General features: G+C 40.1%; 5 protein-coding genes and 3 pseudogenes across 15 annotated transcripts; 3 read left to right on the top strand and 5 right to left on the bottom strand.

Annotated features, from left to right (window-relative positions):
* Positions 1-5,680: 5,680 nt before the first annotated feature.
* Positions 5,681-7,811, bottom strand: LOC112919650 (eukaryotic translation initiation factor 3 subunit K pseudogene; annotated as a pseudogene).
* Positions 7,812-23,219: 15,408 nt separating this feature from the next.
* On the top strand, positions 23,220-26,502 carry PYURF (PIGY upstream open reading frame). Its single transcript, XM_025998102.2, has 2 exons — positions 23,220-23,517; positions 25,482-26,502. The coding sequence occupies exons 1-2, from the start codon at positions 23,315-23,317 to the stop codon at positions 25,621-25,623; spliced, it is 345 nt and encodes a 114-aa protein (XP_025853887.1). The 5' UTR covers positions 23,220-23,314; the 3' UTR covers positions 25,624-26,502.
* Positions 25,717-26,502, top strand: PIGY (phosphatidylinositol glycan anchor biosynthesis class Y). The gene has a single exon (XM_025998101.2). The coding sequence runs from the start codon at positions 25,717-25,719 to the stop codon at positions 25,930-25,932; it is 216 nt and encodes a 71-aa protein (XP_025853886.1). The 3' UTR covers positions 25,933-26,502.
* An 8,352-nt stretch (positions 26,503-34,854) lies between these two features.
* On the bottom strand, positions 34,855-78,279 carry HERC5 (HECT and RLD domain containing E3 ubiquitin protein ligase 5). 3 transcript variants are annotated; one of them, XM_072754948.1, is made up of 23 exons: positions 77,733-78,279; positions 74,907-75,027; positions 74,561-74,637; positions 71,316-71,537; positions 69,859-69,950; positions 69,266-69,396; positions 66,695-66,840; positions 65,512-65,588; positions 64,339-64,442; positions 62,508-62,567; positions 59,927-60,020; positions 58,508-58,697; positions 56,860-57,014; positions 50,937-51,059; positions 49,538-49,648; positions 47,904-48,074; positions 44,378-44,521; positions 43,220-43,386; positions 39,356-39,422; positions 38,454-38,524; positions 36,379-36,562; positions 36,191-36,293; positions 34,855-35,140 (listed from the first exon to the last, which is right to left on the bottom strand). In XM_072754948.1, the coding sequence occupies exons 1-23, from the start codon at positions 77,995-77,997 to the stop codon at positions 34,935-34,937; spliced, it is 3,081 nt and encodes a 1,026-aa protein (XP_072611049.1). In that variant the 5' UTR covers positions 77,998-78,279; the 3' UTR covers positions 34,855-34,934. The 3 variants fall into 3 exon arrangements, with proteins under 3 accessions (XP_072611049.1, XP_072611047.1, XP_072611048.1); XM_072754946.1 differs by having other exon boundaries at positions 50,946-51,059; positions 77,733-78,125; XM_072754947.1 differs by lacking the exon at positions 49,538-49,648 and having other exon boundaries at positions 50,946-51,059; positions 77,733-78,125.
* Positions 78,280-84,883: 6,604 nt separating this feature from the next.
* HERC6 (HECT and RLD domain containing E3 ubiquitin protein ligase family member 6) lies at positions 84,884-209,224 on the bottom strand. Of its 6 annotated transcripts, none has more exons than XM_072754949.1 (25): positions 209,085-209,224; positions 206,128-206,212; positions 198,552-198,637; positions 138,355-138,514; positions 136,373-136,449; positions 132,512-132,739; positions 131,094-131,188; positions 129,398-129,525; positions 128,301-128,437; positions 126,752-126,819; positions 118,205-118,323; positions 117,021-117,080; positions 114,845-114,938; positions 110,848-111,037; positions 106,576-106,730; positions 101,519-101,626; positions 101,083-101,190; positions 97,114-97,257; positions 94,037-94,180; positions 92,381-92,547; positions 90,187-90,250; positions 89,057-89,127; positions 87,153-87,339; positions 86,963-87,065; positions 84,884-85,387 (listed from the first exon to the last, which is right to left on the bottom strand). In XM_072754949.1, coding segments are annotated over exons 4-25 (2,679 nt in total). In that variant the 5' UTR covers positions 138,357-138,514; positions 198,552-198,637; positions 206,128-206,212; positions 209,085-209,224; the 3' UTR covers positions 84,884-85,157. The 6 variants fall into 6 exon arrangements, with proteins under 6 accessions (XP_072611050.1, XP_072611051.1, XP_072611053.1 ...); XM_072754950.1 differs by having other exon boundaries at positions 206,128-206,200; positions 209,085-209,221; XM_072754952.1 differs by lacking the exon at positions 97,114-97,257.
* Positions 152,771-158,803, bottom strand: LOC140598744 (ATP synthase F(0) complex subunit C2, mitochondrial pseudogene; annotated as a pseudogene).
* Positions 180,384-181,876, bottom strand: LOC112919657 (non-selective voltage-gated ion channel VDAC1-like; annotated as a pseudogene).
* A 379-nt stretch (positions 209,225-209,603) lies between the features above and the next one.
* Positions 209,604-236,103, top strand: PPM1K (protein phosphatase, Mg2+/Mn2+ dependent 1K). 4 transcript variants are annotated; one of them, XM_025998110.2, is made up of 7 exons: positions 209,604-211,226; positions 217,553-218,066; positions 219,260-219,360; positions 226,458-226,623; positions 226,982-227,126; positions 228,485-228,619; positions 231,920-236,103. In XM_025998110.2, exons 2-7 carry the CDS (start codon positions 217,627-217,629, stop codon positions 232,049-232,051), a joined length of 1,119 nt encoding a protein of 372 aa, XP_025853895.1. In that variant the 5' UTR covers positions 209,604-211,226; positions 217,553-217,626; the 3' UTR covers positions 232,052-236,103. The 4 variants fall into 4 exon arrangements, with proteins under 4 accessions (XP_025853895.1, XP_025853892.1, XP_025853894.2 ...); XM_025998107.2 differs by having other exon boundaries at positions 209,604-209,909; XM_025998109.2 differs by having other exon boundaries at positions 210,353-210,418.
* Positions 236,104-252,319: the final 16,216 nt, after the last annotated feature.

Consider the following 252,319-nt stretch of genomic DNA (forward strand, 5'->3'; position numbering starts at 1 on the left):
ACACCCCCCGCCCCAGGTCCTGGTAATAACCACCATTCTACTCTCTCTTTCTATGAATTCGGCTCTTTTAGGCTTCATTCTCATATAATGAAGAGACAGAGGTGATTTTAAGTAGTTTGGTGAGGGATGCCTGGGTGACTCAATGGTTAAGTGTCTGCCTTTGGCTCAGGGTGTGATCCCGTGATCCCAGATTCTGGGATCGAGTCCCGAGTCCCGCATTGGGCTCCCCACAGGGAGCCTGCTTCTCCCTCTGCCTGTGCCTCTGCCTCTGTGTGTGTGTGTGTGTCTCATGAATGAATAAATAAAAAATCTTTAAGTAGTTCAGTGGAATGATCAGTCTACATATTATAAAAATATATTAAGTAGCGACAGTGTGAAGAGTGAATGGTCACGGGAAAGGACTAAACACAGTGGTGACAGAGGTCGTTTTTAGGATTCCAAGTGAGCGACGAGACAGTGGCAATGGCGAGTGAGAAGACTTCTACGACAGGTATTGAAGAGGCAGATTTGAGTGCACATATGAGCCCTTAATGAGTCCATGTTATGAGCCAGGCACTGGGCCAACACTAATAGAAAGGAAATAAATTGCTCTTGTACTTAAGTAACTCCTTGTCCAGTGACAGACGCAAACAGTTTAACCAGTTCCACGTCAATACAGAAAGCGTCGTGGTAAAAAAAAAAAAAAAAGAAAAAAAAAGAAAACGTCATGGTATCAGTATGAGTGGGTGCTCTGGCTGCCAGAGAAGATGTGATTAACTCAGACTGGGGACAGAAAGAGGAAGACACGGGGTAGGGAAGGGAGGGGGAAGAGATAAACCTGGAAGATACATAGAGGGGAAAGGAGTGACTTAAGGTCATTTTGCAAAACTGCAAATAGCTTGCTATGTGTGAACATAAGGTACAGGAGAACATGTGGTGACAAATAAGGCTAGAGAAACCAAAATGAGAATAAAAGGGCTTCTGTGGAATTAATTCTGAAGGCTTCAGGGCACCATTGAAGAAACGTAGGCAGGCGTTCAACGTGACCTAATTGGTGTGTTACAAAGACAGCGGTGGTAGCAGGATGGAGGATGGATTACAGAAGGGTGAGCAAGCAAGACCAGTAATGAGGTTGGAACTGAGTGCAAGTGAGAGTCTAAATCAAGGCCAGGATAAAGAGGTAGAATTTATAGGATTTGTGACTGATCTTGAGGCAGAGGTTTTCAAAGAGGAGGTAGTGGAAGAAGCTCTTGCCACAGTGATTATTCTCACATAACAGGCACTCATAAATGTTGATAGCACGTAACCAAGTTGCTTATTTCCTTTGAAAGGGTTACTTTCTGCTCATCTCAACCAACTAATTCTTCCAAAATAAGTCTATTTCGATCAATGCTGCAAAAAAGTGTGTTTTTTTGCAGCATTGTGAGTGTGAGCTATTAGGGTTTACTATCATTTTATTCATTTTTTAATCCACAATTGCAAATGTTTGCACAAACTTTTGGACAGCTAGAATGCTAAATTCAAAATTACTGCTTTTCACAATGACACCAGTGATTTAGAAATTCTAGTGCACCTCCTATGTAACACAATTACTGCCACTTGGATTGCTTCATTTTTCATTAAAGAATATTAGGGGGACCCCTGGGCGACTTAGTTGGTTAAAGGTCCAACTCTTGATTTAGCTAAGATCATGACCTCAGGGTCCTTGAATCGAGCCCCGTCTCCTGGGGAGTCTGTTTCTCCCTCTGCCCCTCCCCCTGCTCATGCTCTCTCTCTCAAATAAAATCTTAAAAAAAAAAAAGGAATATTTGAGAATCAAAAGATGTTTGATAAGGCTAGAAAGATATGTTTTGGGGGTGCCTGGGTGGCTCAGTCAGTTGAGTATCTGACCCTTGATTTTAGCTCGGTCATGATCTCAGGGTCATGAAATTAAGCTTCAAATGGAGCTCTGTGCTGTGCACAGTGTGCAGAGCCTGCTTGTCCCTCTCCTCCTGCTCTCTCTCTCTCTCTCTCTCTCTCTCTCTCTCTCAAATAAATTAATTTTAAAAATATGATGTATCATGCCAAGGGGTTGTGTGAAAAACTAGCATGAACAAAGGAAGAATAATCATGATTCTTTTTCATACTTTTACAGCTTCTAATAACATCAGTTTCAATGCTCCTTGAAATCTGACTTGAGTCTGACTCTGAACTCTTCTTCTGACCTATCTCCCTAAATTCGATCCAATTATAAATATAAATTGGAAGCTTCTATTCATATTTACTACATCTAATTTGTTAGGCCACTCTATTCTTCTACCTAGATAAGCTTCTCATTGTACCTTAACAAGCCACTAATTTCCTGTAGAGTAATATTTACTTTTCCTTTCTTCTTTTTCTCATCATATCAAACTTATCTAAGGAATATAATATTCCTCCTCAATCTCTGATAATGATAGGATTTATCTCCATCCTTACTTAAGCAACCACAATCACACCAGAACTATAAGTAAACTTAAGTTTATTTTGGGCTATATGAAAAATTCTTTGTGTCCATTTGAAATGTTTTGTCAGTAGAATATGACAAAATCATTCTCAATAAATATACTATGTATCACTCTTTTTTCCAAGAGTACTTTGTATCAAACTCTATCACAATGATCAATAATTAGCATATAAAAACATAAGACCATAATTCCATGAGTTTAATCAAATCCCTACTTGTGGCATACCCAAGAGCCACTTGAAAACAAAATTCCTCCATCTTAAAAAATCATATGTTTTAACATTCTCAAACGGCCTCATAAGAACTTGCATATGTGTGATTAATTTTACATGTGAACTTGATTGGGCTAACAGATGCCCATATGGCTGGGAAACAATATTTCTGGTGTGCCTATAAGGATGTTTCTAGGAGACATTTGCATTTGAATTGGTAGACTGAGTAAAGAAAATCCCCATTACCAACTTGGATAAGGATCATCCCATTCCCTTTGAGGACCCAAATAGAACACAAAGGCAGGGAAAGGGAGAATTTGTTCTGTTTGCTTGAACTAGGACATCAATGCTCCTGGTTCTCAGACTTTTGACTTGAACTCAACTATAACACCAGCTTCCCAGGTCTCTAGCATGCAGATGACAGATTGTGGGGCTTCTTGCTTCCATATTTGCATGAACTAATTCATATAATAAATCTCTAATATATCTATATCTTATTGGTTCTGTTTCTCTGGAGAACACTCATTAATACAATATACAATAAAAAATATGGACATTAAGAGTATTTTGAAGGAAGAAATTTTAGGACTCATACCTGCAGGAGAATGCAAAGCTCCATGTTCTCATATTCCACTATAATTAAGTGAAGTCTATTAATTAAACTGTTGAATCCACACTCTGAAAATGTTGGTTTATAGCATTTCATTTCTATACTAACATTCACCTGTGTGATAATTGTTTTATTTAGTTTAATATTATTTTTTTAAAGATTTATTTACTTATTTATTTATGATTAATATTATTTTTTTAAAGATTTATTTACTTATTTATTTATGATTTATTTATTTATTTATTTATTTATGATTTATGAGACATAGAGAAAGAGAGAGCGAGAAAAGAGGCAGAGACACAGGAGGAGGGAGAAGCAGGCTCCATGCCAGGAGCCTGATGTGGGACTCGATCCTGGGACTCCAGGATCGCACCCTGGGCCAAAGGCAGGCGCCAAACCGCTGAGCCACCCAGGGATCCCCCTATTTGGTTTAATTTTAGATCCTATGTTTGGCTTTCCACGAATATTACTTGAAGGTGCCTGGAAACTAACAGCCTAGCCAAAAATCACCATCCTTGAGACGCCTGGGTGGCTCAGCGGTTTAGTGCCTGCCTTCTGCCCAGGGCGTGATCCTAGAGTCCTGGGATCGAGTCCCACTTCAGGCTCCCTGCAGGGAGCCTGCTTCTCCCTCTGTCTGTGTCTCTTTGTCTCTCATGAATAAATAAAATCTTTAAAAAATTAAATCACCATCCAAAAGCTGTACATATTAATATATTTGCTATAAATAGCAAGGCATGATTACTGGGCCAATAAATGGAATGTAAGCCCCATACCTCAATCACCATAATTCTGATGCTACCCATGGAGCTAGGCCTCATCTTTTTCCCAGCTACATGCCAAGGTATCTTACTAACTTCCCATATATTCCTCTAACATGTCAAAAATTGCCCCAATCTCAATTACATACAGACTCTTCCCATCATTCACTCTTCCTATCTTTAATTAGCAAAGCCCTTTAACTTTACTTGGCAGCGGAGTAGGATTAATCAAATTCAGCTGGGAAAAATTATAGCCTACACCTCAATTGTTCACAAAGACTAAATAGCAGTCATTATTGTTTAAAGCCCAACTGTAATTAATCTCAATCATTTTATTTACTTCATTTCACAATTACTTTATTCATCATCTAAAACCATGTGCCAGCTGCCAACACATAGCCTCTTGCCATTTATATCATCTATAATTCATATTACCACCACAGTATTTTAAACCCTTAGGGGATGTTTGCCATTAACAAGGTTTCTTCTCAAATTACCTCATCCTTGAAGAATTTATCAAGCACAATATTATCATTTTAACAATTTCATCATTATCACCTTACCAAATATTTCTCCTAAATAGGAATCATTTAGTCAATACTAATCACATTTCTAAAAACTAACAGCAATAACATTAGGCAAAATGGGTTGCTTATGGGCAAAGACACTAAGGTTCTTCTATTTTCTTTCTTCATTATTTTCATGTGTTTCATACATAACTATCCCCAAGATAATTTCCATTCTCTTTTCCCATATCTTTCTCTCTCGAGTTCAGTTCACTTGAGAAAAAAATTGTCAAATGTAATGAATTTATCCTGAGTGTTTTAATTATTTCATTAATTTACTAGCAATAAGGACTCTTTCAAGTTAGCTCATGTGGATGAATAAGACTAGGGTTTCACGGAAGTCTAAGAACTAGGGCCATTGGTTTTGGATTTAAGCTCATTCTGGAAACCTGAGACGGGAGAGTTCAAGAATTTTTCCTCCACTATTCAGCTATTTATGTTACTTAGTCCTAGTCTATGTATCTACTTCTTTCTATCCTGCTTTAATAACTATTCCTGCTTATTTATAATTTATACTTTTAAAAAAGTAATTTTAACTTATATATGATCCATTACAGCTTCAGAACCTGATTCTGCTCTTACATAAATTTTCAGCTAGAACCTGCACCAGTAACTGACAAATTCTTTCTTTTGTTCCTTAAGTCCAATCATGAGAAAGAGTACGGTTAGGTTAGATGGTTATTTCAATCCGATGAAAGGGATTGGGAGGTGGGAAAAGAAGGAAGAACCACAAATCATTTAAAAAAAAATTTAAAAGACCAAAATAAATGGAATGACATCCCATGTTCATAGATCAGAAGACTTTATGTTATAAAGATAGCAATACTCCTTAGCAAAAATCCACTTGGCTTCTTTGCAGAAATTGACAAGTTAATCCTAAAACTCATATGGAATTTCAAGGGATCCAGAGTAGCCAAAATAATGTCTTGAGCATGAAGAACACAACTAGAGGACTTATACTCCCCAATTTTATTTTATTTTTTTTTAAGAATTTTTATTTATTTACTCATGAAAGACCGAGAGAGAGAGAGAGAGAGAGAGAGAGGCAGAGACACAGGCAGAGGGAGAAGCAGGCTCCACGCAGGGAGCCGGATGTGGGACTTGATCCCGGGTCTTCAGGATCACACCCTGGGCTGAAGGCGGCGCTCAACCGTTGAGCCACCCGGGCTGCCCATACTCCTCAATTTTAAAACTTAGTACAAAGCTATAGTAATCAAAACAATGTGGTACTGGCACATGTATATACATATCAATCAATAGAATAGAATCAAGAGTCTAGAAATAAATCCTCACATTTACAGTCAGTTGATTTTCAAGTAGGATCTCAAGACAATTCAAAAGGAGTTAAGAATAGTCTTTTCAACAAATGGTACTGGGACAACTGTATATTTGCTTCCAAAAGAATAAAAGTAGATCCTACCTCACCCCATATAAAAAAAAAATAACAAAATTGTTCTAAGACCTAAAGATAAGAGCTAAAACTATGAAAGCTATAGAAGAAAAACCGGTATAAATCTGTGTAATTTTGGATTAGGCAATAGTTTCATAGAGCAAAATAGAAAAGCACCAGCAAACAAAGAAAAATTTTGTGCTTCAAAAGACACCCTCAAAAAGTGAAAAGACAACCAAAAGATTGAGAGAAAATATTTGCAAATCATATATCTCACAGGGGACTTTTATCCAGATTATATAACTCTTACAACTCAATAATAAAAAGACAAGAGAACATAATTGAAAAAATGTCTAAAGGATCTGAATAGACATTTCTCCAAAGAAGGTACACAAATGGCCAATAAACATATGAAAAAAAGATGCTCAACATCATTAGCTTTTAGGGAAATGCAAATCAAAGCCACGTGGATATATTCTACACCACACCCACTAAAATGGCTATAATCAGAAAGACATTTGATAGGTAACAAGTTCTAGCAGGGATGTGGAAAAAAAAAATTTTTTTAAATCAACAAATCTTTATTAAACACCTGCCAGGTTACTGGGAGGAGGCCATAATGCTGGACACACTGTCAAAGTCGATCTTCTCCATGATGTTCTTGGGCTTGATGCTCTCCTCTTGGCTACAGATGAAGATCTGGCCTGACTCATCTGCGCTCCAGCCGTACTTGCTCATCCACACTTTTAGCTGGGTGGCTGTCAGATCCCCGAGCATCTCAGCCAGCAGCCAGCGATCAATGTGCTGATAAGTGATGCCCACAACGTGGCAGATAAATTTTCGGACAGAGTCTTCGAAGCCGGTTATACCTTCCAGGAGGTCCATGTTTTCATCCAGGGCTTGCCAGAAGGCCTGGAAGGGGCAGGTCTCCAGCAGGTCTCCGAGGTATAAAATCTGCCGGATTGGCCGTTTTTCTTGATGTGCCTGATCGATCATGCACTTGCACAGTGTGAAGTCGGTGTGGGGCAGGTTGGTGAGGGCCTTTAGCAGGATCTGGGCAGTGACCGTAGTTTGAAAGAAGGCTGGGTTGAATTGGTACAGCTTCAGGACAGCCAGGTTGGCTTCCAGATCGTAGGCATTCTCCTTGGCCTGTGTTTCCACATACCGCTCCAGGGTGGCCAGATTCTCAGGATTGTACCTGTCGATACCCTTGAGCACCTTGCCCACATTCGCTCTCACGGGGTTCCCTGGACCAGAGAGCCCAGCCCAGAGGGAGAGCCCTGTGTGCTGCAGTGTGGCTCCAGAAGCTCCAGTGTGGCTCCAGTTCGTGATCCTGGGATCTCCTGGGATTGAATTCCACATCAGGCTCCTCTCAGGGAGCCTGCTTCTCCCTTTGCCTATGTCTCTGCCTCTCTCTATGTGTCTCTCATGAATAAATAAATAAAATCTTTTTTAAAAAGTCAAACAAAAAAAAATAAAAAAATAAAAAATAAAAAAGTCAAACACAGAGTTATCATATGACCTAACAATTCTACTCCTAAGCACATACACAAGCAAAAAAAGCACATATGTAATGTATAGATATACAAAAATTTTAACGAAAATGTTCAAAACAGCATTATTGGGCAGCCCCGGTGGCGCAGCGGTTTAGCGCTGCCTGCAGCCCAGGGTGTGATCCTGGAGACCCGGGATCCAGTTCCACATCGGGCTCCCTGCATGGAGCCTGCTTCTCCCTCTGCCTGTGTCTCTGTGCCTCTCTCTCTGTGTGTTTCTCATGAATAAATAAATTTTAAAATTTAAAAAAAAAGTTAAAAAAAGAACTACCCTACGATCCAGCAATTGCATTACTAGGTATTTACCCAAAGGATACAAAAATACAGATTTGAAGGGGTACATGTACCCTGATTTTTATAGCAACATTATCAACAATAGCCCAACTATGGAGAGAGTTGATGTCCATCGACTGATGAATAGATAAAGAAGAAGTGAGATATATATATACTATATGTAATATAAAGAAGTGATATATATATATATATATATATATATATATATATATATATATATATATACCATCAAAAAGAATGAAATCTGGGGCACCTGGGCTCAGTCAGTTAAGCAGCTGACTTTGGCTCAGGTCATGATCTCAGGGTCCTAGGATCAAGTCCCACGTGGGCCTCCATACTCAGTGGGGAGTCTGCTTCTCCCCTACCCCTGTGCTTCTCCCCCCATAATGATCTCTTTTTCTCTATCTCTCAGATAAAGAAATAAAATCTTAAAAAAAAAAAAAAAAAGAAAAGGATGGGGACACCTGGGTAGCTCAGTGGTTGAGCGTTTGGCTGTGGCGTGATCCTGGAAACCCAGGATCCAGTCCCACGTCGGGCTCCCGGCATGGAGCCTGCTTCTCCCTCTGCCTGTGTCTCTGTCTCTCTCTGTGTGTCTCTCATGAATAAGTAAATAAAATCTTTTTAGAAAAAAAAAGAATGAAATCTTGCCATGTGCAATGATGTAGATGGAACTAGAAGGTATTATGCTAAGTGAAATAAGTCAGTCCAAGAAAGACAAATACCAAATGATCTCACTCATATATGGAATTTAAGAAAGAAAACAGATGAATGTATGTAAAGAGGGGAAAAAGGAGAGAGGGAAACAAGCAATAAGAGTCTCTTAAGGAGAGTGCTCTTAAGGGAGGTGGGTGGGGGATGAGCTAGATGGGTGATGGGTATTAAGGAGGGCACTTGTTGGGATCCCTGGGTGGCGCAGTGGTTTGGCGCTTGCCTTTGGCCCAGGGCGCGATCCTGGAGCCTCGGGATCGAATCCCACATCAGGCTCCCACTGCATGGAGCCTGTTTCTCCCTCTGCCTGTGTCTCTGCCTCTCTCTCTGTCTCTCTGTGACTATCATAAATAAATAAAAATTTAAAAAAAAAAAAAAAAAAAAGGAGGGCACTTGTGATGAGCACTGGGTGTTGTATGCAAGTGATGAACCACTGAGTTCTACTCCAGAAACCAATATTGCACTGTATATAAACTGACTAAAACTTAAATTAAAATAAAGCCATTACTGAAAGTTACAAGTGTACATTCCTTTAATATTGGTTCATACCATACAGTAACTAGATACTTGTTATACATGTTAACGAAAAAATTATACAGCAATTCTTACACCACTATGCTAACAAAAATACAAAATTAACAAAGAATTTCACTAGACCAGAAACTTCTTTCTGATTAATAAGACCAACCAGTTTAATAAAGATGTCATCTATTTCTTATCATAGATATCATCTGAAATTAAAAAAATATATATCATCTGAAATACTAAATTTTATATTATGTCATATCATATGAAAAGTCTGGGATAAGAAAGACATAAAAGTAAAGAAATGGGACCCCTGGGTGACTCAGCAGTTGAGCATCTGCCTTTGCCTTAGGGTGTGATTCTGGGGTCCTGGGATCGAGTCCCCCATCAGGCTCCCTGCGAGGAGCGTGCTTCTCCCTCTGCCTATGTCTCTGCCTCTCTCCTTGTGTCTCTCATGAAAAACTAAATAAAATCTTAAAAAAAAAAAAAGTAAAGAAACTATTGAAACATGGTTTCTTCAATGTCTGTTGTGGAATTCCAAATCTAGACCCAGAAAAAGTTTGAAAAAATAGTCCTAGCATATGAATTACATTACATATTATGAGAGAACATGACACCTTATTGAAGAATTACTTTTTAAACAACAGCAAGGTCCAAAAACTATTTCTGAAACTCTGTGACAAGGTCTATGTAAAAAACATCAAACTCTTCTGGGATTAACAATGTCAAAGGGGTTTCCATTTTTACAACACACAAAAGCCAACAACAATGATTTGAATAATCAAATCTTAAGATTTTTAAAAACCAGGTTCTATGATGCATGGGAGGACTAGAAAAGTATATAAAAGAATCATTATTATAGATTGACACTGTCATAAATATGACCAGATCTGGTAGTCACAAATAAAAATATTTCTCTTTCTTCCTAACATTTAGATAGCACTTTCCCACCCCACTGAAGTTAGGCATAGACTTGTGACTCTTTTTGTTTTGTTTTGTTTAATATATATATTTTAAGATTTTATTTATTTATTCATGAGAGACACAAAGAGAGAGAGAGGCAGAGACATAGGTAGAGGGAGAAGCAGGCTCCCCCAGGCTGCCTTTGTGACTCTTTTTGACCAAAAATATTTGAGTATAAGTGTAATGAGTATACATTCTTAGGTTCTTTTCTTTGTCTAAAAGTAACCGGCGGGGCAGCCCAGGTGGCTCAGCGGTTTAGCGCCACCTTCAGCCCAGGGTCTGATCTTGGAGACCCGGGATCGAGTCCCACGCCGGGCTCCCTGCATGTCTCTGCCTCTCTCTCTCTCTCTCTGTGTGTGTGTGTGTGTCTCATGAATAAATAAAATCTTTAAAAAAATTTTTAAAAAAAGTAACCAGCAATGTCTTAGCTGGTGAAAAGAGAGCAGCATGGGACAACAAGGTGTAGAGACCCCCAATCAATCTATGACTGATATGGATTAGGTTTATCTACACAAACTTGCAGTATCCCTAGTTCAGAAGTAATTAAATACTGCTACTCTCATGTGATTTAACATAATAGCAAGAACACAAAATAAACTCATTATTTCAAGCCACTGATTTTGAGAGTTTTCGCTGTACTATATAATTAAGCATATCCTAACTTATTGTTTCCCAAAGGGCAAGGAAATCCCTTCTAAAATATTTGGTCATGGGGCACCTGGGTGGCTCAGGGTTGAGTGTCTGCCTTTGGCTCAGGTCGTGATCCTGGGGTCTTGGCATAGAGTCCCACATTAGGGTCCCTATAGGGAGCATGCTTCTCCCTTTGCCTATGTTTCTGCCTCTTTCTGTCTCTCATGAGTAAATGAGTAAAATCTTAAAAATAAATAAAATAAAATAAAATAAAATATTTGGTCATTATTCACACTTATACCACTATTAAGGAGAAATGAGACATGGAAAGTACTTGAGTTACTATGTTTTTACCTAAGGAGAACTATCCATTGGGCTTCAGTTTAAAATTTTTCCTGAAAAAAAAAAAATTTTTTTTTTTTTTTAGTGGCAGTGGCGCAGTGGTTTAGCGCTGCCCGCAGCCCAGGGTGTGATCCTGGGGACCCTGGATTGAGTCCCACGTCAAGCTCCTTGCCTGGAGCCTGCTTCTCCCTCTGCCTGTATCTCAGCCTCTCTCTCTCTCTCTCTGTGTCTCTCATGAATAAATACATAAAATCTTTTTAAGAAAAAAAAATTTTTTTTAGTTCAGACATAAAAGCTTTTTATAGTCAAGTTACCTTTAAGTATATAAGAAGAGAAAACAGATATTTTGCTTGGAGCCATCATTACTTTAAAAATGAATGTTTCTCATACATAATTCCCTCATAATTGAGAATTCTGCAAATGGCTTCCTTTTAAAAATTAAACATATTTAAATATGTATTATAAATTCTATTAAGGGACTTTAAGATATTTGATAACCTTCTTTTAAGTCCTATAGAATTAAGTTTTTATACCAAGCCAGTGGAACTGGAAGACCGGAAGAGCAGTGTTAGGGGTTGAATTGTTTTCCTCCAAGTTAATATGTTGGAATCCTAGCCCCTAGTACCTCAGAAAGTGACTATATATTTGGAGATGGAGCTTTTAAAGAAGCAATTTAAGTAAAATGAGATCATATAGGTGGGCCCTAATCCAATATGACTGATGTTATTATAAAAAGCAGATATTAGAAAAACAAGAAGCAGATATTAGGAAATAAATACACAGGAAAAACCATGTGAAGACACAAAGCAAGACAACCATCAAGCAAAATCATCAAAAACTGTCACAAGAGACAAAGATCATCATATAATAATAAAGGGGTCAATTCATGAGGAGGTTGTATCTAACACTGGAGAACCAAATATATATAAAGCAAGTATTAGCAGGACTAAAGGGAGAAATAGTAATAGTAGGGGACTTCAATATTCAATTTTCATTGGTGGATAGATCAGCAAGACAGATGATTAGGGACATCTAATCACCACCACTGGGTGGCTCAGTGGTTGAGTGTCTGCCTTCAGCTCAGGGCATGATCCTGGGGCCCTGGAATCAAGTCCCACATCAGACTCCACAGGAGTGGAGTCTCCTTCTGCCTATGTATGTCTCTGCCTCTCTCTGTGTCTCTCATGAATAAATAAATAAAATCTTGAGAAAAAAGAAAGACAGGTAATTAATAAGGAAACATTAACTCGAACATTATAGAACAAAAGGACCTAAAGCCATATGCAGAACATTTCATCCAATGGTAGCAGAATTCACGTTCTTTTCAAACACATATAGATCATTCTCCAAAATAGACCAAATGTTAGGCTGTGATACAAGTCTTAACAAATTTAAGTATCAAAAGATACCATATGAGGTATCTTTTTTCCTTTTGTAAAGATTTTTATTTATTTATTTGAAAGAGAGAGGTAGTGAGAAAGAGAACATGAGCAGTGGGGAAAGGGAGAAGCAGATTCCCCATTGAGCCAGGAAACCAATGTGGGGCTTGATCTCTGGACCTGACCCAAAGGCAGATACCTAATTGACTAAGCCACCCAGGTGCCCTAAGGTATCTTTTCTGAACATAGTGGTATGAAAGTAGAAATCTGTAACAGGGAAAATTAGAAATTCATAAATGTGTACAAATTAAACAACACACTACTGAATAACCAATGGGTCAAAGAAGAAATCAAAAGAGTAATCAAAAGTATCTTGAGACAAACAAACACAAGCATAAAACATACGAAAACTTACAGTATGCAGCAAAAGCATGTCTAAAGGGGAAGTTCAAAAAATTTTTTTTAATTTTAAAAAGGGAAGTCTATGGTGCTCAATGCCTACATCTAAAAAAAGGGGCACCTGAGTGGCTCAATTGGTTGTGTCTGACTCTTGATCTCAGCTCAGATCTCAATTTCAGGGGCCTGAGTTCAAGCTTCATGTTGGGCTCCATGCTTGGCCTGGAGCCTACTTAAAAAATATAATAAAATAAATAAAAATCTCAAATAAACGACCTAACTTTATACCTCAAGGAACTAGAAAAAGTACAAACTAAGCCCAAAGGTAGCAGAAGGAAGAAAATAATAAAGATCAAAGCAGAAATAATGAAACAGAAACACAACGGGAAAGATCAATTAGGGGCAGCTGGGTAGCTCAGTCAGTCGGATGCCAGCTCTTGGTTTTGGCTCATACCATGATCTCAGGGGCGTGGAACAGAGCTGAGCCCCATGTCGGACTCCATGCTCAGCCCAGAGTCTGCATATCCCTTTCTTTCTGCTTCTCCTCACACTGGCTCATTCTTTCTCCCAAAGAAAGAAAAAAGAAAGAAAGAAATAAGAAAGAAGAAAGAAAGAGAAAAAGAAAGAAAGAAAGAGAAAGAAAAAGAAAGAAAGAAAGAAAGAAAGAAAGAAAAAGAAAAAGAGAAAAGATCAATGAAACTAGAATTGGCATAAATAGATAAAATCTTTAAGAAAAAAAGGGGGGGGCAACCCTGGTGGCCCAGCGATTTAGCACCGCCTTCAGCCCAGGGTGTGATTCTGGAGACACCCCGCTCCCCATTGAGTCCCGGGTAGGGCTCCCTGCATGCAGCCTGCTTCTCCCTCTGCCCCTGTCTCTGCCTGTTTCTTTCTTTCTCTCTCTCTGTCTTTTATAAATAAATAAAATCTTAAAAAAAAAAAAAAAAGAAACTAGAGTTGGTTTTTTGAAAAGATAAACAAAACTGACAAAACTTTAGCTAGATTAACTAATAAAAAGGGAAGTTCATATAAATAAAATTGTAAATGAAAGAAGAGCCATTACAACTAGTACCACAGAAATACAAAAGTTCATAAGAGACTACTATGAATAATTATATGCCAACAAGGTAGATAAGCTACAAGAAAAAAAATAAATTCATAGAAACACAACCTACCAACAATGTTACAAAGCTATAGTAATCAATACAGTATGATACCAGCATAAAAATAGACATATAGACCAATGAAACAGAATAGAGAGCCCAGAATAAATCTACACACTTATGGTCAGTTGATCTTCCATAACGGTTTCAAAACACTCAAAGGGGGATCCCTGGGTGGCGCAGCGGTTTGGCGCCTGCCTTTGGCCCGGGGCACGATCCTGGAGACCCAGGATCGAATCCCACGTCGGGCTCCCGGTGCATGGAGCCTGCTTCTCCCTCTGCCTGTGTCTCTGGCTCTCTGGCTCTCTCTGTGTGACTATCATAAATTAAAAAAAAAAAAAAAAAAAAAAAAAACACTCAAAGGTCATCTCTTCAATAAATGGTGCTGGGAAAACGGGTTATCCACATGCAGAAGAATTAAACTGGACGCTATCTCACAACATACACAAAAACTGACTCAGGATGGATTAAAGATGTGAATGTTTACCTGAAACTGTAAAAAACAGGGAAAATATATCTTCACATTAGTTTGGGCTATAATTTTTTTGAATATGACCCCAAAGGCATTGGTAACAAAAATGAAAACACACAAAGAAATTGCATCAAACTAAAAAGCTTTTGCACAGCAAAGAAAACAATCAACAAGTGAAAAAAAACCTATGGAATAGAGAAAATACTTGCAAACTATACATCTAATAAGGGGCTGCTGTCCAAAATATAAAAGAAACTCAAACAACTAAAAAGCCAGAAAATAAATAACCCAATCTTAAAATGGGCAAACGACTCAAATAGTATTCAAAAGAAGACATACAAATGGTCATAGGTATATGAAATGGTCAACATCACTAATAATCAGTGAAATGCAAATCAAAACCAGGAGATATCACCTCACATATGTTAGAATGGGTCTTATGGCTAGACGATAATAAGCATTGGTGAAGATTTGCAAAAAAAAGAACCCTTCTGTACACTTAGTGGGAATGCAAATTGGTGCAACTATTTTGGAAAACAGTATGGAGGTTAGTCAAAAAAATTAAAACTAGAACTACCATATGATCCAGCAATCCCACTTCTAGATATGTATTCAAAGGAAATGAAATCAGTATCTTGAAGAGATATCAGCACTCCCATGATCCTTGCAGCATAATTCACAATAGCCAAGACATGGAATCAATCTAAGTGTCCATCAGTAGGTGAATGAGGGATCCCTGGGTGGCGCAGCGGTTTGGCGCCTGCCTTTGGCCCAGGGCGCGATCCTGGAGACCCGGGATCGAATCCCACGTCGGGCTCCCGGTGCATGGAGCCTGCTTCTCCCTCTGCCTGTGTCTCTGCCTCTCTCTCTCTCTCTCTGTGTGACTATCATAAATAAATAAAAATTAAAAAAAAATTTAAAAAAAAATAGGTGAATGAATAAAGAGAATGTGAGATACATACATACATATATATAATGAAATATTATTCAGCCTTTTAAAAATAAGGAAATCCTGTCATTTGTGACATGAATGAACCTGGAAGAGACATTATGCTAAGTGAAATAAGCTAGACAAAGAAAACCAAGTACTGCATGATCTCACTTATATGTGGAATCTAAAACCATCAACTTATGGAAACAGAGTAGAGTGGTAGTTCCCGGGTCTGGAGAGTGGGAGAAATGAAGAGATGTTGGTCAAAAGATAACAATGTTTCAATTATGCAAGATGAATAAGTTTTGTAGATCTAATATATAGCCTGGTGACAATAGTCAATAATACTGTATTGTGTACTTGAAATTTGCTAAGAGACTAGATCTTAAATGCTCTCATTGCACACACACACAAAATGGTAACTATGTGAGGAGATGGATACTTTAATTAGCTTGATAGTAGTAATTATTTCACAATGATATGTATATCAAAACATCACATTATATACTTTAAATATATGCAATTTGTAAAATTTGTAAAAATTTTACCTCAAAGCAGAAAAAAATGAACAATTAGGGATTTAAAAGAACTCCATAAAAATAAAAATAAAAAAATAAAAGAACTCCATGATTCCTTCACAATGATATAGATGCATTTGAGAGAATAGTTTGAAACGTCCTATTTATTGTGTTAGATATATAACTCCAGAAAACAAGTAAACATGCATCAAATCACCTGTATGATTTCAGCATAGTTCTCTTTGTAAGAATATATGGGTGAACAAACAGACTAGAACTCAGGATTCATCAACACCAACATAAGCCTGTTCTTTTGATTATAAAGTATGACTAATAACATGGGACATTATCTTCCTGTCAGGGTTTTGGAAGAGCCAAATGCATAGACATCATAGAAACAAGAATTCTGCTGCTATTCAAGTGTAACCCCTCTCCATCCTCCCACCCCCCAGGAGCTGCTGAACGCAAAACTCTCATTTACTTAAGGTTTTAATATTCAGCTTGATGGAATACAAAGCCACATCTTGTTTTTGTAAATAATTTTGAGGCTGAGCCTTCCAAAATATCAGAAAAATTGCCATTTTAAAGTCTTCCAATTTTTTAAAAAAGATTTTTATTTATTTTTATTTTTGAGAGAGAGCCAGAGAGCATGTGCAAGTGAGCAGGGGAAGGGGCAGAGGGAGAGAGAGAATCTCCAGCAGACTCCTCACGGAAGGCAGAGTCGGAGACACAACTCGATTCCAAGATCATGACCTAAGCCGAAATGGAGAGCCAGTCACTCAACCAACTAAGCCACTCGGGTGCCCCCAGTCTTCTAATTTTTATATGCAATCTCTAGGAAGGTCTAATAAGAGAGCTAAACAATTTCCCATTAGGTCACTTAGCAAACTTGCTCTGTTTTGTTTAGCCTTAAATATAACTTCATCTCCATAAGATACGTAATGTAATTCCCATATGATATTTAATTACATAGAGAAAAACAGTAATTTACAGCAGAGACAATTCAACTTGCAGGCACCACCTTAGTAAAATGTGTAGTATTAGCATCACAAGTAATGCTTCTCATTATGAAGAACTGCAAAGGACACAACATTACTCTGGTATTCCTGGCAAAAATGCATAATCTGAATCAAATCATGAGGAAATATCATACAATCCAAATCAAGGAATGAATTTGCTGAGAAGTAACTGGCCTGTATGCTTCAATATGTCAAGATCATGGGAGACAAAAACAAAACAAAACAAAAAGAAAACCTATTTCATGTTAAAAGAGACAAGACACAGGAACTAAGTACACTGTGGATTGGATGCTGGACCAGAAAAATTGTTTTCTTTTGCTATAAAAGTACATTAATGAGACAACTGGTAACATCTTAATCTGTAGATTTTATAATAACATTGTATCAATATTAATTTCCTGATTTAGATCATTGTACCAAGGGAATATAAGAAAATGCCTTCTATTTTGTTTTGAAGTGATTAAACCTCCTGTCTGCAAGTTAGTCTTAAAGAGCTTTTTAAAAACTAGCTATAGGGGCTCCTGGGGGGCTCAGTCAGTGGGCAACTGCCTTAAGCTCAGGTCATGATCCCAGGGTCCTGGGATTGAGTCCCACATTGAGGGAGACTCAATGTAGGAGAGGGAGTCTCCCTGCTAAGCAGGGAGTCGGCTTCTCCCTCTCCCTCTGCCTCTGCCCCCTGCTTGTGCTCTCTCTCGCTCAAATAAATAAAATCTTTAAAAAGTAAAATAAATAAAAACTAGCTATAGAGTTAACTTAGGGAATGTCAATGAGGGTATATAAGAATTCTTTGTTTTATCTTTGTAACTTTCATGTAAATTTTTTAAATGTTAACTCAAAAAAATTAAGAAGACAGATCTAATATAGTATTCTTTCTAGTACCTCCATCCTAACTTCTGTTGCTCAAAATTATAACCGGGGTGGAAAAGGGTTTTTGTTAAAATTTCTCTACATTGAAAAGAAGTTTGTTGTGCTATTCTTTTAACTGGTATGTTCCTAGGATGTTCTATAACTGCATAATAATCTTTTTTCTGCTGACAATAGGAACAACTAAACATTTAGTCCTGACATATTATATTCATTTCATAGGCTTTTTTTTTTTTAAACCTACTATGTCCCAGTCACTGTGCTGGATGCAGGGATAAAGAAATCAAACATACATGGTATGTGACCTAAAGGAACTTACAGATTAGTAGGAGAGACAGACATATAAATGAATAATTGCAGTGATGTAGTATAGGTGTTTCGCGTGTGTGCATGTGTGTGTATGTGCATTGTACACGATGAATTGACTAATACCCAGGGTACAGGGAAAAGGAGGGAGTTAGAAAAATCTTCATGAGAGAAGTATTGTTAAAATTGGGTCTCAAAGATGAGTAAGTGCTTTGGATGGACAAATGAAGAGAAGGATATTTGGGCAGGTGTCATGACATGAGCAAAGGACATGGAGCTATACAATAGCCTAGAGTATTAGTGAGACAGCAAATAATTCAGAATGGCTGAGTATAAGATGGGAAGTGGCCACAGTGAGAAAAGATGCTGGAGAGGCAGAGGTTATTTTTTTGATGGTTTCATAAGCCATTGTGCCAAGAACTTTTGCAATATCCTGTGAAGTGAGGTTGGGAATTCTTGGCCATTTGTCTGGATCTATGAACATCTAACGTGTTAAACTATCACGTACAAAGCAAGATACATCAAAGTAGGTCACTCCATTCCCACAAGATGGTTTGTGTTAATTATAACAAGGGAATGGAACAGAGAATGGAATGTTCTGCCATTTTTATATCTTATGGTATGACATGAGAAATATTTGCATTCTTTCTACTTTGTAATATCACTGGATTGGAGGAGACTTGACTTTCAGTGTGCCAAATGAGAGAGATCAAGTTGTAAATGAACGTTGTCGTTGTCGATTATCTTCTCCAGGGAGAGAAACAGGGGCTCAGTTAGGATCACAACACTTGACCATGGGTTCACCTCTTTTTTGTTTGCCTCTCATAAGGGGGGGTACATGGGGTCAAAAATCTGTGCTTACATCTTTGAAAGAGTTCAGCAGCAAAGGAAAGAAACCCTGCAATCAGAAGGTTAAAGAATGTGTGGAGGAAATAGATGTTGGTTACTTAAGATTATCTGAAGTAGGGCAGCCCTGGTGGCTCAGCGGTTTAGCGCCGCCTTCTGCCTGGGGTGTAATCCTGGAGACCCGGGATCAAGATCGAGTCCTGCGTGGGGCTCCCTGCATGGAGCCTGCTTCTCCCTCTGCCTGCTTCTCCCTCTGCCTGCGTCTCTGCCCCTCATGAATAAATAATTAAAAGAAAAAACTGCAAGATTATCTTAAGTAAAAATAAAAGATCCTCAGGGAAAAAACATTTCTGATTTATATCTGTCTCAGCATCCTGAACTTTGATATACTCTTGTATAATAAACACATATAAAGAAAATGAAAAGACAAGCCACAGACTACGGAAAATATTTCAAAAGACATATCTGATAAAGGATAGTTATTCAAAATGCTGAAAGAACTCTGAAATCTCAACAGTAAGAAAATGAACAATCTAATTTTTAAAATGTGCAAAAGATTTGAATAGACACCTCACCAAAGGTAATATACAGATAGCAAATAAACATACAAAAAGATGCTCAACTTCATACATCATTAGGGACTTGCAAGTTTTCACCTACTACAGTGGGGTAAAAATCCAAAAGGCAGACACCACCAAATGCTGGCAAGAATGTAGAACAACAGGAATTATTCATTGCTGCTGGAACCACAAAATGGTACAGTCACTTTAGAAGACAGTTTGGCAGTTTCTTACAAAACTAAATACACTCTTACCATATGATCTGCAATCACATTCCTTGGTATTTACCCACATAAGTTAAAAATGTATGTCCACATAAAAACCTGCATATGAATGTTTATAGCAGTTTTTTTCATAGTTGCCAAAACTTGGAAACAACCGAGATGTCATTCAATTGGTAAATGGAAAAATAAACTATAGTATATCCAGGAAATAAAATATTATTCAACAGTAAAAAGAAATGAGCTAGCAAATAATGAAAAGACGCAGAGAAACCTTAAATGCATATTGCTAAGTAAAAGGAGCCAATCTGAAAAGGCTACGCACTGTATGATTCCAACTATTTGACATTAGTTGCAAAACTATGGCAACAGTAAAAATGTCTGTGGTTTCCAAGGGTTTGGGGAGAGGAAGGGATGCAAGTAAAGCACAGGGGATTTCTAGGGCAGTGAAACTATTCTGTATGACACCATAATGATAGATTATGTTTTTAAAATATTTGTCATTTTTATAAAAATGGAAACTTCTTTGATGTTTGAAACTTGCATTACTTTACTATTGATATTTTCTGTTTACTAATCAGCTGCATTTTCTCCTTTATGAATTTCTTTTATATTTTTTGTCCATTTATCTATGAGATCCTTTATTTCAATGAACTCATTATAACTGTAAGCTATTAATAAAATTTTTGTGATTTTTTCCCCCTAAAATAGATGTCCTCAAATGAAGGAAACCACTGGCAAAATAAAAGCAAATCTTTGTAATCACAGAAAGAAAAGTATGAGCAGGAATAAATATTAGCTCAAATACTGGATGATGCCATCTAGTGGAAAATTGATTTTAACTTCTTTCTCTGGATCAGAGATTCCCAAATTCCAATCCCCCCAAATTTGGTATTTATGGGACTTTATTTAGATATATATTTTAGCCCCTAATTTGCCAAGATTTCTAACTCAATGTGTATGATAGCCAAAGAGTTATATGTCAGTATCATCCACAATGGAACCCATAAAAATTCCATGCCAGCTAAAATTAAGGTGCACAGTGTACATTGTGCTTTTCCCTTTTCAACCAGAACTTTCACCAACTTCACAACAGTCATTTTGCAGCAGCTAGCATTTTTTTTTTCAGCTAGCATTTTTAAATGTGCATTCCGTGCCAGTCCCCTGAAGCGAAATACTTCACTTGTATTATTTTATTTAATCCTCTCAACTCTAGTAAGATAGGTACTATTATTATACTATCTTACAGACGACAAGATTGGAGCAGAGACTTTAAGTAACTTCTCCAAGGTCACACAGCTATACAGTACCTGAGCCTAAAGCCCATTACATCATTATAATGTGCACAGGTCTCTGCACTGGGAAAGATCACAGTCATGCCCATAGAAAATGACTTTACAATTCTATATCATCATCTACATTCAGCTTTAGTATACCCCACATAGAAATGAGTTATGTTCCTTAATTACTAAGGGCTACTTAAGGACATTTTGTAACTTAATATTTACATGGTTTAGAATTAATATATCAAACACTCGGATGTTCCTAAGTAATATTGATTGTTGATTTTTGGCTTTAGGAATTTGAAGATGTTTTCAATGCTTTGCTATTCCTCTACACTTCCCTCAAATACGAACATAAATGAAAGTAAACTGACCTGCTTTGAACCTTCAACATGGAGGCAAACTGGCACTAATTTATTTATGACTGGTTAGAACACTCAGGTGATAGAGATCGGTCAGCCAGGCAAGCCAAACTGAGGCTCATGAACCTGGTCTCAAGCATAGGCACCTGCCTCTACCCCACAAAGGCGAAGACCCTAAGACTGCCCAGCCTGGCCTGGGTCCACTCAGTGCTGGCAGAAATCAAGCTCTGCTCTCCATAGCTCACTGAAACACAGTTGAAGTATATTTTTCTTATAGTCCACTCCTTCTGTAGGACCTAAAGTATCAACTAACTACAACTGAAAAATTAATTCCTGCTACTGCCCTAGTAGGAAACGAGGTGAAAGTAAACCTAGGAACTTTATAATAGTCCCTCTTGAGGCTACATCGCTGAAAAATGGTCTGATGCTGAAGTCTTCTGAGCGTTAGTGAACAAAGAGCATCAAATAATGTAGTGGAGTTTTTTAAAGAAAAAGAGTAAACTATAAAAGTTTCTCAATTTATTTTTACATTCCGAGTGGAAGAGAAACCTGCAAATATCTTGTCATCTGTATCTGCATATCCCTCACTCCCACCCCTATCTCCCAAGAGCTCAAAGTGTAAAACGGTAAAGTCCAATGAAACAAAAAAGGCTCAAGTCCATATTCAGCAAAACAAAGGGAAAAAACTGATGACTAACAAAGAATCTTCTAGCACAATGTACTGGAAAGAACAGAGGACATACATAAAAATAACAATAGAGAACATTAATTGAGCATTAACTCAATTGTTAATTGTCCGGATCACTTTTCTAAATATTCTTTGCCTGCAAGATCCCATTTGAATGCCCACAAGGAGATTTCAAGAGGTAGGTGCCATTATCTTATCATACAATAAAGAAACTGAGTGGTTAAGTCGTTGGCTGGACTTACACAGCTAGTAAAGCATGGACCAGAAACCCAGCTGCCAGGCCCCAGAGCCCAACCCTACCGCATGGTAAGAAAGAGATCAAGCCTGAGACCACTTCCCTAGAGCACCAGAGGCAAACCTGGCGTGGAAAATCCATTGAGCGGATTTCCCACCCAACTAATGTACATCCGCCTGGTTACACAGTTGCTCAGACTCCTTGCTGTCACCAGCTCATTCATAAACTGGCTGCGCTTTATGATGCAGTTGAATTCACAGTAGAAGCTGGACTTCTGGGAGGTTAAGAGGCCTATGCAATTCTTTTCAGGCTCTAAAGTTCCTTTGTGTGTGTGTGTTTTTTTAAGATTTTATATATTTATTCATGAGAACACAGAGAGAGAGAGGCTGAGACACGGGCAGAGGGAGAAGCAGGCGCCCCGCGCGGAGCCTGATGCGGGACTCGATCCCAGGACCCGGGGTCAGGCCTGAGCTAGACTCCATCCCCTGACCTTGGGATCACGACCTCAGCCGAAGGCAGACGCTCATCTAGTGAGCCACCCAGGGGCCCCTCAAGTTTTCATTTAATAAGAAAAGTGGGGGGAGGTTACAGGTGCTACGGTAATTTACATGAAACAAATCCATGCTTTTAAGATACCTAATACGTGTTTGAAACCTCATTCTGGAGATAACCACGTAGGTGCAAGCTTAACCCTGTGGGACTCTCAGATCCGGCCACCGGCTTCCTGGCACCCCTGCGATAAGCCCTGGTGAAAACTCAAAATGCCCCCAGTTCAAGCCCTGGCTTTGTCTGTCATCGGTAAACGCGGTGAACAGCCACCAGAGTCCTGCGGCTACAGGCCCCGCCCATAACTACCGAGCGGTGGGGGGGGGGAAGAGCAGTCGCGTGAGGAGCGCCCCCGGAACCCAAGGGCTGCCTCCTGCCTGCCCGCCCGGGGACCGCATTCCCGCAGCACCGGGGGCGGGGCCTGGCGGGCGGCGGGGCCGGCTGCGCGGGGAGCGGCTGGAGCGGCTGGAGCGGTCCGGCGCTGGCAGGGCGGCGGTTGCGGGCTGCCAGACCATGCTGAGCGGAGCGTGCGGCTGGCTCGCCTCAGCACTGCGGGGTCCGCGCGGGCCGTCGTTCGCGGTCGCCCGTAGGCGCCTTCACGCGTCGGGGTCGCGGCGGCCCTCAGACAAGAGCGAGAGGACCGGAGGCCCGCCCCGCGCCTTCGACCCGGCGCTGCTCGAGTTCCTGGTGTGCCCGCTCTCCAAGAAGCCGCTCAGGTGAGATGCGCCGGCGGCCGGCCTCCGTTCGCGCGCCCCCGGGGGTCGCGGGGCCACCGCGCGGCCGCTCACGGCCCTGGGGAGCCCTTCGGCTCCGGCCGCGGTTTCCCGCAGCCATTTTGTGGCCCCGGGCCCGGCGGCTACCAGGCTCCGCCCACTGCGGCGGGAAGGGCGGGAGGAGGCGGGGCGCGAGCCGAGCCCCGGGCCGCTCGGGTCACACCGCCGGGGCGCGCGCGGGTGGAAGCCGTGGAAGGTTCCTCACTGGGTGCGCCGTCGCAGACCGACCCAGTCAGCCGGGTGGGGGCCGGACTAGCGCGAGGCGTTTTCCTAAAAGGACTTAAGGGGTTCTCACGCGCCGCCAGGTTTATGAACTGTTGGGAGTCGGGACTGGTCCGTGGGTGTGAGATTTTTAAGCCAAGATGGTGAAAAATAACTAAAAATTTTTATGGAAATCTACAGCTGATGCGTGACGGCCTTAAACATTTTTAAGCTGCGTGCGCTGCTGCGCCTTTGGCTCTTAGTTCTGGACTGGCTGGGTTTTGTAGAGTCGTAGGGTCTCCCTGGAGTCCTTAGGGAAAACAGCTCAGGGAGGGGAAAATAAAATAAGACGGAATCAGAGAGGGAGACAAACTCTAGGAGACCAACGGAGGGTTGCTGGGGTGGGGGGGATGGGTGACCGGTGACGGGCATTAAGGAGGGCACTTGATGTCATGGGCGCTGGGTGTTAGGTTCCACTGATGAAGCACTAAACTCTATCTCTGAACTAATTATACACTGTATGTTAATCAGATGAGTTTAAATTTTTTTTTAAAGATTTTATTTATTCATGAGAGACACACAGAGAGAGGCAGAGACACAGGCAGAGGGAGAAGCAGGCTCCATGCCGGGAGCCCGACGTGGGACTCGATCCCGGGACTCCAGGATCACGCCCTGGGCCGAAGGCGGCGCTAAACCGCTGAGCCACCCGGGCTGCCCGAGTTTAATTTTTTTTTTTTAAAGAACTCTACACCCCCAGGCTACTAAAACTGAACATTGACAACACTAGTTTTGCACCAGACTGTTATCAGTGGTTATTTTGGGTGGTGGATTGCTAGTCTTTTTTTTTTTTTTTTCCAATCTTTTTACGTTTCTCTTAACTAGATGTTTTCCCATAATGAAGACACTCAATTTTCTTATACCTTGAAATGACCATTTGATCTACTGTTTAGTTAGTTGTGTAACTAGTTAGCTGCAGATGCATTGTTTTCAGTTTCCTCGTTTCTGCTCTCTCCTCCTCAAACTTTTATTTTGTATATCTTGATTTTCAGTGGTTTCCTTCCAGTGGTTCAATTAGGTTGCTGTATTAAGCGTGCATTCTAAAATAGTGGGGAATTTTAATTTTCCTCTAGTGGCTGTTTCAGTAGTAAATTAACTGGGATGGTTTTGGGGTTGACCAGAGTTAGGTAGGAATATTTTGATGAAAAGGGAAGATCTTCTAACTGGATTTTAAAAATACATATTAAGGTGTAGCTCGAGAATAAAATGAAAAAATACAAGAGAAACTGACCAAAATGCAAACAATTAGAGATTCATTGTCTAAGAGAAATGTTTCAGTTGGCTAATACTGTTTTTAGAATTAGAAGCAGTTTTTTATTTTTTTAAAGATCTTATTTATTCATGAGAGACATACAGAGAGCCAGAGACACAGGCAGAGGGAGAAGCAGGTTCCATGCAGGGAGCCCGATGTGGGACTGGATCCTGGGACCCCAGAATCACGCCCTGAGCTGAAGACGGCACTAAACCGCTGAGCCACCCAGGCAACCCTAGAAGCAGTTTAATTCTACCTTTTTGGAATTTAACTCTCTGTCAAGAATTGGATAAATGGTGTTTATTGAAGACCACGCACTTCTAAGCATTTTATTTTCCACAATTCACTAAGCATTTTATTTTCCACAATTCATTTTGTTTTTCTTTTCCCCCCTCAGATATGAAGCATCGACAAATGAATTGATTAATGAAGAGTTGGGAATAGCCTATCCAGTTATTGATGGGATTCCTAATATGATACCACAGGCAGCTAGGATGACACATCAGAATAAGAAGCAAGAAGAAACGGAGCAGCACTAGATCATAATTAAAAACAACGCCTACAACTGCATTTTCTTAATACTACTTAACTTTTTAAAAGTCAGAGTGGCAGGTAATAAGCGGGGGAGAAGAATGTTTCTGTCTCTTCCTACGTTGACTGTCCTTATTCCATTGGTCTCTTTAGCAGGACTGTTTTACTCAGCCTCTGTGGAGGAAAACTTCCCACAGGGCTGCACTAGCACAACCAGCCTGTGCTTTTACAGTCTCCTCCTGCCAGTTACCATACCAGTTTATGTGTTCTTCCACCTTTGGACCTGGATGGGTATTAAACTCTTCAGGCATAATTAATACAACCAGAGCCAAGATGATACACATATTAATGATAAGTCATGTCTGTCTCTGAAAGCTCAGTGACATGGAAATACTGGAAACCCACTTAATTTGCAGGAAAGGTGCTTTGCCTTGCTTCTCTCAGAGCTTTTGGACTATAGGAGGCTTAAGCTGCAGAAATTTCTTTTGTACTTTTGTTCTGCCCTTATTTTTTGAAAATTCTAACATATGACTGCTGTATCGGAAGAAACATTTCAGGAAAGTTTCCTATTGGAAATTAACAGTCCTGACCATCAGCTGATGACTTTATTACCCCATTCATCTAAAGTTAATAATTAAAAATTTTTATGTTTATTTTAGATTCAAAGTATCTGGTCCTGACATGTTAAGGATGACTGAAAATAACTCCAAAGGAGTTATGCTGGAGTAGTTGTAGAGAAATACATTTGAGCTAGTGTACTAGAACACTACAATACAGTGGAAATTTCATGTGCTTGCAAACATTCTAAGTTTGTAAAATTACCTTCATTTCTTTGGCATCAAAGGCTTACATTAGTAATAAAATGACAGCTTTCCATTTAAAAAAAAGTGTGCAGTTTTTTTGTTTGATCACAAGAATGTGGTTTCAAAAGAGGGCAGATGTAAAAATATTGAAAACTTTTAAGTGTAGCCATTGTGTAGATAGGCACTCAAAACCCCACATAGAATACTATCCCAGGAAAATATGTATCTTTGGGGATAGAGGTAGGGTTGGAAGACTTGTAAAGAGCTTTTGTGTCCTAGTGAGCTTAAGGCTATGTTTTGAATCACATCTCAAGTTTATTTTCCAATTAGCACTGCATTGGTTGAGTGTATTCTGTAGTACAAATCATGTTTTTAAAAATCATCCTATGGTACTCAACACCATAAAAACAGGACGTGACAGATTTTTCCAAAGAAGACATACAGATAGCCAACACACATGAAAAGATGTTCAACCTCAGTAAACAAGGAAATGAGAATCAAAACCACACCGAGCTATCATTTTACACCTGTCAGAATGGCTAAAATAGACCAGAAATAACAGATATATAGAATATATATATATAGAAGGATATATATATATATAGAAGGATATATAGAATAAAGAACGCTTGGGACGCCTGGGTCGCTCAGCATCTGCCTTTGGCTCAGGGCATGATCCTGGATTCCCAGGTTTGAGCCCCACATGCATGGAGCCTGCTTCTCCCTCTGCCTGTGTCTCTCTCTCTGTCTCTCTCTCTGTCTCTCATGAATAAATAAATACAATCTTTAAAAAAGAAAAAGGAATCCTTGTATGCTGTTGCTGGGGATGTAGATTGGTGTAGCCACTGTGGAACAGTATAGAGATTCCTCAAAAAATTAGAAATACTGTACAATCCAGTAATTCCAGTACTGGGTATTTACCCAAAGAAAAATCCTAATTTGAAAAAAAATATATATGTCCTTCTATGTTTATTCAGCATTATTTGCATTATTTACACTACCAAGATAAGGAAGCAGTCTTAAGTAGAATGAATGAAGATGCATATAAATGAGGCTGGAGGGAAGAGAGGCTTGGAAGACAAGTTGATCAAAGGAAAGCCATTGGTTTTAGGCTAACCTCTTAACTGAAATGTTAGGTCAAAAAGAAAAGATCCAGTGAGCTTGGGTGGCTCAGTGGTTGAGCTTCTGCCTTTGGCTCAGGTTGGGATCCCTGGGGTTTAGTCCCACATAGGGCTGGCTCCCCACAGGGAGCCTGCTTCTCCCTCTCTCTGTGTCTCTGCCTGTCTCATGAATAAATAAAATCTTAAAAAAAAAAAAAATCACAAGATTCAACTCGTGTAAGACCGCAAGCTCATTCTCAATGGCAGTAGAAGCTACATAGACGTCATTCTTGAAATTGTTCCCTGTGGATAATCCCACAATCCTAAAACAGTGGAAAAACTAATGCCTAAGGTGAATGAGAAACCCAAGAGTAAGCCCCACCCTATACAGTTAGCTAGGTAAAAAAAATTTATAGGGGTACCTGCAAGGCTCAGTTGGTTGAGTAGCTAGCTCTTGATTTCAGCTCAGGGCATGATCTCAGAGTCCTGGAATTGAGTGTTCAATTGGGTTCTGCACTCAGTGGGGAGTCTGCTCAAGGACTCTCCCTTCTCTGCCCCTTCCCCTGTTCTCACATGCAGGTATACTCCTCAAATCTTTCTCAAATCTTTAAATAATTTATAAAACCCTTAGAGGCAAGGAAGGATCCTCTTCGTCTCCTGGGAGGAGAGACTGCTACTTTGTCTATGAAGTAGCTTCTTTCTTGTAAACTTAATCTTTGTCTCTTTCTCTAAATGGCTTGCTCTTGAATTCTTTCTCACACAAAGCCCAAAACCCCTTGGTGAGGGACCTAAGGCCCTCTTTCTTGGGGCCTCAGCCTGTCCAGCATCACATATACAATGGAATATTACTCCTATGTAAAGAATGAGATCTTGCCATTTGTGATAAAATAGGTGGAACTTGAGGGTATTAATGCTAAGTGAAATAAGTCCAAAACAAATGCCATATAATTTCACTTATATGTGGAATCTAAAAACCAAAAAGCAGAAACAGACACACAAATACAGAGAACTGATGGTTGCCCAGAGGGGAGTGTGGGCAAGATAGGTGAAGTGGAGTGAGAGGTGTACAGGCTTCCAGTTATGGAATGGCTAAATCACAGGAATAAAAGATTCAGCATAGGGAATAGAGTCAGTGGTACTGTAATAGCATTGTAAAGTGACAGATGGTAACTACATTTGTGGTAAACATAGCATAATGTAGAGTTGTCCCATCACTGTATACACTTGAAACCAATGTAACATTATGTGCCAGCTATACTTCAATAAAAAAATTATATGGTGATATATATATTTTATATATAATTTTTATTTATAACCTGGAAGATTATAAAAGTTCCCATTATTTCCTGAAATGGAGTTATTGCTCTTTTTTTTTTTTTTTTTTTTACGGGGTTATTTATTTATTTGAGAGAGAGAGCAAGAGCAGGGAGAGGGGCAGAGAAAGAGGGAGAATCTCCAGCAGACTCCCTGCTAAGTGCTGAGCCTGATGCAGGGCTCAATCTCATGATCCCAAGATCATGACCCAAGCTGAAACCAAGAGATGGAAACCACTGAGCCCCTAAAGATTTTATTTTTAAGTAATTCTACACCCAACATGGGGCTTGAACTCACAGCCCTGAGATCAAGAGTCACATACTCCATCGACCGAGCCAGCTGGAGCCCCTTGTTCTTTTAAATTACCCTAAATCTCATTGTGGTCAGTATAATGAAACAATTTTGCTGATAAAACAAGCACCATACTCTGAAAAGTCAACTTTTGCAAGCCAAGCATTTTATCATTTTTGAGGAAACTGATAAGCATACCTTGGGGGAGTTCAGTATTGACTCCATCTTTTTTTTTTTTTTTTTTTTTAATTTATGATAGTCACAGAGAGAGAGAGAGAGGCAGAGACACAGGCAGAGGAAGAAGCAGGCTCCATGCACCGGGAGCCTGATGTGGGATTCGATCCCGGGTCTCCAGGATCGTGCCCTGGGGCAAAGGCAGGCGCTAAACCGCTGCGCCACCCAGGGATCCCCCATCTTTTTATTAATAGAATTTATTTGACAATCACTTGTATAGTGCAAACGGTACACTAGCTCCAGTTCTAAGCATATTACATATAACCTTTTATAACCTAAGAGGCCAGGTGGGCAATATTGGCACCATTTTACAGATGAGGAAAGTGGAGCATGAGAGACTGAAGTGATTTTACTAAGGGTAACAGCAATCAATAACTGAACCAAAGTTGAAACTGTCTGCCACTGTGGCTTCAGTCTGTCTTCTTAACCATTGTACAGTGTCTCTTTAAGAAAACTTGTCCTTTCTATTTATAAGAAAAATAGAATTCAGAATCAAAATGCTTAGATTCAAATTCTTGCTCAAGCCTGATGCCTTTCTTCTCGTTTCCTAAAGCACCATGTATTTTATCTCTATTTTGGAATTTGAACTTGTAGCATAATTGCCTGTTTTTGGTCTCCTGTCTAGACAGTAAATTGTTCAACATTTTTAATTTAATGCTTAGCACTGAGCTAGCACGTCCTTCCTGAAAGACTCGAAGCAGGGCTCTGACAAGCTTTATAACTTTAGGCAAGTTCCTTTTCTCTGAGTTTCATCTGTAGGGTTAGAAATCCCACCCCAGGAGGATTCCTGGGTGGCTCAGCGGTTTAGCGCCGCCTTTGGCTCAGGGCTTGATCCTGGAGCCCCGGGATCGAGTCCCGCATCGGGCTCCCTGCATGGAGCCTGCTTCTCCCTCTGCCTGTGTCTCTGCCTCTCTCTGTCTTGTGAATAAATAAAATCTTTAAAAAAAAGAGAGAGAAAAGAAATCCCACCCCTGCTTCTTCCATAAAATTGTGAGGAATATACTAAACTTGACTCATGAAAGCCCTTTGTGAAACAACCCTAACTGGTGAACAAAACAACCATTCAACGTCTCCAGAAATTGTCCCAAGGGCACACAGCCAAGTGATGAAACATACAAGAAAATCTAAAACTTGTTAAGTGCTGCACATTGAAGTTTGGGGCATTTGAGCTGCCACTGGCATCCTTCTTCCTCCTCTCAGCTCAGAGTGATGGCCACACCAGGAGGTGCCACCAGGACCGGGAACTCTCTTGTCCCCAACTCCTACTGGAGGGCCATGGCATTTCCCAGGAGGTGAAGATTAAAATGTAACTATGTAACTATAAAAGACAGTGTAAATGCATATTTCCTCTTTCTATTTAACGGATTTGCAGAACAGTTTGTAGAAAACTATGTATAAATTGTATTTTGGGGTCTCTATCATATTTGCCATTAGCAGCACAAAGGAAGTAGATGGGGGCAGGGCTGAACTGGAGTAAAGAAATGATACCAGATGGTAACTTGAATTCACAGGAACTAATGAAAAGAGCCAGAAAAGGTAAATATGGCTAACATACTAATACTACAAAATACATCCTTGTTCTCCCCTTTCTTCTCGGTTCTATTAAGAGGCAATAAATTATATAAAGTCATAATTATAATCAAGTATTGTTAAGTTTGTAACATGTAGACCTAATTTTCATGACAATAATAGAACAAAAAGGAATAGAGCTACCTAGATGTAATGTTTCTGCATTTCACTAGCACTTTTATAAAGATTTATTTATTTGAGAGAGAGAGCGAATGCATGCATGCATGCATGCGTGTGCAAACGGTTGGGGGGGGGACGATGACGTCATAACCTGAACCAAAATCGAGAGTCAGATGCTTAACTGTCACCCAGGTACCCCTCACTAGCACTTTTTTTTTTTTTCCTCACTAGCACTCTTAAGAACAGATCTGTGAAAAAAAAATAGATCTGTGTATATGTAAATCATATTTCAATAAAAAATATAATAGGAAAAAGAACCCTAAACCGAGAAATAATCTCTCTGCAGAGATTAAATATTTCTCAGGCTCTCATATGCTCCTGGTGAGAATATAAAATGATGCAGATTCTTTGGAAAACAGCTGGCAGTCCCTCAAAATGTTAGACAGAGTTACCATACAACCCAGCAGTTCCACTCACAGGTATCTACTCAAGGGAAATGAAAACATGTCCACACAAACTTGAGCACAAATATTCATAGCAGCACCATTTATAATAGCCAAAAAATGGAAAACAACACAACTCTCCATCAACTGATGAATGGATATGTAAAATATAAATACAATGAAATATTATTCGGCAATAAATATGGAATGAAGTACTGATACATGTTACAACATGGATGAACTTTGAAAACATGCTAAGTGAAAAATGCTGGTTATTAAAAATGTGTTGATCCATTTACATGAAATGTCCATAATAGACAAATCTATAAAAACGGAACACAGACTAGTGATTGCATATGGCTGGGGACATTGTGGAGTTACAGCTAATGGGTACAAAGTTTGGGGTAACAAAGATGTTCTAAAATTGATTGTGGCAATGGCTGCATACTTCTGCAAATATACTAAATCCATTCAGGTGTATGCTTCACATGGCTTAATTATATTCTGTGTGAATTATATATCAATAAAGCTGTTACCAATTTTTTTTAAAAAATAGTACCTAAATGTCTGGTGTAAGGCTTAGCAGTTCCAAGTCACTTGCTGGAGGTCAAATGCTGGTAGAGGCATGGCCAAAAGTGGGATAAAGGTCTTAAACCTGCTAAATTCTGTCCCCCATGTTGTGCTACTTCTAGTAACCCTCTCAGATACAACACTCTTCCTTGAGAATTCTCCAACAGTTGAGTGTTCCTCTCCCAAGTTCCTTACCCAGCAGATCATCCTGGTTTCCCGTTAAAGGGACTGACCTTCATAGCTTCCTACAACGTAGCTCATGCCATGTATGGACATTGACCCCACCACCCCCAGCTATAAGCCCATCACAAGAAACACAATCTTATTCTTTCACTAACTGGGGCTCTTCCCCACTCCTCAGTAATTAGCTGACTGACTTCACAATGTCAGGATCTCTTGCCTCCTTAGATCCTCTTAACAAGATTATCTTCTTTAGTGTTATCTGCATCACTGACAAGGATCACCTTTACCCATCTTGTGAATAAGACCCTTCCCATCGGCTTTATTTTTTTAAAGATTTTATTTATTTATTCATGAGAGAGGCAGAGACACACGCAGAGGGAGAAGCAGGCTCCATGCAGGGAGCCCCACAAGAGACTCCATCCCAGGTCTCCAGGATCACGCCCTGAGCCAAAGGTGGCGCTAAACCGCTGAGCCACTGGGGCTGCCCTCCCATCAGCTTTCAAGGTGAGTCTTTCCCACTCTGAGAGAACTAACAAAAAAAGACTTGCCATGCATGACCTCTCTCCCTCTTTTCTTCCAATTCTACAAAGAGTGGGCTAAGGAAGCCTCTCTGAACTTGACTCCAGATCTTTAAGATGAAAATGATGCCTACTTCCAGACTTGGTGATGGTTTTAAGGGAGGTAAAAAAAAAATATGAAATCACTGAGCACCCCAAGAGTCATAGTAAGATTCTCACTACTGTATGTAGCTGTGGGGAGAAAGGCCTGTCTCCTTTTCGAAGTTTTTTTTTTCCTTCGTGAAATGCTCCATTTGGAAGTGATTGCTATATTCCGCATTCGCCACTAGGTGGCACTTTTGGCTAGCTCATAAGAGGAAACACCAGCAATAAGCACTAGAATGAGGATTGTACCCAGAAAGAGGATTGCACTTGTGAAATGCTGAGCTAGGAAGTCATATTCACAAACATTTATTAACGTGGCACCTACTAGGCAGACATAATAGGAAATGAATCCCGAGAAGAGAAAAAAAAAAAAAAAAGGAATCCCGAGAAGAGGAAAGAACCCAGAGTTGGAGGCAGAATTGAAAAGAGAGGAGGTGAGGAAGGGCAGGGTGATAGGGGTGGGATGAGAAGATTCCAGGGAGAAGAAAATGCATGAAATGCATGAACACAAGAGAGACTGTGGCCTGTTCAGGAAAGTGAGGCAGTTACAAATGACCAGAATGAAGTACACTACTATGTACACAGGGCACTGGTGGGAGACCAGGCTTGGGCTGTGCAGGGGGCGTGCTAGGAAGGATTTGGCAGGTCTAATAACAATGTTAATGAAATACGACTTTACTACCCAACTTTCGAGTCATTTTGATTTATGCAGCTTTATCACACTATAGCTCTTCAAGGAAAAAAGCACATGGAGAATTACAGAGGTTTGTAGGTTATGGACCTGTCAGTGGCAAGTGCTCACATTTGTACTTATACACTAGCTGCCAATCACATGTAGATATTCAGCCCTTGAAATAGGGGTAGTGTTACAGAACTGAATTTTAAACTTTATTAAATTTATTTTTAAGATTTTATTTATTTGAGAGAGACAGAGAGCACATGTAGTGGGAGGGGCAGAGGGAGCAGACTCCCTACTGAGCAGGGAGCTGGACACAGGACCTTGTGTCCAAGCTGGAATCAGACGCTTGACCCATTGAGCCACCCAGGTACCTCTACTTAATTAAGTAGCCACATATTGGGCAGCACAGCTCTGGACCGTTTTCCCCACCACTGCCAATTAGTTTTCTCTAAAATTCTTCAAAGAGTAAACCTTATCTATAGCATAAGTCTACCTTGAACATTGCAAAGGGGGGGGGGGGCAGGTAGTGCAGCTGCCAGCTTCATAGACTGTTGTTCTAGATACAAGAACTAGAATCATCAGGGTCTGACTTGACTGTGTGGGGTAAAGAGGAGGAAAGGAAGAGGATTGCAGGCTTCTGCCTGGAAATCCTGATGATACTACTCCAAGCTGTGGAATACAGGAAAAATGATCATTTTCTTCTTAAATATCCTGAGATGAAGGAGCCAAGGCACATGCAAGAAGCGACAGACTAGATAGAAAAATAGCTGCGGTGCTGGAATCTACCAGTTCCTGTAGGTCACAGAGCGAGAGAGACAGAGATGTGGGCATGATCACATGGAAGACAGAACCGAAGCTGTGCAGCTGATGAGAGTGCGTGCTGAGTGACAACAGACTACACTAGCACTGGAGAGGTCAGGGGAGTGTAAGAAACCTACGCAAAGGAAATGGGAAAGGAGCCAGGAAAACACAAGCCACAGTCAATCAGTTCATGATAGTTTTGAGGAGAAAGCAGCCAATGGTTTCATATGCAATACAGAAGATTTAAGACAGAAACGTCCCTTGACATTTTCCACAGGAAAGTCATTTGTGACTTCTATTGGAGCAGCGGGAATAGAAGCAACACCACTTCAGCCACACATTTCTGAGAAACAAAGTTCTGTCTTTAATGCATCATGCTTTGGGGTCACCCTGTTTTAACAGCATTATCACATCTCACATGCAAAAACACGATTCTAAAAGAGCAGGTGAACACAACTAACAGACAGGACTTTTACACTAATCTTTGCGTTCTTTTATTTTTGAAAAGATTCCCGAAAAGAGGTAAGTAAAGGATGTGTGTGAGGCAGGATCAGCCAAAGCCTCTGCTGTTGTTGATGGCTACCTGAAGGGCTTCTTCCACTCTTTCCATCGTAGAATATTTAGGAAGGTAGAGGACACTAATACAGGTCTGTGCTCTTATGGGATCTTTTTCATTCACATTTTCAGGACAGCAGAATGTTATTTTCATGTTCTTTAAGCCTTTAACTTGAATTCTGTCAGTTCCTGTAAGAAACACTAAAAAGAAGAATAGAAATGAGAGGTCTGCTTCCCAGAGACCAAGGTTTATAGAGAAATGGGTTTATTTGAAAATGTTTACTGAGGGCCCCTGTGCAGTCCTGCGTTAGACTGCATCCGGGACTGGTATGTTGTCCCTCAAGCAGTTCACAGTCCATCGAAGTATTATATTCTTGTGCAGAAAAAGACAAATAGCAGGAGAAAAATAAAAGGGTGTAAGACAACTGGATAAAGCGCCAGGGAATTAAGTGCTTCCTGAGTGAAAATTCTGTGTGTGATTCAGGGCAGGGAGAAAGCATCAGGCTGGGTTGACTGGGGAGACTTCTGAGAGCTCAGAAGTAAGCTGGACCATTAAAAAGGGAAAGGTTCAGAGCAGTAACAAGGAAGTGGGCGAAGGGTGGAGGCTGGACCAGGAACTTCAGAGAAAGCCTGAAGGTGGGAGGGTACAAGGTGAACTCAAGAATGTATAGATGATGGAACTGTTTGGCTGAAATGATGATTTCTTGTAAAAGTTAAGATTGGAAAGTCAGGCTAAGCTCCTGGTGAAGTCTAAGTATCTTCCAACATACATGTTATCCACAAAAAGAACAAGAAGATAAACATTCCCCAAAAATAAGTACTGAAATTTTTACAAGAAAATGAGGAAGTCATTAAGCAAAGATGCAGGAAAACAACCAAGGAAGCATGAAACTGAGATCAAAATGTAGAAGGGGAGATAAAATGGGTTGGAGACAATGACATTGTAAAACATGGCTAATCCCATAGTGCCTGAATAACTGAGTCACAAATACAGAAAGCAGATTAAATATCTAACTTGGATGGAGAACTGAAGAAACATTTGAAAGCAACAGTCAGGGTTGAAATCACAGGAAAAAAGACCTATATTAATATTTTTTATGTCCACATAGTCTGGCATGGAGACTATCCAACTGGACTCGGAATGGCTCTTACACTAGCCTTTGTGGCAAATGGTGGCTATGACAAACAAGGTCTTCTTATCCCATAAAAAAGGATGTAAGATTATAGATCTACTCTTGATATTATACTTACCAAGGAACTTTTTCTTTTCCTCCAAAGTCAATTTGTGTAAAGCCTTCCAAAACATCACTATGGTGGGATGTGAATTATCATATCCTTCTTCATAATGTGCATTCTAAAGAAAAAAAATGCAGGAAGAAAATGTATTCAGGAAATAGGAAAGAATTTTAAATTCAAACTTCTAGGCCTTTATGATATACCTTTTCAAATGTTTCCCAGTCATAATCTGTATTTCCAATAACCACATCTTTTAGTTCTTCGGGATGGAAAAATTCAATAATATCCTTGTCACACACTTTGTAAAATCCTCTTTGAAATTCCTCATAAACTGCCTTCACAGAGATGTTGAAGATGTAATTGACATATTTAGAAACATAGTCTCTCCTTTAATGAAACAAAAAAATGGTTTCAGCTTATTGCAGAAGGAAACTGGTAGGGAGGGCAGGGAAAGTGGAAGAAGGCCAGACATAAAGAACTAGAACACCTAACAATTCAGTGCCTACCATGTGCATATGACTATTTTTCATATATTATTACTTGATCTTAGCCAAAAGACCGAGAAGCAATTTTTTCATATATTATCTAATTTAATCTTCACGTAACTCTCAGGGCAGATTTTTAGGACATTTTAGTAAAGAAACGGACATGGTAAAATTATGTAATTCCTCAAGGTCACCCAATTAAGAGAAATGACACAGATTAGAACAGAAAAAGTTTGGAAAAATAAAATCTGAGACCTGCTAACAGTGCTCTGGGGAACAGGCTTGGGAAACGGGAAATTTCCTATTTTATTTTATGGTTTTCCATATTGTCTGTATGTATGACAGTGAGTAATTACTCAGTATTTGTGGCTAAGTAAAAATACAGAGGGGATTTCTACGTCTAGCTATGACAGAGCAGCTTACAGCAAATACCTCCCAGTGAGAAGAACTAGAAAAAGCCAGAAAATATACAAAAACACATCTAGATCCAGGCTTCTAGATCTAAGTCAAGACTCTAGAGGCCTCTGAAGTAATAAGAGAAAAAGGAAGCCCTCTAAAGTGAGCCCAGCATTTTACCTACAGTCTTTCCCTTTGGGCCATTTGCCCTGAATTCAGGGAAGGGACCAGGCAAAAAGTCATTGTTAAAGAGGCAGAGAACCTCATTATGTCTAACAGTAATACTATGGCTAAACTGGAGTATTCATAAAATATACTACAGAGCTGAAAATGTTCCATTTCTTGATCTGTGTATTTGTGTACTTTTCTGTATGTTGTACTGCAATAACAAAGTTCTTTTTTAGGGGATCCCTGGGTGGCTCGGCGGTTTGGTGCCTGCCTTCGGTCCAGGGTGTGATCCTGGAGACCCGGGATCAAGTCCCACGTCGGGCTCCCTGCTGCTTCTCCCTCTGCCTGTGTCTTTGTCTCTCTTTCTCTGTCTCTCATGAACAAATAAATAAATCTTAAAAAAAAGTTATTTTTTAAAAATAAAGACTAAAAGATTAAATAAAAATAGCTTACATCAGAATGCTCACTTGGTGGTATCTCTCTGCTGCTGTGACCAACTATCAATGGAATGTGTGTCATCCCAAACTATGGCTTTAAAATTGTATCCGGTAAGGTGTTGAAAACTCAAGACAGCACAGTAACATGTAATATTAATAAATACTAAGTGCCTGCTACAGACCAGGCACCACTGTAGACTACTCTAGGTACTACATATACAATGATAAACATGACTACTCCTTGCCATCATGCAGCTCGCTATAGTGGAGGAAATACAGGTAAGTAAATAAGCAGATAAATCCTAAAGGTACATAGTATGTGATATGAAAAGAAAAAGTAGGGATGCCTGGTGGCTCAGTGGTTGAACATCTGCCTTTGGCTCATGTTGGTTGTGATCCCAGGGTCCTGGGATCGAGTCCCGCATCAGGCTCCCTGTAAGGAACCTACTTCTCTTTCTGCCTATGTGTCTGGCTTTTATCTGTGTCTCTCATGAATAAATAAAATTTTTTAAAAAAAGAAAAGAAAAGAAAAAGTAAAACAGGGTAAGGGGATAGAGAGGGAAGTTGGTGATATAAACCCAGACAGGAGGGCAAGGGAAGGCCTCTCTGAGAAAGCTATTTCCTTCCCTACCAAAATATAAACTCCAGGACACACACACATACACACAACATAACATCAACTCTCTGCTTCATTAAAAAATGATTAATTGGTAATAACTACAAGGCATTTTTAGAGCCCAGTGACATAAACAGTGCATAAACAAAACAAATATTTCACTTCTCTATACCTACTTGTTAGTCTGGTCAACAATGATGCCACTTCCATTAGGGATTAAGTCTACATCATTTTTGTCCCAATGCACCTGTAACCACAAATAAATTCAGTATCTCCAAAATAATCCCAAACAACCTATTATCAACAAAAACACTTTGAAGCATATACTTCTCTCAAGATTTTCTAAAAGTACACATTTTAGTCATTAAAACTAGCAAGGAGTGTGCACAAAAATATTTTTTTTACAAAACATTTTATCATACTGAAAAAAACTGGCAAATTGTCACATTTCGGTATTCACTTTATACAGTATAGACCTAGTATGGCAGATTTGCGAAAGTGGCCACAAATTCTTCCCAGCCTAGTATTCAAGCCCCTTTGCAGTGTGACTTTGCAATACCCTGAGGACTAGTTCTTCAGCCCTTGAATCTGGGTGTCGCTACGTGAGGTACTCTGGCCAATGGGAACTGCCAGAAGCAAAAGCTTAAAAAGAAGTTTGTACGCCGAGGCTTGCCATCTCTTCCCACTCTTTATAATCCTGAGACCATTCTATAAAGACACCTCAACTAGCCTACTGGAGCATAGGGGACTCCTAGAACAGAAAAGGCGTTCCAGCCCACACTTCATAAACCAGTCAAAACCAGGTAAATGAGCAAAGCCAATGTAAACCATCTAGCCCAACCAGTCGACCCAGTCCAGAAACTCAATGAACTGTTTTTCTTTTAAGCCATAAGTATAGATGTAGTTTGTTATGTAATAAATCTAACTGATATGACCAGTTTATAAAAAAAAAATAAGAGAAAAACCTTCTGCACTAATTCAGAAGTTTGTCCTTTCACTAAAAAGAGTGTCTAGATAAATATGTTAAGGATTAGTCAGATTAAAACTGATCTGTAATCTCATTTTTATCATTACTCACATTAAAATAGATTAAAAATACTTCTCCAAAGTCATCACCTTCATCATCCAGAAGCGTCTGCAAACTCCTAAAGAACAAGTAATTTTATTTTTTAAAAGTCAATAATCATGATCACTAGATACATCATCTAAAATACATGTCAAATCAATGATAATTCTGAAGGTGAGAGGTCAGGTCATTAGTTAACAATGCCCATGTCTCTGTGTAATGAAAGCCAGACCCCAACTACAAGTGTGAAGTTTATGAGTATTTGCAATTCTACAAGCTCTCTTCCCTCCATCCTAAATTCCTTTACCCAGTGATTGTAGGTTTCTATTTAGAAAAAGACTGATAAAAATGCCTGGGTGGCTCAACGGTTGAGCATCTGCCTTCAGCTCAGGGCGTGATCCCAGGACCCAGGACTCAGGATCCAGTCCCACACTGGGCTCCCTGCCGGGAGCCTGCTTCTTCCTCTGCCTATGTTTCTGGCCTCTCTCTGTGTGAAATAAATAAACCTTAAAAAAAAACAAAAACAAAAACAGAAAAGGACTGATAATGTATTTACTGATACTGGAACTCATTCAAATTGGTGTTACCTTTATATAAGCTTTTAAACTGTACTTACAGAACAAATAATCTTTTAAATATCAGGTTATCACTTAGGGAATCTGAGGAATAATAAGGTCAAAGGACCTTCTCTTTATCTACTGTCCCGATATGATCAAGCTTAAGACTGCTGTGAAATTTGACTACCTTAACTGTTTAAGGCATCTATGAGAATATAGATTCTATCAGCATGGATACCAGTCTTTTTATATCTCTTATCTTCTATTGTCCTATGGTACTTCATACATATTTTTAAAGTCACAGGTTTCATTGTATTTGCTCATTCTCTCATGTATTCATTCAATAAACATTTATTAAGCATCCCATGCAGCAGGCATTATGGGATGTAAAGCTGAGACATTACTGTCAATAAACCCTGAGATTAGTAGGCAAGATATGCTGATGAAAGTCTCACCTAAAGTACAGAGAGCTATGTGCAGAAACTGTAAGGGAACAAGGAGAGCCGGATTTTTCATTACAGCATTGTGATGAACAGACCATATTGTATTCATTGTAGGTTTTTGGGGGGTGGGCGGTAAGAAGAAGAAGAGTGATGGGAACTCAGCTAACAAAACTGGATTCATGATAATACTTGGTTCGTGATACTCTTGTCCTTATCTGTCCACATATGGCTTATGGGCTTATTTATGGATGTTTTTATGAAGAAGACTTACAAACCTACCTCTTAAAACATTGCCAATATTTTATACCTACCTATATGGATACCTCTTCTATCCTAAAGTATGTTACAAATACCAGTCTGAGGGGTATTACTGCCTTTTTGTTAAGGTATCTCATGAAGAACAGATGAATTCTTTAATCTATTACAGTTAGACTTATCAATATTTCCTTTAATGTGGGTACTTTTTATGTCTTGCTTAAGATTCCCAAGGTGAGAAAGAGATTTGTCCATATTTTCAACATTCCTGCATTATATTGGTCTTTCATCCACATGAAGTTGAGTTTTATAGACAGCATAAGCTATCAGCCCTCATTTCTCCCCATATGCATGAACTGACAATACTGTTCCCATTAATCTAATATGCTACCTCTCACAAGTTCCATAGGTGCAGGGGTCAGTGTCTGAACTCTTACTTTTGTTCCATTGAAAACCTGCACCCATACTATACTGTTCTAAACTAATACAGCTTTCTAAAAATTCTTAAGTCTTAAGACCTAAAGGTATGAGAAACACTGGTACAGATTTAACGATCTTCACATTTACTAAGTTGATGTGTGTTAAGTCTTCTGATGCATAAGCATTATTTAGATCATTTTCACTGTTTTAGTAAAAAATAATAAACTTATCTCCTCCTCTCCAAATCTTGTGCTTTTCATATTTTTTCCTTATTAGTATAGTTAGTATAATGATTAACAGTCGGATGCCACACTGGAGCATCACTGTTCAATTCATGGTTCTGTCACTATGGGGTCTGGGACAAGTTACCCAAACTGTGTTAGTTTCCTCATCTGTGAAATGCAGATAATAATAATAGAATTGGGGTGCCTGTGTGGTTCATTCTATTAAGTGCCTGACTTGATTTCAGCTCAGGTCATGATCTAGGTCATGAGCTTGAGTCCTGCATCGGGCTCTGCACTGAGTGTGCAGCCTACTTGAGAGTCTCTCTTTCCCTTTCCCTCTGCCCTCTGTGCCCCACTTGCTTTCTCAAAAGAAAAAAATATCATACTACTGTTCTCATTCTTTTAAAAATCTACATAGGGTTCTATTACATAAATATACCAAAAGTACATAATTCCCTTACTAAAAGAACATTTAGCATTCTGCACATTATGAACTATATAATAAAATATACATTAGTTTGGAAAATTTTGCAACGTTGTATTCTTCCTGAAACAATGTCTAGAGACTGAACTGCTAGGCCAAAGGGGCAAATACATTTGTGATTCGGTTAAGTATTACCACACTGTTCTCTGAAAAGGAATCACCAATTCTTATGTCCACCACTAATCCATGAAATTACAGCAAAACTTTTCCCAAACCCTTGTGAACACTATATAGCATCAGTATTTCCAACTACTGTCAATTTGAAGCACAAAGCTTCTGAGCTTCATCAATGTTCCAGGGTGACTGGGGAAATTAAGCCATTCTGGTACTTCTTTTGTAGGTTGCCTTCTTGTATACTGTCTATTTTTCTTATGGATGTTATACAGCAGAATATTACCACTTTTATTACCAATATTTTTTTCTGAGGTGGTAGCCTGGCTTTTTAACTCAGAAGTAAGTTTTCACTTTAAAGGTCATGATATAGGGCGCCTGGGTGGCTTGTGGTTAAGCCTTTGGCTCAGGTCATGATCCTGGGCCAGGATCATTCCTGGGATTGAGTCCCACATCAGGCTCCCTGCAGAAAGCCTACTTCTCCCTCTGCCTGTGTCTGCCTCTCTCTGTCTCCCATGAGTAAATAAATAAAATCTTTAAAAAATAAAAAAATAAAAAATAAAGATGACGATAAGAAACAAGGTTTAAAATAAATATCACTTGCAGATTTCACATCATAGTATATAACCTGTGCTCTGTCCATGACTGTTTCTACACAAATAAAGGTCAAAGATTAATGCCAGCGTTGAGAATGAATCAACTTTTCTTAATTTGAGAAAGTTAATTATCCAACAATTCTTCCCAAAATTATAATTGAATAAATTTACTGTATGTAGAATGTTACTATATACATATAAATTTATATGTATGATACTTATATCATAGGATGTTACTGTTGAACATGAAAATACTATTGAGGTATGTGCTTTAATTATTTACAGGCACACCTTGGAGTTACTGCAGGTTTGGTTCCAGACCACCACAATAAAGCAGTTATCCCAACAGAGCAAGTCAAAACAATGATTTGGTTTCCCAGTGCTTATAAAAGTTATGTTTATACCTATTGTAGTCTATTAAGTATGCAACAGCATTATATCTAAAACACAATGTGCATACATACTTTTAATTAACTTAAAAATACTTTATTGATAAAAATGCTCACTATCCTCTTAGCTCTCAAGGAGTTGTAATCACAGATCACAGGTCACCGTAACAAATAAAAACAGTAATGGAAAAATTTGTGAGAATTACCAAAATGTGACACAGAGGACACAAAGTGAGCAAATGCTGTTGGAAAAATGGCTTGACACACAGCTGCCACAAACCTTCAATTTGTAAAAAATGCTATCATGGGTAAAGGACAACAAAGTAATAAAACAAGGTATGCCAGTATTCAAAAACATATTAGGTGGAGTTCTAGAAAAAGAACTATGTTTACTTACTTTCCCAAAACAGGACTAAGTTCTTTTAAGTCTTCCAGTGATGGAGTCTGGTCCAAAAGTTTCTTAAACAGGGCAAGTGGGAAAGGGATGTTGGCAACATTGAAATTGAATAAGGAAAGTCCACACAGAATGCCAAAGAAGAAGTATCTCTTCTTCTCAAATTTAGGCTGAAAAGAGAAAAAAAGACTTAATGTGTTAACATTTTTACAAGTAAAATGGAATATTTATATTAGGTAAACCTTTTCTCTCTTTTACAAAGTCAAATCAAAAATTAAAAGTGAGTGGGTGAACCCTGGTGGCTCAGTCGGTTGACCATCCAACTCCTGATTTCAGATTGAGCCCTGCATCTGGCTCCATGTTCAGTTGGCAGTCTGCTTGAGATTCTCTTTCTCCCTCTCCATCTGCCCCTCACCCTGCTTGTGCGCACTCTCCCTCTCTTAATAAAATCTTAAAATAAAAAAAAAAAAGCTTGTAATAAGAGTATTTAGAGTTTATGTGCGTCAGTTTAGTCAATTTAAATCTCTGCCACAGAGACATAAATAGAATCACATTAGGCTCAGCAATCCTCATAAACTGAAGTTTTCACAATTTCTTTTCATACAGTTTTTTTTTTAAGATTTTATTTATTTATTCATAAGAGAGAGAGAGAGAGGCAGAGACACAGGCAGAGGAAGAAGCAGGCTCCATGCAGGGAGCCCGATGTGGGACTTGATCCCGGGACTCCAGGATCATGCCCTAGGCCGAAGGCAGGCGCTCAAACCGCTGAGCCACCCAGGTTGCCCTATATAGCCTTTTAAATGAAAATTTGTAAAGAAATTTTCAACTTCGCTGGGAAAAATAAAACTCAACAAAAAATGGGTGCCTGGGAAAGGAAGGTTTTCTTTTTATCCATACATTCTATAAATGATCAGAAACATTTACTGCTTAAATATTCCTATGTGGGCAGAAATGGAAACCCAGGGAAAGGGGACTCTGGGTTAAGAAAATAATCACCTTATTGAAGTTGAAGATTATTTCCATAATTATATGTATCAATAACTCCTCTCCTTAAATAAAAGTCTATATAACCTAATTTTCATTGGTATGTCACCTCCCCCCCCGTTTTTTTTTTTTGCCTTTTCTGTCATAATAACCATAACCAAAGAAGAGAGGACTTACTGTGACGGGAAACCACATATAGGAAGCATCCTCAGGGTATGTAAACATCCCATATTCTGGCCGGGTCATCTCCTCAAACAGACAGTGGAAAAACTCTACCTTGACTCCTCCAGAGTCATGTCCAATTTCTCCACTAAATGATACCTGAGGAAACAGAACAAATAATATATCACTTCCAGGGCTCTGTATTGCTATGTATTAAGGCTCATTTAGTAATACTAAGACCGAGCATTATTTGTGGAACCAAGTATGTGGCAAGCACTGTGGTAAACATCTTACTCGTATCACCATATAATCTTCACATTAATTCTATGAGGTGATGAAGCTTCAAGAATTTACATATTATGGGCAGCCCAGGTGGCTCAGCAGTTTGGTGCCACTTTCAGCCCAGGGTATGATCCTGGAGACCCGGGATCGAGTCCCACGTCAGGCTCCCTGCATGGACCCTGCTTCTCCCTCTGCCTGTGTCTCTGGTCTGTGTGTGTGTCTCTCATGAATAAATAAATAAAATCTTTAAAAAAAAAAGAATTTAAATATTAACTTCCCCAAGGTCACACAGGGCTAAGGGGGTGCAGCCTAGATTTAATCCTATGTCTATCTTTCAAGTTTCAGAGCCTGATGTCTTTAGCTACTAAGCTGACCTCAATCAGCATCTTCATTTAATAAGGTATGCTAAGTAAAATAAAAATAAACATAAAGAAATCAAAAACAGTTGGATTTTCAAAGACTGAAAAACCAGAGCACACATAAGTCATCTATTGGCTTGGCTATTTACTCCTTGAGAAGGCATCTGTTGACACCAAACCCTCCCTAGGATAATTCTACCATAACCCATCTCTGCTCCTTCAAATACTCACTCATTCCTACCTTTCCTTCTTAGAATCCCTCATTTTGGTGTACAAATGTGTTAAGGTCTCTCTTATTTTTTTTTTTAATTTTATTTACCTATTCATGAGAAACACAGAGAGAGGCAGAGACACAGGCAGAGGGAGAAGCAGGCTCCATGCAGGGAGCCCGATGTAGGACTGGATCCCGGGACTGCGGGATCACACCCTGGGCAGAAGACAGACGCTCAACCGCTGAGTCACCCAAGCATCCCAGTCTCTCTTACTCTTAAAGGAAGAAAAATATCTCAGCACCACTGTCTCCAATATAGACAATACCAGCTTCTACTCTAGATTGCCAAATTCTGGAGAATCAGGTATACCATCTTCCAAACCTATTTCTCTAAGTGTTCTCTTCAAGAGGACCAAGAACCTGTTCTCGTGTCTCCTCTCGATTTCATGAACCCATTTTACACCTCTGATCATTCTTCTTTCTTCACATTCTTTTCTCCCTTGCTTTCTCTTATAAAGGATTAATCAGGTTTTTATCTTTTTCCTGCTCCTTTAATACTAGAATTTCCTGCAGTTTTGTGCTGGTACTTCCATCCTTTCTGCTTTTTCCCTGGATGCTTGACTTCTCTTTAAACTCTACTTATCATCTGCAGGCATTTAACCTTTGTATCCACTCTATCTTCTCTCCTGATTGACACACACTCCTGTCCAAAGGCCTGCTCAACATTCCCATCAGGATGTTCTGCGGGTACTTCCCCAAAAGCTTCTACTGGTTTAATTAGATGAATGGCTCTTCTATTTTCTAGACATGCAAGTTTCAAACTTCAGTGAATTATTCAAAACCTTTATATACCAGGTGTTGGGGCGCCTGGGTGGTTTAGTAGATTAAGCGTCTGACTCTTGGTTTGGGCTCAGGTCATGATCTCAGGGTCGTGGGATCAAGCCTGTCAGGCTCCTCATTCGGTTCAGATTCTTTGTCCCTCTCCCTTACCCTTGCCCCTTCTCTCCAAATAAATAAACACAATCTAAAAAAAAAAAAAAAAAGACCAGGTGTCAAATCCTTACTCTGTTCCTTCTTATGGGCAAGTTCCTTCATCTCACAAAACCTCCATTTTCCTCTTCCTCACGAGATTATAAAAAAAATAGAGTAACACATACAAAACGCCTCACAGTCTGGAAAGTGGCAGCTGCTCATCAAACGTTATCCAAAATTTTTAAATGGATGTATGAAACATGAAAGTACAACTAAAATAACTCATGGACTGACTGGCCAGCACAAGTAAGATTCACATAATGAGTTTGTTAGATTTTTTTTAAATTACCTATGTGTAAAAATATGTGGAAATGCTTCCTTTAACTGCAACCCCCAGTGCAACAGGCTTTTTAAAAAAATATATTTATTCATTCATTTTAAAGACAGAGAGAGAGAGAGAGAAAATGAGTGGAAGGACAGAGGGAGAGAGAAACTCAAGCAGACTCCACACTGAGCAAGGAGCCCGAAGTGGGGCTCAATCCCACCCTGGGATCAGGACCCAAGCCAAAACCAAAAGTCGGACCCTTAATGACCAAGCCACTCAGGTGCCCCACAACATACTTTTAAAACAGTGTCTTGGGGATCCCTGGGTGGCGCAGTGGTTTGGTGCCTGCCTTTGGCCCAGGGCGCAATCCTGGAGACCTGGGATCGAATCCCACGTCGGGTTCCCGGTGCATGGAGCCTGCTTCTCCCTCTGCCTATGTCTCTGCCTCTCTCTCTCTCTCTCTGTGTGTGACTATCATAAATAAATAAAAATATTTAAAAAAATTAAAAAAAATAAAATAGTGTCTTAAACTTTAGTCAAGTCATTCTTTAATCTGAGTAGGCTAAGTGATAAACTAGAGTCTCCTACCAAAAAAACACTTAATAAATGTCATCAGGCCCATCACTGTTGTGATTCAGTGGGAAGTCTGGAGCCTAAGAGCTGGACCCAAATCTTGGCTCTGATACTTCTCAGTTGTATTGCTCTTGGATAAGTCACCTAATTGTTCTACACCTCAGTTTCCCAATCAGCAAAATGAAGGAAAAACAACCCTCCACAAAGTGCCACTGAAAGAGTTATACAAGTACTCATGAAACATTCACAATGTTCTTGGGCCAAGGAAAACTTTCACTAGATTTATATTATTATTAATCTGTGTCAAATTTCTACTAATAAGACAAGTTATATAGTAACTAAACCAGAGATCATTTATGTTTCAGAACATGGGGATCTTGACAGTAATACCCTCAAAAAACTATATAGTCAATAAAGAGGAAGTTTTCTTTTTCACAAACCAATCTGGGTGCCTGGATGAGAGCAGAAACAAACTGTCAAATCTCCTCTAGGTCAACCTCATCTCACTGGCACCCTTCAGAGCGGGTGACTAGCCAGGCTACATCAGGCCTCAGGAGGGACTGGACTTCTTACGGCTAGGTCTGGACTTTCTACCTACCCAGGCTGGGGGAGGACAAACTTTTCACCCGTTGCTCCTTAGCGAGAGTGCCAAGTACCTGCAGTTATTCCCTGAAATTCACAGGTAAGCAGGGAATTAGGGGGAACTCCAAAACAGGCTCTGTGGCCAAGGGAGAGAATTTCATCTCTGGAAGACCCACTGTTACATCCTTTCATGTCTTCCTTCTCTCAGCAGCAAAAATATGAAGAATTATACTTTACCATTAACTCCCTCCTCAGATCTTCATTCTCAAATTGATTTAGGTGATTTAAAACATCCTCAATCAAGTGACTCCTTCTGACTGTTAGATTAAAAGTGGGCAGCAAAGCTAATTCGGACCCTCCTTGTTCCATAATTCCAGCCAACCGCATGCAAGCTCTAAATTTCTTCTCCTAGAAAAACAAAAATGTTTCATTCATTTCACCATTTGTTCTAAGTGGGAATGTATGAAGTGGAATAAATTGGTTCAATTTATTATGAGTGCTTGTCATGAACATTTAAGAAAAGAGCCTTATTTACATAAGCCACGGGAGAGGAGCTATACATTCAGCATCCACCTGAGTGAGCTGAAGAAACACCTAAGAAATGAAAAGCTAAAAAGAAAAAAAGCTTTGTGGAGACAACCAACATAAGCAGGAAAGTGACCAACTGTGGGCCCCACTCATCCACTTTATCCTGCAAACACAATTATTAATACTTCAGTTACCAAAGCTAATTACCATCATTAGGCTAACAGAGGAATAGCAAACACTGAAACAGTGTACTGAACATAACCTCATTTGGAAAAGAAGTTCAGAAACAAAGCATGCTGCAGGAAAATTCAGGTATGAGACACCTCTCTAAAGATATTGTATTCTAGGAGGAAAATCCAACAAGAGACTTTAGGGCACAGATAATCTAAGAAGTTATATGAGACACACACACACACACACACACACACACACACAGATTATCTATCTGACCAAATGGCAATTTGAGACCATTAAAAGCCTAAGACTCTTGTCAAAACAATGAAAAAGCAAATACTAGATCTATAAAATTATTTCTGGAGGTGTGTTTAAAATTAGAAGAGAAGAGCTAAAGATAAATAAAATTCTTGTATCTCATTTTCCTTTGTTAAGTATTTCATTAACGGTCATATTCATAAGTCAATTTCCAATTTTGTTTTAGCATAGTTAACTGCATTATATGAAAGTAACTACTGTTATGACATATAATTGAATATTATTCATACATAGACATAACTGGATGCATACAAAAAAGCAACAGTAAGAGCTAACACTCTTGGGCACTTACATTCCTGGAGGCATTTTCAATTGTCCAGTTTTAAGTTCAAAATCACTTTTTGGATATGTTGATAAACAAACCCAACGCACCTCATGATAGTTCACTGAAAAGATTATACTTGCAACAAATCTTTATTGTGGCATCATTAGAGGACCAGCCATTTATGTGTGTCCGTATTTCAAGAATCCTGTCACCTCTATTCCCACCGTTACATTTTTTAATTAGACTGGGCTTCTTAAATATTGGTTTGCTAATCCCAATCAAGCCCAAGACTGCTATGCCTCTGAGTACCATACAGAGACCTGTATACAGGGCCCAATCTCAAGGTAAAAACTCTACAAACTAGGTCAGCTGTCCATGCACTAGCCTTTGCTACTGAGGCCCTAAAATGCCTGAAGGCCAAGCCAGTCCAATTATGACAGTCTTTCTTTCCAACCTCATTAGAGTCTAAGCTATGTGGATTTTATAACCATTGGTTTCAAGGTTATAAACCCCTCAAATATTGTACACTTCAGAAGACTTTTATCATCTGATTTGTTAATGAAAACAAAGAAATAGGCATACCTACCTGTATTTTTAAAAGTGAATCTGCATACAGTAGTTTGATTTTTGACAGAATATTAAAGATAAATGGAAAATGACTGAATATGACAGGATACTGAGTGCCAACTGAAGTGTCCTAAAAATACAAACAACAAGAATTCTGACAAATGAAAGACCAGAGAAATCTTACACCTTAACTCATAGCCTAAAATCCCTGATTAAGTTTAAAGTCTCAGTTCTCCTAGGCAAAGCAATCCAAATTGCTGGTTAGTAGTACTGGTCAATGAAATGTATGTAAATCTAGTAAAAATACATAAATAAAAATAAAAAATACATAAATAAAAATAAAGCTAGTATTTCCAGTGCTCACTTAATTTAGCAATTAATTATAATTAATTTTAATTCTAGATGCTTTTCCCAAAGAGTCTGTTCTGCAGCAGTGGGCACTTCAGAAATGTAAATTAGTTCAAATGCATTTAGTGACACGGGGAATGATATAATGTAGACTAGCTGATGAGCTAATACATGGTTTCTGCCTGTCAGGGGTTGATGTGCTAGGAGCAGAATTATAACCTTCAGAGAGAAGGAAAAACAAATCTCAGGTCAACAGCTGAACTGGTAGCAAGAGCCCTTTAGCTTTATTTTTTAAATTTATTTTTATAAGTTTTTAAAAAATTTTATTGATTAGAGAGAGACAGGGTTCAAGTGGGGGGAGGGGCAGAGTTGGAGAAGCAGGTTCCCCGCTGAGCAAGGAGTCTGATTTGGGCTCTGTCCCAGGACCCTGAGATCATGACCTGAGCCAGGCAGATGTTTAACCAACTAAGCCACCTGGTGGTTTATTTTAAGAAATAAAGGTGTTCTTATACCCAGAGCAACCCCCAAAGTCGCAGTTTCAGCCAGCTTCTGGTGGGTCATGCTGCCTTGGATGCCCACCTGAGACAGCCCTACTTGCATATGTGTTATCTTAGTACTACCAATCCGCTCATTATAGGCTGTAAACAGATTTCTACCCTTTTGTTTTGTACATTTCCATATTCTCCTGATCCTCTCCAGAAGCTGCTTGCCTGGTTGATCCACATGATCTAAGGTAGCAACCACTTTTCTAGTAGGGCTTTGGCTACAAAACTGCATTGGTTTTGAGGGGTCTATCTTGCTTTGCCTGTAAGCCCTGTTATTTCTACTGAGCAATTTTGCAGGGTGCAAGGATATCTGAAAACTTATGCACAAAGTTATACCTATATTAACTCACTGATGCTCAACTTCTCCCTTTGAACATACCATACTGGGGGTGCCTGGCTGGCTCAGTTGGTGGAGCATGAAATTCTTGATCTCAGTGTTGTGAGTTTGAGCCACACGCTGGGTGCAGAGGTTACTTAAAAAAAAATAAAATCTTTACAAAATAGATAAATAAATAATAAACATACCATACTTACGGAGTTAACTTTCCAAGAGGATCTTCTATATGCATCCCCATAAAAATCAAGCCAGTGCGTAAGCTCGTTTACTTTGAAAATATTTTCAGGCAGTTGACACTTAGCCTGGTTTACCTTAAATAAAATATGACCCGTAAAAAGTTTTATATATAAAGACAATTTTGCTTTATGGCTATTAATTGGATTATCAGCATAAATAGCAAATTAAACACTCTTTCAATGACCAGAATAAAGTTCTATCCCATTCCTCCACTGAAAAAGCCCCAAATTTTCAGGAACATAAAGAATACCTATGACTTAGTAGCAGGAAGTGATGATATGATGATAAACTCCTACTTACTTTTAATTCATAGAGAAGCTTTTTTTTTTTTAAAGATTTTATTTATTCATGAGAGACAGAGAAGAGAGAGAGAGAGAGAGGCACAGACACAGGCAGAGAGAGAAGCAGGGTCCATTCCATGCAGGTAGCCTGATGTGGGACTCGATCCTGGGTCTCCAGGACCACACCCTGGGCTGAAAGGCGGTGCTAAACCGCTGAGCCACCCAGGCTGCCCCAAAGAGAAGCTTTTAAAGAATTTTAGGTCCAAAGAAAAATACAGTGCAATATGAATCCAAAGTATGCTGGGGTCCAATATTTCATGTCATATTCTTCAGAGTTTAACAATATACTATTTTTAGATGTTCCCCTCTGGTAAGGCATGTGTGGAACATTCCCCTCCTAAACTGTGGGGATATTTTCTAGCATTATCCCCTCATGACCGGAGTTATCATTACATGCACATGGACACCCTGGAACAGTGCTAATCATCAGTCAGTGAAGACACTGATACTGACACCAGATGCTTTGGATAGTAGTGACTATCAGTATTTGATCTGGATGGACACAGTCCTGGCCTAAATGAGTCATTCTGAAGGGTTCTTCTAAAAGCCCCTCTTGGCCTCCATTCACCTGGAATATTCTTACTGACGCTGGCCCAAACCCCAAATGATCCAAGCCTTCCAGTATCACCACCCAGAGCATTGTGACGCTTTCAACCCTATGATATGGTCCTCTCAACCCTGTTGATTTTAACCTTGCATAACCCCAGTTATGGAAAAAGTGGGTGTTTTATCCTTGTGGCTTCCTGTGGTCTCCCTTCCGAGGCTGGGGGTGGGGTAGGCTTGACAAATAATCTAATGTCACTCTTAGAGTCAAAGGATAAAGCAGGATCCCTTGAGGATTTTTGTCACTGCTTCAATATTTCTCAGGATTCTCTCTTTGTAAGCGGAAAAGCTCATTAGAATATACTTTCCTTGTGCTCTTTAGTAAATTTCTCAATTTTTCAAACCCAAAGTATTTTTTTAAAAGATTTCATTTATTTATTCATGAGAGAGAGAGAGAGAGGCAGAGACACAGGCAGAGGGAGAAGCAGGCTCCATGCAGGGAACCGGACGTGGGACTCGATCCTGGGTCTCAAGGCAGGAGTTAAACCGCTGAGCCACCCAGGCTGCCCAAAACCCAAAGTTTTAAAAATCTTTTTCTTTTGTACAAAACCTTTAATAATAGCCAAAGATGGGCTCTGCTTTTCAGCAGTAGGGCAGAATTATATTTTTTTAAGTAGTATGGCAGATTAGGTATCTTAATTCACTGAAAACAATCAGAAATACAGGATAAAGGATAAACAAATATTTTTAATGCAACACCAATATTGTAAGTAGATATGAAATAATCAGGTCAAAAATGAGATGAAAGCGGCACTCGCCTTGAGAGTATCTGCCAAACCTGGTGAACCTAACTTCACTTTGCAATGGTTGGGGCTTTGGGGAAAGAAGACAGAACCCAGACTCTGTCCAAATTATGAGGCCAAAAATAGAATGTCACCTCAGAAATCTGGGACCCAAAAGGGCTAAACCATCAAGGATGCCTGGGTGGCTCAGTGGCTGACCATCTGCCTTCCGCTCAGGGTGTGATCCCAGGGTCCTGGGATTGAGTCCCAAATCGGGCTCCCTGCGTGGAGACTGCTTCTCTCTCTGCCTATGTCTCTACCTCTCTCTCTCTTATGTCTTTTATGAATAAATAAATAAAATCTTAAAAAAAGTGCTAAACCATGAGAGTGAGGGTAAACTAGAAATGAATAGGCTCTACATCACTTTAACCCCAAGCCCAGGAAGCAAGCTATAGCTAGTTAAAATGGGGCTAAGCTGAAAAAAAAAAAAAAGTCACCTAACAGAATTTGCAATCACAAGAGCACTTTGCTGAAAGTTTGCACACCACATTCATACCACACCTAGAGATCTAAAGAGCTTCAAGCCAAGAATTTAAAGTAGTATTAAACTGAAGTAGTGTCTCCAGGAGCCTAGTAGAAGCAAATCCTCCCTGGAGAAACACAGCTCTCGAAGAATCCCAAAAGATAATGTTCCAAAGAAAATTTCACACACACATACACACGCATACACACACACACACACACACACACAAGTCACAGAACACAATAACGGAGGCACTGTGAAGCAGATTCAGCAGAAGTAATAGAGGGCAAAACTGACCTAGAAAGATTTTGGATACCGGAGGCCTAATGCATATAGATTCAAATAAGCAAAAGGGAAGCTTGAAAATAAAAGATGATGAGATCATAAATAGTGACCAAGGAAAAGAAATGTCAAAGAAACGATGGGAACCTCTACAAGTAGAAAACATAATACTGGAAATAAAAACACAACGGGCAGTTTTATTAGCAGACAAAAATCACTAAAAGGAGCATATTTCATGAACAGAAAGATATGGCTGAAGAAGTCATCCAAAATGGGATACAATCACACAGAGATGGAAAACATGACAGAAACGTTAAGAGACACAGAAGATAGGAATGAGAAAGTCGAATATATGAGTAACTGGAATTTCAGCAGGAAAGGAGAGAATCAATATTTATGTGGATTTAAAATGTTTAACAATTTAGGAAAAACCCTACAGGAAATATTCTATTCAATAGTAATATTCAAGTTTTTCCTTTAAAATTACAAACAAGGGCAGCCCGGGTGGCGCAGCGGTTTAGCGGCGCCTTCAGTCCAGGGCGTGATCCCGTAGACCCGGTATCGAGTCCCATGTCAGGCTCCCTGCATGGAGCCTGCTTCTCCCTCTGCCTGTGTCTCTGCCTCTCTCTCATTCTCTCTCTCTCTCTCTCTCAGCCTGTGTGTGTCTCTCATGAATAAATAAATAAATCTTAAAATAAAAAATAAAAAATGAAAAATAAAATAAAATTACAAACAAGTGGGGGATCCCTGGGTGGCTCAGCGGTTTAGCGCCACCTTCAGCCCAGGGTGTGATCCTGGAGACCCGGGATCAAGTCCCACGTCAGGCTCCCTGCATGGAGCCTGCTTCTTCCTCTGCCTATGTCTCAGCCTGCCCCCCTCTCTCTCTCGTCTCCCATGAATAAATAAATAAAATCTTTAAAAAATAAAAAAAATAAAATTACAAACAAGTGGCACCTGGCTGGCTCAGTCTGAGGAGCAAGTGATTCTTCCATCTTGGGGCTATGAGTTCAAATCCCACACTGGGTGTAGAAATTACTTCATAATAAAATAAAATCTTTAAAAATTAATAAATATATAACTAATAATTATATTATTATACAAAGATATCAATTCTCTCCAAAGTGAAATACAGATCCAGTGCAACTCCAATCAAATTTCCACTAAGATTTTTTTGTTTGCATTGCCTATCAGTAGCAAAAGGACAAAATTTCAGTAAGTGGTACTAAGTAACTGTTTTCATATGAAAAACAATAAAAAGTAAATTTAAAATAAAGTTCCAATTGGATTAAACACCAAATTATGAAAGGCAAAGCTCAAATCAATGCTCCCATTAGACCCGGGTAAGAGTAACCTCTGCCCTAGGTCCATGATTATTTATAGGTGCTTGCCCTGGCCTTCCTCTAGCCAATCCCCTTCTCAAAAAAGTAAAAATAAGGGGCCTACAGGACCAGAGGGACCTAACCACGTGCAGAGACCTCTTCCCCTCTGTGTTCTCTAGAGAGTGGACTGTATTATAGGTGAGCATACCCATAGGCTCTGGTGCTCCAGAGGTGCCCAAGATATGGCCGCTGTGGAGGCAGGTATGGAATGCAGACATACGGACATGTCCACATATGGGTAGCAGGGCAGTACAGGATACCCCAAATATGGGACAAAAACAAGGTAGGAAAAGAAGGCAGAGGACTTGGGGAGGCCTCTGAGCCTCCACCTTCCAATGTAAAACTCTGTAAGGAGTCCAAGATTTCTAAATTCAAATCTGGCCTCCCCTGTCATGAGGAAGATTTCTTTGGCACGGTGGGTGGATAGGGTATATTTTGTTTTAGAGTATATTTATTCCATAGTTATTAGCCAGATTTCTAACCTTTTATTTTTTTTAGAGATATTATTTATTCATGAGAGACACAAAGAGGCAGATATAGGCAGAGGGAGAAATAGGCTCCCTGTGGGGAGCCCAATGCAGAACTGGATCTCAGGACCCTGGGATCACGCCCTGAGCCAAAGGCAGACGCTCAACCACTGAGCCATCCAGGCGTCCCAGATTTCTAACCTTTTAAATATCAGACATAGGTATATTGGCCCGTTTGTACTCTTCTTCTGGCCCCAGCTATCATCTCTGCTACAAGACAATCTAGAGCAGCTTTCAGGGCAAACAAAGTCTTATTGGAACACAGCTTTACCCATTCAACTGATTCCTGATGTAGGGTGATAATTTAAAAACTTGAAGAAAAAACAAAGCTTAAAACAAAACCCAAAGAGTAAGAATTATAAAGGAGCAGACTAACAAATTTATCTGTATTAAAACTAAGACTGTGGGTTCATCAAAGGACAAAACAAAACAAAACATCTCAAAGTGAAAAGACAAGCTACAAACTGGGGCATGATATTTGCAACACATAAAACTGACAAAGGACTAGTCTATAATCAGTTAAAAAAAAAAAGGAAAAAGTCAAAGGATACATTTAAACTGAACAAAAACCACACATTTTACAGAAGAGGAAACAAGTGCTGCAATTATAAATATGATAACATGCATTAGAACAAGGGAAACAGAATTAAAATCATAATTTGGTATCATTTAATACTGAAAACATTTTCCAAATTTTAAAGTCACACTTGGAGTTGTAGGTATTCTCTTCCTCTTCTAGAGAGGATTTAAATTAATCCAACCACTGTGGAAGGCAGTTTATCATTACCTATAATAAAGAACACAAACACGGACATCCTACAATCTATCAATGCCAGAACTAAGTGTGGAAACTAAAAGCCCACTCTTGACAGATGAATGCCAAGAGAGATATACATAAAAACATTTACAGCGGTATGTTTTCTGAAAGAAGAATGCCTCCTCCCCAAAAGAAATACAAACAGCACATATACCCCCCACGGATACTGGAATGAATGACTCTGGTGAGATTCACACTATGGACTACAAAATGAATGAAATACAGCCATAAATATTAATCTGGATCAATCTATAAAACATTACATAATAAGCATGTATTCCATTCATACACATTTCAAAAACAGCAAAATTAAACAATATGGTATCTAGAAATATATATAACCCTAAAACAACAGAGAATGATTAACACAAAATCCAAGATCATGGCTATCTCCAGGTGAGGGGGCGTAAGATACACAGGCATTTCTAAAGTACTGAAAATGTTTTCCTTTTTAACATGGGCAATAGTTACACTAATGCCTGTTTCATTACTTTTATTCAAACTGCACACAGATAAGTACATATACTCCTTGATATGCGTGACTTAAGTCAAAGAAAACAAAATTTAAAAAACAGCAATATCGACATGTTTCTGGAGTCTGCTTAAGATTCTGGCCAGTTGAAACCAGGGGACTTTTTACCGCAAAAGTAAAATCTATGTGTGTCTGGAAGAATTCTTACCCTATGCAGCTTTTTCAGTATTTCTAAGAGAGCCTTAACATGATAGTTGTTCTCAGAGCTTTCAGTCCAGTAATGCAGCTGAGCAGTGACGGCTCTTTTAAACATCTGGACCAGCCTGATGAATGCAGCTTCCTGCAGAGAGGCCCAGTACTCCTCTGAGGGATACAAAGGTTAAGTAATTGTTAGCATATCATTTCTCTTGAATTCTTAAAGGTAAACATACTATTATATGTATCAGAGTTACAAAAACATTTGTAATAAACTTTTTAGTAAATATAACTGCAATGAAAGTTAAGAATGTAATGCCCTCAAAAAAAAATCCCTTGACAATAACAAAATCATGAACTTGATCTAATTAATTTGTGGGGAAAAAACTCGACAAGATAAGTCACTTTCCCCCTCCCCCCCCCAGATAAAATAGCATGCTATTTTAAAAACCAAATTTAAGAATTAATCACAATTGCACAACTCTCTTTCCTCACTCCCAGCATGAGTTTTTAACTCTTAAAAAACATCTGTCAGGGTGCCTGGCTGGCTCAGTCAGTAAAATATGCGACTCTTAGTCTTAGGGTTTTAAGTTTGAGCTCCATACTGGGCATGGAGCCTACCTAAAAAAAAAAACAAAACACACACACACACACACACACACACACACACACAAAAACCCCACAAAAAACAAACAAACTGAAAACAACCCCCTCCCCCAAGGGTGTCTGGCTGGCTTGACGCATGATTCTTAATTTGAGGGTCATGAGTTCAAGCCCCATGTTGGTCCTAGAGCTTACTAAAAAGAAAAAAAAATACACATTAGCAATTCTCAGCATTGTAAAAAAGCAAATGATGGTTTAAACTAGCTTTCATCACTCATCTAGATTTAATAAAACATAAGAAAGAATGGACTTTCTAGGGCTGAATATGCTGTTTGTCTCAAAAACCTCATTAAAATCTAATCAAGCCCCTAGACCTAACTTCCAGTGTACTAGAAATACAGGAAAGGTGAAAATAATCAGAAAAATCGAGATGTGGGGCATTCTATAGGACAACTGACCTAGACTCTTAAAAAAAAAAAAGCCTGGAAAATACTTTTAAGACAAGTGCAGGAATCTGAATATAGCCTAGATATTAGATATTATGGAATTATGGGCTAATTTTATTAGGTGATAATGATGTGGTAATGTAGGATCTCATATTCTTAAGAGATGCATGCTGAAATATTACAGGTGAAATGTCATGATGTCTCCAATTTACTTTCAAGCACTTCAGCAAAAATAAAATGTAATCGGCATATAAAGAGAAAAGCACACATGACAACAGCTTAACTGTTGTTGACTCTAAGGTAGAGGGTATTCGGATATTCATCGTATTCTTCTTCCAACTTCTATATATGAAATTTTTCATAATGAAAAGTTGGGGACAAAGGACCTCATTACCAAATCACACATGTACCATTACAAGAACTCTAAAAAGGTAGTAAAGCAATCTATTTTGGAGGACTATAATAATTACTACAGACTTGGAGTAGCACCTTTACAATATGCTAAGAAGATGAACTTATTTACAATTATCTAAGTTTTGCTATAACTTTACCAGACATGTTTCTACTGAGAGGATGGTTAAAGTATTTTCAAATGTAAGTTATCAATCTTACCCAGAACCCCTAAAGATTGGTCACTCATTGCACAAATAGCCTCTGCAAACGGAACCACCAGGCTCTCCCAGTTGTTATAATCATGCATCATGGGGCATTCAGGGAGAAGGAAGAAAATCTCTAAAGCTTCTTGGTGTGGAGAATGAAATGGAAGATTTTTGAGCAGATTATCCTTGAGACTTGTTGTTATCTGTGGTCAAAAAGGATCAGGGAAAAGACACTCAAAACACAGCAAGAACTGGATGTAACTTGTAATAAAATAACATCTAGAACCTGGAGTTTCATTCCACCGAGAAACTGGAATGAAACCATTCAGTCCTAAAACCCATGTTTACATCCAATCTCACAAAGCCCCCCAACTACCCAATGTATAGACATGTGACAAGTGTTGTCCCATTTAATTGCTATGAAGCGTGAAGGAAGTCAAGGAGAAATCATGTAAGAATTATACAGAATGAACAATGAATTCAGAACTAACAGGCAGCCCTTCCAATAATAAGTACTACATCCTACCCCTTCATTCCACTATCACACCTCATTATGTTTAAAGAATGTGTAAGAACCCCAAAAAGCAACACAAAATAACCCCATACACTAAAACGCAATAATCCCAACAACAAAAACCAACATGGTTTCCTACCATTTCCTCATAGGACCACCTGCCTTATCACAAACTCTCTCCACTACCAACGAAAGCTTTTAATCCTTCCAATCTCCTTACCATTTCCTCAATTCAGAACACAAATGTTTGGGAGAAATACACACGAAAAAGAATCCAGGCAGCCCCTGGTAAGGCGGATGTTCATATCAAAAAGTGTTCTCATTTCTACACTTATGTTTAAAATAATTGTAGGGCAGCCCCAGTGGTGCAACAGTTTAGCACCGCCTTCGCTCAGAGCATGATCCTGGAGACCTGGGATCGAGTCCCACGTTGGGCTCCCTGCATGGAGCCTGCTTCTCCCTCTGCCTGTGTCTGTGCCTCTCTCTCTCTCTCTCTCAATCTGTGCCTCTCATGAATAAATAAAATCTTTTTAAAAAAAATAAATAAAAATAATTGTAAATAACATGTTGTCCATATTCTCTGTACCAATCTCAACAAATCCTTTAATCATCTTCTTTATAGCCATAAATTGACAAAATTCCCTCTAAGAGAGTGTGTGCATCTATGTATAGGGGTGTGTGTGTGTATATGTACAGATGAATGACTTAGACTATTTGCCATCTATGTGACTACTAGAGCAACCATTTTGCCCCTTAAGGGCCCATTCCTGAATGCTAGCTGAATTTCACCTGATTTGGATATGCTACAGGGTCTCAGAGACTCTCTGGAAACAAAGTATTTCTTCGGAAATTTTGAATTCTTACAAAAAATGTTTTATTGTGTTTTCTTTTTCTAAACAAGAATCTAAAGAATACCACCATGTTAGCAATCCAGTCCTTCTGGGTTAACTCTTTAAAGTCGTTTCTTGCTTTATTTAAGTCCAAGTGAATAAGCATCGTTTCTGCAGCTATTCTATAGAAGGAAGATAAATTTAAAAGTAGATGGGTAAGTAAATAGATGAAGACACTTCAAAATCAAATATTTGATCAGATTATTTATCTGAATGAAGAGTTTCTTCTAAACTTTATTTCATTTCAGGAGTGCCCGGGTGGCTCAGATGGTCAAGCATCTGCCTTTGGGTCAAGTCATGATCCCAGGTCCTGGGACTGAGCCCCACGCTGGGATCCCTGCTCAGGAGGGAGTCTGTTTCTCCCTCTGCCTCTGCCTCTCCCCCATGCTCATGCTCGCTCACTCTCTCCCTCTCTCTGTCTCAAGTAAATAAATAAAATCTTTACAAAGATAAAAATACAAACCTTATTTCATTTCAATAAAATTATTTTTTCCCTCAACTTTACAATTAAAGATAATCTGACTAAATCAAATACAAATACAAGTGAAAATGTAGTTGACCACTTATGATTATTTCTAAAGGCTTTAAAATATATCAAGACCACATTAACAATATACCTACTATCCAAGTTTAACTCAGATATTATATTACATATTTATTTTTTAAAAAGCCACAAAAAAAATTAGAGGTTTTTCACATTTCTGAAAAAAATTACCACTTCCCCCAGTTACATGAACTGAAAGTCAGGATCAAAAAGAGGGGCTTCAGGGACACCTGGGTAGCGCAGTTGGTTAAGCATCCGAATCTTGGTTTCAACTCAGATCATGATCTCAGTGTCCTGGGATTGAGCCCTACATTAGGCTTCATGCTAGGCATGGAACCTGCTTAAGATATCTCTCCCACTCCCTCTGCCCCTCCCATTCGTGCTCTCTCTTTCAATTAAGTAAATAAGTAAATCTTTAAAAAGGGGGGCACATCGGGCTCCCTACATGGAGCCTGCTTCTCCCTCTGCCTGTGTCTCTGCCTCTCTCTCTCTCTCTCTCTCATGAATAAATAAATAAAATCTTTAAAATAAAATAAAAAGGGGGGCAGCCTTCAGAGCAGTAAATTCTTAGTGTTGCAACGAAAATTACTAATGAAATGTTTAAATATCTTGTGAATTATATTTATTCTTAACATATTTATGTTCACTATCTTAGAAATACATTCTTTGCAAAATAATACAAATATTTAGTGTCTCAAAATAGAAAACATTTTTTACATATATATTATATAAATATTTAGGAAAAGAGATGCGAAGCTGTTCTTTCATAATATTTAAAAATTCAAAGAAACTTTAACATCTTGCATTAGGAAATGGTTAAATTAAGGTATGTCCTTCCCATGGAATAATCATGTAGCCATTATAATGACGTTAAAGAAAAATATTGAATAATATGAAATGAATAAAATAGAAAATGGACATATATATTAAGGATAAAGTAATACATATAATCCCATGTCTAGTAAAAAAAATAAATTTTCACAGAAAAAAGATATATACACAAATGCTATTCCTTTTAAATGGTGCAATATGGGTGATTTTCAGTGTTTTCATCATAGGTCTTTATTTTTGACATTTTCTACAGTGCACATATATTTGCTTTTGTTAAAAAAAAGCTAAGTTTTAGGGGTGCCTAGGTGGCTCGGTCAGTTAGGTGTTCAACTCTTGATTTCTACTCAGGCCATAATATCAGGGTCATGATCTCAAGCCTCATGTTGGACACTTAGTGGGAAGTCTGCTTGAAATTCTCTCTCTCCCTCTGCCTCCCCACTCCACATGCACGTGCGTGCACTCATATAAAAAGAAATAAAAAAAAAGAAACATTTTTTTAAAAATTAGTTTTTAAAGAAACAAACACAGAACTAGTTATTTTACCCTTAAGCCACTTTCTTTATTTTTTTTAAGATGAGATGGCATTCCTTTTTTTTTTAAGATTTTTAAAATTTATTTATTCATAGAGACAGAGAGAGAGAGAGAGGCAGAGACACAGGCAGAGGGAGAAGCAGGCATCATACAGAGAGCCTGATGGGGGACTCGATCCAGGGTCTCCAGGATCACGCCCTGGGCTGCAGGCGGCGCTAAACCGCTGCACCACCGGTAAGCCACTTTCTTTATAGTCTTTCATTTTTTAAATTAAAATACATGGGACCCATGGGTGGCTCAGTGGTTTAGCCACTGCCTTCAGCCCAGGGCCTGATCCAGGAGACCCGGGATCGAGTCCCACAACAGGCTTCCTGCATGGAGCCTGCTTCTCCCTCTGCCTGTGTCTCTGCCTCTCTCTCATGAAGAAATAAAATCTTTTTAAAAATAAATAACTACAATTGATACATAATATTGTATTAGTCTCAGGTATGTACATAACAAATTAACACATATATATACATTGCAAAATAATTACATCAGTCTAATTAACATCCGTATAGTCACAAACTTATTTTCTTATAATGAGTACTTATAAGATCTACTCCCTTAGCAACTTTCAAATATATAATCCAGTATTAACTATGGTCACCATACTATACACACTAACAGAATCTTGAACTTTATAAATACATATATGTGTTACCTTTCCTTTAAGAAACTTCCAATCAGACAAGCAGGAGATGAAAATATTTCTCTGATTTCCCTGTATTACAAATAAGATGGGTGTTAAAACAAATCATAGTGTATGCCTCATTATAGCATGACATGATAAATAAAACATCTCATTACTGTCCTTCAAACTTCTCAGTCTCTGATTTGTTTGCATATTGCCTTGGACAGCTAAATGTCTATTCCATTTTCTCAAAGTTTCAGGGGCAAATGTGAGTAATAAAAAGTATGTACTCAGAGAAGCCCCAGGGAAAGAGGAAAAGGAATGACCCAGGGTATTTCCTTGAATAAATAAGACATTCCCATCCCACCCAACTTTCCAAGCCCTATTTATTTCTGTTCCACTTAAGAAAAAAAAATTACCAGAAATTAAATGGGAGGATGGGGGTGAGAAGGGTACGCTCAGTTCCACTTGGAAGTAATAGCACAAGTAGGTTTTTTAAATGATCAAAGTACAGTTGATATAGAATGTCATATCAGTTTCAGGTGTAGCACCCAGTGATTTGACATTTCCACATATTTTTTTTTAAAGATTTTGTTTATTTATTCATAGAGACACAGAGAGAGAGAGAGAGACAGAGACACAGGCAAAGGGAGAAGCAGACTCCATGCAGGAAGCCTGACGCGGGACTCGATCCCAGGTCTCCAGGATCACACCCCAGGCTGCAGGCAGCGCTAAACCGCTGTGCCACGGGGGCTGCCCGACAATTCCACATATTATGCAACACTCAGCATGGTGATTATAGTCACCAGCACAGTTCTTGATCACCTATGCAGATTATGATGTAGCTATTTTATACAACCAATTTTCAGAATTAGGAAATCATACCTAAAAATATCTCTAAAAAGAAATATTTATAAAAGTAAATATAATCTTTATAGATGGTATGAGTTGTATCATTTTGAGCAAGACTGGCCACTCTGTTCAGCTGTGAATAGGAAGTCTACAAAACAAGTGGTTTGGTCAAAGGTCAAAGAGGGATCGGAAATTATATAGGTTGTATCTCCAACTCAGAACAGTCACAGAGTGTTTGGGTGGCTCAGTGGTTGAGCGTCTGCCTTCGGCTCAGGTAGTGATCCTGGGGTCCTGGGATAAGTCCCCACATCAGGCTCCTGCAGGGAGCCTGCTTCTCCCTCTGCCTATGTCTCTGCCTCTCTGTGTCTCTCATGAATAAATAAAATCTTAAAAAAAAAAAAAAAAGAACAATTACAATATATGCAAACATATCAAGGATCCAGAGAAGTCCTCCAATAAAGAAAGCTGCCCTCATGGAGTTTATATGTTAGTTGTGATGTTTAATTTTAATGTGTCAATTGGCTAGGCCATGGTACCTAAATATCTGGTCAAACACCAAGCCAGATGTTGCCATGAAGATATTTTTTAGAGGAGATTATCATTCATGTCAACAGACTCTGAGTAATGTGGATCATCCCCCTTAATGAGGGTGTGCCTCATTCAATCATCAAAGGCCTTAAGAGAAAAAGGCTCCCAGGCATCGAGAATTCTGCCTTCAGACTGCCTGAGGACTCAAGCTGCAGTATTAACCTTCTTTGGGTCTCCAGCCTGCTGACCTACATTACATATTTTGCACTTATGAGTTTCTACAACTGTGTGCGCCAATTCCTCAAAAAGAAACCTCTGTCTCTACACACACACATGTACCTTCTCCGTTGTTTCCCTGAAGATCTCTGGCTGATGGGCCATGGGGGACCACAAAACCTCATGTCTCTGTACTGTGCAGAACCAGCCAGGGCAAAATGCTACTTTACAGAACTGTATGAGCAGAGAGACACATGGGTTGTACCTTTTTGTATTTTGCCACTGCTTAGTCCCCACGTCAGCGATCCACCTCTTTATGGTCCCCTCATTCAGTGTAGGAATTCTCCTCCTCAGATTAACATAGGGATTCTGTGCATAAACAAGCAAGTAAAACACAGGAATTGAGACCCAACAGAAATAAGTATCCAACTTTGAGGCACATTCTAAGGATACAGGGTATACTAATTTTTAAATATGGATAATATCGCTATGGGAAATCAAAGATTTTACCAAGAAGTAATCAATCATTGGCCTGGTTATCAACTTCTTGCCCAAGGGGCTTAAAAATTAAAACCAAGGTAAATTTCTCTGAATGCTCCAACACTCAGCACTTTAAATAGGTATTAGGAGAGTCAAACAAGTATCACACAGCCTCAAGGGGAAGATCCTACAAGGGCTGTAAGAGTGAGAGGAACTCAGTTTGCCTCAGCAGAGTAGGATGAGAAGGTTATGAACTTATTACTCACAGGCCTATGAACCTGTCTTTCTTAGTTCTGGCCAGCAAAATCATTTTAGAATGTCAACCTGATGGCCTGCTAGGATCCTGACTGAATGCCAAGGGCAAGGCAAAGGAAAGATCTAAGGATGTCTGATTTGACATTTACCAGAGACAAATCTGCTGATTTCTGGGAGTCAATACTTATTCAGTTTAGACAATCAATAATGTTTAGCTATTCCCTTAAGGTCACCTTAGGAACTAGGTGATTTTGAAATTCACCACACTTGCGATCCTGAAACCCTTCATTTTGTCTAAAATACCAAGTTATAGGGACACGTGGGTGGCTCAGTGGTTGAGCATCTGCCTTCAGCTCAGGTGGTGATCCTGGGGTCCTAGGATAGACTCCCTCATCAGGTTCCCTGCAGGGAGCCTGCTTCTTCCTCTCCCTATGTCTCTGCATCTCTCATGAATAAATAAATAAAATCTTTAAAATAAAATAAAAGGGGATCCCTGGGTGGCTCAGCGGTTTAGTGCCTGCCTTTGGCCCAGGGCACGATCCTGGAGTCCCGGGATGGAGTCCTGCATTGGGGTCCCAGCACAGAACCTGCTTCTCCCTCCTCCTGTGTCTCTGCCTCTCTCTCTATCATAAATAAATAAATCTTTAAAAAATAAAATAAAAATAAAATAAAAGTAACCAAACATCTAGAGATCTATTTTTACCTTTTTGCCCATCCAGAGCAAAATGCTTTGATTCCCTCCAGCAATCATTATTAACTCCTTTTCTGAAGTACGGCTTTCTGAAAGGAAGACAGAGAAAGTAAGAATGCAGAAGAGACACTGGCACAAACATGCACACTCAGTTTAAATCTTCACATTCTTCTTAAACTTAGTCCTTTCATCTTTCTGATACACAGATGTAACACATTTCACATCCATAAAGAAGAAATAGACATTTCCTTCAGGGTAATGTCTAGTTGGCAAACAGAGGTGACCTGCAATGTGACATCAGTTTGACATATATAATCAATGCAAATGTTTATATAAAATAGTCAAACTAGTATTTGATTAGTTAACTGATCCCTGCTTTAATTCATGTCTCAGTACTAAAAGCTGTCTTCTAGAACTCAGGATTTAACCAATAACTATTGACTGTAAAGAATGTAAATAGCACTTCAAAAGACTAAGTGGTTCTAAGAAATCAAATATATGAACTGCTCAAAGAAATAATCCTACTGTTCATTTTCCTAGAACTTAACTTAAAAGAATTCTGGTACCACAGATCACCACTAAGGTTTCAGAAGCAAGTAACCGAAGTGCTCTGAAGCAGTTCTATACCAGTGTTTCAGAGCACTGTGACTCAGGCCACAGTTCAAATCCAGCCAAACCACTGACTGGCTGTTAAGAAGTGGCTAACCCTCCAAGTCTCTGAAAGCACAGATCTCTCAGAACTGTTGAAGGACCAGTGAGATAACACATGTCAGCACAGTTACAGTGCCTGGCATATGTCAGCTGCTCAACATTCTCAGGGCTTTATGTGATTGTGAGTCAGTTGCCAGGTTAAAAAAAAAAAAAAAAAAAACCAATATCCACGGAATTAATAGGTCTCCTGCAGCATATGCCTCTGGATCCATATAATCTATTTTATGTTCTATCATTTTAGGTCCACATTAATTTTAATCTAAAGGGGTAAGATAAAACTAATGGTTATTTTAACTTGATTGATTATACTGAATATTTTAAGTTCTTTACATATAAAAAAAAAAAAGAAACCAAAAAAAAATGAAACCAATGTTTAGAGAAATTCCCTTCAGAGCCATATATTTTTTTGTCATATTACACACTTCAAAAAATCAGTTTCTTGACAATGGTATTTTGCCAAATCCCATGTTCCTACAAAATTTACCAAATTTGAGTTCTTCATTTGATGGTAATTTCATGGGAAGTGGTATCAGTTGATTATGTGTTCCACCGTTTCCCAGTTGTCCTTCTTTTCCAGAACCAAAAGAAAAGACCTTCCCCAAATCAGAAACATAGGCAAGTGTGTGCCACCTATTAAAAGAAAGCACCTATGGTCAATTTTCAATTATCTACAACTTAAGAGTATGCAGCAACACATAAACTGCTGAAATTAGGTTTACCCAGTGAGTGAAATGAGTTTACCAACTCCCAATGGATGAAATTAGCCATCTGGAAATTAAGATAGCATTAATATCTGGGTAAGATGATTTTGGAATCCATACATCCACTCAAGGCCACGATACTTTCCCTTGGTGAACAGCGTTCCCTCGTTCAGGAACAAGCAGTTCCCCTTGCTTGCAACTCCTTTTTCAAGCCTCAGCTTGAGAATCCTCCTTCTCCCCATCCTAGAAGATGGAATGAGGTGATCCCTCTATTTCCCAAAGACCTTTACCACAATGATTCCCTGATTTACTCCACAGTCTCTCCCAATCTAGATTGTGTTAAGTAAAGAATCTGGCCTTTGTCCTCATTTCCTGGAAGATAACCTGTCAGCCCTTAGAATTTCCCAGGTGACAGGAGTGTTTGTTATTCATGGCAAGATCCCGAGGTCACACCTAAAAGTTTATCCAAGTGGCTCAGGAAGAGGGACATGGAAGCCCAACCTACTGGGAAGGAGAGGCTCGAAGCTGAGTTCACCACCATGGACAATGATTCAATCAATCATGATTAAGCAACGAAACCGCAATAACACTCTGATCTTGGGTGAGCTTCTCTAGATGGCAATACTCTACATATTATTCTGTATTGAGCTGGGAGGAATACCATTCTGTCCATGATTCCAAGGGGACTGGACAGAGGGAGCTCCTCATTTGGACTCTTTCTAGACTCTGTCCTATACATTGCTTCCTTTGGTTCTAATTTGTATTCACTTCTTACAATAAATGTGAGTATGACTTTAACAGTTTTTAGCGAGTGCTGAAAGATTTTCCAGTGAATTCTCCTATGTTAATAGGGGAACTGCCCTGGTTTGTATTAAGAGATCTCTAACGTGAGATTCCTCTCCTAACACATGCTACTTAAAAGAAATGTATGTTATGAAAAATTCCAAGTGGTGACAGTGTTCCCTTGAATGCAGAGAATATACCATCCCAATCATCTGGTCTACTTTAATAATATCCATCTATGTAATTTTATTCCAGGATCATAAAAGAACAGGTCTACAGACTGAAAGTACATATACAAGTTTTTTACACAAAAAATTTCAGCAAATAAACACATGAACCCACTATTCAGGTAGAGCCTGAATTTGCTTGTGTTTAAGGGGAAAAAATGCCCAAAAGAGTTAAGTGTATCTGATTGAAAAGATTTCTTAACCTCACCACAACTGAAAATCCCACCGGTGAGAAGCAGACTGAATCATGTTCAAGGAATAATTAAGTAAGCCAAGGAGTTTTAGCAAGTTTTTCTACTTTTAGTAAAAAGAAAACAAAAACAAAAAAAGAAACTATGAAAATCAAACTTATCAAAATATTCTACTTAAACCACCACTGACTTTATCTTACCTTCTAACTGTGATTACTCCTTCTAAGGGGTTGTGAGAAAGTGATTACATCAATGAATAATCCTTTGTGATTCACATCTGTTTATTTTTCCCCAAATAAATATTTTTCTGTGTCTCTCATGAACAAATAATAAAAATATTTAATAAAAAAAGATGAATTTTTTTTAAAGATTTTATTTATTTATTCATCGAGACACACAGAGAGAGACAGAGAGAGAGAGAGAGAGAGAGGCAGAGACACAGGCAGAGGGAGAAACAAGCTCCACGCAGGGAGCCCAATGTGGGACTCGATTCCGGGTCTCCAGAATCACACCCTGGACTGCAGGTGGCGCTAAACTGCTGTGCCACTGGGGCTGCCCAATAAATTTATGTTTGGACAGTTACAAAGATATTTCACTAAACGGGCAACAGAAAGTGCATAAATTTATTTTTATTATTTTTTTTTAATTTTCTTATTAAAAAAATATAATCAATGTAGGGCATGCCTGGCTGCTTCAGTCCAAGGAGCACTCAACTCTTGATCTAGGGAGTTGTGAATTCTAGCCCTATGATAGGTATAGAGATTATTTAAATACATATTTTCTAAAAAACCAATGAAAACAAATATATATTCTAAAATAAAGATTATTACCTAACAATGTAAATTAAGCATCTTGACCCCTGTGAAAATGTATACTTTTAAATCAATCAAAAAACTATGAGGGCAGCCCCAGTCGCTCAGTGGTTTAGCGCCGCCTTCCCTCGGAGGGCCTGATCCTGAAGTTCCAGGATCGAGTCCCATGTTGGGCTCCCTGAATGGAGCCTGCTTCGTCCTCTGCCTGTGTCTCTGCCTCTGTCTCTCATGAATAAATAAAAATCTTAAAAAAAAAAAAAACTGATGGAAGTTTTATTAAATTATCTATCTAAATTTATTGTATTCACTTCATCAATTTTCATGGACACTTTACAACTTACCTTCCACATGCTACCTGGGTCACTCTATTCCCAGCAAGCTCAGTCACCAAACGGGGTCTTAACTCATTCTGTGTTGAATTGTGACCGAGCTGCCCATATTTTCCAGCACCAAAAGTAAATACCAGCCCATCCTGAAGAAAAAAAACTTATCAGATTCTAAAGAAATACAACAGTAAGTAATATTACTGAAAAATTAATAAAAAGACTGAATAATTAATAAAATTAATATCAGGGGAGCCTAGGTGGCTCAGTCAGTTAAGCATCTGCCTCTTGATTTCAGTTCCGGTTATGATCTCAGGTGCATGAGATCAAGCCCCACATTGGGCTCTGTGCTCAACAGGAAGTCAGTTTTTCCATCCCTCTCTTGGCCCCTCCCCCCCACTCATGTGCACACACTCTCTAAAATAAACAAATCTTAAAAAAAAAAAGGATCGTCAAAGCAAACTCCTCAAATTATCAGGAGGGCAATCCTGCACGTAGGAAGTGACCTCTTTTCCCAGGGAATCACTAAGTGTGCACACCTAGGTGTTCCTGTGCTTTCCCCACTAAAAGTTCTTCCAGAATTATCATTGGAGAGAACAGGCAACATGCACCTTTGTGAGCAGGGCAGTGTGAGAGCCACCACAAGCGAGGAATTCTACTTTCTGATTGTCCAGTGCTTCAATAAGAGAAGGAAAATCTTCACCTACACAAGGAAAAGAATAGAAGTAATCAAAAAAAAAAAATCGACTTGCACATTGGAGTTCTATGCTACTAGTAAAATACCTGGACTCCCAGCTGGCAACCACAGTTCCCAACACCCGACAGGAAAGGCCGCTGGACTGGTATATTTATTTTGGCCTAAAACTGGGGGTGAGGCAGTGGTCAAAGGGCCACACACAGGAGAACTCATATGCCAAAGTGTCAAGCCAGTTCCTAGAACCCACTCTTCTTTTAGCCTAACTTCATTAACTTTAATTGCAGCATTATCTGGTATTTCCAATTCCCATCTAAAATCACCCTTTTAATAAACATATCCTTTTTTTCTTTTATATTCTCTATTCCCGGGTCACCTGGGTGGCTCAGTGATTGAACATCTGCCTTCAACTCCGGGTGTGATCCCAGGGTCCTAGGATCAAGTCTCACATCAGGCTCCCCTTGGAGCCTGCTTCTCTCTCTGCCTAAGTCTCTGCCTCTGTGTTTTTCATGAATACGTAAATAAAATCTTAAAAAAAAATCTCTACTACCATGTCCCTACCCCACACTACCTCTTTTTTCTTTCAACGATTGCTTTGTCCTAGCACTTAAGGATTCAGCAAATACAGTTTAACTGCTCTTTATTCCCTTCGCCCATGGACTTATGGTTTCTCCTGAGTAACTAGCACTGGACCACGTCAGGGAAAGGTGCAGTATGACCAGTGACCCAGGGGTAACATGTGCATTACCACAGTTGATAAAGCAGCAATGTGCCACACCTGAAAACTCCAAAAAGGTATTTTGGATCATAAAAAATTTGCCATCTGCTTTGTGGAAGTAGTTCGATATGGGAATTACAGATTTTTTTCCCTATCTGTGTATACAGATATAATTAATACATTATAGACTAAGTTTAGAATATGTGAGTTTCTAAAGAAATCATTAGTCTCCTTCTGTCCTAACATGGATATACTTCTGTTAACAGACATTTAAGTGCAAAGGCACTTTAGATGTCATTTCAACCTAAAGCATCACTTTACAGAAAAAGAAAATAATGCCTAGAGAAAAATTAAGTGACTCAGCAAGGCCTTCTCATTAGTTAACTTGCAAAGTAGGAAGCAGAGCCTAGATATTCCAAACAGTCCAATGCCCTTTCCCTGAGCCCACACAACCCTGACATACATTTAATCACAACCACCTCCACACAATGCATGTCTTCTAGATTGATTCTGCCCTGAAGACAGAGATAATCAGGAAGAACAGCATAAATGACAGTGAAGATCTGAACCATTTTTGATAGAGAGGCCTGTGTTAAATTCATCTCTTATCTAACAAATATATTTGACAATGAGAGCTTGAAAATATGTTTCCATACCGTTAGTGTGGCCCAGGCCTAGTTGTCCCAAATCATTTCTTCCCCATGAGTAAACGTTTCCAGACATGGATAAGGCCATGCTGTGGGCTTTCCCCGCGGAAATCTGAACCAATGGGACTCCTGAGAGGTGCTCCACAAGCTGTGGCGTGGGGATTGAGATGAATAGTCTTCCAACTCCAAGCTGGCCATGTAAATTCTGTCCCCAGGCAAAAAGCTCACCACCTTGACATAAACAAAATGCTGCCTCATTAAGTTTCAAGTGCAGGAAACATGAACTTAGGACATTATGTGTGTTATCCATACTATACAGTCTCTTACATTCAACTTCTCAGATACCGTATGTCTGAGACAATGAAACTAGAACATCTTCTCTTTAGCAATAACAGTTATACTTCTTTACTTCCTGCCTCAAAGGGTAGTGCCCTTGCTTCCCCAAATCTCATCTTCCTAGATTGTGACTTACCAGTAATAAACTCTGAACATCCCCACTTGTCCCATATCACTAGATTGTGGGCTTCTTAAATGGTCATGTCCACTGCCTACTCCCACCCCAAAATATACCTGTTGAAATCCTAACCCTAAACGCGAAGGTATTAGGAGGTGGACCTTTGGGAGATGATGAGGATTATCTGAGATCATCAGTATGGAGCCCTCAAAAATGGGATTAGTGCCCTTAAAAGAGACATTCCAGAGAGTTCTCTTGCCCTCTCCACCACTTACATGGTGGACCTTCAAAAGACATTAAATCTGCTGACACCCTGAATTGGACTTCCAGCCTCCAGAACTGACAGAAGTAAATTCCTGCTGTTTCAGTCAGCCAATCTATGGTATTTTTGTTACAGCAGCCCGAACGGACAAAGACAGGTAGAATGGAGCTACCTAAACATATTATAATCAAAACCAAGAAATATTTATTTAAAAAGCAAATCATGATGGGCCCAAGAAAACCAGAAACTTTCTACATCTGGGAAAATAAAGCCTAAAGTTAATGTTTGCCTTCTGCCCACCCACTCAGTTCATTAGCCTGAAGATTCTAAATAATTTATACATTTGAAATCATAGCACAGTATCTTGACTCTACATCTTCTTCCTTAATTGAATACATGGAGCCTATTTTTCAAGACAACTTAAGTGTTATCTGATGGAGATGACAATATCTAATAGGGTCTGAAAAAATATATCAGAGTATTAATGTTTACTGAGTACCTCTTTGCAAAAGACTGTGCAGGATCTGGTGGGAGGCAGCACCTCTCCTTCAAATGTAATTATCAGGTGCCTACCAGCCACCAGGCATATAATGAATGATGAAATGGTTAGTTCTCTTTCTTGCTTCCCTTTTATTCTACCTAGATTATGATTTACCAGAAATAAACTCTGAATATCTTTTTTGCCCCACATCATTAGACTCTAGGCTTCTTGAAGACCTGGTGTATCCATTTATATTTATAACTTGAATAGGGTAGGGGATCCCTGGGTGGCTCATCGGTTTAGGGCCTGCTTTTGGCCAAGGGCATGATCCTGGAAACCCGGGATCGAGTCCCATGTCGGGCTCCAGTCCCATGTCGGGCTCCCTGCATGGAGCCTGCTTCTCCCTCTGCCTGTGTCTCTGCCTCTCTCTCTCTCTCTGTGTCTCTCTCATGAATAAATAAATAAAGTCTTTTAAATAAGTAAATAAATAACTTGAAAAGGGTAGATATTCGAAATATGTGTTGGTGAATGGATAAATTCAAACAACCAGGTCAATTTTTTATTTTTATTTTATTTTATTTATTTTATGTTATTTATTTTATTCATGATAGTCACACACAGAGAGAGAGAGGCAGAGACATAGGCAGAGGGAGAAGCAGGCTCCATGCACCGGGAGCCTGACGTGGGATTCGATCCCAGGTCTCCAGGATCGCGGCCTGAGCCAAAGGCAGCTGCTAAACTGCTGCACCACCCAGGGATCCCCAGGTCAATTTTTTAAATATAAGTTCATACTCTCAACTTCAACTGGGCCTTCAGCAAAGGTCAAATTCTAGATTAGCTACTTCTCTTTCACCCCAGTTTCCCTTCAGTTTGTTTCTATCTGGCTTTTATATAAAAAAAAACTTTTTGGGGGGCACCTGTGTGGCTCAGTGGTTAAGCGTCTGCCTTTGACACAGGTCATGATCCGGGGTCCTGGGATTGAGTCCTGCATCAGGCTCCACACAGGGAGCCTGCTTCTCCCTCTGCCTGTGTCTCTGCCTCTCTCTCTCTCTCTGTGTCTCATGAATGAATAATCTTAAAAAAAAAAAAAAAAAAGGAAATAATAAGGGCTGAAGAGAATCCCTGAATTTAAATGATAACGGGGAACACATAGAGGCCTGCAAACTGGCCACAAGATTAGACTCAAGAGAGTCTAAGCTCCTGTCATGGGCACTGAAAGAGCACTAGAAAAAGGGAAGCAGGTTCTAGAAAAGGGGTCCATGCTTGGTCCTCTTTCCAGAATGATTCTAATTATTCAGAATATTTTCATTGTTTCTTATTTGAAAAATAAAAACATGGAACTGTTGAAATAAATCTCTCAAGATGGAACCAGTGCCGTATCAGCAAACTGACTTACAAATTCCTTTAACTGCTCCGCTTGACCAGAAATACCATATATCCAGTAAACTAATCCCCAAACACCAAGCCAACTCTGAGCCATATACTTGTTGCCTGCTATTTCTAAATAAAATTAGATATGCAACCCCCAATCAACCAAGCCCTATTTCTGCACTGTGGCTTCCAATGCTTTACAAAACTTGCCCTTGCTCAAAATCCTTCTAGAAGAGTGCTCCACTGCTTGTGATTCACTGTACTCCTAATCCATCAATTGTCTGTCCTTGAACAAAGGTATCAAATTCTTTACTAAATTGTTTTAGTTTTGTCATTTGACAGAATGTAGAAACGATGAATATGGAAACCTAAAGATTTTATACATCCAAAAATTCTCTTATTTTGTAACAAGTGCCTTGGGGTGCCCGGCTGGCTCAGTTGGTAGAGCATGTGACTCTTGATTGACTCTATCTCAGGGTCATGAATTCAAGCCCCATATTGAGCCTAGAGCTACTTAGAAAAAAAAAAAAGAAAATAAAGGAAAAAAAGGACAAGTGCCCTGAACTATAGCAAATTCAAAACCATAACTTTGTCTATTATAAAGTGAAGCACATACATTCTACTAGCTCTACATATACACATATACACGTTTATTCCTTCTAAAAAACAATATTCCAGAAAAGTACCTTTTGAGAGTGCAAGAGAATGATAATCTCCACATGTGATCTGAATTATACTTTTTTCTTGTAAAATGCATTGAAACCTGATGAAAGAAAATAAAATTTATGTCAATCACTATAATCAAAGTCACAACATCAATGTTAAATTTATTAAGGTATTTAATTGGAATTGATACAGTTCACTGATGAAATTCACTGGTCATTTCAGAATTGTTTACTTTAGAGCCACTATATAAAGCAGAGGACAAAATTCATATAAATTAACATTTTCCTATAAAAATTATGATTTCCTCTTGAGTAAAATTTAAATAACCTTTAAAATAATTTTTAGTAAAAGAAAAAAGTTCCCTACCTTGCATGTTCTATGCTATAGTTGTACTCGAATGGTTTTCCATCTGAGGATAGAATCAGCATGTGCTCTGCTCCTTGGTCCACGGAATGTATCTTCATTTTTTTCCCTAATTTAATGCACTCTGCAGAGCAAATACAACCAGGAATTATCACCACTCTGGTTATTACCCATTATCATTAATCATTTCGTTATAATACACTTAAAACACCCCCCAAAAAATTTCAACGAGACAACCTTGGACTTAACACGAACCTCTCTTTAAAGAAAAATTCCAGAATGAAAGCAGACAAACTAACAATGCTACTGTTTGAACACGGATTTTTTTTCTTTTTCTTTTTTAAGATTGTGTTTACTTTTGAGAAGGAGAGAACGAGTGGTAGGGAGGAGGAGAGGGAGGGAAGGAAAGAGGAAAAGCGAGGGAGGAAAAAAGAGAGAAAGAGAGAGAGAAAAGCAGACTGCCTCCTGAGCAGGGAGCCCACCGAGGGGCTGGATCCCAGGATCCGGAGACCATGACCTGAGCTAAAGGCAGATGCATCCAAACACCCCGGCCATGGATTTTTTTCAATTTAGGAAAGCACTGATTCATACTTTGTTTTAAACTGAATATAGGGCAGCCCAGGGGGCTCAGCGGTTTAGCGCTGCCTTCAGCCCAGGGCCTGATCCTGGAGTCCCAGGATCAAGTCCCGCATCGGGCTCCCTGCATGGAGCCTGCTTCTCCCTCTGCCTGTGTCTCTGCCTCTCTCTCTCTCTATGTATCTCATAAATAAATAAATAAAATCTTTAAAAAATAAAAATAAACTGAATATAGTTTTGGGGTGCCTGAGCGGCTCAGTCGGTTAAGCATCTCTCTTGGGTTTCAGGTCAGCTCATGATCTCAGGATTGTAAAATGGAGGAGCTCGGAGCCTGCTTAAGATTCTTTCTCTCCCTCTGCCCCTCCCCCCTCTAAAAAATAAAATCAAATAAATTCAATATAGTTTTAAAATAACCAATTAAATATCATTTTGAATTCCTGTTTAATAAATTGAGACAGAGAAATTGAATTTGAAGCGACAGAAATGAAAAATTCTATAAGAAAATATAACAATATCTGGAGGACATAACTAATTTTAGAAAAAAATATATTGTGTATTTTGAGACCTACTCTTCCCAAATACAAAACAAATAATAATAAAACCTCTTAATTGCTCCATGTAGAAGCCAAGTTCTATATTTTTGAAAGGAAGAACTGTGTTTGAGGACTACTTTTAAGGAAGAATGCTGTCAAAAGAATTTTCATGGTCATTATTGACTATTTAGCCCTTTCTAAAAATTAAGAGATTTAAAAATTGTCCACAGTTACCGTTTACTCTTATTTCATTTGTTCACAAAAATTAGATAGGAGATCTTGTTTTACTTTTTGGTTCTAATCAAATAGAATTTATTCATGTACAAATCTCAAAGCACAAACCACTTCACATTAGAAATGCTATGAGAACCAAAATAGTTTGGTAATAAAGAAGAAATGGTCCAACAGACTAATGTTTTTTAGAGATCAGCATTTCAAATCACTGGGGGCGGGGGGGAGTTACTCAGGGGCGGGAGAGAGGGAAAAAAAAAAAAAAAAGGTTGCTCCAAGAAAGTATTGGGACATTAGGAGAAACAAGTACATCCAGATTCCTCCACCTCCTTAAAACAAAATCATTTTCAAATGCATCCAAAATTTTGATTTTAATAAGAAAAGCTTAAGAGATGCCTGCGTGGCTCGGTTGGTTAAGCCCCAGGCTCTGGATTTCAGCTCAGGTCTTGATCTCAGAGTCGAGAGTTTAAGCCTCCCACTGGGCACCACGCTGGGCATGGAGACTACTTAAAAAAATAAATAAAAGCTTAACATTACTATAAAGATGAGTACATTCAAAAGAAAAAAAAAAAAACACTTGAGCGTGGAGAGCTTTGTAACACAAAATCCGTAAGCCTTCTTCATAGAAAAGCTTGATGAAGGAGGCTACAAATAACACCAACTACAGTTTAGTTAGGAAAAATATCACTACGTCTATGCCGGACAAAGGGCTATTCTTACTCAATATTCAAATTCAAATAAATAAAAGATTGACTCAATTTTTTTAAAAGGCCAGTCTAAGATGCGAACAGGCAGTTCACCAAAAAGGAATGCAAATGACCGACAGAAAAAAAGAAAAGATGCTCGACTTCCCTCGAGTGAAAAAGCAAAAAACGGCCAGTGAAATATCATTTTCTTCGCTCAACAGATGGGCAAAATTTTCAAGATTGAGAGTGTGGCCACTTGCTTTCCTCCACCTGTAAAATCGGAGCCACAGTTCCTAACCTCACCACCTCGGACAAGTGCCGCTGAACGCATCCTCTAAATCGTTGGCGTATCCAAGACCCTGCGGTCGAGCACACGACAACATACCCTCCGTGGCTCACGGAATCGCGGCCCGCCTGCTCTAAGGGCGAGTAACTGAAAAGCAAGCGCAGACGCCACGGCTCCAGGCCCTCCAGGCCCTCCAGGCCCTCCAGGCCGACCGGCCACGGCTGCCCGAGCGGCGCGCTCCGTCCGCACCGGCTACCTGCGGGGCGCCCCGCCCCCGCCCTCGCCGCGGTCCCGGGGCCCGAGGAACCGAGAACTCGGCCGCCCACACGCGCGACGCGCAGAAAGCCACCCGGCCCGCGGCGTCGAGTCGCGCCCTGAGCCGCCCCGTCCTTCTGGAGAAGCACCGCCACCCCCCCGCCGGGCGTCTCCCCGGGCGCTGCGCCGGGGCCCGGCCGCCCACCCTCACAGCCGCAGCCGCAGGCGGGGGCGCCGAGCCGGCACCGCCCGCCCCACTCACTCGGCTTCCTGACGTCGCTCCCCGCCGGCAGCTGGTGGACCTCGACGCCGGCCCCGCCGCGCTCCAACACCACCAGGCGCCCGCGCGTGCAGCACATCTGACGCGTCGCCTCGGCCCTCGGGGGCAGCGCCCTGCGGAGGCCCGCGGCGCTGGGGAAGAGCCAGAGCTGGGTGCCCGGCGGCTCCGCGGGGCGTCGGGGCGCGGGGAGCGGCCCGGGCGCCGGGCGCGCGCCGCCCCGAGCCCTCCTGGGGGGCCTGCGCTCCATCGCCGCCTTCCCGGGCTCCACCGTCGCGCGTCCGCTCTCCGCACCTCGGAGGAGGCCGAGCTCCCGAGGAAACCCCGAGGAAACCGTCCCCGCAGCCGCGGTGCGCAGCCGGAGCTGGCGGACAGCGCGGCGGCGTCGAGGAACCGCAGCCTCCCCGCCCCCGCGCTCGGGCGCCGGGCTCGCAACGTGCTGTTTGGGGGCGGAGCCCGCAGCTCCCGTCGGAAACGAAACCGTTGTTGACTGTCTGGGGGCGCGGTGTAAGCAGAAGGGAAAGGGAAACTCGAGCGGCTCGGCTCACGGAGGGCTTGGAAGGGCCCGAGGAAACAGGGTGCTGGCAGGTGGCGAGGTGGGCGGGCCGGGCTGAGGACCTGCCCCCGGGCGAGCCGCGGCCGCCAGAACGGGACCTAGCGGCCTTCGAAGAAGTCGCGCAGCTCCGCCGGGAGCAGCGGCGGCCCAGGCGGGCGTCCAGAATCGCCGGGAATCCCTGCGGTAGGGACCCGACTCGGCCAGGCGTTCGGTTTCGGCTCCGCCACACGATCGTGAGGAGAGCGAGCGCGCGCGGTCCGCCCCTCCGCCCGCAGCGCGGCGCCTGGCGCCCCGCGACGCGCCCCCTGCCCGGCCCGGCCGGCTCGCCTGTTCCGCGGCCCCTCACAGCAGTCAGTCCCGTGCGGTCGTTACGCCGGTGGGTTTGTTGTTGTTGTTTTTCCCCTACACTTAGCATAGGGCTTTTTTTTTGAGCTTTAACCTGTTGTGTTTCATTGGTCACCGGTCAGTCAGTAGCTGTTGTTGATATTACCGTACGCGGATGTACGACGATTGGCACTTTATCCATTCGCCAGGTCACCGGCATTTCAGTTCTTTCCAGGCTGGAGCTACAGTGAATAAAGGTGCTTTGGACTGTGAGCACGTCTTGGGTGGATCGATGTTTTCCTTTCTTATAAGTAAATACCTATGAGTAAATACCTAAAAATGGGGGACGGCCGGGTGGCTCAGCGGTTGAGCGTCTGCCTTCGGCTCAGGGCGTGACCCCGGGGTCCCGGGATGGAGTCCCCCATCGGCCTCCCCACAGGGAGCCTGCTTCTCCCTCTGCCTGTCTCTCTGCCTCTCTCTCCGTATGTCTCATGAATAAATAAATCTTTAAAATAAATATAGTGGGATTGCTCTATGGTATGGTAAATACCTACGAATATAAGAAACTATCAAATCTTTGTGAGGTGCTGTGTGCCCTTTTGCATTCCCTCCACCGCTTTATGGCCGTGCCAGTCCCTCTTTTTTTTTTTTTTTTTTTTAAGATTTTATTTATTTATTCATGAGAGACACACAGAGAGAGAGAGAGAGAGAGAGAAAGAAAGAAAGAGAGAGAGGCAGAGACACAGACACAGGGAGAAGCAGGCTCCTCGCAGGGAGCCCAATGTGGGACTTGATCCCTGATCCTGGGATCACGCCCAGAGCAGAAGACAGACACTCAACTGCTGAGCCACCCAGGCGTCCCCCTGCCCATCCCTCCATATCCTTGAGGACATTTGAATTGTCTTTTTCATTATAGCAGTTGTGAAGCGGGAGAGCTAGGTTCTTGTCTCATGGAGTGGAAGAAGGAACCCCGCCCCCCCAAACACACATGCGCGCGCGCGCGCACACACACACACACACACACACACACACACACACGAGAGTAAAGCAATAGAGTTTTATTAAGTGAGGATACAGAAAAAAACTCTTAGGACCTAAAGGCCAGGACAGAGTTGCCAACCTGGGCTTCCACTGACACAGTCTTTAATTTAGAACCGACCAGGGAGCTTGTGGCCTTATCACTCTTGTGATATTTTGGCTTGAGTAAGGACTGGTGATAACATCTCTAAGGGCTTCTTTTTTAGGTCTGGTTATTCTTGTTGGTCACAGGTGACTGTCATACAAAAAATACCACCATCACCACCACCACCACCCCCCCAACACACACACATCTAGGGCAAAGTGGTCAGTTTGTTCCCTTCTCTCCGGTTTCCTTACACCTCAGCATTTTGGGAATTTCTTTTTTTTTTTTTTTTTAAGATTTTATTTATTCATGAGAGACACACACACAGAGAGGCAGAGACACAGGCAGAGGGAGAAGCAGGCTCCATGCAAGGAGGAACTCAACCGCTGCGCCACCGGGGCTGCCCATTTTAGAGATTTTTTGAGTCTGATCTTGTAGCCCCCTTCCTATCTCTCCCTGTCCCACCTGTCCCTTACTCAGTTGCAGTGGCCTGTCTATGTGTATATCTTACTTGTGGTTTTAATTCCCATTTCCCTAATGTTTAATAATGTTGAAGCATCTTTTCATGTGTTTATTAGTGCTAATCTGTCTCTTCTTTGGTGAAATGTCTATTCACATCTTTTGCTGTTTATTAATTTGCTTATTATCTCAAAGTTCTTTCTATATATTACAGTTCCTCATGTTATATATCAAGTTCTTTTTTTATTTTTTTATTTAAAAAATTTTTTTAATTTTTATTTATTTATGATAGTCACAGAGAGAGAGAGAGAGAGAGGCAGAGACACAGGCAGAGGGAGAAGCAGGCTCCATGCACCGGGAGCCCGACGTGGGATTCGATCCCGGGTCTCCAGGATTGCGCCCTGGGCCAAAGGCAGGTGCTAAACTGCTGCGCCACCCAGGGATCCCCTATATCAAGTTCTTTATTAGATATGTTTTGAAATGTTTTCTATCCGTCTGTGGCTTGCCTTTTAATTTTATTAAGTGTCTTTGAAGAGCTGAAGTTTTAAATTTTTAATGCGATTTATCCATTTTTTTCTCTTATATAGTTAATGCCTTTCCTTTCCTTTCCTTTTCTTCTTTTTTTGTCTTAGGAAATCTTTGCTTAACCCAAGGTTGTAAGGATTTTCTTACATCTTATCTTCTAGAAGTTTTATTGTTTTAGGTCTTTGTTACACTTCAAATGAATTTTTCTTTATGGTGTGAGGTAGGATAGGGGTTAGTTTTTGACCTTACAGATTTCCAGGTGTTCTAGCTAGCCTCCCCCCCGCCGCCCCCCGCCACTGAATTACTGTATGGTCCTTGTCAAAACTCTGCTAGCTATGTGTAACTGGATTTATTTCTGGACTTTTTACTGTGTCTCTTGGATCTATATGTCTATTTTTTTAGATTATTTATTCATGAGAGACACATACAGAGAGGCAGAGACATAGGCAGAGGGAAAAGCAGGCTCCCTATGGGGAGCCTAATGTGGGATTCCATCCTGGGATCCCAGGATCACGACCTAAGCGAAAGACAGACGCTCAACCACTAAGCCACCCAGGTGTTCCTATGTGTCTATTTTTACTTCAAGACCACACTGCCTTCATTACTGTAGATTATAATTAAGTCTCAAAATCAGGTCATTCAAATGCTCCACCATTGTCTTTCTTCAGTGTTGTTCTGGCTATTCTTTTTGTTTGTTTGTTTTGGCTATTTTAGGTCCTCCACATTTCCATATATATTTTAGGATGTTTATATCTACAAAACAGACTGCAGGGATTTTGAGATTGCACTAAATCAAATCATTTGGGAAGAACTGACCTACTGTTTATTTATTCCTTCATCCATGAGTATCTCTCTCCTCATTTTCTTTTTTAAAGGTTTATTTATTGGGACACCTGGGTGGGTCAGTGGTTGAGCATCTGCCTTTGGCTCAGATGGTGATCCAGGGGTCCTGGGATTGAGTCCTGCATCGGGCTCCCCACAGGAGCCATTGGCTTCTCCCTCTGCCAATGTCTCTGTGTCTCTCATGAATAAATAAATAAAATCTTAAAAAAAAAAGGTTTATTTAAGAGAGAGAGAACATGTGCACCCATTCATGCTGGAGGGAGGGTCAGAGACAGTCTCAAACAGACTCCCAGATGAAGCCGGAAAGGAGGGGCTGCTCCATCCTATGAGGCAGAGGTCAAGACCAGAGGCTAACCAAGAATTGGAGGCCTAATCAACTCAGCCACATAGGTGCAACTTCCCCATTAATTTAAAGCTTCCCTAATGTCTTTCAGCAATTTTTTCTAGTTTTCACTGTATAGTTTAACATATCTTGTTAAATTTATTCTTAAATATTTTTTGGTTTTACAAATACTTTAAAATTTTTTAATTTTATGATTGTTGTTAGTATGTGTATAAGTAGTTAATTTTTATATATTGACCTTGAATCCTGAGACCTTTCTATACTTACTTAATACTTCTAGTAGGTTTAGTTTTGTTTAGTTTTGTTTTATTTTTTATTTTTATTTTTATTTATTTATGATAGTCAAAGAGAGAGAGAGAGAGAGAGAGGGGCAGAGACACAGGCAGAGGGAGAAGCAGGCTCCATGCACCGGGAGCCTGATGTGGGATTCGATCCCGGGTCTCCAGGATCGCGCCCTGGGCCAAAGGCAGGCGCCAAACCGCTGCGCCACCCAGGGATCCCTTTAGTTTTGTTTTAGATCCCTTAGGATCTTCTGGAGATAACCATATAGTCTATAAATAAGATAGTTTTACTCCTTCCTTTCCAATCATTATGCCTTTTCTTTTCTTTTTTTCCCCCTCTTATATAAACTAGTACCTCTAGTACAATGTTGGATAGAAGTGATGAGAGGCATCCTTACCTTGTTACTAGATTTACTAGGAAAGCATTTAGTCTCTTAACATTAAGTGTAAGATTAACTCTTTGTAGGTTCTATCAGGTTGTAGAAGTTTCCTTCTGCTCCTAGTTTGCTAAAAGTATCATGCATGAGTGACTATTGCATTTAGTCAAATTTTTTTTCTGCTTCTATTGAGGTAATTATATGATTTTTCTTTGTCTTATTACAGTGAGATATGATAGATTTTTAGGTGCATTTCTGGACTAAACCCCACTTGGCCACAAGGTATTATCCTTTTTATATTTTTTTTTTGGATATGTTTGATGTGTTAAAGTCTTGGAAAGGTGTTTTGTGTTTCTGTTCATGAGAGATATTTGTAGTTTTCTTTTCCTATAATGTCTTTGTCTGGTTTTGACATTAGTAGAATGCCGGTGTACTTAATCAGGAAGTGTTCCCTCTCTGTTTTCTTTTTTAAAAGTTTTTATTTATTTATTTAATATTTTATTTATTTATTTGACAGAAAGAGAAAGCTCAAGCAGGGGGAGCAGCAGAGGAGAGGGAGAGAGAGAGAAGCAGGCTCCCCACTGAGCAGGGAGCCTGATACAGAGCTCCATTCCAGAACCCTGAGATCATGACCTGAGCCGAAGGCAGAAGCTTAACAGACTGAGACACCCAGGTGCCCCTTAAAGATTTTATTTTTAAGTAATCTCTACACCCAACATGGGGCTCAAGCTCACAACCCCAAGATCAAGAGTTGCATGCTCTTCCAACTGAGCCAGCCAGGCACCCCTCTTCCTATGCTCTCTGAAGGAGTATGTAAAGAATTGCTACACCCTCTTCCTTAAATGTCGAGTATAGTTCATCCACTTGCATTAGAAAAATTTATGATAGGGCAGCCCAGGTGGCTCAGCGGTTTAGCGCCTTAGCGCCGCCTTCAGCCCAGGGCCTGATGCTGGAGACTTGGGATCAAGTCCTGCGTCGGGCTCCCTGCATGGAGCCTGCTTCTCCCTCTCCCTGTGTCTCTGCCTCTCTCTCTCTCTCTCTCTTTCTCTCTCTCTCTCTGTGTCTCTCATTAATAAATAAATAAAATCTTTAAAAAAAAAATAGAGGAAGCGTACTCTTAGAAAAGAAAAAAGAAAAAAATTTATGATGGAATTGAAAGACCTGAAAAATATAACCCAAATGTCAAGTGCATAAGGATCCCTGAGATTTAGGAGTTATCTTTCCCTTAAAATTCAAATAGAATATATATGAGCCTTTATTCCATTTATTATAGAAACCAGATGTTTCTCCAAAATAAATCTGAGGATTCACTGAGGCTGTAGGAAGGCCACCTCACATTCTAGTACCCTCAGTCAATTCCCTATCCATGTTCCATCTATCCTCTGACGCTCTTGCCCTCCTTCCACATCAGCAACCTGACATGGACTACACACCATGGTCTTTCCAATATAAGGCTTCCCTGTATGTTTGCCATAACAACAGACATTTATAGAACAGTTTGGCTGGGTGGCTCAGTTGGTTGAGCCTCTGCTTTTTGGCTTGGGTCATGATCCCTGAGGCGTCAGGCTCTCTGCTCCTCCCTTGTCCCTCTCCCTCTCTCCCTTGCTCCTGCTGTCACATGCTCTCTCTCTCTCCCTGAAATAAAGAAATAAAATCTTTAAAGAAAAAAAAAAAAGAATAGCTTACAGTTTAAAATTTAATATAAAATAGAACTGGTCTACAGAATTCATTAGCCATTTACAGACCTACTTCTTTCTCTCTTTTAATTCATTCCATAGCCATATTGTTAAGACATATTTCATGTTCTTCATTTTCTCCAAATACCAATAGACATGAGTTCCTGCTTGGGCTCAGTGTTTAACCAAAATGATATATACATTAAAAATGATTTTTGTAACACCGTATTGAGCCTTACGTATTATTCAATGAATTCTTTAACATTTAGATTTTTCAAATAAATTACTCAACAGTTGGCTAAAATCAAAACTCTGGAGACCTTCCAGAATATAAAATATATATTTGCATGCCTCAAAGACATGTTGAATTATTTTTATTTATTCAAGCTTCAGCCTATCTTTCATATTTGCAGACAATGTTTATTAGTATACAATATTTATTTATTTATTTATTTAGATATTATTTATTTATTCATGAGAGACACAGGCAGAGGGAGAAGCAGGCTCCATACAGGGAGCCCAACATGGGACTCGATCCCGGGTCTCTAGGATCAGGCCCTGGGCCAAAGGCGGCACTAAACCGCTAAGCCACCCGGGCTGCCCCAGTATACAACATTTAAAAAAATATGTTAGCTTTTAAAATTCAGTTTATTTTTAACTGATAATTATTGTTCAGGAATGATTCAGTAGAAAGCAAACATTCTGGTAAATTTAGGGGTCAAGAAATGTGATTCATTTTTTAAAAGTACTCTTTTTTTTTTTAATCACTCTTGATTCATCACTTTGTTGTTTATCCCAACATTTGTCAACTAATTCCTTTCAACCCCTTGTGCTACTTAGACCTAAGGAAGAACAGAAGAGTGGAAGGCTTGAGACTCTGAGGCCTCACCAAAACTCTGGGGATCACTGTTGCTCTGTGACTCTGAGTGAGACAAATCCTTTGTTGCTGTTGATGGCTACTTGAAGGGCTTCCTCCACTTTCTCCATTGTAGAATACTGAGGAAGGTCCAGAATATTATGACAGGTCAGTGCTCTTGGATAATCTGCTTCACTGAAAGTTTTCGGACAGCGAAATATGATTCCTATCTCCTGTTTGCCACTTAGAGGCAGCCTGTCATTTCCCCTAAGAAAAACTAGAAAGGAATAAACTTTGGTTAAGATACTTCATAGAAAGAGCAAAACATAAAATGAAAAGGAAGAAATTAATCACTTCATTCAGTACATATCACTGAGTACCCCTGTGTAGGGAGAACTACACAGGGCCATATGGACATGGAAAAATCATGACTTTTGGTCTTTGTCCTCAGTGAGTTCATGGTCCAACTGGGCAAAATCACGTACATGAAAAGAGAATAGCAAGATACGTGGAAGTGTATTTAGCTCAACTAGGAAGTCCTAGGTGAGGTGGAGAGCCTAATGAAGGCCTGAGACTGAGGGAGGCACCAGGCTGGGGTAGCAGGGAGACTTACAGGGATCACATCTGGCTAGTTAATTCTCCAGGAAAGGAGTTGGGTAAGCTTTCGAGGTAGTAGGTAAAAGCCCAAGAAAAAGCCAGAGGTAGGAAGATGTAAGATGTACTGAATGCACAGATAGTAGAATTAATGGGCTGAAGCAAAAGTTTCCCATTAAGAGAGAAGTTTATTTTTTTTTTAATTTTTTATTTATTTATGATAGTCACAGAGAGATAGAGAGAGAGGCAGAGACACAGGCAGAGGGAGAAGCAGGCTCCATGCACCGGGAGCCCGACGTGGGATTCGATCCTGGGTCTCCAGGATCGCGCCCCGGGCCAAAGGCAGGCGCCAAACCGCTGCGCCACCCAGGGATCCCAAGAGAGAAGTTTAGACAGGTAGTTTGGGTTTGTGGAGAAGTAGGTTAGATTTCTGAAGTTGAAATTGTCCTACAATGTCCTTAGGAGCAACAAAAATAGCAAGAAGATGTATATCTCTGGAATAGCTGAAAAATGGGATGGGAGGTGGGAGACTACGCCATTAAACCTTAGGGTACTCCCTGAGAGAAGTTCTTATGCCACAAGGCCACAAAGTTTAGTGGTTCAGAGCCTTGGCTTTGGGTTCCAAGTCTGTTTCTCACATGCATCAGCTGTGTGAATATAGACAAGCTACTAAATGCGTCAAGTTTCTTTTCCTCAGATCTGAAATGCGGGAAAACTTAAGTTTCTACCTCAAAACATTGCTATTAGGATAAAGGGAGGTAACAGATATGAAGTGGTCAGTACGGTGCCTGGCATAGGCTAAGCACACAATAAATGTTGTTAGTATTATCAGTGGTCACTGCTATTGGTATTATTTCTAAAATAGTATTAGAGAAATATACATTTCGAATGTGAGAGTAAAGGCTTGATTATTGATTAGGAGGCAACTAGCAATATCTTTTTTATTATCTTTTTTTAAAATGGGAAACCAGCTTTTATAAGAGGAAAGAGCATTGGTTTAGGAAGCTTTGCTGACTGGCTTTGCTGTTAACATGTGTGACCCACTATTAATAGTAATTCCATGGCAGGGCGCCTGCTGGCTCAGTCAGAAGAGCATACAACTATGGATCTCAGGGTTGTGAGTTTGAGCCTTATATTGGGTGTAGAGATTACTTAAATAGATAAAATAAACTTTAAAAAAGTTTAATACTGACTTCATGGCAAATATTTACCTTTAAAAAGATATATAATTATAAATCCATCCATTAGTAATACTTACAGAGGAATTTCTTCTTTTCCTCCAAAGTCAATTTGTGGAAAGCTTTCCAGAACATCAGTATAGTAGGATGTGATTTGTGGTATCCTTGATCATATTGTGAATTCTTGGGAAAAAGAGGGAGAAAACAGGTTTTAGGGGGAATATACAGAAGTTGTTTGGAAGAACTGGGAGCACTTTAGTTATCACCAACCTCTTCAAAATATTTCCAGTCATAATCATTATTTCCAACCAGTGCTGTCCTTAGTTCTTCAGGCTGGAAAAGTTTAACAAGTATTTCCTTGTCACAGACTTTGTAAAATCCTCTTTGAAATTCCTCATAAACTGCCTTTACAGAGGTGTTAAAAATGTAATCGATGCATGCAGAAACATATTCTTTCCTTGAGAGAAGAAAAAAATAAACCCAATAACATACATTACCGTTCACTAAAATATTCTCTATTTTGCCCTTTTTATCATTTCTATTGAGAAAGAAAAGTAAATAATTCCTGCATAACATACAGTGCTATATAGGCAGACAGAAGTTAAAAACATGTGGAAGGAACCTAGGAGTATGTAGAAGGATTAAGACTTTGTTTTGCTGCCATTTTCTCCAAGAGAGATACTTTTAAAACACCTAATCTGAATATATAATTCTCCATCTTAAAATCTTTCAAAGGTTTTCTTTCCACTTCCCTTAGGGTAAATTCCAAACTCCCCTGATCTGACTCCCAGCCTGACACAGCAGCCTCTTCCCAGTTGGCATTTGAATCTTTGGCCAAACTGACCTTCAGCTCTGTGGGCTCACTGTCTCTTTGGCAGTTAGGCCACAGCTTGCAGTGGTCCCTCTTTCCGTGGTAACTTCTGTCAACCATCAGAGTTCCATAGCAATATGACTTTCTCAGGGTTGGTTCTCTCTTCTCCTTGCCCTCCTCTCTTACAACATATTTCACTATGTAGAAATTATTTCTGCAAAAGTCTGTCTTTTCCTCCCACCATGATGAATTTCCTGACCACAGGGTTACTACTTGGAGATATTTCTACCAGATAGCCACCAGAAACATGAAAGTCTCCCACCCTTTAAACAGTTTCATGGACTCTCCTAGCAGACTGTCCTATCTAAATCAACCCCTGGCTGCCCTCCCCTGGAAACAAGGATGTGCTGGTAAATGGTTAACAACCAGTTCTCTAAAGAGAAAAAAATGAAAGCAGCATTTGCCGGTTCTGTGGTGTAAATATTCCCACCAGGGCTGATTTCATGCTACTAATACTTTAATAATAAACTCTCAACATTTTAGAAAATTTAACGATCAGGGCAGCCTGGGTGGCTCAGCGGTTTAGCACTGCCTTCAGCCCAGGGTCTGATCCAGGAGACCCGAGATCGAGTCCCATGTCAGGCTCCCTACATGGAGCTTGCTTCTCCATCTGCCTGTGTCTCTCATGAATAAATAAATAAAATCTTAAAAAAAAATTTTAACAGTCAGCTCTCATAAGCAGATGGCAGCAGGCTCCAGCATAACACTACTGTAAATCAGACTGTGTGACTCTTTTGTCACAGTCCTCATCCTTATCTGACCTTATATTACATAATAATTTATTTGTAAGTGGTCTTTCTGCTTCACTGGAATGCAAGCTCCAGGTTTTGTCTGTCTGTTTCACAGCTGTATCTCTGGCACCTAAAATAGGATCTAAGGGACTCAAAATTTATTGTTAAATGAATAACTAGTGAAAAGTTCTACAAAGGGAATATTTAATCCTGAGTCCTTTTTCCCCTTCTCTTAATCTGTAACCTTTTTTTAAAAAAATATTTTGTTTATTTATTCATGAGAGACACAGAGAGAGGCAGAGACGCAGGCAGAGGGAGAAGCAGGCTCTTCACAGGGAGCCTGATGGGGGACTCCATCCCCAAACTGGGATCATGCCCTGGGCCAAAGGCAGACACTCAACCGCTGAGCACCCCTCCCCCCGCCAGGCATCCCAACCTGTAACCTTTTTATCTTCCTCAGAGATGAGGAGCTAAAATGATCATCTGAGAAGCTAAAATATATTGATAAATTATAGTGATAAAAAAGCATTTTATGTCTATTCATAGGAGATGTTCTAAATCTCAAAACTTACTTGTTGGTTTGGTCCACAGGTACAGAAATCCCATTTGGAATTAAATTTACATTATTTTTGTCCCAGTATATCTGTAAACAAAATGTTCATGTACCAATTCAATCACCTGCAGGGACCACTTTGACATGAAGATTATTTCTGAGTTAAAAGCAGTCAAAACCCAGCAGAATCAGAAAAAACAAAACAAAATTTTAAAGCCCCCCCCCCCCCAGCAGATTCAGCAGGAAAAGCTCTTTATTGACTTCCCCTTCAAATGTCTAAAAATAATTTAGTTAGAGGACCTGCTTCAGGATGAGAGCTATCACCATAGGACACTACAGTATAATATGAATTAGGAATTGTAGACGCAGAGGAACCTAGCAAGGTGCTTTGGATCAAAGTCTTCTTAGTCTCACTGTTTCTGAGTAGCCCAGCAAACATTTGTTTATCCAACATTTACTCTTTTTCATCTTCCTGTAAATTGCATGCCTTCGCTCTGAAGTCCAGACCTCTACCCTTCTCCTTAGTTTAGAATGACATATATACCTCATTTTGCCTGTCTTTGGAATTTTCATATCTGTATGCATTCCTCGTAGTACAAAATTCAATTTGATATTCTCCTGTTCATCTGTCTCATGTCATTTTGATTCTTAGTCCAACTAAAAGGACTTTGAAAGGGAGAATAAATTCTCCCTCCCCAGCACAACCACAATAGCATTATTCATTATTCCCATACATTCTAACCTAAGAGATTTTAAATAACTGGAAGCTAAATAACTACTTATGTAGTTAATTATTATTATGTAGTTATTATTATGCAGCCTCTTAAATACATATAAAAAATTTTAAAAACCTACCGTAGTTTATGTTGTATATTGTCTTAAGCATTTAGTGGTTTACATTGTTCACACTGATTGCATAATTGCTATATTTTCACCTTGAGAGTATATAAACATAACTATCAAAGAACAAGCAGATAGGAGGAAAGTCTTCTATAGTACAGAAGTAAAATTCCCTTCAAAAAAGGAATCCCAGGAGTGCAGGGTAGAAAATTAAAAAAAAAGGAATCCCATATTTAAAGTAATATAATAGAAATTATACTTAAAAACAGATGAAAGTTAAACTATAATCTGGTTTGCATTGGTACTCACAGAAAAATATATGTAAAGTTCTTCAGTGTCATCAGCTTCATTATCTAGAATTTCTTGCAAATTCCTAATGAAAATTTTCATTTAAAAAGTTATATTTAATTTAAAAATAAAAATTAAAAAATAAAGTTATGTTTATTGATCTTCTAAAATTTCAAAAGTAATAAACATTCAATGGAAAAAATCTTGAACAATATAGAAACGTATAAAATGCCATGTAAATGTCCTCTCCTTACCTTCTCGCTCCTTCTTCCTAGAGTTTACCTCTTTTTACAGTTTGGTTGGGCCCCTGCTAACACAGACACTGCTCTGTCTTAATGGAAATTACAGAAACGAGCCCCTTCCTGTAGACCAGTGATTCCCAGTCAGTGGTGATTTTGTTCCCTAGAGGACAGTTTGGCAAAATCTGGAGATTTTGGTGGTTACAATTAGGGGAAGGTCGCTACAGGCATCTAGTGGGTAGCAACCCCATAAGCTGTTAAACATCCTATAATGCCAGATCAGCCTTTCACAATAAAGAATAATCTAGCCCAAAATGTCAGTGTTGCTAAGGTTGAAAAATCCTGTTTTCTAAACAGGGCATACAGTATAAATCTAGGCAGTTTATTTTTACACTAATAGTACTTAACAAAAGAATCCGTTTTCCCAGTCTGCCAACTCTGTATTTTATTTTATTTTTTATTTTTATTTTTTTAAGATTTTATTTATTCAGGAGAAATACAGAGAGAGAGGCAGAGACACAGGCAGAGGGAGAAGCAGGCTCCCTCCCTACAGGCAGTCCTATGTGGAACTCGATCCTGGACCCTGGGATCACGCCCTGTGCTGAAGGCAGACGCTCAACCGCTGAGCCACCCAGGCATCCCCCAACTCTGTATTTTATGAAAAACTTTTTAACATTTGTCAGTCTGTGAGCAGAAAATGGACATCTCATTCCCATTTATATTTCCTCAATTACTAGTAAAGTTGAACATATTTTCATTTTTTGATTGGCCATATGTATGTACACTCAGCCATATATATTTCTGTGTGATGGCACATATGTATACATACATATATTTATATTTATACATCAGCAATACTAATCCTTTGTCTATCATATATGTTGCCAGTATTTTCCTCACAGGATATAGTTTGCCTTCTAACTTAGAACAAGTAGTTTTCAATACTTAAAAAATAAAGATGATATGCTGATGTATTTAAATACATTAAATGACAAAATATGATTTATTAAATATAGCAAGCATGATTCTTATTAAAAATATTGTGTACCAAAAAAAAAATATATATATATATATATATATATATGTATTGTGTACCATTTCCAGGGTTCCTGTTGGCTCAATGGTTAAGCATCCTACTCTTAATTTTTGGCTCAGGTCATGACCTCAGGTTTTGAGCCCTGTGTTGAGCTCCAGATTGTGTGGATCTGCTTGAGATTTTCTTTCTCCCTCTCCCCCTGCCCATTCGTGCTCTCTGTCTCTCTCTTTCTGTAAATGAATAAAATCTTTTAAAAAAGGGGGTCCCTGGGTGGCTCAGCGGTTTGGCGCCTGCCTTTGGCCCGGGCGCGATCCTGGAGTCCCGGGATCGAGTCCCATGTCAGGCTCCCGGCATGGAGCCTGCTTCTCCCTCCTCCTGTGTCTCTGCCTCTCTCTCTCTATGTCTATCATAAATAAATAAATCTTTAAAAAATGTTTTTTAAAAAATCTTAAAAAAAAGAGAATATCATGTACTGTTTCCATCTAGATAAATTGAAGATAGTACACCAGACGTCTGTTGTAGATTGATAATCAAAAGAGCATTTGGCTTTTCTTTTTGATGGCGTACTTTATTATTATTATTTTTAAAGATTTTATTTATTTATTCATGATTGACATAGAAAGAGAGAGAGGGGGCAGAGACACAGGCAGAGGGAGAAGCAGGCTCCATGCAGGGAACCTGACATGGGACTCGATCCCGGGGCTCGATCCTGGGGCTCCAGGATCACGCCCTGGGCCAAAGGCAGGCACTAAACCGCTGAGCCACCCAGGGATCCCCAGATGGCGTACTTTATTTTAAGTCAGGCTAAAATTCACATTCATCAAAAGAGTATACATTTATTGAAATTGAAGACCTTATCACTTTGTTTATGTGTGTGATTAACATCAGTTGTTCCTTAAAAACTGAGACTTAACTATAGTTCTGGAAAAATATTACTTACTTCCCCAAAAGAGGACTGAGTTCTTTTAAATCTTGAAATGATGGCTTTTGGTCCAGAAGTTTCTTAAACAGAGCCAGTGGGAAAGGAAGATTGGCAGCATTTAAGTTGTATAGTGAGAGTCCACACAGTATCCCAAAAAGGAAATATCTCTTCTTCTTAAATTTAGACTGGAAAAGGAGAAGAAAAAAAAATCCCTAACGTATTAGAAGTAATAAATAATGCAAGAGGATAATTAGTAAAAATTAGTTTTGGTTCTCTTTTCTAAAAGTCACAAATTAGAAACAAAATGGTTCAGGAAAATAAAGTTTGAGGTTCTTACACAGGCTTTAATACAATTTAAATTTCTTCCACAAGTTAAAATACAAAGGAACAGTTCAGAATATTAAGTGGATTTATTTTTTGTTACTGACAGCATATCTGGAATATAAAAAAAATATGCTCAGATAGCCTTATAAGCCAAGGTTTTCACTATTTAATTTTATAGTCTTTGCCTTCAAATTCATATAGAAAAAAGACACCACAGAGGGAAGAGTGCACTTTATCTACACTTTCATTGTGCATCAGGCATGTCACTAGTGTCAGATGAGTGTGTCCCCTTTGGTGATACTGCCCTCAGCCTAGCTGTGCTGACAGAGACAAGCATATGGGTCAGGGAAGGTGTTGGAAGGAAGAAGGAAAGAGTCCTAGTGAAACCGGCTTCACTCTTCTCTCTGCACTTTGTTTGTAGTCTCACATGAGAGAAAACACTGGCCACATCTTGCTAGGCCACCACTATAGCATAGCCAAGAGACTGCTGGCCTAAAATGCTAAATGCATTTTAAACATTTATCCTCACAATTACTGTAAGAAGTCACTAGGGCAAGTAGATTGAGGCTATTAATTAAGTGGCACAGTCATTCACCTGCTAACAGCAAGGCTGGCATTGGAGTAGAAATCTTGGAATTTATATAAATTCCAGGAAATTCAAACTTCTCTATAATGACAGAAATCAGATCAGTGGTTGCATGGGCATGGATGGGAGGAGTGTGGAGGGTGGGATTAGAAAGGGGTATGAGGGGCAGCCCGGTGGCTCAGCGGTTTAGCCCTGCCTTCAGCCCCAGGAGTGATCCTAGAGACCTGGGATCAAGTCCCACGTCAGGTTCCCTGCATGAAGCCTGCTTCTCCCTCTGCCTGTGTCTCTGTCTCTCTCTTTCTGTGTCTCTCATGAATAAATAAATAAAATCCTTAAAAAAAAAAAGAAAAAAGAAAGAAAGGGGTATGAGGAAATTTGGTGGAATGATGAATATGTTCACTATATATTTTGATTGTGGTGATAATTTCATGGGTATATGTGTATATCAGAACTTACCAAAATGGACACCTGATATGTACTTCTTTGTATCTCAACTATACTTCATAAAAGATGTTTAAAAATTTAATATGCATAGAAGCACCTGGGAATCTTATAAAATTCACACACTGATCTGGGGTGGGACCTGAGATTCTGCTTTTCTAATAGCTCCCAAGTGATGCTAGAGCTCGTGCTCTGTGGACCATATTTTGAGGAGTAAGGCTCTCTATGTGACCTAATTTTACATTATTATTATGGCTTTCATGTTGCAGTATATGGTATACTTTTTTCTGTTCTGAAAAACTATAAGAAAATAAAAGACTTACCCTCGCAGGAAACCACATGTAGGAACCCTCTTCAGGATACATGAACATCCCATATTCTATATTGGTCATCTCTTCAAATATACTGTAGAAGAACTCGGATTTTACCCCATATCCTATAGATCGAATTTCTTTAATAAATTCAACCTGAGGAAAGAGAACACACAGGATCAGATTTAAAATATGATGCTTTGATCTTTGTGGAAAAGTTTCAAAATTTCTATAATCATCAGAATTCCTGGAATCCCATATCCCTTCAATCCCACACCTCACTGCAATCTGCTCTCCCTCAATTTCCTGCTGAGCAAGGGATGCCCTGAACCTATTCATTGTCAGATTATCCCATGTGAGTCCTTTACACTGCCACATGACCCAAGTAAAGGGGGATTCTGGCAAGACAGCATTACCGGTGATGTTGACCAGAGGCTTGAGCCACATTTTGATGTGCTTCAGATCCCTGGTCCTTCTGTCTCATTGTCTGTAAAATCATTCAGATTTTACAACTTTGGTTCCAAACAACAGCTATTTGGTTTCTCCTGCCTCTCCCTGCATTAGAACTTCTGATAAATTACCCTCCCAGTCCCCCTGGGTTTTAGCATCTCTGAAGGAACTGCCCATTGCCCTCGTGTGGGAAGTCATTATGGACTGTCCTTTTCTTTTTCTTTTTTCAGTTCTATTATTATTTACTTTTTAAATTTTATTTTACTTTTTTCAAGATTTTATTAAGTAAGCTGTACAGCCAACATGGGGCTTTAAACTCACAACTCTGAGATCAAGAGTTGCATGCTTTACCAATTGACTGTGTCAGCCAGGTACCCCTTATTTACTTTTTAAAATATTTTTGAAAAAATTAATTTTTTTACAACATTTTCAATTTAAACACTATTCACACTGAATGTGTATGGCAGCTTAACCTACCCAAATATGAAGTTTGAGAAGCCAAAACTGTTCTAACATTGTTAAAAATTATGCTGTAGGAACTGTCCTCCAATAAAATTGACCTTTGGTCTTTGTGGCCAATACTATCCCGGATTTCCTCCTACCTCTCTAATTACTTTTCTGTTTCCTTTCCTGGCCAATTTCTCTTTATCTTTTTATTTTTATTTATTTATTTTTAAAGATCTTATTTTTATTTATTATTTTTGAGAGAGCACACAGGGAGGGAGGGGCAGAGGGAGAGAGAGAAAGAGAGAGTTCTAAGCAGACTCCCTGCTGAGTGTGAGCTATGCAGGGCTCAACCCCACAACCCTGAGATCTCACGACCTGAGCCAAAATCAAGAGTTAGACACTTAACCAACTGAGCTACTCAGGTACCCTACTTTTTATGTTCTTAATGTAAGCATCACTAAACTCCACTAAATGTTCTCTTTCTCCTTTCTTAGCCTGAAAGATCTTATCTCTGCCACTGATTAACTGACTCCTTGGCCACAGACCATCATCTCATTTCCAAGGGCTCATTTTACATTCAATCCATATATCCCAATAAGAGATACACTCTTATTTTACATACACTGGCAAGTCTGCCTTCACTGTGGTCAAGACCCACACATAACTGGCCTTGACAACCATGCCTTGTTCAGAGTATTTTTTTTTATTGGATCTACCTTGAAGTTAACCTTCCTTCCTCTTTGTCATCTCCTGTGGGCAGAATAATTTTCTATTTATTTCCTCATAAAGAAGATTTAAAAGAAAGTAGATACAGAAGGAGATACACAACTACAAAGTCTGGCTTATAAAATAGTTTCTGTGTTTCCCATTTAGTCCCAGGGTGGAAAATAACCCTCTCCTGTCTGAGCCCTAACCTCTAGGTTCTGGTTTCTTCTCTGAGAACCTAAGTCTTCCTTTCATGGCTGATACGAGGAAAATCCACTCCTTTCTGGACAGAGTCCAGCTTTTACATAAAGAACTACTCATTATTCTATGGCCTCAATAGAACAAATGATCTGAGATAAAAACAGTAAAAACCCTACAGGTACCCACAAAGAATGAAGTGAAAGATGACTAGAATTAGAACCAATATAGTAGATAGTCTATGACTAAAACTAGAGCCAAAATGTAGGAAAAGTATCTGTTCTATCTGCTGCTTGTTGATTGAATTAATAGCCCAAATGCTTTACTTTCTTTGATCCATGTCTGTTGCATGTGACTTTGCAGTTTCTCCTATTAAAGAGGCTGAGTATATTTCATCAGCCCTTGACTTGGGTTCAGCCACATAGTTGGTTTGACTAAAGCAACGTTAATTGTGTGATTGGACTTGCTATCTTACACCTCTCGCACTGCTTGCTGGTCCCAGGAAGATGAAAAGCACAAGAAGCAGAACCAAACTGCCCCAGCCTACCTTAATCTAGCCTAGACCAGCCAGTTCCTAGCCAACACCCAAACATGTAAACAAGCGCAGACAAAAATCTACAAATCTACCCAAATGAATTTAATCGAAATTAGCAGATCCTTAGCTGAATATCAGATCTCTATAATAAATTATTGGCATTTTAAGTCATTAAGCTTTGGGATGATTCATTATGTAGCAGTTTTGTAGGCCATGGTAATGAATAGCTTACACATAATTCCAACATTTAATTAAATATCCCGTAGCTGGGATCCCTGGGTGGCGCAGCGGTTTGGCGCCTGCCTTTGGCCCGGGGCACGATCCTGGAGACCCGGGATCGAATCCCACGTCGGGCTCCCGGTGCATGGAGCCTGCTTCTCCCTCTACCTGTGTCCCTGCCTCTCTCTCTCTCTCTCTCTCTCTCTCTCTGTGTGTGTGACTATCATAAATAAATAAAAATTTAAAAAAAATAAAAATAAAAAAATAAATATCCCGTAGCTTTTCTCTAAAGGGAAGTAAGGAATTACTATTTTTTTACTTATTAAGTATTCTCTTTGCCCAGCGTGGAGCTTGATCTCAAAACCTCAAGGTCTAGAGTCATATGCTCTTCCAACTGAGCCAGCCAGGCACCCTAGAATTCTGAAAACGTTTCAGCTGATAACTATAAATGCAAAGGCAGGCTCTTCCTTTGCTATATTATACAAATGTTCCCCTTTCACATTAGTAAAAATGTCCAAAGAGACTTTTACTGTACCATGAATGCTTTATGGAGGTCAGTGTCTTCGGCTTGGCTTAACTGACGCAGAGCATCTTCAACTAGGTGACATCGTCTGACTCTAAGTGTAAATGGAAGGAGTTCCTTGTATGGAATCACTTGCCCCGAAGGCAGGTATTCTTTCTGTTTTAAGTCCAAAAAACGGAAATATTTTAGGAATCTCATAGGAATACTAGGAAGTGTTTCATATTTCAAATAAATGGAATCTGCATAGCATATACTTATCCCTCCTATTGCTATATATACTCAGATTGTAATTATTTAAGAAAAAAGGGCATCATATCTACATTACACTATGGAGGATAAAGAGATCACAGGATGTGTGAAACCATGGCATCTAGAAATATACAGGGGGTTAGTCACCATGGAGGTACAGCTAAGTAATTACAAGCTATCTTACTTATAGTAAACATGATCCTTAAAGGCAATATAGTGGTATTCAGTATGCTGAGACATTAATCTACCATCAGTATTTTTTAAGATTTTATTTACTTATTTATGAGAGACTCAGAGAGAGAGGCAGAGGGAGAAGCAGACTCCCTAAGGGGATTCTGATGCAGGACTCCATCCCAGGACCCCAGGATCACGACCTGAGCCAAAGGCAGCTACTCAACCTCTGAGCCACCCAGGCATCCCTACCATCAGTCTTAAGAAGCAGAGTTTTAGCACCATAATCCTCAAGAATATAAGAGCAGTTTAGGAGTTCAAGAATGATGTTAAATTAGGGAAAATATCAGAGGAAAGACTTGCTCAGAGAAGATAGACTCTTGTTCACGTAACTGTGGTCCATCTACCTGATTTGTAGCAGAGGTCCCAGAAAATATGCTGCCTGCAGCCTTACTTTTTACCTGTTCTCAGTCACCTTACACAGTACTTCCATTTAGCTCTTTTGAATTCTCAGCATTTCCTTACCACTCTAGTCTGGATCTTATTTCTGCTGAACTCCCCTGGATTAAAAATCTAGTGTTGGACTTGTCCTTGCTTTGAACTTTAACACTCATCTAGGGCTCTTGCTACATCCTAAGGGCAAAAAGTAGTATTAGGAATCATAAACCAATGTAGCTGTTTATGGGCCTGTCCCTCAAATCATGACAGCAAGACAGGTGGATAATAGCTATCCAATTCCAGGTTTCCAGGCTGAGTGCGGTTGCCCATAGCAGCACTTTACAAGCATCTCAGAAAGGCGGGCATGTGATTCCAGGCTTGGAAAAGCCTGTCCCAGACCTCTGCCACTACTGTATACTAAGAAATTATGTGATGCCACTAGATTTCTCAGCTTTATCCTGAAGATGTTTATTGTAAAGAAGTTCCAGGTTTGTAGGGAGATGGAACAAGTGCCATTTCTGGTCCTTCCTGATTATAGATCATCTCCTCTTATAGCCCAGGAGTCTGTAGCTCTGGGACACTTCAGCAATACTGACTCCTGAGCCACATGATCCATGGCTCAGAGTGACAGGGAGTGGCCAGCAATATCCTCCAATGACTATAGCAGGGAGAGGTATATATGGCTGCAGTAGCCCCCAACTTTCATTCACCTAACCAAGAATTAGACAAGAAACCTGCATTTTATCTTATTTTCCAGTTCCTCTACTCTCATTCTCCATGTATTGTTTCCCTTTTCTACATTTATGCATGTGAATTGATAATATAGCTTGGAGTTCACAGTTTTGACTATGTCTATCATCTCTCCTTTGGAGGTTAGGGTTGTGGAGTCTCCTTTTTAAATTTTACTCATGGCAACCACAACGAAGAGTTCTTCTACTCAAACTTTTCCTAATGCTTCATGATATGCAATCTGCCTGGCTCGACTATACACATATCCCTCACTAACCCCTCACTAAGAGTAGGTCCGTTACACAGAACATTGCTGGAAAAGAAAGTGCCACAGAGGGAAGGACTTGTTTAAAGGAAACATAATTTTCTCCCATTACCAGGATGTGAGGAAAATTTAAAAAGAGGTGGCTGGGAAACAAAAGAAGACCTGTCGCATTCAAATCTTGTAAACATGTTGATGACAGACACTAATAATAGTAACTAGAGAGAGAGTCTTTATCTGTGGAATGCTTTTAGCAGGATGTACCTTGTCCATCTACATTGCTTAATATAAATAAACTTGGAATTTATGGATTTATGGGGCATGGGTCATTGGGGAATATCACATAAGCTGTATAATTAATAGAGTATCACGGAAATGTTTTATAATTGGAGTGGCTCCTTTTGTGCATGTGATGTCCCAGACTTCTCCATGTTTCACCTGGATGGCCTGTATCCTTTAAATTGTTAATAAAAGTAATGGGTATGACTTCTGATTCCTGTGAGTCTTTAAAGTATAAATAGATAGGAACCTTTTCTGAGGAATAACCTAACAGGCCTCAGCAATCAAAACGTATTTGGAGGGACGCCTATGTGGCTCAGCGGTTGAGCTGTGTCTTTGGCTCAGGGTGTGATCCTGGAGTCCCAGGATCGAGTCCCTCATCAGGCTCTCTGCATGGAGCCTGCTTCTCCTCTTTCTTCCTATGTCTCTGCCTTTCTCTGTGTGTCTTTCATGATTAAATAAATAAAATCTTAAAAAAAAAAACACAAAAAAACATGTTTGGAAAATCTTTAGTATAACGTCTGGGAGTGGGGTGACCACCCAAATACTTAACTAAGAACTAACGCTGATGGTGATAAAAGAGACAAAATAGCATGTAATTGTTATGTAGGAATATTACAACTAACAGAAAAGAAGCAGAAGGAAGAGAGTAAATGGAAAACAGAATAAACTCACAGATTGACTCATAGGTATTATCTGGGAATAAAAAAATATCTGAAGGAGACTGCCTATCAAGCTCCAAGATCTTCAGCAGATATGAAATCCAAACACTAAGATCACAGTAGTAGCTAAAACTGGATAGAGGAGAGGGAAGGGAGAGAGAAAGAGCAGTTACTAGATCATTTCAGTATTTGCTCATAGAAGGAAAACAGTGGATATTATCTAAAGAAAGTGAGGACTCAGACATTATATAATAATGAGAAAAGCAAATTAAAATTAAACTGAAATATCATGATTAACCTCTCGAATTGGAATATAGCACAAAGCTTGATAACAGCCTGCACGAATTCGAGTGTGTACATTGATGGTAGTAACATAAATTAGTATGACCTCTATGTACAATGATTTGGCAACATTTAATAATTAAAGAAAAAGATTAAGCTTCATTATATTTTCTTATATGAATATAGCTAAATGGCCTGGTGGATGAGGAAAAGTTCTTTACAGAATTCAGCTAATAACTTTGGAAGGAATGATACGATTAAAAATAACACCATTTTGCAAACTTCAACCAAAGCAATGGATAAAATTATTAAATAAAATGTTTTGTTTTTTTTTTTAAATAAAATGTTGATGGTAAATATTATAATAAAGAATCATGTGGTCACCACCTGAACCCACTGATGAATCTCAGCATGAATAAAACAACCCGAAACAATGCATTGAAGTATAGAGAGGTGAAAGAAAATTGAACCTAGGAATCCCATTAAAATACTTCAGCTAGGACAGGCCAGATGGCTTGGTGGTTTAGCGCCGCCTTCAGCCCAGGGCGTGATCCTGGAGACCTGGGATCAAGTCCCACATCAGGCTTCCTGCATGGAGCCTGCTTCTCCCTCTGCCTGTGTCTCTGCCTCTCTCTCTCTCTCTCTCTCTCTCTCTCTGTGTCTCTCATGAATAAATAAATAAAATATTTTAAAAATTAATTAATTTATTTATTAACAAACAAATAAATAAAATACTTCAGCTAAAATAGTAACAATCACAAAACCAACAAAATTGATAAATGGGGAAAGTGTGGCAAAATGTTGATGATAAATGGAACTTTGTGATGGGGCTCATTACACATTATCTCTATTTTGTATATGTTTGTAACTTTGGATAATGAAAAAAAAGAAACAATAGAGCATACATACCAGTATTTTCAAACGGGACTCAACTTGTAATAATTGAATTTTGGATAGCAAAGTAAAAATAAATGGAAAATCACTGAAAATAATGGGACTGGAGTTTTCTGCAGGTATCTAAAAAAATAACAAGAGGTAACAGTTTTAATAATTCAAAGGAAAAAAAAACTTCATTCTTTTGCCTTATCACTTTAAATTGTTTCCCTCTATACTTTTTGGAATCTGTTTTTAAGAATTCCAATTACCGAGGAAAACTTTCTAAGAAAATGCATTTGTTTTCTGAGTGAAATATGTTTAAGTTTTCAGTGATCATCTAATTTAGCAATTCAGCATTATACAGAAGAAATTTTCAAATCTTGATTTATAAACAAAACACCTGCAAAGCTAATTAATGCATCCTCCTATAAAGTATGAAAATTTTCAGAAATAAAAATGTTAGTCTTACCAGGTTGTTATCCATAAACGGTCTTGTTTCTGCATAAAATTTCAACAAATAAGAGGGTTCATTTATGTTGAAAGTATTTTCTGGTAGTTGACAGTTAGCTGTGTTTACCTTAAAGAAAACATGACTTGTGAATTTTATTTTCTATTAATAAATGATTTAATCTATTATATATATGGCTATTATATAATTAGAACAGAGCTCTATAAACCCAATGCATTTGTCATTGATAAAATAGAGTCCTATAAAACTTGCAGTTTTTGATCTATAATTTATCCATTTTTCATAAATACCGTAAAAGATAACAGATGTTGGCAGTAGAGATTAGTAAACCAATTCTTAGGGCACAGGTTTACTGGAAACAATTTCTTTTTTCTTTTTTTTTTTTTTTTTTTAAGATTTTATTATTTTGGGCAGCCTGGGTGGCTTAGCGATTTAGCACGGCCTTCAACCCAGGGCATGATCCTGGAGACTCAGGATAGAGTCCCACGTCAGGCTCTCTGCATGGAGCCTGCTTCTCCATCTGCCTGTGTCTCTTCCTGTCTCTCTCTCTCTCATGAATAAATAAATAAAATTTTAAAAATTTTTATTAATTTATTTGAGAGAGAGAGAGTGAGAGAGAAAACATAAGTGTAGGGGGAAGAGGCAGAGGGAGAAGCAGTTTCCCCACTGAGCAGGGAGCCTGATGCAGGGCTCAATCCCAAGACTCCAGGATCATGACCTGAGCAAAGGCAGACGCTTAACTAACTCAGCCACCCATGCTTAACCAACTGAGCCACCCAGGCACCCTCTGGAAACAATTTCTAGGTTTTGGGAATAAAAGCACTGTAAAAATCCAAGGTACTTTTGAAAAATTTAGCCCTTTCTCCATTAATTAATGAATATTAATTTAGCACACACTATTTGTCAGGTGTGGAACAAAACATAAGCTAAAAATTGTCCTTGCTGACACACAAGTTACTGTCTAGTAATAGTAGTTGGCAAAATCTTTCTTAAATCCAAATAGTAAATATTTGTGCTTCAGATAATACAGTCTCTGGCGCAACTATTCAACCCTGCCATTTTGAAACATAAAACAGCATTAGACAATATGTAAACAAGTGAGAGTGGATGTGTTCCAGTAAAAGGAACACATTTGTATTTAATAACAAAAACACAAGGCTGACCATGGGTATAGATTACCAACCCATGACCCAGAGTCTAATAGGTAAAAACAAGTAATCAGGCATGAAAGGTATTTTCTGATTGGAGAAGGACTTCAGGGGTTCAAGGCTTCCCAGAGGAAGCAATTACAGAAAATCAACAACCTAAATAAGCCTTTATCACATCAAATTAATCCAAAAGATACAAGGCAGGAAATAAAGAATCTAAGAATATAAATTAAGGAAATAAAGAACATGTACAGGTGAGAGAAGATCAACAAATAAAAAGGTTGGTTCTTTAAAAAAAAAAAAAAAAAGGCAAAGAGGGCAGCCCTGGTGGCTTAGTGGTTTAGCACCTTCTTCAACCCAGGGTGTGATCCTGAAGACCTGGGATCCAGTCCCACATCAGGCTCCCTGCATGGGGCCTGCTTCTCCCTGTGCCTGTCTCTTTCTCTCTCTCTCTCTCTCTCTCTCTCTCTGTCTCTAATAGAATTTTTTTTAAAAAAATCTTAAAAAAAAAAAAAAAGGCAAAGAACCATTATAAGGAATGAAAAATGGGATAAACCTACAAGTTTTGATGTATGCTTTTTCTTAATGAAAGAAGTACATTACAAAACATCTTCAGGGGTACCTCAGTGGCTCAGTGGTTGAGTGCCTGCCTTTGGCTCGGGTCATGATCCCGGGAGCCTGGGATCGAGTCCCACATTGGGCTCCCACAGGGAGCCTGGTTCTCCCTCTGCCTATGTCTCTCCCTCTCTCTCTCTGTGTCTCTCATGAATAAATAAATAAAATCTTAGAAAAAAAAACCCTTCAGCTCTCATAAAATTTCTCACTTTTAAAATTTCCAATTGTTTTCTGCCAAACATTTTTCTTTCATACATTACTTTAAAAAAATGTCTGACTTCTCATGATTCTTTGTCTTCAACTGGCCATTCACAATAGCATCAGAAATGAAATGCTTAGGAATAAATTTAACCAAGGATGTGAAAGACCTGAACATAGAAAACAATAAAACTTCTTTTAAAAGGTTTATTTATTTATTTATTTATTTATTTATTTATTTATTTATAGAACATGTGTGTGTAGATGAGAAGAGGGACAGAGAGAATCTCAAGCAGACTCCCTGCTGAGTGTGGAGCCTGATGTAGGACTTGATCTCAAGATCCTGACATCATGACCTGAGCCAAAATTAAGAGTTGGACACTCAACCAGCTGAACCACTCAGGCACCTTGAAAACTGTAAGACTTGGGGATCCCTGGGTGGCTCAGCAGTTTGGTGCCTGCCTTTGGCTCAGGCTGTGATCCTGGAGACTGGGGATCGAGTCCCATATCAGGCCTCCGGCATGGAGCCTGCTTCTCCCTCTGCCTGTGTCTCTGCCTCTCTCTCTGTCTTTCATGAATAAATAAATAAAATCTTAAAAAAAAAAAAAAAACTGTAAGACCTTGGTGAAAGAAATTGAAGAAAATACAAATAAATGGAAAGATACCCTGTGTTCATAGATCAGAACTAGTATTATTAAAAATGTCCATAGCACCGCACCTATCTATAGCCTAAATGCAAGCCCTCTCCAAATTCCAAAGGCATTTTTCACAGATACAGGAAAAGCAATCCTAAAATTTGTATGGAACGACTAGACTCTGAATAACCAAAGCAATCCTGAGAAAGAAGAACAAAGCTGGAGGCCTCACAATTCCAGATTTACAACAATACTATAAAACTATAGTAATCAAAATGGTATGGTACTAGAATAAAAATAGACACATAGACCAATGGAACATAATCAAGAGACCAAAAATAAACCTTTACCCGATCAACTAACATTTGACAAAGAACCCAAGAATACTTAATGGGGAAAGGAAAGTCTCTTCACAAAATGTTGGGACAACTGGATGACCGTTTGCTTAAGAATGAAATTGAAACCATATCATATACCACTCAGAAAATTTAACTTGAGATGGATTAAAAACTTATACATAAGGACAGCCCCGGTGGCACAGTGGTTTAGCGCCGCCTGCAGCCCGGGGTGTGATCCTGGAGACCCAGGATCGAGTCCCACGTCGGGCTCCCTGCATGGAGCCTGCTTCTCCCTCTGCCTGTGTCTCTGCCTCTCTCTCTCTCAATCTGAATAAATAAATAAGTAAATCTTTAAAAAAGAAACTTATACATAAGACCTAAAACTGTAAAATTAAAAGAAAACGGGGAAAACCTCCTTGACATTGGTCTTGGCAATGACTTTTTTCGATATGACAACCAAAGCAGAAGCAACAAAACAAAAGTAAGTAAGTTGGACTACTAAAAACTAAACTAAACTACAAAGTTTCTGCAGGCAAAAGAAACAATAATAAAATGAAAATGCAACCAATGAAATGGGAGAAAATATTTGCAAATCATATATTAGATAAGGAATTAATATCTAAAATATATAAAGAACACATGCCACTGAGCAAACAAAACAAAACAAAACCATCTGATTTAAAAATGGGCAGAGGAACTGAATAGATGTTTTTCCACAGAAGATGTATAGATAGCCAACAGGTACATGAAAAGATGCTTAACATCCTTGATCATCAAGGAAATGCAACCCAAAGCTACACAATGAGATATCCCCTTGTACTTATTAAAATCACTGTCATCAGAAAGACAAGAGGTACGTGTTGGCAAAGTTGTAAAGAAAAGGGAACCCTTTACACTGCAGGCAGGGATATTAATTAGTGCAGCCACTCTGGAAAACAGTGTGGATATTCCTCAAAACATTAAAAATAGAACCACCATATGATCCAGCAATCCCACTTCTGGGTATATTAAAAAAATATTCATCTGAATAAATATATTCATTTCAAAGGAAATAAAATCATTGTCTCAACAGGATATCTGCACCCCCATGTTTAATGTGGCATTTTTTACAAAATCCAAGACAGTAAAACAACTTCATTCATTTATCCTGGATGGATGAGTGGATGAAGAAGATGTATATATACATTAAATATTATTCAGCCATAAGAAAGAAGGAAATCCTGCCATTTGTGACAACATGGGGGGATCTGGAAGACATTATTTAAGTGAAATAAGTCAGAGAAAGAAATACAGGTATATGTGAGCTGAACTCAGAAATAGAAAGTGGAAACAGAAAGTAGAATGGCAGTTGTCAGGGGGTAGAGGAAATGGGAAGATTTTGGTCAAAGGCTACAAACTTCCAGTTATAAAATGAATAAATATTTTAAATAAGTATATCAAAGCAATATGTTGTACACCTTGAACTCTCACAATGTTATATGTCAGTTATGTCTCAATAAAGCTAGGTAAAAAGAAATATACTACTTTAGAAATATTGGTGCATTAGTCCTTCTGAAAAACACTAACTTTTATACATAATATTTTCTCTTGTTGGGATTGATATTTTGTGATGAAATTTTTTTGATTGTCATATAGCAATTTATATTTATAAAATCATCTTATATTAGCTAATTATTTTTAATTGAACAATACCAATTTAATTCTGCTCTTTTATTTAAAGTATTCTGGCTCCTCCCTATCTCCCATAATCATTAGGTTTATTAGTAGCCTAACTTTAAGTTACTTCTAAATTACTGCCTTTAAATTACTTCTAAATTATGTTAATACTCTACAGAAAATGCTGAATCATTCTCATTTTTGAGTATTTGAGCATCTAATATATATATAATATGTAATATAGGCTATATAAACTATGTAATATTGTAAAATATGTAATATATAAAACATGTAATGTATTATGACTAGAGTCTAGCCAATAAGCAAAACAAGCAAAATTTTGAATTGCAAAGGACTGAATAAAACATTTTCTTTCTATTTTTGAAACAAAACAAAAGAAGACTCCATTTTGCAAAGACGTAAGGGACTTAATTGAGTAAAATGGTATATATATCTCTTCACTTTACCTTATGCACTTCTTTCATCATTCCTAGAAGAGCTTTAAGATTGCAGTGACTCTGATTGGTTTGAGTCCAGTGATGGAGTTGAGAGATGATGGCAGTTTTAAGCATCTGGACCAGTGTGTTGAGAGAAGATTCTTGCAAAGATGCCCAACACTGTTCTGAGGGGTATAAAATCACTAGGACAAACATGCATCCTCCAAAAAAATCCCATAGTTTCTACTGGGTTCTTTAATGTATGAAATAGATAATAGTTTCCATTTCTGATGGCAAAACTCATAAAATATCTTAGGATATCATCCTAGACATTTATTACTCACAGATGTGGAAAAAAAAAAAAGTTTTTCCCTGATTAAGTATCATTGGAATTAAAGTTCAAATTTAGGGCAGTCCAGGTGGTTCAGCGGTTTTGTGCTTGCTGCCTTCAGCCCAGGGCCTGATCCTGGAGAACTGGGATCGAGTCCCATGTCAGGCTCCCTGCATGGAGCCTGCTTTTCCCTCTGCCTGTGTCTCTGCCTCTCTTGCTCTCTCTCTCTCTCTCTCTCTCTCTCTCTCTGTGTCTCTCATGAATAAATAAATAAAATCTTTAAAAATAAATAAATAAATAAATATTCAAATTTAGGATTCTTAGAAATTTGCTAATAGCTTATATTAATATTTGACTACTAGATTTCATGATTTTTGAACTGAAAATTCTAGAGAGCATCTAAAAATCTGAAAGCACACATAAGAATATATACACACACATACACACATATAATGTCACCAAGGACATTTTTGATCTGAAAAAATGCAATATTAGCTATGTTTTCAGACATTATGAACTGTTGGTATATATGGATATATTTTTTAATTAACTCAATAACAATATAATATTACTTATCTCCAACTTGGATTTTTGTATCTTAATTCTCAGAAAACAAACCTATCAAATGTTAAAATAGCTAATATAATTAAAATACTATGACCCAGATACAGGAAAGACAGATATATATCTTAGAGATTCCATAAAAGGACTCAAATAAATACACATGATACTTGAGTATATGATAAAGGTGGCACTGCATATTGATGGGAATGAGACATCATTGAATAAATGTGTAGGGACAACTGAAAATTGATTCAGAAAAATTTTAATCAAGATAAGCTCCATATGGATTAAGGGATCTTTTTTTAAAAGATTTATTTACTTGACAGAGAGAGAACACAAGCAGGGGTAGCATCAGGCAGAGGGAGAGGGAGAAGCAGGCTCCCCATGGAGCAGGAGGCACCAAAGCGGGGCTTGATCTCAGGACCCCAGAATCATGACCTGAGCCAAAGGCAGACACTTAATAAACTGAGCCACCCAGGCGCCCCATGGATCAAAGATTTGAACATAAAAATGAAATAAAAATTCTAGTACGAACAGGCTTCCTGGCTACCTCAGTCAGTAGAGCATGTTACTCTTGATCTCAGGGTCATGAGTTCAAGCCCCATGATGGGCATTGAGCCTTCTTTAAAAAGAAAAGGGGGATACCTGACTGGCTCAATTGGAAGAGCATGTGACTCTTGATTTTGGGGTTGTGAGTTCAAGCCCCATATCAGGTATATATTACCTAAATAAGTAAAACTTAAAAAAAATTCTAATAGTAGTATGGGAATTTTTATTTTTTTAATTTCAGAGTAGACTTTTTGGAGTACGATCTAAACATAGAAACCATAAAAGAAAATGTTCATATACTAGACTTCATAAAAATGTTTTAAAGAAACAAACGTTTTTGTTGGTTTTGTTTTTTTAAAAAAAATATTTATTTATTTATTTGAGAGAGAGAGAGTGAGAGAGTGCATGCCAGCAGGGAGACAGGCAAAGGAAGAGGGAAAGAATCCCAATCAGACTCCCTGCTGAGCATGAAGCCTGGCACAGAGCTTGATCTCAGAACCCTAAGATCATGACCCAAACCAAAACCAAGAGTCAGACATTCAACTGACTGAGCCACCTTTGTACCCCTTCATAAAAATGTTTTAAGGTAATTGTGCATTCAAAAATACCACAAAGCGGGATCCCCAGATGGCTCAGTGGTTGAGCACCTGCCTTCAGCCCAGGGCATGATCCTGGAGACCGGAGATCAAGTCCCACATCGGGCTCCCTGCATGGAGCCTGCTTCTCCCTCTGCCTGCATCTCTGCCTCTCTCTCTCTCTCTCTCTCTCTCTGTGTGTCTCTCATGAATAAATAAATAAGATCTTAAAAAAAAAATACCACAAAGTAAGAAAAAAAAACAGAGAAAAAGGATTTATAGCTCATTTTTAAAAGATTTTCTTTATTTGAGACAGAGAGAACGAGCAAAGGGAGGGGCAGAAGGAAAAACAGATTCCCTGCTGTGCACTGAACCTGACACAGGGCTTGATCCCAGGATCCTGAGACCATGACCCAAACTAAAGGCAGACACTTAACTAACTGAGCCACCCAGGCACCCCAGATTTGTAACTCATATTATTGATAAAGAATTAATTGGCTTCATCGTTTAAAAGCTCCTAAATAAAAAAGAAAAACACTAATCACACATGGGAAAATGGGTTTATAAGGAAAAACTGATAGTTCCCAGAATATGATATACAATGGAATTGAGATACAGAAAGACCAGCACAATCTTATTCATAATGAGAAAATTAAAATTGATATTAAGAGATTCTTTTCTTAATGGCAAATACCAAAGTTTGATAATACTGTAGAAAAATGTGTGGGCTGATGCTGTCATATTTGTTGATGAAGTGTAAACTGGTACATCCTCTGTCAGGGCTATCATTTTGCATTGCATGCAATTTACTTAGACTATCACGTGAATGGTAACCACTTAAAGTTGTGTCATTTGCCAAAATTTCTCAAAATTTTAAATGCACATATAATTTGATCCAGTAATTGTGCTTTCTGGAATTTTCCTTGTCTGTGCAAATTTATACACATATAAAGAAATGCCTGTTAACACTATTATAATAGCAAAAATTTAGAGACAGCTACTTATACTATATCCTCCCGATAGAATACTAATAAGCCATTAAATAGAACCAGGCAGTTCCTATAATAGAACAAACATATCTTTATGATATACCACTGAGTGGGAAAAAACAAGGTATCAAAAAATGTGAATGGTGTGCTACCATTAAAAAAAGAAAATATATTTCTCTATTTTTTAATACATATCTTTCAAAGTTTACACACAAAAAACTATTTTCTATAACTGCTTTCTGGGAGAGGGACTGAGTGGCTTATATTTCACTGTATATACCCTTTGTACCTTTTTTTTTTTTTTTTTTTTTTCCCTTTGTACCTTTTTAAGCTTTGGAGCTTGAACATTAGCTTAAAATTGTAAAAGGACATCCCATAATATTGAATAAAATCAGTAAGAACACAAAATTTAACATTTGCTTTTCATCACTGATTTGTTGGGGAGGAAAATTTTCCGCTATCCTTCAAGTTTCTTTTAGCTGGTCTAAGAATTGAATTGATATGAGACAGATTACAGAAAATCAAATTTAATTTTGTATGTGTGAGGGCTCTGTAAGTGTATGAGGCCCACAGGCAGTCTGGCAATTGAGGCTTATATGCCATGCAGAGTTAAGGAGAGGAGGGTAGGAGTCTGAGTCTTCAAAAAGAAGGAAGACACCTCACAGGAAGATGAAAAAGAGTAAATGTTTGGTAAACAAATGTTTACCAAAACATTTGGTAATTCTGGGCCATTCAGAAACAATGGATACATAGAGGAATTTTAACAGACTTTGCTAATCTCCTCCCTGTCTACCATACCTAGTTCATATTATATTATAGGTACCCTTGGTGATAGCTCCCTTCTTGGAGCAAGTCTTATATCTTAATTCTTTTAGGCAGTTAGAGGGAAAGTCAGAGTTTCTTCCTGAGCCTTCTGTTTCTTAAAAATAGTCTAGAAAAATCCACATGATAAAGAGACACATTTTGGAGTGGCAAATTTTGCTTCCCTGAAGGTGAAAATACTTCAAGTTTTAAAACAGGAACAAGAAGTTTTAAAGTGTGGATTTATCTTGACTGGATTCTCTATGGTCATTAAACCCTGATATCAAAGCCATGTCCAAGTCTAAGAGTTACACATACTTTGTGTAATAATAATGATTATAATAAGATTAGGTTAATCTTTTCAAACATTCACCTACGACATATCCAAACATATGTGTATTTTTAAATCCTCTATCCAAAATTTGCTCCAACTTTTACTTTAGTGATTCTTTATTAAGAGTACAGATAAAGTGATAAAAGTAATCAAACTTACTCAGGATCTGTGAAGATTGGTCTCTCATCTTACAAACAGCTTCTGCAAATGGAACCACCAGATCCATCCAGTTCCTAGAATCATGCATCACTGGACATTCTGGGAGCAGAAGGAAAACTAATAATGCTTCTCGGTGTAAAGAACGACATGGAAGAGCTCTGAGCAGATTATCCTTGAGACATGTAGTTATCTGCAGTTGAAAGGATCAGGAAGGCCCAGCATATATTAGATACAGACTATAGTGAAAACCAAGCTATGGGCCTAGGGGTTTTGTTCCACAGTTTTCCAATGGAATAATCATTAGTTTTTCTCAAACCTATTGTTCAAACTCCATCACTCCTTACATCCCAAATGCCCCTAAAGTATTATGTGAGAGCCATCCTCCCTATTTTATATTGGGGTGCATGAAGGAAATAAAGTGAAATCATATGTGCAGGTACATACTGTGTGAATCGTGGAGGTCACTCAATTAGATACTGACAGATGAAGGATCCATACCCAGATCTATCTGACTTAAAATCTAACATGGCAGAGATAATGCCATATGTTCACCTCACCAATCCTGTTTCAATTTCAAGATGGCATTTCCAGCCTACCCTGCAGTTACGTAGGGCCATATGACTGAATTCTGGCTAACAGTATATGGGTGAAGGTGATATATATCACTTCCAGGCATGACCCCTGAAACCTCTCATGGAACCTTCTATACTCTTTCCTTATCCACCAACCAAATACAAGAGATCTGGAGGATTTCATGGCTCCAGTGCTTAGGATTCCAGACAGAAGGAGCCCAAATCACTCCTCAGTGAACCTGTACAGAGGTGGGAAGTTTAGCAGAATATGCCATTCTGGCATGAGGATTATTTTGAGCTGAAGGCAAATGAGAAAAAGCAGATAAATAAAATCTTAAAAAAAAAAAAAATTTCCTTACTCCCTACAGCCCATTGACAAATCTTTAAAACAGGCAGAGTGACCTTCCTCTAGGGACTCAATTGCCTTGATGTTAATACTTTGCTAAGGGCAAAAGACAATCTTAGGCCAACCCTCAGGATCCTGTAAATCTACTTTTAATATATAAAAATTGCTTTAGAAATTTCCTTTATCTCTAAACCCCCCAAGATATGTGTTGGTAGATACGTGTTGGCAGTCTTCCCCAAGCATATGACCCACTGATACACAACTGGAGGGTCTCATGACTAAGATTCTATTAGATGGTAATAAATGACCTTTTCCTAACAATAGCTAGCTTCCTAAAGGACGTGAAAACCTTGCTACCAAATTCCTTAGAGACTTAACGCTCTTCCTAACCCCCTCCCAACTTGAAAGTATATGATGGGCCACTCCTTAGAACCCCAGTGCCGCTCTTTCTGCCCATGGGTTCTGTCCCTGTGCTTTAATAAAACCACCTTTTTTGCACCAAAGACAGCTCAAAAATTCTTTCTTGGCCACTGGTTTCAAACCCTAACATCTTTTCCTACATCAACAACTACTATTCTTTTTCATCTTGAAACTAAAAATTTTATATCTACTACATGTTAAAGAACACTCCCCTTTTCCCTTCAAAATGTAAGGACCTCAAATGGTATAAAGATGACTTTAGGGGCACTTGGGTGGCTTAGTCAATTAAGTATCTACCTTTGGCTCAGGTCTTGATCTCAGGGTCCTGGGATTGAGGCCCTGTGTCAGGCTCCCTGCTCAGCAGAGAGTCTGCTTCTCCTGGTCCTTCTGCCCCTCATGCCCTCCCCCTGCTCATGTTCTCTCTCTGGCAAATAAAATCTTAAAAAAAAAAAAAAAAAAGACTTTAAACCAAAGGCACGTGTGATACAGCTGACACAGAAAGAAGCCTTCAGATCTTCCCTTATCTGACTAAAGGCAGGGCCTTCCAAGAGTAAGGCAGCCATAAATCCCCCTGGAGGGCAAATTTCACTGCCAGGAAAAGATCAGCCACTTGCCCTTGGATGAGAAATCATGTAAACAAACATTAGCACAAGCCATCATACCTTCCATTTGGCCTCCGTACAGCCTATGTGTCTCCCTAAAAAGTCTATTTATTTTCTCTTGGAAACCTCTTCTCTTCCATTCCCTTTTCCCTATTAATTGGTATAGAAGCCCTCGACCCAGGATGCCTGGGGCTCAGCGGTTGGGCGTCTGCCTTTGGCTCAGGGCGTGATCCTGGTCTGGGGATCCAGTCCCACATCAGGCTCCCTGGGAGAAGCTGCTTCTCCCTCGGTCTCTGCCCTCTCTCTGTGTCTCTCATGAATAAATAAAATCTTAATGAAAAAAAAGAAGCCCTCGACCCTAGCTCTTCGCGGAGCCTCTTCATCTGAACGCTCCCCGCAAGCACAGGAATAAAACTTGTGTTCTCTTCTCTTGTTAACCAGCCTATTGAAGTTTGCCGGCCCCCAAACACATCAACCTGAGTTGGTAGAGGGAAAGTTTTCCCACACGTCCCAGAATCGCAAAATACTAATCTGGAATAGACCTTAAAAGAGAAACTGAATAAATGAGGAGCCCAATAAAAAAGGTACAGAGGGGATCCCCGGATGGCTCAGCGGTTTAGCGCCACCTTCAGCCCAGGGAGTGATCCTGGAGACCCAGGATCAAGTCCCACATCGGGCTCCCTGCTTGGAGCCTGCTTCTCCCTCTGCCTGTGTCTTTGCCTCTCTCTCTGTGTGTCTCTCATGAAAAAATAAATAAAGTCTTTAAAAAAAAAAAAGGTAAGGAAAATGTGACCCAGGGACACCTGGTGGTTCAGTAGTTGAGAGTCGGCCTTTGGCTCGGGTCCTGAGATGGAGTCCTGCATCAGGACTTCTCCCTCTAAGTCTCTGCCTCTCTCTTTGTCTCTCATGAATAAATAAATACAATCTTAAAGAAAATGTAACCCAAAGAGGATAAGGGATGAGTAGAAGATTCATCTCAACTAGATTTGACATGGATCTCAAAAGAGAGAACCACCTTTCCATTTCCCCAGTCCAGGTGAAGTTTATCTTGCTTCCAAAACAAGGCAGGAAACCACAAATGTTGGAGAGGATGCAGAGAAAAGGGAACCCTTTTACACAGTTGGTGGGAATGTGAACTGGTGCAGCCACTCTGGAAAACTGTGTGGAGGTTCCTCAAAGAGTTAAAAAGAGACCTGCCCTACGACCCAGCAATTGCACTGTTGGGGATTTACCCCAAAGATACAGATGCAATGAAACGTCGGGACACCTGCACCCTGATGTTTCTAGCAGCAATGTCCACAATAGCCAAACTGTGGAAGGAGCCTCGGTGTCCATCAAAAGATGAATGGATAAAGAAGATGTGGTTTATGTATACAATGGAATATTCCTCAGCCATTAGAAACGACAAATACCCACCATTTGCTTCAATGTGGAGGGAACTGGAGGGTATTATGCTGAGTGAAATAAGTCAATCGGAGAAGGACAAACATTATATGGTCTCATTCATTTGGGGAATAAAAAAATAGTGAAAGGGAATAAAGGGGAAAGGAGGAAAAATGGGTGGGAAATATCAGAAAGGGAGACAGAACATGAAGACTCCTAACTCTGGGAAATGAACTAGGGGTGCTGGAAGGGGAGGAGGGCGGGGGGTGGGGGTGAATGGGTGACGGGCACTGAGGGGGGCACTTGACAGGATGAGCACTGGGTGTTATTCTGTATGTTGGCAAATTGAACACCAATAAAAAATAAATTTATTATTAAAAAACAAAACAGAACTAGTGCTATTTTCATATATATGCGAATGGTTATTTACCTCTCATTGTTTTTTCATACTGAAAAGAAAAACTCTATATTTAATGTACATTTACACGTGATTTAAAAAGTTCCAGCATCTAATACAGTGTCTAGAATATAATGACCTCATCATGAACACTAGCCCTCTCCACTATCACACACAGTCCCTCTGACACAACTTCCAACAAAATTAAACTGCAGTCATATTGGATCCTGTAAAGAAATTCTATTGCTCTACTTGTCAAGTAAAAATTGGCCATTACCACAAAAGAAATCCATTGTGTTTTTGTTAACTTCTCGAAGGTATCTCTTGCCTTTTCTAAGTCCACATCAATGGAAGTCGTTTCTGCAGATTCTCTTTGGATACAAGAGATGTAAAAAAGAACAAACAAAACAACACATAAACAGATGGAAAAGAATATTTCTATACTCCATACATGTTTATTGTTTTATTAGTTAGCCGATATAAACTTTTTTCTTACAGCTTGCCCCTGAAGAAACCCCCCCTGTAAGTAGGATCAGCCCTAATCCAGAGGCAGCCCATCCAGGTGCCTTCCTGAAGTTTTAGCAACAAAAAGCATTCTGTTTGTGATAAGAAAACCATTTCCCCCCCACACGCTGATTGGAATGTCCCTGAATAGGTTCATGTTGACCTTCTGAGAAATCAACCTGGATGCTATGCGACTCCCGCGGTTCTTTTGTCTTTAAGCGGTTTTTTTTTCTTTTACCTTTAAAAGATGCCTGTAATTCCTAATCGGGGCTCTCTTCCTCCTCGAGGCGGAGAGCCCGTTTGCGCAAACGTTCAATAAACCCTCTTGCTAATTGCATCTGCCTGTCTGGGGTCTGAGTCTCTGGGGCGTCCACCGGGACACGTTGGCACCCGTGAGCCAGGGTCCAACACCCCCTTTCGAAATAATCAATTTACTTGGCACAAAAAAAAATTTTTTTTAAAGCTTATATCCTCCTAAAAGAGAGTAGGTAACAGCTTATTATCTCTAAAGTAGCTACAAGTTGTGGGCTGCAATAATAGCAAAATTTTGTGTGCGGTATCTGAGAACTGAAACTACTCCCCCACCCGCCCCCACACCTTACCATCTACATCTACATTACTTTAGGATTCCACTGTTTCATTAGCATGGCTTCACTATTCCAAGAGACCCTAGCCCAGGCAAATGGTTTGATTGTTCATTATAGGGACTTTTTTTTTTTAAAGATTGATTTTTTTTTTTTAAGATTTTATTTATTCATGAGACACACAGAGAGAGAGAGGGATGCAGAGACACAGGCAGAGGGAGAAGCAGGGCAGAGGGAGAAGCAGGGTCCATGCAGCCTGCCGTGGGGTTCCAGGTCTCCAGGATCATGCCCTGGGCCGAAGGCAGGCGTCAAACCGCTGAACCATCCAGGGATCCCCATTATAAGGACTTCCTGAAAAGACTCATTAACTCCTCAATGGAAGGCGTTCACATATAGTTTATGCCCTAAGATTCTTTGAATTGCTTGCCTCAAAGTCATTGCCTTGCTGTTTCCAACTGTCCTGGATAATTGAATCCTTTCCAGATCCTAATCAAGCCCCCAGCCTTCCCCTCCCAAGTCAAAAGACTTGCCCTAAACCAACCTGCAAATTCTTGATAAATTCCAACTTGTCCTTCCCCTCAGTAACACTATCAAAGCTTTGTCTAAGTGTTGTGCTTTCCTGGGTTGTTTTGGTGATATCTGAAGAGACTGCATCTGTCAAGTGACTTGTCTTTATAAATGTTCTATCAAGAAATATTGTATGCTTACTGAATTAACTCATCAATAGTAAATATTTACCCGGGCTAAAATAGTTATGCAAGTGCTCCAACAAAGTATTGTAAATCTCTCCTTTGCAGTCTTTGGCATCTTAAGACCAAACCTTGAGGTTCATTACTCTTGGGAGGATACTTTTCCACTTTACAGAAATAATATTCTTAGCATGGAAAGTGTTATATATGCAATAAGGATTAGCCTGAGACTAGGGTAGGTAAGAAAGAGGGAAACATTGTATGGCAGAGTCCCTGTCCCTCAGTTTCACCTGGCAGGATGGCAAAAAGAAGAAAGCAAATGGGAGAGGAAGAAGGCAGAGGGAAGCAGTGTCTTATTTCTCTTCTCTCACCTTTGACTGGGATATGCTGGGGATGAACAGGGATGCTTTTGGGGACTCTAGAAAGACACTGCCTCATGGGCTGCCAGTGGGAAGCCACAGCAGTCAGCTTCCCTGTGTTTCTCTGGTTCTGAGGAGAGGCTGTTGGACTCAACAGCTCCTCCAGTCCCTTTGACGAGTGACGAAGAGTGTAGCTGGGTTAAGAACCAATGGAACAATTGGGGATTGCAGAGAGTCACCCTGCTTAACCGACTGAGCCACCCAGGTGCCCCAATCCCTAGTGTTTTAAAAGAAGGTAAATATCATGTAAAAATTACCTTTTCTTTAAAAAACTTGCAGTCAGACAAGCAGGAGATGAAAATATCATTGCAATTTCACTGTAAAAGTAACAACATATGTGTTAAGTCATAATGATGGGGAACAGGGCTAGCTGAGGACCCGGGCAGGGCCACACATTGACAAGTCCTTGAAACAGGCAGAGGGACTTCCTCTGGGGACTCAACTGCCTCCATGTTAATAGTTTGTCAAGGGCAAAAGGCAATCTTATCCTGACCCCCAGGATCCTGTAAGTCTACTTTAACATATAAAAATTCGTTTAGAAACTTCCTTTACCTTTACCCCCCTAAGATACCTGTTGGCAATCATCCCCCAAGCACATGGCCCACTGATATGCATCTGAAGGGTTTCATGACTAAAGTTTTATTAATAAGTGACTTTTTCTCAACAATAGCTAGCCCCCTCAAGGTCCTGGAAACCTTGTTTCCAAAATTCCTTAGAGAGTACGCTATCCCCAAACCCCTCCCAACTACCAGGTATATAATCAGTCACTTCTCACAGACCCTGGGCAGCAGCTCTTCCTGCCCACGGGTCCTGTCCCCGTGCCTTAATAAAACCACCCCTTTGCACCAAAGATGTCTCAAGAATTCTTTCTTGGTCATTGGCTCTGGACCTCACTTATATTCCAAAACTTCATCATAACTATAAAGCATGCCTCCTCTTATGTCTAGTTATATAACTGATGACATGCAATCATTAATGAAATAACTACTTTCCTACGAGTCTTCCAAATTCTGGATATACTTTGTGTTGATAAATCTCACCCAAATCCTTCATGGTTGATTATACTAAATCATGGATTTGAATAAAATCCATCCTTCTGAAAACAAAAATTTATGGAGCCCAGAGGATAAACTATTAAGATATTTTAAAAAAGGGTCTACTTTAATGAAGCCTTTGTGAGACACATGATTTTTTATTTATTCCTGCATTGCTCACACCTACTGAGGTTCCTGGGAATTGTATGTCCTCAATGTAGTTGTGTCAACTGAATGAATGAGGACATCAATGACTTTTTCAAACATCGAGACGTTAGGAGAAAATCATGATTAAAATGCAAATATCTTCATAGCAAAACCATACCCTCTGTCTTATATTTAGGATAAAATGACCTCATGATTTCAAAACAAATAAAAGTGATTTACAACTTATCAGACAGAGCTACCTCTTAGCCACTTCACATTCAGTGCGTTTTTTTGCTGCTATCCATTTTTCTGTCAAGGACTCGTTAATTTGGCTTATTCCTGGAAGGATTTTCCTGGGAACGTCTGTAGAACTGGTGTTCTTTAAGGAAGAAAAAAAAATGATCAGGAAAACATAACCACATGCTGAGTAATAACACAGCAAAGCTTGCAGCACAAGTGTTAGGTAGGCCCCGCCCTCTTAGACAGTGGGGTTTGGTCAGAGGAGTTATGTCACAGACTGGCCTGGCTGTTCTAGTTCCTAGACTTGGTTACTTGGCTTAGTCTAGGCCTTAATTTTGTCATTTAAAAATGGGATGACACAAAATAATTGAAAACAGAGAATCAACCAGATACTTGTACACCAATATTCACTGTAGCATTATTCATAATAGCCAAAAAGGTAGAAACAACTGGTGTCCAGCAATAGCATCAACAGATGAACATGGTATATACATGCAGAATAATCAGCCCAAAAAAGGGAGGAGATTCTGATACACACTGAAACATGGATGAACTTTGAAGACACTATGCTAAGTAAAATAAGCCAAAAGGACTATTATTGTATGATTTCACTTATATGAAATTGGCAACTTCATAGAAAGTAGATTAGAGATTACCCAGGGAGGGGGGTGGCTGTCACAGAATAGAAACTTATTTAAAGGTTACAGAGTTTCTGTTTGGGGTGGTAAAGTTTTCGAAATGGATAGTGGTGATGGTTGCACAATACTGTGAATGTGATTAATGCCACTAAATAGTATACTTAAAAATAGTTAAAATAGAAAATTTTATGATATACATGTGTTTTTAATCACAATTTGAAAAATAAGATAATAGGGGTGCCTAGATGACTCAGTCAGTTAAGCGTCTGCATTTGGCTCAGGTCATGATCTTAGGGTCCTGGGATCAAGCCCCACAATAGGCTTCCTGCTCAGTGGGGAGTCTGCTTGTCCCTCTCCCTCTGTACTTCCCCCAGCTTGTGGTCTCGCGTGCTCTCTTGCTCTCTCTCTCTCTCTCTCAAATAAATAAATAAAATATTTTTTAAAATGAGATAATAATACCTACCTCTCTGGGCTCTTCTTAAGATTAAATAATATTAGGCATACAAAACGTGTGGATTATAGTTGGTATGCAAAAAATACTAGTTTCTTTCTCCCCTTTAATCACCTATATATTTTTACTTTTAGATCAGTGGTTTTCAAACTTAACCTGGTGATCTTACTTAAAGCATAGACTGCTGAGCCAAACCCCACAGTTTCTGATTTAGGGGTGGAGCTCAAGTATTTGCATCTAGTAAATTCCCAGATGATGCTGCTGCTCTGGTATAAGGACCACACTTTAAGAACCATGGTTCTATACAATACTTGAAACCAAATGGCTCAGCTAGAAGTGTCAGAAATCACTGCCTAGGAAGAAAAACCTGACTTTTTAATATAGTTTTCCAAAGACATTAATGCTCCACTTCATGTTATATCTCTGCCTCCACTGAACTTGTAATAAGTCAGGAAATTCTTTTTTTTTTTTAAGTAACTTCTATGCCCAATGTGGGGCTTAAACTCAAGACCCTGAGATCAAGAATCACATATTCTATGAACTGAGCCAGCCAGGCACACCAGGAGTCATGAAACTCTTCATCATTTTAGTTTAATGCTTAAATAAAGACCTCTGGAAAAAGATAAGTAACCATGACTTCTGAAGCTCCCCTTCAGCTTCTTGATCTGGGTCCTGGGTGTCCCCTCTAGTTCAATCACGAAAAAGCTTTTATTCCCCCCCCACGCACACATACACACACATTGCTGGAAATTTAGGACAATGAGGTGCTCCCTATTGGTACTTACATACCATTTCTTCTACTCTCTTCAAAATCCCAGCTCCTCTGAAGTAATCATCTCCCTTTGTCCTTGGCATGACCCTTCAACACTGAAAACTTTAGTACCTTGCTGTCTCCCTTGGCACTGCCAAGGATGCCATGTCATCCTTCCTGTAATTCTTGGCAACTACAGAACTAATAAACATGATTTCACACTTTGATCTCTCAATTCTTGATCTCATCTCCACACTTCCTCTGTTCCATCTCAACCACCCATGTCCTGGTTTCAAGCAGAGGCTATTGATATTTTAGATCAGATAATTCTTTGTTGTGAGGGTCTTGTGCATTGTAGGTTGTTTAGGAACCCTGGCCTCTACCCACCAGATGCTCGCGGCAGCCACCCCAACACACCTGCCCTTTTCCAGTTACTACAACTTAAAATGTCTCCAGAAATTGCCCAATGTTTCCTGGGGCAAAATCATTCCTAGTTGAAAACCACTGCCCCAGATCTTGGTGATACCCTATGGTTTATAATCATTGATAACTATATCACCTTCTAAAATTTCTATTAGAAACATTCTCAGGGCACCTGGATGGCTCAATCAGTTAAATATCTGCCTTCGGCTCAGGTCATGATCTCAGGGTTCTGGGACCAAGCCCTGCATCAGGCTCCCTCCTCAGTAGGGAGTCTGCTTCTTCTTCTTCTCCCTCTGCTCCTCCTCTCCACTGCCCACCCCCACCTGCTCATACTCTTTCTCACCCTCTCTCTCAAAAAATAAAATCAAAAGAAAGAAAGGAAGAGAAAGAAGAAAGAAAGAAAGAAAGAAAGAAAGAAAGAAAGAAAGAAAGGAAAAGAAAAAAAAGAAAAGAAAAGAAAGAAAAGAAAAGAAAAAAGAAAAGAAAAGAAAAGAAAAAAGAAAAGAAAAGAAAAGAAAAGAAAAGAAAAGAAAAGAAAAGAAAAGAAAAGAAAAGAAAGAAAAGAAAAGAAAAGAAAAGAAAAGAAAAGAAAATATTCTCCTTTCTGGTCATCATATACCCTTACTCTTACTTTAGAGTGAAACTCCCACTCCAACATTCTTTGGTGCTGGAATGAGTTAAGACTTTGGGGGCTATTGGAACAGAATGAATGTATTTTGCATGGAAGAAGGACATGAATTTTGGGAGTTGGAGGGGTGGGGAGAAGAATGGACTGAATATGTTCCCCCCCAAATTCATATGTTGAAATTCTAATCCCCAATATAATGGTATTAAGAGGTGGGGCCTTTGGAAGATGACTGAGTCATGGGAGTGGAGCTCTCATGAATGAAATTAGTGCCCTTTTAAGAGACCCCCAGAGAGCTCTCTTGCCCCCTTAGGACATAGCAAGAATACAGCCACCCATAAACAATCACCAAACACTGAGTACACTGGCCCCTTGATCCTGGACTTCCCAACCTCCAGAACTGTAAGAAGTAACATTTCTGCTATTCATAAGCCACCTAGTCTATGGTGTTTTGTTAGCAGGCAGGGCAGACTAAGACATTTACTTTAGAGTGGAACCCGTTCCAACATTCTTTGAGGCCACTAGGATCTCCAATCCATTGACCCTATTGTTTGTTCATTATTTATTGCCTTCTTATCCTTACCAAGCATAGATTCCATGGTCAGCACTATAAGAAGTCCCTTTCAAATACTTCCTTCCCTGTCATTTTCCTGTTGGACCTACCTAGCAAAACTCCATCTGTGATTAAAAAGCAACTCTGAAGGGGCAGCCCTGATGGCCCAGCAGTTTAGTGCTGCCTTCAGCCCAGGGTGTGATCCTGGAGACCCGAGATGGAGTCCCATGTCAGGCTCCCTGCATGAAGCTTGTTTCTCCCTCTGCCTGTGTTTCTGACTCTTTCTCTCTGTGTGTCTTTCATGAATAAATTAAAAAAAAAAAAAAAAAAACCTCTGGATTATTCCAAAATTGAACCCAAGCAAAACTGAATCCAGTCCATTCGCTGGAGAGAATCACACGCAGCCATGTTGATTTCACGTTCTGTCCTACTACCACAAACTTCAGATGGGTACCAAATAATGTTTCATAATTTCCCACAATATTTGCTTTCTCACTCTCTGAGACAACTACTGCACACCTTCCTTTTATTTCTAAACATATAACACTCCTCATCTCTCTCATTCACTCCCAGATGAGGACCTTGCCCTGTGCCTCACTGAGAAAACTGAAGCCATTCATCACCTTTCTTTCACCCCACCCTCACCTCCTCTGTTCCTTATTAGAAGAAAAATAAATATTTCTGCTCAAGCCCCTACATTCTACACAGATGGGATCCTGCCTCTCCTTTCCTGTTGTGGGACATTGCTTCTGCAATTCTTCTTCTTTTTTTCCCCCCATGTATCATTGTTTTCTCCATCTGAACAGGATCATTCTCAAAAATCATGTCTGTGCTCATCTTGACCTCTCAGCAGTATTAGCCACTTCCTCCTTCTGGAAATCCATTCTTCTCTTATCTTGATGAACCACCCTCTCCTGGTTTTCCCCTACCTCAGAAACTGTCCCTTCTCAATTTTTCTCCTGGCACCTCCTCACTGCTGGATTCTGTCACATTTCTCCTCTCATTTTTACTCTCTCTTGAGGTGACCTTTTATCTATGCCCCGGTTTTAAATCCTGTCTATGCTTGGACAGCTACCATGTCTGTATTCCAGTGCTGACGTCCTCCCTGAGCTCCAGATTTGGACATCCAGCTAAGGCTCCGGGTCTCCTCCCCAAGGATACTTCACACTGACCCCATCTCACCTACCCACTTCCATCCCCTATAACTCTCTGCCCTTTCTTACTGTGCTCTGCTCTTCTGGCCCTCTCTCTGTCCCTCACACATGCTAAACTTCTCCTTGCCACAGGGCCTCTCTGCATGTGGTTCCCTCTACTTGAACACTCTTTTTAATTTTTTTTTTAATGATTTGTTCTTTTATTTTATAGAGGGAGCAGGGGAAAGGCAGGGGGAGAGAGAGGAGAGAAGCAGACTTCACACTGAGCACAGAGCCTGTGGATGGGCTCGATCTCAGGACCCTGAGATCATGACCAGAGCCAAAATCAAGAGTTGTTCGCTCACACAACTGAGCTACCCAGTCACCCCTGGAACACTCTGTCTTTGGATCTAAGAATGGCTAAGGTCTCTGTTTCAATGTCCCAGCCTCTGAGAGGTCTTCTTTGATCTCTTTCTTTTCTTTCTTTCTTTCTTTCTTTCTTTCTTTCTTTCTTTCTTTCTTTCTTTCTTTTCTTTCTTTCTTTCTTTCTTTCTTTCTTTCTTTCTTTCTTTCTTTTCTTCTTTCTTTTCTTCTTTCTTTCTTTCTTTCTTTCTTTCTTTCTTTTCTTTTGTAGATTTATCCATTTATTTTAGAGAGAGAATGAGAGTGCATGTACATGTGAGTGGGGGGAAGGGGGAGAGAATCTTCAAGTTGACTCCACCCTAAGAGGGGACTGCCTGATATAAGGCACCATCCCATGACACATGAGATCATGGCCTGAGCCAAAATCAAGAATCAGATGCTTAAGGAGATCCCTGGGTGGCGCAGCGGTTTGGCGCCTGCCTTTGGCCCAGGGCGCGATCCTGGAGACCCGGGATCGAATCCCACATCGGGCTCCCGGTGCATGGAGCCTGCTTCTCCCTCTGCCTGTGTCTCTGCCTCTCTCTCTCTCTCTCTGTGACTATCATAAATAAATAAAAATTAAAAAAAAAAAAAAAAGAATCAGATGCTTAACTGACAGCCACCCAGGTGCCCCCTGACTGACATTTCTAAAGAAACCCACTTTTTCAATCTCACATGTCCTATTTAATACAGTTTAATAATTTTGCATTTATATATTTATTGCCTATCTTTCCCTGTAGAACCCAATACCAAGAATGAGACCATGGGGACCCTGGGTGGCTCAGCGGTTTAGTGCCTGCCTTCGGCCCAGGCGTGATCCTGGAGTCCCAGGATTGAGTCCCACATCAGTCTCCTTGCATGGAGCCTGCTTCTCCCTCTGCCTGTGTCTCTGCCTCTCTCTCTCTTTGTGTTTATCATGAATAAATAAGTAAAATCTTAAAAAAAAAAAAAAAAAAAAAAAGAATGAGACCAACCTTGTCTGTATTACTCACTTTTATCCCCAGCCCTGAGAGCAGAGCCTGAGACACAGAAGTCAACTGCTGACTGGCTGACTAGATGGCTATGATAGAGCAACCAAGTACAATCTCCTCACTCTCTCCAGCAGCACAGAAACTTTTGCCTCTGACCACTTTTTTTTTCCCAGAGAATATGGCAAGAGTCTATATGAATGTCAAATTTAAAACATTCCTGAAAATAGAAAAAAGTACAAACTTGGGGACCTAGGTGGCTCAATCAGTTAAGTGTCCAACTCTTGATTTCAGTTCAGGTCATGATCTCAGGGTCATGAGATCAAGCCCCACATTGGGCTCCTCACTCAGTGGGGAGTCAGCTTAAGATTCTCTCTCTCTCTCCCTCTCTCTCTGCCTCCTCCCCCTCCTATGTGTGCTTTCTCTTGCTAAAAAAAAATTTATTCGTAAAAAAAAGAAGGGCAAAAAAAGAAAAAAAGAGGGGCACCTAGGTGGCTTAGTTGGTTAAGCATCTGCCTTTGGCTCAGGTTATAAACTCAGCACCCTAGAATCAAGCCTACTTAGCACATAGTTTGCTTCTCCCTTTCCCTCTGCCCCTCCACCCCCCACGCCCCCCACTTGTGCACACATGCTCTTTTTCTCAAACAATTAATTAAAAAAAAAAGAAAAAAGTACAAATTAAGGAAATAACTATGTACAAGCAGACCTCAGAGATATTGAGGTTTTGGTTCCAGACAACCACAATCAAGTGAATATCACAATACAATGAATCAAATAAAGTTTTTGGTTTCCTGGTGCAGGAAACTTCTGCAGCTTCCTCGCTTCTCTCAAACTTCATAGAATTGAAGAGAGTTAGGACCTTTCCTAGGATCAGGCTTTGATTTTAAGGGAATGTTTGATCTTCTATCTAGATCACTAAAACTTTCTCCATATCAGCTCAGCAATAAGGCTGCTTTGCTTTCTCATCATTTGTGTGCTCACTGGAGGAGGACTTCTAATTTCCTTCAAGAACTTTTCCTTTGCATTTACAACTTGGCTAAGTTTGATGCAGTTTTCAGCCTTTCTCAGCTTTTGATGTGCCTTCCTCACTAAGTTTATTATTCCCACCTTTTGTCTTAAAATGAGAGACATGTGACTCTTCCCTGGAACAGTAAGGCCATTGTAGGGTTATTAACTGGCCTAATTTTAATATTATTTTGCTCAGGGAATAAATAGATTAGGCCTAAGAAGAAGCAGAAAGCCAGAGACATAGCCAGTTGGAGGAGCAATCAGAACACACATTTATAGATTATGTTCACCATCCTATATGGGCATGGTTGAAACAATTTCAACAGTAACATCAAAGATCACTGATCACAAATCATCATAACAAATGTAATAATAATGGAAAATGTTTAACTATTGTAAGGATTATCAACTGTGACACAGAGACAACAAGTGAGCAAATGTTGTTGTAAAAATGGTGCCCACAAATTTGTTTGATGTAACGTAAGGTTGCCACAAAATTTCAATTTGTAAAAAATGCTAAATCATAACATAATATAATGAGGTATGCCTGTATACTTCTGTCTCCATACAGGCATTTCAGAACTCCCAGAAATATGATAATAAAACCTCTCTATCAAAAATTAGGAGGGTACTACAGTATGGTGAATAATGATATAAGCTTTGGAGCTGGATTGCCTGGGTTTAAATCCAGCTCTGCCACTTCTTAGCAGTACAACTTTGGGTAAGTCCAATTCTCTGAGACTTAGTTTTTTCATCTGTAAAATGGGGGAAATAATACCAATTGGAGTTGACATAAGGATTAAATGTGTCAATCAACTTGGAGTATTTTAATTGGTCCCTAACTCATGACGACTACAATTAATATTAATGCTGTTATTATCATCATTAATCTTACTTAATAACAAACAGTAATAAAAGCAATGACCTTAGGTTTGGAGGGCTCATCTCTTAGGAGGAAGTGAAAATTACAAGTATTTTTAAAGGAGGCTACATCTCATTTTTTTTTAAGATTTCTTCACTCATTTTTTTCAAAGAGTTTATTTTTTTATTTGACAGAGAGAGAGAGAGCAAAAGCAGGGGGAGCAGCACGCAGAGGGAGAGGGAGATGCAATCTCCCCAAAGAGCAGGGAGCCCGATGTGGGGCTTGACCCCAGGACCCTGGAATCATGACCTGAGCTGAAAGCAGATGCCCAAACATCTGAGCCACACAGGGGCCCTTTATTCACTCATGAGAGAGAGAGAGAGAGAAAGAGAGTGCAAGCAAGTGGAGGGAGGGGCCAAGGAAGAGAATCTTTCAAGCAGACTTCCCACTGAGCATGGAGCCTGGTTGATACAGGGCCATCCCACACCCCATGAGATCAAGACCTAAGCCTAAACCGAGAGTTAGATGCCCAACTGTCTGAGCCACCCAGGTACCCCTAAAATTACAGAAGATTTTTAAGAAGCATTCTAACAGAGGATCTTCTTATGTTAGTAAAAAATTTGAATACATACAAGTGATACAATGTTTCAAACATTGCTCTGAAATCTAGAGGAAAAAAATGACTTTTATTCATTTTTGCTTATTTTTGTTTAAGAATGATTTTTAAAAGAAACAAAAAAATATAATACATACCTGGTAAATTGTCACAAAATTTGCATACGTTCCAGCAAAAATGTGTTTGACTTGAAAATCCACAAGGTCTAAAAGAAAGTATAAATGCATGTTTATTCATTTTATTTTTTAAATTTTTTTAATAGATTTTATTTGTTTACTTGACAGAGAGAGAGCATGAGTGGGGGGAGCAGCAGGCAGAGGGAAAGGGAGAAGCAGGCTCCCCACTGAGTAGGGGAGCCCAGTGTAGACCTCAACCCCAGGACCCTGGGATCATGACCAGACCCAAGTACCCCCCATGCTTATCGTTATTAGAAGTGAAAAAAAATAAATCTTTTGTTATAAACCCAAAACTGCTGTAAAAAAAATAGATTAAAAAAAAAAAACAAATATATTGGGGCACCTGGGTGGCTCAGTCGGTTAAGTATCTGACTCTTGATTTTGGCGCAGGTCATGATCTCATGGTCATGCGATTGAGCCCTATGTTGGACTCTGTACTTAGCATGAAGTCGTCCTGTCCCTCCACCTCAGCTCCTCCTCCTCCACCCCACACTCTTATGCATGCTCTCTCTCTCTTTCTAAAATAAATAAAATCTTAAAAAAAAAAAAAAAATATATATATATATATATAGGGACCCCTGGGTGGCTCAGTGGTTGAGCGTTTGCCTTCGGCTCAGGGTGTGATCCCGGAGTCCCAGGATCGAGTTCCACATCAGGCTCTTCGCGTGGAGCCTGCTTCTCCCTCTGCCTGTGTCTCTGCCTCTCTTTGTCTCTGTCTGTCATGAATAAATAAATTAAATCTTAAAAAATATATATATATATACATATATATTAAGATTTTATTTATTTGACAGAGCACAAGCAGGTGGAAGAGCAGGCAGAGGGAGAGGGAAAAGTGGGCTCCAGGGAGTCCAAAGCAGGCCTCGGTCCCAGGGCCCTGGGATCATGACCTGAGCTGAAAGCAGATGCTTAATTGATGAGCCACCCAGGTGCCCCTAAAAATATGTATATATTACCAAACTAAATTATTTATTAGCAATTTATATTCTTCCAAATGAATTTTTACCACAAGTACCCTAAAAGATTAATTTTGATCAGGTTACATGTTACATGTATAAAAGATTAATTTTGATCAGGTTACATGTATATTTACTTAAAATTTAATTTTTCATGCACTTGTTTTAGAAGAGGGTTTTTTTGTGATTGTTTTTTATTTTAAATAATCTCTACACCCAATGTGGGGCTCAAACTCACAACCCTGAGATCAAGAGTCACATGTTTCACTGACTAAGCCAGCCAGATGCCCCTAGAAGAAGTTTGATTAAATATATAAAAGTGTATCTTTCTGATCATTCATCAACTTGGAATCTTTTCCATATTACTCTAATCTTTAGAAAAAATTACTAAATACTACAGGAATCACTGCATAAGAAATGATGCATATTGTATGGGTTAAAAATAACAGTACAAAAAGAACCACAGTTCTATGTACTCCTGTGACAAGAAAATAAATATCTCCTCCAGTGGCATCAATTAAAACAAAATCATCAATTAGTGGGACCACTCATACCATCAGCAGAAATCAGGCAAGTTAAGTCAACGTTCTCTGTCAGAGCCTCTGGATGAGTTGGGCTGCTTTTGCAAGTTGGTTCACGACCAAAAGACACCACCTTTCCAGTAGTGTAGACATATGCAAGGGTATGGTAACTGCAAGAGACAGAATATAATGAAGCTCAACATATGCACACTTTTTGAGAAAAAAAGCTATCTCCTAACACAAAATAACAGATTTATCTTATACTAAATACCCAGAGATTCCTTATCATAATATCAGGGTGAGAGGGTACCAAATGATGTGGCTAAACAAATGGTAGGTGAATATTCATTTATTACTAACCTTAAAGATGGAATATTACTGATGGGTCTTTATTATGGTTTCTACCATTTGTTTTTTTTTTATTTTTTTTATTTTTTTTTCCATTTGTGTTTTAAATGTAAGCTTTGTTATTTATGAATTGGGTAGATAACATTCAGTGTCTTCATAATTAGGTTATGCAAATTCTGAATGCATATGCAAATATATATTGCCTTATATTTGCATGAGATACTTTAAATTTTGTCTTTTCAAGGCAAGCACTACTATTCTAATTTTTTTTAATTAATTAATTTATTTGAGAGAGAGAAAGTAAGCTTGGTGGAGGGTGTAGCAGATGGGGAGGGAGAGGAGAGAGAGAGAGAGAGAATCTCAAGCTGACTCCTCGCTGAGTGCAGAGCTCAATGTAGGGCTCAATCCCATGACCATGAGATCATGATCTGAGCTGAAATCAAGAGTCAGATGCTTAACTGACTGAGCCACCCAGGTGCCCCACCACTATTTTTATTTTAAACCCTCTTCCCAACCCCCAGCACCTAATAAGGCAGTCTGTATAAGTAGACTTCCAATAAATTCCATTAAATAAATGAAATGTCTAGAATAAATTAGAAAAAATAGAAAAAACTATATAAATTAAATAAGTTAAAAAAGTTTTTATGACTACTACTATAAAAAAAATAGTCACATATTTTGGGTTTTAAGGTTTGATAACACTGAGGAATCATTTCTAAGTAATAAAATATAATACTTTCTACTCACACTAAAAACAGACAAACAAAAAACTAGCCCATTACCTTCCACAATCTATCTGTGAAACTAGGCCATCAATTCCTTCTACGAGTTGTGGACCACTCTTCTCAGCAGTGGGGCTGTGTCCCAGCTGTCCATAGGTATTATCTCCAAATGTGAACACTTTCCCATTCTGTTTGAGAAAGAAGGAATCAGACTAATTTCAGATTTAAAAAAATAACTAAAAAACTAAAGATTAAGTATCATCAGATAATTACATGGTAGCACTATGTGAAATACAAGCTCTGTATAAAGAGAGTGGTCTTATATTTATTATATAAGATATAATCTTTTATTATTAAAATTATCATTTTATTGTTTTATTATTTCTAATAGTAAATGTAAGTTAACTCATTAAATTTGAAAAATCATTGACATTCATGGTAAAATGAATGGAAGGACAATTCATTGGTTCAAGACAATGTTAATACTAACATTTAAGTATAGGGGTGCTTTATTTCTTTGAGCATTCCTCTGAAAATCTTTCTTCAGAAGGTTGTTTTCTTAGAGAGAGAGCACGTGTCGGGGGAGCAGGAGAGGTGCCCTTGGGATTCTCTCTCCCTAGCCTGTTGCCCCCTCCCCATCCCCCCTCATGTGCATGCATACTCTCTAACTAAAAGAATAAAATAATACAAATTACTTTAGATATTTATTTTAAATTTTTAAAAGATTTTATTTATTTATTCATGAGAGACACAGAGAGAGAGAGGCAGAGACATAGGCAGAGGGAGAAGCAGGCTCCCTGTAGGAGTCTAATGTGGGTTTTAATCCAGGACCTCAGGATCATGCCCTGAGTCAAAGGCAGACACTCAATCGCTAAGCCACCCACGTGTCTTGATATTTAGTTTTTTTTTTATATATTTAGTTTTTAAATAAACATTTCAACCACTCAAATAGTTTTCAAGTCTATTCCTTATGACTATGGAAAGAATTCATCCCATTGGAATATACTATTTGGCCAGTACAAAAAGAGGAGGCAAACATTTACAAAGCAGGCTTGTAATTGTGCCAAGCAAGAAATGGAACAAAGTAGTTCTAGACTATAATTTGGGTTATCAAAACCTGTAAAAATTACTTTCCGTCTATAATAATTTTCATCTGTAGAACTACATTATGAATGAATACTAAAAGGATTAGTTCCTAGATTAACAAAAGATTAATAATCTTTTTTAAAAAAAATTTTTAAGAGTTTATTTTTGGGACACTTGGGTGGCTCAGCAGCTGAGCATCTATCTGCCTTCGGCTCAGGGTGTGATCCCAGTCTAGGGATGGAGTCCTGCATCGGGCTCCCTGTGAGGAGCCTGCTTCTCCCTCTATGTCTCTGCCTCTCTCTGTGTCTCTCATGAATACATAAATAACTTTTTTAAAAAAATAGCTTATTTTTAAGCAATCTCTACACCCAATATGGGGCTCAGACTTACAACCCAGAGATCAAGAGTTGCATGCTCTATTGACTGGGGCAGCCAGGTACCCCATTAATCTAATTTAGTGCGTATCTAAAAATATCTCCAAAAGCTGAAATTAGCTTCTGTTATAGGATCTTGAAAATTTCATGGCTTATATTTGGTTAATTTCTCCTCTTTACATTGAATGGATATGTTGAGATATTGATATACATATTGCTTTAAACAACACTCAGTAAGTGTAACTTGTGGTAACATTTCTCAGGAATTAAAAAAATAGCAAAACATTTTAGATTACCTGGGTAAGTACTACAGTGTGCTCATAACCACAGCTGATATAAATCACACCTAGATTCTTCAGAGCACTAATTGAATGAGGCTTGTAGCTTTGTCCTGATGAAAGAAAGCAGAATCTCTAGATTATAAGACTCAGATTTCATGAGTTTTTACACTTTTTAATACTTTTGTCAACTTATAATTCATTAACATTTTTTTAAATGAACACTTAGAAGTATCACAAAAGAGCTCTACTTTGGAAAAGAAAGAAAAGCAGTCCTTTAGCATTTATTTCTGGAAACCCTTCAATCTTCTGGAATGCCTAAAGCTATTCTCCTAAAAAGCTGTTTTAAGACCTTTATTCCTAATAAAACTGCCATTAGGTTTTTTCATTTCTGTCACATAGTAGGTGTTCTGCAAATACACAATAATAGTTAAGAAAATAAGAGGATCTACTTCATGTTGACAAAGTTAAATGAAATGAGATGTAAGTACTGGCACACAACAAGTGCTAAATATATGTTAGCTGAATGTAAAGAATTGAACAGAGGAGGTATAGGGTTCATGGGGAAGACTTCACGGTGAGTTTGTTTAAGGGTTGCCAGAGGAACTGGTTGTTTCTCCTGCTAGCATTTGCTAATCCAGTGGTTCTTGAACTTGGCTGCACATTGGAATAACCTGTGGAATCTTTAATAATAACCGATGCCTGGCTTCCATCCCAGACAAACTGATTTACTTGGTATGGGGTCTAACTTGGGCACTGGGATTTGTAAATGCTCTTAGAGTAAGCAAAAGAAGGGGCTTTGAAGATGTCTCTGTCCTTCCCCAGAGGCTGTGAATATGTTAGGTGACATTGCAAAGAGGAGTTAATGAAGCAGATGGAATTAAAATTGCAAATCTGTTGACTTTAAGATAAGGAGGTAGCCTGGGTCATCTAGGTGAGCCCAATGTAATTACAAGGGTCCTTTAAGGAAGAAGGAGGCAGAAGAGTCACTGTCAGAGCAATGTGACTTAAGGAAGACTTCACCAACCATTGCTGGCTTTGAAGAGGGGGGTTAGGAATCAAAGAATGCTGATGGACTCTAGGAGAAAAAGACAAGAAAATGGCGTAACGCTCATCCCCATCCTTGACCCTGCTGCCCTGAACCCTCCAGAAAGGAATGCAGCCCCACTGACATCTTGATTTTAGCCCAGTGAGACCTGCATCAAACTTCTGACCACTGGAACTAAAAGATAATACATTTGTGTGGTTTTAAGCCACAAGTCTGTGGTAATATATTAAAGTGGCAATCAAAAATTAAGGTGGCTCCCCAGGTGATTCTAATGTATCACAAAGTTTGGGAATCATTGCCCTAATCATTGAGAGTCCCCTTTGCAGAGCTGGTCTTCCAACTGGAAAGAAAGAATGATTTACTGCAAAGAAAATGACTATCTTGTTACCTGAGACAGTATTCTTGCGGAGGGCCAGCTGCCCTGCATTGTTTCTTCCCCAGCCAAATGAGGTCCCAGAGAGAGACAGGGCGAAGCTGTGGGCCCCACCTGCAGCCACCTGAGCCAGCGGGATGCCGTCCAGGGACCTCACCCTCTGCGGGCTGGCTTGGGAGGGGAATTCCCTCCCCAGACCCAGCTGTCCATCACTATTACTCCCCCATGAAAACACTTGGCCACCTGCAAAAATGAAGCAGAGAAATTCAAAATTGCAAACACATTTGAATACCAAGTTCAAGTAGAAACTACCACCCTAATTCTAAAAGTCTTGAGTAATTAAAATAGGGATAAAGGAGGTTAGAGTATTCTAACCAAAAGCAAGGTGGGTGGTCAGGAACATCCACTCCTCTTCTCCCTTCCAGTTAAGGTCAATTGTGTTCTTTCAGCTGCTCAGACCAGAAATCTTGGAGTCATCCTTGACTGTCTTCTTTCTTTTACCCCCTTCAACCTAGCAAATCCTAGTCTCTATCTTTAAAATGTGTCTGGAGGGACGCCTGGGTGGCTCAGCGGTTGAGTGCCTGCCTTTGGCTCAGGTCATGATCCCAGGATCCAGGACCGAGTCCCACATCAGGCTCCCTGCAAAGAGCCTGTTTCTCCCTCTGCCTGTGTCTCTGCCTCTGTGTCTCTCATGAATAAATAAATAAATCTTTAAAGAAATAAAAAAATAAAAAAGATAAAATGTGTCTGGAATCTAACCACTTCTCACCTCTCCACTGTTAACCCTTTGCCACCAAGCCACCCTCACTTTTCTCCTGGAAGGTTACAATAGCACCCCACTGGGTTCCCACAGTCCATCTTTGTCTCTTCTCCGAAAAGCAGCCAGATTACTCTTTAAAAAAAAATAAGTAAGGGGGCACCTGGACAGCTCAATTGGTTAAAGGTCTGCCTTCAGCTCAGATCATGATCCCAGGGTCCGGGATGGAGCCTGCTCAGCAGAGAGTCTGCTTCTCCCTCTGCCCCTGCTCCTATGCTCTCTCTCACTCACTCGCTTACTCTCTCTCAAATAAATAAAATCTTAAAAAAAAAAAAAAAGTCAGATTAAACCCTTCAGGAATCTGCTATCTTGCTCAATAAAAGGCCAATTCTCACAAGCCCCAGGTCACCAGTATCCCCCATGATATGTTTCAGACCTTATCTCCCCCTTGCTCAGACCTTTCCAGGGACCCTGCTGTTTCTGAGCATACTGCTGAACATGCGGCTACTTCATTGCCTTTGCGTCTAGATCATTCCTTTGGATCACGACCTTAGCATCATGTCTCCCTCCCTCCCTTCTTTTGGTCTCTACTCACCTTAAAACCGATTGCTTTACAAAAACAAACAAACAAACAAACAAAAAAATCCAATTGCTTCCCTAACATCCTTTATAAAACAGAAAGATTCCTTTCCTCCACTCAGGTACTTGCTCCCATCACCTTACCTGGCCTCCCATTTCTTCATACCCTTATCTATGTTGTATGACATAATTATTTGTCTGTGTGTTTAAGGCTCAGTTCCCCTATACACCCCCCAGAATATAAATTCCATGGAAGCAGAGTCTTATGTTTGTTCACAGCTATAGCCTCTCTGCTGGAAACATTATAGGCACTTAATAAATACTTGTGGAATGACCCTATGGAAGAAAAAGACCAACAACATTTTATATTGAATTTGACCAGAGATAGATAATTTACATGAGGTCAAAAATCAGTGTCTTCTAATGCTTCATTGTTTACCCAGAAGAATGTGAACATCGCTCAGATTTTTAGGTTATTATATCTGACTTTTCTTTTTTAACTCTTCTATAGTTACTTATCCCACTGAAAAGTATTTCTGAGGGCACACTGCAGAATGTCAAACTCATGAAGGTCTATGAGAACTCATAGTTCACCATAGCAAATGCACAGAGTACCTGGGCTCCATACAACCTTTATATCCCGGACCAGTATAAAGACAAATCAATACCCCAAGGAAATAATTCAGGCTATTTCAATAATTAAGAAGAAAGAAGGTAAAGAAGGAAAAGAGACTAATATTTATTGTATCCCTGCTATCTGCTATAGTCTGTACTGGATATACTGTGTTCCTTCTTTCACAGAATTTTCTAAATGCCCCATAAGGTAGGCATCAGTACTCCTACAGATGAGAAAATTGAGACACAGGTTAAATAACCTGCCCTAGATCAAACCACTGGAGATGGGAGGAAGGAGTTCTACGATTAGCCACAGAACTATGGTATGGTCTCATGACCCGCATGGTATAGTGGTTAAGCACTTAGGGTTGGAATGTTAACAGGTGTAGGTTCAAATCTCATTTCTTAGTGTGTGAGTTTAGGCAAATCACTGAAAGTCTCTGAGCCCAAATGTTCTCATTTCTAAAATAAGGATACAAACAATGTGCAGCTTCTGTGATTGTTAGGTGATTACATGAGATTACACAGGTAAAGCATTTCACATGGTAGCAGCACAGAAGGCTACCAGGAAATGTCGGCTATCCAGAGCCCCTATGGCCCTGCTGCAATTATGATTATGACATCACTTGAGGGATCTGCAAATATCACGTGTCTCTTGAAGGCAATCACAATATGCCACCCCAAAATCTGCCTCTCTGGCATAAGGATTATTTGGAACTGGGGACGCCTGGGTGGCTCATGTTGAGCGTCTGCCTTTGGCTCTCAAGGCAAAAGCCTTGAGATTGAGTCCCACATTAGGCTCCCTGCATGGAGCCTGCTTCTCCCTCTGCCTATGTCTCTGCCTCTCTCTCTCTGTGTCTCTCATGAATAAATAAATAAAATCTTTTTTTAAAAAAAAGATTATTTAAAAAAAAAAGGATTATTTTGAGCTGAAGGCAATTGAGAATCCACAAATGTGGGGAAAATTCTCTGCCCTCCTCTACCCAAAAGCAAGTTACATATTTCCCTTTGTGAAGCTGTCCTCTTCTCCTGCATCAGGGTTGGGTCAGTGGCTCATCATCGGAGATGGAGAATCTTCCTCAACATAAGTGTTCACAAATAACTCTTAATAAAATAACTCTTATCTGCCATTGGTTTCTCACATGTATTTCCAAGTCACTTCCCTTCCCTATGATGGATCATCCTGCAAAGCCCAAATCTTTCCCTTGTTAAAAGGATACATAAGCCCTCAAGTCTAAACACTTCTTGAGTTTCACTTATTTTCTGTAAACTTCTATGCATGAAAATACTAATAAAATTGGTATGCCTTTTCTCTTGTTAATCTGTTGTCTCTTAAATTTGCTGGCTCCCAGGTACCAAACCAAAGAGGATAGGAGAAAATTTTTTCCACTGCAGCACTCTCCATTGAAACATTTTGACTATGGTAGAAAAAAATGTAAAGTCATAATTTTGATATCTTTTCTTCCTTTGATCTAAGTAAAACAGACAAATAGGTCTTAGTTTAGCTGAGTTTGCTGGTATATGCAACAATTCAGCATAAAAGACAAAGTTCAAGATAAAACTAAGACAAATAGGTCTTAGTTTAGCTGAGTTTGTTGGTATATGCAACAATTCAGCATAAAAGACAAAATTCAAGATAAAACCATTACTCAATTCTGACTTAGATCAGGTCATGTGAACAGAAATGACCCTTTATGGCATTGATATGAATGAATTAGGCACTACTTTAGGAATATAGTAAGAACGAAGAAAATAGAAAAAAGAAAAGAACAATATAGCTTATGAAATCTAAAAAGCCAAAAACTTCTAAATGCATTAAAATGAGCCCCAGTGCATTAAAAATCAACAGGCATCACTCACATTCAAAAAAATTACTTTGTAATGACACTTAGAAGATCCAAAAAGGATTTTTTTTTTTTTTTTACCTTCTGATAATGCCAGAGAGTGGTAGTGTCCACAGGAAACTTGTTTAATTTTTATATCATTCAGAGTTTTTATCTTCCTATAATAAAAATGATACAAAATCTATTAATCCTTTTTTAGAGTGGCTCACCAAGTGAACTACAGATATTTAAAACGATCCCAGGTAATACATTTGGTTTAGGAAAATAACTTTTCTCTTCCTTTCCATTCTTTTCAAATTGGGCTATTTTAATATTTTTTCTATAGAATAAATAGTTCTCTTGATGAGTACAGGTATGTAAAGCTGTTTGGTAGTATTTAGAAGCAGCACGGTAATGGTGATTTTCCTGATTGGCATGTAGTCTTCAGTAATTTTAAGGAGTTAATTTTCTTTTTTTTTCTTTTTTTTTTTTTGAGTTAATTTTCTGAAACTGTTGTCAAACCAACAAGTCTGCAATTATCCATCCATCATTTTTAGGACTGTTGGTAACCTGGGTATATTTTTCCCAGAAATAACTTTATTTCCTTATTTTTCCACAGCACCCTTATTCCAAAGCCCTCAAACTATTTTTAACCTGACATCGACATGTATAAAGGTACAGAGCAAACAAAACAAAACAAAACAAAACAAAACAAGGTATAGAGCAGAATCCAGTTTAATACAAGAGTGATTTTTATTAGACTTTTAATGCAGTATATCATGTACTAACTTTTATTCTATAGTTATTGGCTTAAAAAATAAATTTCTTCATACACATATGACACAGGGCTTTAGAATTTATAGAACACTGTTATTTATATCACCTGATTTAAGCCCTATGCAATGAAGAAATCGTTGGATCTTATTAAATTGCCATTTGTGTGAATCAAAACCATAACTATCAGCAATTTCATATGGTTGAAATTCATATAGTAGAATTCAGAGTTCTAGTTTGCTCTAGGGAATCATGTTACAGGTATCATGTTGTAGAACTAGACTCAAACCTTTGTCTTTTCATTCCAAGTTCAATGTTTGTTCCCCCCAAACCACAGCACTCTCTTATACAATTAAAAACTAGAAGTAATAAAAAGTAACTTCCAAATATTAAAAATCATGCTTTTGAAAAGTCTTAAACATGTAATTCATGAACACACAATTCAGACTGCTTGTCATCATTTGTCCTAGAGCAAGCTGTTTGTGAGGATAGGATTCTCCCCACATCTCACTATATAAAATATTAGGATCTGTCTGGCTTAAGACAGACCAAAAGGTTATGTTGGGAGGAAATCTTTTCCTCTTCCAGTTTGGATCCAGGTGGTAGGGGATGTGCAAACTTACTGACAATAGAATAAAAGGAGAAAAAACAAATAACATCTATTATTTACATGTACATATGGGAGCTCCTAGTAATGGAAAATGTGTGGAATCACCTTGTATATATCAACTTAGCATAAGGAATGGTCTTAGGGCTTCAATAGGAGAGTATGAAAAGTTCCATAGGGTTTTTTTTAAATGTTGACTGGGCACTCTGTCTTCACAGCAATTGGATTCATAACAAACTCATTCCAAGCTGTTTTTTTTTTCAAGAAGACTGCTTTAGTCAGGTGGTTCGATAAGATTTCTTTCTGTATCTCCTATTTAATGTTTTCACTTTAAAATAACATTTATTTTATTTTTATGTTTATTTTATATCTATTTTATATTTATTTACTGAGTAGGTCCCCACAGTTATTTCCAATACATAAGAATTAGATCAAAGAGTCACATGTTCTCATTTCACCCTGTCCTTCTCCTTCATAGGACTCTAATTAAGTAATCATTGGTGTTACAAGTTTTTTTCCTGCCTCATTCTCTCGGTACACTATCATCATTGAGGCTAGGGACTGTGTTTGTCATAACCATCTTTGTACCCTGATATCTTGCACAGTGCCTAGCACATGAAAACTCAAAACTGGCAGGGGTTGGAAAAAAAAAAAGAAAACTCAAAACTATTGGATGAATGAATGAATGAATGGAAATACTTACATAGGTATAAGATTTGTTTCCTTAAATTCTTCGGTTCCCAGCTGCCCTTCAGAACCAGCCCCCCATGCAAACACCCTTCCTTTGTGACAGACAGCAAGAGAGTGTTCCTTTCCACAGCTCACGAGATCAACGTGTAGAGTTTCCAAGGCCCGAATTCGTTCTTCAGGAACAAAAACAGAACAAAATACCTCAGAAGATTATTAATTTAACAAGTTTAAGACAAGTTTATTTTCTTCAAAAAGAAAGGTCACTCAGATTTCTCATCTTTCCAACGCACACTAAAGTTTGGGCAGCCCCGGTGGCATCGGGCTCCCTGCTCTGTCTCTGCCTCTCTCTCCGTGTCTCCCATGAATAGGTAAGTAAAATCTTTAAAAAAGAAAGAAAGTTAAGGCCTGACATCCACACTAAAGTTGTGAGGGAGATAGGCTCCATGCGTGTTTCACGGTCTGTGTGGAAATATGGTTGCTGTTTGTTTATTTATTTATTTATTGTTAAAGAGTTTATTTTTCTCGTGAGAGACACAGAGAGAGAGGGGCAGAGACACAGGCAGAAGGAGAAGCAGGCTTCACGCAGGGAGCCCGACGTGGGATTCCATCCTCAGTCTCCAGGACCAGGCCCTGAGCCAAATGGCGATGCTCAACCACTGAACCAGGCGCCCCAATGGTTGCTGTTTAAAAGGATGAGTTTCGGGACACCTGGGTGGTTCTGTGGTTTCGCGTCCGCCTTCGGCTCAGGTCCTGATCCCAGGGCCCGGGGATCAAGTCCCACATCAGGCTGCCTGTCAGGGCCTGCTTCTCCCTCTCCCTATGTCTCTGCCTCTCTCTGTGTCTCTCATGAATCAATAAGTAAAATCTTTTAAAAAATACTACATATATAAAACTATATAATGACATGCTTTTTTTTGGTAAAAATTTATTTATTTATTAGTGAGACACACACACACACACACACACACACACACACACACACACACAGAGGCAGAGACACAGGCAGAGGGAGAAGCAGGCTCCATGCAGGGAGCCCGACGTGGGACTCGATCCCAGGTCTCCAGGATCACGCCCTGGGCTGAAGGCAGGTGCTAAACCGCTGAGCCCCCCTGGACTGCCCTAATGACATGCTTTTATAAAAGTAAATATATAATAGAAATAAAGCAAGAAAGAAATACATCAAAATATTAGTAGTTGTCTTTGGGTGTTGGAATTATAGGCAATTTCTTTTCCTGGGTTTCTATCATAATCAGTAAAGGTAAAAATGCTATTAGACTTTTTTTTAATTTTAAGAAAAAAGTTGCCCCGGGCTACTTCTGAGCGAGTTAGAGCTGTCCAGCCCCTAGGCCACCTGGGCAGGTAGCCCGGCGGCAGCTAGACTCGCGCGGGCTAGGATTGGTCTGGGAAGGCTAGTGGGAGGGGCACGTGTCTCTTCAAAGGAGCGCGGTCCCGGGAAGTTTCCCTCTCAGTTTCGCTTTTAGGACGCGCTGGAAACCGAAACAAACTGCGCTCGCGGAAACCGAAACTGACGGAGTCGCGCGCCGGCAGCTCAGAGCCTCTTCGGCCGCGTCTGCGGGGCCCAGCCCCGCCCGCCCGCCCGCCCGCAGCCTTGTCCCGCACTCACTGAGCGGCGTGGAGCGCGACGCGCCCCTGTGCCCCAGCTGGCCGCGGCTGTTGTCCCCGCACGAGAGCACGTGGCCGTTGCTCAGCAGCAGCAGCGAGTGCCGCTCCCCGGAGGCCGCCTGTCGCAGCTCCACGCCCTCCCGGCCGACCCGCCTCCGGCTCACGGGCCCGCGGGGGCTGGGGCCCCACGAGAGGTACATCCCGCTCGCTTCCCGGCCGCCGAACGCGCCCTCGGGCTAGCGACCCTGCGTGCTGGCTAGCGGCAACCGCAAAGCTAGGGGCCCGGCCCGCTGCGGCAGCTCGGTGGAAGCCCGCGCCCCGCGCCCCGCCGCAGCGCCCCGCCGCAGCGCCGCCCTGCACCCTTAGTCATCCTGGCTCCGGCCAATGGCCTTCGGGCTCGGACGTGAGCGCCCACTGCTCGGGAGCGGAGTCCCGGGATTTACTTCCTACTGGCTAAGCAGCTTACGGGCGAGCTGTGTGGCTTTGGGCAGGTTACCTAACGGAGCTGTGCTGCAGCTACCGCGTCAGTGAAATGTGGACAGCCACGCAGCAAATCTAACGTCAGGGCAATTTAACAGATAATGCATGACGCTAGAATAATGCTTAGGGGGCTTAATAAAAGCATCTGAGGGCAGTCCGGGTGGCTCAGCGGTTTAGCGCTGCCTTCAGCCCGGGGTGTGATCCTGACTGTGGGGACCGAGTCCCACGTCGGGCTCCCTGCGTGGAGCCTGCTTCTCCCTCTGCCTGTGTCTCTGCCTCTCTCTCTGTCATGAATAAATAAATAAAATCTTAAAAAAAAAAAAGCATCTGAGCATCCACCCTTTTCTAGGCTGTTTTTGGCGCTGGAGTTGCAAAATCCTCAGGGTGCTGACATTCTCCTGTTTATAAAGAGGTAAATACTGCGACATCTGAGTGGCTCAGTGGTTGAGCGTCTGCCTTCGACTCACGGCGTGATCCCAGAGTCCTGGGATCCAGTCCCACAGGGGGCTCCCTGCATGGAGCCTGCTTCTTCCTCTGCCTGTGTCTCTGCCTCTCTCTCTCTCTCATGAATAAATAAATAAAATCTTTTAAAAAAAAGGTAAAATACTTAGGATAATGTCAGTGGCAACGCTGAGAAAAATAACAAAGTAATAGAGGATGGAGGTATAAGGAACTTGTATCTTATTTGTTTATTTATTTATTTCTATGTATGTATGTGTTTATTTGATAGACGAGAGCCCAAGCAGGGGGAGGGACATGCCGACAGGGGGGAAGCAGGCTGCCCCCTGAGCAGGGAACCTGATGGTGGGCTCCATCCTGGATAGACATGACCTGAGCCCAAGGCAGATGCTTAACTGACTGCACCACTCAGGAACCCCGGAACTTCTTTTTTTTTTTTTAAACAAATTTTTATTTATGATAGTCACACACACAGAGAGAGAGAGAGAGAGGCAGAGACACTCAGGGCAGCAGCGGTTTAGCGCCACCTGCAGCCCAGGGGTGATCCTGGAGACCCTGGATCGAGTCCCACATAGGCTCTGCATGGAGCCTGCTTCTCCCTCTACCTGTATCTCTGCCTCTCTCTCTCTCTGTGTGTGTCTCTATGAATAAATAAATAAAATCTTAAAAAAAAAAAAAAGAATGAGATCACTCAGTGGGAGGTGCATGTGGCTAGCATGTAGCAGGGAACTGATCCTAGGAGAAAACCAGGAACGTGGGGTGTGCACTAAGCTAGTGAAGAACAAGGGAATGATCACCTCTGCCCGTTGCCTTTTGAACAAGATGGATTGAGTGTTGATCTTTAGCTTTGGCAAAATTGAGGTCATTGGTGACTAAGTCAATGTTAACTATCATTGGCATTACTATTTTCTTTGTATTATTACAGCATCTACTTATTTTTTTTAAGATTTTTTAAAAGCTTTTATTTATTTATTCATGGCAGACAGAGAGAGAGAGAGAGAGAGAGAGAAGCAGAGACACAGGCAGAGAGAGAAGCAGGCTCCATGCAGGGAGCCTGATGTGGGACTCGATCCCAGGTCTCCAGGATCACACCCCGGGCCGAAGGTGGTGGCGCCAAACTGCTGGGCCACCCAGGCTGCCCTATTGCAGCATCTACTTATATGCTTGCTGTTCCACTCTCCTGACTACTACATTTTAAGTTCTCTAATGATAATGATAAGTGTTTTTCTAGCTCAAGAGTGCCTGGCACATGGTAGATGCTAATAAATATGTATTGGACAGAAGGGTTCATGAGTAGTGAGAAATGAATATTCAGACTTTTGGTTCCATTTCAGTATGCACTATATCTAACCTTTTTCTGAATAGTAATTTCATAAGTATTTATCATTTTCCTCAGGCACAAATTATAAGAGTTTGGTATCATCAGCATAAGACACTGAGCCCTCGGGAGGCCTGGGTGGCTCAGTGCTTGGGAGTCTGCCTTCAGCTCGGGGTGTGATCCTGGTTGTGGGGATTGAGTCCCGCATCAGGCTCCCTGCATGGAGCTGGCTTCTCTCTCTGCCTGTGTCTCTGCCTCTCTCTCTGTCTCTCACAAATAAATAAAGCCAAAAAAAAAAAAAAAAAAAAGGCCCTGAGTCCTCATTTTAAGTATTTCTTTTTTTTTAGAGAGAGAGAAGTTAATTTTTTAAAAGATTTATTTATTTGAGAGAGTATGCAAGCATGTGGGGCTGAGGTGGAGGTGGGATGGGGTAGGGACAGAGGGAGAGAGTCCTAAGCAGACTCCCCACTTGGAAGTCTGGGGGCTTGATCCCAAGATCCTGGGATCATGACCTAAGCTGAACTGAAACCAAGAGGTGGGCACTTAACCAACTCTACCACCCAGGCACCCCACAAGATATTATCACTCATATTAGTATTTACTTTATACTTTACAAAGTCCTTCCAACTATTTTACCTCATGTGTCCTCATAAGCATGGAATGAATAGGCATGAGAGAGAATACTGTTCATATTTCACAAAGACCTTAGGCTCAGAGAGTTTGATTTGTTTCAAATTACAGATAGGTGAGTAGAATAGCCCATGGTTTTTCCTTCCACCATGCAATTGTGTCTCATGAGCTTCCCTTTCTCAGAGAACAGTCAAGTAAAAAAGCAGAAAAACAGTAAGAATCCACTGTCATCATACCTTTAAAATCAATCTTTGAGAGTGCCTGGGTGGCTCAGTAGTTGAGCTTCTGCCTTTGGCTTAGCGTGATCCCAGGGTCCTGGGATTGAGTCCTGCATTGCGCTCCTTGCAGGGTGTCTGCTTCTCTCTCTGCCTCTCTCTCTATGATGCTCATGAACAGATAAATAAGATCTTTAAAATAAATAAATAAATAAATAAATAAATAAATAAATAAATCTTGAAAAAGTCAATCTTTCAACATTATTCATACCTAATATCTCATACCAATAGCCTATTTTTTAAAAAGATTTTATTTCTTTATTTGAGAGAGAGTGCAAGCATGAGTAGGGGGAGGGGCAGAGGGAGAGAGAAAGAAGCAGACTCCCCACTGAGCAGAGAGCCCAATGAGGGACTCCATCCCAGGACTCAGATCATGACCTGAGCTGATTGAGCCACCCAGGCACTCCCTAATTTTCCTTTTTACTAATTTTTCCCAAGCAGTGATTTCTGGAAGACAAGAAAATGAGAAAGGGGAAAAAATAACATTTCCTAACGACCTACCACATGCCAGTTTCTCTTACAACAGATTTCCCCATGTAAGTTTTGCAGCCACCTTGTAATGTCCACATATGTCCCGCTATACAGATAAGAATGATTCAAGCCTCCGAAAATCTCCGTGGTGGCTCTCTGAAAATAGTAGGATAAATGAAGAGCTCAGATTCAAATCACAGCACCTTTCTACCAAACAACGCTGACTCAAAGGGTAGAGAGAAAGATGTTACAAAGAGAATGAGAGAGAGTATGAACCTTCAGAAGGTCATCACAGAGCAAATAGGGCTGAGGAAAGACAATAAACCAGTCAGGAGGGGTGAAAATAGACCTGAAGTCAATTCTTGAGGACAAGCAGGAAGGACTTCTGAGAAGAGGTAGGGATGCTGCAATTCTATTGCTTTCCTCTACCATCCTCTTCCTAGACTCACTTCTGCTTTAACCTCCATGCTTCTGAGTCCAATGTCCATCCTCTGTGCTCCTTAGCTAGGACAGCTCTTAGACTGGACAAATGGAAAGTGGAACACACTCCATAGATTAGCTCAGTTTGTGATCACATTCCAACTGTCATCACAGTTACTGACAGGTACCTCCCTGGCAATGTCAAGTGGTTCTTCACAAATGGACCAATTAGGAGAGCCTATAAAAGTCAGTGGGAGAAAAAAACTGACCTACCTGTCAGAATGGTTAAAACGAACAAGATAAGAAGCAACATGTATTGGTGAGGGTACGGAGAAGGGGGAACCCTCTTGTACTGTTGGGAATGCAAACTGGTGCAGCCACTGTGGAAAATAGTATGGAGGCTCCTCAAAAAGTTAAAAATAGAACTACCCTATTATCCAGCAATTGTACTACCAGGTATTTACCCAAAGAATACTAATTCAAAGGGATACATGCACCTTGATGTTTATAGCAGCATTATCAACAATAGGCAAATTATGGATGCAGTCCAAGTGTCCATTGACTGACAAATGGATAAGGAAGATGTGCATACACACACAATGGAATATTACTCAGCCATAAAAAGAATGAAGTCTTGCCATTTGTGCAACATGGATGGAGCTAGAGAGTACTATGCTAAGTGAAATAAGTCAGAGAAAGACAAAGAGCATATGATTCCACTTATGTGGAAATTAAGAAACAAAACAAACAAGCAAAGGGAAAAGAGACAGAAGCAAACCAAGAAACAGACTCTTAACTCTAGAGAACAAACTGATGTCACCACAGGGGAGAGGGTGAGGGAGAGGAGTGAAATTAGGTGATGGAGATTAAGGAATGCATATGTTGTGATGACCACCGGCTGTTGTATGGAACTGTTGAATCACTATATTATATACCTGAAGCTAATACTACATTATGTTAACTAACTGGAATTTAAATAACAACTTGAAAACAAAACCCCAAAACAAAAAATCCTGACCTACCCAAATCCTGAGTTTCAGTTTCCTTATAGATAAGAAATGGTAGTTTTGATATTTAGTAGCTCTAGATGGCAGTATTAGTCAACTTGATCTCTTTCCTTTAATTTTTCTTTAATGGTAGCAACCGTTTTTCATGGTTAGCTGACTTATGGTAACATCTCCTGTATAGCTTGTCTTACAATTATTCACAAGGATTTTATTTTATTTTTTAAAGATTTTATTTATTGATTCATGAGAGACACACACACAGAGAGAGAGGCAGAGACACAGGCAGAGGGAGAACCAGGCTCCATGCAGGGAGCCCAACATGGGACTCGATCCTGGGTCTCCAGGATCACACCCCGGGGCTGAAGGCAGTGCTAAACCACTGAGCCACCCGGGCTGCCCATTCACAAGGATTTTAATGATTTTCTTTCCCATACTCATTGCAAGATATTGGTATTTAAGTTACTTAGAAAAAATTTATACTCCTATATTATCCTATTATCACTATAATTGTCATTCTAACACATTGCATGGTAGCACTGTAGCAATCTCAGAGCACCAGAACATAGCCCTGAACTGGGAAGAAAGAGGAAAAGTGCCTCTAATCCTGGAAATGGTTGCCATTCAAGCCAGGGGGTTCAAAACATGTTACCCAATAACAAATTGAGGGCTGCCCAAGATCTGTATTTGAAACACAGTTTAACTTAATTTGTTAACCTATGAGAATTAGTGCAACTTTACCTGTAAATTGGGATGAGTTTCATCTGCATATAATAAAGTTGCCTAATAATAATAATAGTTTATTTATTTATTTATTTTTAATAATAGTTTAACTACAGAGTAATGGTTTAAATACAGATTTATTTCTCTCACACAAAGGCCCTGAGGTAAGCAGACAAGGACTCATGTGGCAGTTCCATGATTTTTCAGGAACTCCGGCACCTTCTATCTGCTTCATTAGAGAACCTAATTTCCACCTCATGTTCCAAGATGACTGCTGGCATGCTAGCTGTCACAGCTTGTATTCTAAGCAGCTTGGAAGGAGGAATGGGTTGCTTCCCCAAATCCCATACAACACTTCAGCATTGCATCTGACTGACCAAAAGCACTTCACAGGCTCTGGTAGCACCACAAGCTGCTGGCAAATAGTTTTCCACTGAACCCCTTTTAACCCCAAATTAAATTGAGGTTCTGTTAACCAAGGAAGAAGGAGAGAAGATAATAGGTAGCAACAGTCTCTCCACAACTAGCAAGGAATTTGAGGTGTTTGATGCAAATGTATGTGGCGGGTGTGTGGCCAGTGATGTCTGTCACTCGGGGCTCTGCCTCTCAGAAGGCCTTGAGCTTAGTCTAATGATTTGCTGCATTCTCTTGAAATTCTGAAAACTTTATGTTTGAATTTGTGTTTTGTGAGTGAAATCTGGTGGGACACTAGAGTGCATGCGAGCAGAGGAGATGCATGCAATAGGTGTGCTCTTTCTTGCCGCTCTCTGTGCACATAGAGTTTGAGATGCACATAAACACAGAATTCCACAGGGTTCACAATGTGTGGGAGTTTGATGAGACTCAAAGCTAGTATACGGTAAGCAGGTTGCATCTACAAATGTGTAAGCAAGGACACTGACAACTCCAAGAGGCCACACTTTCTGTTCCACCCAGAATTCGGCTTCCAACACAGAAAGAGGGCAACTGTGTTCTAAGAAACACAAACAAGAAACCCTATCACACCCTTTCTTACTCCTGTTACTTCTCAGTAATAGCCCATTACTTATGCTGAAAATAAATGGCATAGAATAGGAAAGACAGGGCAAGCCATAATTTATTTTATTTTCGGCACTTCTTATCATTAGGCCAAAATTAGAGTGTGATAGCACATACAGGTATCGTGAGAAGTGGAATAAAATGGTTGAGCTAGTTTTGTACAGTATTTCAGCAGTCCTGATAAAGATGAAATACACATGCACACAAAAGCTGTAAGATATGAACTGTGTAATTTCGATGGTTTTGCATTCGAATTACATGGTTAACATTTGCAGGGTGGCCTGGCTGGCTCAGTCTGTGAGGCATGCAACTCTTGTGCTCCGGTTTATGAGTTCAAGCCCCACGTTGGGAGTTATAGCTGCCTCCCAGCATGGAACCTGCTTAAAAATAAATAATAAATAAATGTAAATAAAAGAACATATATGTAGTGGAATCACTAAGTTATATACCTGAAACTAATGTTATATGTGTGCCAATTATATTTCTATTTTAAAAAAAGAATAGATGTGAAATACCAAAAACAAAAAACAAAACACATTTTGCAACTATGTATGGTGACAGATGGTAATTAAACATATTGTGGTCATCATTTCACAATATATACAGATATCAAATCATTATGTTGTACACCTGAAACTAATATAATGCTATATGTCAATTAAACCTCAACAAAATACCATTATGTATGTGGCTTGGCTTACATTTCTATTAGACAGCCTTGACCTGTATTGTCTACGAGACTCTTTACGGAAAAATTCCCCACCACAGGGCTTCGTTCAATGTCTCCTTCTTTACCTCCTTTTCTTCCCAGTTCCTCTTATACCCATAGAGTTTTTCTTGGAAGTATATCACAAAACACTTTCACACCCTCAATCAGAAAACTGCTTCCAGAAAAACCCAAGGAAAGCTGCCCCCAACCCAATGGAAGAGAGAAATAGGATCTAAATAACATCTGAAGCAATTTATACATAACAATCACTGCCACCCACCTTGTGATCAAAGCATAATTCACTTAAATCTTTATCACAGAGGTGCTTGGGTGGCTCAGTCCCTTAAGCAGCTGACACCTTTTAAAAAAGATTTTATCTATTTATTTGAGGGGGAGGGTAGAGGCAGAGGGAGAGAAAGAGGTAGACTCCCCACCAAGTTGGGAGACTGACATGGGGGTCAATCTTCTTAGGGATTCTGGGATCATGACCGGAGGTGATGGCAGACACTAAACTACTGAGCCACCCAGGTACCCCAAGCATCTTACTCTTGATCTCAGCTCAGGTCTTGATCTCAGGGTCCTGAGTTCAGGCTCTGTGGTGGGCTCCATGCTGGGTGTGGAAACTATTTTAAAAAAAAAAAAAATCCCCCCACATCCATGTCAACAAAAGTAGGCTGTTACATCAGAAGCTGGAGATTATTTCTTCTAAGGCCCACTTGCTTGAAGTAGGGGTCTCATTTTGTTTGCTCATCAGTTTCTTCTGTTTTAGGAGTAATGCTGAGAACTAAAATATTCTTGTTGTTGGAGAGCTGACAATACAATGGTGTGACTTTGCTTTCTTATTGTAACACTTGCAGTAAATGGAAAGATTGACATTTGTTCTCATTTTCTCAGCTCCCAAGTAGAACTTTAAAATATTTCCTTCCAAATTTCAGGCTCCATCCAAATAAAACTCTTTCCTCGCCAAAAAAAAATCACTCTCTGTTTAAGCATTCAGTATAAGTAGCTTATAAAGTAACTTAAAATCCTTTCTCTAAAAGGGTGAGGGGTGCATTGGTATTGTTTTTGTATTCATTTTCCATTCATTCATTTAATTCCCATTTACTGAGTATCCCACTTCTACAAGACACCAGTTGAGAAACTGCATGGAATTTCTGCCTCTAGATGATTAAATCTAATAGATTGGATGAGATATGTACGCTAATAACTATAGTAAAGGCTATATATTATTTTTTTTAATGAAAAAAAAAAAAACCCACATGCCCAAAATGGCATTACTTAGGTCAAGTCACCAAACCAGTGCTTAATACCCAACCTAGTTATTGCACTTTCAACCTCCCCCAGAAATGTAGTCTTAACCAGTCAGTCAGAAATTTTCCAATCAACACCAATAAAGTAATCTGTCACATGGGTGCTTTCAACCTCTCAGTGGAAATCAAGACCCCTTTGTCCCCCATAGAAGGTGACCTCACTCCAAATAATCCTTTTTTTCTGTTTATGATTTCCTTGTCCTGCCGTTAAAAATCTTTCCTTTTTGCCCTCCAGAACTCCCCTCTACTTGTTAGATGGGACGCTGACCGATTCATAAATGGATTAATAAGGCCAATTAGATCTTTAAAATTCACTCAGTTAAATTTCTGCTCTTTAACAATTATAAGAGTACCGTGGATGGGGAGTAAACAGAAGTATATAGGCACTCAGAGATGGGAGGGTCATTTTTGGCCAAAGAGGACAAGGTAAGTTTCATGGGGGTGCGTGGCTCCTGCAAAGTACCATAAAGAATGTGAGAGACTTCACCTGACAAATGGGTGCAAAGGACTCCAAGCAGGAGTAATGGCATGAAACAAAGACACACAGGTGAGTATGGAGAATGGTTTCCTAAATCATATTCAAGCCTTGCCATGGTATCAATGGAAGACCAGGCTGTCAAAGTGAACTCTGTGAAGCCATGGGAAATCATTTTAAGAAGTAGAATGCAGGACTCAGGAGTATCAGGATTCAGCCAAATGTGGGACCTGGTTATTTTGTATTTATTTGTTTGTTTGTTTAAAGATTTTATTTAGGGATCCCTGGGTGGCGCAGCGGTTTGGCGCCTGCCTTTGGCCCAGGGCGCGATCCTGGAGACCCGGGATCGAATCCCACGTCGGGCTCCCGGTGCATGGAGCCTGCTTCTCCCTCTGCCTGTGTCTCTGCCTCTCTCTCTCTCTCACTGTGTGACTATCATAAATAAATTTAAAAAAATTAAAAAAAAAAATAAAATAAAGATTTTATTTATTTATTAATGGAAGACATGGAGAGAGAGAGGCAGAGACAGAAGCAGAGGGAGAAGCAGGCTCCATGCAGGGAGCCCAATGCAGGACTCGATCCCAGGACCCTGGGATCATGCCCTGAGCTGAAGGCAGATGCTCAACCGCTGAGCCACCCAGGCGTCCCTATTTTGTATTTAAATAAAGGGGTGCCTGAGTGGCTCAGTCTGTTAAGCTGCCTTCGGTCCAGGTGGTGATCTTGGGGTCCTGGGATTGAGCCCCATATTGGGCACCCTGCTCAGTGGGGAGTCTGTTTCTCCTTCTGCCTCTCCCCCTGCTTGTGTGCTTTCTCTCTATCAAATAAATACATAGAATCTCATATAAATACATAAATAAAGAGAAATTTAGAAATTTCTCAAATGCCAGTTTACCTCAACAAGAATTTGCAGATCCATCTACCGCAAATACCAGGTCCTAGGTTATGTGTCCTAGAGCTCATACAGTTAAATATTTGCCTTTCTAACTTGCTGCCTTAAATGTAATTTGATAAATCATAGCATGAATTACACTTTAGGTGTGGATTTAAAATAGCCATTCAGTTTTAAAGAAGTATGTTAGAGGTTGGGGAAAGGAAATAGAAAAGATTGGGAGGAAGAAAATGTTACACTTTCTGGGACAGCATCATGTCTTAGATTCTGTGCTGTGAGCTACATGTTACCTCACAACGCAGCAGGAATATTAGGAAGTTTGGTAGTGGTGAGGGTGGCCGGAGGGGCACACAGAGAAGAGGCAAATGCAGGAAGAGAGCTGACTCCCTTGGTCCTAGCGGTGACATTAAACCTCTTCAAATCCCTTTACAGTTACCTCTGCATGTTTCATTTCATTCCCACTACTTAGGCTCAGATGAGTTATTGAAAAAGAGGAATAACATTCCTTACCTTTTGTAATCCTAGCAGACTGCTTGCCCCTTAAGTGGGTGTCTAATAAACGGCTGTTCCTTTTTCCTTTTCTCTTAATGGAAAATGATCAAAGAGAGGTCTCTGTTCAACTGAAGGGTTTCATTTAGTAAATCGAAGAATCAGGAGTAGCAGGGGGTATGATGGAAGTGCATCAGAAGGCAGTGAGATCACAAGCTAGAAATCACATGGCACAAAAATGCCACGGATCACAGACTTAGAGATAATCTGTACATCCAATCAAAATGAAGACCCCTTCCTAAATTCAGAGAGCATGTCTTAAAAATGTCATCAGTCCCATTTGAACATTTGGAGGTTGATTTTAGGAGAAGATATCATAATACTAGATCCAGTTAGCCCGGTCATGAGTATCAGGCTTCTACTTGGTACTCAGCCGTGGCCGAGGCACTCCAAAGGATTATTTACAGAAGATAACGAATCACATCTGAAACATAACGTGTACACATGTAAACCAGAGGAAAACAGGGATATGTTAGAATGAAGAACTAAATGGGGATATTACGGTCAACTGCAGTAGGAGTTCAGAAGCCACTAGTGGCCGGTGGAGTCAGAAAAGGGATGCCGAAGACAGAAGGAAGGGCAGATCCCAGAGAGAAACAGCAATGGGATCAAAAGCAGGCAGCAAACAATGAATCTGGTTTGTTTAGAGGACAGTAAGGAGACTGGCCTGGTTCTGCACAGAATGTGCATCTGGGGGAAGAGTGGAGGAGGAATGCATGGGCCAAACCCAGAGGCCCTGAAAGCTTGCCCTCAGCGTGGTGAATGGGAGGTCCTTGAGCAACTGTAGAAAGAGAGAGAAACAGCACTTTTTAAAAAAAAATTTATTTATTTATTCATTCATGAGAGACACAGAGAGAGAGAGAGGCAGAGACACAGGCTGAGGGAGAAACAGGCTCCATGCAGGGAGCCCTACATGGGACTCGATCCCGGGACTCCAGGATCATGCCCTGGGCTGAAGGCAGCGCTAAACCACTGAACCACCGAGGCTGCCCAGCACTTTTTTTTTTTTAGAAGATTTTATTTATTCATGAGAGACACAGAAAGAGAGACACAGACACAGAGGGAGAAGCAGGCTCCCTGTGGGGAGCACGATCCCAGGACCCTGGGATCATGCCCTGAGCTGAAGGCAGATGCTCAACCACTGAGCCAGGCGTCCAGAAAAACAGCACTTCTGAAAGAAACTTAGGTTATCGACAGTTCAGATGAAGCCTTCCCAGCCTGGACTGCCATCCTGCTGTTTGGCCCATGAGCTAAGAATGATTTTTACATTTCAAATGATTGGAGGTGGGGGGGATAGTATTTTGTGATATATGAAAATTACATTCACTTCAAATTTCTGAATCCATTTGTAAAGATTTACTGTGTCAGTTCTCAACCTGAGAAGTTCCCTGGGGAAATCTGAAACTGTCCCTGTCTGTGGAGGGCAGGGAGATGGAGAAAAGAGCAGACTGCTTCAGATTGGTAGGTGGCAGGTTTCATAAGCAAAGGAACATCCATAAGAGACTTCAAGATGAGTAGATCTTTGCACCTGTCCACCAGTATCTCAGAAGTTTATCTAGAGAACTGAACTGGGTTCAGTCGCATATACTGTTCAAATGGTCTGAGCAACACAGTACTCTCTCAAGGCTGCATCCTTGTAAACCGGCTCCCACTGTGGGGATGTGGTGAGGGGCCTCCAGCTGCCTGGCTCCCAGTCCTAGGTCAGAGGTCATGTCTTCTCCATAACCTGCTCCAGCATGTGAGAGCACAGCTCCCCTCACTTGTGCATTTATTACCTGTGGCTGCTTTTCTGTCCAATGGCAGAGCGGGACAGCAACTATATGGCCTGAAAAGCCTGAAATATTTCCTATCTGGCCTTTACAGAAACTGTTCACAGATTCTTGGTTTAGACTGACGCTGGGAAACCGAGAGAGCATAAGAGCAGGGACTAGAGGTAAGTGAATGAGGCACACACGTTGGACACGATATTTAAGAGAAAGAATGCCAAAAAGCCCAAGTAATCAAATAACATTTAACATAATGTTTCTTTTTTTTTCTTATTAATACAGTATTTATTTGTCTTCCCTCTGTCAAACCCCGAGCCAACCACTTTCCCCAGGCTGCCTGGGGAGGTATAGGAAAAGGAACATACCCGGCAGACAAGACAAGGGAGAAAGACCTATGGGAGGTGGAGACGACTCCTTCACATGGCAAAGAGGATGAAAAAGGCCACCATCAGGCAAAAGAGCCCCATGGCCTCCTAGAGGGCAAAGCCCAGAATGGCGTAGGAGAAGAGTTGTTGCTTCAGAGAGGGATTCCTGGCATAACCAACGATGAGGCTCCCAAACACAGTCCCAATTCCAGCCCCAGAGCCAGCCACCCCTACAGTGGCAGCCCCAGCCCCTATGAACTTGGCTGCTGTGTCAATGTCCCTTGAAATGGTGCTGGCTCAGAGGCTGCAGCTAGGAATAAGTGAGGTCAGGGGACGTGGGGCTGCCGAGCTGCTGAGGCTCTCCTCTGTCAGTGTCTCCGGTGGTTTTAGCACCACTGCAGACAGTGATCGGCTCAGCAGCTGAGAGGTGCTCCTGACCAAGAAGGGGGTGGAGACAACTTTGCACAGGCGTAGATTTTCGGGGGTTGAGGGGCTGTAGCAGGAGAGCTGCTCCCAGTGCAGAGACGACAGAGAGGGTAACACAATATTTCTAAATATTAAAACTAATGCCAAAATTCCATGATGATGAAGATATTAAAACAAATTTTTTAAAAGATTTTGTTTCTTGATTGAAAAGAGACACACAGAGAGAGGCAGAGACAGAGGCGGAGGGAGAAGCAGGCTCCCTGTGGGGAGCCCGACTTGGGACTCGATCCTAGGACCCCGGGATCACGCCCTGAACTGAAGGCAGACGCTCAACCGCTGAGCCACCCAGCCGTCCCCAGAAAACATCAAAATTTAAATGAAGATAGGATCAATAACAGTGCTGTGCTGTGCCATTTCAGAGACTGAAGCATAAGGAAAATCTGTAACTACGGAGAGTTTTGGCACTCCTGGAACTTTTGCGTGGGAGGCAAGTGCTTCACTAAGGCCCCCTAGCGGTGGCCCTGATGTTACAGAGATAATCTGGAGGCAGTGAGCATGGAGGATTTAGGGAAAAAACAGGGTAGCAGAAGATATGGAGATTTAGGAGTGGATTTCAGATCTTAGATCTGGGATCTCTACTTTTTTAAAAAAAAAAAAGATCAAAAAAGATTTTTTAATAATAATCTCTACAGCCACCATGGAGCTCGAACTCACAATCCTGAGATTAAGAGTTGCATGATTTTCCAGTTGAGCCAGCCAGGAGCCCCTGGGATCTCCACTTTTAAGGGAAATTTTTCACTCATTTTACCCAAGGTAAAAGCCAAAGCACATGTCGGTTGTGCCAGTCACCAGCCCCCCAGCTCTCCAACCCCATTCCTAAGCATTCTCTTTGTTTGCCTCCCATTAACTAGCTGGACTTCTTACAGACCCTTCACCAAGCCAGGAGTGCTTCATCTCAGACACTTGCTCCTTCAGTCTCCCTTCCTGGAGTCCTCATCCTTGACATGTATGGGTCTCATGTGTCACCTCCTAGAAGCCTCTCCCGACCATGCTACTTAAGATTAGACTGATTCCTATCACTCAGTCATCTAAAAGAATGAAATCTTGCCATTTGCAGCCACATGGATGGAACTACAGTGTATTATGCTAAACAAACTAAGTCAGAGAAAGACAAATACCATATGATTTCACTCATATGTGGAATTTAAAAAACAAAACAGATGAACATAGGGGAAGGGAAGGTGCTGGAGGGGAAGATGGTGGGAGGAAGGCATAACTGGGTGATGGGCATTAAGGAGGGTGCTTGATGTAATGACTATTGATTGTTATATGCAACTCATGAATCACTGAACTCTACCTCTGAAACTAGTTTAAAAAAAAAGCTTAAAAAAAAAAAAAAAGCTTAAAAAAAAGGTTAAAAAATTATACCTATTCCTTCACATCCATCCCTTCCCTGCTTTATTTTTCCATTGCATCTACCAACCTCTAAATACTATAGAATGTACTGATTTACGTGCTTATAGTTTCTCTTTTCTTGCCTGATTGCATGCTCTGTGAAGGCAGGATTTCTGCTTGCTTTGCCACCATGGAATGCCCAGTGCCCAGACAAGAACCACCACCCCATTGACACCTGAGGACTGGCTGAACAGATCCAGTAGAATGCATAGTGACAAAGGGAAAAGGAGAGATTATGCTCTTTTAGGGTCTAGGACATTACTTCTAACGATGAACAAATAAGCTTCTTGCTTAAACAAAAGTGACAGAGTTGGAAGTGTGAAAATTTTCCCATTGTCCCCTCTGACCTGTTGACTAGTCTTCCTGTACACTCATTTTTCCTGCCTCTTGGAATTCCTGATTTCCTATAAATCCCTAAGTGAATTGTTTCCTTTTTTCAAGGACAGCTTTAATCGCAACAGCCAATTCTAGGAACATTTCTCCAGGAAAAGAAAATCAGTTATTTCTCTGTGTTTAACTATAAAAAAAAATCTGTCTTTTTTCCATTGGCATTTCCCTTGTCTCCCTTATTATGCACACTTTCCTGTTCAGGGCTGAGGTGGATCTATCTGTAATACAGTCTCCTCTTTCTGATTCTGCTAAGAATTAGTCTTAAGTCAGTCAGCCTGCTACTTAACACTTTTAACTGCTTCTTCTCACATTTAGTTCTGGCTTATTTTAGCAGGTCTGCAAAGTAGCAGCTGGTTGCCTGGCTGTCCCTAGGCATCCAAAAAGCACTATAGATAGACATGAAGGAGGAAGGAATAAGGGGCAGCCCGGGTGGCTCAGTGGTTTAGCGCTGCCTTTAGCCCAGGGCATGATCCTTGAGACCTGGGATCGAGTCCTGCATCGGGCTCTCTGCATGGAGCCTGCTTCTCCCTCTGCCTGTGTCTCTGCCTCTCTCTCTCTCTCTGTCTCTCAAGAATAAATAAATAAAATCTAAAAAAATAATAATAATAAAATAAATAAATAAATAAATAAAATCTTAAAAAGACAAAAAGAAGGAAGGAATAAGCTGAACTTGACAGTTAAAGAAACAAAAAGTCTGATACCCTACCTGCAACCTGTCCAGAGAATTTATCTCCCCACTACCCCAGATAACATACTTATGCTGGTAATTGCTGAAATCAGAATACCAAAATAGTTTTTATACAGAGGGAATAATCAATCTATATATTTTTCTAATACAGCTTTAAATACTCCCCCACTTTCTTAGCTATTGATTTTTACCCCCTCATACCCTAAAATAAATGTATTTTATTTTATTTATTCATTTTTAAAAAGAGTTTATTTATTAATGAGAGACACAAACAGAGAGAGGCAGAGACATAGGCAGAGGGAGAAGCAGGCTCCCTGTGGGGGTCCGAAGCAGGACTTGATCCCAGGACCCCAGGATCATGCCCTGGGCTGAAGGCAGGTGCTCAACCACTGAGCCACCCAGGTGTCCCAAATAAATGTATTTTAAAATAGTTACCCTGTCCATTTAATAGCAATAAGAGAAGTACATCAATCGCCTAGGTCAAGGGTCAGTAAACTTTTGTTTACTGAAGAGCCAGATAGCAAATATTTTGGGCTTTGTAGTCCATATATTCTTGTCACAATTACTCAGCTCTGACATGGTAGAATGAAAGTAGCACAGACAATATATAAATAAATGCATTTGGCTTTGGTCCAGTAAAATGTTAATTATACACTGAAACTTGAATTTAATATAATTTTCCTATTTCACAAAATATTATTCTTTTTAATTTTTTCAACCATTAAAAAAAAAATCCATTCTGAGTTCATAGGCCATACAAAAATGGAGGGGAAGGGGCAGACATGATTTGACTCATGGGCCATAATTTGCTTGCCAGCCTGCCCTTGACCTAGGTTTAGAAGTCACACAAGACAGCAACCTCAGAGAATCAATTCCATAAAGTAAGGACATATTTGTAAGTAAAGATATTTATATAAGGATGTTATTTACAACATTCTTGGATTGGCAGGAGAAAGAAGAAAGAAACCTAAATGGAATTCCCTTTAATAGGGTAGTGATTGGGGGCAGCCCAGGTGGCTCAGCGGTTTAGTGCCGCCTTCAGCCCAGGGTGTGATCCTGGAGACCCGGGATTGAGTCCCATGTCAGGCTACCTGCATGGAGCCTGCTTCTTCCTCTGCCTGTGTCTTTGCCTCTCTCTCTCTGTCACTTATGAATGAATAAATAAAATCTTAAGAAAAATAGGGTAGTGATTGGGATGCCTGGATGCCTCAGCGGTTGAGTGTCTGCCTTTAGTTCAGGTTGTGATGGGATCCCCCATTAGGCTCCCTTCAGGGAACCTGCTTATTTCTCCCTCTGCCTATGTCTCTGCCTCTTTCTCTGTGTCTCTCATGAATAAAAAAATAAAAATCTTAAAAAAAAATTGGGGAGTATTGAAGATACTGTGGCAAATCCAATGGAATATTAAGGAGTCATCAAAAAGAGTGAGTTGGTTCTATACTAGTAGTCTTGGAGGAATTTTCATGATTTATTTTTAAACTAAAAGAGCACATTGGAGAGAAGTGATTTCTTTTTTCTGTTTTTACAAAATAAACAATCCCATTTTTGTAAAATAAATAATGAACCCCCTATCTACTTCTATGTATTACATTTGTTGGGAGTTAGGGAATGAAAAAAACATGGAGAGACATAAGATTCTACTTATGTAAAATTGTACATGGTATACATAAAAAAGACACAAAATTGTAATCAGCAAAATGTTAACAATGGCTATTACAAGATGATAGAATTTCAGATGATACTTCCCTTAAAATTTCATGTGTTCCTTGATTTTTTATAGTAAACGTATATTACTTATGTACTCTAGAGGAAAGATAATGCTATTTTTACTTCAAAGAAAAGAATTAACTGTATTCATTAAATTGCCATTTCTTTTTTTTTAAGATTATATATTTTTAAGTAATCTCTACACCCAATGTAGGACAAGCACTTACAACCCCGACATCAAGTCTCATGCTCTATTGACTGAGTCAGCCAGGCATATCCAAACTGCCATTTCTAATATTAAAAGGTTGGAAATCACCTAAAAATCTAATGGTAGGGCAGACACTGCTGTCTTTTGGTACAGCTATACCACAGATTATAGTCGGGGCACCTAGGTGGTGCAGTTGGCTAAGGGATGGACTCTTGATTTCCACTTAAGTCTTGCTCCCTGTCCAGGGGATCCAGCGGAGTAGGGCTCCACACGCAGCAGGGAGTCTGCTTAAGACTCTCTCTCCCTCTCCCTCGGCTCCTCCCCATTGCACTCTCTCTTGCTAAAAATAAATAAACAAATCTTTAAAAAAATAAAACAATGCTATCAGTTGTAGAGATTGCTGTCTTTATAAGTGAATAGGCCTGAATGTAATCTAGGCTCTCACATAACAGCTAAGGAGCTTAAGAAAGTCTTTTCACAACCTGGTGAAATTTCCCCATCTGTAAAATTGGAATAGTAATGTAATTTTGTTAACTCAGCAATTAACATATAGTACTGGCTCTTTATTCATTTTTATTTTTAGTACAGGCTCTTTAGATATCATCTATATAATAGTTATTTGGGGGTTTATATGGAATCTGAGAAATTGTATGCAATGAATATATTTTTTTAATAAAGATAAAATACTTTTGATTACTTTTTTATTTTATTTTATTTTTTTAAAGATTCTATTTATTTATTCATGAGAGACAGAGAGAGAGAGGCAGACACAGGCAGAAGGAGAAGCAGGCTCCTCTCAGAGAGCCTGATACAGGACTCGATCCCAGGATCCCGGGATCTTGCCCTGAGAGCCTAAAGCAGACATTCAACTGCTGAGCCACCCAGGCATCCCTCTGAGGACAATTTGAGTAGTCTTTGTGGCTTGCCCAATTGGATGAGAAGCTAACAGGTTAGGGTCACTAGCTGTGCTGAGGCACTGTGGTTCAGCACATGAAGGTGTGGGCTGGGGCATCAGACTACCCGGGTTCCAAATCTGGCTCCACTGCCCCTTTAATATTAGGTAAATTTATTGTCTCTCACCTGCCATATTGTCAGCTATAAAATGAGGATAATCATGGTATGGGAAACAAAGGCAGAAGGAAATGTAAAGTTAAATGTTCTTATAACCGGCAGGCCATTGACAAATACTTAAGGCAAGGCAGGCAGAGTATAATGTTTCTCCAGGAAGCTCCCAACTATCTTAATATTAATGACTTGCTAGAGAGAAAAACAACCTTGGTTTGACAATAGCAAGGCCTCCAATATCCTGTGAGTCTTCTTTAGCATGTGAAAATCCTTTTGGAACTTATCTTATCTCTGCTTCCCTACACCCCAAAGTATATAATCAGTTGCCCCTCATAATCCTGGGGCAGTAGCTCTTCCTGCCTCCCAGGTCCTGTCCTGTGCTTTAATAAAACCACCATTTTGCTCCAAAGATGTCTCAAGAATTCTTGGCCATTGGCTCCATACCCCACCAACCTCACCAAACTATTATGAAAACTACATCAATAATAGCATTTACCTGAGAGGACTTCTTTTCTCTCATTAAGAGTCAATGAAATAATACGTAGTTGAACCCAGAATATGCAGGAATTAGGGGCACTTGAAAGAGGACTCCAGCTGCTCCATTTTGACCTCAAACTTTCTAGCTGAGTTCTTTCCAGCTAGTCTCTTGGGTCAGAAGACCCTGAGAGCAAAGCATCCCCTGATGGGAACTGAATCTATCCCCTCAAGCAGTAGGGACAGCCTAGAGCCTGCAAGACGCCACACATGATCGACTCCAAGACAATGATCAGTTTGAATCTTTGCTGCCTACCTGTACATACCTACCCACCTTTGCCCCACACATTTTCCTTTTATAAACCTGGAAGTATCTGTGGCACTTTGAAGACAGTCTTTGAGATACTAGTCCCCTCTCTTCCACTATTGGTCTTGCTGAACTAAATTCATTTCTTGTTGCACCACTACTGTCCTTCCACCTTTGGATTTTGTCAGTGGTGAGCAGCCAAACCTGGTCTGTTTGGGACCCCCAGAACCAGGTGCTCTTGCACCCCTGCGTACAAACCACACACTGACTCCCAGCATAGTTGAAAATCCATGTAAAACTTTTGACTCCCTACTAATAGCCTACTGTTGACTGGAAGCCTTACTGAAGACATAGTTGATAACACGTATTTATATGCTATATGTTTTATATACTGTAGTCTTAAATAGGATAAGCTAGAGAGAAGAAAATGATATATAAGAAAAATCATAAGGAAAACACATTTACGGTCTGTACTGCATTTGTTTAAAAAAAAAAAAAAATCCACATATAAGTGGACCTGCGCAGTTTAAACCTGTGTTGTCCAAAGGTCAGTGGTATAGGGAATGACTAGGATGATACCTGGTGATAGCAAACAACAACACTCAATAGATGTGAATTATTATTATTATTATTATTATTATTATTTCACCCTTGTGTAGCACTCTAAAGAAGGAGCAAGTTAAAATGCTACAAAGCAGGACCAGGTTTGAGAAGAAAATCAAAGGTGCCAGGAACCGACTTCTCTGACACCTCCTAGTCAAGAGAGAACCTTAATAGCGAAATTCTTCTGCAAAGGTTTTTTAAGGGAGTGTTATTGTTTCATATGTTTAAGTTTGGCTTTATCAAGAGATATGGTTTTGGAACCATAGGTCAAGTAGAAAATAGTCCTCTTAGGGATGACCTACACATAAAGAAGGCTATAACCATCAACATCCTGGAGAAACTTAATAGGGTGTCTATGGTAAGTAGAGCTTCTTTGGGAAACACCCATTCTAACTTGCTTCCGCAAATGCTGTTCTCTGTCAAGGGGAAAGAAAGTGTAGACCATGGTAAAGCCCCATTTACCTTGGAGCTCCTATAAGACTATGATGAAATTCATTTCCATTCATTCAGCTTATGTTTATTGAGTACTTACTCAGTATCAGATGCTAGAGGCCTGAGGATCTAATGCTAAGAGGGGGAAAAGATCCCATCAGTCCCATCCTGCCCTCATAGACTTGAGAGACAGAGAGAGACATTAATAATATGATCGTCAAAATAAATGCAAAATATAGTAAGTGCTTATAAGGAAAGGTATATGTTGCTATGAGATCATATAATAGAAGGAGTTATCTAGTTAATGAGATCATAAAAGCTCCCTGGAGGGAGGAGGGGGAGGAAAAAGGGGAGGGGAGGAAAAAGAAATGGTAAATCTGCTCACTTGACAAATGCTTTATTGATTTAAGAGAAAAAAAACATTCTTGTCAATAACCTAACTTCCATTAGGAAACTCCCAACTGTCTTAATGTTAATGCCTTGCTAGAGGCAAAAACAGCCTTAACTTACAATGGCTGTACGCCTTCTTTAGCATATGAAAGTTCTTTTGAAAACCTCCCTTTTCCAACTCCCAAGTATACAGTCAGCCACCCATCACAACCCTGGGGCAGCAGCTCTTCCTGCCCCCCCCCCCCCTTGGGTCCCATCCCAGCTTTAATAAAACCAACATTTTGCACCAAAGATGGCTCAAGAATTCTTTCTTGGCTGCTGGCTCTGGACTTCACCAGCATTCAAAAACTGTGGACAGGGAATGGAGGCCAGTCAGGAGAGTGAGGAGCACGAAGAGGATTGCTCAATTTGCAGTGAGAAAGCCCAAGTTTTTCTTGGCCTTGAGTCAGCCCTACATGTCTTTTTTTTTTTTTTTTTTTTTTACTTCCTGATCCACACCCTCGCCTCTGTAAGAGCAAAACATGTCCAACTGAAAGTCAGAAGGAGAAACCTATCAAGAAAATGATATAGTGGTTTGAGTCAACCCTTGGTCATCTTCACCTATTCCCTTTTATCAAGTTTGAAGCATTCCTTCTACAAGGAAATAATTAACCTAATAATTCTACCTCAACCCATTTACTATCTCCTTAATGCTCAAAACACTTATTCTGTAGGAAATGAAAACTTAGACTAAGCACAGCCAGAAAGTAACTTGCCAAATGATGTGCCCAAAGGCTTGGAGGAATTATTTCAGTTTTTACATGTGCTGTGTTATAGGTAGGGAGTAACTTGAGTACTCAGAAAAGTTGGCTATTTTTATTAGTAGTATTATTCATGAGAGACAGAGAGAGGCAGAGACACAGAAAGAGGGAGAAGGAAGCAGGCTCCCGACAAGGAGCCATTGTGGGACCTGATCCCGAACCCTGGGATCATGCCCTGAGCTGAAGGCAGACACTCAAACACTGAGCTACCCAGGCATCCCCAAATGTTGGCTATTTTAAACATGTTTTAATTACCAGAGTTCTTATTTCATCCATAGCCTGTGAGTTATTAACACCCACCAAGGGAAAATATACAACTAGCTCTTATGTCATCTGTTCATGCTATTATTATTTTCTTAATAGAAAATTTTTTTAAAGATTTAATTTTTAAGTAGTCTCTACATCCACTGTGGGGCTTGAACTTATAACTCCAAGATCAAAAGTTGCCTGCTTGGGATACGTGGGTGGCTCAGCGGTTTAGCACCTGCCTTTGGCCTGGGTGTGATCCTGGAGTCCCAGGATCGAGTCCCACGTTGGGCTCCCTGCATGGAGCCTACTTCTCCCTCTGCCTGTATCTCTGCCTCTCTGTGTCTTTTATAAATAAATAAATAAACTCTTAAAAAAAAAAAGTTGCTTGCTTTACTGATCGAGCAAGACAGATGCTCTGATTCATGCTATTATTAAAATAGCTCTGTGGGGCAACTGGGTGGCTCAGTCAGTTAAGTGTCAGACCCTTGGTTTTAGCACAGGTCATGATCTCAGGGTCATGAAACAGGGACCTGAGTCAGGCTCTGTGCTCATCATCGGGAGTCTGCTTGAGATTCTCTCTCTCTCTCCCAAATTAAAATAAAGTAGCTCTGGCACAGATTTATCTAACATGAGAGCTGTCATGGGATAAAAATCTGAACTTTAAAGGAAAGAGTACTATAACTCTTTTACTTCATAAGCCATTAAAGATGAACATTACTACCGAAGTTTACTAGTGAAGTTTCTTTCTCCTTCTGACAGGGATTGTGAAGTGTCTGAGCAATGCAGTGTTAAGTACCAGAGGTGAGCCATGCCAGTATTTTCTGGACCATTTAACCATCAGAATCAACAAAACAAATAGTTACAACTCCCATTTTGTGATGGTGTGGGTTGTGTTTGTTGAGGGTATACAGAATGAGTCAGATATCCAGCAGGAAACAGATGGCACACTCAAATGAAAATAGTCCCAATAGGTTGATTAAATGGGCCATTTTCAGAAATGTGGGAAGCGGAGAAGAGGAGAAAAGCAAACAGGACAGGGCGGTATCCTGGGGCTGCTCTCTGTAGGCTGAAGGGACACAGGGAAGTATTATTGTTAACAAAACACAGAGAAGGTGATTCAAAAATGTTTTGTGGAGAGGGTCACTTTGAGAGGGGCTGTGATCTCCAGAGGTCAGGTGCAGCCAGCTTTAAGGGAGCCAATGGGGAGTTCATACTCTTGTTTCCTTGTCCTTCCTCTTTGTTGGGGCCCATCAGCTCAGCACTGTCTGGTCCACTCAGGTCAGTCTCCTGAGTCAGATGGCAGAGGGGAGAGTGTGGGGAGGGCCTGGAGAGAGAAACAGAACAGTGAGCACAGAGAGGAAGACCGGCAAATAAATAACTAAAACCAGTAGCTAGAAGGTATGAGAGTGGGGTGGGGTGGTGGCAGACATGGTTTCCTATCAGGAAGCTGGAGAAGGTGACTAAAAAAAAAATATATCACACATTAGTTTTACGGCAATAGCAATTCTAAAACTCGGGGATGCCATCAGACTAAAGTTGAATTATGATCTCATGGAAATCTTGCAGAAATTAGGCAGCACTGTGGTACTTCCAGGCTTGTACTGTTATCCTGCGTTTGTTGAACAGGAAGTGAAGTAAAGCTAATGTCTTGGCCAACGTACTGAAATAAAGACGTGGGTTTTCTTTCTCTTTAGTAAAATGGATCATTGAAAAGCTATTAACAAATTGAAAAATCTGTATACAGAAATATATTATTCACAGCAAAGAGCAAATGCTGGCACAGTCTTTATTTCTGACAGTTGGGAAATAGTTAAAAAAAATATCATGTTTCTTCAATGCAATGTTATGTGGAAGCAAATCATTATAAATACAAAGAATTATGAAACACCATGGAAACTGCAAATGACATGATGTCAGGTTAAAAAAGTGGGATTTGGGCAGCCCAGGTGGCTTAGCGGTTTAGCACCACCTTCAGCCTGGGGTGTGATCCTGGAAACCAGGGATCGAGTCCCATATCAGGCTGCCTGCATGGAGCCTGCTTCTCCCTCTGTCTGTGTCTCTGTGCCTCTCTCTCTCTCTGTGTGCCTCTCATGAATAAATAAATAAAATCTTTAAAAAAATAAAAGATTATTTATTTATTTATTTATTTATTTATTTATTTATTTATTTATTTGAGAAAGCGAGCACCACAAGCAGGGGAGGCGCAGAGGGAAAGTAAGAGGGAGAAGCAGACTCCCCACTGAGTGAGACTCCATACCAGGATCCTGGGATCATGACCTGAGCTGAAATCAGACTCTTAACCCATTGAGCCACTCAGGCACCCCTCTCTTCCTAATGTTTTAAAAATATGTGAAAAAAGACTTGAATCTGTTAAGAAACAAAATTCCACTGAGTTAATGTGAAGATCTAATGGTTTTATTAAATGGTTCATGAATTGGGCAGCATCCCATCTAAATAGGAACTACACAAGAGAAATGCCTCTTTTTAAAGGCAGAGAAAGGTCACACAAGAAAAGAATTTATTTATTTTTAAGATGTTTATTTATTTATTCATGAGAGACACACACAGAGAGAGAGAGGCAGAGACACAGGCAGAGGGAGAAGCAGGCTCCACACAGGGAGCCCGACATGGAACTCGATCCCGGGTCTCCAGGATCATGCCCTGGGCCGAAGGCTGCGCTAAACCACTACGCCACCGGGCTGCCCAAGAAAACAATTTATTAGCAAGGAATGTATTGTTTAGGAAAGATTGCCCTCCTACGGGGAGCCAAAGGGATATATTAGTACATTTCCTAGTATTGACTGGGAAATTCTATGCTGGCTGGTTAAAAAAAGGTTAAGGTGGGACTCAGAATTGCAGGTAAGTTAGGTATTAAGTCTTGGTTTACTGACTCCAGGCCTTAACCTAAGTGATGCCATTTTGGGCCTGTGGTTCTCCTCTTAACAAATGAAATTATCAGAAATCAAAGCAATTTCATTAAGGTAGTAAAACAGTGGATGAGTATTTTCTTCTCTCTTTCTCTCTCTTTTTAAAAGTTTTTATTTATAAGTAATCTCCTCATCCAATGTGGGACTTGAACTCATACCTCTGAGATCAAAAGTCTCATACCCCACTGACTGAGCCAACCAGGTACCCCTTCTCTTAATTTTTTAAGTTTTTAGTAATATATGATCACATTTATTTATATATTTTAACATGTGTTATATAACAAAAATTCAACCTAGTAAATTATAAAGATCTAATTGGCTTTATTAGTAGATTCATGCATGTGCAGCATCCCATCTAGCAAGTAGAAGGGAGCTCTAAAGGGCTACAGAAAAGGAAGGGTTGTTAGAGGTAGAGAGGGAGTGGAAAAAAGGAAGTTATCAGCAAAAACAAAAACAAACATTGTTTTAAGCAAGGTTGCCCTCCTAAAGGGGAAAAGAAGGGGGTTTGTCAGTAAATTTCCTAGCACTGCCCCAGGAGTTCCCATGTGTTCTAGCTGAAGGTTACATTTCTTAGGGTTGACACTGCAGTTAGGTTAGGTATTAAGTTTTGGTTTTCTGACTCAGGACTTAACCCAACGTCATGTGATTGGGGACTGTGGTTTTCTTTTTAACTCATGTCAAATATTTAAGTATGTTTCATTTATTTGAGTTATAATTTAAATAAGCCATTTTAAAATGCAGTAGAAGTTATACCTTATGGGGGAACCTGGGTAGTTCAGTCGATTAATCATCTGCCTTCTGTTCCAGTTATGGTCCCAGGGTCCTGGGATCCAGCCCTGAGTCGGGTCCCTGCTCAGTGGGGAGCCTGCTTCTCCCTCTCCCTGTCAAATAAATGAAATCTTAAAAAAAAGTTATACCTTTTGGAGGACTGAAATTTTTCTACATCTGGATCTGAATGGAGATTACCTGGGTGTACATATAATTAAGAAAAATCATTGAATTCCATATTTATGATTAATGTATGCTCATTTATCCGTGTGTATACCTCAATAAAACAGGTTTTTTTTTTTTTTTTTAAGATTTTGTTTATTCATGAGAGACACAGAGTGAGAGGCAGAGACGTAGGCAGAGGGAGAAGCAGGCTCCCTATTGGGGAGCCCCATGCGGGACTCGGCCTTGAAACCCTGAGATCATGCCCTGAGCTGAGGGCAGATGCTCAATTACTGAGCCACCCAGGCGTCCCAGTAAAAGAGTTTTTAGAATTGTAAACCACAACACATTGTCTAAAGTACTCTGGAGAAATGAGGTTGACCATAATTCTACATTTACCTCTTTACATTTTATTAACACAACACAGTATGATATTCCTGATTTTTAATCCCAAAGACAAAAAAGGTTTTATAATATTCCTCTCTATCAAATCTTCTTTCCCAGAAAACTGTCTTCTCTGTATACAGTACCCTGCTACCCTGCTATCTTTTTTTTTTTTTTTAGATTTTATTTATTTATTTGAGAGACACAGAGACCGAGCATGAGTGAGGGGAAGGGCAGAGGAAGAGGGAGAAGCAGACTCTGCTAAGCAGGGAGCCGGACATGGGGTTCAATTCCAGGACTCCAGAATCATGACCTGAGCTGAAGGCAGACACCCAACCGACTGAGCCATCTAGGCGCAGCCCCCCCGCCCCCCCTGCTTTTTCAAGATTTTGTAGTATCTTGCTATCTTGACAACTTGGAAGGCAGTGATGACAGCACAAAAAGTAAGCCTTTAGTCTATATGATTTCCAACAATAGCAGTAGAAATAAAGGGAGTAAACATAGACTGAGATAGGGAAGAAAACTGCTATCTGAAAACACAAGAAAAATGGGCTCTATTCATAGTAGCACTTGTTATTTTCACAGTACTTTTTAGTTGTGAATTCTTCACAGTGGGGACCTCTAGTAACAATGACCATCATTTGATTCACAAAAAGTAGAGATGCAAGGAGGTAAAATACTTGCCAGAAATCAGCAATTCAAGCTGGAGCTAGAACACAAAGAGTTTTTGATGTACCACCTCTTCTGAGCTTCTTTAAAAGGCTAGGTCTCAAGAATGTCAGTGTTCTTTAAAAAAAGTTGTCTTTTCATTTTAAGTTCCAGGGTTTATTTATTTATTTTTTAGTTCCAGGCTTTTGATGTCCATTTTAATTTTTCACTAGAGAAACTATGTCTGATAACTCAGCTTATGGGTAGCAGTCTCTTCCAAAGGCCATTTACCTTGAGATATTTCTGGGTAACAGATACGTTCTAATGCAAATAAAATGTAAATCTCAGGGCAGCCCGGGTGGCTCAGTGGTTTAGCGCCACCTTCAGCCCAGGGCGTGATTCTGGAGACCCGGGATTGAGTCCCACATCAGGCTCCCTGCTAGGAGCCTGCTTCTCCCTCTGCCTGTGTCTCTGCCTGTGTCTCTGTGTCTCTCATGAACAAATAAATAAAAATCTAAAAAAAAAGAAAAAAAAGTAAATACTAGGAAATGTTTTCAAGAACATAATTTATTTTCTATGACCTAGAAAAGAGACCATTTGGAGATGCAATGTGTCATCATAAAATGAGAAGTAGTATATCTTTTCCACTGCACCTTTGGCCTGGTTTCCAGTGTAGACATAAGAATTTTTTAATATGAAATGAACTATTGGGACTTCATCAAGATAAGAAGCTTTTGCACAGCAAAGGATACAGTCAACAAAACTAAAAGACAACCTACAGAATGGGAGAAGATATTTGCAAATGACATATCAGATAAAGGGCTAGTTTCCAAAATCTATAAAGAACTTATTAAACTCAACACCAAAGAAACAAACAATCCAATCATGAAATGGGCAAAAGACATGAAGAGAAATCTCACAGAGGAAGACATGGACATGGCCAACATGCACATGAGAAAATGCTCTGCATCACTTGCCATCAGGGAAATACAAATCAAAACCACAATGAGATACCACCTCACACCAGTGAGAATGGGGAACATTAACAAGGCAGGAAACCACAAATGTTGGAGAGGATGCAGAGAAAAGGGAACCCTCTTACACTGTTGGTGGGAATGTGAACTGGTGCAGCCACTCTGGAAAACTGTGTGGAGGTTCCTCAAAGAGTTAAAAATAGACCTGCCCTATGACCCAGCAATTGCACTGTTGGGGATTTACCCCAAAGATTCAGATGCAATGAAACGTCGGGACACCTGCACCCCGATGTTTCTATCAGCAATGGCCACAATAGCCAAACTGTGGAAGGAGCCTCGGTGTCCATCGAAAGATGAATGGATAAAGAAGATGTGGTTTATGTATACAATGGAATATTCCTCAGCAATTAGAAACGACAAATACCCACCATTTGCTTCAACGTGGATGGAACTGGAGGGTATTATGCTGAGTGAAATAAGTCAATCGGAGAAGGACAAACAGTGTATGTTCTCATTCATTTGGGGAATATAAATAATAGTGAAAGGGAATATAAAGGAAGGGAAAAGAAATGTTGGGAAATATCAGGAAGGGAGACAGAACATAAAGACTCCTAACTCTGGGAAACGAACTAGGGGTGGTGGAAGGGGAGGAGGGCGGGTGTTGGAGGGGAATGGGTGACGGGCACTGAGGTGGACACTTGACGGGATGAGCACTGGGTGTTATTCTGTATGTTGGTAAATTGAACACCAATAAAAATTAATTAAAAAATAAATAAATAAAATCCTTTCTAAATAAATAAATAAATAAATAAATAAATAAATAAATAAATAAATATTATTAATGGCATATAGCCTAGTCCATGCTCTAGTTGTTTCTATGGCTTGGGATTCATTGGCCTTCTGCTGCTCCAGGAAGAGCCAGGAACTGGTTCTGCCAGCAAATGCTGGGTTTCCTTGATACTTCTGCGGGGCAGCCCAGCCATCTTGTCAGAACCTGAGTTCAGCCTCTGGTCTCAGCAATGTGATGATTTGATATATATATGTATATTGCAAAATAAGTTTGGATAATACTTCCATACCTTCACATAATTACCTTTTGTGTGGTGTGTGGTCCCTGACTTCTTTTTTAAATAAAGGCATTACTTAACATGCACACGACTATACAATTATATAATTTATTTATTTATTTATTTTTTTAAATTTTTATTTATTTATGATAGTCACACACAGAGAGAGAGAGAGAGGCAGAGACATAGGCAGAGGGAGAAGCAGGCTCCATGCACCGGGAGCCTGATGTGGGATTCGATCCCGGGTCTCCAGGATCGTGCCCTGGGCCAAAGGCAAGCGCTAAACCGCTGCGCCACCCAGGGATCCCCACAATTATATAATTTAAAATATCTTTTCACCACATGAGTAGATAAAATATAATTTGATATCTATAATTCTAATAAGGTCATATATTTTCAGAGACTTAGCAGTGAAAAAATTCAGCTCATCTCTTCCCTAGTAGTCTGCTGTTCGTCATTTGAGAACAGTCTACAGTTTTCTCCAAAAAGATAACTTCTGCATTCAGAGAAGGGGAGTTCCCCTAACTACTATCCTGTTACTTTGTAAAGTCATGAGCCTCAAACTTGATGGCTCACAATTAGTACCTGGAGTCGCTTGTGAAGGGTAATAATATGCCACCCCAAAATATATCTATAGGGGTTTGGGATGTGTCACCGCAAAATATGCCACTTTGGCATAATGATTCGTTTGGGCTGTAGGCACTTGAAGACGGCACATGCAGGGAAATGTAGTTAAAGACTTTCTCTCAACTCCCCTTACCTGCCTAAAGACAGAGCCCCCAGAAGGGACCCAATTGTTACAAGTCTCCTTCTTGGGAATTTCACCACCCAGAAAGAATGGACTGCACTCACAGAAGAGGAGACTAAAAGTTGACACCAAACCCAGACATACCTTATCCTAAATGATTATACTTTCCATCTTCTAAAGGCTCACCTATCTTTGCTAAAAATAATTTGCTCTCTCCTCTAAAGTCTATATCTCCGTTCCTCTTTCCCTATTGAAATAGTAGATAAGCCTAAATTCTAAAGCTACCTCTGTGAGTTATACATTTTTCTCTGGAATCTCCCATGTGTACATGAGATGTGCATGTTAACATCCTTCTGTTTTTTCTTGTTAATCCATCTCTTATACAGTGAGCTCAGCTAAGAATTCAGAAGGGTAGAGGGAAAATTCATTTTCTTCCCCTCTACTTGTTATAAGGCAGATTCCTGGCCTAACCTCCCAAAGAATCTCATTCAGTAAGTCTAAGTGGGACCCAGGAATATGCATTCTTAAAATGTCCTGAGAGATTCTGATGCAGGTGGTCCTTAGACTACTCTTTCATGAACACAGCCTTTGGTTGTTATAGCAGGGCCTATATCCTTAATTAATTAGTCACCACCTAAGGATAATAGGTAAAACTACCCAAAAACATACACAAACATGCACTGGTCTTGACCAAAGTTTACACTGATAAAGCCTTAAGATTGGGGTTGAGCAGAATGCAGGACATATGTTGGAGCATCCCATGCTTCTGAGCCCTGTTCTAACCAAATGCAAAGCAATGTTTTTGGGCTACATGATTGTCTTGTCTCTCAGTGTAGCACTGGAGTAGGAGGAGGAATCAATTCTTCATTTGAGGATACTTCATTACACAAGAAGAAGCAGGATTTTTTTTTTTTTTTAAAGACTCTCAAGATTCAAAGATTCTTAGAATTCCTAAAAAGATTCTAAAAAGTTAATGTTCTCTGGGTGGCAGTAGACCTTCGTAAAGGGCCGGTATTTGAATTCTTGACCCCCACTAACTACTGTTCTACAGATTCTCCACCAAATGATATTTGGGCTCTACAGGGCCCCCTCAGGAATGGGGAAGCTCAGGAAGCTCTGAAGCAGCCATGTTGTAACTCTGATGGCCCTAATTGTTAGAATTCTTTATTGCAGGAGAACTTGAGTGTAAATTTATTGGCTCCATTTTTGCCCTTGTTCCCACCCAATGCAAGTATTTGAAGATAGTTTTGTTTTCTACTCTAAATCTTCCTCTCCCAAGATAACTTCCAGGCTCCTTCAGTTGTTTTTCATTTTCCATGTTTTCAACCCTTCACACCTGATTGCCAGCATTTGCATAGCTTACCAATATCCATATGCCAATATGCCTCATACAATGGAAGATAAGGCAAAAAGATTGATGAACAGAAGTCTTAAATGTAGTTACTGGTTTGCAGCAGCCTTCTTAGAGAAAGTATGGGGAAAGAAATGAGTTTCTCCTAATTAGTGTAACTTTCATTTTCATTATGCATCCATTCATTCAATAATTGTATGTCAAGTACCTACTCTGTGCAAAGCACTGGGCTGGGTATTGGAGATTACCAAAAAATAAAAATAAAAAAGATAAAAGTAACTCCACTTGAGAAAGCAGGTAAAAAAAATTATAACAGAGTAAAGAGGGCTGGAAAAAAGGTAAGCATAGAAGAGAGGGGATCCCTGGGTGGCTAAAAGAGAGGGGATCCCTGGGTGGCTCAGCGGTTTAGCGCCTGTGTTTGGCCCCGGGGCGTGATCCTGGAGTCCCGGGATCGAGTCCCACGTCGGGCTCCCGGCATGGAGCCTGCTTCTCCCGGCATGGAGCCTGCTTCTCCCTCCTCCTGTGTCTCTGCCTCTCTCTTTCTTTCTATGTCTATCATAAATAAATAAATACATCTTAAAAAAAAAAAAAAGAAACTAAAAGAGAGTCTCTTAACCTGGAATGTTAGGAAGTGTGAGAGTCAGGGAAGTTTTCCAGGAAAGATGACATCTAGAATATCCTCATCTAAATTGACTTAGCGTTCATTTCATGCTCAAAGGTATATAAAGACTGCACTCATAGAGGGATTTAAATCACACCTATTCAAATGAAATAAAGAAGTCCAAACAGGCCTGAGCATTGTTGAGAAATTATATTTGTGATAGTTAGCATTGGCAGAGAGAGTTAGGGAAAGCCCAAGACTCAAAGTTGTTCGCTCACAGTATCAAGTGGTAGAGGGCAATATAAAAAAAGATAGATGTCAGGACTCCTGGTGTAAGCCAGACAGAGCCAATTCAATTTAGTTTAAATTAGAAAGAGAGTTAATTGGCTTAATACTTGCAAGTTTAAGGAGGAAGCTTCAGACAAGGCTCTATCCAGGCACTCCATGGATATCCTCAGGATGTTCTCTTTCTCATCAATCTCTAGGCTCCACTTTCTTCAGTGGCTTCATGCTCAGGCAGCTCCGTGTTGACTTCAAGCTACATTATTCCAGTTTAACAATCCCGATAGAAAAAGTTTACCAGGGGCGCCTGAGTGGCTCAGTGGTCTAGCGCCACCTTCAGTTCAGGTTGTGATCCTGGAGACCCAGGATCGAGTCCCACATCGGGCTCCCTGCGTGGAGCTGCTTCTCTCTCTGACTGTGTCCCTGCCTCTCTCTCTGTGTGTCTCTCATGAGTAAATAAATAAAATATTTTTTAAAAAAGAAAGAGTTTACCATAACAATAGAATTGACCCCGGGTCTTGGCTTGGGTTGCACACCTCTAAACAAATCACTGTGGCCAGGGGAACTCCTTAGGCTTTGAAGGCTGGCCTGGTCACATTCCCAACCCCAGAATCGGGAAGTAGATTAACTCCAACTGAACTACATAGTGTAATACTTGGAAGAAGTAGTTTCTTCGGGGAAACAAAGAAAATGAGATGTTTTTAGCAGAAGTAGGACTAGACACCGACCATTCAAAAATAAACACACAGGGATTCCTGGGTGGTTCACTGGTTGAGCATCTGCCTTCGGCTCAGGGCGTGATCCAGGGGTCCTGGGATGGAGTTTGGCATCGGGCTCCCAAGGGGAGCCTGCTTCTCCCTTTGCCTATGTCTCTGCCTCTCTCTGTGTGTCTCTCATGAATAAATAAATAAAATCCTTAAAAAACTCAAAAACAAAAATAAACACACAAAAAACCAGTTGTCTAAATCATAGAGATTAAGAGAAAAACACATTCATGTTTTTGGTACTCAGTCAATTGAGCCGCTCGATTCAAGGTTTATTGAGTACTGAGCACAAGGTGCTACGAAAGATGCTAAAATAGCCAGACATAGCTCCTACCCTTTAGGAGAAATTGCCTAGAACTTTGTTCTCAAACTTCAGTATGCATAAGATCCTGTGGGGGAACTTGTTTAAAATGCCCGATCTGGACCCTCCCTCAGGCTTATGAAATGAATATTTGGTACTGGGGTTTGAGGATCATTATTGGGTTTTTTTTGTGTTTTTTGTTTTGTCATTGTTTTAAAGCACATGATTCTAATACAAGTGATTCTTGCATCATACTTTAAGAAACAGGTGTCTAGATGGTGTTAATACATAAACATACACACAGAAAAATGATGATGTAAGGCAGCAGTGGAAATATTTGAAACTTTCAAAATTGCATGTTTCAAGAGTTTAGAGCAGGCAGGGCTTAGTCTTCGTGATGAGAGATTAATGAAGATTTTGGTGGACAGGGAGATATATATTCAGGGTTTCTTTTCTCTCTCTCTCTCTCTCTCTCTTTTGGTTTATTTATTCATGAGAGACAGAGAGAGAGAGGCAGAGACAGAAGCAGAGGGAGAAGCAGGCTCCCCGCAGGGAGCCTGATGTGGGACTTAATCCCAGGACCCTGGGATCAGGACCTGAGCCAAAGGCAGATGCTCAACCACTGCACTACCCAGGTGCCTCTATATTCAGGGTTTCAATAGGCAGATGAAAGAGCAAAATATTTGAAATGAAAGAAATATTGTGAGCCAAAGCACAGACGCTTTAGATGGCTAGAAATATTAAGAATTGCATTCTTGGTCAGGTGCCTGAATGGCTCAGTTGGAAGAGCATATGACTCTTGATCTTGGGGTCATGCGTTTGAGCTCCATGCTGGGTGTAGAGATTACTAAAAAAATAAACTTAAAAAAAAAAAAGAATTGCATTCTTGGTAATAAAGCTATAAAAGTAACTTAATGCCACTGAATTGTACACTAAAAAATGATTAAATGGCAAATTTTGTTACATTAATTTTACCACAATTTTTTTTTTAATAAGTTAAGACAAACTGGTGGAGGAATTCCATCCATATTGTGGAAAGCTGGCTTGAGTCTGGAAGTCCTGATAGTTGGAATCCTCTCAATACTTAAAATACAGCAAAGGATCTGGGTCATGGTCTTTATCAGTGGGAATGATGCACAAATATTTGCCCACTACTTTGGCACAGTCATCAGAAATGAAGTGGGGCCCTGGCCATTGAGCAATTCTCCTGCTGTGCCAGAGAGCTGTAAGCCTTCTCGCAGGGGTCCCAGGGCAGGAGCAGGGCAGCTAGGATAGTGAAAAGGTACTTGAGGGCTCAAAGGAGCAGCTGCTTTATCAACTGAATTGGAAGTGTTTTAATATTTTCAGTCATGATATGACTGTGTCAGTATAAATTGACAGAACACCATCAACAGTCATGGGTGTTTTGGGCATTGTGTTCCATTCAGCATTGATTTAGCTACAGAAAAGGTATAAAGAAGGCTAGATTTCTGTTTTCTTATCACTTCTCACAGAAATGTATTTCCTCCTCTGAAAATACACATACACATATACACACTGTACTGTTCCTTTTTTTTTTAAGATTTTATTTATTCATTCATAGAGGCGCACACACACACACACACACACACAGATAGAGACACAGGCAGAGGGAGAAGCGGCCTCCATGCAAGGAGCCGGACGTGGTACTCGATCTCGGGTCTCCAGGATCACGCCCTGGGCTACAGGCGCGCTAAACTGCTATGCCACTGCAGATGCCCTGAAAGTACACTGTTCCTTCTCTCCAACCTTCCAGCCTTCCAACCACCCCCATATACACACTTCTAGGCTCCCAGTTCCCACAAATATACTCTGGTTTCCTTCCAACAGTTTAGTCTGAATGTGTTCCAAGTTCTTCCTTATGTTCTCAAGCCAGTCCTCTAGCACTTCCTTAACTCACCTACCCAAGCTTGTTCTATATCAGCTTACCTGACAACCCGTCAAAGAAACAGACCTGATAAATTAATATGAAGATGATCTGCACTTAAAAAAAAAGATTTATTTATTTGTTCATGAGAGACACAGAGACATAGGCAGAGGGAGAAGCAGGCCTCCTGCAGGGAGCCCAATGCAGGATCCGATCCTGGATCTCGTGAGCCAAAGGCAGGCACTCAACTGCTGAGCCACTCATGCATCCCGATTTGCACTTTTCATAAAGATATATGGAGGCGTCTGTGGTCCAGAGTGGTGAACAAATCTCTGTTGCTGTAATTTCCATGAGAAGGTTGGTGGGGTAGGAACTATTTTTGAGAATGGAGTCATATCTAACATTTCTCAAAAGATGCCTTGAGGATTTCACTCATGGATGACATTTGGTACAGCTACCCCTCAAATATTTTTGCCCAAAGGAGGCAGGATGACTAAGTAAAATAAACATCCACCAAGAATCTCAAAACTCCAGTAGATTACAGCCTCATTTTGCTAACATGATCTCAAATGTGTTGTTGGTATGTGCTGTCTCGAAACCTTTACCTTCTCAAAAATTTTCTGGAGAGCAGTGAAACAATGGGACTAAAAAGATGAAGTGATTAAATGAAATGAGATGTCCTAAATTGGATCCTGGAACAGAAAAAGGATATTGGTGGAAAAACTAATAAAATCCAAATGGAGTCTGTAGTTAATAGTGTACCAATGTTAATTTCTTAGCTTTGGCAAATGTGCCATGATTATAAATGATACTAACATTAGGAAAGCTGGGTGAAGTGTATATAGGAAAGATTTGTACTATCTTTATGTCTTTCTGTAGATCTAAAATTATCACATAGTAAAAAATTTATTTTTAAGAAAGGTGAAGAAAGAAGAGAATCTAAGCCATGGTTAGCCTCTATTCAAGGAATGTCTGTATTCCAACAATGCTCTTGGTATAAAATCTTCCTCCAACTCATTCACGGCAAAGTGAACTGGCATTTCAGTGTTTTAGCAACATTTCTTCATACATAGTTATTAAAAACATTGTGTAAAAAAGTAATCCAGAAAAAAAGTTAGGCAAGAAATCATAACAAAACTTCAGAGAAAATATATGTATATTGATTTGGATTACAGATACGAGGGGGAAAAATTAACCTCAAGAAATGCTTTTGTGTTGGGGTGCTTGGGTGGCTCAGTTGGTTAAGCATCTGCCTTCAGCTCAGGTCATGATCCCAGAGTCCTGGGGTGAGTCACATGGGGCTCCCTGTTGGGTGGGGAGCCTGTTCCTCCCTCCCACTTGTGCTCTCTTTCATGCACTCTCTCTCTCAAATAAATAAATAGAATCTTTAAAAAAAATTGCTTTTGTGAAAACTTGAGAATTTCATCAAACCATCATTTGAGGTACCTTGGGTAATGAGTCTGGGAAAGGGCTGGGAGACTTAAGTGTCTGACTAGTATGTTTGTATTGCATGCCTTTTTTTATTTTTATTTTTATTTTTATTTTTATTTATTTATGATAGTCACAGAGAGAGAGAGAGAGAGAGAGAGGCAGAGACACAGGCAGAGGGAGAAGCAGGCTCCATGCACCGGGAGCCCAATGTGGGATTCGATCCCGGGTCTCCAGGATCGCGCCCCAGGCCAAAGGCAGGCGCCAAACCGCTGCGCCACCCAGGGATCCCCATGCCTTTTTTTAAATAGTGAGAATTATTTTTACATTTTAAGACAAATCTCTATATATATTTTTTAAGATTTTTAAAAAAGATTTTATTTATTTATTCATGAGAGACACAGAGAGAGAGAGGCAGAGACACAGGTAGAGGGAGAAACAGGCTCCATGCAGGGAGCCCAATGTGGGACTCGATTCCGGGACTCCAGGATCATGCCTTGGGCTGAAGGTAGGCGCTAAATCGCTGAGCCACCCAGGGATCCCAAGATCTTATTCTTAAGTAATCTACAACCAACATGGGGCTCAGACCTCCAACCCTGAGAGCAAGAGTTGCATACTCCACTGACTGAGCCAGCCAGGCACCCCAACAAATGTATATATTTTAAATAGCAGTTTATATACTATGAGGAAGAAATAGCTATGTTTGAAGTGGAACACCAGAAACATTGTGATTATAAAATAAGAGAAATGCAGTAATCAAAAAGAAAGAAAAAGAGGGTAGCAATATAGAAGGAAATATGTACAAATGTTCATAATGCTTATATATGATGGTAAGATGAAATTTTTTGACTTCTGTATTTTATATTCTCTGTAGTCCACATGTAGCTTTTCTTTTCTTTTTCTTTTTAGCTTTTATTAGGAAAAATAAAAATAAAAATTACAGCCTTTAAATACATGTATTCATCAAATTTTTTGTACAAATATTATGACATATGTCCCTACGTGGTTCTTTAAACTTGAGGAGATTGCAATTTTTATTTTATTTTATTTTTTAAAAGATTTTATTTATTTATTCATGAGAGACACACACAGAGAGAGAGAGGCAGAGACACAGGCAGAGGGAGAAGCAGGCTCCATGCAGGGTGCCTGATGTGGGACTTAATCCCGGGTCTCCCAGGATCAGGCCCTGGGCGAAAGGCAGCGCTAAACCGCTGAGCCCCCTGGGATGCCAGAGATTGCAAATTTTAGAATATATATCATAAACTATCCTCAGAAAAAAATCCTACATTAAAAAAGGCCGCAAGAACTTGGCCACTATTGCACTGGTTTAGTTTTCTTTTCAAAGTTATTTAGAAAAAATATCTGGCTGTGTACAAGGGCTGCCTTCCAAAACAGCAAAGTAATGACCAGGGAGATGCCATTTGAATATTTCTGTTAAGTGTCTGAAACCAAATATTTAATAAGTATTTTCTTTCTTTCTCTTAAGCATTTTCAAAGGAAAATCTTCAAACCTCTGGCTTTTCTCTCTCTGTGGTTTCTTATCTCCACTTGAGGATCCCTGAGACAAACAAAACAAAGCTGAAATCAAATCCAACATCTTAATGCCATCGAATTCCCAGACTTCTCCCACCTTCCCTGGAATTGAAAGCATGGTTTGATTATCTCCAGAAAAAAATAATCAGATCTAAAGGAGATTTCACTTAGCCCAGGAGGGTGCTTACACCAGAAAGGTCAGTCTCAGAACTAAGTGGAAAATACACAGCCCTGAGGGAGAAGGACAAAGTTCTCAAGGAAAGCAGAGTGACAGCATTAGCCCTTTAGAGCAGAGATTAGCAGCCAGAATGAGGGTTAACTCTGGGAAGGGAGAGAGATGTTCAAAAGGGATTTGTAAGAAAGCTTCATAATATCCTACAACCTGCAGTCCCATCTCCAGTATGGCATGCCACCCTTATTCTCAAAGCCTCTGAAAAAGCAGTATTAATACCCACTGCCTGGGGGCACCTGGGTGGCTCAGCTGGGTAAGCATCTGCCTTCAGCTCAGGTCATGATCTCAGAGTCCTGGGATTGAGCCCTGAATCAGGCTCTCTGCTCAGCAGAGAGTCTGCTTCTCCCTCTCCCTCCGCCCTATCCTCCCTCTCTCTCTCTCTCTCTCTCTCTCTCTCGCTTAAATACATAAATAAAATATTGAAAGAAAAAAAAAGACAGACTGCCTGGGTTCGAAATCTGATGCCACTTACTGACTGTTGGCAAGTCAAGTTACCTCCCTATTCATTGATTTCTTCATCTGTAAAATGGCATATGGTCACATCTACTTTTTGAGGGTTATGAGACTTAATTGAATTAATCCTGTTCCATAACTGAAATATTGTTTAGATGGCTGCAATAGCTACCAATTTTTTCTTCGTTTCCTCAGGATCTTCACTGATGTCCTTCACAATGGTGCCAGAGGGGGCATCTGGGCAGCTCAGTTGGTTAAGCGTCTGCCTTCAGCTTAGGTCGTAATCCCGGGGTCTTGGTATAGAACCCCACTGTCAGGTTTCTTGATTAACAAGGAATCTGCTTCTCCCTCTCCCTCTGCCTTTCCTCCCCAGTCTCTCTCAAATAAATAAATAAATAAATAAATAAATAAATAAATAAATAAATAAAATCTTTTAAAGACTGGTGCCCGAGATTCTCTAAAATACAGATCTGTATGTATTAATCCCCAGCTGAAACCCTTTTGAGTCACCCTTTGTTTCCAACTCAACTATTTTTTTTTAGGTTCTAATATTTTATTCAAGTCTTATTTTATGTTAATTACAGCATTGGAAGAGATGGATCTAATTCCTCACAAAATGGGAGACTCTAAAATGTACCCACTGCTAAAAAATAAGTGGAGTGGCAAGAATATAAATAGAAATCCAATTTAGATACCGAATGATGTCACAGTGTGATTATAGTCACAGAGACTGTTCTAGCTTGCAGCTAGTACTCTAAGAAGCTACTTCATCTGGTTCAAGGGCAAAAAAACACAACATGAAAGGGAATTAAGTCCTGAATTATTGGTATCATCACATCCACCTTCTCAATCCCAAAATGGCACACAAAAAAACAGCTACCGTGCACTGCAGACTATTTTGGCATAAAAGAGGTGATGGACTGGGGTGGAAATATGTCACGAAAATCTGTCTGAAGTCTCTTTCAGGGACACCTGGGTGGCTCAGTTGGTTAAGTGTCTGTCTTCAGCTCAGGTCATGATCCCTGGGTCCTGGGATGGAGCCCGGAATTGGGCTTCTTGCTCTAGTGGAGAGTCTGCTTATCCCTCTGGCCCCATCCTCTGCTTGTCTGCTTTGTCTCCTAAATAAATAAAACCATAAAAAATAAATATATAAAGTCTCTTTCAGATGAGCTAGTTTACAACATCAAAAAATAAGCCTTTCCCCTATTAGACTATAAAACCAAGGTTCGGTTCTCAGGAAATGACAATTTCATTCATGTACTGAATGCCAATTTACAAATTGCTTAGAAATTATTAGCTTTCATTAGGGGCCATTTCTAGATAAAAAAGAAAGAAATCTGGGATCCCTGGGTGGCGCAGCGGTTTGGCGCCTGCCTTTGGCCCAGGGCGCGATCCTGGAGACCCGGGATCGAATCCCACATCAGGCTCCCGGTGCATGGAGCCTGCTTCTCCCTCCGCCTGTGTCTCTGCCTCTCTCTCTCTCTCTCTGTGACTATCATAAATAAATAAAAAAAATTAAAAAAAAAAAAAGAAAGAAATCTGACATCTCTATAGGCCACCAACTTCTCCTCAAGTCTACAGCTGAAAGGACCTTTTTTGGAATTGGGTTTCCTCTGTGTCTCTGAAAGGGTAATATCTTAAAGCAGAATCATCTTTAATCTGGAGGTCTGGGCAGCCCTGGTGGTCCAGCGGTTTAGTGTCATCTTCAGCCAGGGGTGTGATCCTGGGGTCCCGGGATCGAGTCCCACATCAGGCTCCCTGCATGGGGCCTGCTTCTCCCTCTGCCTGTGTCTCTGCCTATGTGTCTCTCATTAATAAATAAATAAAATCTTTAAATTAAAAAAAAATCTGGAGGTCTAACATGATATTTAGCATTACTGCATCCCAGGCAAAGGTACACTAAATATTGAAGGTAGCTATCCTGTAAAATAGTTTAAAATTAAATAATTGTACAGTATTCAGTTATACTTGCATTCCAGTCCTAAGCCAAGCTTGTGGCCACCAGTGTTGACTTTCTTGCCATCCAGTAGAACTGACAACGTCAGTCTGACATTTGGCTTTAGGGTCTGAATGTATCCTAAACCCATCAGGCTGGAATCGTTCACTTCAGCTGGGAGACATGCATCAGGGTCCAACTGACACTTGGCTGCTATTCCAAAACGAGTTCTACTAGTTCCTGATGTCTAGGCCAGATTAACATTGGTCTCCAACTTCTTGTTCACCTTCTGATAAAAGGAGCCACTACACTCTATCTTGTTTACATTAGTGTGAAGCTGCAATTCACCTGTCTTGTAGCCAACCACAAAGTTGCTCTGGGTCCCTCCAGACTTTGTGGCCTCAGAATTCATCTGGGAGCTAGCCAGCCAGCCTTCTTATTTATTTATTTATTTATTAAGATTTTATTTATTTATAGAGACACACAGAGAGAGAGAGAGGCAGAGACACAGGCAGAGGGAGAAGCAGGCTCCATGCAACAAGCCTGATGTGGGACTCGATCCCGGGTCTCCAGGATCACACCCCGGGCTGCAGGTGGTGCTAAACCGCTGCGCCACCGGGGCTGCCTGCCAGCCAGCCTTCTTGACATGGCACCTGAGCATCCCAGACTGAAGGCCCAGCCACGTAGAAATCCATGTCCAGGTTGATGCACTCTCTTTATACCCTGCCTTGATTTTAGCATCCCACCCCCTCACCCCCACCCTAGCATCCCACTCTTGCCCCCCGTGTTTGGTGAGAAGATGAATCAAAGGTCAGCTTCAGTCCACATGCAAGCTGATCTTCCACAAAGATCTCCACACCTACTGTGTTGTTAGTGTTCCATTTCTTTGTAGAGATCAGATCATGTTTGGTGCATCTGTACTTAGTTTCCAGGCCAACCCTCACTTTGGTGTTTGGTCTCAGTGTTGGCTGAACCTAAGCTTGTATATTCCAGTCCATTCTCAGATTTTTTTTAAACATTTTATTTATTAGAGAGAGAGAGAGAGAGAGAGAGCACAAGCAGGGGGGAGAGGCAGAGGGAGAGGAAGAAGTGGGGTCCCCACTAAGCAGGAAGCCTGGAAGTGGGGCTTGATCCCAGAACTGCAAGATCATGACCTGAGCTGAAGGCAGAGGCTTAACGAACTGAGCCACCAAGCATCCCCTAGATTTTTTTTTTCAAATTAGGTTTTATGAAGTCTAATCCATAGCCCGTGGTGAAGACATCCCTGGCAGATTTACCAAGATTAGCATTCATGGGAGGCACAGCCATCCCTGGCTCAGGGGCAGTGGCATCAGGCTGGGTGGTGGCTATAGCGTGAGCACCAGATTCTGAAATTAACTTCTGATTTTTAAGTCCTGCTACTTCGCACCGGCCTGTACCATCATCGCCCACACACCTGGCACTGGCATGACTCGAGGCCTCTCCTTGTGTTCTCTCCTTTCTCTGGATTGATCTCTCTATTATTTTCTACCTAATGAGTTGGTATTAAGCCTTCAAGACACTGATAAAAAATTTTCTCTTCTGTGAAGTCTTCCTTAGTAATCTCAGACACAAGTTAGTCACTTCCACTTGTTTGTTTCCATTTTACTGGGGACGTAGCCCTGCCTTTGTACTTAACAGGTTGTGCTGGAATTATGTGTTTATGGGTCTGTCTTTCTCTGTAAACTATGATCTACTCAATAACAGGGACTGCTGCTAATTCTCTGTTTTCCCAAAACCACAGCCACATCCCTGGCACATCAAAGATGTTTAATAACAGTGTGATGAGTAGATGAATTAATAAATGAATGGATTAGTATAACACCTCAGGTGACATCTATGTTAGTAAGATGGTAAAGACAGTAAAGTGGTGGCAAGTAGGATACAGGTCCCACTGCTGTAGCCATGTGACTTTGGGCAAATTTCTGACTTTCTGTGGCTCAGTTTCCTCATCTATAAAACGGTAATGATAATACCTTTCTAGTTGTGTGAATTAAATAATAAATGTAAAGTCTTAGAAGAAGGCCTGGCACATATTAATCATTCTATATGTATTAGTTATTCATGTTATTGTTCATGGAGAATCACTGTAAACTCCATGAGAGGTAGGGACTATGTTTTGACTTATATTTATTTATTTGAAAAAAAGATTTTATTTATTTATTCATGAGAGAAACTGAGAAAGGCAGAGACATAGGCCAAGTCACCTCAGGTCCTCACCACTGGGCTGGGGGACAAGGTGGCCCTGGAGCTTCTGAAACTTTCATTTCACCCTCATAGGAACTTTGACTCTGCTCACCTCATTCTCAGTGTTCTCTCTAAAGACAGTGAAGGGGAAAAGGATGCTATATACAAGGAGTGATTTAAAAAGACATTAAGAGCCAGGAAAGCCCACTTTTTCTTCTGTAGCCCATTGACTCATAACCTGCTGATGAAGCCACTTTTTAAAAAGTATTTTATTTATTTATTTATTTATTTATTTATTTATTTATCTATTTATTTATTTATTGTGAGTGCAAGGGGAAGGAAGGGAAGAAGGAGAGGGAGAGAGAGAGAGAATCTCAAGCAGACTCTGTGCTGAGTGCAAAGCCTAATACAGGGTTCGATCTCACAACCTTGAAATCATGACATGAGCCTAAATCAAGAGTTGTACACTTAATCAACTGAGCTAGCCAGGTGCTCCTGAAGCCACCTTTTCTGGTCCTTGGCTTGATCTGTAAAAATCAAACCCTAATATCTTGTGTGCCTACTCATAACTAGACTAGATAATGGTGACTTCAGTAATTGTTTGTCATCTGCCTCACAGGGACAGAGTCAAAATGAGATTTGTAAGGGGAATGTCTTAGTTCAGGCTGCTATAACAGAGTACCATAGACAGTGATGTATCAATAATAGAAATTTATTTCTTACAGTTCTGGAGGCTGGAAGTATGAGATCAGGGGGCTGGCAGATTTGGATTCTGGCAAAGGTCCTCTTCTAAGCTGTAGATTGCTGACTTTTTGTGTCCTTACATGGTAGAAGAAGAGAGTCAGCTCTCTGGCTGAAGGTTCCACCTTCATGACTTAATTACCTCCCAAAGGCCCCAACTCCAGATATGATCACATTGTGATTAGAGTTTCAGCATATGAAGAGGGGAAGTGAAGAAAAACATTCATCAAGTGATCTTCTTCATTTAGTAGAGAGGCAAAACTTTATTCATCTTAGGTTTTCAGCAGGGCTCTTTAACAAAAAGACAGATTAATGAGAGAAAAACAAATAACCTGGGACGCCCGGGTGACTCAGCAGTTGAGTGCCTGCCTCTGGCTCAGGGCATAATCCTGGAGTCCCAGGATGGAGTCCCACATTGGGCTCCTTGCATGAAGCCTGCTTCTCCCTCTGCCTGTGTCTCTGCCTCTGTCTCTCTCTCTCTCATAAATAAATAAAATCTTAAAAAAAAATTATGGTAGTTAGTTCTCTGGTCAGACCATAGATTTTTCCAACCTGCAGTGTAACCAAGAAAGACTGACAAACAAGGGCAGGAATATTTCTATAAGAAATGCATTCATCTATTCAAAATGGAAAACCAGGGCCACATGTTCTTTTCACCTCCACACTTAATGTCCCTTTGATTCCATTCCCAGCATCTTGGGATTTGTTTACCCTCAAGGTCTCTGTTGCCGAGCAGTAGTACCTGGAATTCCCCCAAAACAATGCTGCCTGCTTTGAATACAGCCTGGAGCAGGCTGTAGTTAAAGGAAAAAAGAAGAAGCAGGGAGCTGACGATCTCTTTTGGAGATGAAGTGCTCTGGGTGGGGTCTGCAACTTTGCTGCTATAACTGCCAGTATTACTGTCAGTCTGAGACTTCACCACATTTCTTTTCTTCTATGAATTCCAACATGGACTTGCCTATTTTTCTTTTAATATCATCATCTTGGGTTGACTAGAATCTCTCTCCTCTATAAGCCACTGAAGGACAAAGTGAAATCTCACAGCTTTGCCTGTCCCTGACATACGCAGTCTATGGAGGACTTTTAAAGAGGTGCAGGTGAAGATTGGGTTGTAACCCTCCTGTGAAGGGTTACACCTCCTGTGAATTTGTTGCAGTGATTGGAGTAGCCAGATATTTTCTAGATACTAAAGTATTGTATCCAAAGGGCATTGTATTGATTCACATTAAGGTCACCTGCATGAAATAGAAAACTTGAAATGATAGTGGCTTAATCAAGAGAGAAGTTCATTTTTCTTGTGCATCAAAGAAGTCTGGAGATAGGCAGTGGCCATGTGGAGGCTCTATAGTCATCAGAGAGTTCTTTTTTGTCTTTTCTTTTCCAACCTCCCAGCACATGAATATCAACCTCAAAATCACATGAACATCCAAGTGGTAAGGAACATCCATTCACAGATTTTCCAGGGATCATGCAAACGGTGGAAGATAGTAAGTAAACAGCTGTAGGGCTAGGGAATCCTACTGTATCTAGGAATCTTACTTTTCTTTTTCTTTAAACTCTCCAAGACTGGCCACTGAGGACCTATCTGGGCTACCAGGCAAATTGAGAAGTCAAGTGAATGTCAGATGTGAACTGGAGAAGGAAGGAAGCAAAATTCTAAGAAGCAGCAGAAATAACCCCAAACATCAGACATTGTTTTGGAGGATGTTTGGGTATAAGAGCTGTAAATAGATTTTCCATTTGCCTGTTTAGCACTGTATCAGTCAGAAACTCAACAGGAAACTGGGTGCAACTCAAGTTAGATCATTTGAGGAAATGATCTTTGTTCACAAATTTGTAAGGTGTAGCATCACCACAAGAGAATGCTTTAACCTGGGTTCAGTAGCAGCAGGGTGGTTAACACCCCTAGGCCTGAAAGGAGAATGGTAGGGAGTGGTCATTGAAAGGAATGCAAGGATTGCCTTGAGAAGAACTGTCTTTTGGGCAAGAGACAGCCTGGAGAAGGGAACAAAGAGAGTTAATGCACCTATTCCCTTCCCTCCTATACTTTCTAGGGCTTTCCAGTGGATGAACCCAAGTGAAGCCAGAGGGCAAGGGAACCCTTTGGTATGGTCCATACAGGTGAGCCTGCTGGGACAGGAAAGTGTGGACAGTAGATTTGGAGGGGCAAAAGTAGTTATAAAGCAAGAACATTGATATTAAACTGCAAATAAAGAATAGAATAAAGTCACTTTCATTTGCACTCTTTTTATGTTCATTCTGTCATTAACTGTGGTAGCCAGCCTCCCAAGTAGCCCCTAGTGGTTCTCGCCTCTTGATGTTCATGTGGCAGGAGTGATGGCGGGTGGCTTCTAAGGCTGAGTCACATTGAGGCTTCTGACTTCTGCCTTGGATCACTTGTTCTGGAGGATACTAGCTGTCAGGTCATGAGGATACTCACACAGGTGTATGTGGTATGGAGCTAAAGCCTCCTATAGCAACCACTTAACAGCCATGAGAGAGAACCATCTTAGAAGAGGACCTCTAGCCCCGGTCAAGCCATTGTATGACTGCAATTCTGACTGACATTTTGACTGCAACCTCATGAGAGACCCCAAACAGAACTGCCCAGCTAAGCTGCTCCCAAATTCCTGACTCTCAGAATTATGTGAACTAATAAATGTTTATTGTTCTTCAAGAAACAGAGTTTTGGAGTAATTTGCTATGCAGTGATAGATAACTAATGGTGATTGTTAATTTAGATGTCAATTTGATTGTATGCTGCACCAACTGAGCCAGCCAGGCTCACACACAATACTTCTGACATCAAATGGGTGTCCTACAATTTTAAAAAAATATTTTATTTACTTATTTATTCACGAGAGAGACACACACAGAGAGAGAGGCAGAGACACAGGCAGAGGGAGAAGCAGGCTCCCTGCAGAGAGCTTGACGTGGGACTTGATCCCAGGTCTCCAGGATCACGCCCTGGGCTGAAGGCAGCGCTAAACCGCTGAGCCACTCGGGCTGCCCGGTGTCCTACAATTTAACTCAATTTTGACACTGTCCTCCTGGAGCTAGCACTGACCTCACGGGTTAAGAGGTCAGTTTCACAAGGCTACCCCTACTTCAGATGGCAACTACAAATCCCACATAGCCACCTGAACTTCTGACTAACAAACTATAAATCAAGGGTTCCCATAACCCCCTCCTTAGGTTCAGTAATTTGCTAGAAAACACAGAATTTGGGAAATGCTCTACTTCCTACCCAGTTTATTATAAAGTATGTCTTTGTCTGTTTGGGCAGCACAAAGTACCATAGACCGGGTGGCATATAGGTTAACAGAAATTTATTTCCCACAGTTCTGGAGGCTGGAAGTCTGAGATCAGGATGCCATCATGGTCAGGTTCTAGTGAGAGCCCTCTTCGGGTTATAGACTATTAACTTCTGGTTGTATCTTCACATAGTGGAGAAAGGATAGAGAGAGCTCTCTGTGATCCCTTTTTATAAGGGCACATGTCTCATCATGAGGGCTCCACCCTCATGACCTAATTACCTCCCAAGACCTATCTCCTAGTACTGTCACACTGAGAGTTAGAATTTCAACATATGAATTTGAGCCTGGGTGGCTCAGTGGTTGAGCATCTGTCTGAGCATCTGCCCCAGAGCATGATCCTGGGGTCCAGCATCGAGTCCTTCATCGGGCCTTGCAGGGAGCCTATTTCTCCCTCTGCCTGTGTCTCTGCCTTTCTCTCTGTGTCTCTCATGAATAAATAAAATCTTAAAAAAAAAAAAAAAGAATTTGGCAGCAGCAGGGAAGAGTATACATTCAGCCCATTTCTATATACAACCCTAGAACAGCCAAATAAAAAAGATGCATAGGACAACTTATGGAGGGAGGGGTGCAGTTTCCATGTCTTCTCCAAAGTACCACTCTGTCCACACCGCAATATGCTCACCAACTCAGAGGTTCCATTCCTAGGCATGTGTGAGCAAATCATTGATCGTTGCTCATTAATCTGCAGATCAATCTCTAGCCCCTCTCCTTTCCTTGGAGGTCAAGGGGTAGGGCTGAAAGCGCAAACGCTATCAAAATACCAACATCAGTTTTCACAAAACTAGAACAGATAATACCAAAATATGTATGGAACCACAAAAGACCTAGAATAGCCAGTGCAATCTTGAGAAAGAAAAACAAGGCTGGAGGTATCACAATTCTAGATTTCAAGATATATTGCAAAGCTGTGGTAATCAAAGCAGTAAGGTACTGGCCTAAAATTAGACACATAGATCAATGGAACAGAATAAAGAGCCCAGAAATAAACCCATATTTATATGGTCAATTAATCTACGACAAAGGAGGCAAGAACATACAAGGAGGGAAAAGACAGTCTTTTCAATAAATGTGCTGGGAAAACTGGACAGCTATATGTAAAAGAATGATACTTGGACCACTTTCTAACAAAGTATGCAAAAATCAATTCAAAGTTGATTAAAGACCTAAATGTGAAATCTGAAACCATAAAAAAATCCTAGAAGAGAACACAGGTGGTAATTTCTTTGACATCAGCTATAAAATTTTTCTAGACAAATCTCCCAAGTAAGGCATGGGAAAAAAAGCAAAAACAAATTGTTGGGAGTACATCAAAATAAAAACATTTTGCACTGCAAAGGAAACCATCAAAAAACCCTAAAAGACAACCTACTGAATGGGAGAAGATACTTGCGAATGATATATCTGATAAGGTGTTCATATCCAAAATATGTAAAGAACTTATACAATGCAACACCAAAAAACAATCCAATTAAAAATAAACAGAGGACCTGAATAGACATTTTTCCAAAGAAGACATACAGATAGATGGCCAACAGACACTTGAAAGGATGCTCAGGAACACTAATCATCAGGGAAATGCAAATCAAAACCAAAACCATAATGAGATATCATCTTATATCTGTCAGAACAGATAGAATTAGAAAGATAAGAAATAACAAATGCTGGCAAGGATGTGGAGTAAAAGGAACCCTCATACACAGTTGATGAGGATGTAAATTGATACAGCCACTGTGAAAAAAAATATGGAGATCCGTAAAAAATTAAAAATAGAAATACCATATGTTCTAGTAATTCTACTACTAGGTATTTACCAAAAGAAAATAAAAATAATTCAAAAAGATATATGCACCCCTTTGTTTCTGGTAGCATTACTTACAATAGCCAAGATATAGAATCAACCTAAATGTCCATCAGTAGACAAATGGATAAGAAAGATGTGGTATATACAAACACAATGGAATATTACATAGCCAGAAAAAAGAATGAGATTGCTTCATTTGGGACAACATGGATGGACCTAGAAGATATTAGGCTAAGTGAAATAAGTCAGACAGATAAAGAAAAATACCGTGATTTTTGCGTGTGTAATTAAAAAAAATAACAAATAAAGAAAACCAGAAAGCAGAATCAGACCTATAAATACAGAGAACAAGCTGATGGTTGCCAGAGTGGAAGAGGGGGTGGAGAGATGGGCAAATGGGTGAAACGGAGTAGGAGATAATGAAATGAATAAGTCACGGGAATAAAAGGCACAGCATAAGGAATATAGTCAATGATACTGTGATAGTGTTGTGAGTATAGCATAATGTATAAACTTGACAAATCACTGTGTTTTGCATCTGAAATGAATGTAACATTGTGTGTCAACTATACTAAAAAAAAAAGTGTGTATTTTTCAAAACATAGAATGTACAACACCAAGAGTCTACAGTAATGTAAAACCATGGACTTTGAGTGACAGTACAGGTTCATCAATTGAAACAAATGTGCTATCTAGTGAGAGATGTAGGTAATGGGGGAGACTGTGCATGTATGAGGGGGCCCTGATATATATGAGGACTCTATACTTTCCACTCAGTTTTGCTGTCAACCTAAAACTACTCTAAAAAGTAATGTCTACTTCCTATAGGAAACTGCACAGAGGATCATAGTGGAAGGGAGGGAAAACTGAACAGGAAGTCATCAGAGGGGGAGAAAAACCATGAGAGACTCTTAACTGTAGGAAACAAAATGAGGGTTGCTGGAGGGGAGGTGGATGGGTGGGGGATGGGGTAATTGGGTGATGGGCATTAAGGAGAGCACCTGATGTGATGAGCACTGGGTGTTATATGCAACTGATAAATTATTGAGCACTACATCTGAGACTAATGATGTACTATATGTTGGCTAATTGAATTTAAATTAAAAAAATGCCTCTTAAGTATATATTGACATGGAAAGCTATTATCTAGAATTATTTATTGGATGTTTATATTAAGATAATGTCTATTGGGACACCTGGGTGGCTCTGTTGGTTATGTAGGACTCTTGATTTTGGCTCTGGTCATGATCTCAGGATGGTGAGATCAAGCTTGGGGCTGGGCTCCATACACAATGGGAAGTCTGCTTGAGACACTCTATCTCTCCCTCTCCCCTCCCCTTGCACATTCTCTCTTTCTAAAATAAATAAATAAATCTTTTTTTAAAGATTTTTCTCACTGAGTACCTATTTAAATACAAAAATAATGTTGCGGGATCCCTGGGTGGCGCAGCGGTTTGGCGCCGGCCTTTGGCCCAGGGCACGATCCTGGAGACCCCGGATCGAATCCCACATCAGGCTCCCGGTGCATGGAGCCTGCTTCTCCCTCTGCCTGTCTTTGCCCCTCTCTCTCTCTCTCTCTCTCTGTGACTATCATAAATAAATAAAAATTAAAAAAAAAAAACAAAACAAAACAAAAATAATGTTGCTAATACAGTCTCTATATACAAAAATAATGTTGCTAATACAGTCTACAATCATAGATTCCATAATAATGATCATACTGTGAAACCCTATAACATGCATTTTATATTATTCAATCATATTGTTGAATCAACTTTAATTTTTTAAAAGATAGATTATTTTTAGAATAGATTTCTGTATATCACAAAACTGAGTAGAAAGTAGATATTTCCTGTATACCTTCTGCCCCCACGCATGCACGACAGCTATTATCTATGTATATTGACATGGAAAGCTATCCATAATATACATTGGGTAAAAATAAAATTAACAGAAGAATATGCATAATAAATAGGATATAATTTGAGCTGTAATATGTATGCTTGTAGTTTCATGGGAAATACTAAGTCACATTTTATTATTATCCCTGATTTTTGTGGGAAAACAGAAACTTAAATTTATGTGGGAAAATGAGAACAATCAGCTACAAAGGTGAAGCCAAGGGATAAAACTAAGTTTGTCTGGCATGGTACCTGGCCTAACACACTTTAACATTAGGTAGAAAGGTCTGTGAGGGAATGCCAGGAGTCGTTGACACAATGATGCAAAAACTGGGGTTGTGAGGTGACCAGGGGGTACATTTGTTTTAAGGAAACTAGGCTATGGTACATTGCTGCACTGGTGGGAAAGTGGGCGGGCGGGGGAGGGGACGGTGCACAGCAAGAGCCACTATGGAATCAATGATTCAACCTCAATTTAGAGCAAAAACAACCATTCTGAATTTCAGAGAACCAAGGTTCAAATCCTGTCTTGGAGTAATCACTGCCAGCTATTGATCCTTAAAATAGTGAAAAAACTAGATCATCTCAGGACGTGTCCCTAATGTTGCAACCTCTGTTATCTTAGTGACAGAGTCCTCTTGGCTTGTGTAGCTTTAGGCCATCTGATACAATCTCCTATGCAAGTCAGGAACCTCTCTTACAGTTGTACCAATGTATTTTTTCATCTTTTCTAGCTCAGTAAATTCTGATCTCTTATAACTCCCAGGAGGAGGAGATGGCAGGTATAGGACAAATTGCTGCTTTTATTGGAGTGGGCTTTTTATTTGAATGTATTATCACAAAATATTTTATGTGTGCAAATTTTTATTTATGGAAATAGGATTGCATCGTATATCTCCTTAGGGTGTTTATATTTTTCCACTCAGCTCTATGTATATGAGTTACAGCTTTGCCTGCATCTAAGCTGATACTACTCAGAGAAGCTGTAGACTTCAGTATGTGCATCACATCTTATCCGTCTACTCTCACAGGGATGAGCACCCATGTAAACTCAACTCCTTTCCACCTTTGGCTGTACACAGCAAACAACTTTGCCTGGGTTACCATATAACCTGTGTGAAAATTATTTGGAATATTTACTAGGAGCAGAATTTCTGGGTCACAGATATATACATGCTTCATTAGATTAAATGATGTCACATTACTCTCCAGAATGGCTGCATCAGGTAGATGCCCACCAGTAGTAGAGAATAGTATGTTCCTTTCCCCCAACATTTCTTCCAACCCTTAGCAAGATTCAAATTTCTGATTTTTTGTTAGCCTGAAAGGTATAAAGTGATATCCTTGTGAATGTTTTTGTTTGCTTTTCTCAGATTACTATTGATTCATGTTTATATAACTAACCCATAGTGAAGTTGATATGCTGAGAAGGGTCAGATTGATCTTGTTGTTTCAGGTTTCTCTGCACATTTGTTCTGTTCCCTGTGTTAAAGCAATATCATTTTTTAAACAGCTTTACTGAGATATAATTCACAGACCATATAATTCACCCATGTAAAGTGCACAATTCAATGGTTTTTAGCAAATTAACAGAACTGTGCAACCATCAGTAAAACCAATTTTACAACATTAAAAAAAAATGTGTATAGCAGGGCACCTGGGTGGATCAGTCAGTTAAGCATCCAGGTCATGATCTCTTGATTTCAGCTCAGGTCATGATCTTGGAGTTTTGAGATTGAGCCCCAAGTTGGGTTCTGCACTGGGTGTGGAGCCTGCTTAGGATTCTCTCTTTCTCTCTGCCCCTTCTCTTTCTAAAAAAATTAAATAAAAAAAATGTATAGCAAATGTTTATTAGGAAATATGTCAGAAGTTACCTATACTCTTTACAAAAAAAAAAGATTTTATCTATTTATTCATGAGAGACACACAGAGAGAGGCAGAGACATAGGCAGAAGGAGAAGCAGGCTCCCTGCGGGGAGCCCAATGAGATGGACTCCATCCCAGGAGCTGGGATCACGAACTGAGCTGAAGGCAGATGCTCAACCACTGAGCCACCCGGGTGCCCAAAGAGGGAGAGAATCTTAAGCAGATTTCCCACTGAGTGTGAAGCCTGAGGCAGGGCTTGATCTCGCGACCCTGAGATCATGACCGGAGCCAAAATCAAGAGTTAGGTTCCTACCTGACTGAGCCACTCAGGCGCCTCTAATTTTAGAACATTTTTATCACCTCAGAAAGAACCCCTACGCCCATTAACATGTATTCTCCATTGTTTCCAAAACTCCCACACTCCAGAGCCCTAGGAAACCATGAATCTTCATATCTCTGTAGATTTGTGTATTCTAGACATTTCATATAAATGGAATCACACAATATGTGGTCTTTTGAGATTGGCTTCTTTCACGTAGTACTATGTTTTTGAGGTTCATCCATGTAGGAGCACATATCTGTACTCATTCCTTTCTTTCTTTTTTTTTTTTTAATTTTTTATTTATTTATTTATGATAGTCACACAGAGAGAGAGAGGCAGAGACACAGGCAGAGGGAGAAGCAGGCTCCATGCACCGGGAGCCCGACAGGGATCCCTGTACTCATTCCTTTCTATTGCTGAATAATACTCCATTGTATAGAGGTATCATATTTTCTTTATCCATTCATCAGTTGATGGATTTTGGGTTGTTTTCACCTTCTGATTGTTATAAAGAATGCTACTATGTACATTCATGTACATACTTTTGTATGGATATGTTTTAAGCTCTTTTGGGTATATACCTAAAAGCTAGGAATGGTAACTCTATATTCAATATTTTGAGTGACTGCCAAATTGTTTTCTATAGTGACTGTATAATTTTATATTCCCACCAACAATGTACTAAGATTCCAATTTCTCCATATCCTTGTCTACACCTGTTATTGTCCATTTTGTTAATTATAGCCATCCTAGTGGGTGTGAAGTGGTATCTTATGGTGGTTTTGATTTGAATTTTTCCCTTTAAGATTATTTATTAATTTGAGAGAGAGAGACAAAGAGAGCATGAGTATGGGGATGGAGAAGGGACAGAAGGAGAGGGAGAGAGTCTTAAGCAGACTCCACACTGAGTGGGGAGCCCAATACAGGGTTCAATCTCACAACCCTGAAATCATGACCTGAGCTGAAACCAAGAGTCAGATGCTTAACTGACTGTGCTATCCAGGCACCATGATTTGAATTTTCTCAATGACTAATGGTGTTGGGCATCTTTTCATGATGTGATATTTATGGGTGATCTATATATCTTCTTTGGGGGAATGTCTATTCAGATCTTTTGCCCGTTTATAATTTTTTTTTTAATAATTGAGTTATAAGAGTTTTTTAAAAATATATTTTGAATAAAAGTCTTTTATGAAATTTGTGATTTAAAATATTTTCTTGGGGGATCCCTGGGTGGCGCAGTGGTTTAGCACCTGCTTTTGGCCCAGGGCGCGATCCTGGAAACCCGGGATCGAATCCCACGTCGGGCTCCCGGTGCATGGAGCCTGCTTCTCCCTCTGCCTGTGTCTCTGCCTCTCTCTCTCTGTGTGTGACTATTATAAATAAATAAAATTTAAAAAAGACTTATTAAAAAAATAAGTCTTTAAAAAAAAAAGAAAAAAAATATTTTCTTGGGCTAATTGTCTCCTAGCTTAGCTTCAATGTCAAAAACGTAATAGCTGCTACGCTACTCACATTTCTGTGGTAATCTGTGAATTTTTTCTCACAACTCTTCTGACATCAAATGTGTGGATTTTCCCCTCATACCAATGAATTCTCCAACCCTCTGGGTACCAAGCAGATGTCCTATAATTCAATTCAATTCTGATATGAACCACCCAGAGTTAGCACAGACCCCACAGGTTAAAGACTCAGTCCCATAAGTCATTTTAGCTTGTCCCCTGTGCTTCTGACCAATCAGTTATAGGTGGCAGGTTTTTTTTTTTTTTTTAAGATTTCATTTATTTATTTGAGAGAGAGAGAGAGAGGGTTGGGGCTGGGTGGGGGGCAGAGGGAGACGGGGAAAGAGAGAATCTCAAGCAGACTCTGTGCTCAGCATAAATTCCCACTCGGAGCTCCATCTTGAAATCCTGAGCTCATGACAGCTGAGCTGAAATCAAGAGTTGAACACTTAACTGACAGAGCTACTCAAGTGCCCCTAACTGGGAGGTTCTAACTACCCCTTCTTCAGGCTCAGTTAATTGGCTAGAGCAGCTCACAGAACTCAGAGAAACATTTTGCATACTAGATTACTGGTTTATAATAAAAGGATGTAACTTTTATGATCTCACTCATATGTGGAATTTAAGAAACAAAACAGAGGATCATAGGGGAAGAGAGGAAAAAATAAAACAAGGTGAAATCAGAGAAGAAGACAAACCATAGGAGACTCTTAATCATGGGGAACAAACTGAGGGTTGCTGCAGGGGAAGGGAGGAGGGGGATGGGATAACTGGGTGATGGACATTAAGGAGGGCACATGATGTAATGAGCAGCGAGTGTAATATAAGACTGATCAATCACGGGATCCCTGGGTGGCGCAGCGGTTTGGCGCCTGCGTTTGGCCCATGGCACGATCCTGGAGACCCGGGATCGAATCCCACGTCAGGCCCCCGGTGCATGGAGCCTGCTTCTCCCTCTGCCTGTGTCTCTGCCTCTCTCTCTCTCTCTCTGTGTGACTATCATAAATAAATAAAAATTAAAAAAAAAAAAAAGACTGATCAATCACTACCTCTGAAACCAATGATGCATTATATGTTAATTAATTGAATTCAAATAAAATAAAAAAAAATTTTAAAGGCTATAACTCAGGAAGAGCCAGATAGCAGAGATGCATAGGGCAAAGTGTGAGGAAAGGGCATGGAGCTTCCATTGCTCTTCGGAGCATACCACTCTTCCTGATCTCCATGTATTCATCAATCTGGAAACTTCAAACTCCAACTTTTGGGGGTTTTATGGAGGCTTCATTATCTAGGCATGATTGATTACATCATTGGCCATAGGTCAATGGCTGGTCATCAATCTCCAGCCTCTCTCCCCGCCCTGGGGATTGGAAGTGGGATTGAAAGTTCCAACTATCATAGCAAGTCTTGGTCTGAAGCTATTGAGGGGCCCACCCCAAGTCATTTCATTAGACAAAAGAGGTGACTTCTGTTACTCAGGAAATTCTAAGGGATTTAGGAGGTCTGTTTCAGGAACTGGGGACAAAGACCAAATATATATCTCTCATTGTATCACAGACATAGATTGGACTGAAAAGGAGTAGAAGAAAGAAAAGAAATTCTAGGGATGCCTGGGTGGCTCAGCAGTTGAGTGTCTGCCTCCAGCTGAGGGCGTGATCCGGGGATCTGGGATCAAGCCCCACATCGGGCTCCCCACAGGGAACCTGCTTCTCCTCTGCCTATGTCCCTGCCCCTTTCTCTGTGCCTCTCATGAATAAATAAGTAAATCTTAAAAAATAAAAATAAAAAATTCCAGGTTGATTATCAACTCAATGTTATTCATTTCCCACACTAACAATAATTAGTACAAGCTATTCTAAGTGTAGAGAAACTTCAAGAAGCTCACAGTCATGACATAAATGAGTGGAATAGTGACTGCTAAAACTGTGGAATACTAGAAGCAGAAGGGTCTCCAAGGCTTAGCAAGTGGCCGGCACAGGAGTGGCTCCACAAACATTTGCTCAATAGAACTGAAGGTAGGAACGTGACACAAGGTAAAGACATCTCCTGCTGCAGCTGTCTGCATCAGCGCTTGAGTTTTAATTGGGGCAGAAGATAAAAAAAAAAGTGAAGGTAAATGTGAAAGAAATGAAGAGAGCTGAGAAAAAAGGCTTTAAGAACAGGTCAAGGAGACCAGTGGTCAGATGAAAACCTGGAGGGGAAAGCTTGTTGATACCTGCCCTAAAAATGTAGAATTTTAAAGGCGCTCCCCTAGAACTAATCAGGCTCAGTTCTTTCTGCATTAACCATTAAGTCTTCAGTAGATCTGAGATTTTTACATCAGTCACACTATGCTGTGCCACCCAGTGTGTGAAATAGAATTGAGAACAGCAAACGCTGACGTGTATAAAATGCCGAAATAGCTGAAGGGGAAAGAAGCAGAAACCATGCCACAAAGTGAGAATAGATGTACTTAGATAATTTTTAGTTCTTCTTCTTTTTCTTTCTTTTTTTTTTTTTTTTTAAGATTTTACTTATTTATTTGAGAGAGAGAGAGAGAGAATAAGCCAGAGAGAGGGTGAAGCAGGCTCCCTATTGAGCAGGGAGCTCTATCCCAGGACCCCGGGACATGACCTGAGGCCAAGGCAGACACTTAATGGACTGAACCACCCAGGTGCCCCGGTAATTTTTATTTTCTTTTATGCTTCCATGACTGAGAGGCAGATCCACTTAGGTTCCCTGGGATTTTCTGATAGTGGCCAACATTGTATACATCGTGTTTGCTTGATGTAATTTCCCCTAGGACAGTCCTCAATGCAGCAATGGCTTTGCAAGGAAATGGAGGATTCTTCATTCATCCATTTGGAAGATTTATATTGAGTGACTAGCTCTGCTGTAAGTGTTGGGAATACTACAGTTGAAACAAAAATCCACCTCCCATGGAGTTGACAGTCTGAGGAATTAATGGTTAAACTTCTGAGGTGCTGATATGTGTTATAAAGATGGGGATAGGCAAGGGGTAGAGCAGAGGGAGAGCTATTTTAGGTAGGTAGTCAGGGGAGACTCCCCTAATGCACTGCGGAGTAACCAGAGACAAACAGGATGAGAGAGAGTGGTCCCCTGAACTGCCACCAGTAGAGGTCAGGGGGGCAGAGCAGAGCTGCCCTGGGGAGAGTGAAGATGGTCAGTGTAGGAGCCAGGAATAAGTACATAGCATCATTTCCATTTACTCAACACATTTTCTATTCCTAGCTTCCTTTCTGTTTTATTTTCTGCTTTATATGAGAGGTTTTCTGGATAGGTTTGAGCTTTCCAGTCGTGTACTACTATGTTTGTAATTCTTCCCACATGCTGTATTTTAAAGAGATGACTTGCATTTTCCATAGAAGTCTGGCCCTCTAAATTTCATGCCACAGATTCAGATTTTTTAAAAAATTATTCTTTTAGGAAAAGAGATTCAAAGATATGTAGTAGCTACCATATGGCCTAGCACTTTGACTTGTAGGTATATACCCAAAGTAATGAAAACACGAATCCATACAAAAACTTGTACATGAATATTCATAGCAGCATTCTTCATAATAACCAAAAATGTCCTAACCTAAATGTCTATCAGCTGATGAAAGAATAAACAAACTCTTGTGCCTACCATCTTAAAAAATTGAAAATGCAGAATAAAACTTTATAAAACATATGAAAGTGATCAGTGGTCTGCAAGACATGTCAAAAACTTGTTTTCTTGCAGCGGAGCAGTGCTTTTCTTGCAGCAGAGCAGTGCTGGGGTAGATGTACTTCTTACAGCCTGGGGCAGGCTTCCAAGAGGCAGGACATGCAAGCCACCAGTCTTCTGAAAGGCTAGAAATTGAGACAATGTTGCTTCCCTGTATTTTAGTGGTTAATGCAGTCACAGGCCAGCCCAGATTCAAGGGTGTGCAGAAATAGACTCTACCCTTGATAGGGCAACAGCATGTGAGTACAGGAAGGGAAGAATTGGAGATAAGCTATCATAAAGATAGAATTGGTTGGGAACTAGAAAACAGATTTAAAATGTCAGAAGCCACTAACAACTAAAGAGCCACCTACATTTTAGGTAATTAAAATTCAGATAATATACACCCTAGTTGTTTACACACTTGTCCAATGCTGAGTATATTTCCCTGTCTCTTGACTTTGGGCTTAGACGTATGTATTATTTATTGTTGCATTTCATAGGCCTCATCTCATTCAATCTCTAACTACATTTGAAACAGCTGCTACACCTTCCTGCTTGAAATTCTCTGTATTGCCCTTCTCTCATTTTCTATGGGTTTTCCTCCTACCTCATTGCTATTCTTTCTTTGTCTCGTTGCTCAATCATCTTCCTTTTCCCAACTCCTACATTCTGCAAAATCCCAGTGCCTTGGCCTCCGGCCTCCTCTCTTCTTCATCCTTACTTACTTCTTAGGTGATCTCATCCTCACGGCTTTAAGTCCCATGCACACGATGGTGACTCCAAGAATGATGTCTCTCAACTTGATGTCTCCCTAGAACAACAGATGAATGTATGTAAGTGCCTGCGCAAAATCTTCATTGTATGTTGACTAGGCATCACAAATTTAACTCCCTCAAAGTAAAACTCTTGATTCTTCTTCAATTCCACCTGGAGAATTTTCTACTTAGTCCCTTTGTTGCTACTTCTGACCTCCCTGCAGTTTATTCTCTGCGCAGCAACATGAGTGACCCCTCTCAGTCATAAATCTGTTCCTGACACTCGTCTGCTCTCTTTCCCTGGGTCTTCCCAACCATGAGATTAACATCCAAATTTCTTATCTCAGTGTAGAATGCCTTACAGATGCCAGTCTTTCTCCAGCCACATTTCTGCTTAGTTTCACTCATTAACTATGCTTCTGTCATGTTGGCTTCCTTGCCACCCAGCTGTAGGCCCTTTATGCTTGTCTTGTCCTTTCCTCTGTCTGGAGTACTCTTTCTTCAAAGATATGCATGGTCCATTCCCTCCCTTCTATTATGGTCTCGGCCCCTGAGCACCCCTAACGCTAAAAGATTTTCCCTGGCTTCCTCACCTCAAATAGCATATTTCCCCTGCTCTATCCCATTATCCACTGTTATTTTTCTACAGACCATTCATTGTTACAGAAAGCAAAGAATATATTTATCTATTTTGTTCTATATTCCTTTCTCTAGAGTGTATGTTCCACAAGGACAGAAATTTTGTCTGTTTTGCTGACTGTTATATCTTCAGCTCTCAGAACAGTTTCTGGTACATCATGGGATGCACTAAGTAAGTACTATTTGAATGAGCGGACAGCCATTTACTGAACAAATAAGGAGAGAGAGTTGCAATAGAGAAGAGGAGGAAGAACAGAGACATTTTGTGAGCAGGGGGCATTGCTAGAGACAAGTGAGCCTAGAGCAACAACATAAGGTGTTGTAGGCAATGGTAGCGAATGATAAAAATTCCTCATGGTTACTGGGTTGTCTAAAGCCAGGAATGACTCTAGATACTTCACACAGGTTACTTTATGTAATGCCCCCAAAAGGTATGATTTGAGAAATACGACCAGCAACTTTTACATGCAAGGAAACAGCACAGGAAAGTTAAGAAACTAGCCCAAGGTCACAGCTCATAAATGGTAGAGCCAGAATTGAAACAGGCTGGCTATCTCTCAAGTTTTGTTCTCCACTGCTGTATTATACAGCTTCTCAGATGAGCCAAGTATGAGGCCACTGAATTTATACTTTACTGACTTCACAATATTGCTCAGAGTCAATTCTACCTACAGTCTTGGTGTCTTTCCTACAGGTATTGTAAAAGAAATACATCTAATTTTGCAAACCCTTTCTACCAATTGAATATCCTGCATAGAATCTCTGGCTTTGTTGTCTGTTCTTAGGAGTTATGATTGCCCCATAGGGTGTGAAGAGATGCAATTAGCACTTGACTGGGATGCTGGACATTTGGCCTACAATTACTCCCAGTCTGTGGTTGCCAGCTCTGTGGTTTTGGGTAAATCCTATCACCTCTCAGAGTCTACATTTAATTCTCTGAAAAATGAAGGGGAGAGGAAGACAAGGAAATAAATTTAAAGATACCTCCCAGCTCCACAATTCTTTGATCACCTTGACTGCCGGTCAGCCAAAAAGACTTCTGGGTCTTTTGCCTCCAAGCTCTCCATTTAGTGAGTGAGTTTAGAAGGAGGTGAAAGGTCCCCGGGTGGCAGCAATACTCTATTATGATCCTTATCTACAGTAAACCTGCAGGTTGCTTTGCCTTCTCATGGGCCCTGTTAGGAAATCAAGCCTTCTTTTGGAATAAAACTTTCTAAATCAGTTACTTAAAAGCAGATCGAAAGTAAATTTAATTCATTCCAGTATAGTGAGCCAATATTGCAAAATGGGTGATTTCTGTTTTATAATTTCCTTCCCAATCCAAGCTCTTGCCAGCTGGCTAGTCTTAGGTAAATTCACCCCTTAAGTTCAATTTATATTCTACTTTAACTGCTCATTTTCTCCCCCAGTCAGTGCTTCAGAACGATGTGTTCTCTCTCCCATTGTACTTTCTCTAAACATGGGAGGCTCCCAGTTGATGATGAAACAGAAAATGCTCTTTTTTTCCCTTTTCTTTCCATTTATTTTAGCTGTAATCTATATTCTTTCCTGACTCATGAAGTAGTCAGAGATTTATGCTCATACATACAGTGTATTTCACTTGTAGAACACATCAAGACAGAAAAGTAATTTTTGTTAAGTAATTTGCAAAGCTAATTTTTGTTAAAATAATTTAAAGTTTTCAAAGCAGATGAGTAGGAACATATTTAACACATCGATAAAGTATGTACAGACATACAGTGTGGGGAGGGGCCATGCTCCGAAGTTTGAGAGTCCTGGGTTCAAATGCCTGCTATTCCACTCAATATTGTGTGGCCTAGGGCAAGTCAATAACCTCTCTGTGCCTCAAAATTTACTCATCTGTAAAACAGGGATAATATTACCTACCTCAAAGGGTGGTTGTGTGGACATACCTAAGTTTCCTGTAAAAGTTGACATTTAACAGATGTTATGACAGGGAAACAAAGGTGTCTATGGGGACAGTGGGAAGAACATATAAGGTATCAATGATTTTAGCTTTCACTTTCTTTTTCCTGAGAGTAAATCGCAAAGCAGTTAAGAATAAGAATAAACTTTGGAGCCATGTTGCAAGGATTCAAGTTCCAGCACTGTCCTTTATAATCTATATGATCGCAGGCAAGTTACTTAATCTCTGTGTGCCTTATCTGTAAAATGGGGATGATAATAGTAACCCTAGCTCATAGAGTTGTTAAGATTAAGTGAGTTAATATGTGTAAAACATTTAAAACAGTTCCTGGACAGAATAAACATTTGTACAGATTAGTGTGATGGTCAATTTTTATGTGTCAGGTGGACTAGGCCAAGGTACCCAGATATTTGGTCAAACATCAGTCTAGATGTTCTGTGAAAGTATTTTTAGATGGGGTTAATATTTAAATCGGTGGACTCTGAGTAAAGCAGATTCCTCCCCATAGTAGGGGAGGGGGCCTCATCTAATCAGTTAAAGGTCTTAGGAAAGACAGACTGACATCCCCTCAGGAAGAAGGAATTCTGCCTCTAGACTGCCTTGGGTCTTGGGCTGCAACATTATCTCTTCCCTGGGTCTCCTGGCTGCCACTCTGCCGCAGGACCTTCAGGCTTACTCTTTCCTCTGCCCTGAATACTTTTCCTTCAAATATATCCATGGTCTGTTCCCTCCCTTCAGATTTGGACTTACCAGCCCTCACATCATGTAAGCCAATTTCTTAAACTTCAATCTGTCTCTCCCTCCCCACCCCCCCCCACCCCCCCCACCCCCGTGCACCCGCGTGCACACACACACACATTATTGGTCCTGTTTTTCTGGAGAACCCTAATAGGATTAGCGGTGATGATCTGTGTTTGTAGCCTGAAGTGATCCTCTATGTTGGTTCTTCAGTGAGAGTAATCACATGGCAACCTTTCACTTTAATTCTCCTACTTCTGAAGATTTGAGACAATGAAGAGGAGAAAATAAAGGTTTGCGCCTTGTAAAAAGGCAAGGAAGTAAGAAGGCAAGCATGCTCATGGCAGGTTTAGAAAATGATGTGTTTGGCTGGAATAAGGGTCCACTTAGGAAGGTGGTGGCTCATAAGGTTGGAGAAGGACAGGAGCAGCTCAGGGGAGAGTCTGAATACCAGCCTTGGAAGCTCAGGATTTCTTTCCCCCATTGGAAATGGAGAGCTACTGAAGCTTTGTGAAAACGGCGCAGTAAGATGAAAACATGCATCAATGTGTAGGATGAGTCAGGAGGAGGGAGAAACCAGGGAAAGAGACAGCAGGTAGAAAATATCTTGTGACCTTGCATTATGCAGTTCGTCACCAGAGAATGTTAAGCATCTACTTCCCTACTGTTCTCATCGGGTCACATTTTAGGCCATATGGTGGTCCCTCAAGTGAGCAGGCTGGTGTCCCTCTCTTGGTCCCCTTCCTTTTTTTTTTTTTTTTTTTTTTGCTGTAATTCTGCTCACCTCCCAGGTCCCAGCTTCCTGCATGTTCGCTGGTCTATGTGAAGGTAGGATGGCAATAGGGAAAGTCATTTTTGTTGTCCTTTGTGACCTCTGGAAATCTTTCCTAGTTTCAACCTGGGAGGAGGAGTGTGAATTCCTATTTTCTTTATATGGAAGCATCTTCAAGAACACAGATGTTTTTTTTGCTTTCTTTCTATAGCATTAACCATTATATGCTATAGTTTATTTGAGTTTTAAAAACTTTTCCTGGAGCATTTTTATACGTAAAATCTAGAGTGCCTAAAGCCAAAGTAACTTTTAAATGGTAAATGCTAAGGCTGGTTTTAAAGTCTATATTTAACACTGCCAGGGAAAGAAATGCAGTTGGGTACTTTCCCAGGGTATGCTAATTAGCTGAAAAAGAATACTTTATTTTCTGCTATTGGTAGAGAAACTGACCAATAGAAGAGCAGTTCAGCACCTACACCCACTCTGTACAAAATAAGGAGGTGTGTTTGTACATGCCAATAACTTATGCTTTTGGTTGCCTCACAACCAGTGACAAGTGTGCTTTTCATCATCTCTTACAATGTTACCATCAGATTCTGAACTTTAATCTAAATGAGACTCAGAAAAGAGGAACGAGTTTCAGAAATTAGATATCATTTCTAATAGGTTATAAGCATACGCACTTTTGAAATTACAGATTTTGAAGACAATGGCAGTTTTTCTTAATGCTGCATGCGTTTTTCTGCTTATCCACCTGTATAAATCTAGTCATTTGTAAGTTCACTTCATTCCACTCACAAGAAATGTATTGAATGTTTTTTTTTAATGTTTTTTATGAAGATTACAAGGGAAGTTTTGGCCTGTTTCAGCCATATCCTAATTACAGTACATTTGCAGATATTACTCAGCAATAACCACTGAGTTTTAGATTCTTGAAGGTATAATTTTCACTCTGTTAATCTGTACCATTTCCCACAGCTAGATGGGTGCCATATTAATTTATTATATGTTGCTGTGTAGGGGAATCAAATATTTTCATTATTTTTTTAGATTGGCTGTTTATAGGCTCCTCCAATGTACTGTAAACTCTACAGAGTAATAACACTGTTTATTTTTATGGGACACTTATGTTCTCTTACCTAATTGAATTCTTGCAGGAATTATGTAAATTGGCCAAGGCAGGTTATCTTTAGTGCTATTTTATATCTGATGAAACAGGGGCACAGTGAAGTTAGTTACTTATCTGAGGCCACACACTGGTCAAAAGCAATGTTAGAGTCTAGGTTCAAGACCCATGCAAGGCACATTTTATTTGATTCCAAGATACCTCTCAACAGTTAACCATTTGTTTTTTTCTTTCTAGGTAGACTTGTATAATAGCAACTGAATAATCCCTAACTTAAAAGAGAGACAGAGACAGAAAGAGACAGATAAGCCACAAGACTCCTAGGATAATATTTAGAGAATGCTGTAGTTTTTCTGTTTAAGTAGGCTCCACTCCCAGCCTATTGTGAGGCTTAATTCACAACCCCGAGATCAAGACCTGAACTGGAAATCAAGAGTTGGATCTTTAACCAAATGAGACACCCAGGTGCCCCATACTTTTCTAATTATAGCATTCATAATACTTAGATACATGCATACTGTTTACTCTCCCACCTTCCAATTTTCATAAGAGCAGAGACCATGTTTATACTGTTCATTCATTGCTATATATAAACCCAAGGCCTAACATACATGGTACTTGATGCATAGCAGGGGCTTAACAAAAAGTTATTGAAAAGAATGAGGGATCCCTGGGTGGCTCAGTGGTTTAGTGCCTGCCTTCAGCCCAGGGCGTGATCCTGGAGTCCTGGGATCAAGTCCCACATCGGGCTCCCTGCATGGAGCCTGCTTCTCCCTCTGTCTGTGTCTCTGCCTCTCTCTCTCTGTGTGTGTCTCTCATGAATAATGAATAGAATCTTAAAAAAAAAATGAACAAAAATTTCTCTTTCACTAAATGTGCCCCAAGGAACACTCAATCAAATGATTTTATTTTATTTTTTAAAAGGTTTTATTTATATAAGTAATCTCTATACCTGACATGGGCTTTAACTCATGATCACAAGATCAAGAGTCACATACTCTTCATACTGAGCCAGCCAGGTGCCCCAACCAAGTGATTTTAAGTTGGAACTACTATCTGTATCAGTCAGGATATGCTAGGTTCAAATAGCTCAAGATGCAGTAACAAACAATATGAGTGGCTAAAAATGATGAACCTTTGTTTCTCGCTCATGATACATGGCCATCACGGAACAGAATTCTGTTCTTCATAGTCACTCAGGTATCCAGATTGATGGAGAGGACATGATCTAGAACACTGTTGGTTGCAATGGCAGACAGAAGTGGGCCCTGGAGGGTCTTGCAGAGGAACATTAAATGCTCCAACTCAGAAAACCTGCTTACAAATTAATTGACCTGAACTGGTCACAGGTACCTCTCCTTCTTGTAGCACCACCCACAAAGGGGCCAGAAGTTGCCTAGGTGATGGAGAGTGGGGAAATATTTGGCAAATGGTGCTTAATAAACTACCAGATTTCATTTCCTCGATTCTGAGCTTTTGTGATTTAAGTAATTAAGTCCAATTTTTTGGTAACCTTTCCTACAATACATTTATATAGTTTTACTCATAATGGCCCTATATAAAAATGATGCATGGTGAAATTAAATACAGTCAAATAGAAAAGTCAGAGGTGGAAATGGAAAGATAATTCAAATCTTTATACCACTGGTTCTAGATGAAGCTCATTTATTCTGTATTTGTGGAAGTAAATTATACATGGGGGAGAAAAAGCAACAATTATGTTCTAAAGTAAAATCATTGTTGCAGGTTTTAATTGGGTCCAAGGACAAGATTTAAAAATTCTTTGTGAAAGAAACAAAAAAAAAAAAAAAAAAAAAAAATTCTTTGTGGGCAGCCCGGGTGGCTCAGTGGTTTAGTGCCACCTTCAGTCCAGGGCATGATCCTGGAGACCCGGGATCGAGTCCCATGTCAGGCTCCCTGCATGGAGCCTGCTTCTTCCTCTGCCTGTGTCTCTGCCTCTCTCTCTCTCTCTCTTTCTGTGTCTCTCATGAATAAATAAATGAAATCTTAAAAAAAAAATAAAAATAAAAATTCTTTGTGTCAGGGCACCTGGGTGGCTCAATCAATGAGATCCAGCCCTGCCAGTGGGGCTCCATGCTCAGCAGGGAGTCTGTTTATGATTCTCTGGCTTCCTCTCCTTCTGCCCCTCCCCCCTCTTTAATAATAAATAAAATAAATCTTTTAAAAAATTCTTTGCGCCAGTGTTTTGGAAGTTATTCTGGTGACACAGAGAAAGGACATCAGTGCTGGCAATTCTGGGTAGAATAAGCTAAACTGTGGAAAAATACATCCTAGTATTCCAAGCCCCTATTTAGGCAGGAGGCCAAAAGAAGCATACAGATACCTGGAAAATTGCTGATTCTAAAGTAGAAGAAAAAATGTTTTCCTTCTTCTCTCCTCGGTTCTCTGGCTGGGACCTGAAAATTAAACTGACAAAAGACAAATTACCAAGAAAAATAAATGGTTGTGTTTTTTATTTCTGAGGTGGCTTTAATGCCTTAGTTACTCTAGCAAATCAAAACCTAAGTCTGTATCACCTGAAGGTTAAGAAATAAAAAACTAAGGACAACCAATCACAAACAGCAAATCAGACTTTCCCAAATAAAGGAGCTATTTAAGCTAGAGCCAGATAATTGTTTTGCTTAGCTATAAAACCTGGCCTCTAACTCCTGTCCATGGAGCACTCCTAACTACTTCTGGTTTGGGGCTGCCCAATTCCAACTGATTTTTGTTCAAATAAACTCTTAAAAAAATGTCTAATTTGCCTCCTTTTACCTTTTAACAGTTCTGTGTTGGTGGTTTATTAGACTAAATCTCAAATGGTTTACTCAAGACTCATATATCCTCACTTAATATTTTATAAGCTCCCATGCCACCCACTTGCCCAAAGTCTCATGACCTGTCTTGGGCATAATTTCCTGATAGTCACAACTATCAAACAGTTGAATTCTTTAAAAATAAAGAGTGAAATGTAGAGGAGCTCAACTTGATGAAGGTGTGGAGTCTTGTGTCCACTTGATTCTTTGGACATTATGGAATGATCCCTTGTGCTGAGTACATGTACATTTGTACTGCATTTAACTTCAGAGATTCAAACGGCCTAGGTATATAATTCAAAAGAAGTAAACTTTTGGTGTTGTTATCACCTGTGCTAAGATATGGAGTGGTATGGTTTTCTTTTTATCTATCTATCTATCTATCTATCTATCTATCTATCTATCTATCTACCTATCTAAGAGGAGAGAGAATGTGCACAAACAGGGGGAGAGGCAAAGGAGAGGGAGAAGCAGACTCCCCACACCAGGGAGTGGGATGCAGAGCCCAAGCTCAAGACCTGAGAGGAAGGCAAACGATTCGCTGATGAGCTGCCCAGGTGCCCCAGTGGCGTAGTTTTCAAATGTAATTCCAAGGACTGCCATAACATCAAACAAATGCATATTCTTCAGGGCAGCCAACCAGATCTTATTTATCACATGACTGTGGGTTTTAGTCCATTAGAGTAAAAGGATATAACATAGTCATGATGCTCTCAAATGCTAGACATGCAATTTACAAGAACTTAAAGAGAAGCTCACAATGCCAAGCATAATTCAAAATGTTTTAGATTTCCAAACTTAAAATTTCCCACATCAACAGTACTTGTTGTTGCCAAAAGTGTTCACATTTGTGAGAGCAAAGTCCTTCATTATCTGGTCCAAATGTCTGAAATATTGCAATACATGGTACTACATTATTGATCAACAATAAAAAATAATTCGTATTTAAACCTCAGCCGCCAAAATACTCCATCACATTAAAGGCCAAGGCATGTACTAGAATGTACAATAGTAGCACTATCTGTCATAGCTCCAAAGTGGAAAGTACCCTAACATCTATCAAAAGAAGGAAGTCATAAATTATGGTATATTCACAGAATGGAATCAAATGAATGATCTACAACTACATGCAACAGTATGGAAGAACCGCATAAGTATAAAGTTGAGTAAAGGAGCCAAACACAGGATCCCTGGGTGGCGCAGCGGTTCGGGGCGTGCCTTTGGCCCAGGGCGCGATCCTGGAGACCCGGGATCGAATCCCACATCGGGCTCCCGGTGCATGGAGCCTGCTTCTCCCTCTGCCTGTGTCTCTGCCTCTCTCTCTCTCTGTGACTATCATAAATAAATAATAAAAAAAAGAAGCCAAACACAAAAGAATGCATACTTTATGATTTTAGATATGTCAAGGACAAAGACAGGCAAAACAGAGTTTATGTTGTTGACTGTCAGGATAGGCAATGACTGAAAGGCAGTATAATGGGGTTCCTGGGTGTGAATAATGTTTTCTTTCTTTCTTTCTTTCTTTCTTTCTTTCTTTCTTTCTTTCTTTTAATGTTTTGTTTCTTGATCTGTGTTGGATACAAAGATGTGTTTGGATTGTGAAAATTCATTGAGCTGTGTGTGCAGCTTGGAATGTGTGTACTTTTCTGTATATATATTATGCTTCAATAGAAAGTGAATGAGAGAAGGAAAATTCCAGGAAGCCGATGAAAATTGAATTTCAACCAGCATAAAAACTCTCAGTGTCATTACCAGAATCTGCGGGCCATCAATGTGAGAATCACTCTCTAAATAGAGTATTCAATGAACTGCACTCAGAACAGTTGTCCCAGGAGCAAGATACCTGATATGTCAAAACAAGCTAATAACTTCCCTTTAAAATCTCCAATCTCCTGGCTCTTCTCTACCTTCAATGATACTGCCATGTCCACTGTCAGTGGTACCACGACTTAAGCCAGGTCATGTCCCACCCCCAGTCTCACCTGAGATGGTCCCCTCACCAGTTTCCCCATAGCCAGTTCTTCCTGTTCTCTACACATTAACCAAAGTGATGAAAGTCTAAACTAGATCCTCTTATTTCCTTTCTTAAAATGCTTCAGTAGAGTCCCCTTACGTTTAAGGCATAATGCCAACTCCACACTTGCGCGCATGGTTGACCTCTGTCTGCCTCACAGGCCTCCTGTCATGCGGCGCTCCCCCTCCCTCCGTGCTAGAGCCTTACTGGCCTATTTTCTATCCTTCCAAAATGTCACTGTCCCACCTCAGGACCTTTGTCCTCTCCACCCAGAACAATCACTGCTTTTCAGGTCCCTTGGCTGACTGACTGGTTTTCTTGCCACTCTTCAAGTCTCCGTTTAAATGGCATCCTATGAAGTTCTCCAAAACAACACCCGCCCCCCCATCTGATGCCAACCTCCTCTTATTCTCTGTGTCCACACTTTGTCCTATTTCCGTCCCCGACGTGATTCTTGTCTTGTTTGTTTACCTGTTTGCTTTCTCGCTTTCCCTCTTTAGACTGTAAGTTCTGTGAAGGCAGAAGCCAGGTGTATTTGTGTCAGGACTGCAGCGCCAACGCCTAGCACGGTGTCTGGCATACAGGAGGTCCTCCAAGACCACAGAAATACTCAAATGAATGAATCGACGTTCCCAAGGGATCGCAAGTTGCCTGTTCAGTCACGAAGCACATTGCACTGTGAGTTTTCCAAAGGACAGCAGTGAAACCGGATGCCTTTCAAGCTCTTGTGCCCAGGAAGTGTTGGCACTCGTGGTCGGTTTCCTAGTTGTCGCAGCGGCTGCCCCCTTGCCACAAGGCACGCGCACCCCTCCTCGACCGGCTGGCGGCTCACCCGGTCTCCCGGCCCCACCCACCGCCCGTGCGCCCCTTCACTGGGCCTCGTGTCAAGGCTTCGCGGGGGGCGGGTTGTCGCCTCGAGCCGCCAGTGGCCCGAGTCGACGTCCCTCTAACCGCGCGCTGCTAGAAGTCACCCAAACCAAATTGCAGCTGCGCGGAGGCTCGTTCCTGCCGGAACCTGTGATTGGCTGCGGCCGAGGGCCCGGCGGCCGGCGCACCGCCTCTCCGAGCGCCGATTGGCCAGAGCTGCCGTCAGTCAGCGGGGACAGACTTCCCCTCTCCATCTGGCTCGCTGCGGGCGAAAAATTCTCGAGATTTTCCAGCAGACGAGCCAGTGGCTGCTCTAGGTGCTTGCTCCAGAAACATCGGGGAAGGCAATCGGATTTACCCAGCAGGAGAGCCCCTTCCCCGACCTCCGGTAACCAATTAGAAAATCTCCAGGGACGTAACCATCGCGAGGTAAGAGCCGAGAGAGCGCGCGGCACTTATTTCTAACAGTTTACGATACTATTTCTAGGCAGGGTCGCACCCCTGCGCCCCGCGTCTGCGGAGTCGGGAGTAAACGGAGCGGCCGTCAGGGAGGGGAGGGGAAATAAATGCAGGTTCAGATCCCCCCGCCCCACAGCCAGGGTCTGGGCTCTCCGTGCGCCGCTTTCTTCCTTTGGACAAAGGTCAAGAGCAGCGTGTTCCGCCAGGGCCCACCGCGGCTGCGCTGGGGGCCGCGGGCGTTTCCCAGCGGGACCCCCCTCGCTCGGCCTTGAACTTGACTGCAGGCTGGAGGCGCCACCCAAGCGAGTGGAGTAAGTCGGGGTTGGAAGGAAGGAGGGACCTTGGATGGGGTGGTGGAAAGGGCGGGGGCTGCTCGTTCGCGGTTCCCGGTAGCGAGGCTCGGGATTGCCGCGCGCGCACCCCGGACTCGAGGATGCTGCAGGGGTCAGCGTCGCGTCGCCGCCGCACATGCGAAGGGGGTGAGGGAGACGTGGCGACACCCGAGATCTGTGCAGGGAGAGAGGGTGGTTGGAGGCGGAGACTGGGCGGCGGAAGGTGCTGGAGGGAGCCCAGCCATCTGCAGGCTGCGCGGGCGGGAGGGTGTGCTTCCTGCCGTGTATCACACTGGCTACTCCTCTGTCACAGCCTGCGAGCCAGTCCAGGATCCCGAACTGTCCAAGGGTGAGCGTTTCAGGGGACCAGAATAGAGCAGGATGCAGAGAGCCCCGGTTCGTGTCGATCCGAGGATGTGCGTTTTGCATTGCCAGGAGAGGCCTTGTGGCTGCTGATGTTTTTTTAAACGGTCGCTTTATGTAGATTAGAGACTTCCCAGGAGGCGACAAAGACTAGGCTCCGGGTGGAAATAGCCAGGGAATTTGGAGTCCCTAAAGCTCCACTGGCGTTTCTGAGCTTCAGACTGAAAATGCGCAGCAAGGCCTCCCAAGCCCTTTGCACCCATCCTTCACCAGTGCGGGGGAAGGAATGAGATTGTCGTCGGTTTCAGAACGGGTGACAAGTGAGACGGATTATAATGGTCTTGAAAAAGAGTAGTGATGTCATGGTATTAGAGGAAGAGAACAAATGAACCACCGGGTAATAGTCATAATTTTTTTGAGTAGTGAGTTCTTGCTAATGATTTGTTTTTTTTCTTGCAACTGTAGTCACTTTTTATTGATGACCAACACAAGCACCTCCCTTGACTGGAATCTTAAAGAGGAAAGAAGAGGGAAGATATGCTGTTGATGTAGTATAGAATGTCAAGGAAAATCCCTTAAGTGAAGTGTAAAGGTACAGGTTTGGAATGTGGTCTGTGAGTCGTATCCACGTTAACAAAGATGTTTTAAAAGATATCTATAGAATTAGAACGATGAATACTTCTGCTCTGACTTTCTTTCCTCTTTTCACACATCTAAACATGTTCGCATCAAACCCAAGGGGAATCATTTAGGGTTTTTATTGTTGTTCTTTCCCTCCTGTAGACCTGTTACAGTTTCTTTCCCTTCCTCCCAGCAGAGTACTGATAAGCCATTGGAGTCCACATTTCCTGAAATGCTTTTGGGAGTTTCCAAACCATTTGAATTTTTTTTTTTAAGATTTATTTATTCATTTATGATAGACATAGAGAGAGAGAGGCAGAGACACAGGAGGAGGGAGAAGCAGGCTCCATGCTGGGAGCCTGACGTGGGACTCGATCCCAGGACTCCAGGATCGCCGCGCCCTGGGCCAAAGGCAGGCGCCAAACCACTGAGCCACCCAGGGATCCCCCAAACCATTTGAATTTAATTCGGATGCATGTTGTCTTTTAAAAAGTTGATAAAGGGGATCCCTGGGTGGCTCAGTGGTTTAGAGCGTGATCCTGGAGTCCTCGGGATGGAGTCCCACATCGGGTGCCCTGCATGGAGCCTGCATAGCAGGCTCCCTCTGCCTATGTCTCTGTGCCTCTCTCTCTCTCTCTCTCTCTCTCTCTGTGTGTGTGTGTGTGTGTGTCTCTCATGAATAGATAGATAAAATCTTTAAAAATAAAAAATAAAAAAATAAAAAGTTGATAAAGAAATATTTGCTTTGTGAATATTAAAATTACCTTATATTTCCTTTGCAGAAGTTACTGATGTAAAGATACTGGAGTGCTGCTTTATAATGGGCAAATATGAATACTTTCTTAAATATCTTTGCTGGGGGGATAAATCTAAGCAGCTTTCTCTAGTACGGAACTGTAGAGTGCCTGAATAATTTTGGCATGTGTTTATAATTAACAACAATAAATTGCCCTTTTGACTTGCTTTCATAAGTCAACAGTTTAACTCAAATCCCAAGTGCATCCTTCTGCCAGAGACAGTGAGTGACTCTCTTATCCAAAAATAAATCTGGACAGCTCTGAGATATTTAAACCATTGAGGGGTTATAAAATGGGAGTGATATGAAAATGTAAAATTGGCATAGCAATCTTATAGCTGTGTATGAAGCTTTTTATTTTTAAAGATTTTATTTATTCATGAGAATACACAGAGAGGAGAGAGAGAGAGGCAGAGACACAGGCAGAAGGAGAAGCAGGCTCCGTGCAGGGAGCCTGATGTGGGGAGCCTGATGTGGACCTCGATCCTGGGTCTCCAGGATCAGGCCCTGGGCTGAAGGCAGCGTTACTGAGCCACCCAGCCGCCTAGTGCTTTCTATTTTTAAATCAAGTATGTACTTCAGAAGTTTACTACAAACCAAATGCATGTTTTTCCCTTCCTGATCGATTTCACCTGAGATTTCCTACTCTCAGGATGTGGGTTTTCAGCAGTGCCCTCATGCAGAATCTCTGTGCCTACTCTTGTGGTCTCAGAGCTTATTTCGAATTTAACCCTCTTTGCTGAGAATCCTTCCTGCTAGTCAGAACTGGTGAACCAGGTGCCAAATTTTTCACTTGTCAAGAGTTCTGTGTCAGGACTTGAAAGTATCAGATTAAACCCATAAAGCGTTAAGGAAGAAGATGGAGAAGGCCTGGTCACACAAATCAATGTGAAAATGATGAAAAAAGAAAATGTTTTCAGGCATTTATTTATTGACAGCACGTAGAATATATAGGGTTTCTGTTGTGTACATATGTGTGCGCTTATTCACACACTTAAAAAAATCATGTGATAAAAGTAAATTTGTGGGTCATACATTTTTGTTTTTCTGTTTTTTATTTTTTGTAAAGGTTGTATTTATTTAATCATGAGAGAGAGAGAGAGAGAGAGAGAGAGAGAGGCAGAGACACAGGCAGAGGGAGAAGCAGGCTTCATGCAGGGAGCCCAATGTGGGACTGATCCCGGGACTCCAGGATCATGCTCTGGGCCAGAGGCAGTGCTAATCCACTGAGCCACCCGGGCTGCCCACATTTTTGTTTTGATTGGGAAATAAAAAGGAATTTGGTAAAGTTTGGTCTAGAAGGAAGATTGTCCCTCCTCCCTCTTTGTTCCCTTTTGATATATGACTATCATTATAGTTTAGGTTGCTGATATAAATAGCCTGTTCTGTCACTAGGATTCCAGCCAAGTCTTTATTTTCTTGCTTAGCATAGTTTTTTACATTTTATTTTTGCTAGTAGAATATGATGTGTGGGTAATGCAGTCTTATGTTCTTTGTTGATTTAACTCTAGCCCTGACATTTCTGTCTTCAAATGGCTTTCAAGCAGGATAACTTCTGCCCCTTGACTCTTTTGGATGACTTTTACTTTCAAAATTTGAATATAAAAGTTAAAATGGTTTATAAAAATAAGGTAGCCTTGATTTCTGACCGAGAGATTGACATAAAGGATTCCTGAATAACTTTTTTTGGTTTGCAGAATGATTTAAGCACATGCCAATTTATAATTGCTGAAATGACAAATAATAAAATACCTCTTAGGTGTTTGTCAGTTTGTTCTCCACTCCTTTTGTTATGAAGAACACTTAATGTGTTTTTTTCACCCCCACACAGGCTTGGGTTGTTTTTTTTTCCCCCACATCATAAAGTATATTCTCCTATCTGCTAGTCAGTGTGTAGTCATTTCTGTGGGCATTTGGAGAACCGGGGACAGCTGATTGGCGGATTCCTAGCTTGAATCTCTGGAGGAAACTTTTCTTGATGTGCAGATTTAATTCAAAGTTGTTTTTTAGCTTGGGAACACAGGTCCTCTTTGAATTGTCACCCTGGGGAATATGGAGATAAATATGATTTAGTTATATTGCATTGGAAATACACAAAGTCACCTGCTTGTGTAAGTGGTGCTGATCTAGCTTTGTAAACTGACTATATATCTGGCTCACATTTCATCTATGCCAAAAGCATTCCCTAAAATAAATGTTTTCCTATGACTATTCTGCTTACTTTCTGAGATTATTGTGCAGATAATAAATGAGGAAGGAGGCCAGGTTGATGATTGATTTTAGAGCATGCAGGCTTTTAAAGAAACTGCCCAATTTACATTTTATTTCATTCTTTTTTTTTTTTAAAGATTTATTTACTTATTTTGATGGGGGAGAGCAGAGGGAGAGACTCTTCCAGTAGACTCTGCACAGAGCGAAATGCGAAGCTTGACCCCCTGCCCCAACCCATGAGATCATGACCTAAGCCAAAACCAAGAGTCCAAAGCTCACCTGACTGTGCCACCGTGGCACCCCATTTTATTTCATTCATTTTTTTAAAGATTTTATTTATTTATTCATGAGAGACATACACAGAGAGAGAGAGAGGCAGAGACACAGGCAGAGGGAGAAATAGGCTCCATGCACGGAGCCCGATGTGGGACTCGACTGATCCCGGGACTCCAGGATCACGCCCTGGGTGGAAGGCAGGTGCAAAACCGCTAAGCCACCCAGGGATTCCCTGTTTCATTCTTTTTTTTTTTTTTTTTTTTTTTTATGATAGTCAGAGAGAGAGAGAGAGAGAGAGGCAGAGACACGGGCAGAGGGAGAAGCAGGCTCCATGCACCGGGAGCCCGACCTGGGATTCGATCCCGGGTCTCCAGGATTGCACCCTGGGCCAAAGGCAGGTGCCAAACCGCTGTGCCACCCAGGGATCCCCCCCGTTTCATTCTTAATAAAGTTTCCAGTGGATATTTGTTTCCTGCTAAAAGTGCGACTCTGTCTTATTGTTTTATTTTTGGAAGAGAGAGAGTAGACAAGAGTACCCTAGGAGAATTGCAAAAAAATTTACTTGTTATTTATTTGCTTCTAATTTTAGAATGCTGTTTAAAGAGGTGAACGACTAAAAAAGTGGCTCAAGGCCGAATATAGAATATAGAACACATGATTTCAGATTGAAGCCAAAAGAATAGTACTTTGTTTATACAAAAATAGACTCCTTATATTGTGTACCTGAAACTAATATAATGTTGTATTGTCAGTTATATCTCAATTTAAAAGAAAAAGGAGTAGAACTTCACTGATTTCTGGTGCACTCTTCAAATATGAGTGGTTTCGAACAAATGCGCCTTAAAAGTTTTATTTTTTTACTGTAAGGTATAAAGCTGCTTTGTGAATTATCTCCATCAATAATCAGTACTTAGAGGATGCCTGGGTGGTTGTCTGCCTTCAGCCCAAGGCGTGTGTTCCCGGAATCTGGGATCCGGCTCCTTGCAGGGAGCCTGCTTCTCCCTCTGGCTGTGTCTTTGCCTCTCTCTCTCTTTCCGTGTTTCTCATGAATAAATAAAGAAATCTTAAAAAAAAGAAAAAAAGAAAAAGAAAAAGAAAGAAAAGAAAGAAAGAAAGAAAGAAAGAAAGAAAGAAAGAAAGAAAGAAAATCAGTACTTAGTTCTCTAGTGTAGATGGTATTGTAGTTTGAAACTTCTTCACAAGTCCTTACCTTTATTTAACATATTATTGCTGCTGAATAAATATATAATCTTCAATCAGAAGCAAAGGATTAAACACCCTTTTTTTTTTTGTAAATTAACGTGTTACTTCTCTTTGATACTCGATAACCGGAGATAGTATGTCTCCTCTACCCCTAATATTGTCATAGAAGAAGTGAGTTTCAATCTTTTAAAGTAATATAATGCTAATATCTACTGTTTTATTTACTGTTCCTACACAAAGCTAGACTGATTTCCAAAAATTTACTTGAAAATGATTATTTGAAATCTGCAATGCATTTACCTGTGCATTCACTCAAGCTGGGCTTTGTGTGTGTGTGTGTGTGTGTGTGTGTGTGTATGCCTTATGCTAAGATATATATATATATATATATATATATATATATATATTTAAGATATATTTTTTCAAGTCCACTTTTTATTGTGAAATAATTCAAACATACAATTGAGAGTAATATAATGCCTGTATACCCTCCACCAGCATGATCAAATCTTGACATGATGCTATCTTTTCCATTTGGTTTTTAATACATAAAGAAACAGAACAAAGCACCATGGAGTTGAATTTTTGCCTTGAACCTTATTTGAATGGAAAACTGCCAGAAACACAGCCCTTCCTGCAGGGGTGTAGAAGTTCCTCCTGACAACACCCAGGGGAGGATTCAGCTTTGGGGCAGAGTCCAAAAATGGAGGTGCAGAGTAATAATTTCAAGGAAATGTAGTCTGGTCTCAGATGCTAGCTGCTGCTGTAGTAGTCCACAGCCAACACAGGAGCTAGGCTGCTGGGCTGGTGGATTGCAGACCAGTATCTGTTAAGGTAAATGCACAGATTAGTTGCTCATAAGTCACAAAGGTGGTGCCACCAGTACCAGTGATCACACACATCAGAAGTGGCTCATCCATGTGCCTGTGACGGTGTTTGCACAAACCATTCTACATTAACCATAGTAATGAAGAATATGAAGTTTAGTAAGTTGACAAATCTTGAAACAGAATTTAGATCCTAGATTGTGTCTTTGCTAAAACTTGGGCACTCTGAATACGGAACTGTCATAACTATTCTATTAACCAATTACTTTCAGGGCTCCTAGGTGGCTTAGTCAGTGAAACCTCTACCTTCCACTTGGGTCATGATCCCAGAGTCCTGGGTTTGAGTCCTACGTGGGCTGTCCACGCAGTGAGGAGTCTGCTTCTCTCTCTCTACCCTTTCCCCCTGCTTGTGAGATCTCTCTGTCTCTTTCTCAAGCTCTCTCAAATAAATAATACATAAATAAAATCTTTAAAAACAAGCAAAGCCAGGTACTTTTGTTATTTCTTTCCCCCTAAGAGACTTCGTTACTGTTAACATTTGCCCCTACCTTTTCTTCACAGCAATGGAGTTGATGAAGGGAAGACTATGTAGTTACACCCATATTCTGTGTTCTTGCTATGGAAAGTGTAGGCCTGCTGGGTTAGCAGTTTGCTGTCACCAGGAGCTGGCCTGAAATACAGAATCTCAGTTCCACCCTAGACAAACTGAATCAGAATTCGCATTTTAACAAGTTCCCCAGGTGACTGTAGGTTAAAGTTTCAGAAACACTTGTTCTATATGACATACACATATTGCCACATTTTTATAGATTTTAAATACTGTGAAAGGGGTAGGTAAATCAATTTGGTTTTGATGCACTGTTCCTGGAAGTGGGCTGTTGGGTGCCACATTCTTTATGGCCTTATGTTTTGGTAATATCTAATGATATATCAAGAATTGTATGTGCAATTACTGATGGAGTCTCTCTGTCTCTCTCTACTCAGCTGCATCATTTTTCCTGAAGACATTCCATTATTGTTCTAGAGACCTTTCCCTCATCCCTGAACTCTTTGGAGTTATGTCAACAGCTGCCTTAATTACTTTGGTTAGAAGTGGCGGGAGCCACGTGAGGAGGAGAGTGCTGCTAAGCTCCCGCCTCCTGCAGGACGACAGGCGGCTGACACCCACCTGCCACGGCTCCACTTCAGAGCCTCGGTGTTCGCGGTTTGACCCCGATGGTAGTGGGCGTCCAGCCACCTGGGATAACTTCGGCATCTGGGATAACCGCATCGACGAGCCCATTCTGCTGCCGCCCAGCATCAAGTACGGCAAGCCGATCCCCAAAATCAGCCTGGAAAACGTAGGCTGCGCCTCGCATATTGGCAAGCGAAAGGAGAACGAAGACCGGTTCGACAGCGCCCAGCTCACGGGTGAGGTCCTGTACTTCGCCGTGTACGACGGGCACGGCGGGCCCGCAGCGGCGGATTTCTGTCACACCCACATGGAGACCTGCATCATGTATGTACGACGACTTTCACTCTTGACCTTGCGGCTCACCTTACACTTCGTGTGTGACTTTATTATTGTTTTTTAGATATTTTATTTATTTATTTGAGAGAGAGAGAGAGAGCATGGGCAGGGGGAGGGACAGAGGGAGAAGAAGGCTCCGCGCCCAGCAGGGAGCCGGATGCGGGGCCCCATCCCAGGACCCTGGGACCGTGACCCCAGGTGCCCCAAGAATGCCATTTATTACTGATGATTATTACCTTTCCACAATGTGTGTTTTTAACAACTCCCCGGGTGACAGCATTGACCAGAATCAACTGCACTTTGATTTGTGATCATTTCAAGCAAAGTAACATAAAGTACATGAGCGCATGTACTCTGAGAAGCATTTACTCCTACCAGTGCATGGCAAATAGTACTTCAATAAATGGTAATTCTTCTTTCAAGGGGTATGACTAGCTTTAGTTGATTGACATTCATATGGAGAAAATGCATTTAATGAGGGTATTTTGGAGCTCTTTAAAAAGTTTATTTACTGGGATCCCTGGGTGGCGCAGCGGTTTGGCGCCTGCCTTTGGCCCAGGGCGCGATCCTGGAGACCCAGGATCGAATCCCACGTCGGGCTCCCTGCATGGAGCCTGCTTCTCCCTCTGCCTGTGTCTCTGCCTCTCTCTCTCTCTCTGTATGACTATCATGAATGAATAAATAAAATCTTTAAAAAAATAAAAAAAATAAAAAGTTCATTTACTGCAGTGATTAGTAATGTATTTTGGGGACCATACGACTTGAATTAAAAGAGGGGGAGAACATAGGACTATTTCTTGTCTTCGTGTGTATAGTTAATTATGCCGTGAAATTGTTATTCGTGCTGTCATAAGTCGATTTATTCATATATTTTAAAAATTTATTCATATTTTTGAACTCAGTGGTGTATTTTTATTTGAAGGAGCTTTTGACCTCTCAGGGTTGTGGATAGAAAGTATTAATCTTTGAGCATGGAGACTTGGACTTTTATTTTATTGTTCATAAAGGCTTATCTCCATGCCTAGTTATTTCCTAATTTGATTTGTTAATCTGTGGATTTTAAGCATCTGGAAGGCCAACTATGGAGGTCTACTGTATGGAATAAAAGCTAGCCAGAGGGACCTAGATGAAGAGAAACCTTAATAAGATGATTGTTTTGGACTCTCTTCCTCTCCACAAAGGGATTTGCTTCCTAAAGAGAAGAACTTGGAAACTGTGTTGACCTTGGCTTTTCTAGAAATAGATAAAGCCTTTGCGAGGCATGCCCACCTGTCTGCTGATGGTAAGTAAAACAATCACATTCCTTTGGGTCCTGGGGCATGTCTAGTTAAAGGAAACAATTTAAGCCCCTTAGGGGTGGGAATGTAAGTTTATATGTGAGGATGCTTATGTTGAAAGTGATTTTGAATAACTTTAAATGCTGTTTGGAATCCAAAGTAATGTTAGTACCTCATTTTTAAATGAAGTATATTGGAGAATTTTTCAACAACTGATGCTCTAAAATGGTTCTGATATTGTTTTAAATTTTAAAAGGATGAAAAAATGTTAAATTTGCTCTTTATGTGAATAGGAGATCCATACTATGGGAGGGTTTACTGTTTTTGGTTTTTTAGATGAATCTGATGAACAAGTACCAAAATACACTATAGGGTCATCTCATTTAGCTACGTAATAATTGTCCAGACAAGAAGAAAATTGCTAACTGGTCCTAAGTAAGAAAAGACAATGGCTAATATGCACTACTTTGTTTAATTAAAAGAAGATATGTTTTCTCCCACCCCTAAACATTACTTCATCTTGCAGCTTTGTGGTAACTAGTGATAGTTTTGTTTTTATTTGTTAAACACAAGGGCATGCCAGCTGAATTTTTAAAATTTGTGTACTGTATGTCCTTAAATTTTAAAAGTAAAATGTTTCTGATTTTGACTAAATTTATCAAAAACATTCCGAAAAACATAGTGTTTTTCATAGAAACATAGAAAACTAGTGTTTTCTAGTTAGTTGGCCCCCAAATCTTTTGCTCATAAAGGTAATCTTGAAAACTTCTGCAGTGACCATGTAAAACTTCTGCAGTGGCCATGCTACAGACCCCGTAACTGATGAGGAAGTGAGTAACGCAATATTAATATGTGTTTGGCTCCTCTTTTTATTTAAAGGAAGTCAAAGCACCAAAGAAATGAACATTTCACAATTTTCTATTGGAGAGCATAAAAATGGAAAGAAAGCCTCATTTTACTGATAAGGCCAGTTACAGAGTGAGGGGCTGGGATTTCCCTGGCACCCACAGTGGCTTCTCTCACGGGCATGTTCATGATGAGGGTTCTAGAAGATGACAAGGTGGCTCTGTTTGCCATCTTATAAGATTTTTCCCGCCCCTTTTTTGAGAACCTCACTGTTACCATAGTTCTTGGAAAAGCATCAGAGTCCACTTTCTTTGTTCAGGGATTTGTTTTCTTATTTGTAGATCATTCGGCCCATTTTCTCTTCTTCATTCCTTTGGACTTTTTTCCTTCCAGCTGGCTCCTCACCTTTGAAAATAGAGGTTGAGAGAAGGTAAATTGTAGGTATAAGATTGAATTCTTGTTCCTAATGGTAAAACATAGGAGGTAGAAGAGAACAGTCAAACACTTTCTTATGGTTTTAATTTTATGACTCTGAATATTGGCATGCTCTTTTTTCATTCATAACCAAGTTGGCTGTATCTCACATCAAGACGTTTATTGGCTGTAGTGCAGGTGGTGTGCACCAGCTGTTCTGTAAACAGGTAGAGCCTAACAGCTCTACCTGTCATAAGAAAACCCGAGTCTACCATGGGAATGTGGGGGCCAATGATCAAAACATTAACCCTTCATGGGTGCAGTCAGCCCTTTGGTAAAGAATCTCATCGACGAAGTTGCTTAAAACTGAGATACAGCATTAAATATGAGAGGACCCCTTTCATTTTATTAAAGAATATATTAAAGAGAATTTTATTAAAGAATAAATAAAGAATTTATTTTAAAAAAAGAATTTATTAAAGAATAAAGGGAATTTTGAACTTTGTGAAAAAATTTGTTTAACTTCCCTACCTTAAGAGAAACTTTCTGAAGGTGCCTTATTCATGGTTGTACAAAGAAAGTAATCCTAAAATGCCTAAAATGTAATTTTTAATAATAAATTTAAACTCCATTTAACTTAGTGCATCTGTCATACGCTTTGAGTTAATGATCTCAGAATTTTCATAAGATAGCCTCAAATTTAGTTTTCATTCAATGGCCAATTGTTTGCAAGTATAATGGAGCACAACAGAATGAAACCTAGTGTGCTACTAAAAGAAAGGGTCTACTATGACATTGTTCTTAAATCTTGTTTTGTGTGTATTCTTATAGATCACTTGGTCTATGTGTGTGTCTTTAAATAAGAATTTTGAGAACAACTTTAAAATTTATTCTTAGTAAGTTGCCAAGGCTTTTAACATTGCTAAAAATTGTGTTTTGATATTTGGGGCCTATTTTATCAAATATATTAAAGTCACTGAAGATAGATGCTGTAAGTTTTAATTTTTCAATTTGTGAATTAAAACAAATACTGTTTCAGATTTCAAAGTTATTTAAATTAAAAACTTTTTTTTTTTTTTTTTGGTTTTTAGTAAGAACTGAAGCTGTATCAGTATTATAAGAGTGGATAATATTCTTTTTGGGATAGATATAGATAGGACCCAGTGCTAGTTAAATAAAATTGTGAAATAATACAGTTTGCCCTCTTCCAGTTTTTTTTTTTTTTAAACTTTTCTATCAGCATTAGTCCCATTTTCCCTCTTTGAGCCATTCCAATGAGCAGTTTAAAAGTAGGGACCATGGCTTATTCATTTTGAATCTCCAGTGCTCGGCACCCAGTATAGAATCTGGAAGGTACTCAATCATTATTTGGACTGACCTGATCTCCATGCCTGTTCTTTCTCACCAAAGTTATTATAATTTATTCTTTGATTATCCAAGAGCTGATTTAACCAAATTTTTAAAAGAAGATTTTACTTATTTATTTGAGAGAGAGAGAGAGTGAGCAAGAGAGCAAGCATGAGCAGGGGCAGGGACGGGGGAGAGGGAGAAGCAGCTGCCCCACTCAGAGGGGACTCTCCACAGGGCTTGTTCCTAGGACCCCAGGATCTCCACTTGAGCCTAAGCCAGGCACTCAACTACTGAGCCACCCAGGCACCCCTGATTTAACCAAATTATTAATGTATATGTTTTAATGAGTTATCACTGCTCTATGGATTTGAATTTTAAGTAGGGGAAGCCTGAAGAGAGATTGGTTAAGCCACAGGAATAAGTCAGTAATAATAGAATTTGGGGTACAAATGGGAGGAGTACCCCTCAATTATACTATATTAGCTTTCTTGAGAAAAAGTGAATAAAATAAAGTGAACATAAAACATTTTCTTCAAGAGTTTGGTCCAAAGCTGTCACATCTGCATAAAGTGTTTCAAATTATCCCATTAGCATTTAAAATAGTTACTATTTCAGTTTAAAATAAGGGGGTTTGAGGAGACTAAAATCAGAATGCCACTTGCCAAAAACAGCAAGAATCTTGCCTTTATGAAATTGCTGGCTATTGTTATTGATTTGTCGACACATTTTGAAATTACCCTTATTTATGAAGATAATTTCATCATCATCTTTAGGCATTTTTGTATTCAATTTACGCCAGTCACATGTATTTTTACAATTAATGAAATCAGCCAGTAAATTCCAATGATGTCCCATTACTCTGCTGTTTATCAACAAATTGTCACTTAAAGCAAACGGGGTGGTAGAAAACTGAGATTATATCCTTTACATCCTATAAACTCTTCCAAGTGTTTCTAGATTGTTTAAGCCTTGAAAGCAGCAAAACTCCCCAAGAGACAAATGGATCAAAAAGAGAAGACTTGCTCTGACGTTCAGAGCGTGAGATGTTGGTGGCAGCATCGTGAGTCCTGTTGGAAACTTCCATGCTCTTCACATTACCTGATCTCTACAGAATAACCAGTGTCAGAAAAGCAGTGTTTTCTAGTACCCTTCTTATACTGGCAGCAGCCAAAAGCAAAAGGCAATAGGGACAATATAGAAGAGATACTTATTGTGCTGTTACTGCTTCAGCTCATTACTTGGATTTTGGTGTTCATGAGTCGTACATGTCTAGAACACCCACATTGAATAAATATTGAAACTGTATTGATTTATATATATTATTGTTTATGCAGTAAACAATAATTACCCAGGGGGTTATGGTTTGCAAAGTATAGCTTTTACTCTTATGTTGCCATTCAAAAACTTGATCATTTTTCTTTTGATATGTTGACCTGCAACACCGGGGAAAAGAGAGCTGCAGAAATACCCGTTTGATGAATTCCATAAACTCATCAACAGGCACTAGAGCTCAAGAGCCTTACTAGCCTAAATTTAAACAATTAATTTAAATTAATCAGTCTACTAAAAAAAAATGCCTTCAGCATCATTAACAAATATGCTACTTCTTGTATCTGGTATAGGAGGTGCTTTGATTCCTTCTTGATCTATATTTGAATCCCAGTAATTTGGTGGTATACTGTAGTGTGCATCCTTCTCTAACTATGGACTATTTGTCAGATACAGATTATTCACTGCTGTACCCATGTATTTTCCCATTAGTTATTGGGATAGTTCTGATATTGGTACCAAACAAATTGACAGTGCCCTTTATTCAGCTCCGTAAAGGTACTGATTTACTTCTCAGGACTAACTGTTAAAGTGTGTGTGAGTGGTGTGCGTGTGTGAGGGAGAGAGAGAGTATGAGTGTATAGATGTGTATGTTATACCGTGTATGTGTTTTGTATGCTTGCATTTGTATATAGTTTTTCCTATGGTGGGACACTGTGAAACTAAGAAGTTTTACTCTGTGATGAAAAACTAGATTCAACTACAAAATACCATCAACTTGGGCAAACTGAGTCTTGAATTCATTGATTTGGCACCTCCTGGAATATGATGTAATTTGCCAGTGAAATTTTCATCAGAATAAAAACCCTTCCCCTTATTTTGCAGCTCTTTCTTTGCCCTCCCCTGTGTTGCAGGTTTGTAATGTTTGAGCACAATTCCTGGGTGAATTTCCTATTTGCCTCTGTGCGTGTTATTTGTGGCAGAGAACTGTGCCCGGTCAGCAGCTCTAGACCTGGAGCCCGTGGACACTATATGCTGGGCTTCAGTGGAAAGAGAGATCTGCTTAATTTTGTCCCAGGTGAAGGAGTCCAGCGGTTCCTAGCCTGGACTACTGGAAGGTTCCCACAGCCTCTTTGTCCCATTAGTTGAGATGACTTGCAGTAGGAAATGTCCAGTGAGTGTTAAGACCTTATTGAAAGATGTCTTAGTTTTATAGTTTTTGTTGTTAGGGTAAAAAGTGAGAATTTTTACTTCCATGTTAAATGCTAAATGAAATAAATGCTTATTTAATATTTATTTCTTAGATGCTTAGCAAGCCAGAACCAACAGTTAGTTTTGAAAACTTTCCCATAAATCCTGGGATTTTGGAACTGTGAAGTTGGATTGGTAAAAACTCAAGCTCTTTTACATTCCCGGCTGGCAGAGCCATGAATTACATCCTAAGCAGCGAAATTTGGAAGTTTTCATTTACGAAATTTTAACTGTTTTGTTCTAGCTAGTTAAAAACCACTTTTTAAAAAGCAGCTGCTGACCATTTAATAAGCAAAGGAGAGTAATACTAAGTTCCCTGGACAGGTAGCATCTGAGTGAATGCCTGTGCTCTTTTGTTTGGTGCTTCCCCATCATTGGAAAAGATCACAGTGGTCAAACTGTGAATGTTATCTCATATAACATTTTGGGAAACTCGAAAGTTAACTTTTGTAATATGAACATCACTGATACTTATGCTAAAACATGTATTACGTTACACAATGACAAATAGGTTATATGTTTTAGCATCGCTGAGATCCTACCTTGCACAACAGTTCCAAAATCAAAAGATCAATGGGAAGATAGTGCAACTATAAATGCTCTTTCTTGATAAATTAGATTCAGCATGGATATAAAAGATTAATTAGGGTTTATTAATGTTTTTTCCATTTCACTTTTCTGATTAAAGCAGGCATTTTAATATACCAATTGGAAAAATATAGTTTTATGTCTATATATCTATATCCTTCCAAATGCACTATTGATGAAATTTTTTAAAGTGTCTTTTTGCAAAAACAAAACAAAACAAAAAGTTGGAAAGATTGAGCCTCAATCAGTCAAATCAATAGCATTTCATTTTTCCTAAATCTACCTTTTAAAAAGAAATCATCTTTGGATGATCACCTGAACACTTTATTTCGATGCTTTAAAGAATTAACCATATTTTTGAAGACAATACCTGCTTTAAATAAGTTATCTTTTCAGTTTCTTCCAATTTGCTTTACCTTATAGCCCTTAATTTCACAGTATTCTCACTTTTGGCAAGGCTCGATGCACCTTCAAAATTTTTAGCAAGTGATAAAGAACTTAGAACAGATGCGGTTTGAAGAAATCAAAGAAAGATGAAAAAATGCAGTTTGGATTGGATGAAGGAAACAGTGGCGACCTCCAGCCAAGTGACATTTAATTTTGTTATTGGTCAGAGAAAATTAAATGTGAATATATCAAGCGTTTGGGAAACTAAAATGAATATTATTCTCCACCCCCTGTATTTTCCTAATATAATGATGGTTGTAACTTTGTTTCATGTCTGGGGAGGACAAAGATAAATAGAAAAGAATGTGAACCTTTAGCCATTTTAGGATTTTTTTAGTGAACATTTGTAAAATTAAAACAATTGTAGAAGGAAAGAATATAAAATATAGGGCTTGAAGAGCAAAGGATATGCCCTTGTCATTCTTGCTTAGCTTATTAACTGATAATACTTTGACAAGATAGGAGTAAGAAATGGAAGAGAAAGCCTTCTAAGTACATAGAGATTTCAGGAAAGTCAGCTTGCCTGAATGAGCTCAGTAGACGTAAGAGTCATTCTGCCATTTTAGCCAATCTAATTAAAATGTAATACTTTTAATACTGACACCCAATGTACACACAAAGGTGTCATAATTATAAGCTCAAGTCAGCTTTAGTTTATATGAATAGAGGCCATTTGGAGACTGTGATGCACTTTTTACCAAATTAGGTTAGCGACTTTTTCTATTTGCATGGAGCCTTGTTACTGAATTAAATACTTCCTTCTCTGCATGCTTTTACTTACATAGTTCATTTGCATTTTATTTGCATAGATCTAGTTAAATTAGAATGATACATTTCAGCATTAGTTTAACATGCCTGTGTTTTGTTTTGTAATAAAAATTCCATATCCAATCATTTGACTGTCACTGACTTATACTCTTTTTCATAATGTTTGCAGCAACCCTTCTGACCTCTGGGACTACTGCAACAGTAGCCCTGGTGAGAGATGGTATTGAACTGGTTGTAGCCAGTGTTGGGGATAGCCGGGCTATTTTGTGTAGAAAAGGAAAACCCATGAAGCTGACCATTGACCATACTCCAGAAAGAAAAGATGAAAAAGAAAGGTACCACCTCCACTGATCATTCTATGAGGATGCTGTTTATATTGTTCAAGATAGAAATGAAACCTTACATTTTATTTTCCATTTATCTTAAGATTTTATTTTTTTAAAAGATTTCATTTATTAATTTAAGAAAGAGTCAGAGAGCATGAGCAGGGGGTAGGAGCAGAGGGAGGAGAAGCAGACCTTCCGCTGAGCAGGGAGTCCAATGCAGGGCCAGATCCCAGGACCCCGGAGCATGACCTGAGCGGAAGGCAGGTGCTTAATTGACTGAGCCATGCAGGCACCCTAAAACCTTGCATTTTAAACTGATTCATCTTAAGTTTAATCGTGCATTCATTTCCTTTCTTTCTTGGACCAGGATCAAGAAATGTGGTGGTTTTGTAGCTTGGAATAGTTTGGGACAGCCTCATGTGAATGGCAGACTTGCAATGACAAGGAGTCTTGGAGATTTGGATCTTAAAACCAGTGGTGTGATAGCAGAACCAGAAACAAAGAGGATTAAGGTAACAACCTACAACATTTAATACACTAGCAAGGAATGAATGCAGGATTGTTTCTAGCTATAGGCTTTCTTAGAAGTCTTAATTGAAGCCAACATGACTTTTTAAAAATATAAGTAGTTGGGCAGCCCTGGTGGCGCAGAGGTTTAGCGCCGCCTGCAGCCTAGGGTGTGATCCTGGAGACCCGGGATCGAGTCCCACATCCGGCTCCCTGCATGGAGCCTGCTTCTCCCTCTGCCTATGTCTCTCTGCCTCTCTCTCTCTCTCTCTCTCTCTCTCTCTGTGTCTCTCATGAATAAATAAATAAAATCTTAAAAAAATATATGAGTAGTTTGTGGAAGGATAGATGAATTCTTCAGATAAGAAACTGGCCTACTGTATGATGAAGTGCTTGGTTTTTGCTTTATGCTGCTCTGGAATTCACCTGTTAGAATGGCTCTACGGCCCTTCCTTAGCTGCACCTGATCATCCAGTATCACTACCACTTGGAACCTGACCTTCACTTCCCTTTTATGCCAGGCTAAATAATTGCCCGCCTCCATTTCTCAGACATCTTTTGCGTTTTACTACTCAGTGCCCCAATTACACTACACTTCCCTCAACATACACTCAGTTGTGAGCTGACACTTCCCTCTCTGCAAGTGCTAGGCTCCCAACAATGCCAGCAGGTGATTGTTAATTGAATGATTTATTTATTTATTTTAAAGATTTTACTTATTTATTCATGAGAGATACAGAGAGAGAGAGAGAGAGAGAGAGAGAGAGGCAGAGACACAGGCAGAGGGAGAAGCAGGCTCCATGCAGGGAGCCCGATGTGGGACTCGATCCTGGGTCTCCAGGATCAGGCCCTGAAGGCGGCGCTAAACTGCTGAGCCACCCAGGCTGCCCAATTGAATGATTTCTTATCTTATACCTACCCCACTTATGTTCATTTTGTCTAACAAATACTTACAGAGGGTTTACTATGTGCCAGGCTCTGTTTAAAATAGCTTAAACTACTCCATTTTACAGAGAAAACAAATCTAGAGTATAGGTGAACTTAACCTATGTTTGCCTCACCAAAAAAGTAGAGGCAGATTTCAAACCCAGGAGGCCTGACTCCAGTGACTATGCTCTCAACCATTGCAACGTGCTACCTCTCATCATTTGGCTGTCTAGCTTTTTCTTTTGTGGTGTTACTAAGTAAATGTTAGGTTTGTCCATGGTGGTTGATGCCACATGTTGCTAATTTTGCCCCAAATCTAGGCCTTCCATTTTCACTGTTAAGCTTTGAAACACAGAAACTCTCAGCAAATAGATAAAATCTTTGACTTTTGAAGATTATTCAAAGGCTGAGTCTAGGTATTTGGTTCTGATTACAGCTACATCATGCCGATGACAGCTTCCTGGTCCTCACCACAGATGGAATTAACTTCATGGTGAATAGTCAAGAGATTTGTAATTTCGTCAACCAGTGCCATGATCCCAACGAAGCAGCCCATGCAGTGATTGAACAGGTGACCTAGAAGAGCTTCTGCTAGAAAAGTCCCAAATAGGGGTGGTGGGGGGAGAACCCAGGTTCAAGTCTTGGTATAGCCTGGAGGGGCTGCTATAGGCTTGAGATTTCTTTGAAATTGTGTTTTGGCTACAGTATTACAATGAATTTTACACTTGACTACATAATATTTCCAATTTTAAGAAGTTTTACAATTCAAAAAAAAATTTTTTTAATAAATCTCCCAAGTTGTTAAAGTAAAATTAGTGTGCCAGGGAATGTGCTATGTTTCTTTTTTGGATTTGTACACACCTTGAAATCATAGTAATAGCAATAGTAAATTATAGTAATAGTTAATAGGAATATCACATACTATATGTCAGACACTCTTCTATTCACATTTTAACTCATATAATCATCACAGTAATCTTCTGAGGTTAGAGCTAGTATTATCCCTTTCCACAGATGAGGAAAACCAAGGTACAGAGGCTGAGAAGTTAAGGATCTTATTCAAGATCACAAAACCAGGGACTCCTGGGTGGCTCAGTGGTTGAGTGTCTGCCTTGGGCTCATGGCCTGATCCTGGACAGAGTCCTGGGATCGAGTCCCACATTGGGCTACCCACAGGGAGTCTGCTTCTCCTTCTGCCTATGTCTCTGCCTCTTTCTCTGTATCTCTCATGAAGAAATAAATAAATGAAAATCTTTTTTTAAAAAAGGGATCACAAAACCATTAAATTGCAGAACTGGGCTTCAAACCCAGACAGCCAAGCTCCTGGATTCAACCACTGGACCATTAAACTAGACTGTTCCAAGTAAATATCCAATATAGGGATACTCTAGCATAGTCAATGTTTGGTTTTTAAAAATGGATGTGTGAAAAAAACAAACACATTTAGAAAGATGTATGGATAGGTTATGTATTAGTACGTCAATCAGAGCTAATACCTACTAAAGAAAATGTCAAGTTTCCATGTGCTATTTAATATTCTATATGGATAGATAGATCTTTGAGGTTATAGTCATCACTGATCATTAGAATCATGCTTAACAGCTATTTTTACATTTCTCAATTTTTACATTTGCAACCGAGAAGGCAAATTTAGCCCAAACTTTTTTTTTTTTTTTTTTTTTTTTTTTAAGATTTTACCTGTTTGTTTGAGAGAGAAAGAGAGCACAAGCACAGGGGAGCAGCAGGCAGAGGGAGAGGGAGAAACAAGCTTCCCGCTGAGCAGGGAGCACAATGTGGTGCTGGATCCTAGGACCCAGGGATCATGACCTGAGCTGAAGGCAGACACTTAACTGACTGAGCCACCCCTAGCCCAAAATTTTAAGGGCTAATATTTGTAATTAAGACATAAGACCTTACCTAAAAAGCATTATTTGCTTGAAAATAGATGGGCAAGGATGAATTATTCTTTTGATTATTATGTGTGTTCATGAGATTACAGAAATGGGCCCAATCCCATGGATGATCACTTCTTTCCTAATTTCACCTCTGAAATAAGTGTGTTCTCATTCACATGGGCAGTGATATTTTAATGACTGTGTGCTATTCTGCTATAATTGTATACCATAATCCATTTACTAGTTTCCCTACCAGCAAATTTAGTTTATGTTCACTTTCCCATATTATAGAGGAGGGAACACTGTATAAACATTCTTGTAACTATTCATGCATATCTATTCCCTTCATATATTATTTTCTTAGGTAAAATTCCTAGAAAATTGCTAGGTAAAAGGATACACTATATTCTAAAACTTTTAATAAGCTTGCCCAGTTGCCCTCCAGAAATGCTATTCCAATTTAAACTTTTCTCTAGTATGTTTATAAATTTTTGTTTCTCCAAATGCATATGGTTTTTTGCCAGTTTGATAGGTAGAAAAATCAAATTTTAGTGTTATAAACTTGCATCCTTTTTCTTTGTTGGTAAAACTAACCATTTGTTAGCATTTGTGTTTCTTGTCTGTGTATAGCTTTTTTCCATTATTTTATAGGCATATTTGTCTTTCTCATGGTTGTTTTAACAACTTCCTATATGTTAGATATATTAGTACATAGATGTTGCAAAAAAAATTTTTTTTGGTCTTTCAATTTGTTTCTAAAACTTTTTAATATATGTTTTAAAGATTTTTAAAATTTATTTATTCATGAGAGACATAGAGAAAGAAGCAGAGACATAGGCAGAGGGAGAAGCAGGCTCCCCATGGGGAGCCTGATGTGGGACCTGATCCCAGAACCCTGGGATCACGATCTGAGCCAAAGGTAGATGCTCAACCACTGAGCCACCGCAGGCATCCCATAAAACTTTTTTATATTTTGATGCTTTTTATATCAGATTTTTTTTTTTCTTTTAATGATAGTCACAGAGAGAGAGAGGCAGAGACACAGGCAGAGGGAGAAGCAGGCTCCATGCACCGGGAGCCCGACGTGGGACTCGATCCCGGGTCTCCAGGATCGCGCCCTGAGCCAAAGGCAGGCGCCAAACCGCTGCGCCACCCAGGGATCCCTATATCAGATATTTTTATCCACCTTTTCCCTCACAGTTTTGGCCTCAAGCTGTTAATTCTTTTGAAATACATTTGCTGTTGAATATAATCACAGGCACATCTTACAATGCTGACTATGTCATTTGCTATTTGAATTAGTTTTTTTTTTTTTTTTTTTTAAGATTTTATTTATTTATTCATGGGAGACACACAGAGAGAGGCAGAGACACAGGCAGAGGGCAAAGCAGGCTCCATGCAGGGAGCCCGATGCGGGACCGGATCCTGGGACTCCAGGATCACGTCCTGGGCTGAAGGCAGGCGCTCAACCCCTGAGCCATCCAGGCGTCCCTTTGAATTAGTTCCTAGAAGTGATTTATAATTTTCCTACTGTAGGAAATTTAGTTTATGCCACTTCTCCATTTTGTAGGGAGCATAATGAACTTTGTCATTTTATCTTATACACATTCATTTCCTTAGGTTATTACTTTTTACCTTGTCTTTAGTCTCTATGCTAAATGCTTTATTTTCTTCTTCAAGAGCTGCGTATCTTTTCTCTTAGTCCACCAGTATTTCTGTGGCCCAAATTGCTACAGTGGAATATAGTTAATACGATTGTTTGGGGTGGGGTGGGGTGGTCATCTGTTATTCTATGTGTGATCTAATAAACTGTATGAACCTTGATACGTGTTGAGTGAGTCATGAACCACTGCAAAGTAAGTGGGTTAGTAACTGTATTTTGAATGAGATTATAACCTTCCAGAAGAATGGTAGTTTTTCTCTGTACAGACTCTGATTTTCCATATTTTTCTTTTCCTTCCTGTCATACCTTGCAGGCTATACAGTATGGTAGTGAAGATAACAGTACTGCAGTAGTAGTGCCTTTTGGTGCCTGGGGAAAATACAAGAACTCTGAAATCAACTTCTCATTCAGCAGAAGCTTTGCCTCCAGTGGACGATGGGCCTGATTGCTGGCTATGACTTTGAGTTTCTGTGACTTTGAGTTTCTGTGACTTTGAGTTTCTGTGACTTTGAGTTTCTGTGACTTTGAGTTTTTCACTGAGTATGTCAAGCAACTTACTAGATCAAACAAGTCAGCTGTGCCTGGGTTATTCTGTGGTTCACTAGATCAGTACACAAGTCAGTGTAAATGTAGTAACTATTTACATAGTAGTTTTTCATAAGTATCTGCCATATTTATGTTCAACTGTACATACTCAGTATAAATGTGTAATTCAGCTATTGTGAATCTCAGAGTTGAGTGAGCAAATGAAAAGTGGTTTTGACACACTTGCTGAGTGTTAAATTTCTAATCATGAAAACTCTTAGGCAGCTACGAGTTTCTTCTGATCATTTTTGTTCTTTATTCATTTGAACAGATTTTTGCCTTCCAGCTATTTAATACTAGTAGATATTGTGATGGCTCTGCAATATGTTAGCTGCCGGTGTTTATTTTTAATAGTTCTACCAAGGAGTAAGTGTGAAAACTGAGTCCTGTGTGACTATATTTTGTATTCTAGACCACTTACTGGTAAATTTCACAATGCAAAAGACGTTAATTCAGACACTATGACACTGCAAAATTGTATGGATATTTACAATAGTGCACTTTCGTATTTCAGCTGTGGCACTTGGGCTCCATTCCCCCGACCCCCTTCATTCCTCTTCTCCTGTAGCTAAGAGTGCTATACAGATATATAAGACTACTCCTTTATATCAGAGAAATATGTACAGGGTGAGTCTTTTGGTCAAAGCTCTACAAACTTAAATACGACGGTATCAAGTATTTTGTATAGTTTCCATTTGTCATCTCTGTTTTGTGTTCTGTATATAATATGTTTATGTCACTTTTTGTATAGAGTAAGCAAGTTGGAAAATGTGTCAGTAACAATAATAGCACATTGACTGATAATGCTACAGAGACATAGTGTGAGGTTCATGTCTCCTTTTTGCTTATTTCTATGATTCATAACAAAGAATAAATCTAAAATATCAAAGCATTCTATATTTCAGCTTGCTAATGTAATTTAGGAATGTAAAACTATTCTTTATATCTGCATGTAAGTTTGCTGTTAAAATGTGAATCTCTACATGCGTGTTTGGAATTATATCTGTGGTTTATTTTGGCAGACAATGTAAATTTGTTGTTTGTGTGGGTATATGTACATCTGTAAATTCTGGAGTAATAGAGAATTAAAGGGAACAATCCTGCATAGCTCCTCCACCAGTTAGCTTTAAATTATTAATATGTTTATCCCCAAGGACTCTTGACAAATGGAGGGCAGTTTTATAGCAGAGAACCAATGGTTATTGGCAAGTGAGGAAATAGAATTAAAATGGCTGTAGGAGATACTTTATGGTGGGTAATTGATGTGGAAAACACAGAAGCAGACTAGCATGTTGAAGCTACTTTGCTATATGGTAATTTGCAAATAATAGGATGTGAGAAAAATACTGAGTGTTAAGAATAGTGTGGAGTTTTGTTATAGAAACAAACAAAACAAGAAACCAAGAAGATGAGAAGGTTGGCAGAGTGTATAGCTCCCACTCTCAGTTCTCATGGTTGGCTTGTTTTCTGTCTTTATGTTTTATTTAAGGTTTGTTACAAGGAAGACGGCCCAAAATATTCACACCTTCTCACCCCTTTTTGGTAATGGAAAAAAATAAATATTGAGTTTTCCTACACATATTAATCAGAATTTTCCTTTGATAAAAAAGGTGACAAAGAAATATTTCTTTCTTTCTTTTTTCTTTTTTCAAGGAAGCTAAAGTAAAATATTATTACAGGAAAGAAAATAGTCTCCTGTTCATTGTCTGGGAAGTGAGGAACCAAAGGTAGGCTAAGAAAGCTGGAAAACTTTCTTGCTCTTTCTGAATTAGGTCCCTAGAACCTCCATATGGAGTATAGAGAGTATGGAGAATTTCCAAACTCATAAGAAAATGAAAACTCTAAAGCACAAAATGACATTCTAAAGATGGAGTTTTCACTTTTTATTTGAATTCTTTTTTTAAATTTTTTTTAATAAATTTATTTTTTATTGGTGTTCAATTTACCAACATACTGATTTGAATTCTTCACATGACTATTCCTCTCTTTAATTTTCAAAACTAAGGGTGGAGGTAATGTTGTCAAGCTCAGAAGTCACTGATGTACTGAGGGGAATTGCCAGGTTTAACAAAGAATTTGTAGGATTGGATAGGCCCTGGTTTGGGGAGGATTTTGCTCTGCTTCACCTGAAAATCTTTTAAAACTCGAAATCAGTCAATTTTAACTAAAGCATAAAAACCTACTGGTGTTTACTTTTTAAACAACAGTATTGAAGTATAATTTGTAGGTTACCCTAATCCACAAAAGATGATAAGCCTACATGTATTAGGCTTCTAGGTCTGTTACAAGGAATTATGCAGATAGTAGTGAAAAAAAGACTGTTCTAAGTACCATTTTCTAGTTATAACTGTGAATTTGCCATGTGGCTATTACCATGTGGGTGTAGGTATAGTCCAGATTATATTAATGTAATTAAACTTAAATCCATTATAATTTACATTGCTTTTCATTTATATATAGTATATAAATCATCTTTATCAAACGTGTTGCCAAACTATTTGCCAACATTCATTTGGCAAAATATTCTTAAAATCATGATTTTTCAAAAGTACAGGTTCTTAAGTAACTAATACATTCAAAACTAAATGCAGTCCTGCTCTCTATAAACTGTGTATGTTATAAATTTTTGTGTTTAAGTGCTTTAAAGTCTTATGAAAAAAAAATTAGTTTGTTTTGAAGGGAACAGTTTTGAATCTCTGTACCCTATGATGTGAACTTCTCTCAAGTTCCAAAAGTAAAAGGAAATTACATGCCTTGAAGAATTATTAGCACATAATCTAACTAGAAATTCTTTTTTCTTTTTTTTAATAGAAATTATTTTTTCAAAGTGGAATTTGATTTTTTTTTTTTTTTTAAAGAATCCTGGCAGAGAATGATTTGGCCTATGCTAACTCCTCAATATCAAGACATTTAGTTTCCTTTCTTTCTTTTTTTTTTTTTTTTTTTTTTTTAAGATTTTACTTATTTATTCATGAGAGACACACACAGAGAGAGAAGCAGAGACACAGGCAGAGGGAGAAGCAGGCTCCATGCAGGGAGCCCGACATGGGACTTGATTCTGGGACTCCAGGATCAGGCCCTGGGCTGAAGCTGGCACTAAACCACTGAGCCACCCGGGCTACCCTAGTTTCCTTTCTAAGAATGGACAAGGATTTAATTTTTTTTTAATAAATTTATTTTTTATTGGTGTTCAATTCGCCAACATATAGGATTTAATTTCATGGTAATATGATAGTAAGAAAATGCTTCAAGGAGGGGTAAGGGGAAGGAATGGTTAAAGTTTAGTATCAAACAGTTAAATACAAACATGGATTTGTATTTAGCACTTCAGTTGTTCACATACTCTTATCTGTGGAAAGGGACATAAGATTTTGGTTGGATTACGTTTATTGTATTTATTAGATTCTGGATTTATTAGTCATCTGGATGACTTACGCAGAAATAAAATGTCATGTCTTTGCATGCCGAATTCTGACGACCTACCTGCCTGTTGCTTTTGGCTTATGGAAGGAGACCCACAGACTCTGGCAGCTCCTGCTGGTTGTTAGACCGTTGAAATGGTCCACTGACGGTCCGTGGAGTGTTCTGGGCTGTGAAACCCTGCGGTTCTTCCACTTCCAAGAATTACTTATCTGCTGTTGGATTCCAGCTCAAAATTTAGCAGTTTAATGTTTCCCAAATTAATTTCTACTGAAGTGCTCCTGTGTACATTGTTTTACAACGTAACCAAAGTGCTACTTGAGTGTACTTTGTACTCTTTCCTAGTGAATTGATGTAATTGCTGCTTTGACCACTGTTTTAAATGTATGTACTAGCAGACTAAATGTATGTGAGCAGACTAAAATCATATATCTCAGTGTTCAAAACACCATTTTAATAAGGTACATCCATTAAACACTTTTTAAAATCCAAGAGTGTTTATTTGGAACCCAGACTCCCAATATTTATCATATGATCTGTGGACACTGACATACAAGAACCAGTGAATGGTTGGCAATTTAGTAATCAAAATCAGGATGTTTGCAAAATTAGTTTGAAGAATCTTTGAAAAAAACATATATACTTATCTATTGAAATCTTGATTTGATCTGAAACAAAATTTGTCTTTTATTTTCCCCTTACAAAATATTTGTTGGTACATCAGAGAAAAAATGGTCATGATGATTTTCTAATAATTTGCATGTGGTATATTTCACTGTAGCATTTCTACATATTAAAAAAATAGAAATAGGTGTTTGGCAGTGATCCTGCAGACCTCAGCAGTGTGCATTTAACATAAACAATTTTTAGTGTCCTGTTGTTAATTGAATAGTTGGATTCCATTTGCACAAGGATCTCTTCTATATCGTTTTCCCTGAAGGTAACTTGGTAAACTCTGTGGCAGTAGAGATCTGTCTGTCCTATTTTGTTCAAATTCCAAACCTAGACAGTTAACTCTGTGAACTATCCTAACAAGTCAGATTTGTGCTTAAAATTTGGCAGAGGGGGTCATTATTTCAGGATGACCTTTAGTTTTAAAGCCACACAAATGCAGCTGTGTCCAAATTACATAGGAATAGCATAGGGAGCATAGAAGCCTTAATTCTGTGTATAGACCGGGCAACGTTCAAAGCTTAATCCAATTTTCAAAAAGGATCATGTCCATGTATCACTCCTATAGCTCTAGCATCTCCCGTGCTCAGGAATATGGAAATACATTGGCATTGCACATATAATTGATGCATGACATTGGAATGTGAAATGACTCCATTTTTATTAAGAGTTGTTTCATTTGGGATCCCTGGGTGGCGCAGCGGTTTGGCACCTGCCTTTGGCCCAGGGCGCGATCCTGGAGACCCGGGATCGAATCCCACGTCGGGCTCCCGGTGCATGGAGCCTGCTTCTCCCTCTGCCTGTGTCTCTGCCTCTCTCTCTCAATCTCTCTGTGACTATCAAAAATAAATAAAAATTAAAAAAAAAATAAAAATAAATTATTTAAAAAAAAAAAAAGTTGTTTCATTTAAATTCAAATCACTCGGGCAGCCCCGGTGGCGCAGTGGTTTAGCGCCGCCTGCAGCCCAGGGTGTGATCCTGGAGACCCAGAATCCAGTCCTGCGTCGGGCTCTCTGCGTGGAGCCTGCTTCTCCCTCTGCCTGTGTCTCTGCCTCTCTCTCTGTGTGTGTGTGTGTCTCTCATGAATAAATAAATAAAATCTTTAAAAAATAAAATAAATTCAAACCACTAATTGGCAAATATACAATTCCTTAGAGCATCATCAGTTATACATTTATATATATGTATATGTATATATGTATATATATATATATATACATACAGTTCAGAATCTTGTTCTGAACAAAAACCTAAAAGAGCAGAGCTTCATAGATGACTCTAACTTTGCTTTCTTAGAAGATGGAGAAGCGGAAATGAATATTAAGGGTCTCTTTTGCATGTATTATCTCATTCTTCACAACAATCACAGAGAAGCTTTTCTAATTATCCTTTTTATAGATAAGGAAATGGAGCCTTTGAGCAGCTAATAATGGCAAGATCCAGTTCAGACCCCTTTGGTTTCACAGTCTATGTTCCTTCTACCATAACCTTTTCTACGTTAGCAAGAGCCAAACCAATTCTACTAATCAAATGTCTATGAACATCCATTTGGAGAAGACTCCCTGGTAGACATGAAAAAAAAATGACAAGAAATGACCCAGAAACTCTAACTTAGTGGATGGATGAGCGTATTTGAGATAATAGCTGAGCATATATCACAAAAAATAAATTAGTGTAGAGAACCAAATTATGTCCAAGCTAAGTAAGTATAACAGGGAAGTACCTGTGAATGAATCAACAGAATTACTGCTTTAAACAGTATAGGAATTAGATGATTTTTTTAAAAAAAAAATTTTATTTATTCATGAGAGAGAGAGACCGAGACACAAGCAGGCTCCATGCAGGGAGCCTGATGCAGGACTTGATCCTGGGACCCCAGGATCATGCCCTGGGCCAAAGGCAGGCGCTAATCCACTGAGCCACCCAGGGATCCCCTAGAATTAGATGATTTCTTATGGAAGTCTAATAAATCAGTCTACCAATGATAAGCATTTAGTGAGAACCTACTGTATAGGTCGGTAAATGACACCAGAGTGGGCCTAGCAGGGCTTGGGGAAGGTAGTGGTTGATTATTTCCCTAGAAGAACTTTGTCAGAAGACAGAGAAGTGAAGAATGTGAGTTATATCAGCTAGTGCTCACCTAAACAGGTAAAGCAAAGATGCTTGGAGCCAAGGAAGTCATGAAGCCTTTGGCCACAAGTCAAGGTTAGGTTCTTTCAAAGACCAGGAGACCTATGTCATGTCTTAAGAGGCAAGTGGCCAAAGGCAGAACTAGTTATATATTTTGTGCAAAATGCAAACACCAGGCCCTTGTTCAAAAGTGATTAAGAATTTCAAAGACAGCAGAACACTATACCAATTGTGGGTACCTTTTAAGAACTATGCCCTGTGCAACAAGACAGGTTGAACACTCATGAAGCTGGCCCTGATCTGAGTGAAAATACTCTTAGAGCAAATTTTGCAAGTAAATGCAAAGCACAGAAAAAGGAGCACAGTGTAACCAAGGCAAGAATAGTTCCCTACAACCCAAAATGTGTACAAGCTAGGAGGGCACTAAGCCTTAATAGAAGTAATAGAAAACTTTTCATGATAAGAGCCAAAAGGACCAACCTTCAATTAAAGTGCCCCTGTAGTTGTCCTAGGCACCTTTACTTACAGTGTCTTATTAATCCTTTCTAAAATATTGCAAGGTGGGGGTAAGCTATTGCTACAGATTGGGTTCCCTGGGAAGCAGGCACTGAGACAGAGATTAGAATTAAATTTTATTGGGGAAAGCTTTTGGCAATAACACATATGACAGGGATGGGAAATAGGCAGGAATGGGCAGAGGAAGAAGTTGGGCTATGATGCAAGGAGCCATATCTTTGCACAGGGAGCTCTGAAATTGGGATGCTCTTAAGAGTTGTTTTGTTTGATTTTTGGCTTAAATAATAAAGCCTTTACTATTTCACAAACCAAAGCAAGGTGAGGCAGGCATTTCATGTGTCACAGGTTAGTGACACATGAGTATCCATCATGAACATCATTGGAGAACAACAATGCCCATGAAGGTGAATCTCTTCTGCAAGTGACCAGCATAACTGAAATAAGGTCCTCTAAGGATACAACGGGGTCAGGGGTGTGCCCTAATTAGAGAGAAAGGAACAGGTCCCTATAAAGGTCATGTTGCTCATTATTTTCTCTAGATAGAGCAGAGATGTCTACTCTTTTGAACAGGTTGAACTAATGGACACCACGGACACCTGGCAGGTGGTAGAGCTGAGATGACTGTGCCACAGAAACTGGCACTGACAATTTTGGCAAGTGCTCCAAGCAAGTTAGGAAGTACAAAGAAACTGCTGGAAGCTTCCCACAAATCTGGAACTTATGCTGGGGGGATTTCCCCACTGTGTATATTCAGTTGTATGAGTTTCAACTTCAAGAGCATGTCTCCCTCATAAAGGTTCCCCTTTAGTGTCATTATATTGAATAAGGAGATAGCATGTTCCCTGTATGTCTATGACCTTTTCATGTGAACTTTCCTGTGCCCAGGAAATGAATCATCTAAAGGCTTTCCCAAATTTACTGCACTCCAAGCTTACATGCTTTGTGAAGTTTCTTCTTTTTATTTTATTTTATTTTTTAGATTTATTTACTTGAGAGAGAGAGGAAAAGAGAGTGTGTGGTAGAAGAAGAGGAAGCATCCTCAAGCAGACCCTCTGTTGAGCACAGAGCCCATCTCCGGGCTCTGTGACCCCACCAAAACCAAGAGTCAGAAGTCCAACCAACTGAGTCACCTAGGTGCCCCTGCTTTATGGTTTCTAGTGCTGAAGCAGAGTGGACCATTGGTGGCAGACTTTCCTGCATTTGCCCAGCACCTGATGCCTTTCTGTATGGCAACGAACTCTCTGGTGCTGAGTGAGGCTAGACCTTCAGCTGAAAGCTTCCTCACATTTGTTGCACTGGTGAGGACTTACTCTGGTGTGAAGTTTTTGGTGTTGAGCAAATTGGGCTCTAAACAATTTCTACATTTCCTGCAATCATGAAGCCTTTCTCTGAGGAGAACTCTTCTGTGTTGAATGAAACCACAATTACCAGGGCAGAGTTTCCCATATAATCTGCATTCATAATGCCTTGTTCCAGTGTGAACTCTTGTGTATAATAAGGCTAGCGCTTTGGCCAAAGAATTTCCCTCATTTGCAGCACTTCTAAGGCTTTGGCTCAATGTGAATTCTTTGGTGTTGAAGGGAAATGGAGGTATGAGTGAAGAATTTCTCACACTGGTTGCATCTATAAGGCCTTTCCGCAGTGTGGACTTTTAAAAAAGATTTTATTAATTTATTTGAGAGAGGGAGAGAGCTGCGGGGAGGGGCAGAAGGAGAGGAGGAGGGAGAGAGAGGGGGAGAAGCTGACTCCCCGCTGAGCAGGGAGCCTCAGAACCCAGATCCCAGCAACATCATGACCTGAGGGGAAGGCAGATGCCTTAACCCACAGTCCCCCTGCACCCCTGCTCCCCCATGCGGGCTTTCTGACGCTGAAAGAGCTTAAACCTTTCAGGGAAGGCTTTCCCACATTCACCACCCTCCTAAGACCCTTGGAAACTGCCACAGAACCGTGAAAATGGATGGAAATTAAGATACACTAATGCTTCAGGAAGGCTTGACTTTGAACATGTTACTTTTCTCTTCCACTTTTTTTTTTTAAGATTCTATTTATTTATTCATGAGAGACACAGAGAGAGAGGCAGAGAGAGAGGCAGGCTTCCTGCGGGGAGCCCGGCTGGACTCCATCCCGGGTCTGCAGGGTCAGGCCCTGGGCTGGAGGCGGCGCCAAGCCGCTGGGCCACCCGGGATCCCCCCTCTTCCACATTCTCGATGCCTCCCCGTCACTTGTTTTTCTGCAGAATCCTTTGTTTCAGAACCGCGGTAGCAGCGCTGACATCTCGCTGCCCTCCCTGTGACTAGGGGGGAGGCGGAAGCCGTAGGCCGAGCACCTGGAGGCAGGATGGACAGGCCGGCAGCAGGGGCCCGACGCCCACCGAAACCGCCCAGCTCCGGGCTTCGCTGTGCGACCGTCAGCCTCGCGTCCCCCGCCGTCTGCCGCCGTGAAGGCGCCGGCCTGCTGCGGCCTCCTCCGCCCGCAGACCAACAACTGTCCGTGCTGTGCGCCCAGCCCGGGCGTGCGTGCGAGCTCCGTCTCGTTCAGGAGCGCGGGCCCGGGGCTGAGCGGGACGCAGGCCCCGAGGGCCCGGCTCGGAGCGGCTGTGGGCGCCGTACGGCGGCGGCGAGTCGCGGGACCAGGGCGGGGGCCGGGGCGGGGCCGGGGTGGGGGGGGGCACCGCTCAGCCGCTTCCCGCCCGCAGCGCCGGCCCCACAGGGGGCGGCCTCCCTCCCCGCTTCCCGCTGTTTCCGCCCCCGCCCCGCCCCTCCCTTCCCGCCTGCTCCGCGCTGCGCCCGAGCGCCCCCCGACGCCCGCACCGTGCGCGGCTCCGCGGCTCCGCCTCCCCCGCCTCGGGGCGCTGCAGGCCCCCACCCTCGGGGAGCGCTCGGGGCGGGGCGGAAGGCCGCCGTGGTGTGCTGGGGGCAGCTCAGCCCTCAAGGTGGTTGTGGCAGCGCAGGCAGCATCCACGAAGTCTTTTTTTTTTTCTTTAAAGATTTTATTTATTTACTCGTGAGACACACAGAGAGCGAGGCAGAGACACAGGCGGAGGGAGAAGCAGGCTCCCTGCGAGGAGCCAGATCGGGTCTCGATCCCGGGACCTCGGCATCCTGACCTGAGCCAAAGGCAGAGGCCCAGCCGCTGAGCCACCCAGGCGTCCCACATCCACTAAGTCTTAACACTTTGCAGATAGGGCTGCAGAGATGGATTCGTCCAAGATCTCATGGGGGGTGGGATGGGTGGGTGGGTGGGGGGGTTTCTGTCCAGTTCAAACCCTCTCTCCCAGGAACCGTGCATAACTTGTTAAAATGTTTGGCCTGGGCGGCTGTGTATGCACCCACTGATGTTTCTTGCGGCTTGGGCAACATCTTGAATTGAGTCAGTCCTTAGCTAGTCAACAACTAAACAGATTCTCTCTTTTAAAATCTGTATTTATAAAATCTGTATTTAGGGTTGGATGGGCTCCCTAACTGTATAATGGGAGGAGCTAGGATGGTGAGATCATGCCAAGCTGCTGAGGCCATTCCTAGATCGTGTGAGTAGCAGAGAGAAGATACTTATCCGGAGTTGGACAGAAAAGTGGAGGGAGGAGCTGACTCCATTCCAGTGGAGCTTCCATTCTGAACCGTGGCTAATCTGAGAGGATTTCTATACAGACTAGAACTCTTGCATAACAAAATACAAAATAACTACTCGAGGGGATTCAAACCCAGCCATTTCATCCCAAAGTCAATGATTTCCCACTGGAGAAACAGTAAGTATGTGTAAATTAGTAATTAGATGGGGAAAAAATTTCATAAGGAACCTGAAAATGCTGCAGCTGGTTATAGAAAACCAGGAAGAATACAATAATGGGAAAACGTGTTGGGGAAGAGAGGACATAGTAAAAGCACACCTAGATCAGAACAAAAGTTTTGTTTTTTTTTTTAAGATTTTATTTATTTATTCATGAGAGACAGAGAGAGAGGGGACATAGACTGAGGGAGAAGCAGGCTCTCCCTGCAGGGAGCCAGCTGGGGGACTCAAGCCCAGGACCCCGGGGAACACGATCTGAGCCAAAGGCAGCCACTCGACCACTGAGCCACCCCCGTACCCTAGACCAGAACAAAAGTTAACCAAACTCCTACACTACATTCCTGACTACATTTGAGGCTCTTACTTCCCCGCTTCTCATTTACTGCATCCTGCCATCTGAGTCCACCACACCTATGAAACATTCATCTCAAGGGTCCACAACCACCTCCTTGGATAAATACACTGATTCCTTGCAGTTTTTATCTTATTTGACCTCTTTTCAGCTTTCGACATTCCTGACTACCCCCCTTTCATTTAAACAGTCTCCTCTCTTAGCTTTCTTGCCACCTCTTTTCTGGTTTTCCTTCAAAATATCCAGCAACCGCTTCTCAGCCCTCTGATTGTTGATGTTCCCCAGGTACTACCATCAACCCGCTTCTCAGTGAGTACCCTCCTTGTGCAAGCCAATACATTATGACTTGACCCATCATCTGTATACTGATGACTTTGACCAGCCCATGGGTTCTCTCCTGAGCTCCAGCTTAAACATCCAGACATGAACTGGAAATGTCCATTCGAAGAAGGTCCTGTAAGCACCTCAATTTCAACATATCCAAAGTGGAATTCCAACCCAAGTCTATGCCTTCGAATCTGTCTATCTCGTGAATGGCAATGTCTCCCACTCAGACCCCTTTCCTCCTTCACTTCTGTAATTTGTCTTCTCTGCTCCAGTCTCACTGCCATTCCATTAGATTCAGCTGACACTGTTGTAGCTTCCCAGCTGATTTGCTGGCCCTTGGCATCATCCTTTGTCCATTCTCCACATGCTGGTCATTGCACGCTCAATCACCTCCTAGAGAAGTTAACACTCTTGGGCACTGCATAAAAGACCCTTTCTTTGTGGTCTCTTCCCTGCTACTGCTCCAGTGTAATTTCTTCCACTTCTAATCTCCCATGGTAAGCTGTAACCCAGCTTAGGTCCATTTTTCTCTCTCCCTGTAACACATCTCCCTTGCTTCTTTCCCTGGTGAAATTCAAAACTCAGATGTCATTCCCCCTGGGATGTTTGTTCTGAGATTCCTCCAGTTTGAATTAGATTCTCCTTTTATTGATGCCTGTAACATCCAATACTTGCTTCTCTCCTAATACTTTCTACTCAATATCATAACACTTTGTTTCCTTCCTTTCTCCACCTTTAGATTGTGAATTCCTCCAAGGCAGGGACTTGGTCTTCCTATATAATCCTAACCACACAGTCTGGCACATCATAGGCATTCAAGAAAGTTTGGATGCGTGAAAGAGACATAATTGAAACAGGGGAGATTTATTATCTCATTCCTGAGCCTTATTTTAATACTTGAGAGTACACCCTTCCCAAAAGATGAATCACGGAAAGAGGAAAGATCACTGTGTTGCTAAGAGGAATGAAGTCCTCAGGTTTCTTCATTTACAACCAAACTGGATAGGTTGGCCTAGCACTGTTGGTGTAAGATCTTGTTCAGCCGGTATTAGCAAGTTATGCTGGCACAGCTGAGAAAGTATGACATGGTGCTTGAAGTAAAAAACAATGATAATGCAAGAAGATCCAAATATAAGAATCTTCTTAGGTGTTGCCAGGAACATCCTTCCATGGTGATGTTTCTCTGATGACAAACTTGCTTTTAAGGATCAAAGAAATGGGAGAGGCATTTCTAATGCCAAAGCTTAAATCCAAAGACATGAGAGAGTTCTGCCTTAGAGTTCCTATTTAGAAACCGAGAGAAAATAAGAATCAGGGCTTTTAATCTAATGCTCTTGTGTTCAAGATTGCACAGTTTGTTAAGTGCCAAACCAGGAAACTGGCTTCCAGGCTGTACCCTAGAGGTCACTGTGCAGTTCTCTGAGGAAATTTTACTCAGTCATAGGCAGACACATGGTGCACACTTAATCTGCTGAACGAAGGAGAGAGTGAATGAATGTGCTCTACCATAGTGCTGTAGATGAAAGGGAAGAGCACTGTCATTTCTCGAAGATGGAAAGTTTCAGAATTGGGTGGGAGGGAAGATAAATATTTATTTCAAATATAAACTTTATCAAAACAAAGGCAGAAAAAATGTTTGGAAGTCAGAAAGATCTATGTTAGGGGCACCTTGGTGGCTTAGTCCGTTAAGCATTTGACCCCTGATCTCAGCTCAGGTCTTGATCTCAGGGTCATGAATTCAAGCTCCTCATTGGGCACCACGCTGGGCATGGAGCCTATCAAAAAAAAAAGATCTATGTTAAGCTGCTGAATCATTTGTCACTAATTTCAAGGGATGATGAAAAATTATCTTATAAAATGTTGACATGTCTGCATCGGAAGCATCAGGGCAAAATGCTTGAGTGGGAAGTCTGAATTGCCTGAATCCTTTCTTCCTCACCTAAATAACTGAGCAAATTATGTAACCCATGCTATGAGTCAGTTTTGTCATTTGCAAAAATGGGGCTAGTAACAACCCATAGGGTTGTTATGAGACATAAACAGTTAATATACAACCTACAGAGTCATATATTCCATTTTCTACCACTAGTTCCTGTCTCTCTAGGGTCAGTGTTGTTTGGTAAATGTTTCTCTGCTTGTTCTTTTGCCCCCTCCTCTTATATGCCTTTCTTTTCCTCTCACAACTTTCTACGCTTTTCTCTTTTTTCATTATTTCTCTCTCTGCCTGACTGGATTTCTTCTTAATATTCTAATACCTCTCCCTCACTTAAAAAAATGACTGATGGCTATGAACTTTAGTAAATCTACAGAACAAGAAACTTAATGACTGTTAAGACTTTGTTTTCCTTTTTCCAAACTAATTTCCCATCTCTGCCATGATCATACATCCTTTTTACGTTTTAAAGTCAGTGAATACATTCATGTTAATTCATGTTATTTTAGTTCTGATTTTTTTCATCTGATACAACTTTATATTGAAGGGGATCAGCATATGCCACTTTGATGTAATTATTTTGAGTTGAAATTGAGAGTCAACAGATGCAGGAAGAAGCCTTCTTGGTGCCTCTGTTGTCTCATTAAAAACAGAAACTTCTGAAAAATGAGGCTGTCATAAATCCCTTTTCAGGATGGGCCTACTTCCAGAAGTACAAAAGTAATCCTACCATAAATCAAATCCTCTGTGGCCATGAAGAAGATGGAAAAGGCCATTCACACATTCATAAACGGATATTATCACAAACTTTTTAAAAAAGATTTATTTATTCATGAGAGACATAAAGAGAGAGAGTAAAGACAGAGGCAGAGGGAGAAGCAGACTCCATGCAGGGAACCTGATGTGGGACTCGATCCTGGGACTTCAGGATCATGCCCTGAGCCAAAGGCAGATGCTCAACCACTGAGCCACCCAGGCCTCCCTATCACAAACTTTTTTTAATCTCTAGTTTGTTCTAAAAACCCATTTATCTTTCCTAAAGTAACTTGTTTTTTCTTCTTATAGAAGCCTTTTCTCCACTTCCCTCATTCCCCCACTAAGTTGGGTTAATAAGTCTCTAACTTAAATGTAAATAAACCTTTTTTTCTCCTGTTAGTATGTCATTTGTCAGTTTAATTTGCAGGCCCCCAGGAACTATATCTAAGAGGGTAGAGCAAAAAGTTTTACTCCCTAGACAGGTCATATGCTATGCATCAATATAGACCATATACTTGTTAATTTTTGTGATTGCAATATCATATATCATGGTTTATGCTGCATTCCCTTCTTGTGGGGCACATTGTTTCGAGGATTTTATTATTTTGAACTCTTTCCTTCCCTTATACCACTTTTGTTGCCTTATATATCTGTCTGCCACAGAAGATATACACAAATATACAAATTCATGATTATATAAGAATATTTAAAATGTGCTGTATTTGTTGTGCAGATCTTTAGCCTTGTGGAGAAACAGAAAAATCAGGCAGAATTGCCTTCCGGAGAGTGTCTCTTCTCTATGGAGCTGATCTTGATACCAGTGATAAACATTATTGTATCTAGATTTCTCAGATTATAAACATTTATTAACAGCTGCACAAATGTAACAGGCAATAAAGAGAGGTGGGGTTGGTCTGCCTAATAAAAATACTTCCTTTGATTTGAGTTTTCTTCTCCTAGAGGCTTTTGCGTTACCAGTTCAGTAAATAACAAGTATGAAGAGTTAACAAGGACAGTTTGTCATAGTTACTAATTTTCTTTTGTGCTGTATGGCTTTTAAAATTTGGAAGCAGCCACTGAAGTAGATTTGGCATTTCAAGTTTCTGCTACAAGTGTGATTTTATTTTAAGTAATAGTTATAGGCTCAGTTTATAATATCATTTGGTTTATAATGCTGATTATAAAGCCTTGATTAAATAACTACTGTGTAAACAGCACCATACTGTCAGACTATAAAAGCCTAGAATGAGGCCCTTAACTCTCAGAAGTTTGAAACTGACAAAATGAGAAGCCAAAGCTGTAAGTGCTGAGGAGCTTGTAAATAATCATTGTGAGTCTTGATAATAAAGATATGGAACATAGAGTTTTTGACTCTTATTAAACAATTGCTAAGTCTTAGGTTGCTTTTAAACCTTAAAGGAAATTTGGAGCAACTTTTCCATACCCTGGAACATAGAAATAGATTATCACAAATTTCCTTGGATTCATTCTAGAGAATTCTGAAGATGCCATCATAAACCAATACAAGATGGAAAACAAAGTTTGGGATACCAGAAAGGCCCTTTCATAATTTTCAATTGCAAAACAAAGAAATACTCTCTATTAATGCCTGTCAGAGTCCTGGGGAATGGTTAAAGATAGGAAAATAGGACTGGCAAAATATTTATCTGTGAACCATCTTCCCTAGGTCTCTACTTTTATTAATTTGGAGTGAATTCCTCTCCACTGCCATGCTGCTGATTCTGATAAAAAATCACCTGTAGCTAAAAGACTTCTATTGCTCTTTGAAGTAGGGCATGATGCTGGCTGTTTCAAAACTTTCTGTCTCCAGTTCCAAGGACTTCAATACCTACTTCAACAAGATTGGGGATTAAGGGACACGTGGGTGGCTCAGTGGTTGTGCGTCTGCCTTTGGCTCAGGCGGTGATCTCTGAGATTGAATTCTGCATCAGGCTCCCCACAGGGAACCTGCTTCTCTTTCTGCCTCTCTCTCTCTCTCTCTCTCTCTCATGTCTCTCATGAATAAATAAATAAAATCTTTTTTAAAAAAGGATTGGGGATGAACTTCCATGTGCATTCTTTTTTTTTTTTTTAAGATTTTATTTATTTATTCATGAGAGACACAGAAATAGCTGGGGATTTCACCGAGGCTCTAAGAGTGATCAGTTTACTCCTAGCTGCTTGCAAAATAATGACATTGTTAGATAGTGGGCTAAATTAATAGAAGGGCTTCCATTCAATTAGCTTCTGTCCCATGCGTTCTGCTTTAATTTAGCTTTCAACCAGAGATTTTCAAATCTTGTTCCATTAACCCAGGAGGCCCTTAGACATTGTATTCTAACTTTTCAGAATTTGTTTTTTATTTGAAATTGGTGGTTATCTTTTATTCTTTTTTAAAAAAATACTTTATTTATTAATTCATGAGAGACTGAGAGAGAAAGGCAGAGACATAGGCAGAGGGAGAAGCAGGCTCCATGCAGAGAGCCTGATGCAAGACTCTATCCCAGGACCCCAGGATCAGGACCTAGGCTAAAGGCAGATGCTCAACCACTGAGCCACCCTGGTACCCCCAAGAACTGCAATTTTAATGTGGAAAGTCAGGGTAGGCCTCACTGAGAAGTTACCATTTGATGAAAAACTAGGAGGAAGGAAAGGAAAGAATCATATATATAAATGAGGGAAGATCATTTTGGGCAAAGGGAACAGCTAGTGCAAAGACCCTGAAGTGGGTCATGTATATATATTTGAGGTACGGCAGCAAGAAGATAGATAGGTCTGGCTCCGTTACAGTTAGCAAAGAGGAAGGTGAGATCAGAGAAGTAGGGTGGGAGATAACAGATTATAAAGGTCTTTGGTTTTTACTCTAAGAGAAATAGGAAAATATATGAATACACATTGGGAAATCTTTTTTTTTTTCCTAACGATTTTATTTATTCAGTTGTCAGAGAGTGAGAGCCAGAGAGATCACAGTGGGAGAGGCAGAGGGAAAAGCAGACTTGATGGTGAGCAAAGAGCCCAACATGGGGCTTGATCCCAGGACCCCAAGATCATGACCCGAGTGGAAGGCAGACACTCAACCAACTGAGCCACCTAGGCACCCCCACATTGGGAAGCCTTTAAGTAATAAAGATGTATGTTGTCAACAAAGCATCCCTAACTACCTCCTAATCCCATACTACCCAGAGAATGCTGCCATTTTGGGTCATGTTTTTCTGGAAGTTTTTTATATGTGATTATATACATGGATGGGTACATACAAAAACATGTAGTTTGTTTCGTGAGGATGTGCATCTGTTTTAACCTTTATATGTCTGCATTAGCAATTTCCTTTTTACAATTAATATATCTTAGAGATCTTTGTCAAGACAGTACATATATTTCTACCTTTCTTTTAAACTATTGTATAATATTCCATTGTATGCCTGTGCTACATTTTTTAAAACCATATCCTTATTGGTAAAGACTTAGATTCTAATTTTTATCCTTCTTTCCTTTCCCACCCCCTCTTTTGACCTCTCTCTTCCTTGCTACCTTCCTTCCTTCTTTTCTTTTTTCTTTCTGTATTGCATTACTGTTGTCTTAATATTATATTTAATAACATAAAATTACAGGAAACATGGGAGAAAATTAGAAAATTTAAATTTGTGTTACCTTCTGTCAGAAAAGCAATATGTGTTTCCCTAAATTGGAATGACTTATATTTGCCTCAATGGAAGAGAGCTTCAGTTACTTTGTAAGCAAGGATTTATCTAATGTTTATTGTTTTAGAATAAAGGGGAATCATGAGAGCTTGAGCCCACTTACTCTGAGCCTTGCTAGGAGTTCACTGGGTCACCTCAGCCAAGTTGGCCATAGGTTTACATCAGTAGGAAATAAGGATCCAGGGTCCACAGATCCACAATCTATGCTGGGTTCTCCCTTCTCCCCCTACCTGAATACCAACATGGTACACAGCCGGCCGGCTCTCCTGTTAGGTCATGTGTGTTAGTCTTGTTTACCGAACCTTAACATCAGTCAGCACTTGGAGGACAGGTACCATGTCCTACACTCCCTTTTTCCCCCCAGCAGTGTCTAGCTGATTTTTAAAATCATGGGTATTTATTTTTAATATATGTCTTAATTATCCTTAAAATTGTATTTGGGAAGGTAGCTCTATTTGGTTTAGAATAAACCTTGGGATGAAATTTCTGCCACTCTATGGGTTTGTCAGAACTTCTTTTAAGTGTACCATTGATTAGGAAGTTTGTAACTTTGCACTGGTTGCTTTTTACCTTTAGGCCTTGCTTAATACAGACTATTGCATACTACTAGTATAATGCACACAGTCCTTGCTTAATTACGTTCCAGGCAAGATACAGGTACCTCTGCTTTGCCCATATGCTTACATCACAGCAAAATGATCAACTGTGCAATAACTAGGGAAATTATCACACAGGATCACAGTAATATCACATAAACAATTTTTCACCCTTATTCATGTTTATGATAAAGAATAAAATGACATTTGAATCCTCACTGGTCCCTAGGGAGTGTCAATAAATGCTAGTTTCTCTTCTCTCTTCAAAATGAAATAATCAGCCTTATGAATTTATTTATTTATTTATTTTTGAAAGATTTTATTTATTTATTCATGAGAGACACAGAGAGAGAGGCAGAGATACAGGCAGAGGGAGAAGCAGGCTCCATGCAGGGAGCCTGATGTGAGACTTGATCCTGGGACTCCAGGATCACACCCTGAGCTGAAGGCAGGCGCTAAGCTGCTGAGTCACTCAGCTGTTCCATGAGCCTTATGAATTTAAAAAGTAGGGGCACCTGGGTGGGTCAGTTGGTTGAGCACCCAACTGTTGATTTCAACTCAAGTTGTGATCTCACGGTATGGTACTGAGCCTCGTGCTGGGCTCCATGCTGAGTGTGGAGTCTGCTTAAGATTCTATCTCTCCCTCTGCCTCCACCTCTCCACTCACCCCCCCACCACTTGCTCTCACTTTTTCTAAAAAAATAAAATAAAATAAAAATTAGAACATATTTTTTAAAAGTTCAGGTTTATCCATAGAGAAGGCAGAAATTTTACTGCAAAATTTGTTCTAAACCTTGTTTCTGGCTGGAATAAAGAATAATAATATATTTAAAATATGCAAAGTTATGTTATGTGATTAAAATGTAAATTTAGGGATCCCTGAGTGGCGCAGCGGTTTAGCGCCTGCCTTTGGCCCGGGGCGCGATCCTGGAGACCCGGGATCGAATCCCACGTCGGGCTCCCGGTGCATGGAGCCTGCTTCTCCCTCTGCCTATGTCTCTGCCTCTCTCTCTCTCTCTGTGACTATCATAAGTAAATTAAAAAATAAATAAAAATAAAATGTAAATTTATTTACAAGAGTTATCTATGTTCTTCTTGTCATTATATATTTTTTCTCCAGGGGTTCTTAACTACAATTACAACCATAAGAAAGGAGAGGTCCCCTCAGATTAAGAAGTGATCCTCACATTAAAAACAAACAAGGGCACCTGGGTGGCTCAGTTGGTTAAGTCTCTGCCTTTAGCTCATGTCATGATCTCAGGGTGCTGGGATTGAGCTCCACATTGGGCTCCCTGATCAGCAGAGAGTTTGCTTCCCCCTCTCCCTCTGACCCTCCTCCCTCCTTGTGAGCTCTCTCTGTCTCAAATACAAAAATAAAAATAATAAATAAATAAATAAATAAATAAATAAAATCTTTAAAAGCAAACAACAAGGGATGCCTCTGTGGCTCAGCAGTTTAGCACTTGCCTTTAGCTCAGGTCATGATCCCAGGATCCCGGGATCGAATCCCACATCAGACTCCCTTCAAGGAGCCTGCTTCTTCCTCTGCCTGTGTCTCTGCCTCTCTCTGTCTCTCATAAATAAATAAATAATAAAAGTCTTAAAAAAACAAAACAACAAACAAACCCTAGAGGAGCTATTTCTTTCTTTCTTTCTTTCTTTTTTTTTATGGAGTTCAATTTGCCAACATATAGCATAACACCCAGTGCTCATCCCGTCTAGTGCTCCCTTTAGTGAGGATCTATTTCTTTATGATTATAGAATTTCTGTTTGGCGTAATGAAAAAGTTTTGGAAATAGGTGGTGGTGGTAGTTATATAACATTGGCATGAATGCAATTCATGCCACCGAAACAGACACTTAAAAAATGGCTAAAATGGCATATTTTATTATTTTACCACAATAAAAAAATGATAAAAATAAATAGGTAGACTTTCTTC

The sequence above is a fragment of the Vulpes vulpes genome, chromosome 4 (genome assembly GCF_048418805.1).
Source record: "Vulpes vulpes isolate BD-2025 chromosome 4, VulVul3, whole genome shotgun sequence".
NCBI classification, from domain to species: Eukaryota; Metazoa; Chordata; class Mammalia; order Carnivora; family Canidae; genus Vulpes; species Vulpes vulpes.

What these genes read in the sequence shown, in the direction of transcription:
- PYURF (XM_025998102.2), top strand. Translation starts at nt 23,315, where the DNA reads ATGCTGAGCGGAGCGTGCGGCTGGCTCGCCTCAGCACTGCGGGGTCCG. An exon ending in CTCTCCAAGAAGCCGCTCAG is followed by an intron (nt 23,518 to 25,481) that starts GTGAGATGCGCC and finishes TTCCCCCCTCAG; the next exon opens with ATATGAAGCATCGACAAATG.
- PIGY (XM_025998101.2), top strand. Translation starts at nt 25,717, where the DNA reads ATGTTTCTGTCTCTTCCTACGTTGACTGTCCTTATTCCATTGGTCTCT.
- HERC5 (XM_072754948.1), bottom strand. Translation starts at nt 77,997, where the DNA reads ATGGAGCGCAGGCCCCCCAGGAGGGCTCGGGGCGGCGCGCGCCCGGCG. An exon ending in AGGACTGGATTGCTAACATG is followed by an intron (nt 58,698 to 59,926) that starts GTGGTATTCTTT and finishes TTTTGACCACAG; the next exon opens with ATAACAACAAGTCTCAAGGA. An exon ending in ACTGGGAAACATTTGAAAAG is followed by an intron (nt 36,294 to 36,378) that starts GTATATCATAAA and finishes TTTTTTCTTTAG; the next exon opens with AATGCACATTATGAAGAAGG.
- HERC6 (XM_025998103.2), bottom strand. Translation starts at nt 140,164, where the DNA reads ATGTACCTCTCGTGGGGCCCCAGCCCCCGCGGGCCCGTGAGCCGGAGG. An exon ending in CTCTCTGGCATTATCAGAAG is followed by an intron (nt 132,740 to 136,372) that starts GTAAAAAAAAAA and finishes TCATTTTTGCAG; the next exon opens with GTGGCCAAGTGTTTTCATGG. An exon ending in ACCTCCATAAAGCATTCATG is followed by an intron (nt 94,181 to 97,113) that starts GTACAGTAAAAG and finishes CTCTTTCCTCAG; the next exon opens with GTTGAATTTATTAAAGAAAT.
- PPM1K (XM_025998109.2), top strand. Translation starts at nt 210,373, where the DNA reads ATGCTGCAGGGGTCAGCGTCGCGTCGCCGCCGCACATGCGAAGGGG. An exon ending in CACATGGAGACCTGCATCAT is followed by an intron (nt 218,067 to 219,259) that starts GTATGTACGACG and finishes CTCTCCACAAAG; the next exon opens with GGATTTGCTTCCTAAAGAGA. An exon ending in AGAAAAGATGAAAAAGAAAG is followed by an intron (nt 226,624 to 226,981) that starts GTACCACCTCCA and finishes TTCTTGGACCAG; the next exon opens with GATCAAGAAATGTGGTGGTT.